The 243793-nt window shown below is 44.3% G+C and overlaps 4 protein-coding genes and 1 pseudogene across 6 annotated transcripts; 3 read left to right on the top strand and 2 right to left on the bottom strand.

Annotated features, from left to right (window-relative positions):
* Positions 1-8591: 8591 nt before the first annotated feature.
* Positions 8592-15238, bottom strand: LOC120931589 (protein SCO2 homolog, mitochondrial). Its single transcript, XM_040343177.1, has 2 exons — positions 15003-15238; positions 8592-9539 (listed from the first exon to the last, which is right to left on the bottom strand). The coding sequence occupies exon 2, from the start codon at positions 9536-9538 to the stop codon at positions 8717-8719; it is 822 nt and encodes a 273-aa protein (XP_040199111.1). The 5' UTR covers position 9539; positions 15003-15238; the 3' UTR covers positions 8592-8716.
* Positions 15239-25628: 10390 nt separating this feature from the next.
* LOC120931588 (death-associated protein kinase 1-like) lies at positions 25629-89396 on the top strand. 2 transcript variants are annotated; one of them, XM_040343174.1, is made up of 18 exons: positions 25629-25728; positions 26359-26384; positions 32535-32600; positions 35691-35789; positions 43447-43551; positions 47262-47357; positions 47879-47989; positions 52856-52966; positions 60579-60659; positions 64241-64456; positions 64604-64697; positions 65225-65388; positions 70096-70210; positions 72150-72298; positions 81114-81167; positions 85354-85479; positions 87604-88093; positions 88368-89396. In XM_040343174.1, the coding sequence occupies exons 3-18, from the start codon at positions 32580-32582 to the stop codon at positions 89069-89071; spliced, it is 2736 nt and encodes a 911-aa protein (XP_040199108.1). In that variant the 5' UTR covers positions 25629-25728; positions 26359-26384; positions 32535-32579; the 3' UTR covers positions 89072-89396. The 2 variants fall into 2 exon arrangements, with proteins under 2 accessions (XP_040199108.1, XP_040199109.1); XM_040343175.1 differs by lacking the exon at positions 26359-26384 and having other exon boundaries at positions 25632-25728.
* A 12626-nt stretch (positions 89397-102022) lies between these two features.
* Positions 102023-165614, top strand: LOC120931587 (protein tyrosine phosphatase domain-containing protein 1-like). 2 transcript variants are annotated; one of them, XM_040343172.1, is made up of 13 exons: positions 102023-102437; positions 104706-104841; positions 112828-113027; positions 118456-118536; positions 121029-121147; positions 122781-122918; positions 125216-125763; positions 125928-126044; positions 137488-137610; positions 144126-144224; positions 146769-146846; positions 160767-160877; positions 165139-165614. In XM_040343172.1, the coding sequence occupies exons 3-13, from the start codon at positions 112849-112851 to the stop codon at positions 165304-165306; spliced, it is 1761 nt and encodes a 586-aa protein (XP_040199106.1). In that variant the 5' UTR covers positions 102023-102437; positions 104706-104841; positions 112828-112848; the 3' UTR covers positions 165307-165614. The 2 variants fall into 2 exon arrangements, with proteins under 2 accessions (XP_040199106.1, XP_040199107.1); XM_040343173.1 differs by lacking the exons at positions 102023-102437; positions 104706-104841 and adding an exon at positions 110353-110456.
* Positions 165615-179560: 13946 nt separating this feature from the next.
* LOC120931586 (thymidine phosphorylase) lies at positions 179561-221222 on the bottom strand. The gene is made up of 10 exons (XM_040343171.1): positions 221155-221222; positions 218914-219039; positions 208370-208572; positions 196853-196951; positions 194837-194966; positions 189568-189686; positions 188969-189131; positions 187414-187626; positions 182701-182841; positions 179561-180042 (listed from the first exon to the last, which is right to left on the bottom strand). The coding sequence occupies exons 1-10, from the start codon at positions 221183-221185 to the stop codon at positions 179849-179851; spliced, it is 1419 nt and encodes a 472-aa protein (XP_040199105.1). The 5' UTR covers positions 221186-221222; the 3' UTR covers positions 179561-179848.
* LOC120934004 lies at positions 197976-198055 on the top strand (annotated as a pseudogene).
* Positions 221223-243793: the final 22571 nt, after the last annotated feature.

Genomic DNA, 243793 nt, shown 5'->3' with positions numbered 1-243793 from the left:
ATACAGTGGGTAAAATAAGTATTGAACACGTCACCATTTTTGCAGGTAAATATATTTCATATAATCCATACATACAAAGAAACCAAAACAAATAAGTTCACAAACTAAGTTAAGATTAATAAAATAGCATGTTCAATGCTTCTTCCCGTGTCATTCTAAGGGCCAGTTAACACAAGATACAGTTCTGTGTGCTTTTTTTCTACACCAAATGCATGCATAGTGTTTTCCATGTATTCCAATGGCTCTAGTTTACATTATGCAATCAGTTCCAGTGCAGAAATTGACTGCATGGTGTGAACTAGAGCCATTGGAATACATGGAGAACTCTGTGCATCTGGTGTGAACTAGCCATAACTGAAATGTAGAAAATGATTTGTTGGTAATGACAGCTCAAGACGCCTCCTGTATGGAGAAACTAGTCGCATGCATTGCTCAGGTGTGATTTTGGCCCATTCTTCCACACAGTCTTCAAATCTTGAAGGTTCCATGGACCTCTTCTATGAACTCTGATCTTTTTTAGTTCTTTCCATAGGCTTTGTAATGGATTTTATTTTTCTTATTTTTTAAATCAATTGAGAGTTTTCTTGGCTTTGTGTTTGGGGATCATTGTCTTGCTGAAATGTCCTCCCTCGTTTCATCTTCATCATCCTGGTAGATGGGAGCAGATTTTTATCAAGAATATCATGGTACATTTTTCTATTCATCCTTTCTTTAACCACTAGGAGCCGGCGCTATAGCCGAATGACGGCTACAGTGCAAACCTGAATTACTGGGAGGCCATCAATAGATGTCCTCCCCTTTGCGCGCTGTCATCACAAAGTCCCTGAGACTTAGTGATCACAGATCCAAGTCCCGGCCCCTTACCACGTGATCAGCTGTCAGCCAATGACAGCTGATCACGTGATGTAAACAAAGCTCGGTAATCATTGTTTTTCTCCTCACACTGACAGCGTGAGGAGAAAAAAAAAAAGCAGATCACCGGATTTTGTGTAAGAGACATTGGTCACCAGTGGAAGAGGCACATCCGCCTCATCAGTGCCCACCTGCCAGTGCCACCTATCAATGCCCACCAGTGGTGCCAGTCAGTGCCTTAACAGTGCTGCCTATTAAACTCACCTATCAGTGCCACCCACCAATGCCGCCTATCAGTGCATCCTTATTGGTGCCCATCAGCGAACATCAATGAAGGAGAAAAATGACCCGTTTGCCAAATTTTATAACAAAATATGAAACGGTATGGTATCTTTTTTTTTTTTTTTTAATCTGTCATTTTTTAACAATAAAAACCGCAGAGGTGATCAAATACCACCAAAAGAAAGCTCTATTTGTGGGAAAAAAATAAAAATGTTATTTGGGTACAGTGTTGTATGACCACGCAATTGTCATTCCAAGTGAGTGAAAGCTGTAAATTGGTCTGGGCAAGAGGGGGGTTTAAGTGCCCAGTAAGCAAGTGGTTAAAGGGACACTAAAGGCAAAATTGTTTTTGTTTAAAAATAACAAACAGGTTATACTTACCTCCGCTGTGCAGCTCGTTTTGCACAGAGTGGCCCTGATCCATGTCTTCTGGGGTCCCTTGGCGGCTGTCTCGGCTCATCCTCGCAAAAGCGTTCCACGTTCATGCGAGCTCCCTCGCATGGTGGAAAGCTTTTGCGAGCGCGCTCCCGTCATACAGCGGCGCCCATAGCCGCCGACTGTATCACTCGGCCCCACCCCCCAGCGCGCCGCGTCATCCGCTGTGATTGACCGCAGCGCCAGCCAATGGCTGCGCTGCTATCAATCCGCCCAGCCTAGCCAATCAACGGCCAGGCTGGGAACCGAATAGCAGGACGAGAACACGCACAGGACTTTCATATGGAGAGGTAAGTAAAACGGGGGGCCGGTACTATCAGATGTTTGTTTACCTTAATGCATAGGATGCATTAAGGTAAACAAACTTTTACCTTTACAACCCCTTTTTAAGAGGAAGTAACAACCCTCCCCCAAAAAACAGGGAAAAAACAAATCCTGCAAGAGAAAGGCATAATGAGCTAGTATGCATAGCATACTAGCTCATTATGTGGCACTTACCTGAAATCGAAGCCCCCGAAGTGCTCCTCGTTCGCTGCCACCATGTCCCCTCGCAGATTTTTCCTGGTATCGCCGCTCCGGCGCTGTGATTGGCCGAAGCGGCAATGACGTCACTCCTACGCATGCGCGCGGGATCGGCATTAACCCACATAATGCCATTCAGAAAAATGGCACGCTCAGTGCGCCGTAGACATCGATGCCTGTCATTATTGTAAACGGTTTAGGAGATATTTCTTGCACCTACAGGTAAGCCTTAATCTAGACTTACCTGTAGGTGCAAGTTGTGTGGTTGGGTTTACAACCATTTTAATGATATGAAGTTTGCCATTACCGTATGCTGAAAAACAGCCCCACACCATTGTGTTCCCACCTCCAATCTTCACTCTTGGTATGGGGGTGTTTTTGTGGTGAAGTGTAGTGCCATTTGACCTCCAAACTTGGTGTGTATTATGGCAACCAATTTTGGTCTCATCTGACCAGACTATATTCTTCCAGTATTTCACAGGCTTGTCTAAATATTGTGCAGCAAACTTTAACATGAAGTGTTGAGTGCATTATTTATTGTTTACTTTGAAACAATTGTACTTCCTAGATCTTTCTGAAGCTCGCCACAAGTGGTCCTTGGCTCTTGGACAAATCTTCTGATAATTCTTTTCACTCCTTTGTCAAAAATCTTGCGAGGAGCACCTGATCGTGGCCAGTTTATGGTGAAAGTATGTTCTTTCCACTTCCGGATTATGGCCCCGAAAGTGCTCACTGGAACATTCAGAAGTTTAGAAATCCTTCTCTAACCAATGCCATTTGTATGGTTTACAACAATAATGTTGCAAAGATCTTGAGAGAGCTATTTGCTTTTACCCATCATGAGATGTTTCTTGTGCGAAACCTTGCTAATGTGACACCTTTTCATAGGCTGTCAGTTGAGAATGAACCAGCTGATAATGAACCAGCTTAATTCTCACTGACAAGGGGCAGAATTGCTTTCTAATTACTGATAGATTTTAGCTGGTTTCTTGGCTTTCAATGCCTTTTTACACCTCCCTTTCATCATGAGTCATTCCATTTTGTTACACATAACTTAATTTCTGAACATATTTGTTTTGGTTTCTTTGTACGTATGGATTGCACGGGTTGTGACCGACATATGACGAAAATTTCACTTCAATAGCACCTTTAACCACTTACCGACTATACTATAGCCGAATGACGGCTACAGTGCGGCTTGATAACTCTGGGAGGGCGTACATTAACGTCCTCTCAGAATCGCGCGCCCCCTGGGAGTATCCGTGACCGCCGGGTTCAGAGGACCTGGTGCATCATGGTAAATGGCCGCAGACAGCGTCCGTTACCACGTGATCGCTCCGTCAAATGATGGAGCGATCATGTCCGGTTCCTCTCTCCCCTCTCTGTACTGATCGGTAGTGTGAGAGGAGAGGGGAGAGAACGGTTGTAGCAGTGCTGTGGGCTGCATGTGTAGTGCCCACAGCGCTGCTCTGTGACAGTTGCAGAACTCATCCCAACCATCCATCCATGCCCAGTCATCCCTCTTTTACTTAGCCATCCCTCTATTACTCATCCATCCTGCCATCCATACTCGGCCATCCCTCCATCCATACTCGGCCATCCCTCCATCCATACTCGGCCATCCCTCCATCCATACTCATTCATCCATGCTCAGCCATTCCTGTCATACTTATCCACCCATCCATGCTCAGCCATCCCATCCACCCTTAGCCATACCCAGCCATACTTGGCTTCTGTATGTGGCCAGGCTCTGGAAAAGTCTCACACATGTGGTATCGCCGTACTCAGGAGGAGAAGGAGAATCTATTTCAGGGTGTCATTTTTGGCATGTACATGCTATGTGTTAGAAATATTGTATGAATGGACAACTTTGTGTTAAAAAAAAAAATGCGTTTTAATTTTCTTTCCACATTTTCCAAAAATTTGTAGAAAAAAAAATGACATGTTCAAAAGACTCATTATGCCTCATAGATTATACATTTGGGTGTTTTCTTTCCAAAATGGGGTTATTTTTGGGGCGTTTCCAGTGTCCTTGTGCTCCAGGGCCTTTAAAGCGGGAGTTCACCCATAAGACAATTTTTTTAAACAATCCCCCTAGATTAATGCTCGTTTTGTCTAGGGGAATTGGCTAGATGTTTTAAAATATGAGCTGTACTTACGGTTTACGAGATGCATCCTCTCCGTCGCTTCCGGGTATGGGTCTTCGGGAGCGGGCGTTCCTTCTTGATTGACAGTCTTCCGAGAGGCTTCCGACGGTCGCATCCATCGCGTCACTAGTAGCCGAAAGAAGCCGAACGTCGGTGCGGCTCTATACTGCGCACCGACGTTCGGCTTCTTTCGGAAAATCGTGACGCGATGGATGCGACCGTCGGAAGCCTCTCGGAAGACTGTCAATCAAAATAGGAACGCCCAGTCCCGCAGCCCATACCCGGAAGCGACGGAGAAGATGCATCTCGTAAACCGTAAGTACAGCTCATATTTTAAAACAACTAGCCGATTCCCCTAGACAAAACGAGCATGAAGCTAAGGGGAAAAAGTATATTGTACGGGTGAACCTCCGCTTTAAGAGTGCAAGAGGTAATCAGGAAATTAGATGTGTAATTTATGCTCCAGAATGCCTCAAGGTGCTCCCTGCATGTTGATCTCTTGATCCTCTGTATAAATATGTCACACATGTGGTATCGCCATACTTGGGAGTAATAGCAGAATGTGTTTTGGGGTGCAATTTGTGCTATGCATATGCTGTGTGTGAGAAATAATCTGATAATATGACAATTGTGTGGGGAAAAAAAAAAAAAATCTTGATTTTGCAAAGAATTGTGGGGGAAAAAATGACAACTTAAAAACATTCACCATGCCTCTTTCTAAATACCTTGGACAGTCTACTTTCCAAAAAGGGGTCATTAGCGGAGTATCTGTACTTTCACAAGGGCGGATCAGTAATGATCCGCTCCGTGTGTCCGCAAAAGCTCAGCGGGGATCCTCCGTAAAATCCCCGCTGAGCTGACAGGGCGGTCCCCGCACACTGTGCAGGGACCGCCCTGTCTTTCCTCCTCTCTCCCCTATGGGGGATTGGATGAACATGGACCGTATGTCCGTGTTCATCCAATCCGGCAGACGGAAGAAAAATAGGATTTTCTTCCGTCCGCAAATGCGGATCTTTGCGGAGGCGGACGATTACAGGTGTCAGCGGATGGTCATCTGCTGACACCCGTAATCACATAGGGACCAATGTATGTCCCGTTTTCATCCGCAACGGATGGATGAAAATTCGGACATACGGTCCGCACGTGTGAAAGGGCCCTAAGGGTCTCAAGAAATGAGATAGAACATCAGTACTTCAGGTGTGATCAATTTTCAGCGATTGCCACCATAGCTTGTGGACTCTATAACTTTCACAAAGACCAAATTATATACACCAATTTGGGTTATTTTTACCAAAGATATGTAGCAGTATAAATTTTATAATAGAAACTAAGAAAATTAAATTTTTTAACAGAATTTTCAGTCTTTTTTCTTTTATAGCGCAAAAAAAAAAAAAACAGCAGTGATTAAATACCACCACAAGAAAGCTTGATTTATGTGAAAAAAAAAAAAAGGCCAAAAAATTTCATATGGGTGACTGAGTAATTGTCATTCAAAATGTGAGCCCCATAGCATATTTACTGCTGCGGGGCGGCCACTCTGCAGAAACACACACACACTATATACACATACATACATACACATTATATATATATATATATATATATATATATATATATATATATATATATATATATATATATATACACACACACACACACACACACACACACACATACATACACACACACAGCAGGAGACTGTGCATGACACAGTGGGAGATCAAGTACAGTGAGGCTGCGGATGGAATTGTTGACCCTCTTTTCCACATACAGTAGCTACTGCATTTCCCACCCTAGGCTTATACTCGAGTCAATACCTTTTTAGAAGTTTTTTTTTTGTGGAAAAATTAGGTGCCTCGGCTTATATTCGGGTCGGCTTATACTTGAGTATATACGATAAATACAATTAACCACAAGTTAGAAAAATTGCAATGACTATTTAAATGTACTTTTTATGTATATAAATCAAATAATGCAAAATGTTTCACAGGATTTAATTTAATGGCATTCTGTTTTTTTTTTAGTAAACTCCCTCCTGGACACCGGGTAACATTAGCTTCAGTGTGGTACCTTTAAGTTAAAGCTGAACTGCAGATAGACAAATACAACTGATGGCAATACCTGGATTTGATCAGGCATCCGCCTTTTGTACAGCAGCATTCACAGTGCAATAGGAGTTTTACATTTGTTGACGAGGGGAGAGAGTATATAGATGACCTCCCCAGTCTGCTGCCATTCATTCACTGTCCAACCCCAGGCTGGGGGGTAGGGAGGTGACCTAAAAGGGGTTGTAAAGGTTTGTTTTTTTAATTTCTAAATAGGTTCCTTTTAAAGCGGGGGTTCCGCAGGAATTTTTTTTTTTTTAGTTGCATCTACCGCTCTTAATACAATTAGCATTGTACTCACGTGTCTTATTTTTCTAGCCCTAGGCATTGGGATTCGGCCGTAAAGAAGTATTTATAAAAAAATCTCTGTCCTGTATCCATCTTGCTTGTGGGCACTGTGAAGCCCACAAGCAAATACTTCTGGGATTACGAGTAAAATCACGTGAGATTTGTCAAAATGCAGGCTGAATCGTCTCCTGGGAAGCGTGACACTGAGCTCCCAGGAGACATTGTGGCGCAGGGAGATCAAGCGACACGCCCCCTCCCGCGGGAGGAGAACCAGGAAGCGACAGCTTTACACTCCAGATCTAAAAGGCATTGGATTAATATACCAAAGAATAGATAGCGATTTGTTTAAAGACACACCAACATAGTCAGATTAAGCAATACATAAGATTTGGGGTGAACCTCCGCTTTAAGCTTGTGCATTGTTGGTTCAGTTACCTTTTTCTTCGATTTCCCATCTAAATGTCTGTCTGAATTTCTCACTTCCTGTTTCTGTTTGCCCTCATCATCCGAGCTGTTTTGGCTGGGGGTTAGTCAGCCAGAATAGCTTACTGAGGAGGAACAGGAAGCGAGAAATTCAGACAAAGGAAAAAAAAACATTTAGAAGGGAAAACTAAAGAAAAAGGTAAGTGAACCAACAATGCACTCACTAGCTTAAAGGAACCTATTTAGAAAATAAAAAAATAACCTTTACAACCCCTTTAATTTGTTGCTTAACTAAAGTAGTTAAAAAAATTGGAAGGGCAACCACCTGGCTGTATCAACTGGAATGCAAATCTCACTTTCTGAAAATGCCAAGAGACTGACTGGTAGTCCGAAACTCTGACTTGACTAGCAATACTGTTCAAGCTCCTGATCCTAAAATCCAGACATCTAGCATTTTTAAAAGGAGATCAATAATGGCAGCCATCATATTTCTCTCAGATTTTTTTTCCCATTGTGCTTCTGTTTATTTGTACATAGCCAGAAGCACAATGGGGAGATTTACTAAAACTGGAGAATGCAAAATCTGGTGCAGAGAAACCAATCAGCTTCCAGGTTTTATTGTTAAAGGTTAATGGAACAAGCCGACATTAGCCCAGGTTCACACTGGGCTGCGGGAATGAAGCCGTGCAAGTTCAGATTTCACTCCCGCCTGTCAGTCCAGATTTCGGCCACGATTACAGAAACATCTGCGCAAAAAAGTAGTACAGAAGCTACTTTTTTAAATCGGTGCAGCGCCGCAGGACGGTGCCATTGCCTGCACATGCCGCCGATTTGACATGTCAAATCGCACCAGTACAAACAAGGGGGCAGATCCACATAGATCTGCACCCGCGCAGCGTATCTGAGATACGCTAGGCCACCGTAACTTTCCCGGCTTTGGTTCGAATCCTGAAAGAATTTGCGCCGTAAGTTACGGCGGCGTAGTCTATCTCTCGTGGCGTAACGGCGCGTAATTCAAATTGGCGATTAGGGGGCGTGTTTCATTTAAATGAAGCGCGTCCCCGCGCCGAACGAGCTGTGCATGCGCCATCCATAAATTTCCCGCCCTGCATCGCGCTAAATGACGTCGCAAGGACGTCATTTTTTTTTAACATAGACATGAATTATGTCCTTTCCGATTCACGAACGAAAAAAATAAAAATTAAACGCGGGAACGACGGCCATACTTAACATAGCAGGTTTAACTATACGCCACGAAATACCAGCTTTAACTATACGCCGAAAAAAGCCGACGTTAAAAAATGCGACGGCCGTTCGTACGTTCGTGGATCGTCGGAAATAGCTAATTTGCATACTCGACGCGGAAAATGAGGAAAACGCCACCCAGCGGACGCCGAAGAATTGCATCTTAGATCCGAAGACGTATGCCTGTCGGATCTAACCCAGATGCCATCGTATCTTGTTTTGAGGATTCAAAACAGAGATACGACGTGGGTAATTTGAAAGTACGCCGGCGTATCAGTAGATACACCGGCGTACTCGCTCTGTGGATCTGGCTACAATGCACAGCTGCACCAGATTCTCCAGTGCTCCAGTTTTAGTAAATCTCCCCTGATGCGTCATATTCACTGGTACCTTAACTCTATAATTAACATTTTGTTTTCAGCCGAATATTGACTTGTAAGTCTTCATGTGCTTTTTCACACTCTCCGCTATTTCCTGGTCATTTTTAGTACGGTTATAATAGTCTGTAAACAATCCATCTGGGTTTAGCAAATATATGATAACTGTGTGATCCACAATGTAGTCATTATCCTCATCAGCAGGTCCAGCGCTGTAGTAAACGCGATATGCCTGTGCTGCTGCTTTCACTTGATCTGGGGTGCCAGTCAATCCCTTGAGTCGTGGGTGAAATTCGCTAACGTACTTTGCCAGTGCTTCCACACTGTCACGTTCTGGATCAACAGTTACAAAAACCGGCAAAACCGGGGGCACTGTGGGCTCTTTTTCAAGCAGAGACACAACAGAGCACAGTTTCTGCAGTTCATCCGGACAAATATCAGGACAATGGGTAAAACCAAAGTACATCAGTACCCAGCTCCCTCGCAAGTCTTTTTTGGAGCATAGTTGCCCTTTGTGGTCTAGAAGATTGAAGTCTCCTTGTCCAACAGCTATATTTTGAAGTTGCTTTATTCGATCCAGCTTCTTTCTCTCTTCTTTTTCCCACTGCAAATAGCGCCATGCTCCCACAGCAGCTCCGCCAATAGCAATGCTTATAAGTAACCTTGTGCGCAAGGTAAGAGGAGCCTTTGTAGATCCTGATTGCTGGGCTTTCTGTAAACAAGGAGTTGTAAATAATGATCTTGCAGGAGCAAAACCTTTTATATATTTTCCCTCAGACAAAAAGGTGACTAAGGTTGTGCTTCTTTGCTTTATGAAGTGGCATGGTGGCCATCTGCAGAAATGTTGGATGCGACTTAACATCCTAAAAAAAAAAAAAAAATGAAAGAATTAGGAAAACTCCAATACACTAGTGTTTTAAATCAGATTGCAGAAATAAAAGCACAAAGAGGCGTGTTACCAGATTTTATGGATTCGCTGATTTCTAAATACTAAAAGGCAGTCCTCAAAATCTCCACTCGCCTACCCGCATTTTACGAGTGGAAAATGATTGCTGGAGAGTGTGGTGCTGCCTCAGAGGGGAAGGGAGGGGGTGAGCACCGAGGGCAGGCAGGGTAGAATGGGAGCCCTTCTCCCAGCGATCGCCCCCAGGGGAAAAGAGAGCCAGCTGGATCATCACTGTAACAGCTTTCATTTGAATTGCTGAGTGTTCCCCTACGTTCGCCATCATATATAGCCCTGTCTCCTGGCCCGGGTACTTTGATAGACAGAACACCCGTCCAATGCCGGGCGGGATGTGTGACGTATATCAAAGTATCTGGGCCATGAGATGGGGCTCTATTGCCTCGTTTCCACTGAGCGGATCGGTTCGGTTCGGTACGGTTCGGTTCGCTTTTTTGGGTGTTTCCATTATGAAAGCGTGCCATAAAAGCGAACCGTACCGGACCATTCTGGGTCCTGCTTCAGATGTGGGGCCATAGAGAATGGAACGGTTCCATTAGGGCGGACCTACAAATACATCTCACTGATTGGTGGATGTGCTAGGCTTTTTTTTCTAAACCTTGCATGGTCCCGGATGGTCCGATTTGCAGTGGAAATGCTCTGCAGAATAGACCAGTCCCATTCTAACCGCTCCATTCTTTCTGACCCGAACCGATCCGTGCAGTGGAAACAAGGCATATGTGATGACGAGCGCGGGGAACACTCAGCAATTCAAATGAAAGCTGTTACAGCAACGTTCCCCGCTCTGTGATGATCCGGCAATCCTCTTCCTCTCCATTCCCCGGCACTGGTGAGACGGCATTATTGGGCACAGGTGAGGCTGCACTAATGGGCACAGATAAAGTTGTTAAATGTTTTAAGTTGAAAAAATAAAAATTAAGGGGGTTATTTACGAAAGGCAATTCCATTTTGCACTACAAGTGCAAAGTGCACTTGTAATTGCACTGAAAGTACACTTGGAAGTGCAGCCGCTGTAAATCTGAGAGGGAAGCACTGCTGATTTTATCATCCAATCATGTACAAGCTAAAATTCTATTTATTTTCCTTGCATGTCCCCCTCGGATCTACAGCAACTGCACTTCCTAGTGCACTTTCAGGGTCTCCTCCAGCCCCTCCCACTTCGCATTCCTCACCAGTCAGCTGATATCTAGTCTCCGCCCCCATCAATGCCGTGAACTGGGCATCTGTGAATAGGCTGAGTGGGCGGCCATGAAAAGGCAGGGAGGGTGGTACGCGCTTCAGGAACAGCCCAGGGTTTGGTGACCCCTGGAAAATCGTAATTTGACCCCCAGGTTGAGAACCACTGGTTTAGAGCATGGATCTCCAAACTACTGCCCTCCAGCTGTTGTCAAACTACACGCCCCATGAGGCATTGTAAAACTCTGACATTCACAGACATGACTAAGCATGATGGGAATTGTAGTTCCTAAACACCTTGAAGGCCATAGTTTGGAGACCCCTGGTCTAGAGGACACTCAAACAAAGATTTACGCCTCCTTTCTTCCTGCCAGTCTTCCTCTATATTAGGGTATGTATTAATGAGCAAATGCATGCTTTTGACATCAGTTTGAGATCCTTTAGAATGTATTGACAGGCATTTGTTGTGCAGTGGACATGGACAAAAGCCAGAAAACACAGGCCTTTCTTTCTGTCACTTGGTTACACTCACTGGGGTTAAAGTGTTACTAAACCCAGGACCCGGCATTCCCTTTATCTGATCTCCCACACAACATGGAAATGCAATTATTTTAGTATATATAAACTGCTAAATACCTTTTCTCATTAGAAGTATATAGCAGTCATGCTGCACTGAGCTGTCCTATCAGGATCCAGGACCCCTGACCCTCTGTCTGGACAGTGCCGATTGGCCCTGTGCTGATCACATGCACTCTCCCAGCAATACGCACCAAACTGAGTATGGGTAGAGTGCCCCAAAGACTCTGTTCTATCAGGAGATGGATTGAGGACAGTGGAAGGAGAGGATCATAGAAGACAGGATCAAACAGCCTACGGAGGTTCCACAGTGAGTATAACTCCATCTACCCAACTTATGTGGATGAGGGAATCCATTCATTTTTTAAATCCGGTCTATACACAGCATAATTTCACCTAAAAAAAAAAAAAACGCACAAGGGACATTACTTACCTTCAGTGATATGTGTCTTTTGTGCTAATGTGTCCTTCTTTCACTGAAAGCTTCTTCCCCCAATGAAGCACAATCTATGAATGGAGGTCTGGTAGATGGTTGCTCAGGCTACCCCCTCTTCCATTCATAGATTGTGTTTCATTTACAGGAGCCGTAGTAACAGCTTGTATGAATGGAGAAGCTGGGCAGAAAGAGTGGGCAAAGTTGAGCACTCTGGAGAGGCTGTGGTACCCCCTAGTGCTAGTAACCTCCAGTTGCTCCAGAAGTCAGTCCAGTAGAACTACCAATGAAGTCCAATTACAGGATGCAAGGGCAAACATTGAGTGAGGCGAGTATGCATGGCAGTTTAACCACTTCCCGACCGCCGCATGTAAATGTATGTCCACAGAATGGCACGTACAGGCAAATGGGCGTACATGTACGTCCTTGCCTTCTAGCGGGTGGGGGTACGATCGGGACCCCCCCGCTACATGCGGCGGTCGGATTCCCGCGGGGAGCGATCTGGGACGACGGCGCGGCTATTCCTTTATAGCCGCTCCGTCGCGATCGCTCCTCGGAGCTGAAGAATGGGGAGAGCCGTATGTAAACACGGCTTCCCCGTGCTTCACTGTGGCGGCTGCATCGATCGAGTCATCCCTTTTATAGGGAGACTCGATCGATAACGTCAGTCCTACAGCCACACCCCCCTACAGTTGTAAACACACACTAAGTGAACCCTAACTCCTACAGCGCCCCCTGTGGTTAACTCCCAAACTGCAACTGTCATTTTCACAATAAACAATGCAATTTAAATGCATTTTTTGCTGTGAAAATGACAATGGTCCCAAAAATGTGTCAAAATTGTCCGAAGTGTCCGCCATAATGTCGCAGTCACGAAAAAAATCGCTGATCGCCGCCAATAGTAGTAAAATAAAAATGCAATAAAACTATCCCCTATTTTGTAAACGCTATAAATTTTGCACAAACGATAAACGCCTATTGCGATTTTTTTTACCAAAAATAGGTAGAAGAATACGTATCGGCCTAAACTGAGGAAAAAAAACATTTTTATATATGTTTTTGGGGGATATTTATTATAGCAAAAAGTAAAAAATATTGATTTTTTTTCAAAATTGACGCTCTATTTTTGTTTATAGCACAAAATAAAAACCGCAGAGGTGATCAAATACCACCAAAAGAAAGCTCTATTTGTGGGGAAAAAAGGACGCCAATTTTGTTTGGGAGCCACGTCGCACGAGCGCGCAATTGTCTCTTAAAGCGACGCAGTGCAGAATTGCAAAACCTGGCCTGGGCATTTAGCTGCCTAAAGGTTCGGGGCTTAAGTGGTTAAAAAAAAAAACGAAATATACATTTCCCACCTTTGGCACAGTGGTGATGTGATTCTATCGTGGCTTATGGACTGGGTTTAATGGACTTGTATTACTAGTTGCGCTACACATTTAGTTTGCATTACCTGCTGGCTGAATGAAAAGATAAAAAGAGTAAGCTACAGGCAACTGCTCAGGACCCAGAAGACAGCGAGGAACACTGCAGTAGCAACACCTATATTAACTAACCTGTTTAAGAACGATGTATATACTTACCTTTTTCCGGTTATGTGATCCCCCCGTGTCAGGCTGCAGGGGAGAGGAGAGAGCGCTCTGACAATGGCTAGTAAAGCCTGGAGTGGTTGATGTCACCCATAGGCTCCTATGGCCCATCCGTTGTTGGCGCTCCCTCCTCTCCCCTGCAGCTGCTGCTTACGGACACAGGGGAGTTGGACCGCATGGCCAGACCAGAGGTGTGAAAAATAAAGTATATACATCTTTATTACATAAGTTAGTCAGCATAAGACCCCATTAACACTGGGGCGGTAGCAGTAAAGCGCCGCTGAAGCCAACGCTTTAAACCCCCCGCTAGTGGCCGAAGGAAGGGTTAATAGCACCCATGTTGCGGTGCTGCCGAAGCGCTTTGCAGGAGCTTCGGCAGCACTGCCCACTTTTTTTTTTTTTTCAATGGGCAGGGCGCTTTGGGAGAGGTATATATACCACTGTCGCACCACCCCAAAGATGCTGCTTGCAGGACTTTTTTCCTGTCCTGAAAGCGCACCACCCCAGTGTGAAAGCACTCGGGCTTTCACACTGGGGCGGCTTGATAGGCGCTTTACAGGTGCTATTTTTAGCGCTAAAATGCCTGAAAAGTGTCCCAGTGTGAAAGAGACAGTCAGGTCTAAGTATGAGCTTGGGCGTGTTATTTATATATATCAAATTTATTGATACCCATGAAGGCAGCCTAATCAGTGCCCATCTGCACCCTTACCATTGCCATGAATGTAGGTAGCCTCACCATTGCCATGAATGTAGGTAGCCTCACCATTGCCATGAATGCAGCCTGATCGATGCCCATCTGCAGCCTTGGAGGAGACAGGGAGGGGGCGGGACGAGCGCCAACATATTACATACAGGAGAACCTCCTGTTTACAAAGTCCCGCCTCCTGTGATAGACAGAACAGGCGTCCAATGGCAGCCCTGAAGACGGGACTTCCTTTTACAGAGGCTGCCGAGTAAACAGGACATTCTCCTGTATGTAATCTGACAGCACTCGTCCCACCCCCCTCCCTGTTCCCACCGAGGCAGCGCTGATAAATACAGTATATATCTCTTGTGGCCCCGGGGGCCACAAAAGATATATATCCAAATTACCAGGGGGGGCCACATTAAATTGGAATGCGGGTCACAATTGGCCCACGGGCCGGACTTTGGACATGCCTGGTCTAGGTGAAAGATGAAAGGAGATATACTTAGCTGATCCTCCCTGCACAAGGCTGGTCCATGCAGCTCCCGCACCCCCACGCTCTGTCATCAAGCTGCATAGACCTACTCTGGACATGGTGGTGGGGGAGCACAGTTTGCTGGTGGAGCGGAGGATCAGGTGAGTATGAAGTTTCTTCCTCTCTCCTGGACAAAACAAGCACTTAACTCTTGCACTGTGGGAACTAACTTGTTTTTTTTTGCCCAGCTAAATGATACCCAAAAAAAAAAAAAACACACAACAACAATGTATTCCAATATATAAAGTACCTACATGTGCAGTCACTTTCCTGCCTATCATTTCCATTATAGTAAAACAGATCAGAACACTAAACTGTACTTGTATCCCCCATAGACATAACAACCACGTGTCCCCCATTCATGTACAGACCTGATGCCCCCTCCACTCTTCTGTGTCTTCCTGAGAAGGTTAAAAGGCGGAGGCTCGCGTTTATGTAACAAGGAAATACATATGAAAGTGTCTCGATAATATGTGGTTACATATGCGGAATGTCGCCATTTTCTAGAAGATCTAAGTATCACTCTGCTATAGGAATGTCTACAGAAAAATGGCTTCCGCTTTGAATCCAGTGGGCAGGTTTCGGCCTCTTGCGGACATGTTGCAGTCGAGGCTTGGTCGGTGAGGTCACTTCCGGCTCGTTATTGTCAGGGTTGGCTGTCACTGTAGAGGTGATAGCTGAGCACTGATAATGAAGAAGCGCACGATGTTTGTACATGGAGAAGAATTATGCATCATGAGAGGTTGCATTTCCCAGTGCCTTGTGCGCATGTGCCGACTCCTACAAGCAAGAGATGGGGGGAGGAGCTGAGCTATAGTTAACTGTGTTTTAAAGGGGCAGTGCACGGGTTTGAGAAATCAATCACGTTGACCAATTATACAGAACTGGCACCTGTCCATAAAATTAAAGAACTGTCCTACTTTGAAAACGGATCCCATTTTTATGTTTATTGTTTGTATTTTTTTTCATCTGCTCAGTGGATATAGTAAAAAAAAGTGATTGTAAACCCCCACCTTGTAAAAAATTAATTAAGTTTAACCCCTTCTTCACGGGTGGTCCTTGACGTCCAGTGGCCACATATTTGCGTGCATTAGTGTGAATACAGCTTTGCCGAGAGTGTGCACCCTGTATGCTCCTGGCACAGTAACAGAAAGCTACTGAACGCTACTTGCGATCGGGAGCTTTCGGATCATGTGACTGCTAATCAGGGCGTTCACATGATCATAAACCTCCCACCCCGGTGATCTGCCGTGCTGGTTCCAGGTATCATGGAAGTTCCAGCGCATGCGCGAAGTCGCGAACTGATGCGCTGAGATGGTTCCAGCTATCGGGAAAGTTCCTTCAAGCACTGCGCAGGTGCAAACTTGCTGGCGGAAATCCCCGAACGGCGGCCGGCATCCAGGGCGACGTGGATTTTGAGGTAAGTGGCCAGTCGGCCTCACGTCCGAGCGCGCTTGGCCTCCTGGCTCTTTTTTTAACATCCTCCAATCCACGGGGATGTTAAAGAATGAGCCTGGATGCCGGGCGAGGTTCGGAGATTTCCGTCGGGAAGTTTGCGCCTGCGCAGTCAGTGAAGGAACTTCCCCCATAGGGGAACATTGAGGACAAGTCACCGGCATCCTAAACCCCTCAAAGGGCCGAGAGGTGCCGGCTTCAAGAGGTTAAAATAGCAATAAAAAAAAAAACATTTGTGTATGGATTAAAAAAACAAAACATTATAATTACCCTATTTTATACGTTCTTCCTCTGGTGAGAACCAGCTGCATAAGAGCTGGGGTAGGAGAAGCAACAGTGCACTGATCTTCCCAAAGAAGGGTTGTCAGGACAAGTCTGATCACTGAAAAAGAGCAGGCTGAGTTCCCAGTACAGCTGGAGAACTGACCATGGGCTGTTCTGCTTAGTGTGGTTAGTTTTTAATTGGAAAGCAATACAAAGAGAACAGGATTCTTTTTCATACAAGTACATTGTACAGCAGGCACATATCAGGAATATGAAATGTTGGTTTTACATATTCTTTAACACTGAACTTCAGTGAAAGTAAAATTGCTTACCTGCAGTAGGGTTACCCCCACATTCATACTTGCATACTTCCCGATTTTTGGACCCTCGTCCCGATCGGCGCTCGTCCCGATTAAAATCTGTTCTTGGCAAAAATGCCAGCGGGTTACAAAAAGATGGCCATGGCAAAGGACTGTTTCCCCGTGTGTTCAGTGGAGAGGGGGGGGGACAGCCAATCCGATTCTCTCTTCAGTGTACAAGTAGACAATTCTGTTGTACACTGAAGCCGATTGGTTGCAGGGATCGGAGGCCCCTCCCCTCTCCACTGAACCCACGGGGAAAGCCGGGATCTCATGTAGCTGCCATCAACCCTCCGCCCTGTGTCCGACGAGAGGGGACCCCACATGTATGGAGGGGCTCCGCTGCTGGGGACAGCGATGTAAGGAGTGGCTCTGCTGCTGGGAAAACTGATGTAAGGATTTAGGTTCCGCTGCTGGGGACACTGATGTAAAGAGGGGCTCCGCCTCTGGGGACACTGATGTAAGGATGAACTCTGCTGGGGGCACCTGATGTAAGGATGGACTCCACTGGGGGCACCTGATGTAAGGATGGACTCCGCTGGGGGCACCTAATGTAAGGATGGACTCCGTTGGGGGCACCTGATGTAAGGATGGACTCCGCTTGGGGCACCTGATGTAAGGACGGACTCCGCTGGGGGCAACTGATGTAAGGATGGACTCCGCTGGGGGCACCTGATGTAAGGATGGACTTCACTGTGGGCACCTAATGTAAGGATGGACTCCGTTGGGGGCACCTGATGTAAGGATGGACTCCGCTGGGTGCACCTGATGTAAGGACGGACTCCGCTGGGGGCACCTGATGTAAGGATGGACTCCGCTGGGGGCACCTAATGTAAGGATGGACTCCGTTGGGGGCACCTGATGTAAGGATGGACTCTGCTTGGGGCACCTGATGTAAGGACGGACTCCGCTGGGGGCAACTGATGTAAGGATGGACTCCGCTGGGGGCACCTGATGTAAGGATGGACTTCACTGTGGGCACCTAATGTAAGGATGGACTCCGTTGGGGGCACCTGATGTAAGGATGGACTCCGCTGGGTGCACCTGATGTAAGGACAGACTCCGCTGGGGGCACCTGATGTAAGGATGGACTCCACTGGGGGCACATGATGTAAGGATAGACTCCACTGGGGACACTGATGTAAGGATTGACTCTGCTGGGGGCACCTGATGTAAGGACAGATTCTGCTGGGGGCACCTGATGTAAGGATGGACTCCGCTGGGGGAACCTGATGTAAGGACGGATTCTGGACTCCGCTGGGGACACTGATGTAAGGATGGACTTCGCTGGGGGCACCTGATGTAAGGACGGATTCTGCTGGGGGCACCTGATGTAAGGATGGACTCCGCTGGGGGCACCTGATGTAAGGACGGATTCTGGACTCCGCTGGCGACACTGATGTAAGGATGGACTCCGCTGGGGGCACCTGATGTAAGGACGGATTCTGCTGGGGGCACCTGATGTAAGGATGGACTCCGCTGGGGGCACCTGATGTAAGGATAGATTCTGGACTCCGCTGGGGGCACCTGATGTAAGGACGGATTCTGCTGGGAGCACCTGATGTAAGGACTGACTCTGCTGAGAATGCCTGATGTAAGGAGGGACTCCGCTGGGGGCACCTGATGGCATCTGGTGGCAGGTGACACACTCAGGGCTCCCACTGATTCTGCATTATGGTGAGTTGAATGATTTCATTTTATATTACAATATAATAATAGAAATAATGCGCTTCAATCATCCTGACACCATAACAACCATGGTTCCGGGGTGATTGAAGCGCTAACACCAGGTGTGTGGAGAATCTTTATCTGCTGATTGTTAAACTTTCTGGAATAGAAATTTCTATTGTGGTGTTGGATCTGGGCCCGTTGTCCCTTCATCCCTCCTTCTTTCTCTCTCTCTCTCTCTCTCTCTTTCTCTCTCTCTCTCTCTCTCTCTCTCTTTCTCTCTCTCTTTCTCTCTCTCTCTCTCTCTCTCTCTCTCTCTCTCTCTCTCTCTCTCTCTCTCTCTCTCTCTCCCTCATAAAACAAGAAAAGCTGCTCCAGGTGAGTGAGTCTCAGTTTAATCCCCACGCACACTAGTAAGGTGCTAGCCCAACTTGCATGCTTTGTAACATGAAGAAATAATTCTGGGTGGCTGCACTTTCAAAAATCCTTTTATTGAAGCTTCATATGACAAGTGATTGACAGATGGAGCAGGGGACAAAGAGGTAGACGCTTTTCGTGCAAATGTTAGCGCTTAGTCATTACCTTCTCCCTCCATTCCTCGTTCATCTCAGACTCTAGCCACGCCCCATTTAAGCCACACCCAACATTCCACATAAACCACGAGCATGTTCCCATTTCCCGAATAAGCCATGCCCACACATAAATGCCCCACCCCTAATTATAATAAGACTGCCTACAGGAAAAAAGTGTCTCTATAATTTTTGTTTACGATGTTGGCAACTGTGCACATTATGCGCATGGGTTAATGCTCGTTTAGGTCTAGGGGATGGGAAAATCATTAGTACTTACCTAATCCTTCCACTGGCTGCCTCAGTGTTGCTAGACCAGTCCCTGAAGCCTCTTTAACCCCATGCTTCGGCGGTTATAGGTCCACTGATGCCATCCAAGTCAATGTAGAACCCATAGTCCAGCAGTGGACATGAGGGTGCCAAAGGACAGTCCACCACCGGAACATAGGGGATAAGAGAGCGCATCTGCCAGGGGAACAGAGGATCCCTTTTGCGACTCATGTGAGTCACAAAAGGGATGCAAGGGGAAGACTTGAGCAGTGGACAACAGTGCTTCCTTCATCTCCCTTCTGGGCTACCTCATTCCTTGCTACCAGAGTGACAGCACTCACTTTCCCGATCACCATTCAAGGCTTTAGGCTGATCGGATAGCTAGTAACATTCCGCACACTGACAGAAATTCGCCCTCCACTTCTTAGCAAGGTCCGAGTGGGTACAATCTCCGGAACCAGTTCTATTCCAAAATCTTCTTCTGTGGGATCAGCTTCTACCACCACATATGGACCCGGCTGGTCCCAAGACAACTTGACTGTGACTATAAGACAGGCGATTTCTCGAGGTTGCAGCATTCTCTCTTGGGTGTCCAGTCGCCAGAAGGGGCACTGAAAGGCATCTCTGATAGGCACTGGTAGGTGACAATGATGAGGCACTGATGGGCACTGACTGACAGCACTGAAGGGCACTGAGAGGTGGCACTGATGAGCACTGATAGGCGGCAACCGATAACCACTAATAGGTGGCACTGATGGGCACTAATAGATGGCACTGATGGGCAGGGATAGGCACGGGTAGGTGACAATGATGATGAGGCACTGATTGCAGCACTGATGGCACTGAAATGTGGCATTGGTGGGCACTGATAGATGGCACTTGTGGGCATTAATTAGCAGCACAGATTGGGACTGAAGTCCCTGTAATAGAAGCCGGTTACTGGCTTTTTTCTTTCTCCTCACGTTGATCACGAAGAGGAAAAAAGCCTGTAACTGGCGTCTGTTTACTTCCTGATCAGCTGTCATTGGATGACAGCTGATCTTGTGGTAAAGGGCCCGCTGTGATTGGCCCTTTACCCTGTTCTGTGATTAGCTGAGTCTGAAGGACTCTCTCGTCTATTAACGCCCTCCCGGAACTGGAAGCCCGCACTGTAGCCGTCATTCGGTTATAGCGCGGATTGCAAGTGGTTAATATGTTTTAAGATCAGGGGTTAATTATCATTTATTTATGTTTTATTACATATTTTTAATTTATTTTATTTATCTATGATGATTTTTAGTTATTTTTGAATTTAGTTTACATTTATTTATTCATAAATTATTGCTATTTTAGGTTTTACAATTTTTCATTTGAGCGGAAAATCGTGCAGAAGCAAGCGTCAAAACACATGAATTCGCACAAAAACGCGAGAATGGTGCATTCTTCATTTCTTTGTGAATAAAAACGCTCCAAAAACGCTCAGCTCTACCTGATTCAAGCTACAAAAAAAGCTCCAGAACTTTTTTTTAGCTTCAGGCGTTTGGCTTCAGGTGACTGGAAGTGGAGATGTGGTCCGGTGCGTTCTGGTTCACTGTTTCAGGTCCGAATTTAGCCCGAATTATGGGCTGAATTTGGACCTGAAACACACCAAAAAAGCCCACGTTTTCCAGCAATTCGCACCGGACCCACTGCGAAGATATGTGAACCGGCTCCATAGATAGAGCCGGGCATGCGCATTGGCATCTCAGTGATATGGCGGGCACGCGCGCACCGCCGGCGGCGCTCGCGCGCCCCCCAGTGGCCCGGAGGAGCGGAGGCCGTAAAAAGACAGCGACCCAGAGATTTAGAACCACACCGGTCAGGAAGTGGTTAAAATGATAACTTCACAGAACATGTTATCAATACAAAATAACATCTGCACCATCGGTGTATGGGTACATCCTGCACAAGATAAGATCACCCCAGAGACAATAACAGGAGGGTGAAGCCACAGATAGTCAGGCAGCCCAGGCAGCCCAGGCAGTCAGGTTACAAACATATGAAAGTCTAGGGGCCCTCTTGGACCAATTATGTAATCATCCACCCCTCATTGGGAGGAGTCAGTGCCCAGCTTCTCATGCATTTTTTTTTTGATCATCCCTTACCTTTTAGCCTTGAAAATGGCCAATAATTATGATCAAGATTCGCCCACCATAGACTTCAATCAAGTTTTTCCCCACACTGCGAAGATTAAAGACCTTACTCCTGGTTCCTGCAGGCTTCCCCATCCAAGCAATCAGTCCCCAGCAGCCTTTCCGGCTCCCCCACCACGAACAATGCTGAGTTAAAAGCCCTTCATTGCATGAGATGGCACTGAAGTGCACACCCATACACTGGAGAATCGGGGAGAGAAGGAGAATGCCGGCTGGAGCACTGAGTAATGTAAGTAAAACTATTTGTTTGGCCCCCCCAAGACTAAATTAGTATTTGACCATTGCAGTGCAGGGCTTGTTTTTGGCACATTCCTGGAGTTCAGCTTTAAAGAGTAATGCCGCGTACACACGATCGGAAATTCCGACAAGAAAACCATGGATTTTTTCTGACGGAATGTTGGCTCAAACTTGTGTTGCATACACACGGTCACACAAATCTTGTTGGAAATTCCTGCCGTCAAGAATGCAGTGACAAACAAGACGTACGACGAGCCGAGATCAATGAAGTTCAATAGGCAGTTCGACTCTTCTGCTTGATTCTGAGTATGCATGTTTTTTTGCGCGTCGAAATTACATACAGACAAGCGTATTTTTCGATAGGAACTTTTTCCATCGGAAAAATAGAGAACCTGCTCTCAATATTTTGTTGGCGGAAATTCCGACAGCAAAATTCCACACGGTCGGAATTTCCAACCAAAAGCTCACATCGGACTTTTCTTGTCGGAATTTCCGATCGTGTGAATTTTATTTTAGCAAAAAAAATATATATATATCATATACAACTGTGACACAAGTCATATTGTAATTGAATGTTATTAAAAATTACCTTTCCTTTTTAATCTGCAGCTCTGTAATTTTCTGCAAAATGCAGTACAATATGGCTACCTGGAGTTGTTCTGTAAACAGATGGTGCACAGTACGCCTCCCTGATATGTAATTTCCTGCTTGTGTGATTGGCTCACTGATTTTCCCAGAAGTCTACACTAAGGTTGCATTTTGCGAGCCGCGATTCTGCTTGCAATTTCAAAGTGGCGAGGTGTGAATAACATATCGCAGAACGCACATTTCCGATGCCATTCATTTGAATGGCAACTAAAATCGCAGTGCAGTTCTGCCGCGATTGTTGTGCTATAATTTGCGCTGCAATCACGGTAAACCTCTTCGCGTGAAGCTCGTCACCCAAAAAAGTTCAGGAGCTACTTTTGGGCGATATGCTCCACACGATGCAGGTTTTTGCCTCGCCATTTATCGTGCAACAATCGCAGCAGATTTTAGGTACCATTCAAATGAATGGCATCTTAAATGTGCGTTCTGCGATTTGTCGATCACACCTCGCCACTTTGAATTCAAGGCAGAATCCTGGCAAATCTGCCTGCGAATCAAAGCGCATAGGTGTAAATGCAGCCTTAGTGCAGACTTCTGGGAAATCCCTTTTTGAGCATCCCTTGCAACAAACATTGCATTTTTGGTGAAATACCCCCTAAGGTAAATCATGTCTAAAGAGATGCGGACCCTGCCATTTTCCTCATTAGACCCCTGCAGGTGCAGCAGCTGATTGATAATTATTAAACCACTCCTGATTCACTCCTAACTCACCTAACACATGGACACAGACAAACAAACAGCAATTTATACAGGATAACAAAAGGTAGGACTCTGAAACATAGTTTGATAAAATGTCACCCAGAGTGGAATATTTTTTTCTCAACAAAAGTGAAGTTACTCTTTAACTACTTGCCGACAGCTGATGGCGCTCACTGCACATCCTCTGCTGGGAGTGGGTGGCATTCTGTGTTGGCAGTGTCCTCTGGACACTGCCAAACAAAGATTAAGGTAAAGAGCCAATCAGCTGTGTCCAATCACAGCTGATCACAATGTCAACAGAAGACAGTTACCGGCTCTCTTCACTGCTCCTTCTCACGCTGTCAGCGTGTGGAGGAGAGGAGAAAAGAGCCGACAATCGGCTTCTGCCAATCTGTGTCCACCACTACTGCCAATCTGTGCCCACCACTACTGCCAATCTGTGCCCACCACTACTGCCAATCTGTGCCCACCACTGCTGCCAATCAGTGCCCACCTGTGTCTCCTCATCAATGTCACCTATCTGTGACACCTACCAGGGCCCATCAGTGTCGCCTACCAGTGCCACCTATCAGTGTCCATCAGTGCAGCCTCATCAGTGCCTACCAGTGCTGCCTCATCACTGCCCATCAGTGCAGCCTCATCAGCGCACATCAATGAAGGAGAAAAATTAACTATGATTTTTTTTTTCTAAATGTTCTGTCTTTATTTGTTTATTTAGCAAAAAATAAAAAACCCACTGGTGATTAACCACTTCCCGACGGCCGTACGACTATATACGGCCTCAGGGTGGCTCTAATTCTCTGGGACACCGTCTTTTTACGGCCGCCCCTTTCCTCGTTCCGCACGCTCCCGAGCGCGCATCGGGGAACTTCTGTGCTGGCCGTGTCCCTTGGACACAGCCAATCACAGATCGCCGTGAATGGCCAATCGGAGTGGCCGTTTGGTAGGCGATCTGTGTGGCCAATGAGAGATGATCTCATATGTAAACATATGAGATCATTTCTCATTGCCGGCTCTCACAATGACAGCGTGCTGTCAGGGAGAGAGGAGACCGATCTGTGTCTCTTGTACATAGGGACACAGATCGGTTACCTCCCCCCAGGGCTGGACTGGGACAAAAATTTGGCCCTGGACTTCATCCAGACCGGCCCACTTTAATTCAATAAAATAAAAATCACGCCCACCAAAAGGCCCCTACATCCATTATTGTATATCATGAGAGGGTGAGAGAGAGAGAGAGAGAAAGAGAGGGGGGGGGTGAGTGTAAGAAAAAGAGAGTGAGTGTAAAATAGAGGGGGTGAGTGTAGGACCCCTTTTTACACTGAGGCATTTTTAGGCGCTTTTGGGCTAAAAATAGCGCCTGTAAAGCGACTGAAAAATGCTTCCGCTGCAGTCCCAGTGTGAAAGCCTGAGTGCCTGAGTGCTTTCACACTGGGGCGCAGCCAGGTCGTTACAAAAAGTCTTCCAAGCAGCATCTATGTTTTTAAAAAAAACGGCCCACTGAGCCATCGGCCCACCGGGAAACTCCCTGTAGTCCCTATGGCCAGTCCATCCCTGCCTCCCCCAGTCACCCCCCTTCCCCCACAGTTAGAACACTATATAGGGTACACATTTAACCCCTTCCTCACCCCCTAGTGTTAACCCCTTCAATGCCAGTCACATTTATACAGTAATTAGTGCATATTTATAGCACTGATTGCAGTATAAATGTGAATGGTGCCAAAAATGTGTCAAAAGTGTCCGATGTGTCCGCCGTAATGTCGCAGTCCCAATAAAAATCGCAGATCGCCGCCATTACTAGTAAAAAATAAATAATAAAAAATAATAATTCTGTCCCCTATTTTGTAGGCGCTATAACTCGTTTATTGCGATTTTTTTTTACCAAAAATATGTAGAAGAATACGTATCGGCCTAGACTGAATTTTTTTTTTATTTATTTATTTTAAATTGGGATATTTATTATAGCAACAAGTAAAAAATATAGTATTTTTTTTCAAAATTGTCGCACTTTTTTGTTTATGGCGCAAAAAATAAAAACCGCAGAGGTGATCAAATACCACCAAAAGAAAGCTCTATTTGTGGGGAAAAAAGGACGTCAATTTTGTTTGGGAGCCACGTTGCACGACCGCGCAATTGTCAGTTAAATCAACGCAGTGCCGGAAAGCTGAAATTTCACCTGGGCAGGAGGGGGGTATATGTGCCCAGTAAGCAAGTGGTTAACTACCACCAAAAGAAAGCTCTACTTGTGTGAATTATTTTTTTATTTGGTTTGTTGCATGACCACGCATTTGCCATTCAAAGTGCAGCAGCGCTGAAAGCTGAAAATTAGCCTGGGCAAGAAGGGGGGAAAGTGCCCAGTGGGCAAGTGGTTAAGGAGGGCATTTTCAGACTTCATGCAGGATTTGGCGGACCGCCTGTGAATCTAACCTGGGCACATTCACTCATCCTTACTCTGAAACACTGAATTAATATTGCACTTGCATCATAGGATCATGTGTATTTCATTCCTTTTCTTGTTTTGTATATTGAGCTTCGGTGTAGTGAATTCAGACAAGTTAGACATGAACTTTTATTATATTGTTTTTCAGTGATGCTAAAATGAAAGCAGATGGAGACACAACCTTTTTTTTTGTTGTTTAGAGTTTTTATTTCATCATCGTCATCTGTCTACAGGGAGGAGTTTCCTATTGCCGGGAAATCAGAAGATTCAGATGTAGGCTTAGAAGACAGACATGGCATCCAAAGTCGTCGGATCAGGTAAGAAAATTGTTGAACAAAGTCCTAGTTCTATTTACTATAACCAGAGGCATACATAACTAGGACACGTGTCAGCTTTAGATAATACATTTCAGAAAAAATAAGCATAGTTAATATATAATATAAATAACGTGTTGTTCTCATTCTAGTTTATACGACATGTTCTAAAAGAATGTGTTTGCTTTTTGTTGTAATGAATTCTTTTTTTTTTTTTTTTTTTTTTTTTATGAATTCTTGGAATGTTTGAATACGTTTTCTGTAAATAAAAGCTGTAATAATTATCATAAACAGTATTTTTCAGATTTGTCATTAGGAATATGCATATTTATATAAGTCAGTAAAAAGGAGTTGAACTGGTTACATACAGGTTTCAGCTTTCAGTCTATTTCTGATTTTTTAGATAAAAATGAAAAGTCCTGAGCGGTTTCTGTTGGTGAAATCACTGTGTTTTTATAGATAAGTGCCTTTATGTTCTTTGTAGGTTATTTTATTTTTCACTATACAATTTCATTGTTAACAGTGAGCACACGCCCCTTAATAACCTGTCACAAAAATGTTTGTCATGCTTTCATTTAACTATTTCACACAGGCATACCTTTTCTTTTACACATGTTTTATTTTAATACTTAGGATACAAGCCCAAGAGTACACTGCAGGTAGGTTATACTAGATATTACAACTTGTAGCTTTAGTCAACAGATGAAATGCAATGATGTGTTCTAAACAATAAGCAGCAATATCTTTGCAGAGATGGCATGTCATAGAGCCGTGAATATATGATTTGGTATATGTTTAAAACTTGTCAATGTAGAAAAGAGAGAGATAATTAAAAAAAGAGCAAAAGAGGAATGTGTCAAAGACAGGTAGAGGAGAGGGAGAGATAAGGGGTAGAGTGGGGGTGGGTAGCCGGCCAGGTAGAGGAGAGATAGACGGAGAAGGAGTAGAGAGGGGGTGGGTAGTCAGGCAAGGTATAGGAAAGGGTGGGAGTAGGGGTAGATGGGGGTGGGTAGCCGGCAAGGTAAAGGAGAGGGAGGGAGAAGGGTTAGAGAGGGGGTGGGTAGCCAGTCGGGTAGAGGAGAGGGAGGAAGAAGGGGTAGAGAGGGGGTGGGTAGCTGGGCAAGGTAGAGGAGAGGGAAGGAAAAGGAGTAGAGTGGGGGGTGGGTAGGCGGCAAAGTAGGGGATATGGAGAAAGAAGGGGTAGAGAGGGAGTGGGTAGTCGGCTGGGTAGAGGAGAGGGAGAGAGAAGGGGTAGAGATGGGATGGGTAACTGGCAGGGTAGAGGAGAAGGAGGGAGAAGGGGTAGAGATGGGATGGGTAGCTGGCAGGGTAGAGGAGAAGGAGGGAGAAGGGGTAGAGAGGGGGTGGGTAGACGGCAGGGTAGAGGAGAGGGAGGGAGAAGGGGGTAGAGAGGCTGTGGGTAGCCAGCAGGATTGAGGTGAGGGAGGGAGAAGGGGTAGAGAGGGGGTGGGTAGCCAGCAGGATTGAGATGAGGGAGGGAAAAGGGGTAGAGAAGGGGTGGGTTGCTGGCCAGGTAGAGGAGAGGGAGGGAGAAGGGGGTAGAGAGGCTGTGGGTAGCCAGCAGGATTGAGGTGAGGGAGGGAGAAGGGGTAGAGAAGGGGTGGGTTGCTGGCCAGGTAGAAGAGAGGGAGGGAGAAGGGGTAGAGAGGGGGTTTGTAGAAAAAGAAAAAAACACATTGTGCAGAGAGATAATGCTGCTCACCCCAAAATTATTGTCAAGGGTATTTCCCCCAATGGGGTTTTTGGGCAGCTCAATTAATAGATTATAGACAACATATGTAAAAAGAAGGAAGTTTTTATTGTGTGATGACACATATAAGGGGATATTCAAATCGTTAAAATATGAGTTACAAAGGTACAAAAGTGATTAAAATTCCCATACATATAAATAAATGACAAAAAACAACAATTGTCGAGCAGCTTGACATGTGTATATACAAGCATATAACAATTCCTAACGTGTTTCGACCTTTACACAGGTCTTCTTCAGAGGTTTTGTTGTAACTGGAAAGATTTACAAAAATTATTAGATGCTTCTACAACTATCCTACCTGCCATTTCCCCATAATTTGAAAGGGGAAAGGACAGGGGAAAGAAGAAAACACAAACTACTTTATAAGAAAGATTAACAAAAATTACAGAGTCAATATGTATGGTTAGGAATGAAACAATCTGCACTGAACTCATCCATCAAAGTAACGAGAGCCCCAAAAGGATCCACAGGCTGGTGTGTAGCCTGTCTTTGTCCGTAATGCAAGGCTTTCTTCCTGGTTTGGAGAAAGCCTCTTGAGGGGGGAGGGGACGAGCAGGAGAGTCAGGACGCTCTCTACTTTGCAGATAGAGAAAGGAGCTGTGTGTTAGTGGGCGTCCTGACACTCCTGCTCGCCCGCTCCCCCCTCAAGATTCTTTCTCCACACCAGGGAGAAAGCCTTGCATTACGGTGAGTAGTTACAGACGGAAGAACAGAAAGTGAGGATTTCTCAGAAGAAATAAGGACATTTAAAAGCAAAATTGAAGGATGAGGTAAGTGAAGGAGGACTGCACTAGGGTAAAGGAAGCTTTTAGGGATTTTTTTTTTACCTTTACAACCCATTTAAACAAAGTACTATTTACAGTTTACAGTTTGAAGCTATTTCACCCCCACTGCTAGAGAAGTGTCATTTGCATTCAAAAACAGACCTGGAGAAATGTACATTTATGACACCCTGTACAACTGTTCCAATAATGTGTCACGTTCTATTCTGATCTTATCATATGCAATCTTCAGGTGGTCAAATTTCTGTTTTAACTGAGAAAATTGTATCCAGCTCTTTTTTTTATTATTATTTTGGTCAGCTCTGTTTTTCATATTAATATCACCTATGTTTGACCCAGAGTTCCCCCTCTTGTTGTGATCATTAGATATTATCTTCTGATCTTTCTGTTCAGTGTTTGTCCTAAACAATGTGGCTACATCAATTTTGACAGCTTGCTCATTTGACTGTCTTCATAAATGATTTGCACTTAATAATACGTCTTTTAAATCATGAGGATTTGGGGAAACTAATAAAATATTTTGTTTGATATCTTCATGCAAAGCATCTAGATACATACTCATATGTATCGAGCCTCCCCACTCAAATTCAAGATTATTACCGACCAATAATTCCATAATAGTTGCTATTCTGTGTGACAATTCATAGGGAGATTCACTTTGCATTTGTTGGAACTTCCCATGCAGGGTCGGACTTACCATTGGGCTTGACTGTGCTCAATAGGGGGCCGCGGGCCCAATCGCGGCAAATCCCCCATTCCCGGCAATCGCGGCGACCCCCTCCTGCAATGTTTCGGCAATTGCAGCAACCCCTCCCGCAATCTCCCGCAATTTTGTGGCAATCGTGGCAACCACCTCCCGCAAATTTTGCGTCAATCGCGGCAACCCCCACAAAATTACTGAAGGCAACTTCGATAGGTCGGTCGGCGGATCCAGCCCCCCCTCAACAACTATGATCGGTCGGTGGTAACAACCCACCCACCCCCGCTTCTCTGCTAAAATCACAGAATATATATGGGCATATTTGTTCTGCAGTGGTTACTGGGCTGCTTTCAAACTGATGCGCAGGTGCAGCGTGGTGCACCTGTGGGTTACCTGCATTAAGCCATAGGCTTCTGTTTTTTACCTGTGGGTTTGGTCCAGTTTCAAAAAGCTGCACCACACCTGCAGGATATAATAGAATTCTACAGCAAAGTGCAGCTTACCCACAGGAAAGCCACAGGTGTGGTGTGGGTAAACCACAGCGCATCAGTGTGAAAGCAGCCTTAGGCCCCTTTTACAGAATCGGTCCGACCCTGTAAACGGTCTTGTGTCCCTTTCATCTGGGCTGATTGGATCAGAGGGCCCATAGAGTAGAGTAGAGTGGGCTGTGTCTGTGTCCTCTTTCCATATGCAGAGTGGACACAAGCCTGTCATCCACCCATTCCGCTCATTGTGGCCTGTGACCGGTTACTAAGTCGCTTACGTGGCCCTTGCTCTTCAAAAGGTTGGGCACCCCTGCTATAGAAGGTTGCAAAACTCTTTCTAAGTCAGATGGGTTGAGATTGTACATATCTCTGACATTCACAAGTCACAAAACCATTTAAAAAATCTGTTAAAATCATGGCAGGGAACCATTCCTATTTCTTTAAGATTTGCATCTAGTTCTTTTGGTTTCAAATGCTTCATTACAAGCTTAACTTCACCTGTATTATTATTATTATTATTGTTGTAAACTGTGGTGGTCACAGTGGGTGCGGCTGGCAATGAATTATCAGATTTAATATGAGGTTCTGTTTCATTTGATAGAAAGTCTGTCTTTGTATTTTGCTGCAGATTGCTTAATCCAAGATTGTATGCATATCTGCATTCCTAAAATTCTCTAATTCCATAATTCTTCATTTTAATCTCTCATTTTCCTCTGATAATTCATCACAACGTTTAGATTTCTCAAGCAAAGCTCCCCCAATGGTAACTGAGTGCAATTTTAAATTTAATCTCAGTTTCTGATTGGTTTTGTAACCTCTGACAAACCTTATGGCTATTATCAACTGCACTCTGTAACTGCACAATTTTCTCAACCTTACCCTTCAAGGAACTTTCCATTGTTAAACAGCAAGATAACAAGTCCTGCACAATACAACCCTTTCTTTTACTTTCTGAAATTTTGCTATCAAAAACATTTTTCTCTAAAAATTCCTTCATCATAGTCCACGTCTGCTTACATTCTTCTGGAATTTCATAAGGACCGCCATGACGCTTAATACATTTTAATACCCATCTGTTAAGTTTATCAGAACTGACACTAGCTTCACACTGAGTAAGCATTTTAATTATATTGTTAATAATTAAAAAATAATAATAAAAAAAAAAAGGAAATATTTTACTCACCGCATTTGAGGCTCTACCTTGCCAGTTCCGGTCTTCTAGTACACGGCAGTCTTTTTTCAGTTTCCAGTCTCCAGAGAATAATTCTGTGGGTTCCAAACTTGTTTAATCTTGTATATCAGACTCTCTTATGTCACAACCAGACATTATGCCGCGCACACACGACCATTTTTCGGGTTGTAAAAAATGAAGTTTTTTTTAATGTCATTAAAAACGATCGGGTGTGGGCTCCAGAGCATTCTTCACAAAAAAAATGGGCATTAAAAATTTAGAACATGCTTTAATTTTTCACGTCGTAAAAAATGGTCGTGTGTGGTCTTTAACGACGTGAAAAAAACATGCATGCTCAGAAGCAAGTTATGAGACGGGAGCGCTCGTTCTGGTAAAACTAGCGTTCGTAATGGAGATAGCACATTCATCACGCTGTAACAGACTGAAAAGCGCAACTCGTCTTTTACTAACACAAAATAAGCAAAAGCAGCCCCAAGGGTGGCGCCATCCGAATGGAACTTCCCCTTTATAGTGGCGTCGTACTTGTTGTACGTCACCGCGCTTTGCTAGAGCATTTTTTATCACGATTGTGTGTAGGCAAGGCCGTTTTAACGATCGGGTTGAAAAAAACGTTGTTTTTTCTAGACCATTAAAAACGTAATTTTTTATATATTGAATAAATACTGATGCGCTCGTATTAACTCATGTGCAATGTGAATCGTACATATACAATCAAGCAAAAAACCTAGTGAGAAAACTCTTAATATATATGTGAGTAGATCATGAAAAAAGTCCTGATGATTGAATCAGTCGGTCTGCAGTGCTCCTTCCCTAATTGCCAAGCTCTCACTTCAATGTGATCAGGTTACAACAACCTCCAGCAGCGATCAGATGTTTCCAGTTTCATTCAGTCACATGCAAAAGAGGAGGAAAGGAAACATAGCGCAATATTGTACCATATAGATGTGGATAAAGGTTGCACTTAGTGCACTCACGTATCCTCGCTTATAATATAGACAGGGTATGTTGCCGCTCAGTTTAAGTGGACTCCTCACTCGGGATAGACATCCGATGGTCCGTCACTGTAGGCTCCTCCCCCACATGTATCGTCACTCGTCACGTGACTTATTCATGGGTATTCTATGGGTATTCTACCCTATATATTCTACCCTTTATATATTAATATTACAACAGATCCCAACCATATGGTCACGATCTTTCCCGAGCCTGGACCAGCTTTGTGACATCAGCTGGCAGTGGGATTCAGCCCACTGTCTGCTGAAAATGATCTGCACTGCTGTGATCCACAGGAGAGCTACAGCCAAAAGAGCTTTAGCTGTACTTCTCCTTCAATATTCGTGCGATTCATACTGTATACTCATATCCATAACTAGCACTTCTGTCTAGCAGCACTAGGCTCATCGGTTCGAATCCCAGACACAGCACTACCTGCTGGAGTTTGCATGTTCTCCTTTTGTCTGCAAGGGTTTTTCTCCAGGTACTACGGTTTCCTCCAACACTCCAAAGACATGCTGGTAGGTTAATTGTTTGCTGTCTAAATTGGCCCTAGTATGTGTATGTATGAATTTGAGTTAGGGTCCTTAGATTACCTTGAGGGTAAGGGACTGATGTCAATGTACATTATATATAAAGCGCTGAGTAAATTGATGGCGCTATATTAAGTACCTGTAATAAATAAATAAATAATATAGAATAAATTAATTCTGAGCTGTGGGGCATCGCCTCCTGATATGAAATAGCGTGCCCTAGCTGCCACATCCTCAGAAACACAGGGGGAAAATACTAGAAAAGACGTTGCTGATACTGCACACACTATCTGTAGCTGTAATTGTATTGTATTGTGTAATGTGTTTCTCGTGTATCGATTCATCCTCAGACTGACTGCAACTTGTGAAAGCAGCAACAGAAAAACCTGGGAAGAATGCCTTTAATTCCTGATGAGGTAACAATTTCAGTCTAATAATCCATTTTCTTGTAACTTTCAGTAATAGAGCAAATTTTTCATTAAGACTTGTGTCAACAGGCTTTTGTTCCCTTTACGTGGGTTATGCATTTCCATACAAGTCTACAGGAATGTAAAACCTACTTGAAGCAGATCTGAAGGAGTTTAAATGAGCCTGTCAATGAATTCTGAAGTATCTCAGAAGTGTATCAAACTGATGCCATGGACACTAGCCCAAAACCTATTGGGGTAGATTCAGGTATGAGATACGACGGCGTATCTCCAGATACGCCGTCGTATCTCTGAGTGTGCGGCGTCGTATCTATGCGCCTGATTCTTAGAATCAGTTACGCATAGATTTGACTAAGATCCAACCGGCGTAAGTCTCTTCACAATTTGAATTAGGCGCGCTTACGCCGGCAGATTTACGCTATGCCGCCGTAACTTAGGGCGCAGGTTCTTGGTGAATACAAAACCTGCCTCACTAAGTTACGGCGGCGTAGCGTATCTGAGATGCGCTACGCCCGCATCAAAATATATCATTCTACCTGAATCTACCCCAATGTTTATAGTTTGTATAGCGCTTATAGTCTGCGAGATATTGATTTCTATCTGTGTCCCCAATCAGGGAGATTTTCCCTCACTCCGTGTGATCATTGGGACAGAAAATAAGAAAACTTGTCTCCAATTGGAGGTCATTAGAAAAGGTGCTTCACTGGAAGATTTGCCTGTAAATGACAATGTAACAGAGGCATACTAAGTGGGGAGCGTGCCGCCATGGGTACCACACCTTGGGGGTGTCAAGCCGGCACCCCTCTCTACACGATTGAAGCTATATTGGCTAATTGGCAATGCAAGGGGGAGGGGGTGTGCGGGGGTTGCAGGGTGACACTGCTGTACCTACCATCCCCTCCTCTCGCACCCGCGGGCTGTCTGCCTGTGCGATCCCGGATGTCACACATGTAAGAGGGATTTGCCTTACATTTGGAGAAGATTTCCTTCACCTTATGTCTCTAACTCAGAGGTTAGGAAATATATTCCTAATAGGACACAGACAGCAAATCAAAGCTTGAATAGGTACTATCCATTCTTTACTTTATCCAAACCAAAAAAAAGTTTGGACTAAAGATACATATTACAGTGATACTAAGCACTCGCTGTTGCATTTACATCGTCCCTTCTATTTCTGTATGTAGATGATGGCACTGTAATTATTTTAATAAAAAAAAAACTTTTTCCTAATGGATATACAGCTGTCACATGACCCAGATCTTTCCCACAGCAGTGACGGCTGGTGTTTTTTTCTTTTGGGAGGGGGGGTGGCAAACATCCACCCCCCCACCCACCACCCCTGTAGGACAGTGGGGACATCAAAGCTCTGCACTTACCCCATCTAGGAAGGGGGGGGGTGAGGCAGTGTGTCCGGTGGGTTTCTTCCTCCTCCTGTGGTGTGGATCACGGCGGCTTCCGCCATGCATCCCCCTCCTCCTAGTTGTCCAATAGGATCGCCTGACCTTTCAGCCAATCAGGAAACACGTATCAGACCCAGGCTTCCTGATTGCCGGAGAGGTGATTTAGTGTTAGAAAAGCAAATATTATTAGCTTTTCTCACACACCTGGGTGGGCTCCGAGCGCAATGCTCTGCACCACGAGTCAACCCTATTTTGAAGCCTATTAGAGCCTATGGCTTTGGGGAGTGCCAGGTATGTGGCCTGGTATGGTTCAGGAAGGAGGGGGGTGCTCGCTTGTCCCCCCTTTTCCTGACCCTCCGTACTGCATGCTCGGATAAGGGTCTGGTATGGATTTTGGGGGGCACTCACTTGTTCCCCTTTTTCCTGACCTTCTGGACTGCATGCTCGGATAAGGGTCTGGTATGGATTTTGGGGGGGGGGATTCCCTTCCACAGGCAATAATTTCAAAAGACAACTATGGGTATGGAGTTGGGTGTATGGGATTGTACTATGTTTGATTATTTTTTTGTGGTTGAACTGGATTGACTTGTGTCTTTTTTCAACCTGACTAACTATGTAACTATGTAACTATTAGATAAGCACCTGAACGACACAAAACATACATGGGTTTACAATGTAATACTGACATTATATATATATACTTATCTACTATGTAACTATGACGCTTCCATTATTCTACATGTAATATCCCAACCCCATTGTGTTTAGGAGGGAGGGAGGGAGTGGGCTGTCATTTACCACTGTGTTTACACCCGCATGTGTGACTCTATAGTCACATGGTCTGCTCAGATGGGGAGGAAATCCTTAGGGTGGAAAAACACTAAAAACTGAGCATGTGCAGAGGTGCCAACACTATTCTGCAAAATCCCTAGCTGAATTGGGGACACAAACAGAAGGTGGAGAGAGAGAGCAGCAGGATCAACCAGGATTTTTGCAGAATACAGAAAACAAATGAACAACATGCACCATTTATTGATAGTTTTTTTATGATGTGGGTTTAGTGACTCTGATCATATACCAAAAACTTTAATGCCAGTTTTGTTGGTGGACTGACCTTTTTGATAAAAAAAAAAGAACACCAGCAGAAGGTTTCGTTAACGATAGTTGGGAAAGGAATGTGTAAATACATTTCCTGCAGTCTGCACTGGCAAACTGCTCAACTGAAGAGGAATGGTCCCCTGAATTCTGCTGTGAGTCTGACACTTCCGGGATTGTAGATCTCCTTGGTCCCCCACATATATCATTGGTTTATCCAGCTGACCTCTGCATCATTACTGTATCCTGCAGTAAGTGAGAGGGTGGAAACAGTGGGAACTGCAGGGGACACAGGAGACTGACATTCCTAGCAGAAGTTCAGTTCTTCTTTTTACAGGGAATTTCTCTTGGAACATCTATAATTCAAGAGAGGGTCGCTAAATTTAAGCAATATGCATAAAAACACATAAACGCTTTCTCATCTTTTGTTTCTATATCAGTTTGTAACATTTGCATACCTTCAATGTTCATTGTGTGATACATATATTCAATGCTACATAGAGCTAGTCCTAAAGCTCAAAATACATGACATGAGTGAATTAGCGCACATGTAAGTTATTATGTCCGTGTGTATCCTTTTCAGAGTGGGAATACACAGTTGCATTATGCTGCCCATGCTGACAACTTGGAGAGCGTACTCAACCTGCTGCAGGACAGAAATGACGTTCTGGGCCGAAATGCGGTAAGCATGTGTTTGAAAATGCTAAGTCACCTAAAACTGAACGTTATATGGTGTTAGAACACAGTGTAATAAGGGTTCTCAGCTTGAAAGTAAAAGTGATGCAGAGGCTATGTAGCCACTGATCACTTTCATAGTGCAGGTGGCATGGTTTCCCCCTCTCTTACTGGGAGCCCCAGGCCACAACCGCCCACTTCAGGATGGATAGCAAGGGGAGACAGAGGCACATCCACAGCCGCGATCTAACTGAGCAGATCTGTGCTTGGTTAGATGCTGTCACTTGTACTGTGCTATCACATGGGAGTTTATTAAGCCCTTGATATAAGGTAAAAATTACATAAATATATATATATATATATATATATATATATGAAAAAAAAGTTATAATAAAATATATTTTAGAAAATTTTCCATAACCCTAACACCAAGGGTGCACGCGTGTATGTAAACCAAAGTGTAACATATTGCCGCGAACGTCAAAGTGAGAGCAATATTTCCAGCACAACAGGTCCTGGTTAACTTTAAACTGATCTGTAAAGGCTTTTAAAGTGTCACCTATGGAGCTATTTGGGTACCATCGTTTTTTGCGATATCACATGTGTGATATCGCCCAAAAGGGAAAGTTCAGCTTTAAGTCCTCCAGGATGAGAAGCTACTGACTTTTATTTATTTTTTCTAAAGTGAAGAACCTCTTTAGCCATTTGCCGACCATGTTATAGCAAAATGACGGCTACAGCATGGTTGACCAGTTCTGGGAGGGCTTTATAGAACATCCTTCCACAATCGCGCCACCCACGCGTCCACTGCGACACACACCCAACACACTCTGTGATCGCTGTGTCCTTTGGACACAGCTGGTCACAGATCGGGGTAAAGAGCCAATTACAGCGACTCTTTACCATGTGATCAGCTTTGTCCATTCACAGCTGATCACTATGTAAACACACTTGCCGTTTATCGGCATTCCTATCCTCACTCTCTCCCAGCGTGAGGACAGGAGAGAGTTAGTACCCGTCTTGTATGAATGGGGACATCTGTATTGTGTCCTGATAATCAGTACAGCCCCAATAGTGCCCATCAGTGCCTGTCAGTGATGCTAATCACTTCCCATCAGTGCTGTAAATCAGTGCTGCCAATCAGTGCCCCTCAGTGCTGCATATTGGTGCCTATCAGTGCTGCCCAATAGTGCTGCCTCATCTGTGCAGCCTATCAGCACCCATTAGTGCAGCCTAATTAGTGCACATCAGTAAAAGAGAAGAGTTACCCGTTTGCAAAATTTTAGAATAGAAACAAAAAATTTTTTTTGTTTTCATTTAGCAGAAGATAAAAAAAAAACACCAAAAGAAAGCTCTAGTTATGTGGAAAAAAAATGATAAAAATGTCATATGGGTACAGTGCTGTATGACTGCACAATTGTCATTCAAAGTGCGATAGCGCTGAAAGCTGAACATTGGCCTAGGCACAAAGGGCTAGATTCAGCATTGATTTACGCTGGCTTATCTATAGATACGCCGCGTAAATTCAAAGCTGCGCCGGCATATCTTCTTTCTGTATTCAGAAAGCAAGATACGCTGAAATTAGGCTAAGATCCGACTGGCGTAAGTCTCTTCGGCGTAGAATAAAACAAACGTCAATCACGTCGGGTCACCACCCATTTACATAAAACAAGCCCCCCTCATACTCATTTAAATTAGGCGCACTTACGCCGGCCCCATTTAGGCTACGCCGTCGTAACTTAGGAGGCAAGTGCTTTGTGAATACAGTACTTGCCTCTCTGATTTACGGCGGCGTAGCGTGAATGCGATACGCTACACCGCCGTAACAATGCGCCCGGCTACCTGAATCTAGCCCATAGGGGGAGAAGGTAGGCAAATGATTAATTTGTGCAAAAACTAAAAAAAATATGGCTCTGGTAGAAAGTTGGTTGAACATACATGGGACAAACAGATCTATACTAAAAAAAAAAAGAAATAAAAAAAAAAAGGGCAAATTCGATGGACTTCATAGTCTTTTTCTGCCATCACGTCCGTGTTTCTAAAGCATAACATCACTTTCATTTAAAAAAAAAACTAAAGCCTCGTACACACGATCAGTCCATCCGATGAGAACGTGTCAGAACGCGGTGACGTAAAACACAACGACGTGCTGAAAAAAACGAAGTTCAATGCTTCCAAGCATGAGTCGACTTGATTCTGAGCATGCGTGGGTTTTTAACCGATGCTTTTGCATACTAACGATCGGTTTTGACCTATTGGTTAGGCGTCCATCGGTTAAATTTTAAAGCAAGTTCTCATTTTTTTGACCGAAGGTTAAATAACCTATGGGGCCTGGACACGATTTGGACTGATGAAAACGGTCCTTCAGACTGTTGTCCTCTGGCGATCCTATCGTGTGTACGAGGCCTAAGTCTCTTCAGGTCATTTTATATATTGTAGACGATTTAATAGACTTCATGCAGTCTTTTCTTTCTTTTCCTGCCCAGTGGTTACTGGCATATGCATTTCAGCGACTTCCTCTTTCACAAGTTTGCTGAGTAAAGCAGCCAGCCAAATCACATGAGCAGGATATGACATTTCTGGGGGGTTTCCAACTTTATAGGAAGTTTGTTGTTGTCACGTTAGATGGCTGCAACTTGAATTTGCTGAAATTATAACAGCAATGAATTACAAAGGGATTTGTTAGCATGTTTTGTTAACTGCATTTGTTATTGCAAGTTGGAGATTCAAGGTATAATAAAAAAAAAAAAATTTCATTACAAATTATTTGATCTTTTATGTAACACCTGGCAAATCAGCTGTTTTTTTGCTTACATTCTTATTAAAGCAAATTCCAAAAATCTCCATTAAACCAAAACAAAACATTTTACATAATGCAGCTTACCAGTCCATAGCTGTCGTGGCTGCGTTCATTTTCTTTTTACAACCTTTTTTGTTTGCATCTGGTGATCCTGCCCAGAACACACTTCTTTTAACTTACTCATTTGTATCTATGGAGGAGCAACATTGTCATCCCAGGACAGGAAGGTATTAGAACTGCAAAACACCCCTCCTCTACTTGTCTCCAAAACATAGCGGGAGGTAGTCCATAGAGAGAACTGGGAATAATGCTTACTGTTGTTGAGTGCAGTACAAGCAGAAAGCACGGGGTGTTATCAGCTCTCAAGATCAACAGGAGTTTTTTTGTACTTATCAATCAATCAATGCTTTCAGCAAGCCCAGTTCCCAACCCGTCATCCCCAAGCATAGGTTTAAAGAACGGATCCAGCACTACAGGAAGCAGAGATTGATGCCTCCTGTATAGCGCCAGCCCCTATCACAGGCGGAGTGATACCAAATGTACTCCGCCTGTGACAGGAGCGATACAGAGAGCATCAGCTCTGCTCTCTACTACTTCCTCCAGCACCAGCTCCTGTCACACTGATGCTTGGGGATGGCGGGTTGGGAACCAACCAAAAGTACCCAGCAACAGTACCCAGCAGCAGTACCCGACAACAGTACCAGACAACAGTACCTGCCAACAGTACCCACCAGGAGTACCAACCCTAGAGGACATCCAACAGCAGCCACCAGCCATACCCACGTGGGGAACAGCAGCAGCCTTGCAGGAATCCTGAGGAAGAAGTGAAGATTAATGTCAGTTGAGGTGCAGGTACTGCAGTGCATAAGCGTAAAAGCAGCCTTAGGACCCTTTCACACGATCGGTCCGTTTGGGTCCGCCTGTCTGTTTTTCAGGTGGACCCAATCAGGCCCTCCATTCACCTCTATAGAGCGCGAGATCTAAACAGACTTGTGTGCTTTTATATCCGCATATATCCAATCCAATCCACTTAAAAAAACAGAAAGGGATCGGATCAGACGGCCCATAGAGTAGAGCGGCTGTGTCTGCATATGCAGAGTGGACACAGACCTGTCATCTGCCCACTCTGCTCATTGTGGCCCGCAACCGGTTACTAAGCAGCTAAAGTGGCCATCGGTTCTCAAAAGGTTGGGCACCCCTGGTCTAGCGTGTCGTGATCCTACGGGGAAAAATGACCGCACCAGCCTAGCAGACACTGGCTGGAATAGTGCCCAGAGGCGATTCAGTTTGCATGTTCAGCGCTATACAAGTCATTCATTCATTCATACAGTGTATCTGAAAAGTATTTACAGCTCTTCACTTTTTCCAGATTTTGTTATGGTACAGCCTTATTCCAAAATAGATTAATTTCATTATTTTCCTCAAAATTCTACAAACAATACCTCATAATGACAACGTGAAAGAGGTATGTTTGAAATCTTTGCAATTTTATTTAAAATAAAGGTATTCACAATGCAATGACACTCAAAATTGAGCTTAGATACATCCTCTTTCCACTGATCATCCTTGATATGTTTCTACAACTTGATTGGAGTCCACCTGTGGTAAATTCAGTTGATTGGACATTATTTGGAAAGGCACACAACTGTCTATATAAGGTCCCACAGTTAATAGTGCATGTCAGAGCACAAACCAAGCCATGAAGTCCAAGGAATTGTTGTAGACCTCAAAGACAGCATTGTATCAAGGCACAGATCTGGGGAAGGGTACAGAAACATTTCTGCAGCATTGAAGGTCACAATAAGCACAGTGGCCTCCATTATCCGTAAATAGAAAAAGGTTAAAACCACCAGGACTCTTCCTAAAGCGGGCTGCCCACCCAAACTGAGCAATCAGGGGAGAAGGGCGTTAGTCAGGGAAGTGGCCAAGAACCCAGTGATCACTCTGACAGACCTCCAGCATTTGTCTGTGGAGAGAGGAGAACCTTTCTGAAGAACAACCATCTCTGCAGAACTCCGCCAATCAGGTCTGTATGGTAGAGTGGCCAGACGGAAATAAGCCACCCCTCAGTAAGAGGCACATGACAGCCCACCTGGAGTTTTCCAAAAGGCACCTGAGGCCTTGTACACACGGTCGTTCCAAACCGATGAGAATGGTCCGACGGACCGTTTTCATCGGTTCACCGCTGAAGTGGCCTGATGGTCTGATGTGCGTACACACCATCGTTCCAAAAACCGATCAGGTCAGAACGCGGTGACGTCAAACACACAACGTGCTGAATAAAACGAAGTTCAATGCTTCCAAGCATGCGTCGACTTGATTCTGAGCATGCGCGGGTTTTGAACCGATGCTTTCTGTAATAACCATCAGTTTGGACCGATCGGGCAACGGTCCATCGGTTCTGTTTTGAAGCATGTTTTAAAATTTTGGACCGAAGGAAAACAGACCGATGGGCTATACACACGGTCGGTTTGGACCGATGAAACTGAACCTCGGTCCATTCTCATCGGTTTTGTCCGACCGTGTGTACGCGGCCTGAAGGACGCTCAGACATGAGAAACAAAATTCTCTGGTCTGATGAAACAAAGATTCAACTATATGGTCTGAATGACAAGCATCATGTCTGGAGGAAACCAGGCACTGCTCATAACCTGACCAATACCATCCCTACAGTCAAAGCATGGTGGTGGCAGCATCATGCTGTGGGGATGTGTTTCAGCGGCAGGAACTGTGAGTCGAGTCAGGATTGAGGGAAAGATGAATGCAGCAATGTATAGAGGCATCCTTGATAAAAACCTGCTCTAGAGTTCTCTGTACCTTGGACTGGGATGAAGGTTTATCTTTCAACAGAACAACAACCCTAAGCACACAGCCAAGATAACAAAGGAGTGGCTACAGGGCTACTCTGTGAATGTCCTTGAGGGGCCCAGCCAGGACCCAGGCTTGAACCCAATTGAACATCTCTGGAGATATCTGAAAATGGCTGTGCACCAACGCTCCCCATCCCACCTGATGGAGCTTGAGAGGTCCTTCAAAGAAGAATGGGGGAGGCTGGCCAAAAATAGGTGTGTTAGGCTTGTAGCATCATACTCAAAAAAACTTGATGCTGTAATTGGTGCCAAAAGTGCTTCAACAAAGTATTGAGCAAAGGCTGTAAATACTTATATAAGTACATGGGATTTTTTTTTCGTTTTTTATTTTTAATATATTTGCAAAGATTTTAAACAAAGCTCTTTCACATTGTCATTATGGGGTATTGTTTGTAGAATTTTGAGGACAAATAATGAATTTAATTCATTTTGGAATAGGGCTGTAACATATCAAAATGTGGAAAAAGTTAAGTGCTGTGAAATCTTTCCGAATGCACTTGTACGCTTTAATTGATCAACCTTACAGACAGCATTCAAGACGTGGATAAAAAAGAGGATGCACACAAGTGTAGACATAATCCAATTGCCCTCAGGCACTATGCTGCCTTTTGCCAACATTCACAAAAGAGCTTTCGTGTGTATGCCTATGCAGAGTGGAGGATCAGGAAGCCAAATGCTAGCAGCAATGTTTATCTTGGCCAAGATAATAGCAGCTGTATTGTTTTTTCCAAACGGTTTGGTCTCATAAAGTGGATCTAAGGCACAAATACTGACCTAAGTGCCAGCGTTCTGATGCTTGCGAGGTCCTTAGCTGGTGCTGATATCTTCTCCCTGGTTCCCTACAGGTGCTGTTTTTCCCCTGTTTTTAATTGGCTGGTGCAGGATGACATTTCTTCCACACATGTGCAGAAGTGCAGTCTTCCCGGCTCACTGGGTTTGATTTACTAAAAGTAGAGACTGCAAAATCTGGTGCTGCTGTGCATGGTAGCCAATCAGCTTCTAACTTCAGCTTGTTTAAATAAGCTTTGACAATAAAACCTGGAAGCTGATTGGTTTCTCTGCAGAATTGCACCACATTCTGCACTCTCTAGTTTTAGTAAATCCACCCCATTGGTAGTGTCCTGGAATGTAAACTGAGCTACGTACAGCTCAATGTACATTCTGAAGAGGATTGCGAACAGGCAGGTAAGTGTATTTTATTGCAGAAGAGACATTGCATGTGTTTTCTGCAATAAAGAGCCTGCCTGTCGACAGGTGTTCATATTTTGGCTTTAGCTCCGTGTTAAAGGCTTTGCCTGCTGTCTGCTGGAACCATAGATAAGAGATTATTGGCTGACTGGACTGAAAACAGGGGTTAGTGACTGCCATCTCATGTTAATGAGTACCATAGTTAATCGGACTCTTTCTTTGTTGTGCAGAATTAGCCCATAAACTTGCATCACTATTTTTGCTTTTTTAGCTTAACTTAGACCTCTTTCACAATGGAGCGGTTTGCAGTGCAGTGTACCCGAAGGGCTTTAACACTGGAGCGGTGTGCTAGCAGGATGGTAAAAAAAAGTCCTGCTAGCCGCATCTTTGGAGCGATGAAGGAGCGGTGTGTATACCGCTCCTGGCCATTGAAATCAATGGGACACCGCAGCTATACCAACGGCAATGCGCCTCTGCAGAGGCACTTTGCGGTGGGTTTTAACCCTTTCTCGGCTGCTAGCTGGCCGTTTTTCGGCCGAATAGCGCCGCGAAGTTGGCGGCAAAGCGCCGCTAAAGCTGGTGGCACTTTACCCCCGCCCCAGTGTGAAAGGGGCCTTAGTCATTTTAATTTGTATGCTAGGATAATATAGTATTATTATAACAATAATGTATACAATAGTTTTTTAATAATTTATTTTTTGGGAGCTGGATTTTATCATCTAAAAAATTTATAATAATATAATCGACATTGTAATTTATCCTCATCATTCATTATTTTGTTGTGTGTGATATTGTATTCCATACAGAGTGGCCTAACTCCTTTACATTTTGCCGCTTTTGGAGGAAATCTGAATGTACTTGAACGACTTCTTTCGGAGGCTCCTGAAGCAATAAATGACCAAAGTATTAAGGTATAACTAGAAATGATGGAAACAAAATTAAAGCAAGCCTATTTTAGAAATGTATTTTGTCTTACTAACTTCTATTGACCTACTTTATAACTAACATAATTAATATCTATATCATGTGACTGAATTCTGTAGTCAAGATGAGTATGTCCGCCGTATAAGCTTCCTTCCCAGTCACTTGTCGAGACTTTGGTGTAGCACACCACATGCCTGCTAGCACACCGCATAGGACTGTTTATTCAAACACGGGTACAAAGACATATACACTCAGGGGACAATCCCCCCTTCTTTACATACTGACACAGGGCGGGGTAAACTACATTCAGTAACAAGAGACACACAGGTGTATTCAACTTTCCAACAGTAGACCATCTTTAGGAGGGGCTGCTGGAGAACCCCCCGCTCCCCTCTAGCATCTAATCCACATCCACATAGACACATACATCCAATAATACTCTGCTCCCAAGGCAGACAGAAACAATAGCATAATAGGATACAGGCACTTAACAAACACATAACAACACCCATCCCACCTAAAACTATCTCGCAATTGTCTGAGACGAAAGGTGGAATTTATCTTCATATATTTCTTGAGGGATATTATTCAGAAAGATTACTGTCCCAAGTGAAAGAGCCCCTTCATTCTTTCAACACAAACCACACATATAGAACCCTGGATAACAGGGGTAACACGAAATGCAGAGTCCGGTGTGGTTGTACGGTGAGTCTGGTTAGTGCAAACCCGACTGGGGTTCTCGGTCACCCTGTACCCCTAATAGACACAGGATGAATTACACATAAAAGGGTTTGGGGGAGCTGGACAAGGACTTTCCCCAACCTCTCTAAGGTAAGCTGGGTTCCACAGGCCCCCCCGCCCAAAGTGACTCCCGTCACAATATCTATTTTGAACAATGAAATATGTAATTATTTTCTTATTAGCATGTCCAAAAATGTCTCAATTGCTAAAGTATGCCACAGTATACATTCTCACTTTATGGGATGTTAAAGGGAACCCAAACACACTTTTTATGTATAAACATATTTTATGTTTTATTCTTATTCTTTAAAAATACTAAAAAGTTATTAAATAAAATCTTGTACAAACATGATTTTACAAATAGTCATGAACAATGTACACCATAATAGCACATTTGGAATGCACCAGGTGGTATTCCCCAGCTGCTTGCTGTTCAATCCCACCACCATATGAAACGGTAGATGTTTCCAAGAGTTGGGGATGTCTGTATGTTAAACCATGGTTGTAGAAAAAGATTTTGTTGAATCAATTTTTTAGTATTTTTAAAGAATAAATAATAAAATATTTTTAGACAAAAAAAATGTGTTTGGGTTGCTTTTAAAATCCCATAAATTGAGGATGTATACTGTAGTGACCAATAAGGGATGAGGGCAACCACACCCCCAGTCATATTACCTCTTTCGTCTTTGAATTGCTAAAGTACTGAGGGAATTGAAGTTGAACTTCAGGAAGGTAAAGACAAGAATCCCACCCCCCACCGAAAATAAAAGTTATGTATTCATTATGTATGACTAATTAAAAAAAAAAGAGGGCAGAGAGGGGTCACAGAGAAAAGTCAGGTCACCAATCTGCCTCTGCTATCTAGTAGGGCTGTGTAAATCTCAGGACTGCCTGAACAAAAAAACTTTAGTATACGGTATATCACACATATCACTATAAAGCAATAATAAACAGCGTTCCAAAATCTATCTTCATTTGAAAAAGGACATATACTTCTTATTTCTCTATTCTTTCATATTCTCCTCATCCGTTCCCCGGCATTTCTTGGAAAAGATGGCCTTGATGGTAATTTTAATCTAACCCCATTTTTGTAGTTGTCATATTATTCTGGAACTTTGCTTTCCCCCTATAATCTGTCTAACTCACTTGGGTGCTTGGGTTTCCTTCTTCCATCCTTTTTAACTGGACCAGTGGACCTAATCAATATAGCCACTCAATTGGTCTTTAGAGTTTGCAGCTGTGGGGATTTCGTAGTCTCTGTATAGTCCTCTTCCCTGAGCCATTATCATGTTGAGTGTTACACCTTGTCGATGATATTCTCAACTATTGCATATATTATCTTGGTTATGGTATAAGGCTCAAATGTCCATCGCTGTTATTGCCGTCACTGTGCCATATCTTTCAATAAAACGTTATTCTTAAAAAAAAAAGGACATACCGTATATATTAGAGTATAAGCCGACCAGAGTATAAGCCGAGGCACCTAATTTTTCCACAAAAAACTGGGAAAACGTATTGACTCGAGTATAAGCCTAGGGTGGGAAATGCAGCAGCTACTGGTACAGTACATTTCAAAAATAAAAAATAGTTACCAATAAAATTACATTAATTTAGGCATCAGTAGATTAAATGACTGTTAAAACACTGACGGGGACACTGATAAAACACTGATGGGGACACTTATAAAACACTGACGGGGAAACTGATAAAACACTGACGGGGACACACTGATAAAACACTGAAGGGGACACACTGATAAAACAATGAAGGGCACACACTGATAAAACACTGATGGGGACACTGTTAAAACACTGATGAGAACACTGTTAAAACACTGATGGGGACACTCTGATAAAACACTGATAAAGACACTGTTAAAACACTGATGGGGATACTCTGATTGAACATTGATGGGGACACACTGATAAAACACTGACGGGGACACTCTGATAAAAGACTGATGGGGACACTCTGATAACAGTGTCCCTATCAGTCTTTTATCAGTGTGTACCCATCAGTGTACAATCAGAGTGTCCCCAGTGTCCAATCAGCGTGTCCCATCAGTGTCCACATTACTGTACTGTACTTTGTTTCTTGCCTCACTTCCGCTCTGTTTCATGACCCGACTCCCGCCCGCTGCAGAAGTATCTAAGAAACATGCGAGCCGAGGGGGTAATTTTCACCCCATAAAAAGGGGCAGAAAAACTCGGCTTATACTCGAGTATATACGGTACATAGAAATCATGCTGAATTGCATACATAAAATGTGCTCTGAAATTACTGCAAATAGTCCAATAAACAAAAAAGTCAAGAGAAAAGTCAGAAGAAAAACAGCATTGATGTATTAGTAACTGATTTTAAAGTTTTACGCTTCATTTCCATGGACGTTTTTACAGACACTTTTTTTAGCCTTTTTTACAGCTTAAAAACGCCTGTCCATGTTTTTTTTCTTTTTTTTTTTGAGCTGGAGCTCAAAAACACTGCGGTAGCGTTTTTAGCGGTTTTTAGCGTTTCTGCGCGTTTTTGAACGTCTGGCGTTTTTACAGCTCTAACGCTGGAGCTTCAGAACGCACTGGTCCTGTTTTTTTTTTGCAGCTTAGAAACGTCTCAGCCATCTACAGCTCAAAAACGTCATGGTGGGCATGAGGCCATAGACTAACATGGAGAGCCGTTGTAAAGCTGCAAAAAACACTCAGAAAAGTGGCTGTAAAAACGTCTATGGAAATGAAGCATTAAAAACATATTTTTTTGTATTTTGCAATGATGATTGACCTTGTTTTTCATTAACTGCTTTAATTTCTCTAACAGCTTTGTGTGATGTTTGCAATTTTTTTGCTATTATTCTCTCTTTGTTATAATCATGTTACTCTTTTCATTCATTTATTCTTCTTGTTGATTGCGGTAGTTTTCCTATTTTGTTGCAGATAACCACCTTTAAGATGTTTCTCTGTTTTAGGGTTCATCCCTTCTTCATGAAGCCATTCGGGGTAAAAGCTTAGAAGTTGTCAAGTTCCTACTAGATAAAGGAGCTGGCGCAAATCTGCAGGATAAAGTGAGTGAGTTGAAGAAACTCAAAATTCAACAACACCAACAATTTGAATTCAACAATGTAATGCAAGCCAACTAGGGACAGTAATATGCTACTTGTAACAATCAGACCAGTTAGACATGTTTCCTATCAATAGAAATGATTTCCAAAATGTTAGAAAACCCTTTGGCGAAAAAAGTCAAAAGTCAAGAGTCAAGCAGTGATTGCACCACTGATGTAAGGCATCACTTTAGGGTTACAAACACTTTAATAAAACTGGAGGGTGCAAAATCTTGAACAAACTGAAGTTGGAAGCTGATTGGCTACCTTGCACAGCTGCACCAGATTTTATACATTCCAGTTTTTGTAAATCAACCCCATTGTTTTATAATGATTTGATATTATGTAACATTAGGGATATAAACAATACTTTAGATAATAATAGTACTTTTGGACTTCATAAGAGAGGATTGAATGCTTTGAAAAATCATTACTACATGTTACAGTGTCTGTAAAGTCATACATATGTTCTGTTGGTTTTCCAGCATGGCAATACTCCTTTACATTTGGCTGCATCCTGTAAACCTGCTGGCAATTCCTCTATCATCTGCCAAGCTTTACTGGAAAGAGGAGCAAATCCTTCAATACAAAACCAGGTAACAATCCAACCTGTAGTAAATAAAGGCCTTATTCGCTATTTTTAATAGTAATATTTTATTTAATTTTTTAAATATTTGTTATCTCCTTCCTTAATAATGTAGCACATTCTATTGTGCTAGAAGAGTAGTGTGTAGTGTAGGTACATTTCCAGGCTTGGCCGCCATGCCTGGGCGTGTATTGATCTGGGCTGGGAGTGGCTCAGGGTAGTGCTGGGTGACTCACAGGTAGCATCACCAGGACCTCCCACTTCTTTCCAGAATGTTCTGGTGTTTTCTGAAAAGAGAGGTGGAGAGGGGAGGTGGAGCTGCCTGGGGTGCTCTGAGGTGCCCTGAGAAATCACCAATCTTGATTGGCAGGTGGCAATTAAATACCCAAGGGTCAGCCCAACTGGAGATGAGTTGATCGGGTGGAAGATGGAGATGAAGTGTTAGGCTGTCGGGGTCTTGGAGGGAGCTCCCCAGTCTGGGGGGGGGGGTTGTGACCTTGGGCCTGGGCTCTGGTGCGGACGGGACCCTCCTACAACCTACAGAGGTATCCTGACCAGGAGGCACAGGGGGTGCAAGGGAGGACAGCGGGAGAACACTGCCGGGCAAGTCTCCAGAAGTTCCACAGGGGCAGCCAAGAGGGCTAGTGTGTGTTCACACAGTCGGGAGGACTGGGAGGCATGCCTAAGAGGACTGAGATTGAGCAGTCTGGGATGGGTACAGAGACAGTCTGTAGGATTGTGGTGGCACAGGCACAAAAAAGGGGAAGCTGCAGCCAGTAGGGCTGGCAGTGCCTGAAGAGGTGTTACTGGGAGCAGTAGCCACAGGGACAGCTAGTACTGGGACTTTCTATTTTTGCTACACCCTAGGGGCTCGTGGTCCTTGCCTGCAAAGGACATCTGCTTTAGGCCTGGCTGAGCCAGTTTCAAGCCTACAGTTCTAGCTGGTTCGGGAAGTTCAAGCAAGTGATGTGCTGGAGGAGTGAGGAGTAATAGTCTGCAAGCAAGGAAGTGCAGGAGGAGAAGAGGATGTATATACTGTAGTGTATATAGTAGGTCCCAAACTTTAATTGTCAATTACCTAGGCATCTCAAAAGTTCCTATCACCATCCAAGTTCAATTCCCCTCAATAAAATAGTGACTGCTTTCATGTCTCTGGATGCTTGAAAAGTGTGTGCCTGGCTGGGCAGGGTGACAGACAGGCCACTACACTCAGCAGCCCCATAAGGTAGTACCGCTACAATAATATTATACAATTTATTTTATATCGGGGGTCAGCAACCAGTAGATCGTGGCCAGTCTGGGCTTGCTGTCCCGCCATCCCAGAGCATCACAGTGCAATGCAGAGGGACTACTTGTAAAGTTGGAGCTGTAGTAGGGAGCAAGAGCCTCCTCTGTAGTGCTGGCTCCTGTCCCATACAGAGTAATACCAACTGCATTCCACCTCTTATCTGCGGTAGTGGTCTCCAGAGTGGTGCCAGCAGCAGGAAAGAAGAGATGTTCAGGTCAGTGTGAAGCAATACACTGGGCATAATAGTATAGGGCTGCTTTCACACTGATGTGCTGTGGTTTATTAATGCCACAGATGCAGTGCAGTGTACCTGCTTCTTTCCTGCGGGTTTGCTGCGCTTAGCATTAGACAGCAATTATATGCTGCGGGATTGATGCACTTTCTGCATGCAGGATTTTTGTTGCGGTTTCAGAAAGAGCACCACACATGCAGGATATAATAGAAATTTATGTAAAAGTGCAGCTAACCCAGGACAGTCACAGATGCACTGGGCACATCAGTGTAAAGCAGCCTTATTGGGGGCTCAGAACAGTAAGGGTTTAGTTAAATTTGTAGTTTGGGAGGTGGTAAAACCCCATAGTTAAGATGTGTTTTTACCACCGTGTTTTACAATAATACCTGGTAATCGTGCCATGAAGGTCCTTTTTCAAAGACTTTCTGTTAACAGCGCTTTTTCCCTATCTACCACTTGTGCTCCTGTGTTGTCACAAAGTCACATGGGCATCCGATGGAGACTTTAAGGCAGTGGTGGTCAACTTTCTTGATATAGGGGGCCTCTAGTGTGCCCCCTGACATCATCAAAAGCCCCCACATAAAATTCAGTGAATATTCAGTATCAGAAACAGCAGACACACAACAGGGTATGACCAAAGGCTATGGGCATGACACAAGACATGGTTAAGCTACAGAACATGGTCAGAGTATGGGTATGCGTCAAAATATGGTCTAGGACTGCAGACATGTCAGTGTAGTTCAATATTGCATAGAAGATGTCTCTATGTGGTGCATCCTAAATTGCTACATTGTCTCAAACAATGTAGCAATTCAGGATGCACCACATAAAAAAAAGGAATGGACTGGCATAGCGTAAAACCCTTAATAAGTAACATAAAAATGCACACTTACATTGAAGAAGTGAGATAAGGCATATGAAATACAATTGAGCCGGCCGGCTCTTCGATTCAGCAGCCCGTATCTTCCGGGTCTGGCACCCGGAAGATACAGGCTGCTGAATCGAAGAGTCGGCCGGCTCGATTGTATTTTATATGCCTTATCTCACTTCTTCGATGTAAGTGTGCATTTTTATGTTATTTATAAAAAAATTTAAGGGTTTTACGCTATGCCAGTCCCTTCCGTTTTTTTTTTATGTGGTGCATCCTGAATTGCTATGTTGTTTGAGACATCTTCTATGCAATATTGAACTACACTGAGGGATTTATGCTACCAATAGAGACCCCAGGCTGGGATATCAATCATTTGCGCATATTGATCTCCTATAATTAGAGATTACATCCATCTGCTAAGCGGCAGTGTTATTGTTTGGTGGAGGCACTATCCTATCAGCACTTTTTCCTGGACTATTGGCTTTGTTGAACACTGGGGATATTTAAGTTTATATGGACACTCTGCATTTGTATTTTTTAATATATTCACATCTTTTTACCTTTGATGCTACTGTTAATGGTATTCTCAAGGATTTTTTTGGTTTGTTCACACGGACTGTTATTTATTCACTTGATAATTTTCTGGTTTCTACCTAATTTAGGAAATTAACCCCTTCTTGTTATCTTATTGAGGTCTCACAGACCTATTTACAGATATATATTTTTTTTACTCAGTCTGTGTTTCATAATTTTAATTGTTATTTATCTAGCACTTCATTGTCACTAGTGTCACATTTTAACCTACAACAGCGCAGCTCTTCCTTTGAACATTATTTTTAGTGTTGTATAACATTTTCAGTTGCCGCTTTCAGTTACCACCTAAGCCTTGAGATCTTTAAAGTAGGGCTGTTACTGATTAAAATTTTTGTGTTCGATTAATCTATTTTGTTTTAAATTGATGGGAAGAGCATTAAAACTTTTATAGTCTTCAAGTAGGTAACAAAATAAATATTGCACTGGAGATAAAATCGATGTAGCTACATAAACTGTAAAAATGGTGCGAGTAATACCAAACGGTAGCAAAAGCAGTCATAAAAACATGTAGCTAAGTATGATACTGGTATAAAAATGGGTACAACGATGCCACTGCTGAATCCAGATGAGGAGAGGTTAATATCAGTCCGTCGGCATGTAGATGTCCCGTGAAGGGAACTATCACAACTCCCAGTGGATGGCTGTAGAATCTCAGGTTGATAGAGGGAAGTGATAGAGAGAAGTCTAACAGCCCTTGCGTGTGGCAGATAGTAAGGTCCCGCCGGCATGCAGATATGAAGGAACAGCAAAGGAGCCCTTCAGATGGACACGGCAAGCCCCGCCGGTGTCCGTGGCTTCCCTGGATCTCCGACGGAACTCCCTGAAGGCCCGGAAGCCGGCGGAGAGGTGAGTACCAATCAAAAGAATTTTGATCGATCAAAAAAATGTTGATCGATCAACAAAAATGTAAGATTAATTGATGAATTAATAGTTAATTTCCACAGCCCTACTTTAAAGTAAACCTTGGTGGGTTTTACTTCCTCTTTTTTCCCTGCAAAGTAAAAGCATAATGGACTAGAAAAGAAACCACATACTAGCCCAATATGTGTCACTTACCTGCAAACCCGTGCTGTGCCCGCTGTTGTCCACATCCATCTTCACCCCTCTTCCTTTCCGGGGCTGCGGCTCTGTGACTGGCAGCCGTGTGACGTCACTTCCGCCCATGCGCGCAGGAGCCATCAGTCATGGCACTTACAAGTGAAGAAACCACAGAGGTCCATTTCTTCACAGCACATACGCCAATGACATCATCGGCGCAGAACAAGGTAAAAATTTCCAGTACCTCTAGGTAAGCCTTATTCTAGGCTTACCTATAGGTAAAAGCTAGAATCGGGGGGTTTACAACCACTTTAACTCTTTGTCTGTGAATGTCAAAGTTTTACAATGCCTCATAGGACATGTATTATTATGTGTACAGCTGGATGGCCGTAGTTTGAAGATCCCTGATCTAGAATGTAGACATTTTTTGACAGAAGGTGTGTTACTGGCCAGATCACCAGGTGATCACCAAAGGGAAAAAGCCAAAAAAAAAAGGAAAAAGAAAACCGATGTAGCCACCATATTTAATGATTGCTGCAATATATTACATTTTTGGTTTTGGTTTAATATTTCTTTAAAGTAATTATTAATTATTAATTATTTGATCTAAGATAGCTAATTGGATATTATGTGTTCACAAATGTATATCAATGGGTGGTCTTGCAGGAGACCCAGACTTGCTTGTTGCTTTCTATTAGAACCTCACCCTTTTGTACTGCTGGCAGACAGATATCTAAAGTTGCCAGACACTTACCTGTATATTGTATTAAATGCTAAGTAACTGGATGTGTTTCCTCACATTATTGCCTACCATAAAAATAACTAACATTCGCTGTGTGAATGTTCTTGACAGGACAAAGAGAGTTTTATATTCACTCTTCTGAGAAGATCAGCCACCGAGAACGTAGAACTTCTGATCACACTTGCTCTGCAATACCAGCCTGACCTGCTGAGCAGAAATTCCGTAAGTATTACTGAGAGCAGTATGACATTTTGGAAGTGGATTAAACAGTGCCAAGTCTTTCCTATACCTGTATACAAAATGAAGTATAACCTCATAAAGTGCAGCGCTATCCCAATATATCATCCAAAATGCAAATCCAATCTCCAAATCCACAACAAAATTATAGTGAAACCACATAAAATACCAAACAATACATACAAAAACAAAATGAAATCCAAAAAATGAAACCCAAAAAAGTAATCCTAATTATATAAACAAACAAACATATAGCACTAAACCCAAACTGTTAGACAGGATAATTTGGTGAGTTGAAGACTGGTTGGTGAGTTGCGCTGGGAATTGTCTTTGTTGTTTCTTCTCCCTGCAAAGCTGGGAGAAAAAACAGATAGATACTTAAGTAAAAGCAGCACATATTACACACATTACACATTGTTAGGCACGCAGTTAACTCTTTGATTGCCCCTAAATGTTAACACCTTCCCAGCCAGTGTCATTAGTACAGTGACAGTGTATAGTATTAGCACTGATCGCTGTATTAGTATCACGATTGATGTCAGTGTCAGTTAATCAGTTAGTGTACCTCACAGTCAGCATCAGCTAGCGTGAAATTGCCCACCACCCTACTATCACAGTCCCACTAAAAGTCTCTGATCACCGGGGGGCGTGGCCGGGATGGTGGACTGAGCAGACGTCTCTCCTGTGCTCTCCTGGAGTGTGATCCGAAATTCATCCTTTATCTCCTGATCGGACCTGTCTCGGGGTCCCTAACGCTCCTGAATGCCCTATAAAACCAGGGGGAATCAATCGAAGGGCAAGAGACTTAAATTCCCGCAGTACAGCCCGGAGGACGAGGTCCGTTCTGCTGACCCCCTGCCTTACACTGCGCGCCTTAGCAACATGGCGTCGCAAACGGACCACGTGGAGGAAATGGCTGGGACTTCCCCGGGTATACCTGAAGTCATGGCGGCGATCTCCTCATGCCAGGCGGCCCTAACCACCAAGATCGAGGAGGTCCAGCTGGATGTCAGCCTTATCCGCCAGGACTTCGATAAAATACGCTCGAGGGTTACTGAGGCGGAGCGGCGGCTTGGTGAGGCGGAAGATACGATCGTGGATCACGACTCCTCCATCCGGGCCCTGCAGTCCAGGGTCCGGGCCCTGGAATATCGCGCAGAGGACGCCGAGAACAGGAGCCGGCGCAATAATCTTAGGATTGTCGGCCTCCCGGAGGGGGTGGAGGGACGGGCCCCGGCTCACTTCGCAGAGGAGTTGCTCCGCTCGCTGATGCCCTCGGCCCAGCTCTCCCAATACTTTGCAGTGGAGCGCGCCCACCGTGTGCCGCCGAGGCCTGGGCCCGAGGGTGCGCCCCCACGTACCTTCATCCTGCGGCTGCTAAACTTCCGGGACCGAGATGAACTGCTCCGGGCTTCCCGAGCGGCGGGGGAGTTGCCGTACCGCAATGTCCGGCTCCTGCTGTTCCCCGACTACACCATGGAGACCCAGCGGCTGCGACGCTCGTTTGATGGAGTCAAGGCTGCCCTCCGACGCAAAGGCCTCAAGTACAGCGTCCTCTTCCCGGCGAAACTGCGCGTGGTGGATGGTGAGACGGTCCGCTTCTTTACCAACCCGAGGGACGCCTCGGCCTGGGTGGAAACGCTACCCTAGAAGTCCTGCCCTGTTGTTGCTTTGACCTAATAAGATGGTGGATCGGTCTCGCCCGGGACTTTCTTTATTGTGGGGTAAGAGTTTTTTTCCCCCTATGTCAGTACTGATTCTAACCCCAGGAGAGGCCCTGCCGAGCAGTGGGGGGACTGGTATGGGGCGGGTGGGGTGTTTTCTTTATTTGCCTGGTACAGTCTCGGCTGCTGCCGTTTTTCCCCCAATATACATCTGAGTCTACCTGGCCCTCCGGCCGCCCTGACGCTGAGGGGAATCGCATATCACATTAAAGCCTGGCGGGCCTCATCGCCAGGGCCCGTTGTCTATACACTGTCTCAAGGGCACACCATGTCCTGCTGCTATGGCCTATAGTACCTTGATCCACCATCCCTAAACGTTTGTGGTCTTCCCCTGTTTTTTTTTGGTTTGCCCTTTGAACGACTCTTCCTAGGAGGACCTAGTTTATTATTTTATTTGCAACGGACTCTCAAGATTGTACCCCTGCCTGTTCAGGAGAACGCTGATTCATATGCTTACTCAACATCACTCCAGTAGCACGGAACGTTAACTGTTCTTAGTTTAGTAATTTGACTGGTGCGGGGGTAAAGTGCCTTACTGCTTGGTGCTGGTTATATGCCCCAACCTTAGATATTGGTTGCTGAACTTTGGGAGTTATGGGACTGAAGTGCTCCTCACTGTTTAGGGGTGCACGGGGTGGGGGGAGGGGATGGTTGCCGGCTCTGTTTTGCTGGCTCTTTTGTTTTATGGTTGGTTGGTCACAATGGGTCATGTTATTGCTCTACTTTTAATCCTGTGTTGTTTGTTTGGTGCAGCGGGTGGTACTGGTGGGGCTGTGGTCGGTTCTGGCGGGCCTCGAGATGGGAGTTTTTCTCCCCCTTGGTCGGCTGGATCCTGCTGCGGCCCCGTGGCCCACTCCTGCCTAAATATCTCTGGTGTAACCTCATGGCGGAATGCTTAGTGGTGTCATGGAATGTTAGGGGACTGAACTCTGCGGTCAAGCGCTCCCTTGTAATGAATTACCTGAAGAGGTTGCGCCCCCAGGTGTGTATCCTCCAGGAGACGCACCTGGTGGGCTCTCGGGTCCTTAGTCTAAAAAGGGCGTGGGTGGGTGCGCACTACCATGCTCCTTATTCTAATTATGCGAGAGGGGTTAGTATTTTAGTGCACAGGTCCTTGCCCTTTAAACTAGTGGAGGTAAAACTCGACCCCGGGGGCAAGTACGTGATTCTACATGCTCTCATATCGGAGGTCCCGTTGGTAGTGGTGGGGATATATTTACCCCCACCGGCTGATGTTGATGTCTTGCACTCCATTATGCAGAAGGTTACGCTCTATAATGTGGATAATGTACTGGTTATGGGGGATTTTAACCTGGTCCCGTCTAGGGACCTGGACAGGCTCCGTGCCTCTGGCCCCCAGCAGAACGGTTTGGCTAACTGGGCCGAGGCCTTTGCAATGACGGATGCCTGGCGTCACTTCCATCCCTCAGACAGAGAATACACCTGCCTCTCTAGCACATATCGGACCTTGTCCCGCATCGACCTGGCATTTGTCTCCCGCGCTCTGATCCGCAGGGTGGTCGGTGCTCAGATCCTCTCTAGGGGGATCTCGGACCATGCTCCGATGTCTGTTACGCTGCAGTTGTCCCTCGCGGTGGGTGTACGGGTGTGGAGGTTATCCAAGTACTGGATCATGGACCCCGAGATACAGGAGGCGATGCCGGAGGCTCTGTGTAACTACTGGCTACAGAATGAACACACAGTTTCCCCCCTGATTGGATGGGATGCCTTTAAGGCTTGGCTGAGGGGAGATTTCATGGCTCGGATAGCGGTGCGCAAACGGGAATCCATGCAGTCCCTGAGAGACCTAGAGGAACGGGCAAGAATGAGGGAGGCGGAGTATGTGCGGTGCCCTGACTCGGCGCACTATGTGCCCTGGCAGGATGCTCTTAGGGACTTATCTCTACTCAGGGTAGACCTCACCCAGAAATCTATGCTGGAGACCGCCCAGAGGGTCTTTGAGTACGGAGACAAAAATGGTAAGTTGCTTGCGTGGCTAGCTAGGGGACAGGTGCCCTTGACTCACATTGGCAGGCTTAGGGACAGCACAGGCACGCTACTGACGTCACCCCCTGACATTGGGGCTAGATTTCTAGAATACTATCAGGCTCTCTACTCCTCTAGGGCACACTACGGTACGGACGAGCTGTTATGTTACCTGGAGGGGATCTCCCTCCCGTCTTTGGACGGGGAACAAAGCGCTGCTCTGGAGGCAGATATTACTCTGGAGGAGGTGCAGGGGGCCATGGCTTCCATGCAGTCCGGGAAAACTCCGGGACCGGATGGAATACCCATTGAGCTATACTCGACGTACCAGGAGCTCCTTGCTCCCAGGCTGACCTCGCTGCTGCAGCAATTTCATGAGCTGGACTCCCTCCCTGACTCTATGTCTGAAGCCATAGTGGTGTTGGTGCCCAAGCCCGGTAAGGACCCCGAGGACTGTGCCTCATATAGGCCTATATCTTTAATTAATGCTGATGCCAAGGTCCTCGCGAAAATACTGGCAATTAGGCTTAGTACAGTGATTGAACACTTAATCCAGGTGGACCAGACTGGGTTTATGCCGGGCAAGGGCACAGACATCAACATTAGACGCCTCTTCCTCAACCTAGCTACATCACACGATAACGGGGGTAAGAGAGTCATTGCCTCGCTCGACGCCGAGAAGGCTTTCGATTCTGTGGAATGGAGATATCTTTGGGAGGTGTTGCGCCGGTTCGGGGTGGGACCTAAATTTCTTAGTTGGCTGGGCATGCTGTATAGAGCCCCTAGGGCCAGGATCAGGGTGAACAATTTCCTCTCCGATTTTTTTCTCCTCCAGAGGGGGACCCGACAAGGCTGCCCCCTGTCACCAAGTCTATTCGCCCTGGCCTTGGAACCCCTTGCGGTCTTGGTCAGGGAGTCGCGCCGCGTCATTTGGCTTCGGGTCGGCCCTCTGGAGGAGAAAATTTCGCTCTACGCGGACGACACTCTGCTGTACCTTCAGGATGCAGGAGATTCATTGTCGGCAGCCCTCGAAATATTTGACCTCTTTGGTAAGTTTTCTGGGATACGAATAAATTGGGCTAAGTCCTCCCTGTTTCCCCTGGACGCTGGAGCCGGGGAGTCGGCTCCCCGGACCCAGTTACAGTGGGTTGAGGAGTTCACCTACTTAGGGATCAAGGTCTCTAGAGACCTTCACTCCTTCCATCGTCTTAACCTAAAACCGGTTTTCGAGCGCCTCAAGGATCACTGTGCCCGCTGGTCCACTCTCCCGCTTAATCTGCTGGGGCGTATTAACGTCTTGAAAATGATATACTTGCCCAAATTCACATACATATTCAGGAATTGCCCAGTTTGGATCCCCTCCTCTTTTTTTAAGGAATTGGATAGCTGCATTGGCTCTTTTCTGTGGAGGGGCTCGACCCCTCGACTGGCTAAATCGACTCTTCAGTTGCCTCTTGGCTCTGGGGGATTGGCTCTACCTAATTTCCTTGTGTACTATTGGGCGGCCATACTGGTTACTGTGCGCTGGTGGTTCCAGCAGTCTAGGGCCAATGCAGCTGTTTGCCTTGAGGCGGCTATAGTGGGATCTCTCACTGAACTCAGTAATTTGGCGTACAGGGGGGCGTCGGCGTATCCTTCGTTGCCAACCCCCTCCAAGACTACCTTGCGGGTGTGGGGGACGGCCAGGCGCCGGTTCATGTCACCGGCCCGGTGGTCTCCGTACACTCCCCTGTGGGGTAACCCCTCCCTGGGGCAATTTAGAACTATCCCCGACCCTCAGCTCTGGGCCAGATATGGGATTAAGCTGCTGAAGGACATTGTCTCCGCGGGGGTGCTGCTCCCCTATGGAGAGCTGGCAAGTAAATATGGCCTGCCGGGCTGGATGCTCTTCCGCTACTTCCAACTGAGACATGCCTTCAGGGCCCAGTTTGGAGCCCCTATTGTCTTGGGTTTGGATGTGGTGGAGGATCTCTTGGCCCAGAGCACATTGGCCAAGCCCCTCTCGGAGTTGTACGCAACTCTGCTGAGTAAGGACTCCCCGAAGATGGAATCGCTCTGGGAAAAGTGGGAGAGGGACATCCCGTCTCTGGATAGAGAAGCCTGGGATGACTGTTTTGAGGATAGCTATAGACTAGTGATATCATCTAGAGACAGGCTAATACAGGCAAAGTTCCTCCATAGGGTATATTATACGCCTCAGAGGCTGCATGGAATATTTCCTCAACGCTCTTCAAACTGCCCGCGTTGCCAGGCCCCCCAGGCCGATTATATGCATATGTTTTGGGCCTGCCCAAGGCTCTCGGACTTTTGGTCCGCCGTATTCGACTTCATTAAGGTCCGTATGCAGCTGGACGTCCCGGTGGAGCCGGCCCTGGCCCTCCTGGGGGTACAGGATGATGACCAAAGGCCCCGATTTACTAAAACCCTGTTGTCAATGCTGCTCTTCTACGCCAAAAAGGCTATTCTAATTAAATGGAACTCTAGGGCGCCCCCCACGGTGGGAGCATGGATGGACCTAATAAATGCGGCCTTACCCCTCTACAAAATTACGTATGTTAATAGAGGGTGCCCATTGAAATATGAGCGGGTCTGGGGCCCATGGATTGACCCCTTGTAGACCGTAACCAGAGAGCGCTGGACTGTTGTGTGGGGATGGCCGTGGGCTCTGTTCCTCCCGCCCCCCCCCCTCCCTCCCTTGTAATTCTCCTTTATGTTGGTGCTGCCCAAATGGTTTCATACACCCTGTGAAATGTCTTGCGGAGCTTGTCACATGTTTCATGATCTGTTTTCTATTTTTGCCACTGTACCCTGCTTTTTGCTTTTTACAATTCCTTCCCCTTATCCCCGTTCCTCCCTCCCCCCCTCCCCCTATCTCACCGTATACATTCCAAAATGACTTCTGATGCCTTCATCTAATTATAATTTGTCTTTAGATCTCAGCCCTTAGTTTTTCTACATAGCTCCAAGATCTCTTAAATTCCCTCCAATTATCCCACTTCTTATCTTGAGCTATGTTATTGCCTTCTACTCCTTCTCTCATTTCTTCCATTCTATAGGTCTCTTCCACGGAGTCTATCCATTCCCAGATTGGGGGACATTCTTCCTCCTGCCATTTTCTCGGTATTATCCTTTTCGCGGCATTTAGTAGATGTGGGACTAGGGTTTTCTTATAATTTTTAGTTTTTTCCTCTCCCCCATGGAACAGTACTACCCAAGGGTCCAGTTTAATTTTTCCTTTTGTAATCTCTTCTATGCATCCTAAAAATTTTTTCCAGAATACCTCTACTTTAGGACATTTCCACCACAGATGGGCCATGGTTCCCGGGGTCCTACATCCCCTCCAACACTCTCCCGTTTGTTCGTCATTAAATTTGGATAACTTATCCGGGGTTCCCTGCTTTTTGCTGATGTATGTAATGTGCCATGTAATCTTGTTGACTCAATAAAGACCAACCTTGTTTGTAAAAGTCTCTGATCACCGCCATTACTAGTATAGTGTTATAGCTGCGTAAATTCCAGTATATATACCATAATTTGTAGACGCACAAACAAATTAATATACACCTATTAGGATTTTAGTTTACTGTTGCTCCATCTCAATGCAAGACTCTCTTGACATAGCCACCATAGTGACGAAACACGCTGAGGTGGAGAAAATGTATCTGTAATAAAAATACAAAACCTTTCTCACCCCGAACCGATAATAATTACATAATCAGACACAACTATTAACATATATCTACAGTTTTTGTGTAGCATGATTTTTGTAGCCAGCTCTCTCCATTTGTTATCAGGGTTGGGGTAAAACTTGCATGGGTGTTGTTTTTGTCAAAATAAGTAAAGAATTTTCCTCTCTAAGGTTTTAATTGGTTTTAATTTTTTTTTAGGAGGGTCTCACTGCTCTTGATGAAGCTCGGAAAATAAAAGCCCCACTTAGGGTTATAAGACTGATCCAAAACCAAACACAGGTATGTGACATATATTATTAAACAAACAAGGTCCGGTCACCCTGCTATAATTCCTTCTGCATCCTCTCTAGGATTGCACAATACGTGTGCTTTTGCACGTTCAGGTGGTTGTAAACCTCTGAAATGAAAATTGAACGAAGCATATCCTTCTATAGTGTGCCTCGATCTAAAGCACTTCCAAAGTCACTCCTGACAGGTTATGCCAACTCAAAATAATCCAGGTGGACGAGGAAGGGGGGCGCCAGCACACAGCCCCTGATTGACAGCCACAGCTATGCATGTCTTCCTATGAGACGGTATAGAGTTCCCTGCTCTATGTTGTACAATGTGTGACATCAGATCCCCACTCCCTGCCTTCAGAAATACACTTAAAAGGGCTGTGGACAAAAGTTGGCTGCAGATAAAGAAGTACAATTTATGTAGGAGGATTTGTTTAATCTCTGTGCATCACCAGATTTTAGCCACTTCAGTGGGTACATGTAAGGGTTAACAACCACTTAGAACAGGGGTGTCAAACTCAATTTCATCGTGAGCCACATCAGCATTATGATTGTTCTCAAAAGGGTCGGTTGTATCTATAAGATTAGATGTCCAGCGCATCCCCTCCCCTTACATTAGATGTCAAGAGTCACCCCACCATCAGAGGTTGAGTCCCCCACTCTCCCTTACATCACAGTGCACCCCCCTTTCCCTATTCTGCTGCTGGGAAGAAGCTGAATGCATTGCTTGAAAGCAGAAATGAGGCGTCTGGAGGAGGACCAGAAGAGGTCTGGAGCTCTCCTGCAGTTGCAGGAGAGGCGCGAGGGCCACATGAAATGGCCTGGAGGGCCAGATTCAGCTTGTGGGCCTTGTGTTTGACACCTGTGACTTAGAAGATTCCTCTGAATATTCACATTCAAAGTATGATAAATATGATGAATAAAGTGTTATGGGTAAAGGAGAGAAGTGTTAAAACCCTTTCAGGTTTTTTTTCTGTCTCTACCCATTGTGCAGATTTCCCTTTTCTTGTGCATTAGGAAATAAAAGGAAATCTCAGAAAATCTCCCTCATTTTTTGCTGCAATAAAAACTTTTTATTCACTTTCTGTATTTCTAACAAAGTGCACCAAACTGTAAAAAGCATTCAGTCCTCACAGTGTGGGTATAAGACAATCAAACAGTATTTCCAAGGTATGTTCACAATGTACGCCTCAGCATGACGACAGATTGGCCCCTACCCTACGTGTTACGCCACAGGGTCATGTGACTTCCTCTGGTATTTCCCCCTATGCTACTATGCTATATGCTGAGTTTGAACATTGCTATTCAAACAGATTTAAAGGGATACTAGCACAATAGCATTTGGGAGTGCAGCACCACTTTTAAATACAATTGTGCACCTCATAGATCATAAAGGGGATAAGACAACTCACCTCTTTTAAAGAAACACTAAAGATGCCCCCATCGGAGACTTATCACCTGTACCAGATTACACATTTTCTGCAGTCCGTAAACAAGGATCAGGTTGACATAACCACAAGGACCCTATTGGAGAATAAGTGTATATGCAGCATTGATTCACAGTGGGAGATATCAGAGTTATAGGTGTTGTTCAATTGCCAAGGTAACAAGCCTTACTATCAAACGGCATGGGAATTGGACCTGTGTGAGACAATTGAAGAGGAGATGTGGATAAAGGGGTCCACCATGGTGCATAAGGGCATACTCAATACTTCCCTTGTGGACGCAAATTACAAACACTGGCATGTCGTAGGCGATCCTCAGCCATCTTCAAACTCTCATATTTTTAATTTTTCTAGCAGCCAAAATAACTAAAGCGTGAGCAAGGAAATCGCCCGTGATTATTGTCACGCTGGTGAAACATTAAATATTGCGGATTATGGCTGGCTAGCTTCCGCAAAAATAAACAAGCTACGTTTCAAAAAGTGTGGAACCCCTGGATTGCTTACCTCCGAGACCCCTAGATGTTGGGTCACCTTGATGACAGAGGCCCGGGCCGAGGGGGCCAACATCGCCCTTTTCGCTTTCTTTCTTTCTTTCTTTCTTTCTTTCTTTCTTTCTTTCTTTCTCTTTTTCCCCTCATATTTCCTCAGGAGCGAGGATTGTGATATGGGGCATTAGGTTTACTTCCTGACAATAATATACCCCTACCTCTCCATGTACTTGGCTATGAGTGACAGTTTATTGAAATGTTATTTCATAATTTTTTCATTTTTTTATCTTACGTTTGTAACCAGTTGCTGATACTTCTGGGTTTATAGCTGCGACATATGGATGCTTTTACTAGGTAGAGCCTAAATGTTAGGCTAAATTATGCTTGATGTAGCTCCTCTTACGTTATGGCCTATGGTTATATTGGAGGAAGCATCAGCTCTTTGGCATTTATTTGACATTCTTTATTCTTTTGTATACCGTACAAAACTTTGCAATAAAAATTATTGGAAAAGATTTTTACTCCTGGAGTATATGAGTTTGGCAATTCTAGAGAAATGCTTAAACAATGCATTACAATTTAACTAAACCCATTCGATTTTAGTCAACTATAATCTAGGAGATTTTAGTCGACTAAAATATGACTAAAACTATAGCAATTCAGATGACTAAAATACAACTAAAACTAAAATGGCATTTTAGTCAAAAGACTATGGCCCGGATTCACAACGGACTTACGACGGCGTATCTCCACGTACGCCGCCGTAAGTCCGAATCCGAGCCGTTGTATCTATGCGCCTGATTCATAGAATCCGTTACGCATTGATTTGGGCAAGATACGAGCGGCGTAAGTCTCTTACGCCGTCGTATCTTGGGGTGCAAATTTACGCTTGCCACTAGGTGGCGCTTCCGTTGATTTCGTGTTGAATATGCAAATGAGCTAGATACGCCTATTCACGAACGTACGTGCGCCCGGCGTATCAAGATACGTTGTTTACGTAAGGCGTCTGACCGGCGTAAAGTTACCCCTCATAAAGCAGGGGTAAGTCATGTTAGGTATGGACGTCGGAAACGTCCGAACAGCGTCGTATTTTACGTCGTTTGCGTAAGTGTAGGTTACGTTCACGTCGACTAAGCATTGAGCGGGCGTAATTTACATTGAAAATTCGACGTGATACTGAGCATGCGCGAGCATGCGCCGTTCGTTAAGCGCGTCATTTACGTGGGGTCACGAATCATTTACATACAACACCACCCCTACCAGCCTACTTTGAATTAGGCAGGCTTACGCCGGCTCATATGCGCTACGCCGACGTAACTTAGGGAGCAAGTGCTTTGTGAATACTGTACTTGCCTCACTAAGTTACGTCAGCGTTGCGCATATGAGATGCGCTACGCCCGACTACATTTACGCCGCTGTACGAGAATCTGGCCCTATGACTAAAACTAAATAGAAATTTTATGTCAAAATTAACACTGCTACCTGCACCTTTCTCCTGTTCCCATAGCTTCTGAATAGCAATAACTTTAGATACTTGGCTGAGCATTCATGTTTGTGTGAGTGCTGGGCAACACAGGGGTAGTCCTATCGCGCCTATGTGTCCAATCAACTTTAAATGTCTATAGTAAATTTTATTCTAATCTGTTTAGGAGCAGCAGATGGTGTTCTTGAAAGACCGACCGTTGCCTTTTCCTGTTATGGAGTCTGGTAATTCTGTTATGGAGTCTGGTAATTCTGTTATGGAGGTTGATAATCATATTATGGAGGTTGTTACTCGGAGTGGAAAGACTAGGAAGAAGGTGAAGCTCTTTATCTGTGGGCATAGTGGAGTTGGAAAAACCACATTTGTCAACACACTAAAAGAGGTAAATGAAAGCTATACAAGCAGAATTTAAATTCCAAATCTTAACATCACATAGTTGTTGCTGATTTGTCCTACTCTACTACTAGGATTTTCTAGCTACAGCTAACGCTATATATTCGTTATTTTAATCCCCATTTTTATTTAACAGACTGGGCTACTTTCAAGATTTCAGTATTATTTTAATGGAACTGAATCTCCTCCATCTACACAAGGGGTGTCCTGTTCACAGACTGATCTAAAAGGTAAGTGGCTACACATTTAACTTTTTACGTGGTGGTGAGTCAACAATTATGCCGCGTACACACGATTGGATTTTCCGTTGGAAAAACCTTGGATGGTCTTTCCGACGGAATTCCGCTCAAGCTTGGTCTGCATACACACAGTCACACAAAAGTTCTCTGAACTTTCGACGGTCAAGAACGCGGTGACGTACAACACTACGACAAGATGAGAAAATTAAGTTCAATGCTTCCGAGCATGCGTCAAATTATTTCCGAGCATGCGTCGGAATTTTGCACGTCGGAATTGCTACAGACAATTGGAATTTTTTCCGTCTAAAAATTTGAGAACCAGCTCACAAATTTTTGTTGGCCGAAATTCCATCAGGAAAAGTCTGATAAAGCATACACACGGTCGGAATTTCCGACCAAAAGCTCACATCAGACTTTTCTTGTCGGAAATTCCGACCGTTTGTACGGGCATAGGACTGACATTTTTGTGAGTTCAAAATAAATTGAATAATTTTTTCCTTTCTGTCCTCTTTCTTCAGATGGTTCCTTGGTTATATGGGACTTTGCTGGGCAAATGGAGTACTGTTTTACTCATTCTCTACTTCTCAACACAAGTGGACCTAATACTATATATTGTGTGGTCTTTAGTCTTAAAGGAATTGAGAGTGACCTGCATGGAGCACAAAGGCAAGCAATTGACCAGGTACAGAAGTCCCACTGTCTTTTAACTAAAATATTATTAGCAGACAACTGATAAAGGTTTACAAAGTTCCTATGTCTTCTCTCTTATTCATATGCTTTAGTAAATCAACTTCACTAGTCACAACTAAACATAAGAAACCATAGTAGTATGTTTTTCTAGATTGACATTTGGTGACTTTATCACCACCATACTTTTATTTTTTGTTAAATATTTAGATCAAAATACACCTGCTTCTGTAGCATTTTTGAGACTTTTCTTTGCTAGAAAGGAAACATTATTATTTAACCACTTCCCACCCGGCCTATAGTAGCAGAATGACGGCTGGAAAGTGGTTCAGTTATCTGACAGGGCAACATATGACGTCCAGCAGGATAAGCCACGATCGCGCGCCCACAGTGGTGGCGATCGTGGTGTGGTATATCAGTCTGACACACAGCATCTCCAATCTAGGTAAAGTGACTCTGACCGAGGCTCTTTACCACGTGATCACCTGTGTCCAATCACAGCTGATCACAGTGTAAACAGGAAAAGACGTGTATCGGCTTTTCCTCTACTTGCGCTGACAGACACAAGTAGAGGAGAGACGATTGGCTGCTCTCCTGAAAGGGGGGGTCTGCACTGATTGATTACCAGTGCAGCCCCCCCCCCCTCGAGAAAACCCACCCAGGACCACCAGGGATGTCCACCCATGGCCACCAGGGATGCCCCCCCATGAGCAACCAGGTAAGCCCACTAGAGCCCACCAGGGATGGCAATCATTTCCCATTAGGGATGGCACTCTGTGCCCATCAGTGATCCCTGCCAGCACCTTTGATCAGTGCTGCTCTTCAGTGCCACCTATCAGTGCCCATCAGTGCTGTCTATGAGTGCCCATCAGTGCTGTATATTAAAGCCACCTATCAGTACCCATCAGTGCTGCTTATCAGTGCCTATCAGTGCTGCATATAAGTGCCTCCTCATCAGTGCCAATCAGTACTGCCTCATCAGTGATGGGCAGTGCAGCCTCATGAGTGCCCATCAGAAAAGGAGAAAACATACTTATTTACAAAGGTTTGTAACAGAAACAAAGAAAGAAATGTTGGTATTTTTTTAATTTGTAGCACAAAAAATAAAAACTGCAGAGGTGATCAAATAACACCAAAAGAAAGTTCTATTTGTGGGAAAAAAAATTATAAAAATGTTGATTGGGTACAGCATCACATGACCGCGCAATTGTCATTCAAAATGTGAGAGCTCTGAGAGCTGGAAATTGGTCTGGGCTGGAAGGTGTATACGTTCTCTGTATTGAAGTGGTTAAGGTGATTAGATGTTGCACCTATAAAATCCCATCCTCAAATTCTCTTTACCAATATTATTATTTAAAGAACATCTATCACTTATCATTGAACAGTGCCCTAAGGGCTTGGAATGGGAAAGGCAGACATTGTACTTGGTTTCAGTAATGAAAGTTTAAGTGTACTTTAGAAGAGTTAGGCTGCTTTCACACTGAGGCGCTGGATGCGCTGGCGGTATAGCGCCGCTATTTTTAGCACCGATATACCGTCGTTTTTGCCGTGATTTGCGGGCGCTAGCGCGGTGATTTTAACCCCTGCTAGCGGCCAAAAAGGTTAAAACTGCCCGCAAAAATGCCGCTTTGCAGCATTTTGCGGGCGTTTTGGAGGCTCTACCCCATTGATTTCAATGGGCAGAGGCGCTGTAGGAGCGGTAATTATAACGCTCCTACAGTGCCTCAAAGATGCGGCTGGCAGGAGTTTTTTTTACCCTCCTGCCAGCGAAACGCTCCAGTGTGAAAGCTCTCAGGCTTTCACACTAGATAGAATGTAGCGGCTCTTTCAGAGCGCATTGCAGGCACTATTTTTAGCGCAATAGCGCCTGCAAAGCGCCTCAGTGTGAAAGCAGCCTAAATTTAACCACTTGACCACTGGAAGGTTCCACCTGATAATGGCCAGGGATTTTTTTGTTATTCAGCACTGTGCTAATTTAACCACTTCTCCACCGGGCCTATTCTGGCACTTCTCTCCTTCATGTAAAAATTTTGCTAGAAAATTAATCAGAACCCCCAAACATTATATATTTTTTTTAGAAGACACCCTAGGGAATAAAATGGCGGTCATTGCAACTTTTTTTCTCGCACGGTATTTGCGCAATCATTTTTTAAATGCCTTTTTTTGGAAAAAAAAAACGGTTTCATGAATTAAAAAATAACAAAACAGTAAAGTTAGCCCAATTTTTTGTATAATGTGAAAGATGATGTTACGCTGAGTAAATAGATACCTAACATGTCACGCTTTAAAATTGCGCACACTCATGGAATGGCGCCAAACTTCGGTACTTAAAAATCTCCATAGGCGACGCTTAAATTTTTTTTACAGGTTACTATTTTCGAGTTACAGAGGAGGTCTAGTGCTAGAATTGTTGCACACGCTCTAACGCACGCAACAATACCTCACATGTGGGGTTTGAACGGCGTTTATATATGTGGACGGGACTTACATGCGTGTTCGCTTCTGAGCGCGAGCTACCAGGGACAGGGGTGTTTAAAATAAATAAATAAATGTAATTGTATTTTTATTCTCCGTTCTCCGGGCCTCCGATGGAGAGCCCGGAGAAGCACCGGATGGCGACAGGAGGGGGGACGTCCCCTCCCACTGCCTATAAGAATGATCAAGTGGTGGAACTGCCACTATGATCGTTCTCATTGTGCACAGAATCGCCGGCAGAAGACAATGATATCTGAATGAAGCCTGTAACTGCAGGCATCATTTAGATATCACCGCACAAAGTCGAGGACGTCATATGACGTCCTCTGTGGAAAAGTGGTTAATTAGCAATTGCGTACTATGCAAATGGCATTTTTATAATTTTTTTCAGGCAAATAGAGTTTCTTTTGGTGGTATTTAATCACCACTGGGTTTTTTATGAGTACACAAATATTTTTTTTTTTATCTTTTCATGTGACAAAAAGGAAGAAATGACACTTAGCTACAATGTAAAGTAGTAAGTGTACAGCTTGTATAACAGTGTAAATTTGCTGTCTCCTCAAAATAACTCAACACACAGCCATTAATGTCTAAACCGCTGGCAACAGAGTAAGGGAGTGTTTTAACCCCTGTCGGATTTTTTTCTGCAATCTGTGTCCCAGTGGGCAGATTTTCATTTACTTCCTAATCCATAGCCAATACAGGAAGATAGAGAACCCCCCCCCCCCCATGAGGGAAGCCCTTGGTTGGCCCTAGGATGACCAGATCTAGCATTGGAAGATTTCCCCTTATGCCTGTTCTGGGGACAACTCATAATGTGGGATTGTTTTTTTACTTTTACTTTTGATGATAATGGTAAACAAGACAAATAGAGAGGGTGAATCTCCCTAATGGGGATACAGACAGCAATAAAAATCTGACAAGTTTTCTAATCCCTCTGCACTCTATCCCCAAAAAAAATCCTTTAGTGACACTTTAAACCAGTGATGGCACTTGGATGGAAGATGACGTGGTAGCAATTGAAGTAGTAGAGAAAGTGACTGCTCTTGGGTTATAACCTTGGGTTAGACCCGACTGTGACAGTGATTCACACACCAATGGAAGTATCATTGTGTTGTGCTTATTAGCAAGAGTGGGCTGTCATGCACATAAGTTTGTGTAGCTCCTACCCCAACTTTCTGGGAGCCTGGTGGTGACCCCCAGAGGCAAGGAGGGATGACATACTTTTTCAGAGCGCAGGTTACTAGACATGGTGCGTGATGAACAAGATAGAAAATTGGGCGGCAGTCACTTTTATGCTTGAACAGAGAAAAGTTTTTTTCTCACAACAGGAAAAATGCGGGAGAGAGGGGAAAGGGCACAGGACACCCTTAGTCAAAAATAGTAACGATCAGCAGACAGGCTCCTTAGACAAAACGGTGAAATAAGGCAGACAGCAGTACCGTAAAAGAGCCTTTAAGCTGAATCAACACATCTGTACTCTGTAGAATAGGCTGTCTGCTATGGTAACTGAATTTAACTCATAAAAAGTGCAGGAACTCTTGACACTTTCCCAGGCTCTTCATGGGTCACCGGTCCATGCAAGAGTCACCTCTGGTACTTCATCTCAGGTCTCCATCCTTTCCTTCATGCCTATTGAGTAGACTTTCTCTTGCAGAACCTTGAGCACATGGTTAGGGCTCAGGCTTTAGGCCTACCCAGCAGGAGCGGTTTCACACACATCCCACCCAGACCGCAGACTGGGCGGGGAAGACCCCAACCACCTGACTCCAAATAAATACCTTCTCCCAGCATTCACAGCAGCCAGTCTGATGATATGTTTGTTCATAACCTGAATTCACTGTAGCTCATCATATTAATGTCAAAGGCAACAGCGCTACCTACTGACATAAGGGAGAAGCCACAGCTAAACAGGATTTGGAAGAAAGCCATTTGACCACTAAACACTACAAATTAGCCAGGCTGGCTACCACCCAGCACAACTAGATTTACCTGTATCCCTGCTTTGGGACAAGGGTTCTACATTTGTTATACTTATTGTTGCATAAACATAGTTGTATGTTATGTTTTTTAATTAGGTCTCTAAACAATTTAGCGCCACCGCTGCCTATATGTCAATTAGTAAATTAATTTGTTGGATATACTTCTCATTAAATGTACCTCTTTTAATACTGTCACTGTTTCTAATATCTTTTTGCATATGTTCTCTTTTAATTTGCTCTATTAGATGATTTTCTGGCTGCGATTTCTAAGCTTAGCCCATAACCCTGACTCCTTGCCACATGTTATACTCATAGGAAGCCACTTGGATACCCTGCCTGAAGAAAACCACATGCTGATCGGTAAGAAAAATGAGAACCTGTAAAAAAAAGCTCATGGGGAATGTCGTTGCATTCCCCTCAAAATTCTGCTTGGACCCTTGACCCCCCCCTTCCCCATCCCTTTTTTATTGTATTAGACCATTCCTAGTGTCTTTCAATATTGAGTATGGTATTTTGCAAACGGGGGGTGGCAAAGCCCAGTTTTAAGGGACAAGGGCCTCTGCCTTGCATCTAATGCCTCAAGAAGCAAGTCTAAAGACATGTGAGATTGCTATAATAGGATTGTCCATGGAAAGGTGTTCAGGGAAAATAATGTCACACCCCCTAACAGTAAGAAAGAATCACTTCCTAGGGAATACTTAACCCCTGCAGCGCCACCTAGTGGTTAACCCATTCACTGCCAGTGTCATTTTTACAGTAGTGAGTGCATTTTATAGCACTGATCGCTGTAAAAATGGTCCCAAAATGGTGTCAAAAGTATCCGATGTGTCCGCCATAATATCGCAGTCATGATAAAAATCGCTGATCGCCGCCATAGCTAGTAAAAAATAAATATTTATAAAAATGCCATAAAACAGTCCCCTATTTTGTAGAAGCTATAACTTTTGCGCAAAATATGTAGAAGAATACGTATAGGCCTAAATTGTGGAAAAAAATATATTTTTTGGGGATATTTATTATAGCAAAAGGTAAAAAATATTGTTTTTTTTTCAAAATTTTCGCTCTTTTTTTTGTTTATAGTAGTGATCAAGTAGGATGATGCCTAATGAGAGTTAGGCTTGTTCAATTAGTTTCGTAATGAATAGAAATTCGGACCAATTTATCAACTTTCGGAGGTTCGGAAGTATTCGAATTTCTGAACAAAGCAATTACGAATAAAACCGAATCCGAAATAAATTATATCGCAAATAGCGAATGCCCGAATGCCTTCGGCATAATTTGTTGTTGCATTAACCACTTAAAACCCGGACCTTAAGGCTGCATTCACACCTAGGCGACAAAACGCCTGAAGCGCGACGCTCGATACGCTGGAGGGGCGAATTTCCATTGCTGTCTATGAGATGGTTCACATCTCACGCCGAACACCGAAACGCCGTACGCCTGCCGCCTGAAAACAAGTTCGGACCCTTTTTTTCAGGCGGCATTGGCGTTCGGGCATAGACAGCAATGGAAATAATTTGTGAAAAAAAAAAAAGTTAAACAAATCGCGGCAAAATACGCCGGCGTTACAATGTGAATGCAGCCTTAGGCAGCTAAAGGAACCGGCCAGGTTTTTGCGATTCGGCACTGCGTCGCTTTAACAGACAATTGTGTGGTCGTGCGACGTGGCTCCCAAACAAAATTGGCGTCCTTTTTTTCCCACAAATAGAGCTTTCTTTAGGTGGTATTTGATCACCTCTGTGGTTTTTATTTTTTGCGCTATAAACAAAAATAGATCGACAATTTTGAAAAAAATTAAATATTTTTTACTTTTTGCTATAATAAATATCCCCCCAAAATATATAAAAAAACGTTTTTTTTCCTCAGTTTAGGCCGATACGTATTCTTCTGCCTATTTTTGGTAAAAAAAAATCGCAATAAGCGTTTATCGGTTGGTTTGCGCAAAATTGATAGCGTTTACAAAAGAGGGGATAGTTTTATTGCATTTTTATTATTATTTTTGTTTTACTACTAATAGCGGCGATCGGCGATTTTTTTCATGACTGCGACATTATGGCGGACACTTCGGACAATTTTGACACATTTTTGGGACCATTGTCATTTTCACAGCAAAAAATGCATTGTTTACTGTGAAAATGACAATTGCAGTTTGGGAGTTAACCACAAGGGGGCGCTGAAGGGGTTATGTATGACCTAATATGTGTTTCTAACTATAGGGGGGTGTGGCTGTAGGTGTGACGTCATCGATTGTGTAACACGCAGACAGTTATTTCAAACATTTTGGTTAATTCTTTTACAGCCCAACGCTTTTATGAAAATGTGATGAAGAGAGAGACAGAGCTGTTCAATTGTTTTCAGAAACAATTTTTCCCAATAAACTGTAAAAAGAAGACAGATGTGGAGCCCATCAAAGACGTCCTGGAAATAATTGTTGCAAAAACTAAACAGGTAATCACATCTGTAAGCAATGCATATCTGTTGTCCCATGATTATAGGGTCTAGTTTTTTAAGGATTCATCTGCATCTCAATTAAACTGTCAACTCAGGGAGATACAATTACCAGTTCATGGGTAGCGGTCATATGGTAGCAAGTGACGTAAAAGTGCAAAACAGGGAGATCCAGACAATCACTATGCTTTTTGTAATTATGAAGCATAGATTTTGTACATTTGCATTTATGTATGTATATAGTTTCAAGTTTAGTTATATATTTAACCACTTCCATACAGGGCATTTTCACCCCCTTCCTGACCAGACCATTTTTTTGTTTTCAGCGCTGTCGCATTTTGAATGACAATTGCGCGGTCATGCAACACTGTACCCAAATGAAATCTTTATGGTTTTTTTTCCCCACAAATAGAGCTTTCGTTCGGTGGTATTTGATCACCTCTGCGGTTTTTATTTTTTGCGCTATAATCAAAAGAAGAGCGACAATTTAAAAAAAAAAAAACACAATATTTTTTACTTTTTGATTTAATAAATATCACATTTTTTTTACAATTTTTTTTTCCCTCAGTTTAGGCCAATATGTATTCTACATATTTTTGGTAAAAAAAAATCGCAATAAGCGTATATTGAGTGGTTTGCGCAAAAGTTATAGCATCTACAAAATAGGGGATAGTTTTATTGCATTTTTTTTTTTTTTACTAGTAATGGCGGCGATCTGCGATTTTTTTTATTGTGACCGTGACATTACAGCGGACACATCGGACACTTTTGACACATTTTTGGGACCATTCACATTTATACAGCGAGTAGTGCTATAAAACTGCACCGGTTACTGTGTAAATGTGACTGGCAGGGAAGGGGTTAACACTAGGGGGCGGGGAAGGGGTTAAATATGTAACCTGGGAGTGATTCTTACTGTAGGGGAGGGGACTCACAAGGGGAGGAGACCGATGTGTGTTCCTCTGTACTGGGAACACACATCGGTCTCCTCACCTCTGACAGGAGGTGGATCTGTGTGTTTACACATAGTGGCCGGGAAATCCCAGGACGTCATATGACGTCCACCTGGAGGGAGACAAAGTTCCTGCCGACGTCATATTACTATGGCTCGGTAGGGAACTGGTTAAAGAGAGTGGATAATGTAATTTAATGAACATTGACTTTTTCTGACATTGCGTGACTTTTAAGCTGGCCATATAGATGGATTGAATCTTGTCCGGTTCAGCAGGGACTGGCTGAGATTTGATCCATCCATGGGCAGGCTGGTTGTACTGAAATCAATCCATCGATCACCTTCAGTACAACAGGTTGTTGGATATAGTCGCCAGCAAGGATCATTCTGTTCTGCCAGGGGTGAAGGCTCCCTACCAGTGCTAACAGAGCAATTCCCCCAGATTGTGTTGATGGAGGATTTAAAGGGTTATTAACCAGTTAAGCCCCGGACCAATATGCAGCCTAAAGACCCAAGGTGTTTTTACAGTTCGGGACTGCGTCGCTTTAACAGACAATTGTGCGGTCGTGCGACGTGGCTCCCAAACAAAATTGGCGTCCTTTTTCCCCCCACAAATAGAGCTTTCTTTTGGTGGTATTTGATCACATCTGCGGTTTTTAGTTTTTGCGCTATAAACAAAAATAGAGCGACAATTTTGAAAAAAATGCAATATTTTTTACTTTTTGCTGTAATAAATATCCCCCAAAAACATATATAAAAACATTTTTTTTCCTCAGTTTAGGCCGATACGTATTCTTCTACCTATTTTTAGTAAAAAAAAATCGCAATAAGCGTTTATCGATTGGTTTGCGCAAAATTTATAGTGTTTACAAAATAGGGGATAGTTTTATTGCATTTTTATTATTTTTTTTTTTTTTACTACTAATGGCGGCGATCAGCAATTTTTTTTGTAACTGCGACATTATGGCGGACACTTCGGACAATTTTGACACATTTTTGGGACCATTGTCATTTTCACAGCAAAAAATGCATTTAAATTGCATTCTTTATTGTGAAAATGACAGTTGCAGTTTGGGAGTTAACCACAGGTGGCGCTGTAGGAGTTAGGGTGCACCTAGTATGTGTTTACAACTGTAGGGGGGTGTGGCTGTAGGAATGATGTCATCGATCGTGTCTTCCCTATAAAGGGAATGACGCGATCGATGCGCCGCCATAGTGAAGGACGGGGAAGCCGTGTTTACATACGGCTCTCCCCGTTCTTCAGCTCCGGGGAGCGATCGCGACGGAGCGGCTATAAACAAATAGCCGCGCCGTGGTCCCGGATCGCTCCCCGAGCGGACCCGACCTCCGCATGTAGCGGGGGGGGTCCCGATCGGACCCCCCACCCGCTAATAGGCAAGGACGTACGTGTACGCCCATGTGCCTGTACGTGCCATATTGTGGACGTATATGTACATGCGGGGGTCGGGAACTGGTTAAAGGAAAAAAAAAATTCCTTTAAAATAACAAACATATTATACTTACCTCCACTGTGCAGTTCGTTTTGCACAGAGTGGCCCCGATCCACGTCTTCTGGGGTCCCTCGGCGGTTCTGTCTCTGGTCCTCCCCGCAAGTACTGACCACAGTCATGCGAGAGCTTGCATGGTGGTGAGTAATTGCGGGCGCGCTCCCGTGATACAGCGAGCGGCCATAGCAGCTCACTGTATCACTCGGCCCCGCCCCTCAGCGTGCCGCGTCACTGGATGTGATTGACAGCAGCACCAGCCAATGGCTGCGCTGCTCTCAATCCATCCGCTCTAGCCAATCAACGGCCAGGCTGATCGGCGAAGAGGATCTCGGGACCATGCGGGACTTTCGAGGGGTCAGGTAAGTATAACGGGGGCTCGGGGGGGGGGGAGGGGGTTTGGCAGCATCAGATGTTTTTTCACCTTAATGCATAGATTGCATTAAGGTGAAATTTTTTTTTACTTTACAACTCCTTTAGGCATATTTTTTTCCTTCCACCCATGGTGAAAGGAAAGAAAATTGCATAATATATAGGCTGCTTTTCAATATAAAATGTTTGCTTTCCGTTTTTTATCTTCCTGGAGTTCAAGGTTAACAGCAATTGAGACAATATATCAGCTGTAAAGGGAGCAAATTGTTTTCAATAAATCACCTGTCTCAGTGACCTATATTGTGAAAAGATGCTGTAAAGCACAACTATTTTGTAGCAACCCAAAAGTAGTAAACAGAAACTATGTAAGAGTCGGTTCACACTAGGGCGACACGACTTCCAGCGCGACTTTCAGAGGCGACTCCGACACGACTTGAACATGAACCACAGGGCGATCTGGGGCGATTTACAACACAACTTGAAGTCGTCTCCAGGACAGGAGACTTTCCAGTGGCCAATAAAACAACAATCAGCTCTGGGAGAGGGAGGGGGAGGGAGGGGGGCAGGAGAGGTTTGCCTGAGAAATGTATGTTATCTTCCTGGAAAGTCGCTTCAGTTAAGACAGTGATCCGACTTCTGAGGCGACTTCCATTGAAATCAATGGGTACAAATCGCCTACAAGTCGGATTGAAGTAGTACAGGAACCTTTTCTGAAGTCGGATCGCCTTGAGTCGTGTGTATTAACACCGCTCCCATTCACTTCCATTGTTTTTCTCTACAGCGCGACTTGGGACGACTTGAGGCGACATGAAGTCGGATCGCAAGTCGCCCCAGTGTGAACCGGCTCTAATGGTCTAATATGACTGCGTCCATGTACACCTATAATTACAAAATTATATGCAGAAAAAAAAGATTTTAAAAACATTTGCGCATACTGAAAATATTATTTATATCAAGTGGATCTTGGATATAAAAGAAAAAAAACATTGGACAGGCTATACATTCTCTTTATATGTATATTGTTTTATTGCGTTATGTTTCAGCTCTACATGCCAATGTATGCAAAACATGCCACAGCAACGCACCTTTGCAAAGTGTGGTCCCTAAATCTAAACTATCTGAGCTCCCCAATTACAGTATGTGGCAATGAATACATTCAGAGCATACTAACCTTGGGGACAGCCCATCATTAGTAAGGGCATTTGAAATGCAATGCAAGCGGATTTCCATCCAGCTCAATGGTGCAGTGTGGATGCCAGTGGCATTTAATTTTTTTTAATTCTGTAACCAGGGAGAGCACCTAATGATTAGTCAGGTCTGCTCTAGACTTTACTGGCTTGGGCTCAATTGCTTCCCCCTGTATCCCATGGGATCCTAGGACATCGTGGGTGGGTAACCAGCGGGGGGTAGAGGGAGGTATATATGGGCTTGGGCCTAAAGTAAAGGGATCTTGTTCCTGGAAGAGCAAGACCCAGCCACATGGCTGTGGCATCCCTGGGGGTTTCACTTTGGACTGCAGCACTTTTGTGCGGTCCCAGCTAAAGCTTGGCTGGGGGACCTCTGCCCTATCCTTCCTGGAGTATTTTTATGAAAGTCCACCACAGATCCAGGATACAGGCTGCTGGAGTACTGACATTTGCTGACCCTGCACATGGCTGCCTGGAAATGAGAAACAGCGACTACCAGCCTATGGGATCTAGAGACTTTCCTAACCTCCTCTGAAAGATCTTTAGCTTCAACTTTCTTCATTCAGGGTTGCATCTCTATTAGGATTCCTGTTTGCCTGTTGCTCAGTGTTACAACATCATTGGCAGAGGACATCACCCTGAAGTTCTGGTTCAGATTAAAGTCCTCTTTGTCTGTGCTATAGTTTTCTGGAGTATCCCCAAGCTCACCCCTACCCCATTCAAGTTCTACCCCCCCCCCCCCCCCCCAAAAAAAAGAAAGAGCCACACAGCCTGTTTACTGTCTCTGAGTATACAAATGTTGTGTGGCTGGCTGCTGTGTGCCTACTAGGGAATGCAACCCAGGATCCAACCACCAGACCAGTCCGGTCTGTGAACTACATAACTCCTATCCATTTAAAGCTGTAGTACCCTACATTATAGTATTAGTCAATCACATGTATCATTACAAATCAACCCATCATAAATGTTTATCAGCTATATAATGTTTAGGTACCATCTAAACTTCTACTCATATATACACTTATATACAACTTAACAAGCAGTATCGTGGGTTGCGACACCAGACAGGGAGACCAGAGCTTTTCACATTTTTTTTGGCCATTCTCGAGCCTCATATATTAACTTATACATAGGAATTACATGAGGTTAACAGCTCTGAGCCATTGAGCTAAGGTAGGAGGATCATGTGATTTTTAATGAATCGGTAAAGCCTTTTTGGCATTAAAGAGTTTCATGCAGTTAGGTAAATCAAAGTCCTCCAAATACCCCAACAGACATCTACAGGAGTTGCATATCGTAGGTGTTTGAAGGATGGAGCTCCTGAAGTCTGTATCAGCCAACCGAAAGTAATATAACAGGGCATTCCTGGACCATGTAGTAAAATGTGACATTTTCAGATGGGCATTTAAGGCAAAGGAGGTTGGGGTTTGTTTACCCATTTTGAATAGAATATATTGAGTGTACGCACTAAGTAGGAACTTCACATAGATACACTTATCGCTGGAGGAGATGACCGTGGATACCTGCGAGGGGAAAATTTCCTGCCAGTTGTCATCTGATATTTCAGGTATATCTTGTTTCCAGTGAGACTTAGTTTGCGTAAGCCTTTTAGTTTTGTACTGAAGTAGTGAGGGATAGTATGTAGATGTAGCGCCTGTGTACTTTTCAGTACAGGTGCTATGTCAAATTTAGTTGGGGGATGAGAGAGTTATTTGCTCTCATCCAATTTGATTTGTTAAATTCAGCTGTTGCCAGTTCTGGACTGTCCTGTGGGTCATTCTGTGCTCCAGAGATGTAGTTCCATCTCTGGATGGCAGGTGGCGCCAGAGGGGTCCAGGCGGAGGCGCCTTTCTCCAGCAGCCATTTAGAAGAGTGTTTTTTCTCTCGCGGGGAATGCTGGGGGAGGGTATTTCTGTGGCTGACGCCATTTGGCGGGGCTCTTCGCGGGTTCCTGGTTACAGGTGCTGCACCCACCTTTAGGGTTTGCGCACATCACGGGCCCCGGCGATATGGCCTACCAGGCCAGGGCGCACGTGTTACATGGAGTTCCTGACTCTGGGCCCTCATGGCCCGGAGCAACAGATGCTGCAATGGGGCCCCAGTGACTTACTGGGTTCCCTATCCCTTATCGAGAAGATCCCAAGCGAGTTGTGCTGTTCGGTGGGGAGTCGGTCTGAGGTGAACCCGGAGGTAGGTGATCCAATAGGGCTTAGACGAACCATCGGGGATCTGGGTGACCGGACACTGACAGGTTGTATGCTGCACACTGTCAGTCGGTGACCCCAAACCTAAGAAGTCTACCTGAGGGAGATTCAGGCAAATTGTAGACTGGGAGGATTCGCTCTACTATCCATGCTTTCAAGTACTAGACCTGTGGCAGAGGTCTCATCACTAAATCCTAATCCTATTAGAGCCAAGTCTGTGGCAGAGACTTGTTCCTTCCCAGAAGTTCTAAGTGACGCTCTGGCTGCCAGGCCTGTGAGAGGGACCTGTCCAGGGGCACTTTACCCACTTCGGCTGAAGTGGCGACGAAGTATGAGTTGCTATTAGAAGCAGGACTGCTTCCGTTTATCCATAGGCCTGAATCTGCATGTTCTCCTTTCACCAACCTACTCCTATCTACCTCAGTTGGATTGTTGGTCGTGTTGGACCAGTAATAAAGCATAGAAAACGTCACCCTGCTATCTGGACATTACGTTATTGCTTCTCACGATTATCATCATCCCTAGATACATCACAGAGGTAACATAATTATGCCGATCCCAAATCTAATCAGCGGCTCCTGAGGGGGTAGCACTACATAGAGATTAATTTACTCTGACTTGGTTGAGAAAGCAAATCCTCTAACTTGGTAACCTGGAAGTTTACATTAGTTACAGTTTGTAATCTTTAGTTTAAAGGGGTTGTACAGGTAAAAAAGGTTTTCCCTAAATAGCTTCCTTTACCTTAGTGCAGTCCTCCTTCACTTACCTCATCCTTCAATTTTGCTTTCTCCCTGGTGTGGAGTGTCATGCTCACCCCCTCCCTTGAGGGTGGAGGGGGCGAGCAGAAGAGTCACGACGCCCACTAACACACAGCTCCTTTCCCTATCTGCAACGTAGAGATCATCCTGACTCTCCTGCTCACCCCTCCACCCTCAAGGGAGGGGTTAAGCACGACACTCCAAACCAGGGAGAAAGCCTTGCATTACTGTGTGGAGTTACAGACAGAAGAACAGGTGAGGATTTCTCAGAAGAAATAAAGACATTTAAAAGTAAAATCAAAGGATGAGGTAAGTGAAGGAGGACTGCACTAAGGTAAAGGAAGCTGTTTAGGGAATTTTTTTTTTACCTTTACAACCCCTTTAAGGACTATCAGTGTGCACTGGCTTTATATTACTTTTACTATCAAGTCTAAAAATCTTGCTTGTGTTCTAAGATTGGGAAAAAAAGCCAGTTGCGCCAAAGGAAGGCAAACAAATGCTTCAGGCAATGATAAAGTGATGTTCACATAAGATATACTGTATGTTTGGAAAATTATTTGGCTGTACCTTTTGTTCTTTAACAAATTTAACAAGAAACTGGTACTAAGACAAATATGAAAGCCGCTATTTCTGGCCTCCTGCTAAAAATGCCCGTTGGATCCAGAGTTTTCTGAGTCATTAACTTGTCAGAAGTATGCAGATAAGAACGGCAGAGAAGTTCAGAACTCCTGTTCTGCATACTCCTTGTCCACGTTCCTTGTCAGTATAGAGAATATTAAAACTATTGAGATTATTAAGATAGCCAGCATATTTAGAGACAGTCATATTTAATGGCGACCTCCTATATTTTTTTCAGGTCATGGCTTCTCTGAGAATTAATGGATAATTTTTGCTGAAACCTAACCCCCCCGCACATCTCTTCACCCCCTTGCACACCAATACACAGCCCCAGTACACTTCCATACCCCCCTCACATCTCTGCACTATTCAGAATCCTCTGTATCCCCAAGTACACCTGTGTGCCCCCAGCAAGGCTTTGCACCCTCTGCACACCTCTTCACCTTCACGCACACTTCTGCACCCCCAGCAAGCCTTTGTTAATTTCCAGCAGGCCTCTACAACCCCAGCAGACTTCCATACCCATTGTAAACCTCTGCAACCCCTTAAAATCCTCTGTCTCTTTTAGTACACTTCCATACCCCCAGCACCGCTAACACACCTCTACCCACTTGTACACATATATCTCTCCCCCATCCTCCACATATAACTCCAGCAGGTAACACTATACAGTGGAGGGGGAGGGGCATCTAACCCAGGTAGACACAGGCAATTTTACAAGCCAAGCGACTTACTTGTGTACTAAAGCCGGTGCCTACTAGGGTCAAACGCCCCTCCTACACCACTGTATAGCATGGCCTGCTGGCCGGAGGTGTAAAGGGGTACCTTTTTATAGCTGCTCCATACCCCACTGTATTACAGGTTCAAGTTCTCTCCCCAAGTTCTGCCTCGCTCATTCCCTGCACATCTCTGCCACACAGAGAAGGAGCACAACCTGCTTTATGGAGGACTATAGCTGAAAAAAAAAAAATCTGAAACCCCAGCAAGTGGCTGAGGATTCAGATTCCCCCCATCCTTGCGTCCTAAGGCAGCTGCCTAAGTCGCCTTATGCTAGCGCTGGCCCTGTCAGTCATGTAAGAGATGTAATGTCTTCATTATATTTAGAATTGAAATTTAGATTCTACATTTTCACAAGAGATATTGTATGTGGAATTATATCTCCAGTTTATTAGTACTTATGAAGTTATGAATAACTGTCTACTTTTGTGTTTAATGCCAGGAACCTAAGCCTAAAATATGTCAGCTTGTCATGGAGTATCTGGGCCTGCAGAGGGTAAGTGATGATATGCTTTATGATATTTTATCTACACACGTAATGGATAGTCACTCTGTAACATCAGGACCCGGGTCGGAACCTCCGACCTCCGCTGTGTCTGGCGATGTCTCTTCTTGCTGAGCCTGGACTAATTAGTGTCCTTTTTTATCCAATCTAGTTAATGCACATCATATATGCTAAAGGAAACCACCACTTTTTTTTCATAAAGTCTTTTTTATATTTCCCACTAATTTGTGTAAGGGATGTGAGAAAACTCGTTCTATTCCCAGTGCAGATTTGGAAGGGGAAGCAACTGAGAATTTGTCTACCCATTTTGCAATTGCCTAAAGAAGGTGGTGTAATGGCTGTCCCCTCGGCTAGACTTTATTTTTTTAGCATCCCAGCTGCAACACTTTTTGGGTTGGGGAATATGGACACCCACAATCCCATTCAAGCAATGTTATCCAGATCTACTAAATATCACTTGTTAGAGCAATTGGAGGCAGGTGGGTTTAGGACTAGATGCCAATATCCTAGTCTACTCACGAAGGCAAAGGCCTTGTACACACGACTGAGGAACTCGTCGGAAAAGACACATCGTTTTCCTCGACGAGTTCCTTGTTAGGCTTGTCGAGGAACTCGACAAGCTTGCTTTGCGTACACACTGTCAAGACAAAATCTCCTCGTTCTCAAACGCGGTGACGTACAACACATACAATGGCAGGGGAAGTTTGATTCCACTGGCACAACCCTTGGGGCTGCTTTTGCTAATCTCATGTTACTGCGTGTTAAGTAAAAGTTTGGTCGGAGACGATTTGCACTTTTCAGTCTGTTACAGCGTGAAAAATGTGTTATCTCCATTACAAACGCTACTTTTACTCCCGTCTCATACTTTATTCTGAGCATGCAAGGGTTTCTTAGCATACACACCATCGTGTTTCTCGTCGAAAACCAGCCCGACGAGGAACACGACTAGGAAATTAAGACTCCCGTATAGGGAAAAAGAGAACTTGTTCTCTTTTTTCCTCGTCAAGTTCCTCGCCGGTTTCCTCGATGAAAAACGTACACATGACCCGTTTCCTTGGCAAAAAAGCTCTCCCACCAAGTTTCTTGATGGATTGTGTTGAGTTACTCGGTCGTGTGTACAAGGCCTAAGGGTTAGAATGAAATGCGCAGGATTATGGGATATGTTGGTATTTCTAGAATGCATTCCAATTTGTGAGGGGGGGGGGGGGCTGGAGAAGCTTGGAAAGCTGCAGGGATTTACAAGTTGGTATAATCAAGGTATACTTTTTCTCCAACAATTATACTCTAATGATCGTCTTAAATCCTTTAAAGATTTACAGGATGAGTTTGGTATCCCTCATCCCAGCTTTTTTCAATACCTCCAGCTTCTTCACACACTTTCTATCCAGGCTAGTTCTGTGTTTTCTTGATGAAGAACTATTTATACCTCATGTCCGAATTCCTAAAATCCTGAGGTATCCCCCTTAAATTTAATAAACTATGAGACCCCCGTTACAGGTACCAAGGTTAGCTCCAATAACCCCTGTCTCTATGCAAATTCTGCAAGGCCTTTAATGGTATTTAAGGCATACTTATGTAGGCAAATCCAAGATACAGTAACAGTTGGTATGTCCAGATTGTGAAGGAGGGCTACATTTATTGATGCTCGCTGTATACCTTGCTATTAACAGCAAGAACACTTTGTCCTACATATGCAGTCCTGATCAAAAGTTTAAGAACACTTGAAAAATGGCAAAAAATCTTATTTTACATTGTTGGATCTTAACAAGGTTCCAAGTAGAGCTTCAACATGCAACAATAAGAAATGAGAGTGAGACAAAACATTTTTTGAGCATTCAATTCATTGAAAATAAGGAATAAACTGAAACAGGCTGTTATTCAGCTGATCAAAAGTTTAGGACCACACCTCCAAAAAAAACCTAAACCCCCCCAAAACAGAAATCCAACTTCCAAACATGAACTCAGTAATGAGTAGCTCTGCCGTTATTGTTGATCACTTCAAAAATTTGTTTCGGCATGCTTGATGCAAGTGTTTCCATGAGGTGAGTGGGAACATTTCTCCAAGTGGTGAAGACAGCCGCACGAAGGCCATCTACTGTCTGGAACTGTTGTCCATTTTTGTAAACTTCCCTTGCCATCCATCCCCAAAGGTTCTCAATTGGATTTAGATCAGGGGAACACGCAGGATGGGCCAAAAGAGTGATGTTATTCTCCTGGAAGAAGTCCCTTGTCCTGCGGGCATTGTGTACTGTAGCGTTGTCCTGTTGAAAAACCCAGTCGTTACCACACAGACGAGGGCCCTCAGTCATGAGGAATGCTCTCTGCAACATCTGGACATAGCCAGCGGCCGTTTGACGCCCCTGACCATTATGGCGCCCCCTCCACTGTGGCGCGTAGAAAACATCTCAGGTGGGATCTGCTTGTCATGCCAGTAACGTTGGAAACCATCGGGACCATCAAGGTTAAATTTTTTCTCATCAGAGAATAAAACTTTCTTCCACCTTTGAATGTCCCATGTTTGGTGCTCTCTTGCAAAGTCCAAACGAGCAGTTCTGTGGCGTTCAAGGAGACAAGGTTTTTGAAGACGTTTTTTGTTTTTGAAGCCCTTCAGTCTCAGATGCCGTCTGATGGTTATGGGGCTGCAGTCAGCACCAGTAAGGGTCTAAATTTGGGTCGAGGATTGTCCAGTGTCTTGATGAGAGACCCTGCTTATGCAGTTCAGCAACCCGACCACGTTCAAAAAGGGAGAGTTTTTTTGCCTTTGCCATCACAACGTGTAACTACCTAACAGAAAATGACAATGAATCCACATCTTTGCACAGATTTGGCCATTTAAAGGCATGTATGTGGTCCTAAACTTTTGATCAGCTTTTTTTGTTATTTTCAATTAATTGAATGCTCAAAAAATGTTTTGTCTCACTCTCATTTTTTTCTTGTTGCATGTTGAAACTCTACTTGGAAACTTTTTATCAGGACTGTATGATGTATACATTACTTATAACCGATAGACATTGACCTTTATGTTAACGTGTTTTATTGACTTAGCTTACTGTTCCACTCACCAAAGTATGCAAACAGTTCTATACAGTTTGTGAGAAAAGTCATACTACTCTTGAAACTTGTGCCCTTTTGTTTTAAAATGTCAAATGTTTTGTTTGGTTGTTTGTATTTATGTAAAAAAAAAAACAACCTTAAAGGGTCACTAAAGGAATTTTTTTTTTTTTTGCTGAAATGACTGTTTACAGGGTATAGACACATAAAAGTTAACTGATTCCTTTTAAAAATGATTACAAATAGATACAAATCAATCATATAATGTGCCTGCAGGTTAGTTTCACTTTTAAACAGTTTTCATGTTCCTGTGAACTAGAGAGACACACGGAACAAAAACAAACAAATCCAGGGCAGTGTTTTGTTTTTAAAATGAATCTGATTGGTTCTGTTAAGTTTTAGACACACAGTAATGACAGCTTAGACCTACAGTGAAAAGCTCCCAGTACGATAGTTATAAGGAAAAAGACAACCAGGAAGTGTGGAGATCACAGCAGAATTACAGCCACTTCAAAGCAAAAACGAACAATAAGGACATGAAACCAGTACTGCAGTAAGGTAAAGGAAGCTATTTAGCTAAAAAAATAAATTTCCTTTAGTGATCCTTTAAGGGCCCTTTCAGACGTGCGGACCGTATGTCCGCTTTTTCATCCATCCGTTTGTTTTCTTTTAGCTTACCACTGTAAGTGACGTGGTACTAAATGACATGTTCTTCTAAACCACTGGGATGGACTACAGAAAGGGCCTATTAAAGCGTTAGTAAATTTCGCTTTTTATCCTGTACTTACAGGTTAGACTATAAAAATGCTTAGTTGTAGGTACCATAAATATCTCCTAAACTTGCACCATTTAGGAAATTTTTACATGTGTAGCAGCTGGTGACATCACCGGCACATGCGCCCTGTGCTCAATGGATGGCATGCTATCCATTGAGAGAGCAGTGCCATGGTCGTGACTACTCTGTGCATGCGCAGGAGTTTAGCCATTGCGGCTCAGCCATGCATGCTAGCAAATTATAACATGAACCTGTGGGGGACCATTTTTTTTAAATGCCATTTACAAACATGCTGTGTGGGGTCAAATTTTAAAGATTGCTAGTTAAACCCATTTCATATTTACTTTGTAGGTTCGCTTCCAGCGCTGGCAAAAATTTATTGAGAGTATTACACAATGGCTTGCAGCAAGGGGATGCCAGCCAGTCTGCCCTCCTACTTTACTGACTGCCGTGGAATATCTTCACAACATCTCTGAGGTATTTAGAATTATGACGGCTGTGAACATAAAATGTTATAACTAATATATCACCTACAGAAAATACTTGTTTCTTGTTTTGTTAAATATTTGTTAAAATGTAGATTATGATTGCCATATATACTAGTGACATCAGTGTCAAGGGTTGTTAGATAATACTACTACTACTACTAAATGTGTACCTGTTCATAAACAGCAGAAATTTGGGAGTGTGTACAGATTTCTCTATAATCACATTATAACTAAGGGAAGCTTCAGAGGGTTTTTTTCTGTAACAAGTAGGGAAACTCTACAGGTTGTGAGTCAATAATATTTTAATTTTCGTTCCAAGTTTATATACTTTAACTGTTGTTTTATTTCTATACCCATGCCACGTGACAGCAAGCAAGCAATCAGGGCTTTTAACTTGACTATTCATTATATGAGTGCTGCAGAGTGGGGAAGCAAGATGAGCATTAGGTTTTCCCTCATAACTCATTTCCCTCATTCCCTCCTGTGAGGTGAACTGGCTCTTTGCCCTGTATCTCCCATGTACAGGCACAGTATAATGAAACATCAGACTTTGATAGCTCTAGAACTAGAAGTCTAGTTCTATAGCAGCAAGGGGGGAAGCCTGGGAGCTTGAGGGAGTGAATAGATGGTGCTAAATCCCAGATTATTTTCTTATTACTATCCAGTAGGGTGAAGGTGTTGTTAATATACAATCTCAGGCCACCAGGCTGGTTTCTCCTGCACACTGAGGAGCTCACTTAAAACGAATATATGTGTCTGCGACAACAGCCTCGTGAACCGGTAGTCTAGCTCAGAAGACACTGCCTATTTGTACGTGAGATAAAAAGAGAAGGTGTGAGAAGTCTAGGCCAAACAGAGATCACAGATAATGGGCATTTGAGAAAACATTAGGGAGAAACAGAAAGAGGTATTGAAGAACAAAACACAAATATGAAAAGAGCATAGCGGACACAGAAGTATTAAGTAAAGAACTAAAAAAAAAAAATATTCAGATTCGTAGGAGGACTAGAGGGTGCCGAGAAGGAGAGTCGGGTCTATAAGAATGGCAGAGGAAACATGCTAAGGGATGGAGGCAACGCTGTATCCTGGCATAGGCCAACACGGCCCAGGCCTAGGGCAGCACTTTGCAGGGAGGCAGCACGGAAAGAGTCCCCGCCGGCTTGCAATACACTGTTAGTGTAACGCAAGCTGCTTCTAATTTTGACTGTCCTATCATCCTGGACCACAAACCTTCCTCACTGTGCTATGTGTTTTCTGCTGCACCATTGGCATGGTTATATTTTCTTAAATCCTCTCCATAAAATTATCAGAAATTTGTGCTTAAAGTAGAACTATAGGCAACACTTTTTTTTTTCATTTTGAATAGAGTAAGGGAGGGTTTATCTTGTCAGTTTATTTTTTACCATCCCTGTCCCATTGCAGTGATTTCCCTTCACTTCCTGCCTCATAGCCAAACAGGAAGTAAGAGGAAATCTATGCAAATTAAGGGAATCCAATGACCCCCCCAGGCCCTAAGAACTAGTGTCCTCACGCAAAATTTTCAGGGCGGGTCTTAAACAGAAAGGGGTGTGACCTTGACAGGAAGGGGTAGGTCATATTTAAATTAGGGGGTGCACGAGTTTAGTCAGGCCTAGGGCAGCACAAAACCTAAATACACTACTGGATAGAGGAGAGAACAAGAACAAAGATGAAGTACACTGAATTGGAGTGTGGTAAACAAAAATAATAATCTGGGGAACAATGGTTGCAGAGAAGGGTGATGTGGATATTAGAGGAGTCACAGTTGAGGGGATTGCAATTTTTAGGATAACAGCAAGGAAAAGAGATAACGCCGTATAAAAGAACAAGTTGTTGGAGACTGTTATAAGAACAATGTTATAAGAACAATACTAAAGCCAGAGCACTCAGAATCTGGTGCAGCTGTGCATGGTAGCCAATCAGCTTCTAACCTTAGCTGGTTCAGTTAGGGTTTGGTAATAAAACCTGGAAGCTGATTGGTTTCTATGCAGAAGTGAGACAGATTTTGCACTCTCCAGCTTTAGTAAATAAACCCCAATATCTTTTTTAAATTTCTGAGTTGTGGCTTGATCTGTGTTCTCTTTTTTTTTAACAGTTGTTGTACTTGCCTCAGTACGGTCCTTCAAGAATAATCTCATCAGTCTATTGTGACTTTACCTCTCCAGTGCCATCTGGTGTGATTATCTTGGACATGAACTGGCTCCTACAGAAAATCTTTGCTAGATTTGGCAATTTTGCTTTGAGCCCAGCATCCGGAACAGACAAACAGTTATGGTGTTTTGAGGAGGTGGTTGGAGCCCTTAGCTTGAATGATGGCGAAGGCGATGCTGAGGCTGCTTTGGAGTTGCTGGAGACATTGGAACTCCTTTTAAGAACAACAGAAGGGGATTATGTTGTGCCAGCTTGGTTGAAACGAGGGGGACTTCAGAGACGAAGGTGGGAAAATTTGCGAGGGGTAGTATATCGCTGGAGAAATGACAGCAGGATATTTTTTAGTCATTTCTTTGTCGGTAGACTTCAGATTCAACTTATTCGCATATTTGGAAAAGACAAATGCAAACTGTGGAAGGAAGGAGCGCTGTTAAGCCCCGTACACACGACCAGTTTCCTCGGCAGAATTCAGCTTCCGACCGAGTTTCTGGCTGAATTCTGCCGAGGAAACTGGTCGTGTGTACACTTTCAGCCGAGGAAGCCGACGAGGAGCTCGACGAGGAAATAGAGAACATGTTCTCTATTTCCTCGTTGTTCTATGGGAGCTCTCGTCCCGCCGAGCTCCTCGGCGGCTTCAGTGCTGAACTGGCCGAGGAACTCGATGTGTTTGGCACGTCGAGTTCCTCGGCCGTGTGTACGAGGCTTTAGTCACAGAGGCTCAGGTTAGAATTGAGGTCTCAGAAGACAAGAGATCTTTATACTTAATTGGATGCTGGGGAGACAAAGACAAAGACGGTGACTGTTACAATCTCTTGGAGAAGATAGAAAAAGAAGTAGAGACTCTTCTTAGGAATGGGTGGGATCAAAGCTATGAAAAGTTGTACCTTTGTCCTATCGAGCTACGTGATATAACTGAGGCATCATGTGCAAATTGTGACAAGGAACATCAATTATCAATGCAACCTGGCATAACTAGAGAAATCAAAGGATATCGTTTCGAGGAGATCCTGAATGCTGAAATAAACAATGGTTCCCTTTGTGGTAGTAATATTCGAACATGGGAAATCTTGTTTCCACAGCATGACACAAGAATTTTACGCCATCTTGGATGGAATTGCTACACACGTTTTATTGAAGGTTCAACATTAGAAAAACTTTGCCATCTTCTGGATGAGATGCATCCAACAGGACACGATTGGCGGTGGTTGGCAGAGTTGCTCGGGAAAGCAACTATCAGTATTGTCAAACAAATTGAGGAAGAAGCTACAAAAAAGGGATTATCACCAACAAGCCTTGTCTTAAATCAGTATCCTGTGACTATTTCACAGCTAAAGCAGTCTTTAAGTATAATGAAGAGAGAAGACTGCCTACCTGAGATTGAAAAAATGATGATAGGTTTCAACTCCACTTAGTTGCAACTAAGACCTCTTTTGTATATTTATTGAGGAGATTTTTCGTCAATGGGTATGGTTACTGGGACAGGAAATAAGCAGAATCTCTCCAGACATGGGAGGGGTTAGATCCTCTGGTTCTTATTGTTTTGAGCTTTGGTGAGCTCCTTCTCTCTTCCTATGCTTTCTTTAACACAAAACTCTGGGGACATTTTTCAAATATAGCTGCCAGGAATAACAACCCAACTGGTTCTAACCCTCTATTTGTTACCTAAACCAAAAAAAAAAAACATGTTGACTGACATTAAGCTGTAAAAAATAATACAGAGTTTTTAGTTATTCTTCATTGCCTAAAGTAAATCTGTAACACATCTAGCCAATTCCCTCTTGGCATACCATATGATGAAATAATTTGTAATTAGAGATTACCTTTAAGCCTCGTACACACGACCGAGGAACTCGACGGGCGAAACACATCGTTTTCCTCGTCGAGTTCCTTGTTAGGCTGTCGAGAAACTCGACAAGCCAATTTTCTCCATTCCGTCAAGGAAATAGAGAACTTGCTCTCTTTTTGGCTCGTCGAGTTTCTCAACAGTTTCCTCAACGAAAATGTACACACGACCTGTTTTCTCGGCAAAAAAATATCTCCCAGCAAGTTTCTTGCTGGTTTTTGCAGAGAAACTCGGTCGTGTGTACGAGGCTTCAGTGAAAAAGAAACTTCACACCCCCCAATTCCTAGGGTTAAATTTGCTATTAACGCCCCTTTACCTTTTGCACTGGGGGTTCTTGCAACTAGCCCCGGATGATGATAGAAAATAAAGGGAATCCTGGCCAAGGAATTGTTTTCTTTTGGTTTATGTCACTGCGTGCAATATTTTTTAAGGTATAATACTTAATGTTTTACTGGTTACATCATGCACTGCTTCTCACATTTCATTTTAAGCTTTCTTAAAATAAATATCAAGTTTGTTTTACAACGTACCTATTTAGCATACAGTTGTATGCCATAAAATATATACACATACTGTATATCTAAAGTGATATTAAAGGCAATTTTTTTTTGTTTTTGTTTTTATAATAAACATGTCATACTTACCTGCTCTGTGCAGTTTTGCACAGAGCAGCCCCAATCCTCCTCTTCTCAGGTCCCCCCACCAGCATTCCTGGCCCCTTTCTCCTGCCAAGTGCCCCCAGCAGGTTGCTCTTGGGGCTCCCAAGTAGGCTCGCTCCCATGCATCTCCATTCACACACAGAGCCATGGCTTGGCGCCGCACCATTTCTCTCCTTATTGGTTCACTGGCTGTGGTCTCAGCCAATAAGGAGGGAGAATCCCTGGAGAGCTAAGGCTCTCGTGCTCATCGCTGGATAGCAATGGGACTCAGGTAAGTATTAGAGGAGGTTGCTGCACGCAGAAAGTTTTGTACCTCCATGCATAGAATGCATGAAGGTAAAAAACCTTGAGCCTTTAGAACCACTTAAATTTGTCTGTAAAAAGACTAATGCAAAAAGCAAACACATTATGGCTATTGCATTATCTAATAGGGTAAAATGCTTCAGGCTTTTTTCCACTCTCTGAAAAGGCTTGTTTAATATTTGCACTAACATATCACAGCATGCAATGCAGAGTACAGTGATATCTATTTCTGCTCCATGAGCCGCTTGCTGACACAAAATTACATGCACAAGGGCATGTTATCTTAAGTAAAGTTTTTTGGACCGTGGGAGAAAACAAGATAACCTGGACCTCAACGCTACAGGGCAATGCTAACCAGTGAAAATGTATGTCACACTTAGCTTTCCTTCATCCCAGAGCCAGGTCTTCCCTGTGGCATACAGCCACCAACACTTTAAGGTTTTACCCAGAGCATCAACCCTTGGTGCTGACTTTAAATGCCTGGCATTCAAACAATGTGTCTCTACACCTAAGCCAAGCTTCCCTGTTACAGTGACCCAATGCCCGTGTGCACCCCAGTGTCTTCAGTGATTCTGTGATCCCTGTCCACCCCAGTGTCTTCAGTGATTCTGTGATCCCTGTGCACCCCAGTGTCTTCAGTGATTTTGTGACCTCTGTGCACCCCAGTGTCTTCAGTGATTCTGTGATTCCTGTGCACCCCAGTGTCTTCAGTGATTTTGTGATCCCTGTGCACCCCAGTGTCTTCAGTGATTCTGTGATCCCTGTGCACCCCAGTGTCTTCAGTGATTCTGTGATCCCTGTGCACCCCAGTGTCTTCAGTGATTCTGTGATCCCTGTGCACCCCAGTGTCTTCAGTGATTTTGTGATCCCTGTGCACCCCAGTGTCTTCAGTGATTCTGTGATCCCTGTGCACCCCAGTGTCTTCAGTGATTCTGTGATCCCTGTGCACCCCACTGTCTTCAGTGATTTTGTGATCCCTGTGCACCCCAGTGTCTTCAGTGATTCTGTGATCCCTGTGCACCCCAGTGTCTTCAGTGATTCTGTGATCCCTGTGCCCCCCAGTGTCTTCAGTGATTCTGTGATCCCTGTGCACCCCAGTGTCTTCAGAGATTCTGTGATCCCTGTGCACCCCAGTGTCTTCAGTGATTTTGTGATCCCTGTGCACCCCAGTGTCTTCAGTGATTTTGTGATCCAGTGAACAGTGAACACTATAATGGTTATTGATGTCAACACAGTTACAGTAACTGTATCACATTGCTGACACACAGTGGTAGCTCCATCTTTTCATGACTGAGGTCACCTACAGAATATTCAGTGTTCATGGACCTTAAAGTAGAACCAAAGGTAAAACCTTTTTTTTTCATATACAATAAGGGAAGATTTAACCTCACTGTCAGTTTTTTGCCAGCTGTTTCCCATCTGGGAGATTTCCTTTTGCTTCCTTTCCCATAGCCAAAACAGGATCCTTCCAAAGTTATGATATTCCTGGTTGTCCCCAGGATCACTAGAACTAGTGTCCCCAAAAGGAAGAATTCCCCTCTATTCCTGTTCTTTTACATTTACTTTTGATGACAAATAGAGAATGGGAACTCCATAATAAGGGTACAGACAGCAAGAAAAACTGTCAGGAATTTTAATCTCTTTCCACTCTATCCAAATAAAAAAAAATCTTTGCCTTTAATTATACTTTAACCACTTAAGGACCGCCTAATGACGATATATGTCGGCAGAGCGACACGGCTGGGCATAAGCACGTACAGGTATGTCCCATTTAAGAGCCCAGCCATGGGTCGCGCGCGCCCGGTCGTGAGCTCCGTGACCGCGCCCGCGGGACCTGCGGACCCGATCGCCGCCGGTGTCCCGCGATCGGGTCACAGAGCTGAAGAACGAGGAGAGGTAAGTGTAAACAAACCTTTCTCTGTTCTTCCTAGTGAGAGTGTCACTGATCGTCTGTTCCCTGTCATAGGGAACGACGATCAGTGACCTCACAAGCCAAGCCACGCCCCCACACAGTAAGAATCACTCCCTTGGGTCACACTTAACCCCTTCAGCACCCCCTACAGGTTAACCCCTTCACTGCCAGTGTCATTTTCACAGTAAGCAGTGCATTTTTATAGCACTGATCGCTGTAAAAATGCCAATGGTCCCAAAATAGTGTCATAAGTGTCCGATGTGTCCGCCATAATGTCGCAGTCACAATAAAAATCGCAGATCGCCGCCATTACTAGTAAAAAAAAATCATTATAAAAATGCCATAAAAATATCCCTTATTTTGTAGATGCTATAATTTTTGCGCAAACCAATCAATAAACGCTTATTGCGATTTTTATTACCAAAAATGTGTAGAAGAATACGTATCGGACTAAACTGAGGGAATTTTTTATTTTTTTTATATATTTTTGGGGGATATTTATTATAGCAAACAGTTCAAAATCGTCGCTCTATTTTTGTTTACAGCGCAAAAAATAAAAACCGCATAGGTGATCAAATACCACCAAAAGAAAGCTCTATTTGTGGGGAAAAAAGGACCCCAATTTTGTTTGGGAGCCACGTTGCACGACCGCGCAATTGTCAGTTTAAGCAACGCAGTGCCGAATCGCAAAAGGGGGCCTGGTCCTTTAGCAACAAAATAGTCTGGTGGTTAAGGACAGCTTTGGGAAAAAAAATTACTATGCTGTACTCCAGCTAAACTTAGTTTTTTTTATTGTTTTTACTTTTTTTTTATTTAATATTGCATTGCACACAAAGAAAGTACATGGCTGTAGCTAAAAAAATATTCTTAAAATGTAATTGATAATAGATTTAAATGCCTATTATTATTTAATGCAGTTGAAAGTTGAAAGCAGTTGAAAGACAATGGCCCTCATTCAAACATTTAAGCCTCATGCACACTGGTTTATTGTAGATGCAGTTTCTCCTGACAGGAGAAAATCAGTGTTCAAACTCACCTACGTTGCATTTTGTTTTCAAACCAGTTTAGGAGAGTTTATGGACATTTATTTATTTAATTGGCCAGATTTGTTTTTTTTGCCGGCCATTGAAAAGAATATATTTGCTAAATGCACCACTTTTGGCGGTTTTTATACCCAAAAGCTCCTCTCCTGAACGCAATGGCACTAAGTGCAAAGTGAAAGTGCACTTGGAAGTGCAGTCGCTGTAGATCCAAGGGGGACATGCAGGGAAAATGAAAAACAGCATTTTAGCTTGTACATGATTGGATGATCAAATCAGCAGAGCTTCCCCTCATTTCAGATCTACCACTCAGATTTACAGCGACTTTTGTGGATTTGCCTTTTGTAAATAATCCCCTTATTATACTCAGCCTGGGAAAGCAGCACACTAAATGCCCGAATACAGGATCAAAACATAATAATAAACTAAAAATAGGTGTACTATCCCTTTAAAATAATATTCACTGGTGCAAAGACAGTTAAATGTCAGAATAAGCACAATACATATGCAAATATAAATAATTAATAGTTCATTCAAAGAATAAAGCAAAACAATGCCGATATATTAAAATGTGTGCAGCGCTACCCCTGCAGGCCTACCACAGCCTAGGCCCTAGGGGATGGCTTTTTGATATATATTGCTTGAAGACAGGAGGGGGAATAGGGCATGGGATACTCTAAAGTGCTGCACAGTAAAAGCAGGCCAGTTTTCCCCATTCGGAGATTCTGCTCCGGACACAGGGGAATGGCTAGTACTCTGACACCCTATGAGTGCTGTCTCAGTTTATAGCTACCCCTGGCACTTACATTCCAAAAGCACACGGTCACCAGGGATCTGTCAGGGCTGGGCTTTTAGCAGCTTCCTTCTCTGTGCTCAGGCTCCTCCGCTGCCGGATAATTGATAGCAATCATTGATCCCTCAGTGGCTCATCTGGTTATCATCATCTGCTTGTCAATCCCGCCTACAGCCAGCCCCTTCTGGCTATTTAAACTACTTTGTTCATTCTTTTCCTGCCTTCGCCTTGGTCAACATATCTAGAGAATCTCTGCTGTGTTCCTGTGAAAGACTTTGCCTGGCGAATTTCCCTTCTGCTTCCTGATCCTGTTCTTATGCCTCCAAGTACGCTGATCTCTGGTTTCCTGATTACTGGCCTGTCTGACTACCTGCTTTGGTTACTGATCCTTGGCTTATATTTTGACCATGTTTACTGATCTGTACCATTTTTACCATTATATTAAAAGGTGCGTTTTTTACTGCATTTCTGTCTCAATCTGATTCATGGTTTCCTGGTAGGATCACAACTCAGGCCTTGTACACACGACCGAGTTTCTCTGCAAAAACCAGCAAAAAACTTGCTGGGAGATATTTTTTTGCAGAGGAAACCGGTCGTGTGTACATTTTTCGTCGAGGAAACTGTCGAGAAAAGAAAAACGAGCCAAAAAGAGAGCATGTTCTCTATTTCCTTGACGGGAATGGAGAAAATTGGCTTGTCGAGTTCCTTGACAGCCTAACAAGGAACTCGACGAGGAAAACGATGTGTTTCGCCCGTCAAGTTCCTCGGTCGTGTGTACGAGGCTTTAGGGTCAGTACTCACAAGTCCCCAGGACAGCTGCACAATTTCCAGCTTCCTCTGGATACACCACAGAGAGGGAGACAATCCTTCTCCAGACCAAATCCTGTAGGGTGAGACCTCAGAGAACAGCTATGCAGTCCATAGGCTGCCTCAGGGGGCAACAGCTTCAGAGGCTTCTGAACCCTCACACGACCATAATCAACAATACTCCTCTAGGGCCATGTAAGGAACTCGCTCATCCCAAACACAGAGCAATGAAAAAAAGCCAGACCACACCTTGTGATACTGTATAATTCAATATAGTTTAATAAAAGAATAAAACACACATTAACAATAGAGAGACTGGGCTTACAGAGCACTGCTGCAATTACCCGCAGACATGATGACGTCACTGGCCAGGCCAGTAATAGATACTAACCTCCATCTTACCTTGGTTCCCAAGTCTCCATGGTTGCTCCTGCGTCACCATTTAACAAAAAGACCTCTGCCACCTCATTCCCAGTGACAGAATGGGATCTCATAGAGCACTAGCTCTGCATGCTCAATATTAACTCTTTACACTCTCCCGTACCATGTGGCTAAGTATATGGGGTCTCCATACCGCAGGTTCGCTCCCATTTACTTTGTAGGAACTGACCGCTAGGGAGGCAACCTGAACCTTTACCACGCTCGCTAATGGAAGGACCTGTCACCATCGCCAGGTACCACTCACGAAGACCGGCTGCTATACACTTCTCACCAGCCCTTGGTTACCCATGACAACTGCTCTCCAACTCCTCTGCCAATTTAACCCTTTTTAGTGGCCTTGCTTTATACCACATGTGTGCTTTACAGGCCCTGTTCTTCTGACAAGCCATGTATCACCATGCACCCCTCGAATAACTTCAGACCAGACATGAAACAGTTAACAGCTTTACTGAAAATTTGTCAAACACAGTTCAACAGCACAGTACACAAGAAACAATATCCAGCCCTTAATGCAGGCTGTACAGAGAAGCAAAGTCTATTCAGCATGTATCTAGTGATTGTAGGATCCTAGTCCAGGCAGAATCCCAGCAGAGTGACCCAGAAGAGAGCCACGTGCTCCAGTAGGAATACATGTTGCAGCAGTTCTTCCTCTGTAAATTCCATGTGGAAAAGTGAGCATGCTCTGAGCCCTCCCCTGGTAATAAGTGGCTTACAGCAGGGGGCAGGACTCAGGAAAGAGTCTAGACACAGTTAACCCCTTCCCATCCTGGACAACCTGAAATAACTACATAGCTGCACAGTACAATTAATACAACAATGGCAAAACATTCAATGCAGTGGCGGCTGGTGCTCAACATTTTTGGGGGGGCGCAAATGATAAAAAAAAAAAAGAAAAAAATTGCAGCCTCACTGTGCCCTTCAAATGCAGCCACTGTACCATCAATTGTCACCACTGTGCCATGACATCAAATGCAGTCACTGTGCCATGCCATCAAACGCAGCCACTGTGCCATGCCATCAAACACAGCCACTGTGCCATCAATTTTCACCACTGTGCCATGCCATCAAACGCAGTCACTGTGCCATGCCATCAAACACAGCCACTGTGCCATCAATTGTCACCACTGTGCCATGCCATCAAACGCAGCCACTGTGCCCATCAATTGTCGCCACTGTGCCAATTGTCACCACTGTGCCCTTTAATTGTCGCCACTGTGCCCATTGTCGCCACTGTGCCCATTGTCGCCACTGTGCCCATTGATGCCACTGTGCCAATTGTCCCCACTGTGCCCTTTAATTGTCACCACTGTACCCATTGTCGCCACTGTGCCCATTGATGTCACTGTGCCCTTTAATTGTCGCCACTGTGTCAATTGTCGCCACTGTGCCCATTGTCGCCGCTGTGCCCTGTAAAATGCTCCTTTCCCCCCCCGCCCGGCACTTACCTTTCTGGGAGTCAGCCATCCTCCTTCCACGTCCCTCGATGTCTTCTCCCGCCCTCGATGACGCTTCAGCCAATCAGGTTAACGGTAACCAGAACTGGTGAACCTGATTGGCTGAGACGCCTGTCAGTCTTGACAGGCGTGTCAGTGCCTATCAGAGCCTCTGGCTCTGATAGGCACTTCCGCACAGCCAACCAGCTACCGTTATTCAGGTGGCCGGCGCTCAAGGCGCTCTGAATAGACCAGCGGCCAGCAACAATAACATAGATTCATGCAATGCATGAATCTATGTTATTGTAATCAGTGGCGGTGCGAGAGCCAGAGGGGGCGGTGCTCCAGCGCCCTCTATAGACGCACCGCCAGTGATTCAATGCCACCCCACAAGCACCTGCTTACAAGTGCAGTGGCAGCCAGGCAAACAGCAACATTCACTCCTTTGGCTCAGAAAACAGTCTATGGGTTGCCTTTTTGTAAAGGTTTATTGCAGATTAACTTAAATGGTGCCTAAAAAAGCTGTTGTATACTAAAGTACATTGAAGAGGAATGTGAGGACACTTCCTTTTTTGAAGCTACTTCATAACACAGTCCTTAAATTTAGTTCAGCAGGGGTTAACAGCAGCAACAGTCAATAGGATCCATCTTTCAGGTCTGTGCTCACAGTGTTCCTGGGACTTGGATGTCTCCCTCTAGACCACAGGTGTCAAACACAAGGCCCAAGGCCCTCTAGACCATTACATGTGGCCCTTGCACCTCTCCTACAGCTGCAGGAGAGCTCCAGCCCTCTTCTGGTCCTACTCCAGACCCTTACTTTCTGCTTTCAAGCAATGCATCCAGCTTCTTCCCAGCAGCAGCATAAGGAAAGGGGGGTGCACTGTGATGTAAGGGATAGTGATGGACTCAACTTCTGATGGTGGGGTGGCCCTTGACATCTAATGAAAAGGCGTGGGGATGCGCTGGACTTCTAATCTTACAGGTACAACCAGTCCTTTTGAGGGCAATCTTAATGCTGATGCGGCCCACAATGAAATTGAGTTTGACACCCCTGCTCTAGGCAGTTTCTCAGTAAAGCCTCCAGACCGGAATCTCAGTGAAACCCCACTTCCAGGTCTCAAGGAATTAGCAGCAGGAAAGGCCCCCCATTAATGCACAGCTGGAACCTCGATCTTCAGCTGAACTGTCAGGAAGGGCAGCAGCCATTCTGGCTGGGAACCTCTCCTCCTGGGGAAGCACCCTGCTTTCTGAGGCTCAAAACTGATTATACACTTCCCAACCACCATCTGGGCACACCTTCTCAGGGATTGACTGGAGCAGCATAAATATTCAGGCTGCTCATTTGACTCTCCCACCCTCCAGAGAAAAGGGGAAAGCAATCAAACTCACAGCCTGCAGAGCTCAGAGCAGCTTATGATTGCTGCTCTGCTGATTACAGGAGAGCCACAGAACTAAAATTGGCCTAAACAAACCTAGCAGCCAATCTGTAATGGTGCTACATATTAAATGCTGAACTGAAATCATGGCTGTTATGCTGCGTACACACGGTCGTTTTTTGTGATGAAATAAAACGACATTTTTCAAAACGTCATTTAAAATGATCGTGTGTGGGGAAAACGTCATTTTATGTCTTCTGAAAAACGACAAAAAAAAAATTCGAACATGCTTCAATTTTTTATGTCGTTTTTCAAAACGTTGTTTTTTGTGTCATTTTAAATGATAGTGTGTGGATAGACCCGCGCATGCTCAGAAGCAAGTTATGTCACGAGCTTGAATGGAACAGAGTGCCATCGTACGTGCTGAATGTAACCGGGCTTTGCTAGAGCATTTTGAAAAAACGATGGTGTGTAGGCAACGTCGTTTTTTAAAATTAAGTTTGAAAAACGTCGTTTTTTTTCATGAGAAAAAACAACTTTTTTTTCACAAGACAAAAAACGACCGTGTGTACACGGCATAAGGCTAATGCAATAGCATCTTCTGTGGACCGATTGGCTCTTAGCCTTTATTCACACCAATGCATTTTTACATGTTTTTTGCAGGACATTATTTTTAACATGGGTTCCTTTCACATCAACACATTTTTGTGCCTTTCTGTGTTTTTGGTTCAATAGACATCAATGAAGCTGCAGAAAAGCATGTAGTGCGCTTTTTGGAGTGTTTTTGCCGCAATTTGTGTTTTGTATTTTTTAATCTACCCAACAACAAATTTGCCAAAAGAAAAAACACCATAAACAATGCAAAACGCCGAGCTACGACCCTTGAAGCTCGATTACATTTTTTTAATGTTCATTTTCTATTTATTTGGGTGAGGTCAGGTGATCGGGGGTTCTGTGCCACCTGGACAACTGTTTGGGTGTACGTATGTTGTACGGCCCCGGGCTGCTAGGCCAGAGCCTGAGGCCTATCCTGGGGACATCTGGCTGCTAGGCTGTCTGAGAGCGACGGTTCTGCCAGCCAAAGAACCTGCCATGGTCGGAAGTAGAGGGATAGCTGTCACCACTAAGGGACCATCCACCATGTTACCAGGGACCACTGTGAGTAGCTGATGCAAGTACCAGAGCAGTATTCTCACCAACCAGGGATGGTGAAGAATTGGGAAAACTTCAGCAGGTGTCAAGCCAGGGACCCAGCCAGTGGAGGTGACGCTTGCAGAGCACTCTTGTGTGCCAAGCCAGGGCCCGAGCAGGCCAGTGGGGTGACGCTTGAGGAGTATCTGTGAGTGCCAAGCTAGGGACCCAGCAGGGACGTGGAGGTGCACTTGAGGAAGATACTCAGTGGGAAGATTGGAAGAGTTTAGGAGATTCAGTGGCAGTGGATCAACAGGTCTAAGTGATAGACTGGGAGCTCGGTTGAGTGGAGATCTAAAAAGGAGATCGTGGAAGAAGTGTTATGCCCTATACACACGTGTGGAATTTCTGCCAGTAAAAGTCTGATGTGAGCTTTTCCTTTGGAAATTTCAGATTTTTTTTTTAACGGAAAATCCGTTCGTCTGTATGCAATTCCGAGGGGAAAAAAACATGCATGCTCGGAAACAATTCAGCGCATGCTCGAAAGCATTGAACTTCTTTTTCTCACCTCGTCGTAGTGTTGTACGTCACCGTGTTTTTACCGCTCAAAAGTTCAGAGAAATTTTGTGTGACCGTGTGTATGCAAGCCAAGCTTGAGCGGAATGCCGTCGGAAAAAAAACATTCAACTTTTTTCCGATGGAAATTCCGCTTGTGTGTACAGGGCAAAAGAGTACAATCCGTGAAAGAAACCGTTCAAGATTGTTGCCATAGGAGACAGCGTGTCTTACACATGCAGGCATAATGTCCAGCTGGGTGCCTCTTCCTGCATGGCTGTCTACCTATAGAAGTCTCGGAGTCTGCCAATTAACATTGCATTTACATGTGGGTGTCCTGGCCCCAACCCTCTCTCCCCTAGTTCTGTTTAACCACTTCAATACTAGCCCATAGACATATGACGTCCACAGATGGGATCTCCCATCCTGGGTGGACGTCATATGACGTACTGGGCTTTGCGGGGGGATATCTGAATGATGCCTGCAGCTAGAGGCATCATTCAGATATCATTCTTTAGTGCCAGCGATCCTGCGCACCATAAGAATGATCATATCGGCAGTTCCGCCGCTTGATCGTTCTTATAGGCGGCGGGAGGGGACATCCCCCCTCCCGCCTCCATCCGGTGCTTCTCCGGGCTCTTCCGTGCCATCGGGAGCCCGGAGAAAGAACCGTCCGGCGTAGGCAGGAAGCATAGAGATGACTGGTGACCAGATGGTCACCAGTCATCTCTATGACCGTCGGATGCCCGGGCGTGATGTGATGACGTCACGCCCGGGTCCCCGTAAGTAAACAAAGCCGCGATTGCGGCTAGTAAGCAACAGTAATCATGAGATCGGTGAAATTTTTTTTCACAGATCTCATGCTTTCCAGCCTGGAGGAGAGATGCGGGGTCTTTTTGACCCTGCATCTCTCCATAAAGGAGACCTGTCACACACATTTCCTATTACAAGGGATGTTTACATTCCTTGTAATAGGAATAAAAGTAATAAAAAAATAAAAACAAAAGTGTAACAAAATAAATAAATAAGTAAAAAAATAAATAAAATAATAATAAAAGAAATTAAACCGCCCCTGCCCCCGGTAGCTCGCGCACAGAAGCGAACACACACGTAAGTCCCGCCGACATATGTAAACGCTGTTTAAACCACATATGTGAGGTATCGCCGTGTGCATTAGAGTGCCAGCAACAATTCTAGCACTAGATCTCCTCTGTAAATCTAAACTGGTAACCTGTGAAAAATTTCAAAGCGTTGCCTATGGAGATTTTTAAGTACCGAAGTTTGGCGCCATTCCATGAGTGTGCACAATTTTAAAGCGTGACATGTTAGGTATCTATTTACTCGGTGTAATATCATCTTTCATATTTTACCAACAAATTGGGCTAACTTTACTGTTTTGTTATTTTTTTAATTCATAAAACAATTTTTTTCCCTAAAAAAAGGCGTTAGAAAAATTATTGCGCAAATACCGTGCAAGATAAAACGTTGCAATGACCGTCGTTTTCTTCCCTAGGGTGTCTGCTAAAAAAAACATATATAATGTTTGGGGGTTCTGTGTCATTTTCTAGCAAAAGAATGATGATTTGTACATGTAGGAGAGAAGTGCCAGAATAGGCCCGGTATTGAGGTGTGTATAAAAGCCCTGTATTGAAGTGGTTAAGAGACAATAAAACTCTTTGAATTTAAGAAGTCTCTGGCGTTCAATAATCTACCTACATTGCACCCACCATGCCTTGTAGCCCACTCTACATAGAAGCTGTCCCTAACTCTAGAGGTCACCATTAGGAGATGGCCCGGGGACTTGGCTACAATACTATTCTGAGCGACTCAAGTCGCATCTAGTGTGATCCAGGCTTAAGTCTCACTCTGTAAACGGGAGAAAATATTAAAGGATCTCTTCGCTTCAATCAGTTTCTAAAAAAATTCTTCCAATTTATCCTATTTTGACTGACTCAAGTGCCTCCGCACATTTTCCAGGTTTGCATTTGATAGTAACAATCTTATTACTATCCTGTGTTTTTTTAAAGCAATAATTAAATACACCATTATTTAGATCACAAAGCAGTTAATTGCCAGTATCCTTTTACTCTGGCAGGATTATGTCTAGAAGAACTGGGATGACCAGGAATGTAATTACATTGTACTTCAGTCTGGCAGTTTGTATACAGTTCCTAGTTTTAAATGTTAAACCAAAATTGCGTTCTCTAAAACAACTTGTATAGGGGTGAAAAACTACAGGTTTATCATGAAAAAGTGTTTTACTTACTACATTATATCAGTTAATATTCCATTTTAGGCTTTAAAATGAATAGCTGGAGTGTTGGTAATGGGAACACTGAGCGGCTGAAAATTAAGACTAATGTATTACGCTAAGGAGATTACTACAAGCAGGCTGAGATGCATGAGGGCAGCTGGATGAAGTAATTCACTGTGAAGAACAAGCTACGATGGAGACATTACCAACACTGAGCTCACTACACACAAGGTAGAGTACCATTGATGAGTCGTATTTACCTTTGTGTAATATTTGTCCTATGCCAAGAGACAGAACTTGTAGGTGGTTCTCAACTCTTTTTCTAAAATAGAAATAATAAGCTGGCCATAGATGCCCTAAGTGACAAGACCTGGCTGTACAGAGGTGCAATAATAAAATATTGCATGTGTCAGTGATTTTTTTTTTTATAAACCTGCTGAAGATTTTGTTGAGCTAATAATGGCCAATTGTTTCTATGGAAAAAATGAAAGTGACTTTTCCTTGAATACATTAAAGTGGATGTAAACCCATTTTTTTTTTTTTTTGATGTCACAATGTACAGTATAAGATTTCCTATCATCTGTGCCCAGTCTTGCCACACAGAATTAATCCAGCTCTGAGCAATCCTCTTTTATTGTTCAGTGAAATAAAATGGACTGAGGCCTCGTACACACGACCGAGAAACTCGACAGAATCCATCAAGAAACTTGGTGGCAGAGCTTTTTTGCCGAGGAAAACGGTCGTGTGTATGTTTTTCATCGAGGAAACTGTCGAGAAACTCGACGAGAAAAAAGAGAACAAGTTCTCTTTTTCCTCGACGGGAGTCTCAATTTCCTCGTCGTGATCCTCGTCGGGCTAGTTTTCGACGAGAAACTCGAGCGTGTGTATGCTAAGAAACCCGCGCTTGCTCAGAATAAAGTATGAGACGGGAGTAAAAGTAGCATTTCTAATGGAGATAACACATTTTTCACTCTGTAACAGACTGAAAAGTGCAAATCGTCTCTTACCAAACTTTTACTTAACACGCAGTAACATGAGATTAGCAAAAGCAGCCCCAAGGGTTGTGCCAGTGGAATCGAACTTCCCCTGCCATTGTATGTGTTGTACGTCACCGCGTTTGAGAACGAGGAGATTTTGTCTTGAACGTGTGTACGCAAAGCAAGCTTGTCGAGTTCCTCCACAAGCCTAACAAGGAACTCGTCGAGGAAAATGATGTTTCTTTTCCGACGAGTTCCTCGGTCGTGTGTACGAGGTCTTACAGAGAAAAATCTTGGTCCGTTCCGCCCCCTTGCTGTCAGTGACAGGTTATTTACACATCTCATGCACTAGCCTGGAGACAGACATTATTTTTTAATTCCCACCCCCACTCCTTTTCTGAAGTCATGTGGTTACTTTTCTGGATTTTGACTGGATGTTAGTGATCATAGCAGAATTTAGTGTAAGGAATACACAGGACAAAATGCATGTTGACAAGGGGAGTGTAGAGGAGGGCGGGGAGTCTACTGACATCACAACTCCACCCACAGAGCTCCAGACAACAGACCCGCCCACATAATTTGAAGTTTTTCAGTTCTTATAACAGACAGAGGGTAGACATTTGACAGGTAAGGATACATGCAGGAGGCATCCATATCCTTATAGATCAGCACTATGGCAGTAGTTTAGAAAGGATGAGAGTGGGTTTACATCCACTTTAAGTTCTTTTGTCAACTGAATAGGTGAGCGAATCATGGTGGGTCTAAAAAGTGCATAAATCATTAATGAGCCGATAGGCATTTAACGATTTGTTGTTTTCAGTGAGAAATTTGTCTATTCATGGCTACCTGAATCAAACCAAAATCCAGCTGGTTTTAGTAGGGAGTTAAAATTGACTGGGATCCCCTCACATAGTTAACATCAGATTATGGTAGAAGGAAAGAGATGCAAGGATTGTGCATGCTCAAGAAAAGTACCAGTTTTTTGTTTTTTTGTTTTTTTTAAGTACCTGCTAATCTATTTTCTCAGTAATCCTATTGCTGTCTGATGCTGACATTTAATTATTGCCGTAATTGTTTAGACATATGGGGCCAGATCCACATACATGTAGAACGCCGGAAAAAGCCGACTACAGACGACGTTAGAAAATGCGACGGCCGCGCGTACGTTCGTGGATCGTCGTAAATCGCTAATTTGCATACCCAACACGGAAAACGCCACCCAGCGGACGCCGAAGTATTGCATCTTAGATCCGAAGGCGTACGAAGATGTACACCTGTCGGATCTTACCCAGAAGCCGTCGTATCTTGGTTTGAGGATTCAAACTAAAGATACGACGTGGGAAATTTGAAAGTACACCGGCGTATCAGTAGATACGCCGGCGTACCAGTAGATACGCCGGCGTACTTCGTCTGTGGATCTGGCCCATGTATTTTACAATTTTTCAGTTTAATGGTATGTGTCTGTAGAAAAAGACCAAATGAGAAAACATATGACAAGGTTTTCTTCTAATCTTTTCCTCAGTTTTGCTATTTTACTGTAAAGATTTGAAGCTACACATTGTTAGTCCACCATATGAGGTTGACAATGCCCAAGTCAGATTTTTAGAACATATGGAGTAATTGACTGGCAAGAAGGCTGATTGTCTTAATGGAAAAAGGTACAGTAAATGCTATTAATTGGAACTTGTTGTTGATTATTAAAGTGTTACTAAACCCAGAACCTGCATTCACAATATCTGGTCTTCCACAGTACGCAGAACATGGAAATGCAATTATTTTAGTAAATATAAACTGCTAAATACCCTTTCTCATCAGCAGAATATAGCAGTCTTGTGACTTCTATCAGTGTTTGATTAAAGCTTGTAAGAGGGGTTTTCATTCTCCTCTGACTGTCCTATGAGGCCGCAGGACCCCTGACCCTCTGTCTGGACAGTGCTGATTGGCCCTGTGCTGATCACATGTACCCAGCCAAAAATAAATAAAAAACATTTTTGAAATACACAGCAAACTGACTATGTGCAGAGGGCCACCGATGCTCTGTATTATCAGCAGATGGATAGGGGACTGTGGCGGAAGGGGAGGATCAGAGAAGACAGGATCAAACAGCCTTTTTTCACAATGCAGAGGATTAACCTGAGTCCACAGTGAGTATAACAAGTATGCTTTACTGCATATACAGACTGATTTTACTGTTGTGGGTTTGGTAACACATTAATACAACAAAATATGACACATTAGTTATTCAGTGCAGAATAAAAAGAACAGTAGGTCAAAAGTCCTATATTTCAGAAGATATGTAGACAGAAGATATGCTCACAATTTGTGCCTTAAGGCACTCTTGATGTATAAGGTGTTCATTAAGACACAAGAATGTCTTATAATTTAAGCCAGAGATTTTGTCAAAATGTCACATTCTGTTGAAAAACTGGTTTAGAAAATGCAATTCAGTCTGTAAAAAACAGGTTCCTACTTCAAAATCTGAAGTTCAAACTGAAAGGTCTTTTTCACATGGGCTTCAGCTTGTATAAGAGTGTGAATAGTGAGCTTTTTACAAAGCATATGCAGAGCTTTCAGCAAGCCTTGTTGAAGCTTTTAAAGTACCATTTAGCTCCAGTTTGTAAATGTTGAACACAGGTCCCAGTGGGAACTCTGATTGTCACTTTAAATAAGCTACTAGCAGGCTTCAGAATAATTTAAAGCTTGTTGCATGCCTGCTGAAACCTGCTAGAAGCTTATTTAAAGTGGTTGCCAGAACTCCCATTAAGACCAGCGTTCAACATTTTTAAAACGATGCTGAATGGTAATTTAAAAGTTTCAACAAATCTTGCTGAAAGCTCTGAAAATGCTTTGTAAAAGCTACAACTCATATACAAGCTGAATTCTGTGTGAAACAGGCCAAAGAATACGTTATCTTGTGTAGTGCCTCAGTAGGCTACTAGTGTTCGGTAAATTTAGTTTTTGGTCTCCTTGTAACCAAGGAGAGCAGTTATTGATTAGTAGTGTCTGTTCTAGGTTCTGTGGGTGCAGACTCAGCTACTTTCCCCTGCATCCCACTGAGCTCTGGAATATAGTGGATGGAAGAGCTTAGACCCTGGCCTGCATATTCATGCCTCTTCAGCCAATCCCTGGTCAGGAGAGTGTGTGATCAGCAGGGTCTGGGAGGCGTAAAAAATAGTCTGAGGCCTAGAACAGCTTTCTCTTGTTCCTGGGGGAGATCAGAGGCAACATGCAAGAATCCTTTTTGGGAATCCAACTCCTGCTTGGTGTGGGGGACCTCTGGTCTAGCCTCCTGAACACATACAAAGCTCATTTGAGGATCCAGTACACAGGAAATTAAGTACAGAATCTGATTGATACTGCAGGTAGCAACACAGCATTTAGGGTACAGTAAGTACTAGCCTTTTTGACTTTAGAGGTTTTCCTTTGCTTTACTTGGAAGCTCTTTTCTCAGTGAATCCAAGAATTTACTCCTGCTGAGGAGTCCCTGTTTGGAATCAGTTTATTCTTCACGTATAAGAGGGTGTTCTCACCCTGAAGGAGCAGATCAGCTATAGTGTCCTCAACTACAGTTTGTTAGACGTTTCTTGGAGTATCCCAAAGCTCACCCTCACCCTATCCCAGTGCTTTAAGTAAATAAACTGTAAATAAAATATTTACTGCCTAATTCTTGACTGGAGTGCCTATCAGGGAATGGGATCTCAGACCAAACAGCAAGGCCAGCCCAGTGCTACAGTTGTAGGCCTTGTTAGCTAACAACTCTCAGTCTTTGCAAAAACTTTTTGCTCTTTTTGAATTTTCCTGGTAAATGGCCGTGTATTTGTTGCAAAGTGAAAATTCACCGCATTTACGAAGCTCTGAGGAAAATTCCTATTCACAGTGCCATTTCACTTGTTTATTAAACAGCTAGTTTGTGCTTAGTAAATTAACACTGATGGGTTTGGGAAGTGCCAGAGCCCCTGAGGGGAGAAGATGTGCATTGGTCTGTGATGGAAGACATCAGTCTGGGAGACAAGTAAACCAATTACATTTCTACAACAATGTTGGAGAATAATGGACTGTGTAATTCTACAAAAGCTGAAGATAGAAATAGTGCAATTTGAAAATTAGCTTTCTATACTAAAGCTGGCCATTGACAGATTGAAATTCATCTAGTTTAGAAGGAACTGGCAGAATTTTGAACAGTGCATAGCCGTCCCTGTTTGATAGAAGTTGATCAATAGAATGACTTCTGTTGAATGGACAACCTGGCAAACTTGCATGGATGGAGGAATATTTTCCTTTTTCCCTTTCGTTCAGCCCATTGACTGAACCAAAAATAAATTAACCGTTTATGGTCAACTTTAGTTTTAAAGGTATTTTTACCTAAATTATTAAATATTCAAGACGAAAAAACTAATTATAAAACCCTTTGTTGGTCATGTGTAAAAAAATATAAGCTATTAAAGCATAACTACCTTACCTTATCTCTAGCGGTCCGGGTGCCTCACCAGTGCCAGCATCTTGTCCCTGGGCACTGGTTCTCTCCATTGGCCAAAGTGGAATGACATAACACCTGCTAGAGATGTGCACAACAGAAAAATGTGTTTCTTTTTGTTTTGAATTTGTTTGTTAAATTCGTTATTTTGTTTTGTCATATTCATTATGTTAGAATGAGAGTCGGTTCACACTAGGGCGACACGACTTCCAGCGCGACTTTCAGAGGCGACTCCGACGCGACTTGAGCATGAACCACAGGGCGATCTGGGGCGATTTACAACACGACTTGAAGTCGTCTCCAGGACAGGAGACTTTCCAGTGGCCAATCAAACAACAATCAGCTCTAGGGGAAGGAGGGGGAGGGAGAGGTTTGCCTGAGAAATGTATGTTATCTTCCTGGAAACATTTTACCACGACTGATCCTATGAACTTATTACTCAAAAAACAAAAAGTATATACATGTGTCTATGGTTGTTAATTAATGTCCAGACAATCAACAAATAATGTGCAATAAATGCCAATACAGTGCCCTGTGCCAAACTATAACATATGGATTTCTCAATCCATCAAAAAAAAATGTGAAATAAATCCCCCCAAAAAAATATACTACTATTATAATCCACAGATTGAATGTGCTCCAAGAAAGCAAGAAAAATGTATTGTATACGAAAAAAATATATAAAAAGTAAAAAGATATATATGTGCTAAGAAAATCCTTAATAGATAATTTCTTGCAATGATGCCCAGCTATGTTTCCACCTTCACCGCAAATAGTGTTTACACCGTCACCGGAAAAAATAGCCACTCACCAGATGGACCCAGAAATCTGCCTTTGGTTCATATGGATAACCACTCCTTCTCTCAGGTGTATCAGCAATCACTCCCAATGCTTTGGCTGTAGTCTTGTTCTATATCCACTCATGTGACATATAAAAGACTATCATGGTGTAGTATATCAAATAATTTATTATGATTAAAACATATAGTTATTCCACTCACATATAAAAGTGCCTTGGAGCCGGCACTGAGCTGATCCAGCCGTAAATAGGAGTATATAAATGTACGAGTATGTCCAGTCTGAGTATACCGAGGCTGGGAACGCAAGCGACAAAGTGAGGCATCACACGTGCGGACCAGGACATACTCGTACATTTATATACTCCTATTTACGGATCTCATATTTAGACTTAATTTAAATTTTTTCCATATCTTCCTGGAAAGTCGCTTCAGTTAAGACAGTGATCAGACTTGGAGGCGACTTCCATTGAAATCAATGGGTACAAATCGCCTACAAGTCGGATTGAAGTAGTACAGGAACTTCTTTTGAAGTCGGAGCGACTCGAGTCGTGTGTATTAACACCGCTCCCATTCACTTGCATTGTTTTTCTCGACAGCGTGACTTCAAGTCGGATCCCAAGTCGCCCCAGTGTGAACCGGCTCTTATTCATTTTCAGAATTTGTTTTGTATAAATTCGTTTTGTATATTCAGATTTATTTTGTATATTCGTTGTTCCAAATTGATTCATATTTCAAAAGATTTGCTAAATTCGTTTTTAACATGTTCATTTGTTATTTCAGGAGATCACTTATGCACTCTGTTTGGGTTGGATGGAGGTAAATCCATCAGAATCTCTGAATCATATTGTAATGAATAGAACGCAATTAATTTTGGGGTCATTCGTTTTTTCATGATTTGGAGTTTCTGATGGACCCACCTCTATCCAACCCAAAAGTAATTACTGTACAGTACTTTTTGCAATATCTCCATGTTTCTATTAGATATGTAGTGCATATTTTACTATAAGGAAATGTTCCAGCAGCTGCAGTCTCTCCCTCCCTCCCCAGTGACAGCAAGTGGGCATCTTCTATGGGCACCCACTGTCACTGTTTGTGGGGCCCAGCCTGCACGACCATGTCATTCATTCACATGTGAATTGGAAACTACAAGTCCCTTTAGTGTCAATGTACTACCATGGCGCTGTTCAGTTCTTTGTCTTTTGCTGTTAGTGTGTACTGTGTATCTGCCTGCCCATGTGAGGTACAAGCAGACAGATAAACTGAGAAGTCTGCAGGAGTCCTACATGGAACCAGGGATTTGCTGACTGTGAATGCAATGCATTTACAGGCTTCAAGTAAAAAAAAAAGAAGATAAAAACACATTTTTTTTACCTGCAAAACGTGAACTTATCCTTTAATGCAACATAAAAACTAAATGGATCTGAATCAATTTGGATCATTTGTTATGTGGTTTTTCAGATGCTTTAAACATTAAAAAAAGGGTCTGAATGAAACAAATTAATACAGATTCATTTTGTTGTTTTGTTATAATTTATTTCAGATTCGTTGAAATTCATTACTATTGTGATTTGGAGATTCAGATACATCTAAATCTCCGAATAACAAAACTTTTGTCTGAATTTTGATCCATAATGAAACAGATCGCACATGTCCTGCCATTTGCAGTAGTCAGTCATTCCGGCACACAGGGATTGTTCTGGTGATGTAAGCTGAAGTGTGCATGCGCAGCTCAATTGGAATGCCGCAGAAGACTGTGAGCAGGCAGGTAGGTGTACTTTATCATGAATGAAATGTTGCATGTTTCTTCTGCGATAATAGCTTGCCTGCTTGCAAGCTGTTGTAAAATACCTTCATTTCTGCTTTAATATTTTATTTTCTGTTTTTTATCCAGCAGGTCAAGCTTTAAATTTCTTGTTTTAAAGGCTCTCAGTTGCTTCTTTGATGTCAGGAGCTTGTTGTTGACACAGACATATGCTATTGTTTCAAACCTTATCAGAAGGTTTGTTTGGGCAATATATATAATCTGTGTTTTTTGCATTGGTACCATAGTGACTACCACTTTGCTTTTATTTTTTGGTAAAATCTTTATTTGTATTTAAAGAACATATAAAAGACAATACAAGTTGCAAATTAGCCATGGTGCATGGCTATCACTTCTGATCCGTCCTGGACACAGTATGGCAGTGATATCAGGAAAGAATACCCTTCAAAAGGATATATGGCATCCCGCTGCAAGACAAAGAAATTAACAGTCCAAAACAATGTAACCAAGAGGCTGTGAATAGATGAGAAGAAACTAGGGGGAGAGATAGAAGAAGAGGGGAGAATGGGGGAGAGATGGAGAAATAGAGGGAAAAGAGGGTTCAGAGCATACCTGTGAATGAAGATGGAGTCTGCATGTCTGCACCGAGCAAGCCGCATCAGGGGCCGGGTCACCCCCAGAGGGAGCAGAGAGAGGTTGTCACTATGCCAGAGTGCCACGGCCCCCGCAGGATCTAAGGGATGGCTCTGCAACTCTAACACACCAAGTCTAGACTAGAGGGTACATGCCCTGGGTCAGCCATATAGGCCGTCCAGGGTGCCCATATGTTAAAGCGTTCCAGAGTACCTCTACAAGTTGCAATCCAATGTTTCGCTTCTGTAATGTCATTTACCTTGCCGACCCACTCCTCCCTTGTAGAAATTCGGGGCGGTTTTCCAGTAGATTGGGAGTAAACGTCTAGCCGCATTTAGAAAATGTGGCAGTGCGCTCTTCTTATATCCACTAATCAGGATCTGAGGAACAGGTAGGAGGAAGTGGAGTGGGGATAGATGGACGTCTAGACCTAGGATCTCTTTTATCTGGGATTTAATGTCTTCCCAAAAGTGCTTGATCCGGGGGCATTCCCACCATATGTGCATAAGTGTGCCTCTGTGGCCACAGTCTCACCAGCATAGGTCCGATACAGAAGGGTAGATACACGCCAAATTAGCTGGCACCCTATACCAGCGAAACAGAATTTTATAATTTGTTTCTTAGGTTTTAGACTCAATAGAGCTGGAGTGAGTGAGCTTGTAGAGGTGAGTCAGCTGAGTTGTGTTTAGTTCAAGGTTTAGATCTCTTTCCCAAGCCTGCATGTGTGCAGGTTTGGAGTTTAGGGTGGCGGAGCCCAGCAGGTGGTACATTTCCGAGACCACGTGTGGAATCGGATCGTCCTCCACGAAAAGGCGCTCAAAGGGCGCCTTTAGGGTGGCCATGGACCTCAAATAAATGGTGAAGCTGCCTGTACCTCCAAAAATTCATCTGGGAGCCGCCATGTCTAGCCTGCAAAGTCTCAAAACTCAATAGTTTACCGTTGCTCATGAGCTTTCCACAACTGGCGTTGCTATCATCCACCCAGGGGCCAAAAAAGGCCATTTGTTCGCCCTGAGGAAACCTCAGAAACCCACCCAATGGAGCCAGCGAGGACACAGGATGGGATAGGTTCAGGGTGGGGTTAATTCGGTCCCAAATTGAAAGAGCATGTGTCGTCAGCGGGGAGGTAGTGTCTGACAACCCCCTATGCTCCCCGGACAGCCACCTTTGCTATTTTTTTAATACTCTTTTGCATAGGTTTCCATTTCATATGTAGCACATATTTTATAATAGGGAAAAATTTTAACCACTTAAACCCCGGAAGGTTCATCCCCCTTCATGACAAGGCCATTTTTTGCAATACGGCACTACGTTACTTTACCTAACAATTGGGCTGACATGGGACGCTATACCCAAATACAATTTATGTTATTTTTCCCCCACAAATGGAGCTTTCTTTTGTTGGTATTTGATCACATTTGCGTTTTTTATTTTTTGCGCTATAAACAAATTTTATAAAAAGAAAACATTTTTTTTTCACTTTCTACTATAAAACATACACAAATAAAAAAAAAAATCAAATCTATTCATCAATTTAGAACAATATGTATTCTGCTACATTTTTTTGGTAAACAACATCCCAATAAGCATATATTAATTGTTTTGCAGCAACTTTTCGCAAAAGTTATAGCGTCTACAAACTATATTTTGATGGCATTTTTTTTTTTTTTACGGGTAATGGGGGCAATCAGCGATTTTTAGCAGGACTTGCGACATTGCAGTGGACACATTGCCAGAAACATGTTCTGAAATACATATAGGTGTAACATGTAACTAAAATACTCACTTTAAGAAATAGTACATGCAGTACTAATTTTTATTTTCTAGATCACATTCGGTAACAAAAGCAACACTGACATTTCATTCCTTTTCGCCTTTGTGTGTAAAACTTTGATGTATTTTAATGCCAGATATTTCCAGTTCTCTTGCAACTATTTATTGACTGACCTTATTTAACAGTTACATATTTTTTCAGGTATCCGGCACGATTTTGACAATGAGTTCTTCTGGAGAAGAGCCCCTCCCATCTTATTCTAATACCAGAGAGCGGATTGTTAAGGTAGTTCCCCCTCATTTAATTTGCTCCCTTACATGTGGAGGCCGTGAGTGTCGCTATGAGGGACCTGAAAACTGGTCCATGGAACAACAAGCAATTCCAGGGTTGTACTCCTCCTGGTAAGACACTGTGGGCTTTGGTAATGCTTAAGGCCTGTTACAGGCTAGAAATGTTTCCTACAATAACATGTAGGGGTGCATTTAAAAAAAACAAATTCGGATCTATTTATCTCCCTCTTTTTATACTCAATGGGTATTGTAGTCCAATCATCCATAGACTGCCATAGTAAAGTTTCTTTCCAGAACTTAATCTCCCATGATTCAGTGCTGCCAACCATCAAGTTGCACATCCCTATACTTGTAGTGATTCAAATCAGATAAATGTGTAATAAATTCAAAATAATCACAAATAATAACAACGACACAATTTTTTTATGTATATAGAATGTAATAAAAAAAAACAGTCCCAAAGAAAGTCTTTCAGCTCAGTGTATGTTATCGATCACCAATAGTGTCCATATATGATCCACATAATATCCCTCTTCATGCAGTGCTCGTAACAACCACTCCCACTGTGCAGATTCAATGAGTGATTCATTGGTTCTGCACAGAGGGAGTGGTGAGCACTGCATGAAGAGGGATATTATGTGGATCATATATGGGCACTATTGGTGATCTATAGAATACAGTGATGTAAAGGCCTTTGCAGATTTTTTAAATTCCATTCCATATATTACACATTTATCTGATTTGAATCACTACAGGTATGGGGATGTGCAACTAACATACACTAATATCTGTGTAATTTCGTTTCAGACACTGGTTTGGTATGTTCATAAATATGTCACCTTGTTGCTTTCTGCAGAGTTGTGTAAAGGAAATGTACAGTATTAAAATAGCAAGACACTGTACCTGTACCAAAGAGGAAGCACAGTGCCAAGTGCCACACCGATAGAGCTCAGGGAAATAATATCCAGATAGAGTCAATAAATATCATAAATACATTTTATTGAAAAGTAATTACAAAAATCGCATAAAAAATAAGCAACAAATTCTGCACCTTACACCATCCAAAGACAATGTTGTCTGGGGAAAAAGACAAATCACAAACAGACCGTCTAAACACCATCCACCTATCCAAAATGATCCTATATAGTGTATGTGTAAGTCATAAAAAACGTCTAATTAAAAATCTTAATTGGAAATGGGATGTTTCCTTTTTGGAGAATTATATTTCCCAAAGGATAATCCCTAGAGGGTTTTATTCTAAAATGGAGGGAACTATTTATATCTTGTGGTATAGATCTAATGAAGTTGATTGTACAAGAGGAAAAATTACAATTGATAAACCTAATAACTGAGATAGAACAAAGCAGTTTGGACTTAGACCCCTTTAAAGAACAAGAGGAATTCACTAAACATAACAACTTGGTTAGAAAGGAAATTGATAGAATACAAAAAAATAGAAAATTACAAAATAGAGATTTCCTTGATTGGGAAAAAGATTAAATCTTTGACCTCTTTTCACAACAAGTAGAAATAGGTCTAGATGTAGACAAGGTAGATCTCTGTTTCCCCAAAATAGATGTGGCTATGAGTGACTTTGATAGTGATGATTCAGTTCGGCCAGTCACTTTTTTAGATCAAGAACAGTTCACTTTCCCCGGCAAGATGTTCACAGGAAAAGACAGGTATTTTGAGACAGAAGAAAAAGACATAAAAAGAAATAGAAAGAGAGAAAAAGGCAAAGAAAGAGAAAATACAGAGCGCAATTACAGGACAAGTCAATGAAGGAGAACTTAATATGTGATTCTCTCTTGGGAAGTCCAGATAATAAGGTTGTCAACCTTTCTTCTTTCAATTTGAAAGAATCCCATATACAAATCCTTAGTAAAGGCCTATCCTTTTCACCCAAACAAAATATGGAGGAGCTTACTGTGTTTAAAGACATAAATCTTATTCTACGCAAGGTTTTATTTCGGTTTTTGCATGAGCAAAAATATAAAAGTCCTGCAGCATGTAAAATCCTTCAGGAGGAGGTCAAAAAAACGATTGAAGATCTTTTGGCCCTTCTGGATGAAGGACCATCTGATATTGATCTGCCAATAGACAATGACACAATGATTCTTAGACAAGCTGACCTAAAAATAAAAAATAACAAAAAATGTTACCCCTTTCAAAAAATAAGTTAATTGGTCAATTTTTTGACCTTGTAAATAATGATCTTAAGAAATGAAACTGGGAGGATTTCAATTGCGATAATCTAATGTGGTTCTGATGAGTGAGGAGAAGTATGTTAAGGAGGCAAAAAGACAACTGGGTAATCCAGACATATGTTTGAGACTATCAAGCTCTCCTTTCTTGACTTTGGTTGAAGAATTTAATTATATGTTGCTCTTAGTACAAGAAGACCTAATCACTAAAAAGGAATTAAACCATCTACAAGTATCTGACTATAATATCTCAGTTCTCTATACTATGCCTAAGCTTCATAAGAACCCCACTGGAAGACCAATTGTCTCTGCAATCATTGCCCCCCCCGAAAGGGTGGATCAATATATTGACAGTTTTTTGAAGACAATGGTTCCTGGCCTAGAATCATATGTGAGAGACACCAAGGATGTTCTCAACACACTTGGTAACATTGTTATTGATGATAATTGGTTTCTTGTCGGTGTTGATGTGGAGTCGCAATATACTTCAATACCCCATCACTGGGGACATAAAGCTGTGAATTTTTTCCTGAAAATGTTTTATCCAGAAATGGCTTATCAAAACTAATTTGTCTTGAACCTGTTAGATTTTGTCATATACCGTATAAAACAACTTTTTTGAATTTAACGATGTTAACTATCAGCAAGTGTCAGGCGCGTCCATGGGGGCCCCATGGGCACCCTCATATGCGTGCCTACACTTGGGTATGTGGGAAGAATTGGAGGTATACAAACTAAGATCCTTTGATAGATTTGTAAGGTTGTGTATTCGTTATATCGACGATATCCTGGTGGTCTGGAAGGGAACTGAGACTGAATTGGAGGAGTTCATTAATGAACTCAATGGTAATACACGCGATATCAGACTTACGTTTGGATTTGATCTTGTTTTGATTCCCTTTATTGTACTCAGGATTATGAAGAAGGATGGAGTTCTGGTAACTTTCACCTTTTGAAAACCCACAGCACCCAAAACTTTACTTCTGGCAGATAGCTTTCATCCCAGATCTTTAGTGAAAGGTATCCCTATGGGGCAATTTCTCCGTATTAGGTCTATGGTGTAGACAGCGCCATATGAACATGGGATACGGATTCTGTGCTACTGCTAGTAGCGGCAGGTGGCCAGTACATTTGGCCGTGCCTCATCGGTCTCCATATCTCTCTAGTGACTCGACATTGAGTTCAGCATGGTGAGTATAGCCACTAGGAGAAACGATGGTAGCCTGGATCAGCCGCATTGGCTTTCTTTGCATACCACTGCTACTCAGTCTCCAGCTGACAGCGAGACATGTAAGTACACATTGTATCAACCAATGGAATTGCATTGATCAATATATTTTGGTCATTATGTAGCCATCTGGAAACATTTGTTTAATACTATGGTTCTCACAATTTATTTAATACTATGGTTCTCATATGAGCACCTGACCGACTTCAGGAGCCAACATATGTCTTCAGTTCCTTGGATCCATTATTTGTCAGTGGTTACGGCTTTGCGACTTCAGCTTCCCTCTCCCATTCCCTAAGTACTGTTCCCAATCGTAGTGTCCCCTTAGCCTGGACTGTCATCCTCTGAAACCCTGACCTTTTGCAATGGCTGTTGCTTTTATTCAATCCAGTTTACAGGACTGCTTGGCCCGATGGTGCTATTCCCCTCCGTTTTCACTTACACATAGTGCTATATAGGATATTTTTGGACACGTGGATGGTGTCTAGACGCTCTGTTTGTCTTTGTCCCCAGACAACATTGTTTTTAGATGGTGTAGGGTGCAGGATTTGTTTGTTTTATGCGATTTTTGTAATTTCTTTTCAATAATTAGTATTTTTGATATTTATTGACTATATCTGGATATTATTTCCCTGGGCTCTATCAGTGTGGCACTTGGCACTGTGCCTCCTCTCTGGTACAGTGTCTTACTATTTTTGTATGCTGGTTTGGTCACTGATCCCACCTCTATTGGAGTGAGTGGATGGATATCCGGTGGTACCTTTGTGTTCCTTGCATTTTTTGTTGGTTTACTTTTCTTTTTGTTTTTACAATGTACACTATTACACTGTATATATTTTTGTTAACTTATTCCCGCATGCCCTATAGCCTGCTCTATAGCTGAAAGCCCCCTGATCACTGATCGGGGTAAAGAGCCAATCACAGCACCCCTTTACCTTGTTATTAGCTGTGTCCAATCACAGCTGATCACAATGTAAATACAAGTCATTTATCGGCATTCCTTTCCTCATACTAACAGCGTCAGAGAGACAATAACCGGCTTGTGTGAAAGGGACATCTACACTAATAGTCAGTCCCAACAATGCCCACCAGTGCTGTCAATCAGTGCCCATTAGTGCTGCTAATCAGTGCCCACCAGTGGTGCCAATCAGTGCCTCCTCATCGATGTCAACTATCAATGCCGCCTATCAGTGCCCATCAGTGTAGCCTCATTGGTGCAACCTCATCAGTGCAGCGTAACAGTGCCCATCAGTACCACCTCATCAGTGCCCATCAGTGCTGCCTATCGGTACCACCTATCAGTGCCCACCAGAGCCATCTATCAGTGCAGCCTCATCAGTGCCCAACTGTGCCACCTATCAGTGCAGCCTCATTAGTTCCTTTTCATCAGTACCCACCAGTGCTGCCTCATCAGTGCAGTCTATCAGTGCCCATCAGTGCATCCCCATCAGCGCACATCAGTGAAGGAGAAAAAATTACCTGTTTTGCTAAATTTTATAACACAAACTATGAAAAAAAAAAAGTTGGTCTTTTTTCGTTTTGATTAGCAAAAAATAAAAAACACAGTGGTGAGTAAATACTGCCAAAAGAAAGCTATATTTGTGTGAAAAAATTTCATATAGATACAGTGTTGCATGACCACACAATTGTCATTCAAAGTGCAACAGCGCTGAAAGCTGAAAATTGGCCTGGGCAGGAAGGGGGGTAAAAGTGCCCTGTAGGCAAGTGGTGAAACAACATGGTAAGGATTAAAAAAACTGTTTAAACAGTATTAAGTATAAATTAGATAAAAGTTAGCAAAATTATAGTACTCTGTGAATTCAATGTCATGTCAATGTTTTTTTTTTTCTATAAATAGTAAAATAATTCACTTAAAAATTATTTATGTAAACATTTTTTTCAAAAACTGTTAAAATGCAATTGGATTATGAATTATCTTTAACATTCTTTCAATTAGAAAAGAGCCATGCAACTTCATAATGGATGCCTAAATGTTTGATTGTATATACCATTTAAAGAGCAGATCACTTGACATGCTGATTAGTATTGTAGTATTTTTATGTGTTTACCTATACTATTTTGTTTGTGGCTTTATTTGTGGTTTTAGGGTTACAGATGAAATTCTGGCTATGAGCCGCCCATCCACTCGTCTGATGCAGGAGTACAAGATCACTGAGCAATTCCACAGGTAAACAGAGATCCTAGAATAAGCATGACCTATTAGATTAGGTACATTTCATAAATATAAGCAGAGTATGGTAATTCAGTATATTACAGATGCGTGTTTGACAACTGGCCATGCTTATCTACTTATTCAAGGCTTAATTCCTAAGGCCAATGCCTTGTGTCTATCTTGTCTTTTCCTCTTCGCGGCATACCATGGCAGGGTATTTGTACTGCTGCAGAACCTTTACAGTAATAGCGGCTAGTAAGCTGTCCACTGTTACTATAGACTGGGGCCAATTACATTGGGTAGTATGAACATTCCTATTCACACTATAGCACACAGAGGTTGATTTACTAAAACTGGAAAATCTGTGAAAAATCTGGTGCAGCTCTGCATAGACACCAACTTCAAGTTTTTTTTTGTCAAAGTTTAATTGAACAAACTGAAGATAGAAGCTGATTGGCTACCAAGAACCGGTACACCAGATTTTGCACGCTCCAGTTTTAGTAAATCAACCCAAAAGTGTTTTGTGTACTAAGGCAGCCCATTCATTTTGAATGTGCTTGTAATGCACCTTAAATCATGACAAATTGGAAATGACTATTTTCATTAATATCACTTATTACAATGCACAGCATATGAATTGTGGTGCGCTGCAGTGCAAATACTTTGCTGTCTACTGTAAAAGTGCATTGCGTGTTACATTTATATTGTGGTAATGCAGTTACATTGTCGATGTGATTCCAATAGTGAGCTATGATTTATTTTCATCATACGGCAGTGGTCATCAACCCTGTCCTCAGGGCCCACTAACAGGCCAGGTTTGCAAGATAACTGAAATACATCACAGATTATATAATTTGCTGCTCAGTGATTGCAGTATTCTAGTCTGCATCTCCCCGAGGTAATACATAAAACCTGGCCTGTTAGTGGGCCCTGGGGACAGGGTTGATGACCATTGCCATATGATGAAAACTCAGTTTAATACCACAGCAACTGTGTTCATATAGCATTAAAAAAAAAAAAAAGAACTGTCCGCTCTAAGCAGCTTTTCCCCAGCGAAAATCGAACCCCATGTGCTAGAGGCAGGCTAAAGCAATTTATGTTCGTCAACCAGAAGCAAAGAAAAAAACTGCTGCACACCGGATGTATCACAAAAGTCTTAATTTTTTGTATAAATCATCCACAAGCATGGGTCACCACCCTAGGACCATTCTTCTGACCAGTGTCGGTGCATCCATAGAGGACGCCTGAGCGCCGCCCCCTCTCGTTCCCGCACCGCCACTGAATACAATACATAGATTCATGCATTGCATGAATCTATGTATTGCCGCTGCCGCCGACTATTCAGATGGCCGGCCCCCTGGTGAGCGCCGGCCATCTGAATAACGGCAGCTGGTTGGCTGTGGAAGTGCTGGTCAGGCTGTAATAGGCTTCCAAATACTTATCCAGGGGACGCACGGACGCCCCGTTCGTTCCTTGGATAAGACTGACAGGCGTCTCAGCCAATCAGGTTCATCGGTTCTGGTTACCGGTAACCTGATTGGCTGAAGCATCATCGAGGGCGGGAGAAGACATTGAGGGAACGTGGAAGGAGGATGGCCGACCCCAGAAAGGTAAGTGCCGGGCGGGGGGGCAGCATTTTACAGGGCACAGTGGCGACAATTACAGGGCACAGTGGCGAAAATTAAAGGGCACAGTGGCGACAATTAAAGGGCACAGTGGTGACAATTAAAGGGCACAGTGGCAACAATTAAAGGGCACAGAGGCGACAATTGGCACAGGGGCAACAATTACAGGGCACAGTGGCGACAATTAAAGGGCACAGTGGTGACAATTGGCCCAGTGGTGACAATTGCAGGGCACAGTGGCGACAATTAAAGGGCACAGTGGCGACAATTACAGGGCACAGTGGTGACAATTACAGGGCACAGTGGTGACAATTAAAGGGGAACGGTAGCGACAATTAAAGGGCACAGTGGCGACAATTGGCACAGTGGCGACAATTGATGGGCACAGTGGCTGCGTTTGATGGCATGGCACAGTTGTGACAATTGATGGCACAGTGGCTGCGTTTGATGGCATAGCACAGTGGCTACGTTTGATGGCATGGCACAGTGGTGACAGTTGATGGCACAGTGGCTGCATTTGATGGGCCTATTGGCTGCATTTGATTGGCACAGTAAGGCTGCAATTGTTTTTTTTTTTTGTTTGTTTGCGCCCCCCCAAAAATTTGGAGCACAAGCCGCCACTGCCGCTGACACATTTCACCCAATCAGGTCTAAATTGTAGAGCCCTAATTGGGTGAATCCCATCAGTGGAGTGTTTCTAGGGTGGGGACTGTTATTGCCATGCTTGTGGATGATTTGTACAATAAATAAAGACTTTTGTGATACCTCCGGTGTTCAGCGGTTTTTCTCTTTGCTTTACAGTGATTCTGAATTTGTAATGCCTACACAGTGAAGTGACGTGAGATTAAAATGAAAAACAAATTGTGCTGTATCATTTGACAGATATGGGATACGTTCAGTTGTCAATGCACAGATTCCCTGGGAACATGGCTATTGTGGAGACTCCCTTGATCCTCAGAGTGGCTTTTCATACAGACCCCAGGATTTTATGGATTCTGGCAGTAAGTGTTTTTCTGTATATATTATGTTAGATGTAACTTCATGGTACATCCATAGAATATATAGCTACATATAAAAGAGTGAAAATATCATTCATTCAGTCACTGACACAATAAAGGTCTTTTATCAAAATTAACAATGTAGAGCAACTGCAAGTCATCTGAAGTTATTACCAGCTTTAGTGTATTTGCAACATTCTACCCATTCTCCCTAATTTCCCCCAACTGTCAATTGCAAAATGATGCTGAAAAAGTGTGAACAGTATTTTTTAATTGTTACATCTGTTTAAATCGTAAGTACAGTATATGGGCAGGTGGTAGGTCATCTCCCCCTTCTGCCTAGGAATAAGGACCCTGCATTGGCCTTGTTGTATTTGACCCAACATCTACTGTTACCACTACCACCATTCACACAGGTTTCAGTCTCTGGACAACCTCTGCAGTCCATAGGTTGGTTTTTCACTGGCTTCCTCTACACATATGGTAAATAACCAGCATACAACTTAAGTGAGCTAACTTCTTCTCTCCATTTACGGTAAATCAAACCTTGTCTTTACGGTGGCATAAGACATACACTAGTTCTTAATTAGTCCTAAAAATAAGATAATCTGTTTCCCTAGATTCTATTTCTCCCATGTGACAGGGCAATTCCTCTCAAAGAGCGACTCACAAATAATGGCACAGCAAGAATAAGTCCTGTAGTAATGGGGAAATCACGTGGCTTACTACACTGTAGACAACCTTCTCTGGGTGGAAACTTTTGACAGAGACCTCTCTAGCCTCACTCACCTGTTTTTAAATTACCCATGACCAATGACAGATGAGCCTGTTTCCTGGATTCTGAGGGGCAGAATTAAAACCAAGACCTAACACCCTCTAACAATCATCCTTCAGGCCGGGTTCACACTGGTCCGACAAATGCTCCAACATTGGGAGCTTATGACGCATGATGTGTGAAAATCAATGTTTCCCTATGAGAGCCGTCTTAACTGGTCCGACTCAAGTCGGTCCGACTTTGAAAATGCTCCCTGTACTACTTTGGTCCAACTTTGATCCTACTTTTAGCCCATTGAATATCACTGAAGTCGGATCGAAGTAGGATCCTTGTCCTTACCATCCAACTTTTGACATCCGATATTGTGATTACAGCAGCAGCAAACAGAATTTATCCCACACTATGATTGTTTTGATTGCTCAAAGGACAAGTCAGACTATCTCAAAGTTGGATCAAAGTAGTATCCTGTTCATTCAAGTTGGATGGATGTAGGACCAATGTAGGACCGATGTAGGACTGATGTCGTAGAGCAAAGTAGGATGAAAGTCGTGTCTATAAGTGTGAACCCAGCCTGAATGAGTCCAACAATATAAGACAGGCTTCAGTATCTCTACTCCTTCAAAAGTCCTGAACCAATTAGGATACCTTTATTGCTTTGGTGTGACCATGAAGGTAAAAATTATCAACTTCTAAAAACACTCATTGCAAATGTTAACTAGAAATTGCTAATTTTTTTAAGTAGACCTGTTTTTTTTTTAAATTAATGTACTGTACTTTAAAGCAATAGCTATGTTTGTGAATGCTTCCATTACTGCCTTTCATTTTAACCACTTGACTTTGTTTCCATTTCGTTCTTTCTAGTCTGCTTCTATAACTTTGGTCTTCCGGATTTTGGAGTAGCTTCTGTTCCCAGAATTCTGGATGCAGTGAAAGTCATTGCATTTGCTCTTAGAGAGGGGAGAGTCGCTGTGCACTGTCATGCAGGACTCGGACGCACAGGTAACAGTAACAAGCTGCACCACTTTCTGGAGAGTGTATAAACGCAAATTGCTATATCTTTCTTGTGATCAAGCTACACAACAGTTACACTGATTTGTTTATATTTTTATACACATATCGAATGCACCATAATATGTATTGCTGCAGCTATATTTAATTATTAATGGTTTGACTTGCTTTTCAGGATCATAAACTCTCTCTATTAATTCTAGTAATATCAGTTTATTGGGAAATATCAGGAGCAGCCAGAATAACTTTTGTGACTTTTGTGCCTTCTTCCTTAGGCCCATTTAACATGGTTTTTATCTGGTCCGATCAGTAGGGGATCCATGAATAGAACGTTTGTGCCATCCATGTCCATTCAGTTTCCTGTTGCCTTTAAAAAACAGAGAATTTTAGACCTATTTTAGATGTATGACTTACATCTGGTTACCTCAGAGACATCACCTTTAGGTATGAAAATCCAGAAAAGAATGTGAGCCTCTTTTTTTTCCCCTAGATCTGGACAGGCTCAGAGGTAATCCAATGTAAATTGATGTAGATAAGTTTACATGGAATTTTCAATCAGGCCTGCTTGAAAAACTGACAGTCAGAACTCATTAGATCATCAGAGTGAAAGGGTTAGGCCTCGTACACACGACCGAGGAACTCGTCGGAAAAGACACATAGTTTTCCTCGACGAGTTCCTTGTTAGGCCCCATACACACGATAGAATCCATCCGCAGATAAATCCCAGCAAATGGGTTTCTGCGGATAGATCCTATGGTGTGTACACGCCAGCGGATCTTTTTCCGCGGAGAAATCTCCTCTGGGATGGATTTCAGCAGATCGAATATTTGCTGTGCTGCACAACAAATCCATCTGCTGGAATCCATTCCAACGGATGGATCCGCTCGTCTGTACAGACTTACCGGATCCATTCGTCCAAAGGGATTCCCCGCACGCGTCGTAATGATTTGACGCATGCGTGGAATTCCTTATATGACAGCGTCGCGCCCGTCGCCGCGTCATAATCGCGGCGACGGCGCGACACGTCATCGGCAGAGGATTTCCGCGGGGATTTCAATGCGATGGTGTGTACACTCCATCGCATAGAAATCTGCGGAAATCTTTGAGAGGATTTATCCGTGGAAACGGTCCGCTGGACCGTATCTGCGGATAAATCCTCTCGTGTGTATGGGGCCTTAGGCTTGTCGAGGAACTCGACAAGCTTGCTTTGCGTACACACGGTCAAGACAAAATCTCCTTGTTCGCAAACGCGGTGACGTACAACACATACAATGGCAGGGGAAGTTCGATTCCACTGGCACAACCCTTGGGGCTGCTTTTGCTAATCTCATGTTACTGCATGTTAAAGTGGAGGTTCACCCGGAAATTACAATTTTTAAGATTAGATTCATGCTCATTTTGTCAAGGGGAATCGGGTATTTTTTTTTAAATCAAAGCCGTACTTACCGTTTTAGAGATACATCTTCTCCTCCGCTTCCGGGTATGGGCTGCGGGGCTGGGTGTTCCTTCTTGATTGACAGTCTTCCGACAGGCTTCCGACGGTCGCATCTATCGCGTCACGATTTTCCGAAAGTAGCCGAACGTCGGTGCGCAGGCGCCGTATAGAGCCGCACCGACGTTCGGCTTCTTTCGGCTACTCGTGACGCGATAGATGCGACCGTCGGAAGCCTGTCGGAAGACTGTCAATTAAGAAGGAACGCCCAGTCCCGAAGACTATACCCAGAAGCGGCGGAGAAGATCGCTCTCTAAAACGGAAGTACTGCTTCGTTTTTAAAAAAACTACCCGATTCCCCTTGACAAAATGAGCATGAATCTAATCTTAAAAACTTAAACTTAAAACTCCTGCTTTAAGTAAAAGTTTGGTAAGAGACGATTTGCCCTTTTCAGTCTGTTACAGCCTGAAAAATGTGTTATCTCCATTACAAATGCTACTTTTACTCCCGTCTCATACTTTATTCTGAGCATGCGCGGGTTTCTTAGCATACACACGCTCGAGTTTCTCGTCGAAAACCATGGAACACGACATGAAAATTGAGACTCCCGTCGAGGAAAAAGAGAACTTGTTCTTTTTTTTCCTTGTCGAGTTCCTCGACAGTTTCCTCGATGAAAAACGTACACACGACCGTTTTCCTCTGCAAAAAAGCTCTCCCACCAAGTTTCTTGATGGATTCTGTCGAGTTTCTCGGTCGTGTGTACGAGGCCTCAGGATACATTTGGATTGTTAAAGTGATTGTGAAGACTCAAAGCGTTTTACCTTCATGCATTCTATTCTTCTGCTTTTCCACCAGGTGTTCTCATTGCCTGTTACTTGATCTATGCATGTCGCGTAAGTGCTGCAGATTCCATTCGTTTTGTGAGACTGCGTCGCCCTGGATCTATACAGACAGGAACTCAGGTGTCTCTGGTGTGTGATTTTGCATTGTTCCTAAGTTCACAGTGGCCAGTCTTTCCACAGGCCCCCCTTGGCCACCGTTTCTTTACTCTAGCACAGTACCTGGTTCAGCAACGTAACCTTCTACATGGTCAGGAAGCTCGGAGTTTGCGCCATCTTCCCAAGCCAGTGGTAGTGATATGTCGAAGACTGGCACAGTTGGCAGGGGGTAGGAGAGCAAGAGGACCATGGGTGGAGCTTGAGAGAGAGGCTGCACACAGGCTCCTCCGCCAGGTCATTGTCAGAGCAGCAAATGACCGCCAGTGTAAGAAGATGCCCACACCAACTTGTGAGACTGATGACAATGAACAGGAGAAGACAGGAAAGAAAAGAAGAGGTCTCCTACAGAGTCAACTTAGTTGTGACACTGGAATACTGCAACTGCTACTCATGGGTGACACATCAGTAAGTGATTTTGGCAGAGGTATATCACTGTGTAACTCCTTACAATAACTTGAACAGAAGCCCCTTATCTCTGATTGTATACAATATAATTTAAAGGTCATCATTTGTTTGTAGCAGTATTGTGCATTTATTATTTTACTTACATTGTCTTGTTTTTTCCATAGGTAGATGTGGCAAGCAATGGTATTAGTCAACTTGAGCTTGCCAAAACAGCAACAGAGTCGACAGACACTAATGTCCCTGAAGATCTGCAGAAGGGAACATACAGCATTATGCCAAATGTGAGTCCCTATGCAAAGAAAATAACGGGATAGATTATTTTATTAAAACTGTTATTTACAGCTGTATTTACTATAAGGCACTTGTAGGCTATAGTCCAGCTTAGCAGAGCAAGAAGACGCAGTACTAAAGGCCATTTTGAGTTTGATATTTATTTTTATTGTCATCTTGTTTGTCTAACTCTGCACTTATATGGGTAAAGGAAAGAGAGATGGGGTGGAGAGTGAGCTTAAAGGGCATGGTTAACAAAAAAAAGGGGGCCTCTGTGTACCCATAAAATGTGCTCATATTGCTATGTCACAAGGTAGAGTCTCAGACACCTTTATAAACCTCCAACCTTGTTAAACATGGGGTCAGGAGTCCAAAACACATAGAGTGCAGGGGTCAGGATTACATAATGTACAAAGTACTGTGATCAGTACTGGGTTTAGGAGAACATAATACACAGAGTACAGGGGTCAGGAGTAAATAAGGTACACAATGCAGGGGTCAGGTGTGTGTAACATACAGACAGTGGCGTCTCTAGCTTTCATATTTAGGGGGGGCACATGGGGGGACAGGGAAAAAAGTAGGGGGGCCAACTATAAAATGCAATTTTATATATATATACAGTATATATATATATAAAATCTCCTGGGGCCCTTTACTACGATCCCACAACGGGCCCTTTTACATGTTCTGTCGTGAGCTCCCTTCCTACTATACTGGGGCCCCTCAGGGTGGCAGAAAACAAGAGATATATGTCACCAGCACACCAAGAAAATATAAGGGTCCAAAGCAGTGGGAGAACTTTCAGGGTTGCAAAGGTTGTCTTGCCACCGGGGCCTGGTGTTCTGCCACTGTGGGGTTCCCCAGCTGTTCTGTCCCTGCTATTGACAGCGCTGGTCTGGCATCTGTCTCCTTGGCAGGGGCGGCAGTCTATTAGGACCTAGTGCTGGTGACATTATGGGTGCATGCAGGGGAAGGCTGTCACTATTGGTTATAGAGAGCTGGGCCCCCAGCTGGTCACCTAGCAGCAGTAATACTGTATAACCTTCTCTGTTGACATGCTGATCGGGATGTGATCCAGGTGATGCTCCCAGTCAGATCTAATAAACACAATATTTATTAGCATCAAGAGTACAACCACATATATATATATATAATCAAACGTATGTTCCGCAGCCATGTGGGCTCTATGCCTGTAAAGTGTGGGCTTTGATCAATAAAATCTCTGATATTTAACACTAGGATTTGACTGGGAGCATCACCTGGATTGCATCACGATCAGCATGTCAGAGAAGCGCCACTGCTGCTAAGCAACCTGCAGGGAGCTCAACTGTCTACAACCAATAGAGATGGGCTCGGGTGTGTTTGAAATCCCACATGCCCGATCCCGCCAAGAAGCCGACACTCCACAGTGCTAATCACAGGCAGCGAGACCTTTCCTGATCTGTGCAGCTGCGGACCGGGAAATGTCTCACTGCCTGTGATTAGCGCTGTGCAGTGTGGGCTTCCTGGCAGGCTCTGGCATGTGGAATTTTGAACATGCCCAGCCCATCTCTAACAACAAATTGTGCTGGCCCTCCTGTACATCAGCCCCATAAAGTAACCAGCTCTGGGTTCCAATGTCCTGCCGCCGCTGCCATGGAGACAGAGACCAGCGCTGTGAAAACCTGGGACAGGACAGTAACTCTGGTTGTTCCAGCACTGGTCCACACTGGGACGATTCCCCCATCCACCTATAATGTGTAGATGGGGGAATTGGATCATTTCTTTTTTTTTTTTTATTCAACCTAATAGTTGAATGAAAAATTGTGATCAATGTATGGGCTGCCTATGAGCTAAGACCAGCCATAGACAGTTTAAATCTCAGCTGGTTCAGCAGGAACTGGCTGAGATTTGAACCATTAATGAGCAGATTCTCTTATGATTATCACCAGTGGTTGCTGTATAGAATACAATTGCTGGGCAGGAGGGATATTCCCGTCAGCACTGTTTGTGTTGATGGGGGAATCATGCAAGTTTCTTTCCTGCAATCTGTGGATGTAGGAAAAAAATTTGCATTGTATATTACCTGCCTAACTGAAAGTGAAAGTGTAACAGAATGGCCCGTGACACCCAGAGACTTTTGAAGGATGGGGTTTACTCCTGTGCCAGCGTCACTATGCCCTTTTGGGCATAGGGTGACTGAGAAATGATAATTATAAATTACATGAGATGGGACATTACTGATAATTCATGTATTGCAGGATATCTTGAAATATTACAAGTTGTTAAAGTCTGACTCCGACAGGTCAATAGAGTGTTTTCATTCAATGGGGGGACACATGCTTTTGAGGTGTTAATTGAGTCTGCTCCTAGACATTCCTTTGTGTGATGCTAATACTGTTTTGTGTCCATTGTGCTAATTAGGTCTGCTCCTAAGACCTGTTCATTGTGTATGCTAATGACACTGTTAAGATGTGGAATATGACTTGTCAAGCTGTAGTAATTAACCCCTCTAAATGCGGAGCCAGACCGTCTGGGTAATAAGTAGTAATTAACTCATCGGAATGTTATTATCTAAAAGAATGTGTATGAAGCCCCCCATTGTGTGATGTGTGGGTGGAGTGTGTCTTTGTCCCTGTGATTAACTGTAACATGCTTGTACTGTATATAACAAAGCTAAGTTACCATTAAAGGATTCATTCATTCATTTTGGAGCCAGTACCAGAGCTTGTTTTGTCTCGTTTATTCTGGGAAATGAAATGGGTCGTGTCTGATGTCTGTCGGACTGTCGGATAACCTGTCGTGGGGCGATGGATTGGAATATCGTAAACGGTGGTGACCGTTACAGAAAGTAAATTGTGAATGTCTTGAAAGAACAGGAGAGGGGGAGGGAGACAGATGGGGGAGAGAAGGGATAGAGATAATGCAGTTCAGTGATTACAGTGTACTGCAGTCTGCCGTGCACACACATACCCACGGTCCAGGCTAGAATCTCAGGCATCATTCACACACATGCTGCTGATTTTCATATTTCCTGAACACACATCCCCTCTCTTCAGATACAGCACACCGAGATAGTGTGGGCGGGACTGAAAGGAGAAGCAGGAGGAGCTTTATTCCTCCCTGCTCATATGTGAGGAGAGTGGGGGGGGTGGCTAGACTCGCTGGGCTGTAAAAGAGTGTCATAGACTGACACTTGGCTCAGCTTGCAGTCACCACTCTCGGAATTTACAGGCTGGTTCTCCTGTCCTAAGGACGGGAGAAATCAGTCTGTTTTTTCAGTAACTGAGATGAAGGCTTGGGCCCCCCTCCCCCACAGTGCTCATGGAGTCCTTTCTGCAACTCGCTCTTCTCCGTGCCAATGAGGATGCAGGGGAAGGAGCAGATCGGGCGGCTGTGGTTGTGTGAACGCTCGCATTATGCAGTGTCAGCGAGCAGAGGGAGGGCGAGGAATGCCCCGCAGAGCTGACTGGGGACACTCTCCCTCTCAGGAGAGACTGTTACTCCAGCGGCGGCCCGAAAAAAAAAAAAAAAAAAGCAAAAAAAAAAAAAATTTTTTTTTTTTGGGGGGGGCACATGGTGGGGCACAGCATAATGTTGGGGGGGGGTCAGGGCCCCCTCTGCCCCCCCCTAGAGACGCCTCTGCATACAGAGTGCAGATGTCAGGAGCACAAAATGAAGAGAGTTCAGGATTCAGTTAGCAATACTTTACCCCTCTTTCCGCTCTCAGCTACAATCCCCCCTCCACCCCCCAAAAAAACAGCACTACATCTTTACTCAGCACAAATTCTCTCCGCAAGGCAAAATTCTCCCCAAACAAAATTGCAGAAATTCCACCATTCTCCCAGTACAATCTCCCCCATCCACTGAGCCTCTCCTCCAAGTAAAAATCTTTGCCACTCTTCACCCAAGATCCCCTCCCAACCAGCATGCTTGTCTGCCACAGAAATAACTTCCCCACATATCTCGCCTCCCAGCACATATTCTCCTCCTTCCAACCCCACTCCCCACATAAAAACCTCTCTCCCCACAAATACCTCCTCCCAGATCAAATCCTTCTTCCCACTAAAATTCACGTGAAAAAATCTCCCCTCCCAGGACAAATACTCTCCCTTCATTAAAAATCTCCCTCCTAATACAAATCCTCCCCAAAGATCTCTCCCATTCAGCAAACTTCCTCTATTCCCACCCAAATCTCTTTCACACCACAAATCCCCCCCCCCCCAAATTCCCTCCCAACACAAATCTTCCCCTCATACCCCATCCTAGCACAAATCCTCCCCCCCAAGCAAGTATTTTTTCCATCCTTGCTTGTTGTGTCCCCAGTACAATTCCCCTCTCCCTTGCTTACAGACTTCAGGTAGAACACAGCAGAATGCTGGGGGATATCTTTCCGTCATGTGACAAATCAGAACTGAGAAGGAGCCTAGGGGAAGCTTCCCTTAGCTGTAACTTTAAATATATTGGTCTAACAGACAGCTGACGGAGAGAGCTGCTGAATACTACAGTGGTACAGTGGAGTGTGATCATGAGGTTGAAGACCTGGGGCACCCCACAGAGAATTCAGGGCACGTGCTCTGGGTGACCAATGCTAGCAACACCACTGCTCTTCACATAAGGTAGACAGCATATTTCCTTCAGTACCACATTCTGGTTTTCATGGGTTATACAGTAGCTACAGTATATATAGATAGTTTTTTTTATATGGCTGGTAATCAATAGGGCTAAGTCATACAAGCCTCGTTGGGGCCTAAGTCAACATAATTTATAATACAGCCCTGATCATGATAAGGACTGCCTTAAAAAACAAATGCAAAATCTACATAGAGTGTAATCCATAGTCCAGCAGTGCTCGATTAAAGCCTGAACTAAGTATTTACAATATCCATGATATGGTTCCTTTTTTTTCAATTGACATTTCTAGCTTTAGAAATGCTTGTATATCCACATTAAGTCATATAATTTTCTTCAGATAGTGTTTTACCCTACAGTGGAAACTCAGTGTATTGTTTAGTCTGCTGAATGAGAAACTGGTTCTCTTGTGTCTGGACATATTTCAACCACTGGCTGCAAGCATGCAGTATATTTACAAATTTCTGAAATTCAGAGACACAACTTTTAACTACAGGGCCTTATCGTAAAATGTAAATGATGCTTTCTCATATCTGATATGACAGCCTTAGGCCTCGTACACACGGCCGAGGAACTCGTTGTAATTGAAACATCGTTTTCCTCGACGAGTTCCTTGTTAGGCTTGTCGAGAAACTTGACAAGCTTTCTTTGCGTACACACGGTCAAGACCAAATCTCGTCATTCTCAAACGCGGTGACGTTCAACAGGTACGACGGCAGGGGAAGTTCGATTCCACTGGCACAACCCTTGGGGTTGCTTTTGCTAATCTCATGTTACTGTGTGTTAAGTAAAAGTTTGGTAAGAGACGATTTGCACTTTTCAGTCTGTTACAGCGTGAGAAATGTGCTATCTCCATTACAAACATTACTTTTACCGAAGGTGCGCTCCCATCTCATACTTTATTCTGAGCATGCGCGGGTTTCTAAGCATACACACGAACGTGTTTCTCGTTGAAAACCAGCCCGACGAGGAACACGACGAGGAATTTGAGACTCCCGTCGAGGAAAAAGAGAACTTGTTCTCTTTTTTTTCTCGCCGAGTTCCTCGACAGTTTTCTCGATGAAAAACATACACAGACATGACCGTTTTCCTTGGCAAAAAAGCTCTGCCACCAAGTTTCTTGATGGATTCTGTCGAGGAAAACGGTTGTGTGTACAAAGCCTTAAGCTCTTATGCTGCCTTTCAGGTGCCATTTTTCAATGAAATTGTGCACACTATTATCTAATTCATGCACTTATAAGTCCACTGGGGAACAAGTAACATGATGCAAAGATGCTAGTGCCAGTCACAGTGTGATGATTGGCAACAAAAGACTCAAACTTCACTGTTTTTGATTTATTAAGATTCATGGATACTTAGCAAATTCTCCATTACTCCATGCTTTGCCATTTTACATGCTTGCTAACAGAGACCTGCATCATGAACTCTGCTAGTTGCTGTCATAGACATCTATGTGGGTAATCAGCCACCCTTTCTGCCCAACAATATCCACAGTTACCTTTAAAGTGATTCTGTCATGAGAAAAACTGAGGAACTGCCACTGTTGGGCCTCCTTAGAAAACCGATAGTTTCTTGACCTGGAACATGCTTGCTGTAAATGAGTGTGAGAAAATTGTTGGTGTTGCTTCTTTTCCAGTCATTTTTATTAGGTATTTCTTATGCATAGTACAAAGTACAAAAGATGGCAATTGTACTAAGACATTAATACATCTCCATGTGTCATGTAAAAGACAGGGGGCACCATGGTGCAAATTGCAAGGTAAAAAAAGCTGGGAATCAGAACATGTTAAACCATATAATGGAAGAATTAAAAGAGTGGCAACAGCAAAAGATGCGGTTTAATCTGTTGCGTGGTGTTCTGCTTCAAATCTTGAAAAAATGTGAAGGACTTTCGCCCTACTAGTGAGTAGATAGTGAATGTGAAATAAGTGAGTGATGGCGTATACAAAAGCTGCAAAATCTATTAGTGATCACTGTACACAATGAATAAAATCAATATAAAAGGTGATCTTGCGCTAAAGAAAATATCCTGACTGAGATGCCTAATAAAAAAGCAATGAACAACAAATGTGCAAATATTAGATAAAACATAAAATGATGACCATCAAAAATGGTATAAAATGTGAGTGAACAATCCTAATAAGTCAAAACACTTGATGATGAAAGTCCTATATTCTGGAGTGCTCCTCCTGTGGATCGAGTGACTATTAGGACAATAAGTAGTGATATCAAAGGGTCTCCCTTGGGGGCTTTCCACAATAGGGACAATATGTCCACAAAACTATCCACACCCAGTCTCCCAGAACTCTCACCTTAATGGTATAATGATTCGTAGTTTCTCCCACTTTTCCTCCAAATCCTCTCCAGTAGTGTATCTGCTGTGGCCATCGGCCCACGCCACTCCCGCCTGTCTCAGATACTGCTATTAGCATGTCATGCACCTCTCCAATTAGTGCACAAAGGTGGGGAGGAAGAGGAGAAAAAACAAGCCTCCAATGGTGAAGTACAGTAAAAATCTTGGGGTACTTTATTAAAATAGTGCGGGTGGACTCTTACATTTGTGAGAAACAGTAAAGCAAAAAATAATAGCCAAATGCGGCGTAGTGAGCGCCATCTTACATCTCCTTCGGTCACTTCCTGGTTTGTGTCAGCCTCGCGTAATTCCTAATTACGCGAGGCTGACACAAACCAGGAAGTGACCAGAGGAGATGCAAGACGGCGCTCACTACGCCGCGTCTGGCTATTATTTTTTGTACTTCACCATTGGAGGCTTTTTTCTCCTCTTCCTCCCCACCTTTGTGCACTAATTGGAGAGGCGCATGACAGGCTAATAGCAGTATCTGAGACCCGCAGGAGTGGCGTGGGCCGGCGGCCACAGCAGATACACTACTGGAGTGGATTTGGAGGAAAAGTGGGAGAAACTATCACTCAAGGTCCCTGCATGTCAATGCTCTATTAATGCGAATCATTATACCATTAAGGTGAGAGTTCTGGGAGACTGGGCGTGGATCATTTTGTGGACATATTGTCCCTATTGTGGAAAGCCCCCAAGGGAGACCCTTTGATATCACCACTTATTGTTCTAATAGTCACTCTCTCCACAGGAGGAGCACTCCAGAATATAAGACTTTCATCATCAAGTGTTTTCACTTATTAGGATTGTTCACTCACCTTTTATACCATTTTTGATGGTCATCATTTTGTGTTTTATCTAATATTTGCACATTTGTTGTTCATTGCTTTTTTTATTAGGCATCTCAGTCAGGATATTTTCTTTAGCGCAAGATCACCTTTTATATTCATTTTGTTTCAAATCTTGCTTTATGCATTGACTTATCTCCTTAGACCCAGTCTGTCTGGACAGTATGGTCACCTGCTGACTTGGAACCATCCACAGACAAGTTAACTCTTCAATAAGACACAGCAGTTGTATCCAACGCAATTTTGCTTTAGACAATTGCAGTACAGAGAATGTTTTTCCTAAAGTCTAAGAAGAGAATCACTTTCTTGAGCCCTGTCTCTGTGAATTACTAACAATGACGGAGGGAACATGGAAGAAGTGGAAAGGGTCTAGCTAAGACTAAACTAACTAGCACTAAACGAGGTGGGGGTCAGAGGAACAAACCAAAATCGCACTGGTAAACAAGTTTCAGTGGCCCAAAACTGCCTCTAGCTTGCAGCATACTATTGAAAAATGAACATAATGCAACAAAATACACAAATAAATGAAAGTGGAGTAAAACAGTCGGGATTCTTTATTTTCTTTATCCTTGCTCTAGATCCAGAACTCAGAACTAATTTTGACCCAGGGAGCTAACATTTTTAAGAAGAGGTCAGCAGTGGCAGCCTCAATATATTTCTCATGACAGAGTCACTTTAAAGTGATGGACAAGCAGGAATGTAAGGTAGGAAAGCAAGGAATTTTATTTTTTTCTTGATATTACGTAGTTTTCAATTCACCTAAATTCTTCCACTGCAAAATAACCAACATCCGTGAAACATCTTGTAAATAGAATATGTTGCATGTTTATTAACCTCCCTGGCGGTATGATTATTTCAGAAAAAAGGTGCTGAAAGCGGTACCATTATTTGCAAGGAAATTTGGCGTTTTATACTGTAGGTCTGTAATTCTTAGGAATAACTCACTTAAATCTGACCAAACAAGAGACTAGTAGGCATCCCGGGTATGACATTTTTTTAAAAACAAAATTATAAATTATAATATAATAAATAATTATAAATAATTATAACAAGTAATAATATAATTATATAAAAAATTATTCAATAATGTAATCAACTCAAAATCACTGAAATTTGCTCAGTTGCAGAATTGTCGCTGTCATTACTTTTATTTTTTTATGACGAATTTCCCCACAAATCACTATCGCACAATTCTGCAAGTGATTATAATTTATTATCGCTGTTTTCTAGCTGCTCTAAAACCATTTTTGACATAAAGGGACACTTTTGGTTGCTATGGACAATCTACAGTTTGCAGGGAGAAAGAACAGTTTTTATTATATAAAAGAACATGTAGGGCACTGGGCAGACCACTAGGGACAAGGGGGGTGTGTATTTTTTACATACAGTACTGTAATCTATAAGATTACAGTATACTGTATGCAATGTGTTTGTTTACGTTTTTGAATTTGGCGCCGTTCTCCGCTCCCGTACGTCGTAACGTCGCAGGGAACGGAGATCGGCGGCACAGGAGGACACTGTGTGAATCGAGCGAGGCCCCGCTCGCTCACACAGCGCGGTGGCATCGCTGGATCCAGGGACAAGGTAAGTAACTTTGTCTGCTGCTGCAGCGAGGCAAGCCCGAGTCTGACTCGGGGTTACCGCTTTTGGTATAAAAATCTCCCCCCGAGTCAGACTCGGGAATACCGCTAGGAGGGTTAAGCAGATGAACCTATAGATAGGTATATATTCAGAATTAATCTTATACAGGTGAAACTCGAAAAATTTGAATATCCTGCAAAAGTTAATTTATTTCACTAATGCAGCCTAAAAGGTTAAACTAATATATGAGATTGACTCATTACATGCAAAGCAAGTTCAAGCCGTGATTTGTCATAATTGTGGTGATTATGGCTTACAGCTCATGAAAACCCCAAATCCACAATCTCATAAAATTTGAATATTGTGAAAAGGTGCAATATTCTAGGCTCAAAGTGTCCCACTCTAATCATCTAATTAACACCTGCAAAGGGTTCATGAGCCTTTAAATGGTCTCTCAGTCTGGTTCAGTAGAAATCACAATCATGGCAAAGACTGCTGACCTGACAGTTGTGCAGAAAACCATCATTGACACCCCCCATAAGGAGGGAAAGCCTCAAAAGGTAATTGAAAAAGAAGTTTGATGTTCCCAAAGTGCTGTATCAAAGCATATTAATAGAAAGTTAGGGGAAGAGTGTGGAAGAAAAAAGGTGCACAGGCAGCAGGGATGACCGCAGCCTGGGGAGGATTGTCAGGAAAAGGCCATTCAAAAGTGTTGGGGACTTTCACAAGGAGTGGACTGAGTCTGGAGTCAGTACATCAAAAGCCACCACACACATGGATCCTGGACATGGGCTTCAAATGTAGTATTCCTCTTGTCAAGCCACTCCTGTCCTGATCAACAAACAACGTCAGAACAACTTCAGAAGTGTCTTACCTGGGCTAAAGAAAAACAGATCTGGTCTGTTGCTCAGTGGTCCAAAGTCCTCTTTTCTGATGAGAGCAAATGTTGCATCTCATTTGGAAACCAAGGAAGAATGGAGAGGCACACATTGCAAGATGCTTGAAGTCCAGTGTGAAGTTTCCACAGTCTGTGTTGATTTGGGGAGCCGTGTCATCTGCTGGTGTTGGTCCACTGTGCTTCATTGAGTCCAGGGTCAATGCAGCCGTCTACCAGGAGATTTTGGAGCACTTCATGCTTCCTTCCGCAGACAAGCTCTATGGGGAAGCTGACTTAATTTTCCAGCAGGACATAGCAGCTGCCCACATTGCCAAAAGCACCAAAACCTGGTTCAATGACCGTGGGATTACTGTGCTTAATTGGCCAGCAAACTCGCCTGACCTGAACCCCATAGAGAATCTATGGGGCATTGCCAAGAGAAAGATGAGAGACATGAGAGCGAACAATGCAGAAGAGCTGAAGGCCACTATTGAAGAATCCTGGTCTTCCATAGCACCTCAGCAGTGCCACAGGCTGATAGCTTCCATGCCACACCGCATTGAGGCAGTAATTGCTGCAAAAGGAGCCCAAACCAAGTACTGAGTACATATGCATGCTTATACTTTTCAGAGGTCCGATATTGTTCTATGTACAATCCTTGTTTTATTGATTGCATGTAATATTCAAATTTTCTGAGATTGTCGATTTGGGGTTTTCATGAGCTGTAAATCATAATCATCACAATTATGACAAATCACGGCTTGAACTATCTTGCTTTACATGTAATTAGTCTATCTCATATATTATTTTCACGTTTTAAGTTGCATCAGTGAAATAAATGAACTTTTGCACGATATTCAAATTTTTCAAGTTTCACTTGTATGTTGTGTAACCCTTTAAACTTAGGAGAAGGTGTGAGTGTGGTGTAGCCCATTGTTCTTTGCATATAGCCATTCATCCTAAGTATATTGGTGATTTTGTGATTATGTTTTACGTCTGGGTTTTATGACAATTATTTGTGCCCACATAATGGTCATATATTTGACTGCATTTCTCCTTAACATCCTTGTGCTACTTCTAGAAAGGGATGAGTGACCATACTTGGACTCTATTAATCATGTGTGTACTGAGTTACTGTTTTATCATGCCATGTCTTGGTGACTGATGTTCTTGCCTATTTGCAGAAAGACAATATAACTGAGCCATGTCAGCCGGTTACTCCACACCATGTTTTGTGCATTGCAGAAGCATTGGCCGAATTGCATGCTCTTGAACAGGTGATAAAGCAAAGTGTTCAACAATTGCAGGTATGGCAACTCATTTAGTTATCCAAAAGAGGCTGGGTTCACACTAGTGCAAATTTGCATGACAGGAGATTGTAACTCTGAGGCCCCGTACACACGTCCGAGAAACTCGACGGGCAAAACACATAGTTTTGCTCGTCGAGTTCCTTGTGAAGCCGCCGAGGATCTCGGCGAGCCAAGTTTCCTCATTGACTAACGATGAAATAGAGAACATGTTCTCTATTTGGGCCGACGAAGATCCTCGTCGGTTTCCTCGGCCAAAAGTGTACAGACGACCGGGTTTCTCGGCAGAATACGGCTCTGATCGAGTTTCTGGCTGAATTCTGCCGAGAAACTCGGTCGTGTGTACGGGGCCTGACTTTTGATTCTGAAACGGAGTCGATTCGGATGTCTCTAGAGTGGCTGTGGAGTGCATTGCACTGGAGTCCTGTACGTGTTTGGCTCCATTTCAGGTCCGAATTCAGGCAAAAATTCGGGCCAGATTCACCCCTGAAACGCAGAACAAGGACGCACCGTCCCCTACTGTCAGCCACATCCGTGTTTAGTGTGAACCCAGCCTTAAACAATGCGTTTAAGCCTTCTAAGGCCCCTTACACACGGTCGGTTTGGTCCGATGAGAATGAACCGAAGTTCATTTTCATCGGACCAAACCGACCGTGTGTATAGGCTATCGGTCTGGTTTCCTTCGGTCCAAAATTTCTAAACATGCTTCAAAACCGAACCGATAGGCCACTGCCCCATCGGACCAAACCGATGGTTAGTACAGAAAAGCATCGGTTCAAAACCCGCGCATGCTCAGAATCAAGTCGACGCATGCTTGGAAGCATTGAACTTCGTTTTATTCTGCACGTCGTGTGTTTGACGTCACCGCGTTCTGACCTGATCGGATTTTGGACTGATGGTGTGTACACATATCAGGTTGTACGGCCACTTCAGAGGTGAACCGATGAAAACGGTCCGACGGGTCAATCGGTTTGGTCCGACCGTGTGTACGGGGCCTTACAGTTACCCAGTCCCCAACCAAATCCTAATGTATTTGGGTAAATTCATGTCCTTCTGAGCATTGACAAAATTGCTTCTGATAAAACAAGGAGTTTTACCCATGCACACCTGCTGCATTGATCTTTGATTTCTATATAAAGGATATGGGTACCAGTAGGATACACATGATGCTGTATGATTACAGTAATTGAAGCTTGCAGGTGTTGTCATATTCAAGACTCTAATTAGGGGCTATGTACAAGACTAAAATTTGGGCCCCCTGGGTTGTGAATGATAAAATGTGGTGCATGTAGGGTTGCCACCTCACCCCTTTAAACCCAAACACATATTAATTACACAGGTTCTGTGGCTGATTAAGGTGGTAATTAAACTCATTTGGTGCCTTATCTGCATTAAATTAGCCTCACAACCTGTGTAATTCATATGTGTTCGGGATGAGGTGGTAACCCTAGGTGCATGTAGCACGCCAAAGCAAAATTGGGCATGTTTCTAAGAATCTGAGTGCACCTACATAGCATAGAATTAGACAGTGTTAAATAGTACAGCACAGCATCCATGGAAATAAAAAATATCAGTGAACTTGCGGCACTCCCTAAGTTTATATTATTAAATAAAAGCTCACTTTGCAACTATAATCTCAATACATACGGTACGATATATCATCAGCATAGACAAATGTAACTTCGGTAGTCTGTGAAGAAGACAATAAGAGACTTAATATATTAAACGTAAAGAAACTCTTCAAATCTTGTGACGATTTTCAATATAGTACCAATCCAATGTCTAAAGCTTCAAAATTGGTTCTCTATCTCCAAACAAAATCGTCCTCCATTCTGTGCACAATATAAACAGAATTCCACACCAACATGCAAGTAGATCCCACCACCTTTCCTCCAATGTGCTCGCCTCAAAATGTGGAACTAAAACATATGTTGTTAGGTCTAGATGGGCATTTTACCCTCAGAGGGTAAGAGTACAGTAAAGATTTTTTCCTTTTGTTATTCCCAGTGAGAAACTCTTTAGGAGACCTTCTCTATTACCATTACACCTAATAAAATGTAAAAATGCCTTAAAAAAACCTCACTGTGCAGCCGCCATCCAACTCTCCTGTGGCATCATCATCACCTGGCTCCTCCCACGCATTACATCACACCCCTTGTTACTTTGTCAGGGAAATTAGCGGGGTCTAACTAATCCAATATATATGCAAAAAGGGGGGTGTGTAATGGCGCTTGCCAGTGGAAAAAATATAAGTAGATGTCAAATAACGCACAGCAACGTATGGATATTGACCAAAGGATCCAATAAATGTGTTCCACTCCTATTTTCCTCAAAAGCCCTTCACAACATCCACAACTAAGATGTGAAGGGTGGGAATAGTGAGATTGATAAAATGAAATGAAGACTAAAAATAGTGATTTAAAGTCAATAAATAATGTGAAAATAATTACAATCCATAATAAATCCAGTGCTATCACCAAATCGGCAAAACAGTGATGTGGTGAATAATAATGATCATGTGTAGTCCAAAAAACACACAAAGTGGAACCTCTCAGTAGTGTTAATAAAAAAGAAACAAAAAAGTGTACATTTTTGTTAAATAAAAATAAATATAAATAAATGTTCAGGCATAAGAAAATATATATAAAAATAAAAATATATAAATAAAGTTCAAGATATTCAGTGTTCCAAGTAAATTCCCGCGCTTGATAGAGTAATCAAAAGGTGCAAAAAAAACTGTAGTGTATAATACAGTTGATAAGGTGCTTGATTCCAAAAATTCCCAAAAGGTGCAAATAGTGTTAAAAAACTTATAAATAATTAGTGCTGCAATCCACCGCACGATACTCCAGTGTAGTTGTGCAGACCCAAAGTGAAGGTAACACTAGCCTCTCACCTCACAACAGGTTAAACCAGCCTGTTAGATGTAATTAGAGCTCAGCAGCACACACTCTGGATCCTGGGAAGCTAAGGTCACTCCAAACGTCCGGCAAAAGGTTCATCCAGACCACTCTCAATGAAAGTAAAATGCAAACTCCATAGTGTAGTAAATTCAGCACAATTTAATAAACAAATAGAAGCACTCACATTTAAAATCGATGTAAACAGCATGCAGATGATTTACAGCGAATGTTCTGTAGATAGGCAGCAGATCTCCGCTCTCGGCCGCGAGCGGAGATGACGTCACCGACGGCACTTCTCCTTCACCTGACGCGTTGCGTAGCAGATCAACGCTACTTAATCATAGGTATGGCAATATATCCAATATATAGCTTTTTTTTTTTAAAGTGGCCATAATCGACAGCCATTTTGTTGTGGCTCGCCTATTGGGGAGTGCTATGACGGCCATGTGGTATTTACATTTTACAGTATCTATGGAGGTACATTGGAGGGACAAGGGCCCTATCATTGAATGTTGGGGTACCTGTTCAGGGGTTATCAGTAGTTAACCTACTTACTACTGACCCCTGATCTCTGCATCACTTACTACTGCCTTTTAAGTATTAACTGACCCCTTAACTCTGCATCACTACTGACCCTTGAACTCTACCTCATATACTACAGACCTCTAAACTCTACATCACATACTACTGACTCCTGAGTCATTAGTGACCTCTGAATTTACTACTGAATCCTAAATCATCACCACTGACCACTGAAATCTGCATCAAAAGAAACACTGTTATCCTGTGGAAAGGGTGGGTACTAAATGCCAGCATGGGGAGTAGAGTGACGAGGGTATGATTGGCTTACCAATCACAGTTAATCGTAGCCTGGCCTGCCTACTTTCCACGCTGCCCTTTAGCACGCACAGCTGCAGTGGAGACAGAAGGAAAAATGGAAACGGCATTTCTCCACATTTACTCTTCAATGTGTGAGGACACAGTGGGCCCCACATCCCTTGAAGCCCCTGTGCACTGTACAAATTACACACATAGACATAGGTGTGCGCAGCTCATTGCATTAGGATGTTCACCCCAAAGCTCAAACATACATGCATGTGTGTATGTACGTGTATAGGCAATGGACAGTGTCAGTAGAGCAGTGGGGGATGTCAGTAGATTAGAGATTGGTGTCAGTAGTTTATTTTTATTATTTTTTATTATAACTTTTTTACAATTTAATTTTTTTTACAATATCTTTTTACAATATATATATTTTTTACATTTTTTAGGAGTCCCATTGGGGGGCTTTGGTGAAATATCAGGGGTTAAACAGACACCTGCCATTTCACTTTTGAGACAAAGAAAGGGACTGAGGACAGAGCTTTTTTAGTCTCCTTCTCTGCAGCCAAGCAACAGGGGGGATCTGCTCAGCACAGCAATATTAGGGTGTACCCAGGCACACCTGGCATACCCTGTGCGCACGCCTATGCACATAGGTAATATGCCACTGACAGTCAGTGTCAGTAACTCCAATGCAATCACATCTTGTTCTAACACCTGCATGCTAAGATTTCTTATGCAAGCCATATGCGCCTTGAATTTGCGGACACTGTTTGAGCCTTAGGTTAGAAGATAACATTAGCTCTTTTTTACATTATATATTCAGGGCATTTTTTAGGACAAGGTCATCCAGTGCCCAGGGTGAAGATGGCAAACTGAAGGATAAGAGGAGTTATGGGAACTAGGCTATGTGGGGTGCATGGAACTATAGGGTTCTGAATGGGCACTAAAGGAAGAAAGGGGGGCTGAAGGGCTGTAAGAGAGGGATTAGGCTTTAAAGCTGTTGGGGGCTTCTGAGGAGGAGAGGGGAGGTCTAGGGCTGAGTTGTCTCCCCACTCTCTGTGTGCTCACTCAATTCAGACTACCTTCCCAGCATGATGCCCACATTAAATGAAGGCAGCTTCCCTTCTTATCATCACGGGTCGCGTGATATGTCACAAGACAAGAGGAGACAAGAAGAGGGGCAATGAGGAGCAAAAGAACAGAACGGCCGAAGCTCCCAGTACTTTTCTCTCCTTCACATATCAATGCTGCGCCTGGGGCTCATGACACTGCTGCCCCCCCCCCCATTGTCCAGGGATAACAAACAACCCTTCATTTATAATGTTTTACCTCTTTTCTTTTTTTTTTTACTCCATGTGCTTTGAGAGCTGCCATCACAAGCCCAAGCTATTGTAAACATGTTTCCATCTCATTTAAGCTTGTCTGTTGTCTGCAGACAGAAGAAGACACAAGCTTCACCCCACATATCTGTTTGATTCAATGTCTTTACTTCCAGAGATCATAAAGATGATTTAGGCTTCATGTACGCTGCTGCTGGTAAATGGATGTTTAGAAGCAGTTGGGCATTTTTTTCAACTGCTCCTGAACTCTCCTCTATGTTATCTTATCAGTACATGTACACGGGGTAGTTTACAGTCATTTCTAGGCAGTTGAGTTTAGAGGCTTTTTTTGGAACCCCAAAAAATAAGTTTAGAAGCTGTGTTTAGAGGCATTTCAAGCGCCAAACGCAGCTAAACGCGGTAACTCGCGTTTAGCAGCGTTTCATTTACAGACAATTTTCATTTTAACCAAAAATGCGGCTAAATTGCTGTTTTTAGATGCTGGTTTCTAGCTGTCAAGTTAATTCATGCAGGAGAGGTAGAACAACATCCCGTGTACATGAAGCCAACATACTACACTGCACTTGTGTAATCCAGGAATATCTCTAGACCTGCATTCTGCTTTTCACAGTTGGCTGTCTGAAGGCACACATAAAGAGCAGATGAGTGGGTGCTTAGCTTCCTGCTTTTAGCCGATTGTAATCTCCAATAATTGCACGAGTGCATGATAGCACAGAAATAATTATTTATGGTTCTTGATACGGCAGACATTGAAAAATACATAAACACTACGTGGTACAGATACCTTCCTTGACTTCACACTAACTTTGGTTGCTGCATATTTGTCCCAGGTCAGTGACTCAGAAGTCCAGGGACCTATTATATTTTAAAGCCAAGTCAGCAGTGGCAGGCTAATATGACAGGCTTCCATTACCTTCATGTTCTCTGACAATCACAAGTTAGAGGTTCTCATGTATTTATATATATTAGCAGAAGAAATGGTCATAATTGATTTTCTTTGAAATATTAATGCTCTCATTTTTTTTACATTGACAAAGCGAAAAAAATAAATGGTTTTACAGTCTAGAGCAGTCATTCTTAAACAGAGGTTTCTAGGGGTTCCATGAGCTGTGGCTGATTGATCTCCTATTTGGTGGTGCTTGCATAGTTCCAGGGCAAAGGGCATTTGAAATAGCCAGCTGCAGCACACCAGTGATCTTTTTAGCTGTCGGCAAGGTTGGCATTCCCCTGGCAGACAATATAAAAGGTTATATTTCCCACTGACCCCCAATGAATTGGTTTTAGCTGGAGATCCCTGGTACCTAAAAGAGTAAGGATGGTCTAGAAGTTAGTGTGTACAGTATTATGAAAATGCACAGTAACAAACTTGTTTATAACACATATGCATCTCATAAATGGTAATATAACATATGTTATGGAGTGTTACTTGTTTTATTATCTTCTGCAGAATCTTGTAAATGAGGAGGGAGCTTGGGCGGCGGTATCCACAGAGAGCAATCCCAAAATTCTTTGCACCCTCCTCTGGGATTGGTTGCATCAGCTCGCAGTAAGTCAATATTCATAAATTAAGTTAAAAGAAATGTTTGGGTTTAAAAAAAAAAAAAACATACTCACATCTGGGTGGCAGCTGCAGCTGTCCCCCATCGGCTTTTAGACCGTGAACTGAGTGATGACAGGACCGTTGATTTCTCAGTTCTTGGTCTGCTCTGAGCCGAGGGTCACCAAGCTTCTCTAGAGCTCACTGGAGCGCCTGGCAGGAGGGAGTGGGAGTGGCTGGCTTAGGCTTTCAGCTTCATGTGGAGAGGCGGAGCCAACTGTCAACCAGGCATCTGGGTGGATACCGACAATATTGTCAGGGTCCTTAGAGATTCTGGAGCAGAGTCAATAGCCCAGAAGAATAAGGGGTGGAAAAGGTAGATAGGTTCAGGTGCGTAGTCACAAATAGGGAAACACTCCTGCTTCCAGCAAACAGTTATCGTCGCCACTCTAGTCAGAGTGGGTATTGCTCACCCGGATAGGTCCCTCTCACTGGCCCAGCAGCCGGGATGGCGCACAAAGTAAAGTACAGTCTCTGCCACAGACTTTCCTTTATGAGGAGACACTTTGGTCCGGAATCCTCTGCCACATGATTCAGCACCCGGATCTCTTTAGCTTAGCTTTGGTAGAACTTTTAGGCCCGACAGGCGACACTGTCCAGCCTCTCGGTGTGCGGTGCATCCTTCGATGACGTTTCCAGGCCTTCTCCTAAGGTACCAGCCTCTTGCATGGCCCCCTCCAGGATAGGTCCTCGCCTGGCTTCCTTTACCAAGTAGCTTCCTCCTGCTGGACGGACAGCCCAGGATCACCTTTTGCAAGGCAGGCCCCAGCCAGACTACTGGGTCTGCGAACAAAGTCACAGCCCCAGGCCAACGTGGTCCCGGAACCAGGATTCAGGACACGCACCTCAGGCCAGGTGAGACGTGTGGGATGACAGACCCCAACGACCTCCCCCTAATGGCGTCTGTCCTTAAGTACCCCTCCCCAGCATGCACAGCGAGTAACAACTCCCACTGATTCGTTGCCGAGGGGAATACCCAATGCACCTTGACCTTGCTGCTGCCACCCTTGGCCTGGGGTGGTAATGACACCACCAGGTAAACAATGGTGGATACTCCCAGCACAGTCACGGCTGAAACAGAGGCTAAATTGCCCTTAATCATTCTTGTCTGAGCCAAATAACAGCTCAGACCCCACTAAATTTAAAGCAGCGCCTGTTCAACAGGAGCAGGGCGCTACATTTAGTTTAGTTAAATTTGGGTAATTCATTGAATTCATATTGGGAATTTGTATTTGGAATTCGTATTCGGAATTAGTTTTATGTATTTTTTGAATCTTCTTCAAATTTACCGATTTCTTTCAATTCAATGTGTTCGAAACGATAAATTTTGAATCGGCCGAATCGAATTGCTTGTTTCATTTTTTTTTCAGATTTGAAATTGGCAAATTGAACAAACAAAAGGAAATTCTTCATTAATGCTTACAATGACTCTTTAAATCACCTCACTAAAACAGCATTATTTCGAAATGGTATTCCAATAACACACACAGGCCCGGATTCTCAGAGGACTTACGTCGGCGTAGCGCCATGTACGCCGTCGTAAGTCCGAATCCGAGCCGTCGTTTCTATGCGCCTGATTCTTAGAATCAGTTACGCATAGATGTCCATTAGATCCGACAGGCGTAAGTCTCTTACGCCGTCGGATCTTAACTGCATTTTTTTTTTCACCGCTAGGTGGCGCTTCCGTCGAATTCCGCGTTGAGTATGCAAATTAGCTAGATACGCGAATTCCCAAACGTACGCGCGGCCGACGCAGTAAAGTTACGACGTTTACGTTAGGCTTTTCCCGGCGTAAAGTTGCCCCTGCTATATGAGGTGCAGCCAATGTTAAGTATGGCCGTCGTTCCCGCGTCGAAATTTTAAAAAGTTACGTTGTTTGCGTAAGTCGTCTGTGAATGGGGCTGGACGTCATTTACGTTCACGTCGAAACCAATGACGTCCTTGCGACGTCATTTGGAGCAATGCACACTGGGATATTTTATGGACGGCGCATTCGTAGTTAGTTCGGCGCGGGGACGCGCTTGATTTAAATGATACACGCCCCCCTACCCGCCGAATTTGAATTCCGCCGCAGCAACTTACGGAGCAAGTGCTTTGAGAATACAGCACTTGCCCGTGTAAGTTGTGGAGGCGTAACGTAAATCAGATACGTTACGCCCGCACAATTTTGCGCGGCTGTACGTGAATCTGCCCCACAGTCTTTGATTTCAGAAACATGTTTCGACTGAAATTCAAAGTAATATTCGATTAGAATTTCAATTAGAATTTCGGAAATTCAAACAAATTTCGTTTTGTTATTTGGAGCATTTGGTAAACTTTGTTTATACTGTAATTCGGGTATTCAGATATATCTGAATCTCTGAATAGTGAAAAATTTGTCCGAATATTTATTTGGAACGAAATGAACTGCACATGTCTAATTGTGATCTTTTCCTCTTTTGCCACGCTTCTTCTGCTTTGTACCATACCTTCTGACCACATTTCCTTTTTTAGGAGCCTGTACTAAATCAAGAAGACATAAATCGCTTCTGTGACGGGGACTGGAGAAACAATCTGACAAAACTAAGCCGGGTGAGGCCACAGTCTTTTTTTTTTTTTGGAGGTGATATATACAGTACATCAAAAATTTGTTTGTAAAAATCATTGTGTAAAGCAGGCTTATCGGTGTATCTTGAGCACTCTGAATTCGATTTCAGATATGCATTTTAGGGCTACTAAATATGCTAAAATATATCTTATTTTTCTCAATAATTTAGTTTAATTTATTAGTCTTTTAAAATGCATGTGTAGGAATGGAGACATTTTTATGCTTCTTATTTGTTCTTCTTTCAGTTATGATGGTGTTAAAGTTTTTCTTCGAAATGTTAAAATACTCCTTATATACAATTTAACCACTTAAGGACCGCCTAACGCCGATATACGTCGGCAGAATGGCATGGCTGGGCACAGGCACGTATATATACGTCGCCTTTAAGAGCCCAACCGTGGGTCGCGCGCACCGCCGGCGCGCGCACGCGACCTGGTCCGAAGCTCCGTGACCGCACCTGTGGGACCTGCAGACCCGATTGGCGCAGGTGTCCCTCGATTGGTCACAGGAGCTGAAGAACAGGGAGAGGTGTGTGTAAACACACCTTCCCCGTTCTTCACTGTGGCAATGTCAGTGATCGTCTGTTCCCTGATATAGGGAACGACGATCACTGACGTCACACGTCCAGCCCCGCCCCCCCTACAGTTAGAAACACACATGAGGTCACACTTAACCCCTACAGCGCCCCCTAGTGGTTAACTCATACACTGCACTTGTCATTTTCACAGTAATTAGTGCATTTTTATAGCACTTTGCACTGTGAAAATGACAATGGTCCCAAAAATGTGTCAAAATTGTCCGATGTGTCCGCCATAATGTTGCAGTCGCTGTTTACCGCCATTAGTAGTAGAAAAAAAAAATATTAATAAAAATGCCATAAAACTATCCCCTATTTTGTAAACGCTATAAATTTTGCACAAACCAATCGATAAACGATTATTGCTTTTTTTTTACCAAAAATAGGTAAAAGAATACGTATCGGCCTAAACTGAAAAAAAAATAATGGGTTTTTTATATCTTTTTTGGGGATATTTATTATAGCAAAAAGTTAAAAATATTGTTTTTTTTTTAAAATTGACGCTCTATTTTTGTTTATAGCGTAAAAAATAAAAACCGCAGAGGTAATCAAATACCACCAAAAGAAAGCTCTATTTGTGGGGAAAAAAGGACGCCAATTTTGTTTGAGAGCCACATCGCACGATCGCGCAATTGTCAGTTAAATCGAGGCAGTGCAGAATTGCAAAAACTGCCCAGGTTCTTTACATGCATAATGGTCCGGGTCTTAAGTGGTTAAGTAGAATCAGCCACAAATATGCAGTTGTAATAGTAAAACACAGTAGTAAGAGGAACAGTGCTCTAAAGGGGCCTGAAAGCCAAAAGAGCAGAGGAAGCCAAAAACACTGCCAAAAACCAAAGTAGATATGAAAATGAGAAAGAAATAAGAAACAAGTCAAATGACTTTGTTATTTGAGAAGAGAGGAGCGGCAGTCAGGTTACTCCCCACTCATATAGGTGAAACTCCAAAAATTTGAATATCGTGCAAAAGTTCATTTATTTCACTAATGCAACTTAAAAGGCGAAGCTAATATATGTGATAGACTCATTACATGCAAAGCAAGATAGTTCAAGCCGTGATTTGTCATAATTGTGATGATTATGACTTACAGCTCATGAAAAGCCCAAATCCACAATCTCAGAAAATTTGAATATTGTGAAAAGGTGCAATATTCTAGGCTGAAAGTGTCCCACTCTAATCAGCTAATTAAGCCATAACACCTGAAAAGGGTTCCTGAGCCTTTAAATGGTCTCTCTGGTTCAGTAGGAATCACAATCATGGGAAAGACTGCTGACCTGACAGTTGTGCAGAAAACCATCATTGACACCCTCATAAGGAGGGAAAGCCTCAGGCCTTGTACACACGATCGAGTTTCTCGGCAAAAACCAGCAAGAAACTTGCTGGGATTTTTTTTTGCCGAAGAAACCGGTCGTGTGTACATTTTTCGACGAGGAAACTGCCGAGGATCCCGTCGAGCCAAAAAGAGAGCATGTCTTTTTTCCTCGACGGGAATGGAGAAACTTGCCTTGTCGAGTTCCTCGACAGCCTAACAAGGAACTCGACGAGGAAAACAATGTGTTTCGCCCGTCGAGTGTCTCGGTCGTGTGTACGAGGCTTCAAAAAGTAATTGCAAAAGAAGTTGGATGTTCCCAAAGTGCTGTATCAAAGCACATTAATAGAAAGTTATGTGGAAGGGAAAAGTGCGGAAGAAAAAGGTGCACAAGCAGCAGGGATGACGGCAGCCTGGAGAGAATTGTCAGGAAAAGGTCATTCAAAAGTGTGGGGGACTTTCACAAGGAGTGGACTGAGGCTGGAGTCAGTGCATCAAGGAGTTACACACAGACGGATCCTGGACATGGGCTTCAAATGTCGTATTCCTCTTGTCAAGCCACTCCTGAACAACAAACAACGTCAGAAGTGTCTTACCTGGGCTAAAGGAAAGCAGATCTGGTCTGTTGCTCAGTGGTCCAAAGTCCTCTTTTCTGATGAGAGCAAATTTTGCATCTCCTTTGGAAACCAAGGACTCTGAGTATGGAGGAAGAATGGAGAGCAGGCCCGGACTGGCCATAGGGCATACCGGGCATATGCCCGGTGGGCCGCGGCGGCCCGCGGGCCGGTAGTGGCCCGCGAATGGCCCTTGGCGGCCCGCGGGCCGATCGCGGCCCGCGAACGGCCCTCGGCGGCCCGCATGTCACTTCTACCCAGAGGTGTACCAAGGCCCTTGGGCCGGACTGGGCTGGGTTGCAAGAATGCATTTGCCCCCTGGGCTGCTCTAATGTCCTGCAAAAAGGCCACTGAGCTGGCCGAGTGCGCCACCTGCCACAAGTTGTGGATTGTCCACTGGCCACGTCACCTGCCATGTCACCTGGCCACGTCACCTGCCACAAGTTGTGGATTGTCCACTTGCCATGTCACCTGGCCACGTCACCTGGCCACATCACCTGCCACATCACCTGCCACAAGTTGTGGATTGTCCACTGGCCACGTCACCTGCCACGTCAACTGGCCACGTCACCTGCCACAAGTTGTGGATTGTCCACTTGCCACGTCACCTGACCACGACACCTGCCACAAGTTGTGGATTGTCCACTTGCCACGTCACCTGCCACAAGTGGATTACTTGCCAAATCACCTGGCCACGTCACCTGCCACAAGTTGTGTAATGTCCACTGGCCACGTCACCTGCCACGTCAACTGGCCACATCACCTGCCACAAGTTGTGGATTGTCCACTTGCCACGTCACCTGACCACGACACCTGCCTCAAGTTGTGGATTGACCACTTGCCACGTCACCTGCCACGAGTGGATTATGCACTTGCCAAATCACCTGGCCACGTCACCTTCCACAAGTTGTGGATTGTCCACTGGCCACGTCACCTGGCCACGTCACCTGGCCACGTCACCTGCCATGTCACCTGGCCACGTTACCTGCCACAAGTTGTGGATTGTCCACTTGCCATGTCACCTGGCCACGTCACCTAGCCACGTCACCTGCCACGTCACCTGGCCACGTCACCTGCCACAAGTTGTGGATTGTCCACTTGCCACGTCACCTGACCACGACACCTGCCACAAGTTGTGGATTGTCCACTTGCCACGTCACCTGCCACGAGTGGATTATGCACTTGCCAAATCACCTGGCCACGTCACCTTCCACAAGTTGTGGATTGTCCACTGGCCACGTCACCTGGCCACGTCACCTGGCCACGTCACCTGCCATGTCACCTGGCCACGTTACCTGCCACAAGTTGTGGATTGTCCACTTGCCATGTCACCTGGCCACGTCACCTGCCACGTCACCTGGCCACGTCACCTGCCACAAGTTGTGGATTGTCCACTGGCCACGTCACCTGCCACGTCAACTGGCCACGTCAATTGCCACAAGTTGTGGATTGTCCACTGGCCACGTCACCTGGCCACGTCACCTGCCACATCACCTGGCCACGTCACTTACCACAAGTTGTGGATTGTCCACTTGCCACGTCACCTGCTTCAAGTTGTGTATTGTCCACTTGCCATGTCATCTGCCATGTCACCTGGCCACGCCACCTGCCACAAGTTGTGGATTGTCCACTGGCCACGTCACCTGGCCACGTCACCTGCCACAAGTTGTGGATTGTCCACTTGCCATGTCACCTGGCCACGTCACCTGCCACGTCACCTGGCCACGTCACCTGCCACATCACCTGGCCACGTCACCTGCCACAAGTTGTGGAATGTCCACTGGCCACGTCACCTGCCACGTCAACTGGCCACGTCACCTGCCACAAGTTGTGGATTGTCCACTTGCCACGTCACCTGCCTCAAGTTGTGTATTGTCCACTTGCCACGTCATCTGCCATGTCACCTGGCCACGCCACCTGCCACAAGTTGTGGATTGTCCACTGGCCACGTCACCTGGCCACGTCACCTGCCACGTCACCTGGCCACGTCACCTGCCACAAGTTGTGGATTGTCCACTGGCCACGTCACCTGCCACGTCAACTGGCCACGTCAATTGCCACAAGTTGTGGATTGTCCACTGGCCACGTCACCTGGCCACGTCACCTGCCACATCACCTGGCCACGTCACTTACCACAAGTTGTGGATTGTCCACTTGCCACGTCACCTGCTTCAAGTTGTGTATTGTCCACTTGCCATGTCATCTGCCATGTCACCTGGCCACGCCACCTGCCACAAGTTGTGGATTGTCCACTGGCCACGTCACCTGGCCACGTCACCTGCCACAAGTTGTGGATTGTCCACTTGCCATGTCACCTGGCCACGTCACCTGCCACGTCACCTGGCCACGTCACCTGCCACATCACCTGGCCACGTCACCTGCCACAAGTTGTGGAATGTCCACTGGCCACGTCACCTGCCACGTCAACTGGCCACGTCACCTGCCACAAGTTGTGGATTGTCCACTTGCCACGTCACTTGCCTCAAGTTGTGTATTGTCCACTTGCCACGTCATCTGCCACGTCACCTGGCCACGCCACCTGCCACAAGTTGTGGATTGTCCACTGGCCACGTCACCTGGCCACGTCACCTGCCACAAGTTGTGGATTGTCCACTTGCCATGTCACCTGGCCACGTCACCTTCCACGTCACCTGCCACATCACCTGGCCACGTCACCTGCCACGTCAACTGGCCATGTCACCTGCCACAAGTTGTGGATTGTCCACTTGCCACATCACCTGACCACGACACCTGCCACAAGTTGTGGATTGTCCACTTGTCACGTCACCTGCCACAAGTGGATTATCCACTTGCCAAATCACCTGGCCACGTCACCTGCCACAAGTTGTGGATTGTCCACTGGCCACGTCACCTGGCCACGTCACCTGCCACAAGTTGTGGATTGTCCACTTGCAATGTCACCTGCCACATCACCTGCCACATCACCTGGCCACGTCACCTGCCACATCACCTGGCCACGTCACCTGCCACGTCAACTGGCCATGTCACCTGCCACAAGTTGTGGATTGTCAACTTGCCACGTCACTGGGGCACAGTGGCTGCATTTGATGGGGCACAGTGGCTGCATTTGATGGGACAAAGTGGCTGCATTTGATTGGGCACAGTGACTGCATTTGATTGGGCACAGTGACTGCATTTGATGGGGCACAGTGGCTGCATTTGATGGGGCACAGTGGCTGCATTTGATGTGGCACAGTGGCTGCATTTGATGGGGCACAGTGGCTGCATTTGATGGGGCACAGTGGCTGCATTTGATGGGGCACAGTGGCTGCATTTGATGGGGCACAGTGGCTGCATTTGATGGGACAAAGTGGCTGCATTTGATGGGGCACAGTGGCTGCATTTGATGGGGCACAGTGGCTGCATTTGATGGGGCACAGTGGCTGCATTTGATGGGGCACAGTGGCTGCATTTGATGGGGCACAATGGCTGCATTTGATGGGACAAAGTGGCTGCATTTGATGGGGCACAACGGCTGCATTTGATGGGACAAAGTGGCTGCATTTGATTAGCACAGTGCCTGCATTTAATGGGGCACAGTGGCTGCATATAATGGGGCACAGTGGCTGCATTTGATGGGGCACAGTGGCTGCATTTGATGGGGCACAGTGCCTGCATTTAATGGGGCACAGTGGCTGCATATAATGGGGCACAGTGGCTGCATTTGATGGGGCACAGTGGCTGCATATAATGGGGCACAGTGGCTGCATTTGATGTTTTTGTTCAGTTTGATTGCTTCCCCCCAAAAAAATGTTGAGCACCAGTGTGAGCCAAAAGGCTTGCACTCACAGATACTCCACTGAAAAGTTATCAATTCTCATGTCACTTTTCAGAGGCATTTGACAGACAGTAAGGAGGTGATGCCTAATTTCCTCCCTGCCTGTTTTAACCTCAGCCAGTCCCTCCAGATATTTCACTTTGTACTCCACCTTATTTTCATTACTCTTTATAGGTATTAGATGTTCTCTCACCTTATTCTTTGCACATCTAATACATAATGAGAGTTCTGGAAATAAGGTGGAGTTCAAAGTGAATTTCTAAACCTAAGTTGAGAACCCCTTTCAGAAGATTTGAGGATATTATTAAACTCCGAGACTGGTGGACTTAGGCCATCATAAATAGATTGAAATTCTGCCAGTTCAGCAGAAATTTCAATCTATCAATGTGCAGACTGGTTATACAGACTCCGATCTATCAACTGACTTCAGTACAACAATGGGAAATGTCGAACGATTTCTCTCTGTTCCAGCAATGTGGAGTGATTTCTCTCTCTGTGCCACAAATGTGGAGCAGTCTCTCTATCTCTGCCACAAATGTGGAGCAGTCTCACTCTCTGTGCCACAAATGTGGAGCAGTCTCTCTCTCTGTGCGGGCATTCCATCATTAACCCCTGCCGCGTGCCCCCCCCCCCCCCGGGCTGCTCCCCCCCCCCCCCCGGGCTGCTCAGTCTAAAATGCCCGGGCCTATTTTTTGTCCCAGTCCGGGCCTGATGGAGAGGCACACACTGCAAGATGCTTGAAGTCCAGTGTGAAGTTTCCACAGTCTGTGTTGATTTGGGGAGCCATGTCATCCGCTGGTGTTGGTCCACTGTGCTTCATTAAGTCCAGGGTCAATGCAGCCGTTTTCCAGGAGATTTTGGAGCACTTCATGCTTCCTTCTGCAGACGAGCTCTATGGGGATGCTGACTTTATTTTCCAGCAGCACTTGGCACCTGCCTACACTGCCAAAATCTGGTTCAATGACCGAATGATTACTGTGCTTGATTGGCCAGCAAACTCGCCTGACCTGAACCCCATAGAGAATCTTTAGGGCATTGCCAAGAGAAAGATGAGAGACATGAGACCGAACAATGCAGAAGAGCTGAAGGCCGCTATTTAAGCTTCCTGGTCTTCCATAACACCTCAGAAGTGCCACAAGCTGATAGTTTCCATGCCACGCCGCATTGAGGCAGTAATTGCTGCTAAAGGGGCCCAAACCAAGTACTGAGTACATATGCATGCTTATACTTTTCAGAGGTCCGATATTGTTCTATGTACAATCCTTGTTTTATTGATTGCATGTAATATTTTAATTTTCGGAGATTGTGGATTTGGGGTTTTCATGAGCTGTAAACCATAATCATCACAATTATGACAAATCACGTCTTGAACTATCTTGCTTTGTTTGTAATGAGTCTATCTTGTATATTAGTTTCACCTTTTACGTTGCATTAGTGAAATAAATGAACTTTTGTATGATATTCAAATTTTCCGAGTTTCACCTGTATAAAGAAAAAGCGCATTTTCACTACAAAATATAAACCTCTGTTATAAGAAGCTTGCATGCTCCCGATACTTAACCAACTTAGTATGTGGAAAAACACATCACCCCCATCCCTTCATTGTGAGCATAACGCACACCTGATCCCTGCATTCTGAGCGTAACACAATCCTGATCCCTGCATTCTGAGGGAAACACACTCCTGATTCCTGTATTGTGAGCATAACGCACTCCTGATCCCTACATTCTGAGCGTAACGCACTCCTAAATCCTGCATTCTGAGCACAACGCACTCCTTAACACTGCATTCTGAGCGTAACGCACTCCTAAATCCTGCATTCTTAGTGTAACGCACTCCTAAATCCTGCATTCTGAGCACAACGCACTCCTTAACACTGCATTCTGAGTGTAACGCACTCCTAAATCCTGCATTCTGAGCACAACGCACTCCTTAACACTGCACTCTTTTTATAATACTGTTTTTGGTGTCCACTGCATTTGTGCTCTATTTTGGGGTTAACAATGTATCATCACCCACAGTAGATCACAAAAGCATTGAGTTTTGAACACTATGCAGGAAACACACATGAAACATGCCTTTATGGCTTCACATTCTGGTGTGAACCGGCCCTAACAAGAGGACACTGTGCCCAGTGATCTTTGACTTCATTATTGTTGTTTTAAAGCGGGGGTTCACCCTTAGAGGGCACTTTTCCCCCTTAGATTCCTGCTCGTTATTACTAGGGGAATCGGCTATTTATTTAAAAATATGAGCAGTACTTACCCGTTTACGAGATGCATCCTCTCCGTCGCTTCCGGGTATGGGCTTCGGGAATGGGCGTTCCTTCTTGATTGACAGTCTTCCGAGAGGCTTCCGACGGTCGCATCCATCGCGTCACGATTTTCCGAAAGAAGCCGAACGTCGGTGCGCAGGCGCAGTATAGAGCCGCACCGACGTTCGGCTTCTTTCGGCTACGAGTGACGCGATGGATGCGACCGTCGGAAGCCTCTCGGAAGGCTGTCACTCAAGAAGGAACGCCCGCTCCCGAAGACCCATACCCGGAAGCGACGGAAGAAGATGCAGCTCGAAAACGGGTAAGTACAGCTCATATTTTAATACAAATAGCCGATTCCCCTAGACCGAACGAGCAGGAAGCTAAGGGGAGAAACAATTTTTTTTTAAAAATGGGTGAACTCCCGCTTTAAGTAGATCTCCATCTCTCTAAGGTTGCCTACCCCTGCTATAGAGTGTCACTTTGACTGTTGGGGCCACTGACATTACATCCAAGTCACCAAACTCATTCTGCACTTCATTCATAACGTCTCCAAAATGGGGAGGTAGAGTCATCAACATTTTGCTATGCAGGCCCATGAAATATAGATACATCGTTGTATTTATTTCCCTTGTGAAGATAGCCAGTGTTCTCAAATAATTACCAAGGACATCTTGCTGAAGAAGCAAGGATCCTGATAATCAGGGCTCAAGTCCTGCGGGAATGCGTGGGAACGGAGTCCCTGCACTTTTTTCACAGCAGGAACGCAGTTCCCTTTGCAGGACTAGAGCAGCCGAGAGCAGCCGAGCCAATCCTTCACTAAGCCGCGATGCCCAGCTCGAGTCACTGTCAGGGGCAGGCGAACCTTAGTAATCCTTTATGTTACTGGCCGCTTCCTGTATATGGATTCATCAGGTAGTGTAAAAACAATTCCTCGATACCGCAATGTCTCCTGGGAGCTTTTGTCATTGTTCCCAGGAGACATTGCGGAGGTCTGCCGCGAGTTATTGCGGGATTTAGAAAGAACTTGCTTAAAGTTCGAAAGGATAGGAAAAAAAAAACATGCGGTTTAGTAATTATGCATATGAGCGTATCATTTTTTTTTTTTTTTTTGGTGGGGGTGTGGATCTTGGGTGGGAGTTCCCACACTTTTTTCCCCAGGACTTGACCCCTGTTGATAATGCAATTTCCCAGTTGCTTCCTTCCTCGCTGTGCACAAGGTGCTATTTGGGTTTTCCCTTTCAGGAGAAATGTGACACACTGAAATTAAAAACAGCTGCAGTGCCAACTTTTTTCCAGTAAAGAGGAAATAAACAGTGCCAAAGGTTTCAGCCTGTAGGCTTTCCACTAAATAATGAGAAGAGCGTAGGAACAAAATAGGAGCACTTACAGTTAAGAAAATTCCACTTTTTTTCGTGCTGCAGTGTTGAATGTTCCGTCTTTTTTTTTTGCATATACTATATGTATATTTAGGAACAATTAAAATAATCTTATGAAAAAAAATGAGGGCTTGTTTGCACCAACCACCGCGGTATACCATTGATTTTTTTCTTTAAACTTAATCACATTTTAATCACCAGGGGGTTGCAATGGGATGTACTGCATTACATAATGCTGAGTTGAAAAAAGTAGTACATGTCCTACTTTTATTCAGTACACACCATTGCAGTGCAGCAGTGAACTCATAAGACTCAAGGCAAATTGCTTTATTTTAATAAAAGCTGCATATGTAAAAAGATTGATAATTGCTTTTGAAGTTATATTAACATGTTAAAGCTTTTATGAGATTTTAGTGATTGGGTTTTCATATACTTTAGAAATTTAGAAATTGCACATAAAGTGATAGCTCCCCCCAGTGGCAAATCAACAAACATATATTAAAATGACTATTTTTTTTTTTATTTTACCATAAAATCAGGCATTGTAGCGCGAGCTACAGTATGCCTGTCCCGAATTTTTTACCCCCGTACTCACCTTGTTCTCGTAGATTGAAGATACCGGGGAATGGGCGTGCCTATGGAGACGGAGGATGATTGACGGCCGGCTCTGGCGCGTCACGCTTCTCCGGAAATAGCCGAAATAGGCTTGGTCTTCACGACGCGTGCGCATAGCCTGTGCGCAGGCGCCGTGAAGAGCCGAGACCTACTCCGGCTGTCTTCGGGGAGAGTGACGTGCCAGGGCCGGCCATCAATCATCCTCCCTCTCCATAGGCACGCCCATTCCCCGCGGGAGCCGAAAAATACGATCTCCGATTACAAGGTGAGTCCGGGGTTAAAAAAATCGGGACAGGCATACTGTAGCTCGCGCTACAATGCCTGTCTCGATGGTAAAATGTGTCAGGGGGGGTGAACTACCGCTTTAAAGGATAATCACTTTCGTGGGGGAAAAAAATTGCAAATAAAGAAAAAATTATATAGCACATATATTTGCGACACTAATCATATTGTGATTGAATGTTATTAAAAATTACCTTTCCTGTTCATCCTGCAGCCACTGTAATTTTCTGAGAATGCAATGCAATATGGCTACATGAAGTTGTTCTGTGCACAGAATGTGTACTGACCACTTCCAATAAACATAATTTTAATGCTTGTGTGATTGGCTCACCAATTTTCCCAGAAGTCTGCCTAAGATACAAGTCAGAATTCAGGCATCCCCTGCAACAAAAATGTAATTTTCAGAGAGAGACTTTTAATAGGAGCACGTCTTCAGGGATGCAGGCCCAGCAGATTTCCTCATTAATGCCCTGCAGCTGCACACCTGACAGTTAATTATGAAACCACTGCCATTAGACCCACTCAAAACAGAGACAAGGGGCTCTTTCACACGGGAGGCCCGTTCAGGTCCGCCTGACAGTTTTTCAGGCAGACCTGAACGGGTGCTCTGTGCTCCTCTATGGAGCCGCGGATGTCAGCGGTGACATGCCTGCTGACATCTGACCCGCTCCGATCCGCCAAAGTGTGTTGGAGGAAAAACATACTTTTCCATCTGTCTGGCGGATCTGATGAACACGGACAGACGTTCCATGTTCATCCGATCCCCCCATAGGGGAGAGCGGAGAAAAGACAGGGTGGTCCCTGCACAGTGTGCGGGGACCGCCCTGTCATCCATCGGCTCAGCGGAGATCAACGGAGCGATCCCCACTGAGCAAGCGGAGGTTCATGGGGCGGATCATTACTGACCCGCCCCGTGTGAAAGTGGCCAAACACACATGGATTTCTTCAGAATAACAAAAGGTAGGAATTTGCAACAAAGTTTGTTAAAATCCTTGCAATGTACAGAGATCACCCAGAGGGGAATGTTTTTTTTTCTCAACAAAGGTGGAGTTACACTTTAACTGTGTCTGGACACCACAAAATGAAACTGATATTTAAATCATTTTTATTATTCAACGCAAACTCACCCATCCATTCATGTCTTCATGTCTTATTTTGTTGAAAATTCACTTTGAAAAACACCCACCTAGCATTTCTAGCCACAGCCCTCTTGTGTAAGGGAAGATGATTTATGTAGTATTTACTTCTTGGAAATTCATCTGCCCTAAGGCCAAGCATGCAGCCAGGTGTGTGCTTGGCTGAGGAAGTCCCTCATCCCTCTTCAGATGCTTAAAAAAATGCCTATAAAGACTCCTGGGATGTATGACATGATTTTGGTCTAGGCCAAAAACCAAGAAGCAAGTGGAGAAATCATTTTTTTTTAAAAACAAGTAAATATAATATACCTTCCTATCCATTTACTAAAATAGTTCATGTTGATTGAGAGAGCTTAATTTAACTTTAACAAGCAGTAACAGGTCATTCTTCTAGCTGCTTGCAATGTGAAGTTATTCTTTCTGAAAATTCTCAAAGATCACAATAAAGACTGTCCAGTTTCTCCAGGTTATTCTAACAGCTTAGAAGCTCCTACTGGTTGTTTACATTAGAAGGATGACAGGCTGTTGTCATAGAAAAAAAGCTAAGATTTTAGTGCTTCTGTTGTAAATTTTGAGATTAATTTCTCCAACATGCCTATAGCTACAAAGATGAATGAGGGCTTATTTTAAACTGCTTGTTTAGAATATGCAAATGCTTTACTGTGAATAGACTGGGTGCAGATTCAGTTTAGTAATATAGTAGAGATAGTTTTCTGACACAGATGTGGGTGGGGCCAGTTTATTGATATCCAAGATGGAGTAAAGGCACATGTTGGTACTGTGGCACTGTTATTATTTGGTAAAATAGAAGTAACACATACTTTTGGTGGGCAGCAGCAAAGTGCTTGCTTAGCAATCCCAAAACATTATGGCATACAGTCTTAGTAATACAAGCAATTTGGGTACAACAGCCTGTAGCAGCATTAGCGGTACTTTAACATAGGTCCAGTACTTGGCATTTCACTTTAACAATGCTTACATTACTGGGGAAGCAACTGAGTGAAGAGGGTGGCAGATAGGCAGAGCAGGGGTGTAGGCTGACTGACAGAGTTCTTTGTCCCAGGATAGCAAAGAAAGACGCAGTATTCGTGTTCTGTCCCTCCTCATCAGTAACCTCTCCCTGGCGCTAAGTGCACTGTCCCTCACCAGCATGGATCCTGCCCCAACTTTAGCCACTTTGCAAATGCGCGCTAACTATAGTGGGACAATATTATTTATTTGCGCTACTCTGGCGAAAGATGGCCATGGAGGTAATCTTGTGTTGCCCGGTGTAATTGGACAGCTGCTCTCCTGATGACACCTACGGAAATTTCAGAAGTACAAAGTTCCTCTCATCCTCCGTTCTCTCTGTACAGCGGCCAGCAACACAACGCCACCTAGAGAGCGGAGGATAAACTGCACCTGCCTACACACACATTCACAAACACTGCATACCTTCTACCCACCACTAACAACACATCCCTCCCCAGCCACCTTAAAATTTTGCCCACACCCCTTTCAGTTCACAATGCATCCCTTCCCGTTGCAGTGCAATCCTACCCAGAAACTTCCTCCTTACATATCCATGACTTTTCTCCCATTTATCTCACCACTTTCTCATAACGCGTCCCAACCCAGTCAGCTTACCTCCACCCTACACACAATGCATTGCTCCTTGGCCACCCCACCACCATTCTCACACCGAATCTCTCCCGCCCTTTCCCTCCATGACTCCCTAACCCCCCTTCACAGTGCTTCCCTTCCTGGCCACATCAGTCCCCATACATCCAGCAATAACTCTGTGCTCCCAGTACACCCCTCCCACCATCCAGCATTAGTTCCTGGTCCAAAGTCCCTGTCCATGACCACCTCCTTCACTCCATCAGCATTAAATAGTGTCCTCTACATTGCCTCTTGCTAGATCATATAATAAAACAATTTTTATGTTTGTGTATTGCAGAGCCAGGGGGAGATATTATGTTGTCTTCTGCAGTGTGTTAGCAAACTTTCTTCCCTGCCATGTACCCTGGAAGAGATGGTGTTAATGAGACTTATCAGAGCATTGACAAAGGTAGGTTAAGTAACCCCTGAATGCTGCAAGAGTTTTTGCAAACAAAATATCCTATCAGCTACTTCTATTTATTGCAGTAAAAATGCTAAGGGCTCTATAGCTATGGATAATTGTTTAGCGTTCTGGACAATTCTCATTATCAAAAAAAAAAAAGTCAATTATTTCCATTTAACAGTAATTACTGCATAGTTTTGATACATACCATCAGAAAGCCCAACATTCACTCCAAACTAGTATTACAGAAGCACCCTGTAAACTTTTTTTTATTAAAATAGTACCATCCACAGTGTGTTAATTGTTTACCCCAGCCTCTCAGGGTATGTGAATGAGGTGAGAGACTGTGGAAAACCATTAGTGCACTGTGCATCATGAAACTTCTTGGATGAATTGGATTTTATATCTTTATGCACATGCAATTTATTCTATGAACTGTGGTTCTCGGATTGGACATTATGGGCCAGATTCTCAAAAGCGTTACGACGGCGCCATTTGCGCCGTCGTAAGTCCTAATCTGGCCCAGGGTATCTATGCGACTGATTCTTAGAATCAGTTACGCATAGATACCCATTAGATCTGATAGGCGTAAGGCTCTTACGCTGTCAGATCTTAAATGCAATTTTTTTTCCCGTCGCTAGGTGTCGCATCGTCGTTTTCCCCCGTCGTCTATGCAAATTAGCTAGTTAAGCGAGATTCCCAAACATACGCGCGGACGACGCAGTGATTTTACGACGTTTCCGTAAGCGTAAACTTGCCCCTGCTATAATGAGGGGCAAGTTTACGTAGGTCCGTCGTATGCCATGTTAAGTATGGCGTCGGGTCAGCGTCGGCTTTTTCCGTCGTTTACGTCGTTTTCGTAAGTCGTTCGCGAATACGACTTTACATCAATGACGCTCACGTTGGCGTCATTGACGTTTTCCATCGTGAGCTGGAGCATGCGCACTGGGCTATTTTTCCGCCCGGCGCATGCGCAGGGGCGCGCTTAATTTAAATACAAGCCGCCCCCTTTGAATTACGCGGCCTTACGCCGGGCCAATTACACTACGCCGATGCAAATTACGGAGCAAGTGCTTGGAGAATACGGCACTTGCTCCAGTAATTTGGGGCGGCGTAGTGTAAATGGCTTACGCTACGCCGCCGCAGATTCTACAAGAATCTGGCCCTAAGATTATATATCATCTGAACTAATTGTCACTTTTTAGCGCTCATTTTCACTTTTTGCGCTTTATTGCACTTTACCTTTGGAAAATACTGTCCTTGCACCTATTTGAACAGCTTTTTTGCACATAATTGTTGATATACATGTCCGTTGAAGATTTTCTTTCTTCTATTATGTACTATAGTTTATGATTGATCATGTCTGAAGCTTGCATCATATGAAGCTTGGACATTCAACTAGTAATATGTATTGAACATGTGAACAGAAGACAGATATAGTAGAGTGTGCCTTGACAGTAAAGGGTAACACATGAACCTCAAGCCATAAGCTTGACTGATGATCTGTCTGAGCCACAGAGAAATGGTGGAACGAGAAGCAGGTTCCCCTTTACGTGCACCATTAGAAATGACAAAGACAGAGTCAGTCTTTCTAAGGGAAGAAATTGCTTTGAGATAAACATGCTCAGGTCAATCTACATCCAGACAATAAAGGGAACATTTTCTGATGTACTGGGACTGGACAGGGGGATGGAAACACAATGTCTTCCTTGAAGTGCAAGGCCACCTCCCCCCTAGGAAGGAGGCTCTAGGCTTTAATATGACCTTGTCCTTGTGTAAGACAAGAAAAGTTTATTTTTGGTTGCCAGTTCAGACACATGCCCCATAGAGGTGATTGCGACAAGATATACACCCTTGTGAGAGTGGATCCTGATTTGGAGGTGACTGAAGTAAAACTGGGCAAAGGGGACTGCCTCATAACAAACTGCAAATAGGCTCCAGGAGTCTCATAGAGAAAGAATAAATTGGTTGACTCATGGACTGAAGTGTGAGTCTGGAAGGGGAGAGCCTGATGTATTTTTGTGGGAAAAGAAGTCTGGCTAGAGCTGGGTCTAGATTTAAAGCCAATTATTCCAAGTGATGAGTCAACTCCAACACAGACTTCTGAAGGTTTAGGAACCACCTGAACCTATTTAGGTTCTTCATTGTCCACACTACATTGTTGGACAGAACCTTTTTTCCGATAGGCCCCTCAACTGGAAGTCATATAGACACCCCACAATGGGGATGCACTGGGAGTATAACTAGTCAAGCATGGGGCTAGAACATTGGTAAAAAAATTGAGGGGCAGATTAAAGGAAAACAGGAACATGCAAATATGCTTCTTTGATGTCTACAGAAACCAGAAAGTCTTTCTGATGAAGAAAAGCTATGACAGACCTGGTGGATTCCATGCATAATATTTGAGACCCAATGCCCCCTTTGGCTTTGGAACTAAAAAGATTGAAATAAAATCCCTGAGACCTTTCCAACACAGAAACTAAGATATAAACCTATTGCTCCAGAAGACCTACAAGGGCCACATGGATGTCAGCTAATCTGCATGGTGACAATGGAAGGCTGGAAGGCATAAAACAGGGGGGAAGTCTGAAGTTTGTAGCCAGAGGAAACAACCCCCCCATTAGGTGTCTTCAAAGGCTAAAAGACAATCCCGCACTTTGGAAAAAAGGGGCCTCTTTATACTGAATAGGACTCTAGGTAAACATAATATACATTTCTATCTATTTACTAAGGCTAGTATCATAAGGATTTAAAATAGCTGCTGTTTATTGAGAGAGTTCATTTTTGCTTTAAGTAGAAAGGAATAAAGGAATCCTGACTGTGCTGGGATGGATGTGCTTCCATGCCTAGTGGGGTTAGTTTGAAATTGGAATGCAGAGGGACTGGCAGGATATCCAGGCATTTCACACAAATGAAGCAATGCAAAGAGAACAGGATACTTTTTAATACATGTACATTGTAACACAGATACAAATTAAAAAAATGTAATCTTGGAGTAACACAATTTAAAGCAGAGTTCCAGCCTGGGGAAAAAAAAATAGTCATCAGCTACAAATACTGTAGCTGCTGACTTTTAATAGAAGGACACTTACCTGTCCAGGAATCTCGTTATGTCGGCACCCCAAGCTGAGCCATCCATCGGCTCCGGGTGCAGGCACTGGTATCTTCACTAGGGGGAAACAGGAAGTGAAGCCTTACGGCTTCATAGCCTGTTTCCTACTGCACGTGCGCGAGTCACACTGCGCTTTCTGAATGATCCACTGTCTTTTGGGACCTGTGTGTCTCCCAGAAGGCAGCGGGGGAAGGAGGAGGGGCCAGAAATTGTGCAGATCGCCGCATAACAATTGCTGCAATCTTATTCGAAAGTGGGAGTGGATACCTGGTTTTGACAGGTATTGGCTCCCCCCGATAGGTGCCAAATGTGGCAGCAGAGGGGGACGAAACATACAAGCAGAGCTTCCACTTTTGGCCGGAGCCCCGCTTTAAGCACCAAAGGATCCATGCACTATCTTCTCATAAACAATATTTCTTTATGTTGTTTTTCATGCTGATGTTACAATGTGTATATTCTGGAGCTCATATGTTGCAGTACCATAGATCAGGGGTCTCCAAACTGTGGCCTAAGGGCCGAATGTGGCCCTTTGTTAGCCTTTATTTGGCCCTTGGGGCACTGTACCTTCAACTGCCACCCCCATCAAATCATCACTGCATCTATTACCTTTTGTACCACTACCCCCTTCCTTTAGAATGTAAGCTCTATGAGAAGGGCCCTCTTGTCCCTTCTGTATTTAACTGTATTGTACTGTAATTGTGCTGTCCCCCCTCTACATTGTAAAGCGCTATGTAAACTGTTAGCACTATACAAATCGTGTATAATAATATTAATAACTAACACCAATGATGGGGCATTGCTTTCTTTCACTGATGTTAAGGCATTTTCTGCTCACACTGGCCACAATCTGCCCCCCCTCCCCCATAAAAGCATGAAGGACAGTAAACTGGCCCTTTGTTCAAAAAGTTTGGGGACCAAGGTCATACATCACCAGTAGGTGAAAACTAAATTCAAAACACTTGGCCTAGGGAAAACAGGCGTACTGGATTTGAACAATTATTTGGACATTCCAAGAGAATCCCTTTAAAGTCATGGATAAAATAGATGTAATTATTGGTTCCCAACCTGCAGGGCAGTGTTGACCAGTCTCCTAAATCAAGCCAGTCGTTCCTGTGTCTCTCTTATGTTTAACATTGTATTTATTTCCTTTCACAGCAGCCACCTGATATGCCACATTTGCCTCCAGTACTGATCCTGCAGCTTCGCTCTATTGTACAAGAGATAAGAGCTCAGGGAGTCATGTCCCGGGCACAACGCAAAGCAACAGATACAGCAAAACATGGACAGCAAAATACAGAGAAGAGTGAAGGAAAGAGCAGTTAATAGTGACCTGTATAGTAGTGTAGTGCTTGTGCACAAATCACAAGAATTGTGTATTTATATTTAACAAAGACTGCAAGCATTTGTATGTACTATATGTTTACATTTTCTTGATAATACGGTGCATGGGATATAAACCGGATATGGCCTCATTTATCACCAGTAACAACGCATGTATTGCCCCACCACTCGGTCTTGTAATTGTGTGCAAAATCATAAATTGCATGTTGTTAATCAGTAGCATCAACAGCAGCAGTTGCTTTTTAGAAGAAAAAAATTGAAGAAAAAAGTCCCACTTCCATTAACGTGTTCTGTTTCCCAACATTTTGAGATGGGAATGAGGGACGCCTACTAACAAACGTATTTAGGCATAGGACACGCCACCTTAAAGGAGAATTAACCCAAAAAAAGGTTAATTAAATCAGCAAGGATTTTTTTTTTACCACTACCTTTCCTTTGTATTATCTTTTAAAATGTACAAATGCAGCAATTTAGAAATTGGATGAAAGGTTTAGCACGGAAAACACTTTTTGATAGATAAAAAGTGAATTTTATATACGGTACATCTATATGGATCAGACCAAAATGAGGGACAAATGGGGGGGAAAGAGGGACAGAGGGACATTGCTCCAAATCAGGGACAGTCCCTCAAAATCAGGAACAGTTGGAAGCTATGCAGACGCCATGATAGCTGCTGGAGGGAGGATTGTGCTCTCTCCTCCCTTCAATAACAGACTACTGTGGGTAGGGATGAGCCGAACACCCCCCCATTCGGTTCGCACCAGAACCTTCGAACGGACCGACCGCTCGCGCGAACATTTAGAACCCCATTGACGTCTATGTGACTCGAACGTTCGAATTCAAAAGTGCTAATTTTAAAGCCTAATATGCAAGTTATTGTTGTAAAACATCTTTGAGAACCCGGTCTTGCCCCAGGGAACATGTATCAATGGAAAAAAAGTTTTAAAAACGGTTGTTTTTTCTGAAGCAGTGATTTAAATGATGCTTAAAGTGAAAAAAAATATAAGAAAAATTCCTTTAAATATCGTACCTGCTGGGTGTCTATAGTATGCCTGTGAAGTGGCACGTGTTTGGAACTGTCCCTGCACGAAATGAGATTACTATAAGAAAAAAGTAATTTAAAACTGCTTGCGGCTTTAATGTAATGTTTGGTCCCTGCAATATGGATGAAAATCATTGAGAAAAATAGCACAGACACATGCAGTACACACACCACGTAGCTTTAGGTGCACACTGCAGAGGACACGGGCAGTACACACTACGTAGCTTTAGGTGCACACTGCAGAGGACACGGGCAGTACACACACCACGTAGCTTTAGGTGCACACTGCAGAGGACACAGGCAGTACACACACCACATAACTTTAGGTGCACACTGCAGAGGACACGGGCAGTACACACCACGTAGCTTTAGGTGCACACTGCAGAGGACACGGGCAGTACACACACCACGTAGCTTTAGGTGCACACTGCAGAGGACACAGGCAGTACACACCATGTACCTTTAGGTGCACACTGCAGAGGACACAGGCAGTACACACCACGTAGCTTTGAGTGCACACTGCAGAGGACACAGGCAGTACACACACCACGTAGCTTTAGGTACACACTGCAGAGGACACAGGCAGTACACACCACGTAGCTTTAGGTGCACACTGCAGAGGACAGAGGCAGTACACACCACGTAGCTTTAGGTGCACACTGAAGAGGACACGGGCAGTACACACACCACGTAGCTTTAGGTGCACACTGCAGAGGACACAGGCAGTGCACACCACGTAGCTTTAGGTGCACACTGCAGAGGACACAGGCAGTACACACCACATAGCTTTAGGTGCACACTGCAGAGGACACGGGCAGTACACACCACGTAGCTTTAGGTGCACACTGCAGAGGACACGGGCAGTACACACACCACATAGCTTTAGGTGCACACTGCAGAGGACACAGGCAGTACACAGACCACGTAGCTTTAGGTGCACACTGCAGAGGACACAGGCAGTACATACCACGTAGCTTTAGGTGCACACTACAGAGGACACAGGCAGTACACACCACGTAGCTTTAGGTGCACACTGCAGAGGACACAGGCAGTACACACCACATAGCTTTAGGTGCACACTGCAGAGGACACAGGCAGTACACACACCACGTAGCTTTAGGTGCACACTGCAGAGGACACAGGCAGTACACACCACGTACCTTTTAGGTACACACTGCAGAGGATACAGGCAGTACACACCACGTAGCTTTAGGTGCACACTGCAGAGGGAACGGGCAGTACACACACCACGTAGCTTTAGGTGCACACTGCAGAGGACACAGGCAGTACACACCACGTAGCTTTAGGTGCACACTGCAGAGGACACGGGCAGTACACACCACCTAGCTTTAGGTGCACACTGCAGAAGACACGGGCAGTACACACACCACGTAGCTTTAGGTGCACACTGCAGAGGACACAGGCAGTACACACCACGTACCTTTTAGGTACACACTGCAGAGGATACAGGCAGTACACACCACGTAGCTTTAGGTGCACACTGCAGAGGAAACGGGCAGTACACACACCACGTAGCTTTAGGTGCACACTGCAGAGGACACAGGCAGTACACACCATGTAGCTTTAGGTGCACACTGCAGAGGACACAGGCAGTACACACCACGTAGCTTTAGGTGCACACTGCAGAGGACACAGGCAGTACACACCACGTAGCTTTAGGTGCACACTGCAGAGGACACAGGCAGTACAACACGTGAGAATACTGCAGCTAGTACAATCACCTGCCTGCCAGTAAATTAGGAAGTGCAGATCTAGCTAAACTATACAGTGTATAAATATATATACAACACCTGGGATGCATATATATCCTCTACACACTGTAACTTTAACTGACTAGCCTGCCTGCCTACTCTATCTACCTACTAAAAATGACACTCTCTTTCTCTCTGTCTTCTCTCTTTTAACCACCGCAACACACGCAAGGCCGACCTGCAGGCAGCCTTTTATAGTGTGTGGCGTGTACTAAACCCCCTGAGCCATAATTGGCCAAAGCAACTCGAATTTGGCGCGAACGGCCAAAAACGTTCCTAATTCGACGAACGATCGAACATACGATGTTCGAGTCGAACATGAGTTCGACTCGAATACGAAGCTCATCCCTAAGGCCCCTTTCACACTGGGGCGGGAGCCGCGGTGGCGGTAGAGCGCCACTAAAAATAGCAGCGCTATACCGTCGGATTTGCTGCGGGATTCAGCCGCTAGAGGTTTCCCATTGTTTTAAATGGGAAGGAGCGGTGAAGGAGCGGTATACACACCACTCCTCTCACGGCTCCAAAGATGCTGCTGGCAGGAGATTTTTTTCTCTCCCGCCAGCGCATCGCTCAGTGTGAAAGCCCTCGGGCGGTATAGCAGCGCTATTTTTAGCGATGTACCACCTGAAAAACTCCTCAGTGTGAAAGGGGTCTAACTGTGGGCAGGAGGATAGGGCGCCTGCTGAGAACACACCCTCACCACTTGCTTAGTGGATACTTGAACCCCCCACCTGCCCAGACCAATTTTTAGGTTTCAGCGCTGTCACAATTTGAATGACAATTGCATGTCATGCAAAGCTGTACCCAAATACATTTTTTATCATTCTTTTCCCAAAAATAGAGCTTTCTTTTGGTGGTATTTAATCACTGCTTGTTTTTTTTTTTTTGTTAAAAGATTTATATTTTGTTATACAATTTTACAAACAGGTAGTTTTTCTCCTTACAATGATGTACGCTGATGAGCCTGCACTGAAAGACGGCACTAATGGACACTGATAGGTGACACTGGTGGGCACTGAGAGGTGGCACTGATGGGTGGTACTGATGGATGGCACTAAAGGGCACTGATAGGTGGCACTGATGGGTGGTAGCGATGGGTGGCAGTGATAGGCACTGGTAGGTGACACTGATAGGCAGCACTGCTAGGTGGGACTGATGAGGCACTGATGGGCAATGATTGGCACCACTGGTGGGCATTGATAGGTGGCGCTGGTGGGCATTGATAGGTGGCACTGATTGGTGGCGCTGATATGCCCTGGTGGGCACAGATAAGGTGGCTGTGGCTCTTCCTCTTTGGGATCGATGTCCCTTTCACAGAAGCCGGTGATCAGCGTGAGGAGGAAAAAAAAAACACTACAGGGACACGCTGATCTGTTTGCATCACGTGATCAGCTGTCATTAATACATAACTGTATTAACTTATATTTTCAATTAATATTTAGGATTTAGCTTTACGCCCTCAGATGTTTGAACTGTTATTTTTTCCTGTGTAGTGATGCTGTTTGCATTGTCTTATGATAAAATGACTAAAGATCACACCACAGTACTCATAGCTTTGTAGCTGCAGCACTGTAGACTTTAAATCCCATACCATCCTACATGATTTATGTACATATGCTGCTTTTCTTCCTCATGCATGTCAATAATGAACATAAAAACACTCAAAGATCTATGAAGCAGTCTGAAGCAATTGATAAGCTGATTATAGCAAACTCAAAAGCAGGTCAAAGCGACACACAAAAGCATATTAGCCGGATTCACAAAGACTTACGCCAACGTATCTACTGATGCGCCGCGTAAGTCTGCGGATGCGCCGTCATATTTATGCGCTTGATTCTGCAAAGGAGATACGCCTGAATTTTGGCTCCATCCGACCGACGTAAGTCTCCTACGCCGTCGTATCTTGGGCGCATATTTGCGCTGCCCGCAAGGGGCGCTTCCATTGATTTACGCGTCGAATATGTAAATGACCTAGATACGCCGATTCACGAACGTACTTACGCCGTCACAGTAATCTACGCCGTTTACGTAAGGCGTACGTCCGGCGTAAAGATAAACCACCTCAATAGCAGGTGTAAGTCATGTTAGGGTATGGACGTCGGAACAGCCGTCGTATTTTACGTAGTTTACGTAAGTCGTACGTGAATGGGGCTGAGCGTAGGTTACGTTCACGTCGAACGCATTGAGCCGTCGTATCTTAGGGAGTATATGCGATGTAATTTTGAGCATGCGCATGCATGCGCCGTTCGTTAGGCCCTTCATTTACATGGGGTCACGCTTCATTTTAATACAGCATGCCCACTACCTTCCTACTTAGAATTAGGCGGCTTACGCCGGCCCATTTACGCTACGCCGCCGTAACTTAGGGAGCAAGTGCTTTGTGAATACTGGTCTTGCCTCTCTATGTTACGTTGGCGTAGCGCATATGAGATGCGATACGCCTGCTCAAAGATACGCCGCGCTACGTGAATCCGGGCCCATGACTTACTTCTGAGTATGCTGTCTATGTACATGAACCCTAAGAGGGCCAGTATATTTTCTTTTATTTTCCCAGTTCAATGAGATGGAATCAACTGTGAGGAGCTCCAAAAATCTATGCTTACAGAGCAGCCCCAGGCAATAGGCAAAGGCACTTGTGATCCTCTATTGCTATAGAAAATAACACAGCTGTGCTAAAAACAGGAAGCTCATTCGCCTTTCCTTAACCTCCCTGGTGGTATGATTGTGTCAGATTTTTGAATCTGAAAGTGCTACATTGTTTTGCATAGAAATGTGGTGTTTTACAATGCAGGCCGGTAATTCTTATTAACAACACACCTAAATCTGTCCAAACAAGAGTCTAGTAAACATCCCGGGTATGATAAAGTTTGAAACACAAAATCATAAACTATAATATAATAAATAACTATAAATAATTATAACAAACAATAATATAATACAGTGGAACCTTGGATTATGAGCATAATCCGTTCCAGGAGAATGCTCGTAATCCAAAGTACTTACATATCAAAGCAAGCTTCCCCATTGAAGTCAATGGAAACAAAAATTATTTCTTCCGCATTGACTTCAATGGCATGCAATACCACATGCGCTAGAGAGCCTCGGAAACGGCCTGAGGACCTTCGAAAGACTGCCGAGGTCAGCCAAACTGTCCTCGGACCTTTCCGTGCATTTCTGAACAGCGCCGATCGGCTGCAATACCGCCGTTCGCCTCCGGCGCCCCCCACCTCAGGCCAGAAGCAGTACTGCACACCGCTTTGTCCTGAATCCTGCTTGTTTTGCAAGACAACACTCACAAACCGGGTTAGGATTTTTAGAAATACAGTGCTCGTATTGCGAAGCGCTCATTAACCGTGCTACTCGCAATCCGAGGTTCCACTGAAATAAAATGAATTTCCCCACGTTTCACTGTTGCTAGACATAGGGATGCCAACCACACACTGAAACCTGCACCGCAGTTTCCCATGCTGGGACCGGCGTAGTACTATGCGGTTTCTCTGCTGCTGCAATTTTGGAAAAGGTACAGGGACGTTTTCCCTGCGTTTGTTTGTAGGTTGAAATGAAGAGGCTGCTGTGTCCCTGCAAACACGGCTGTCAGGAAACCAGCATAGCGTGAACCTAGTCTAAACCTGATTTATGTCTGCATAGACTTTAGGACAGTGATGGGGAATCTTGTCACCCCAGATGTTTTGGAACTACATTTCCCATGATGCTCACCTGCACTACAGAGTGCATGATTATCATGTAGTTCCAAAACATCTGGCGTGCCAAGGTTCGCCATCACTGCTTTAGGAGGTATATACCCAATGACCAGTGGCGGAATTTTCATGGTCGCAACTGGGCCCTGTAATTCCGCCAAGTCTGGGGGGCCCGCCGGGGGGCCCGCCACCCGCCCGCATGAGGGACACAGTCAGCGGGCATCTCCGCTGTTTGTCTCTGAACTCAGTGTGTGAAAAGCTTGGCCAGCGTGTGAGAAAGGTCCCGCCCTCCTCCTAGATCAGCTTGTGTGATAGACGCACATGAGCTGATCTAGGAGGTGGGCGGGACCTTTCTCACACGCTGGCCAAGCTTTTCACACTGAGCTCCAAGATGCCCGCTGACTGTGTAATATCCAGCGAAGGTGCGGGGGATGGGGGGCAGGTAACACCCGCCAGGGAGTGACACCGCTGCCCTGTGTGCCTCATGGCTCGTGCCGCGGCTGTGTCCCTCAGCGGAGCGGGAAGGAACCCGCCGCCCCCTCCTCTGTTTACATCCACAGAGGAGGAGGAGCCCGCGCTCGAAGGACACACCGCTGTGTGTATCAATCAACTGCTATGTTCGGAGGTCTGTGAGTTAAGGGGGGGAGCGTCTGTACTACTGGGGTCTGCACTAGGAGAGGTTTGCACCAAGGGGGGGGGGGTCTGTAACTAAGGGGGTGTCTGTAACTGAGGGGGGTGTCTGTAACTGAGGGGGGTGTCTCTAACTGAGGGGGTGTCTGTACTGTACTGAGGGGGTGTCTGTAACTGAGGGGGTGTCTGTACTGTACTGAAGGGGTGTCTGTAACTGAGGGGGTGTCTGTATTGTAATGAGGGGGTGTCTGTAACTGAGGGGGATCTGTAACTGATGGGGGGTGTCTGTATTGAGGGGGGTCTGTAACTGATGGGGGGTGTCTGTATTGAGGGGGGTCTGTACTGCTGCGGTGTCTGTAAATGAGGGGGTGTATGTACTTTACTGAGGGGGTGTCTGTAACTGAGGGGGGTGGCTGTACTGAGGGGTGTCTGTAACTGATGGGGGGGGTGTCTGTATTGAGGTGGTCTGTACTGCTGCGGTGTCTGTAACTGAGGGGGTGTCTGTAACTGAGGGGGGGGGGGGTCTGTACTGCTGGGGGGTCTGTAACTGAGGGGATGTCTGTAACTGAGGGGGAGGGGGTCTGTAACTGAGGGGATGTCTGTAACTGAGGGGGAGGGGGTCTGTACTGCTGGGGGGTCTGTAACTGAGGGGGTGTCTGTAACTGAGGGGGGTGTGTACTGCTGGGGGGTCTGTAACTGAGGGGGGTATGTACTGCTGGGGGGTCTGTAACTGAGGGGGTGTCTGTAACTGAGGGGGGTATGTACTACTGGGGGGTCTGTAACTGTAATTTGACGGTAAGTCAATCAAGTGACAGAGCTGAGCAATCAATGCCAACCTTCACCACTGTGCCTCTTACTGATCCCATCCCCCCACCACTGATCTCATCCCTATTCCCCCCCCCCATTACTTCTACAACAGAGGGGATGGGGGGATAGGGATGAGATCAGTGGTGGGGGGATGGGATCAGTAAGAGGCACAGGTGGTGGTGGGATAGGATGGCACCACCGCTGCCACCTCCCTCAAGTACCACTGCTGGTACTTGAGGGGGGTGGTAGTGGTGATACTTGAGGGGTGGTGGCAGAAGTGGTACTTAAAGGGGGGGTGGCTGTGGTGGTACTTGAGGGTAGTGGTGCCATCCTCTCTCACCACCACCTGTGCCTCCTTACTGATCCCATCCCCCCCCCCACCACTAATCTTATCCCTACCCCCCCCCCCCCACCACCACCACTGATCTCATCCCTACCCCCCCCCCATTACTTCTACAACAGAGGTGATGGGGGGTAGGGATGAGATCAGTGGTGGGGGGATGGGATCAGTAAGAGGCACAGGTGGTGGTGGGAGCGGATAGCACAACCACTGCCATCGCAGCCACCCCCCCCTCAAGTACCATTGCTGCCACCCCTCCTCTACACTAGAACTTCCACTGGTCCCATTCCTCCTCCCTACTAGCACTGTTACTGATCCCATTCCCCATGTCAGATTTAATTGATCCTATGATTGCTTCATAGGATCAGCAACAAATGTATTGCTTCATTTATGGAAAATCCCTGGTGATATGGCCAGTCCCTCTGCTTTCCTATTAAAAACTTACCACACTAGGCAGGAGCGCACAGCATGGTCAGTACACTAGTTAGGCTGGTAACTCTGTGTGCTCTCCACCAATGATCAATAAATGTTTTACTTTGTTGTACAGTGTAAAAAAAAAAAAAATGAAGTATCAAAATCATGCTTTTCATGATTTCTTGCACCGGGGCCCTGAAGTTTCTAGTTACGCCTCTGCCAATGACCCTGTGTGGTGCTCTCTGAAATTTTGCTGCAGCTGACTGCACAAAGCTCACATTAGTTAAACTGAGTAAGATCTATGATTATAAAGCTCTTGTGTTTTCCGGATAGCACTAGCAGCTCAATAATTGCTTTCATTTGTTGCCAAGAATTGCTTTTTAATCAGAACTGAATGCATGAGTGCATTTTATGGGAACATTGGCAGGATCAGAAGTAGAAGGCTATCGATAGCAAATCAAACACAATCCCACAGTAATATTCATTTTCGAATTCTTTAAAACTTTATTTTCACAAAATAAACATTACAAAAATTTAAATTGTATTTAAAATACAGAGTATGACAGGATACACCCAGTATTACCACTTCCCTTCTTAGAACTGAGTGTTAACATATTGCCATTTCTGATTTTATTTCACTCTTTTATCAGATTATATTTTGTGATCACATTTTTTTCTGTCAACAAACAAGCTGGATATTACAATAAAATGTATTTTCTATAATATATTAAAACTATTTGATCAAGTCCTGTACTCTGTTTTTTTGGGGGGGAAGAACAGGGATTTTCCAGTCCTTCACAGTCTGTCCATTTGGCACGGGTCACTGGGGTTGATTTACTAAAACTAGAGAGTACAAAGCATACTTGCCAACATTATTTAAAAATTTCCAGGGACACTTTGCAGCACAGCTATTAATTAATTACCACACTGACTTCTCCGAAGCTCCACCCACTCCGCATAATCTTCGCCTGGCGAACATTATGCGTAGTGGGTGGAGCTTCGGGGAAGTGAGTGTGGTAATTAATTAATAGCTGTGCTGCAAAGTGTCTCAGGACAAATGTTGGCAACTATGACAAAGCCTGGTGCAGCTGTGCATGGCAGCCGACCAGCTTCTAACTTCAGCTTCTTCATTTAATATTTGACAATAAGCCCCCGTTCACACCGGAACAACTTGCCATTAAAAGTCGCACCCTATTGTCGGCAATTGTGCGAAGCATCAATTTTTATTTGAAGCATGCTTAGTGCTCCTGCGCTACTTTTGGTGATTTCAGATGCGACTTGGATAGACACACAGGCGTGCACAGGGGGTGTGACAGGTGTGCCTGGGCACACTCCTAATCACCCCCAATGCGGAATAGTTTCCCCCTGCTGCCTGGGTCCTTGTCATTTACCGGCCACTTCCTTTTCTGAATGAGCAAAGTGAGTGATTGGTATAGATCACTCATTGGGGTTGATTTACTAAAACTGGAGGGTGAAAAATCTGGTGCAGTTTTGCATAGAAACCAATCAGCTTCCAGGTTTTCTGTCAAAGCTTAATTGAGCAAGCTGAAGTTAGAAGCTGATTGGCTGCCATGCACAGCTGCACCAGATTCTGAGTGCTCCAATTTTAGTAAATCAACCCCATTGTGTTCATCCATAACTGAAGTATAGTAAACTGTGTTTACTATGCTTCAATTTGTAAATGAACAGGAAGCCGCTCAGTACAGAGCACTTCCCATTCATATACTGTCCAGTAAAGCTGATACTGCAGAGAAAGGGGCTGTTGAATCCCTGCCCCTTTCTCTGTCGCAAAAGTGAGACATCAGGGGTCTGTTTAGACCCCTGATATTTCACCAAAGCCCTCAGTGGGGCTCCTAAAAGAACTGTAAATTTCAAAGCCACAGTCAATGTGAACGAGGGCTAAAACCTGGAGCCCAGGTTCACACTGGGTACGATTTGCTTAGATTTGAGATGCGATTTCACATGTGAAATCGCATCTCAAATCGGCGGCATTTGCCGGCAATTGTCGGCAATGACAGCGTCCTAATCGGTGCGACGCCGCATCTGCGGCGCTGCACCAATTTCAAAAAGTTTCTGTATTACTTTTTGCGATTTGCGGCCACGATTTACATTGACATCTGTGCAGAAACCTGCACAGATGTCTCTTAAATCGCGTCCGAAATCGGAACTGCCAGCGGGAGTGAAGCCTTGCGAGTTCAGCTGAACTCGCGCGGCTTCACTCCCGCAGCCCAGTGTGAACCAGGGCGGAAACTGATTTCTATGCAGAGGTGCACAAGATTTTGCTCCTCTCTTTTAGTAAATCATACCCATAGTGTCAGGAATTTTCTCTAATGAAAACAGCCTTTAAAGAACTGTAAAGCCCTGTACACACGATCGGTTCGTCTGATGAAAACGGACCGATGGACCGTTTTCATCGGACGAACCGATCGTGTGTGGGCCCCATCAGTTTTTTACCCATCTGTGAAAAAAAAATAGAACCTGTTTTAAATATTTCGTATGGTTAAAAAACCGATAGAAAAAAATGATCGTCTGTGGGGAAATCCATCAGTCAAAAATCCACGCATGCTCAGAATCAAGTCGACGCATGCTCGGAAGCATTAAACTTAATTTTTCTCTGCACGCCGTTGTGTTTTACGTCACCGCGTTGGACACGATCGGATTTTTAACCGATGGTGTGTAGGCAAGACTGATGAAAGTCGGCTTCATCGGATATCTGATGAAAAAATGCATTGGTCCGTTTTCATCGGATGAACCGATCGTGTGTACAGGGCATAAGAGATTGTATATTGGAACCAACCACCAAGAGAGGAATGGAATGGACATTTTTACAGTGGGGCAGGGCCGGCCCAAGGCATTGTGCTGCCTGGGCCCAAAAATGAAATGCTGCCCCCCCCCGGCCACGCCCACCAAAAGGCCCCCACATTCATTATTTTTATATCATGACAACTAAAATTTAATTTATCCGAAAATCTTATTAACATTTTTTCCTGCCGACGCTATGGATGTTTTTGCGGCGGATTTTGGTCGCTAGAAGGCACATTTAACCCCCGCTAGCGGCCGAGAAAGGGTTAAAACCGCCCACAATGCACTAGCAGCGCATTGCGGGAGGTATAGCCATGCTGTCCCATTGATTTCAATGGGCAGCAGCGGTGGAGGAGCGGTATACACACCGCTCCTTCACCGCTCCACAGATGCGGCTAGCAGGACTTTTCTTACTGTCCTGCTAGCGCAACGCTCCAGTGTGAAAGTTGTTTTCAATGACGGTCGTTCACATACATGCAATGCGATTCCTCTACGAATGCAACGCGATAAAAAAAAGGGTCTTGTGCGAGTTTACAGCATTGCATTGCGAATTTAGTCTCAATAGACATCAATGTAAATTGTTCTGGAATCCCATTAATGGTTCACATATGTGCGAATTCCACCACACTACTCTCCACAAAAAACAGGAAGTACACAGGAAGTTAACACCTTTTTTTTTTTACATTATGATTCCATTGGCTAGAACATCAATCACAGCTATGTCCAACTCCTGAAATTCGCGGTAAAATCTCGGTAAATTCGCACCTCACACAGGACAAAAAAACAGAACAAATTCACAGCGCAGCAGTGGGAACCGAGTCGGGAGATTCCCAGTTCTCTTTCTGCAGGTACATTTTATTTCAGCAGTTTTATATATATTTTCATAGATTACATTTGCTGCATTAAAAAAAAAAAAATTCAAGATTGACCAGTTTATCTACAGAAAGCTAACATTTGTTTGAGCCATTTCTTTTTGCTAAAAAATTTTCAACAATTCTAAATACTAAAAATCCACAATTACTGGAGTGCCAAACATGGGCTGTGATTATTTACATTCGTTTTTTTTTTTGAGCGAACACATTAGACCCCTTTCACACTGAGGAGTTTTTCAGGCGGTACAGCACTAAAAATAGCGCCTAAATACAGCCTGAAAAACTCCTGCCCAGCCTTCTCAATGTGAAAGCCCGAAGGCTTTCACACGGAGGCGATGCGCTGGCGGGAGAGAAAAAAATCTCCTGCAAGCAGCATCTTTGGAGCGGTGAGGGGAGCTGTATGTATACCGCTCCTTCACCGCTCCTTCCCATTTAAAACAATGGGAAACCGCGGTAATACCGCCCGCAATGCACCTCGGGCGGTATTAACCCTTTATCGGCCGCTAGCGGGGGTTAATTCCGCACCGCTAGCGGCCAAATCCCGCGGCAATTCCGACGGTATAGCGCCACTATTTTTAGCAGCGCTATACTGCCACCGCGCCTCCCGCCCCAGTGTGAAAGGGGCCTTCTACATTTTTACAGTACATATTAGTACATACAATTTTTAACATGATATTTTTACTACTTACAAATATTATATTAATGCGCAATGACAATTATACATGTACAGCTTAAAGTGTTAATAAACCCAGTTGATAAAAGCCACAGTTACACGTTGTTTATGCACTTTGGGCCAGATTCACGTAGCGCAAAGCTTTTTTACGTCCGTAACTTACAGCGTATTTCCTGTATCCACAAAGAATTTGCGCCGTAAGTTACGGCGGCGTAGTGTAAATGTGTAGACGTAAGGGCGCGCAATTCAAATGGCTAAGTTGTGGGCGTGTTTTATGTTAATACGTCTTGACCCGACGTAACTGACGTTTTTTCTAAACGGCGCATGCGCCGTCCATGGGGGTATCCCAGTGCGCATGCTCCAAATTAACCCGCAACAAGCCAATGCTTTCGACGTGAACGTCATTCTTCGCAAAGCCCTATTCGCGAACATTTTCCGCAAATGACGTACACGACGGAAAATTTGACGCTGGCCCGACGTCCATACTTAACATTGGCTATGCCTCATATAGCAGGGGTAACGTTACGCCGAAAAAAGCCTTAGGGAAACGACGTAAAAAAATGCGCCGGCCGGACGTACGTTTGTGGATTGGCGTATCTAGCTAATTTGCATACTCGACGTGGAAATCGACGGAAGCGCCCCCTTGCGGCCAGCGTAAATATGCACCTTAGATCCGACGGCATACTAAGACGTACGCCAGTCGGATCTAGCCCAGTTTCAGGCGTATCTTGTTTTGTGGATACAAAACAAAGATACGCCGAAGCAACCTAGAAGTTATGCGGCGTATCAATAGATACGCCAGCGTAACTGCTTTGTGGATCTGGCCCTTAGTTCACAGGCTTCACTCAATTTTTTTTATTGCACCATATGAATTTCGTTTTTTCAGTGGCTCCTATCAGCAGCCGGGTCTCTATGGAGCCACCGCAGCATGCACGCTCCCCCTGGGAATACACTGACATGCACAGACCACACAAAGATGCTGAAGCAAAAGGGAACCTGTGATCTGCCCACCTTCCTGCCCACTTGCTTTTGAATGACAATTCATTGGTGTTATGGACAATAAAGGTTATTTTAACAAAATATTTGTAATAAATATATATTAAAATATATATTATAAAAATAAACAAACATGTTTGTTTGTTTGTTTTTTACCAACTTTCTTTTACTGGTCCTCCACTGCAAATCAATGAAACGTCCGCATGCATGCACATTGGAACTCACAAGCATAATATGATGGGACATGTTGTCCCATGATCAATGCATCTGCTAAATTATAAGAAGTGGGGGAAGTTCTGCACCAGGTTGAAAGAGCGGAGAACATTAAAAAAAAAAGAATTAAAAGTAGAGTATATTTAAAATAAGAAACTAATGTAAATAATACATGAATATACAGTACATATTAAGCACATTTTTATAGAGGGTTTATTAATATGTTAAACTATAAAGGTCTGAGCTATAAAAATATGCACTTTGATCAGTTATTTGCCTTCTCTCTCCGCACTGTGGTATCATTCCCTTCTTTCTTGTCATGAGAAAGAATGATATCCCTGATTAAAGATGGTGGTGTAAAAGCAGGCCGGTCTGTGATGCAAAGGGCATTTTGGAGGGCCTGTCTCTGTGTGTCACGAAGAGGAGGCTTCTCATAATGAATCCTGATCCAAGGAGACCCTAGAAGAAAGAACTCGGGTTTTAGTCAACAGTCTATTTGTCTTTCTGAAAAAAAAAAAAAATCAATGTTTATTCAATTTTGAGGCAAAAACAATTGAGTTAGAAGGGTACATTTTTCATCAAGTATAGGAGCCAACGAAAAAAAAAAAAGTGGTTTTGGCAGAAGAGTTGGAGATTTGAAGAGGGTGTAAAAGAGTAAACTAATACACTCATGGTTATCAGACTTCAGTAGGGCCAGTGGCACCATCAGCTGCTAGACCCCAAACTTTAATGGACTTTATCTCTAGTGCAGGGAAGAGGTAACAGCAGGTCATGTTCCCCAAAGTCAATTCCATCTTGAGCTTTGAAGGACAGTTAAAAGAATCAAAGACAGGGGCGTTAGTGAAATATAGTATCTGTGCTCCATACTTTATTTTCAAATTTTCTAAAAAACTTGCTTAAAGCGGGAGTTCACCCAAAAATCAACTTTCTGCAGTTAGATCCAGCATACTGCTGACATCTGCAGTATGCTGGTCTTTTTTTTTTTGGTACTTATCGTTTTAGCAGTAATTCTTCTATGCCTCTGAGCGGGGATTACTTCCTGGTATAGGCGTTCCCTTCAAGACAAGCAAGTTGATTGACAGCCTTCGATAGCGCGTCACGGCTTCCGAAGTTATACGAGTGACGCTCTGCAATTTACGGCGCCTGCGCAGTCAGCTCTACACGGCAGGCGCCGTAAACAGCCAAGTGTCACCTCGGCTGTTTTCGGAAGCCGTGACGCGCTATCGAAGGCTGTCAATCAACTTGCTTGCCTTCGGGAATGCCCATTCCCCAAAGGATTCCCCGCTCGGAGCCATAGAAGAAATACTGCTAAAACGATAAGTACCAAAATAAAATAAAAAAGACCAGCATACTGCAGATGTCAGCAGTATGCTGGATCTAACTGCAAAAAGTTGATTTTTGGGTGAACTCCCGCTTTAATCTGAAATGACTGGTCGGGAACAAATTCATTTTCGGAAGGCTAATGCGGCGAACACACGATCGGTCAAACCGATGAGAACGGTCTGATGGACCGTTTTCATCGGACCAAACCGATCCTGTGTGGGCCCCATCGGTTATTTATCCATAGCTTAAAAAAAGACAATCTTGTTTTAAATTTAACCGATGGATACCTAACCGATAGAAAGAAACCGATCGTTTGTAGGCACGTCCATCGGTTAAAAATCCACGCATGCTCAGAATCAAGTCGACGCATGCTTGGAAGCATTGAACTTCTTTTTTTCAGCACGTCATTGTGTTTTACGTCACCGTGTTCTGACACGATCGTTTTTTTAACTGATGTGTAGGCACGACTGACCATCAGTCAGCTTCATTGGTTAACCGATGAAACCGGTCCATCAGACCGTTCTCATCGGATGGACCGATCGTGTGTACACGGCATTACACAATGCTGCAGAAGGCACTTCAGAAGATGAATACATATCATTATTTATAATATTGCTTATAAATAGGCGATTGGGACTACTTTCGTAAATGTATTTTATTCATATACAGGTATCTTGGGCGATTCTCAGAGCTGAAATATAAATTGATACAAATAATGATGCAGGGCAACTAAAACAGTGTATATTAAATGAATGAGTCCCAAATAATGAAACGTATTTATTCAAAATGTAATGCAATTAAAAAAAAAAAAAGGTTTGCTTTAAAAACAAATTCTCAAACTGGTTGTCCAGGGAGATGATGCCCTGACTCTGAGTTCAGATTTGTTCACTAACAGGTTTCCCCGCTTCATCAAGGCTTCAGATCCTGAAATACTGCAACAGTGTACAAGAAAAATCACATATAAAACAATAAATCCCATTATATAGTATCAAATCATGAAAACACTTAGTAAATAATATCTCTAATATCTCTAAGACATCATTTACTAAGTGATTTCATGATTTAATACTATATATTGGGATTTATTGTTAAATACTCATTGTTATTTTTCTTGTAGACTGTTGCAGCGAAACGCGTTAGTAACAGATTGGATCCCAGAGCCAGGACAACATCTCCCTGGACAACTAGTTTAAAAATTTGTTTTTAAAACAAACCTTTTAAAAAAAAATGGTATAACATTTTGAATAAAGACGTTTATTTTTATAATTGATGGATCAGTGCTTATTAGACCCAAAGAGGTACAGCTAAAGTCCCAAATTACTATTTATTACTCTCTCTTTTAGGGATGGTACCTTCTCAGGCCTCGTACACACGACCGAGTTTCTCTGCCAAAACCAGCAAGAAACTTGCTGGGATATTTTTTTTGCCAAGGAAACCGGTCGTGTGTACATTTTTCGACGAGGAAACTGTCGAGGATCCCGTTGAGCAAAAAAAAAGAGCATGTCTACTTTTTCCTCGACGGGAATGGAGAAACTTGCCTTGTCGAGTTCCTCGACAGCCTAACAAGGAACTCGACGAGGAAAACGATGTGTTTCGCCCGTCGAGTTCCTAGGTCGTGTGTACGAGGCTTTAGGGTTAGAGTTGAATTACACTCCACCCCCATACACAATATATTGACCACACTGGATTTTGCAGTGTTCCAGACACGGAGACGGAGGAGATGTGTGCATATTACTTGAAGTACACAAAGTATTCTGATTTCTGTTATCCCAGTACTGTATGGGTTCCTTTTACCTTTCTCCACATGCTGTCCCACTCTCACCAGGAGTTCTGCCCCAATATTATGATTAATTACATCGGTTGCCTTTTTCCTCCCAGCTCCGAGTGCATTAAGGATTTCAGCGATGGGTCTGGCCCGAATCAGCTCCACTGTCCCTAGAATCAGACAAAACAAATGTCACTGAGAAATATTCAGGGCGTGAAATGCATTTATTAAACAGGAATGTGGATTATGTCAGATTTCTCATAAATGATTCATACCCTATGGTGTACCTTGCTATATTTGACATAAAGACAAACATTTACATATAAAGGTGAGTAACTGAGATTATCTTAAATTATATCAAATATGAGCTCCTGGAAAGTTCTATAAAATATATAAGGTGTTGAATGGTACCAAACTAGCCATTCGTAGTAAATGCAGATACACATTAAGGGCCAGATCCACGTATCGTGGCGCTTCTTTACGTCCGGCGTAGTGTATCTCAGATACACTACGCCGCCGTAACTTACAGCGTATTTCCCGTATCCACAAAGAATTTGCGCCGTAAGTTACAGCGGCGTAGTGTAACTGTGTCGGCATAAGGGCGCGCAATTCAAATGGATGAGATGGGGGCGTGTTTTATGTTAATACGTCTTGACCCGATGTACCCCCCGTCGTCCGTGAGGGTATCCCAGTGCGCATGCTCCAAATTAACCCGCAACAAGCCAATGCTTTCGACGTGAACGTCATTCTACGCAAAGCCCTATTCGCAAACGTTTTACGCAAACGACGTACACGACGGAAAATTTGACGCTAGCCCGACGTCAATACATACTTAACATTGGCTACGCCTCATATAGCAGGGGTAACGTTACGCCGAAAAAAGCCTTACGGAAACGACGTAAGGCTTTCCGACGTAAGTTTGTGGATTCGCGTATCTAGCTAATTTGCATACTCGACGCGGAAATCGACGGAAGCGCCACCTAGCGGCCAGCATAAATATGCACCTTAGATCCGACGGCGTACTAAGACGTACGCCAGTCGGATCTAGCCCAGCTTCAGGCGTATCTTGTTTTGTGGATCTGGCCATAAATAGCCGGACAGAATGGCTGCATTGTTTTTGGTTCACATAAATTCTGCATGACTTCATACTCTGCAATGGATTTACACAAAATAACAAGTAATGGTGAAGCCCCTGTGCTGTCCATCAGATACGTGCAACTTCACATACTTCACACGTATAGCTTTTCATACCGCTTAGTATCAAGTCAATGCACAAATACACCTAATGCATCAGACTCAGTTGTAAAAGCCATCTCTGCCACATAGACATGCTTATTTTCTCCAGGTTTTTAAGTATATTGCAACAAAAGGTAGGTAGTAGGATTTTAAATACCCCTCCAATGATCACACAAGTACACTTATGTAAGAAAAATTATGTACAAAATCTTTATTTTAACAATAAAATATTTAAAAACACGTGCCAAATTGTTATGACTTGCATACTGATACTAGCATAACATTATCCACTACAAACAGGTATAGCTGTTTGTCAAGATGAGGAACTGGGCTCAACAGGTTTCGCGGAAATTACAGCTTCTTCAGGACCACTTAAATGTACATGATCACAAAAGGATTATTTTTCTGGTAGATTTAAATTTATATACTTTTCATGCATCTTGTAACTAGACCACACTGTATACAGAGATGTACTTGTGAAATATCCAGTGAGGTATGGGGTTTACTTACTAAAGCTTGAGAGTGCAAAATCAGACTCACTTCTCTGTAGAAACCAATCCGCTTCCAGGTTCTATTGCCAAAGCTTAATAGAACAAGCTGAGGTTAGAAGCTGATTGGTTTCTACGCAGAAGTGAGCCTGATTTCGCACTCTTTGGCTCTAGTAAATAAACCCCATAGTCTCGCAGGCCGATGGGAGACAGAACGTTTCCAGAGTAGAGCTCTTCCTACAGAAAGACCCCAAAGTCTCCACAGTGTGGTAGTATGTAGTCAGTAGTAACCCTTCTCCAGCAAGCTAGCAAGTATCATCCAATATATTAGACACTATTAAGTGATAAAGAAACTATACTGTATATATACAATCCATTCCCAGTGCATCAAACCTCACATATTTGATTTATGTGCATGACACAGGCAGCTGATGATCAGTGTATTCTAACAGCAGTGGGTGCTGCTATCAGAATACAATGTCTCGGCTGGGGGAATTTCTCCATCCACCCTGGGTCACACTGGTACGATTTGAGATGCGATTTGAGATGTCAAATCGCATCTCAAATCGGCGGCATTTGCCGGCAATTGTCGGCAATGGCACAGTCCTAATCGGTGCGACGCCGCATCTGCGGCGCTGCACCGATTTCAAAAATTAGTTCCTGTACTACTTTTTGTGATTCGGGCCGCGATTTACATTGACATCTGTGCAGAAACCTCAACCACAAAGCTGAGGAGGGCCCCCCAAATTACTAGAGGCCCGCCTGGTGAGAAGCCATTTACAGCCCCTCACCCCGCTTCCCAACTCACTGGATGCATAGGAGAAGAGGTAAGAAGTCAGCACCCCCAGCTTCTAACTTTAATGATGTAAGATGTAATTTCTGACAGCAGATCACCCCCTCCCCCCGCTTCTCAACTTTAAATCTTCAATGTGACATGTCACTGTCGGCAGCCCCCTCTCCCAGCCCCCCCGCTTCTTAACTTTAATGTGACATGTCATTTTCGGCAGCCCCCCTGCTTCTCAATTTTAATGTGACATGCAATTTTGCTTAGGGCCCCAGGGAGGTCAGGATCGGCACTGTGTGTACCCACTGCCAGAATGAAAAAAAAAAATAACTATTTATGGCATAGTAGTGTCTGTGATGAAAACTGAAACTAAACTAAAGAAACATGGAAGAGAAGGAAAGGGTCAAGGTTGGACTGATATAACTAGCACAAAACAATGGCATAAAGCAAAGAAATATACCAAATGCGCACAATAATGAGTTGTATGGACACCTGGCTACCACTAGGTGTCAATAGATACACAATTCCTAATGATACAATGCTATCCAAATGCAACAACAGTAAATATATACAGGTGGGACTCATGTATGGTATCTTAAAAACAAGCAGTGCATATCTGCAGTGATCATTTAAAGCGGAGGTTCACCCTAAAAACATGTATTTAACATTCAATTCAGCATAATTCCAACATTTACACTATGCTGTTCCCCCCCCCCCCCCGCGCGCATAAGGCGCGTCACCAGTTTTCCGAAAGTAGCTGAACTGCTAGTCGGCTCTATACGGCGCTATACGGCGCCTGCGCCTGCCGTGTAGAGCTGACTCTGCAGGCGCCGTATAGAGTCTTCACAAGGCGTCAATCATCTAGCCTCTGCATAGGAACGCCTACTCCCGCGGGAGTGAGAACTCGGAAGCCGGGTGGAAAATAACACGGTAATAAGACGGTATGTACAGCAAAAAAAATAAAACGGCATAGTGTAAATGTTGGAATTATGCTGAATGGAATGTTAAATACATGTTTTTAGGGTGAACCTCCGATTTAAATATGCATCAGAATTAAGTGTAAACAGCACAAGGAAATCCGGTCAATTACCCTATTGCCCTGTACACATGATGCTATTATCGGTACTAATGATCTGTTTTTTTTTGGCATGCTAATCTCACGTCGAATCTGATGAGTTTACTAAAGTCCCAAAAATTCTCGTACGACAGAATAAAAATTCGGAAGTGATGTCATGTGTTGTAATGCATTTGTATTGTGTGACGGACTTATCAAATATGCTTCAGTCTAATTCTCTCCCTGCTAGTTTAATGCTGTGTGTTAGATGAGAAGGTGATTTCATGTGTGACTCATCTCTCTGTGAAGACTGTTAATATGTTAAATAAGGCTAGCTTTTGAAAGGCCTTTAATTGTGTGATAACACTGTCTAAAACCTATTAATGCTCAGAGGTGTGAATAGGTGTCAAGCGGCATGCGGAGACGAAACGTCTGCCTAGGTAACTCAGTGTGTGAAGGTGGTTTGTTTGATGCCATTAATTAAGGAATGTGCAGTGATTAGACATGATAATTATAGGCCGGTGCCGACCTGTCTAGAATGTTTTAGTAATTAGCCTTAGTGTGTGATTAGGGGGGGTGGAGATCTCATTGTTGCTTTAATGCCTGGTACTGTATATAAAGCTGAGAAGAAACCATTAAAGTCTGTCTTGTTCCAGCATTAAGCCTTGGCTCATGTGTGGATGATTCGATGCTTTTCTTTTATGGGGAGAAGGGACTGCTTGACGGGGATATCATTCTAATACCGTCACATATTGCATTTTCGAATGACAGTTGTACTGATTAAACAAAAATTGTACGATCTTGCATTGTACGAAAAAAAATTCTGGGCATAGCTGATAGAATAATATTATCTGATGAACTGTCATGATCAGCTCTCGAAAGCTCTGTACTAACGACCCGATTATCGTACGATTGATTCGAAAGCAGCATTTTTTTGTACGATTTTCGGATCGTGTGTACGGAGCTTATGTCCTAATCCAGATTTAAAGTTAGATCTCAAAAGATATTGTAATGGCAATTGCTCTGTAGATAGGATACCCATAATCAGATGGTAATACAGTTTATGGGGATCACACAAATATTATGGGTAAAAAAAAGAAGTAGTAACTTACTGCGAACATACATATATTATATTTATATAATGACAGACAGCCATTGTGAGTGAGACAAATATGCTGACCTGTTGTCTGCACTATCAGCTCTTCTATGTGAGATGCTTTTCCTAAATTGCTGTTAGAATTGAGACTCCTTGCTACGTCAGGCTGCACCCCTTGAGCTTCCATCATCTTTTGAAAACATTGCAAAGCAGATCCGTCATCCAACACTTTGGCAATTTTCTCAGCACCTTGTGATTCTGACACAGCCTGACCACAAAGCCAGAGGAGGTATCCACCTGTAGGCAAAGGGAAAAAGAATCTTCCTCAAATAGATTAGACACAGCTCTATGAAGCTTAATATTTCACAGATTCTTGCAGTGTTGTGTGCTGCACAGGGGAGTGTGCCTGGGCACATTGTAATCACATTTAGCTGGATTCACAAAGAGTCACGCGGGCGTATCAGTAGATACGCCAACGTAACTCGGAATCTAAGCCGTCGTATGTTTAAGTGTATGCTCAAACTGAGATGCACTTAAACCTAGCTAAGATACGACGGCCTGCGCCGTCGTATCTTAGGGTGCAATATTTCCACTGGCCGCTAGGTGGCGCTTCCGTTGAGTTTGGCGTAGAATATGCAAATGACTATATACGCCGATTCACAAACGTATGCTTGCCCGTCGCAGTAAAGATACGCCGTTTCCGTAAGAGGTACGCCGGCGTAAAGATAAAGCTGCCCCCTAGGTGGCCTAGCCAATGTTGAGTATGGCCGTCGTTCCCGCGTCGAAATTTCAAAATTTTACGTCGTTTGCGTAAGTCGTCTGTGAATGGGGCTGGACGTAATTTACGTTCACAAAACCAATACGTCCTTGCGGCGTACTTTGGAGCAATGCACACTGGGATATGTACACGGACGCCGCATGCGCCGTTCGTAAAAAACGTCAATCACGTCGGGTCACTAGTCATTTACATAAAACACGCCCCCCTGTTCCTAATTTGAATTAAGCGCGTTTACGCCGGCCCATTTACGCTACTTAGGAGGCAAGTGCTTTGTGAATACAGTACTTGCCTCTCTGACTTAAGGCGGCGTAGCGTAAATACGATACGCTATGCCGCCTGAAAGTTACGCTGCCCTACCTGAATCCAGTTATATGTGTGCTGCCCATTCCCCCTACTTTATGGGCCCCCCCCCATTGTTGACCCCCCCACCCAGCAGTGCTGCTGGCTTCACTCCTCTCTCCCTGGCGGTTGCAGCAGGATTTTTCAGGATGGAGAGCAGGGGAATTGGCTAGTAAATATATAATTACTAGCCCCTTCCTTTTCTAAATGTACTCACTCACTTCATAACTGAAGCATAGTAAACTGTTTACTATGCTTGAGTTTGTTAATGAACAGGAAGCCGCTCAGCACAGAGCACTTCCCATTCATTCACTGCCCAGTACAGCTGAGGCTGCAGAGAAAGGACATGTTTGAGCTTTGGGGTGCACAACCTAATGCAACCTATGGTTGGTTTATAGGCAAGCAAACTGATATAACAAATATAGCTGTCATGTGTTGGTTGGAGTCTAATAGTTGGACAGATATGTGTGCATCAGGCAGTATATTATGTACACGTCCCACAATATGAATATATTTCCCGACCTGTGCGTGTGACAAGTTCCCTGAGATCTTCTGGCCCCTTTCCTTCCAGACATTTCAGTGCTTCAATAACTTCCAAACTGTTTCCAACACAATGACCGATAGGATTATCCATATTAGTTAATAAAGCAATTGTAGGGATTCCGAGAGAGACTCCTACACTCACCTGAGAAAGACACATATGTACATAAATGTATACATCTCACTGACAACAATAACTACAAATAAAGAAGAGATCTGGGAGGTTTACTGGATAAACTACAATACAACAATCAGGCCTCGTACACACGACCGAGTTTCTCGGCAAAATCCAGCAAGAAACTTTTTTTTGCCGAGGAAACCGGTCGTGTGTACACTTTGACGAGAAAACTGTCGAGGAACTCGTCGAGGCAAAAAGAGAGCATGTCTTTTTTTTCCTCGACGGGAATGGGGAAATTTGGCTCGCCGAGATCCTCGACAGCCTAACAAGGAACTAGACGAGCAAAACGATGTGTTTCGCCCGTCGAGTTTCTCGGTCATGTGTACGAGGCTTCAGATTCTCTATGTGCTTTGCAAGAATAAGCATACACAACACTGTTAGGAGTTTTGTAGGAAACACATACAAGACTTTGCGCCAGCCTTCTTGCATCTTCAATGGTTGGACTTTGAGCGGCTTCACCAAACTTGACATCAAGGATCAGCGCAGAAAGGCTTTCAGCCACCTTTTTGCTCATCACTGAGGCTGTGAAGAGATCAGCACCATGGACATTGTTATAGTTATATTGACTCACAGCTATCGTAAAGTTTTACGAAACCCACAACAGTAAAATCACTATATGCAGTAAAGTCTCTGGCCCAGATACACAAAGGACTTACGACGGCGTATCTCCACGTACGCCGTCGTAAGTCCGAATGTGCGCCATCGTATCTTTGCGACTGATTCATAGAATCAGATATGCCTCACTGTTGCCAAGATACGATCGGCGTAAGTCTCCTACGCCGTCGTATCTTGGGGTGCATATTTCCGCTGGCCGCTAGGGGCGCTTCTGTATATTTCCGCGTTGAATATGCAAATGAGCTAGATACGCCGATTCACAAACGTACTTGCGCCCGGCGTATTAAAATACGCTGTTTAGGTAAGGCGTACGACCGGCGTAACTTTACCCCTCATAAAGCAGGGGTAAGTCATGTTAAGGTATGGACGTCGGAAACGTCGGAACAGCATCGTATTTTAAGTTGTTTGCATAAGTCGTACGTGAATAGGGATGGGCGTAGGTTACGTTCACATCGACTAAGCATTGAGCCGGCGAAGAAAATTCGACGTGATACTGAGCATGCGCGCGCATGCGCCGTTCGTTAGGTGTGTCATTTACATGGGGTCACGATTCATTTCCATACAACACGCCCCCTACCAGCCTACTTTGAATTACGCGGGCTTACGCCGGCCTATTTACGCTACGCCGCCGCAACTTACGGAGCAAGTGCTTTTGTGAATACTGCACTTGCCTGTCTAAGTTGCGGCGGCGTAGCGTAAATAGGATACGCTACGCCCAACTAAAGATACGCCATTGTATCTGAATCTGGCCCTCTATATTCAGCAAAGCATGCTTGTTATACTCACTATTGAACCTAAGGTGTTAATCCTGCACATTGTGTAAAAAGGCTCTTTGATTCTGTCTTCTTTGATCCTCCCCCTTTTTTACTATCTCCAATCCATTGCCTTGATAGTACAGATCCTTGGGGGCACTCTGCACATGCTCAGTTTGGAGTGTATTGCTAGAGAGTTTTTTTGGGGGGAAGGTGCCTGTGATTGTCACAGTGCCAATCAGCACTGTCCAGACAGAGGGTCAGGGGTCTTGTAGCCTCATAGGACAGTCAGAGTAGAAGGAAAACTCCTCCTACAAGCTTTAACCAGACACTGATAGAAGTCACAAGACTGCTATATACTGTTGCTGAGAAAAGGTGTTTAGCAGTTTATATTTACTAAAATAATGACATTTCCATGTTCTGCGTACTGTGCAAGACCAGATATAGTGAATGCAGGGTCCTGGGTTTAGTAACACTTTAACTTTTTTAAGTCACCACTTCATTCACAAATCTAAAAACAAGGGGGTTATTTCCTCATTTAAGGATAGTGACTTTGTAACAGGACACATAATTGTCTGAATGATCAGAGAGAGTGTAACTGTTTACTAAACAGGTGCAAAGTTAGAGTCAATAATGGAAAATAGGGTCAGAATGGCAAAGAGCATGCATATACTGGAGAATATTGCAAAACATGGATTCTTCACAGCAATGTCTCTATGACTCTATTAGGGTAACATGTTGCTGCATAGTATAGTCTCTATAAGACTTTATAGCACAGAGAGACAAGCTAGGAATCACAGTTTCAGTAAAACAGCATATTACCCAGCTACATTCAATTGTCCTCATGGACAGCGCCCCTCACAGTGAAGTCTAAAGTAGCTCTGGTAACACAGACAAACAGCTGGAGGGATCCATGGCCCAAGCATGAAGTACAACCCCACTGGAGTAGTCTGGCAGCAATTGGGGAAGAGGAGGTGGAAGGCTCCCCACAGTAGCTGGGTCTTTTGGAGAAGCTGATTACTATTAGGCTCTGGGTTGGCTAACCGCATGCCAGTTGTGACAGTGGAGGGCTGTCCACTTGGTTGCTGATCACTTTCCCAGCTGCTTCTGCCCCATCAGGTGTGGCCTCTCTGAGCTGCTTAAGGGAGAGAAGCAGGAAAACATATCTTCCCTGGGCATGTCCTGGACCCCAGGAAGTTTTGGGAAATGGAGTTAAAGCAGGGGTTCCGGGCATAATTTTTTATTTTTTTTGCAAGTTAAAATTAATTACATTAAACATTCCATCAAACATATTAATAGCTCCCCAATCGATCAGGAAATCATTGTAATCACTTGCCTTATATGCTCCAGTTCATGTTGTGGCTGTTTCCATCATATGTGTGGGCATCTAAAGCCCAGTTCCTGTTTCTTCCTTGTTTTTGTGGAGAGGTGCATGCTGGGCAATTTTTAGGCACAGTAATGCCCAGAGACTCCTGGGAAATGCGTGTTAACATTTTCCAGGAGGCAATGGGGTCTTAGGACAGGAAGTTGAACCACCGAGGACTAGGAACGAGGCAAATTACGAGATCTGCCTAGTAACAGCCATAGATAGAAGTGAGTAAAAACATTTTTTTTTTACATTAAAGGCAAGCTGTTCATAGAAAGTTCATTTTCAGGGTGGAACTCTGCTTTAAAGTGTCCTATGTCTGCATGATGAGTAAATGGGCGCTACAGGTGATGTCATCCAAAGCATTATTTTTACGTTTCTGGGCCAACTGTGCATCAGAAGCACTGGTTTATAGTATGGTTACAGCCTTTTTACAGAGCCATTTATTCCAAACTGCACACAGCTGTTCCAGAGTCTTTGACCATAGTCTCTATATGTACAGTAAGTGTATAATAGACTCCAAGCAAACACAACAAATGTTAAACATTTTAGTTGATATCAATGTTTAAAATGTTACTAAACCCAGGACTCTGTATTCACTATATCTGGTCTCACACAGCACACAGAACATGGAAATCGTGTGACTTCTATCATTGTCCAGCTGAGCACTGGTTAAAGCTTGTAGGAGGAGCTTTCATTCTCTCTTACTCTTATGAGGCTTTATGACCCCTGACCCTCTGTCTGGACAGTGTTAATTGGCCCTGTGCTGATCACATGCACCCCCAAAAAAAATCTCTAGCAATACACCCAAACTTGAGCATGTGCAGAGTGGCTCCTAGGGCTCCTAGCAGATGGATTGGGGACATTAAAAGAAGAAGACAGGATCAAACAGCCTTTTTAGACAATGTGGATAATTAACCTTTGGGTTTTTACAGAGAGTATAACAAGCATGCTTTACTACATATACAGACTGATTTTACAGATTTGTTTTTAGAAATTCAAATGCAAATAACAATCCCTTATTTGTAAATTAGTGGGCAATTTTCCCACATCCCTTTTAGAAAAGGTAGTGGTATACTTGTCTAGTCAGTACGGTTAGGAGAAGATAGGGTAACCATGTTTCTTTAGTAGATTGTCATCCTATGTGTTATTTATGTACAGCACAACTCTCTACAATATAAAGTCAGCCAGTGAAAAAATACAATACAGTGTATCAGACAAAGGGCCTACTCATACTAATGAAAGCCACACACAAAAGGCAAATTAGGCGGCCGTGAGGTCCCTAGGAGTGCAAGGCTTTAGGCGGCAGCCTTTTTTGCCCAATTAGAGACCCGCCTCTCAGGCCAATTCAGAAGAGTATCTTTCAGCAAATCCCTTGAATAAATGGTCTTAGTGTCCATAATGGGCCATGTCCTGGATGCTAGTCTTATGTGTTTTTTGTCTTCTCTGGCATGAAAATATATTAGCCATGGCTGAGAGGTACCTATGGTTTATTTGTTAGGACTGAGAGGTGTTCTTTGTCTAAAGACAAAGAAAAAATACGTCTTAGGCTACGTCTACAGCTCTCATTGGCCCTCTTATGACTCACACCCCCTCCCTTCATGGCAAACTCTCACGAGAGGGAGCACTGTGCATTGTGTCATAAGCCTAGTTTTTATTTCCAGACAAGAAACAGGAAGTGGGTTGTATAAGGTAATTAGTTAAGTTAAAACAACAAGGGCAGAAGATTTAATAGCTGGAAAGTTGAAAAAATTACTGAAGCTTCACTTTAATTGAAAAATTGTGCAAGTATTAGAGAGCTGTGCTGAATATTTTTTTAGATATTGTTTAAATGTATACTTTAATTTTGAAAAAAGGAATAGGTACCGTATTTATCGGCGTATACCGCGCACTTTTTTGCCCTTAAAATCAGGGTAAAATCGTGGGAGCGCCATATTTGCCGATACCCGCTTCCGTGTTTGAATCACTGCGCCGACATATACCGAGCGCAGTACACTTGGGTATACTCGGGCAGGCTCGGCTCCTCTCGCGGTCACGTCCTGTGGGTCCTTTACGCGAGAGGAGCCGAGCCTGCCCGACTATACCCGAGTGTACTGCGCTCGGTATATGTCGGCGGAGTGGTTCAAACACAGCGTGGGAAGCAGGGATTTGACTCGGAGACAGCGCGGGAGGACACCACGGACACCACGATGGCCGCAGAAGGACGCCGGACCAGACAAGACCGCCGATGGATGCCCTTGCAAAACACCAAAACTGTAAGTATAAAACATTTTTTTTCCAGGAATTTCAGGGCTACATTAGGGGTGCGCGCTATACGCCGGAGCGCGTAATAGGGAGATAAATACGGTAATTTGTCTTTGTTTTCTACACAATACTTAGAGATTGTTGTTTTAGCAAAGCTGAGCCTATAGGCTTTCTTCATCATAGTTTAATTAGAGAGAAACTTTCCTACCCTTTATGGTTTTTTTTTCTTCCCCTGATACCCTGACCACTAGGTTGTTCTTATAAAAAAACATCCTCACCGGCCCAGCAAATCCAGCATCTTGTGGTGTATCCTGCACTCCATCAATGCATTCCAGGTCCCACGCTGCCATCTTTTCCTCCCATCAGGAGGTCGGCTTGCTGATTCTTGCAACTACCCTCTTGATGATGTGCCACTGCACAACCGCGGTGTGCCCAAGACTGCCCCAAAGCCTTCTGAGATAAGAAACGGGAGTATCCAAGCATGCTTTGGGAAGTGAGGAGGATGTCATTCTAGCTTAGACAAGAAAGTGGCCTGGTCCCTTTTTTATTTTTTATTCATTGTCCTTTTATGGGGAAGGGGGTATGTAGACTTCTTTAAGAGAGCGAGGGGGTCCGATTTAATAGTGCATATATTAATAAACATCATTAGTAGACAAAAAGCTACTCATCTAACATTTGGTGCATGTTGCCGCTACCTGTTATCAGAGGCAAACTGTCCACTGTCGCTGTAACATCCCGCATCTCATAGAGTATCTTATCAGCCGGGACAAGATTTGCAGACTGCCCAACAATACAACAGCCAACAGAATGGAGGATTTCTAACATCTGAAAATATAATAGAAAGATTTACTGATAGGTATAATAAACTAAACTACCTTGAAGTACCGTACTCAGTTTAAAGTGGTTGTAAACCTCAGGCATGAAATATAAACAAAGTATAATATCCCTCTATAGTGTGTACTTGTCTCTCTTCATAGCACCAAGTGTCATTTCTGTCTGCTGCTTCATTCCTATGCTATCGCCATTAAAGCGGAGCTCCACCCTAAAGTGGAACTCCGGCTGATCGGAACCCTCCCCCCTCCGGTGTCACATTTGACACCTTTCAGAGGGGAGGGGGGTGCAGATACCTGTCTAAAGAGAGGTATTTGCACCCACTTCCAGCCACACAGTCTCGGGCAGACTGCGGGCATGACGTCACCTCCCCCACCCCCCCATTGTGTTCTGGGAACACTCGGCTCCCAGTACACAGCGGGAGTCAATCGGCAGGCGTAGCGCGACTCGCGCATGTGCTGTAGGGAACCGAGCAGTGAAGCCGGAGCGCTTCACTTCCTGGTTCCCTCACCGAGGATGGCGGGGGGGGGGGGGGGGGCAGCAGAGTGACAAGCGATCGCTCGTCCTCTGCTACGGACGGCACTGGACTCCAGGACAGGTAAGTGTCCTAATATTAAAAGTCAGAAGCTGCAGTATTTGTAGCTGCTGGTTTTTAATATTTATTTTTTCAGCGGACATCCGCTTTAATCACTTCCGACAAGTTTTCCTGACACCAAGAGGAAAAAAAGGGACAGGGGAGGGATCTCCAGCTGATTGACAGCCTTAGCTGTGTTTCTGTGTGTTGTGTGAAGGGGGGTGTGTCTCTTCCCTCCAATCAGCTCTCAGAGCTCTCCTCACTCCCCACCCCCTGTTTTATGACAGCTCAGACAAGCTTTAAAAAACGTTGGGCTTTGAATGGAAGTAGAGAAGAGAAGACTGCAGATAAACAGGGACAACCTATGTAGGAGGATTTGTTTCATATCTGTGTATCACCTGAGGCCGGTCACTTCATTAAGTATATGAGAGGGTTTACACTTTAATTTGTAGATGAAAAACATACTTTTTTAACAGTGTATTCATTTATCCTTTAAAGGCACTTGTTCAAAAAATCTGTGGCATGGTGTTATATGCAAAAAATAAATAAATAATAATAATCAAGCAACGGACCAGGCAATGTGTGAGCACAAAAGCACATTTAAAAAAAAAAAAATGTTATATTTTTTTAACGGCTGTGTAGTAAAATACAGTACAAGGTTAGCATTAGAGGTGTATTTGACAGGTGCTCTTAAAGCGGGGGTTCACCCTAAAGAAAACAAAAAACTGTTCTATCCAGCATACTGCTGACATCAACAGTATGCTGGATTTTTTTTTCCGGTCTGCACTTACCTTTTTCCGTCATTTTCACCCGGCTTCCGGGTTCTCGCTCCCCCGGGGAGTAGGCGTTCCTAAGCTCTGCATAGATGAGTGACGTGCGCGTCATCGCCTTCTGAAAATATCCGAGTGGGACTCGGCACTTTACGGCGCCTGCGCAGTCAGCTCTACATGGCAGGCGCAGGCGCCGTATAGCGCCGTAAAGAGCCGAGACCCCGTCGGATATTTTCGGAAGGCGATGACGCGCACGTCAATCATCTATGCAGAACTCCCCGTCGGGGAAAAGGAGCGACACGCCCACTCCCCGCAAGGACGAAGACCCGGAAGTGCGGCTGAAGACAGGTAAGTGTACACAAAAAAAAAAAAATTGACAACGCTACAAGCCTTTATTAAGGCTAGAGATAGGTTAGGCAAAAAAATAATTTTAGGGTGAACCCCCGCTTTAAATTTCAATCACTCTTTGACTGTTCAAAACATTAAAATAATAATATTTATTATGTCCGTTCTTACATTGTATTTACTGTACATACCTGCTCAGGGCTCTGCTTGGAGCTAAATCCTGGAACTGATTCCAACTTATCCAGAGTGCCACCAGTATGTCCCAGTCCTCGTCCACTGATCATTGGAACCTTTCATAAAACGAATACAAACATTGGAATACGTTTTGCATAACCAAGGATATTGCTGCTAACTCAGGGATGGATAACCAAGGTTCCCAGAGTTAAAACATTTTTTTTGGGGTACCCCTATTTTAAGAGAGCTAACATTTCTTTGGAAGAATAGAGTTAAAGAAGTATTAAACCCCAAAGCAAACATTTATTATATTGCAGCTTACCAATTCTTAGGCCGCGTACACACCATCGGTCCAAACCGATGAAAACAGACCGAAGTTCAGTTTCATCGGTCCAAACCGTCCGTGTGTACGCCCCATCGGTCTTTTGTCCTTCGGACAAAAGTTAGAGAACTTGCTTTAAAATCGAACCGATAGACCGCTGACCGATAGGTCCAAACCGATGGTTAGTACACAAAAGCATCGGTTCAAAACCCGCGCATGCTTGGAAGCATTGAACTTCGTTTTTTTCAGCATGTCGTATGTTTTACGTCACCCCGTTCTGACCCGATCGGTTTTTGGAATGATGGTGTGTACACAAATCAGACCATCAGTCTGCTTCAGCGGTGAACCGATGGAAACGGTCCGTCGGACCATTCTCATCGGATGAATCGACCATGTGTACACGGCCTCAGATGTGATGGCTGCATTCGTTTTTTTTTTTTAGGCTTTCTATCTTTGATTTTTATCTGTTGTTCTGCCCAGTAAGTCTGTTTTTTTTTTTTTTTTGAAGAACAACCTTTCTTCCAGATGTATTAAGCTACTGGCAGGGGTGCTTACTTAAAATGATCAGTTTTATCTATTTATGCAAAACCTTTATCCCAAAAGTAATACAAAAATAACTGTTGCTGAAACTGCTTATATGGTCTTAGCTGGAGTTCGGCTTTAATTTGATAATTTAATAGTGTATTTAAATCTGCTACTCCGTCTAACATGCTAGTCTCCCTAGATGAACTCCTTGGCGCCCAAAGGTAATCTTAATGTCTAAGCATAATTTTGCAACTCGGACATGTGTTAGTAAAACTTCACATATCATAACTACTTTCGCTTCTCGGCCTTTTGGCTAAGATCAAGTGTAGTGTCTGTTATCAGTTGCCAGTAGGGGGCGCTATGCTAACCGTCCTTAGTACATGGCGAGGTGTAAAGGGATTGCGGTTGGCAGATGCAGAACCAGCTGGCGTGGAGGTGGAAGCCTTCTGATTTGAACGGAGAAACATGAGGTCGAAGCTGAAGGGCCGGGCCCCTGGCCTTGATTTTGTGGTGCCTGCCCCGGTCAGTTGTTTGGGAGAGAACACTAGCTCCTCCTTCCCACCGGGGGAGCGGTTAGTATTTCCCGAATGTGATTAGGAGGAAGGGATGGGAGTAGTGGGAGTAGCCTTTTGGCGTGGGCTCTCCCCAATCTCTCAGAACTCCTACCTTCCTGGCTGGGAAGAGTGCTGCTGGTCCGGGCTGTGGGTCAGGGTCTGTTGAAAAGCCTGTGGAGATTGTGCCCCTGGAGTGGCAGTTCTGGGGTGCCGTATTTGCACAAGTGTTTGAGAGGGCACGTACAAGTATAGCAACTTGGTCACATCTCCACAAACACCTTTTTCACACCTGCCTCTAGTGCCTTTTGGCTGGGACCAGAGGAATTTTTGTTTCTTGGCCGGAGGGCCGGCCATCGTATTGCACGATGGTTACTTTCCACTTACTCTCCCATCTTCCTTCTCCCCCACACGTTTATTTATCCCTGTGTGCTTCACTTTTTTTTTTTTTTTATAAAGTTTTTATTGAACAATTTACATTTGAAACATAGTTCTGCAAGTTACAAGGCAATACTGGAAAAATGCATAAAATAAAGAAATATGGCTTATACACATATAGGCACAGTAGATCCAAAAAACGTATTCAGATCGAACAATGGACTCAGTAACTATCAATGAGTGGAAAACCTTGTGCCTACGTTATTCATGGGATTGTACGCTAGAAGAATATATAGGTTTACGGACCCTCAGTGCATGTGTCTGTGGACTCAAGCCATCTGTCCCAGATTTTGTTGTACTTATCTGGACAACCTCTGTTAATGTATATGAACTTTTTGTAGGGAAGTGTGCTATTTATATCTAGTTTCCAGTCATTGAAGCTGGGGAGAGTGGGTCTCATCCACTGTCTGGCTATAATTTTTCTAGCAAAAAAAACAATGTTTCATGCAAAAATGTTTTAGTGAATTTGTCCATTTCTGCATCAGGGAATATCCCCAGTACGCATTGTTTGGGGTCCAGGGTCAATGGGGATCCCATGTCATCATGGAGGAAGTCCACAATCTGCTTCCACAGACCCTGAAGGATCAGGCAAGCCCAAAGTAGATGGAAGAATGTGCCTGTCGCTTGGTTACACATTGTGCACGAAGTAGAAGACTGCTGTCGAAAGCGGGCAAATCTTAGGGGGGTGAGATATGCCCGGTGCACCACGTACAACTGGGTCAACCTGTCGGAGAGCTTGGGGGATACAGTCTTGCATGCGTCAAGTGCTTCACTCCACTCCTCATCCTCCATTGGGCCCACCTCTCTTTCCCATCTTGGTTTAAGGCTGTAAGCTAGCGTAGTAGATGATGGGGTGAGGAGCATGGCGTAAACATCAGAGATCAGTTTACATGGGTCTACACCCTTAACCACTGCCATGATGACATTTGGTGTAGATTGTGGTAAAGACTGTGGGAACTGAGCTTGGGCTGCGTGACGCACCTGAAAGAATCTAAAAAGCATGGAATTAGGCAGCTGGAACTCATTTTGGAGGTCCTCAAAGTTTTTAAGTGTGCCATCAGAAATGATGTGGTGCAAATAATATATTCCATGTTCGCACCATATCTCTGTGTCAGGGATCGAGAGAAACTCTGAGAGTAATCTATTGTGCCATAAAGGGGTGTAGTCATTGGGTTTAGGGACCGTCATTGTTTTAGTGGCAATGTCCCATACGCGCCTATATTGATACAATAGGGACCCCCTGTCTCTATTGGAGTTGTTCCCACTATGCTCCACCGTGATTGCAGTAAGTGGATCAGCGGTTAGTTGCGCCCACCGTGGACAGAGAAGCGTGAGAAATCTGGGTCTGTCGGTTTTATCTATGTGGTATAATTGAGACAGTTGGGATGCGAGGTAATAGAGATTTAAGTCAGGGAGAGCTGTTCCACCTAGGTCAGTGGGGTTCTTAAGGATTCTCCAGGCCAGCTTGTGTCTGTTGGTACCCCAGATAAATGTCCGTATTATGGCCTCCATTAACTTAAAAAGTTTCAAGGGTAAGTATACGGGTGTGTGCCAAAGTATATACAATATTTTAGGAAGCAATATCATTTTAACGATATTAATGCGGCTCCACACACCGAGCGGCAATCTCGCCCATATTTGGGTTTCAGACTTAATGAGATCGAAAAGGGGTTCTATATTCAGGGATACATAGTCAGCCGGTGTTCTATTCACCAATACTCCAAGGTATTTAATAGTGTTCACTCGCTGGAGTGGTAGCTGCGCCTGTAGCTCGGGGGCCATGTGCGTCACTTTGTCTTTTTTTTGTTTGGTGTTTCACGTTTTTCACGTGTGATTAGTAGGGTGCCGGTCCTCGGGCCAGCACTGAACGTCTTTGGAAGTGGGTGGACATGGCCTTCTGGCTTAGTTCGCCTGCTCTCATGAGGTCTCCCTTCGGGGAAGCCCCACCTAGTACTGGGAGGGTTCTGTTTCGGCAGACCCTCCAAGGAATTGGGTCTGTGTCGGCTTCGGCGGCTCGGACCACTTGAGTACCTCAGTCCCCGTCTGGAGCCTAACACCCTGGGGGATCAGGGTCAGGTCCTTCGTGAGGAGTACCGTTTGACATAGCACCCGTTGCACGTTTTTGTGTTTCACTCTCTATGTGTGTGCACATTTTTTCTGCACCGGGTGGAGTTTTTTGGGTTGCGTTTTGCACGCCACAGGCTTTTTAATAGAAAAAAAACAACTACTTTGTGCAGCCAGGTGGATTATACCGCACTTTTTTTTAGGACAAATTTGGCTTTCATTTGGTGGTAAATTGTAATGGATATCTCTCGTTGTATTTTTATTATTATTAACCACTTAAGGACCGCCTCCTGCAGATATACATCGGCAGAATGACACGGCTGGGCACAAGCACGTACCTGTACATCCTCTTTAAAAGCCCAGCCGTGGGTCGCGGGCGCCTGCCCACGGGGCGCACCCGTGACCCGGTCCGAAGCTCCGTGACCACTGCCGTGGGACCAGCGGACCCGATCGCCGCTGGAGTCCCGCGATCGGTCCCCGGAGCTGAAGAACGGGGAGAGCTGTGTGTAAACACAGCTTCCCCACTCTTCACTGTGTCGCTGTCATTGATCGTGTGTTCCCTAATATAGGGAAACACGATCAATGATATCACACATCCAGCCCCGCCCCCCTACAGTTAGAAACACAGATGAGGTCACACTTAACCCCTTCAGCGCCCCCTAGTGGTTAACTCCCAAACTGCAATTTTCATTTTCACAGTAAACAATGCATTTTTTGCTGTGAAAATGACAATGGTCCCAAACTTGTGTCAAAATTGTCCAATGCGTCCGCCATAATGTCACAGTCACGAAAAAACCGCTGATCGCCGCCATTAGTAGTAAAAAAAAAAAATAATAAAAATGCAATAAAACTATCCCCTATTTTGTAAACGCTATAAATTTTGCGCAAACCAATCGATAAAAGCTTATTGCGATTTTTTTTTACCAAAAATAGGTAGAAGAATACGTATCGGCCTAAACTGAGGAAAAAAAATGTTTTTTATATATTTTTGGGGGATATTTATTATAGCAAAAAGTAAATCAATTACCACCAGAAGAAAGCTCTATTTGTGGGAAAAAAGGATGCCAATTGTGTTTGGGAGCCAAGTCGCATGACCGCGCAATTGTCAGTTAAAGCGACGCAGTGCCGAATCGCAAAAACTGGCCGGGTCCTTTACCTGCCTAAAGGTCCGGGTCTTAAGTGGTTAAAGGAAAACTTGCTAAAAATAGTAAAAAAATATATGTATTTTTAAATTTAGCTGTATTTTTTTTGGCTACAACCATAACCTTCCACCAAAGAACTGGCCAAAATAAATTCTCCTGCTTCTGAAGATCGCAGCGATACTACATATGTTAATTGTTGTTTGTACCCGTAGTACATCCGAAAAACAATAGTGCTCATTTTGCTTTTTTTATCCTACCTAAAACACACTGACACTAACTGACACTTATACTAATTAAAAAAAAAAATCCTGTCCAAAAATAAATACTGAACCTGACCTTTGACCCTAACCTTGACATTTGACCCTGACCTTGACCCAAACACTAACCCTGGCACTGACCTAGATCAAACCCTTATCTAGGTATTTTTTTATTATTATTTTCTTTTTTTACACACACATTTTTTTCTCTGCAAGGAGAGAGAGATATGATGTATCTCTCTCTATTCACATGGAGAGAAAACATGGGGGTAAGCTTCACATTCACTGATCACTGTGATAGCCAATCAGAGGCTATCACAGCGATCAGGTGACCTGGAATTGTGAGTCCTGGGTCCCAATTATTAGTACGGGGCCTGGGGCTCCCATTGAGACGTGATGGGAGATATGCAAATATGCGGCCCCATGAAAAAATAAAACAGTCCAGTGGGGCCACATATTTGTGTACACTTGACGTGAAGGGGTTAAGAATGTGCCCCTCTGTGCTCTTTCCTGTGCTCCTTCATCCAGTGGGGACACTCAAATACAGGAGGTGTGTTACTGGCCACACCACCAGGTGAAAACAGAGGGGAAAAAGCCTAAATAAAGAAAACGAATGCAGTCACCACATTCAATGATTGGCAAGCTGCAATATATTACATTTTTGGTTTTGGGTTTAACCACTTAAGGACCGCCTCCTGCACATTTCCGTCGGCAGAATGGCACGGCTGGGCACATGCACGTATAGGTACGTCCTGTGCTAGTACCCAGCCGTAGGTCGCGGCGCGCGCCCGCGACCCGGTCCGAAGCTCCGTGACCGGGACCGGGGGACCCGCGCACCCGATTGCCGCTGGAGTCCCGCGATCGGTCCCCGGAGCTGAAGAACGGGGAGAGCTATGTGTAAACACAGCTTCCCCGTTCTTCACTGTGGCGGCGTCATCGATCGTGTGATCCCTTTTATAGGGATACACAATCGATGACGTCACACCTACAGCCACACTCCCCTACAGTTGTAAACACACATGAGGTCACACATAACCCCATCAGCGCCCCCTTGTGGTTAACTCCCAAACTGCAATTGTCATTTTCACAGTAAACAATGCATTTTAAATGCATTTTTTGCTGTGAAAATGACAATGGTCCCAAAAATGTGTCAAAATTGTCCGAAGGGTCCGCCAGAATGTCGCAGTCATGAAAAAAATCGCTGATTGCCACCATTAGTAGTAAAAAAAAATTTTTTCTAAAAATGCAATAAAACTATCCCCAATTTTGTAAACGCTATAAATTTTGCGCAAACCAACCGATAAACGCTTATTGCGATTTTTTATACCAACAATAGGTAGAATACGTATCGGCCTAAACTGAGGAAAAAAATGTTTTTTTTATTTATTTTTGGGGGATATTTATTATAGCAAAAAGTAAAAAATTGTTTTTTTTTTCAAAATTGACGCTCTATTTTTGTTTATAGCGCAAAAAAAGAAAAACCGCAGAGGTGATCAAATACCACCAAAAGAAAGCTCTATTTGTGGGAAAAAAGGACACCAATTTTTTTTGGGAGCCACGTTGCACGACCGTGCAATTGTCTGTTAAAGCGACGCAGTGCCGAATCGCAAAACCTGGCCGGGTCCTTTAGCTGCCTAAAGGTCCGGGTCTTAAGTGGTTAATACTTCTTTAACTTGGGTCCACCAATGCAGATATATCTAGCTTTTTTTTAGCCAAACTATACTCTCAAAATCACAAATAAACACTGAATAGCTGCGTTTTCAGCTTTTTGTTATCTGAGTTTTTACAGCTGAAAAACGAAACAAATTTTACTGGCTGCAGAAAAAGACGCCTAAAGTCAAAAACAGCAGCTGTAAAAACATTCAGTGTGCATGAGGCCTTAAATGACAAGTGTTATGCAGATGCTAATTTTTATTTATCTGCTAAAAGATATTTTGTGGCTACCATCATATTTAAAAAAAAATACTCAATTTGCACACATTTTTAGTTAGGCCCCTTTCACACTTAGGAGTTTTTCAGGCGGTTTAGCGCTAAAAATAGCCCCTGAAAAACTCCTGCCCCAGCATTCTCAATGTGAAAGCCTGAGGGCTTTCACACTGAGGCGATGCGCTGGCGGGAGAGAAAAAAATCTCCTGCAAGCAGCATCTTTGGAGCGGTCAGAGGAGCAGTGTGTATACCGCTCCTTCCCATTGAAAACAATGGGACACCAAGGTAATACCGCCGGCAATGCGCCTCTGCAGAGGCGCATTGCCAGCGGTATTAACCCTTTTTAGTCCGCTAGCCTAATTATGCGGAAATGCCGCGAATTACGCGACAATTCCGACAGTATACCGCCACCGCACGTCCTGCCCCAGTGTGAAAGGGGCCTTAGCCTTATTTGGAAATCAGTAAAGACCTTTATGGCAATAGGAAAAATTGCAAATTGAAAGTTTCCATGTACATACGTTTTTTCCCCTATTTATTTCACTAGTTTCCTGCACCTCTAGCCTCTAGGTGCCCGTACTTTGTACCAGTAGCAGTTTGTCCCCCTTTCCTTTCCCATGACTCTCTATCTCAACAAATGTTTTAAAAAGCCTGCCTGCAAAAGGATTGTAATGCAAAGTAACAAAGGCCACGTAAATCTTCAGCATCTGAAACTTTTTGCTGTGATAGCATATTGCATCCTCCGCTGTGGGCTGTGATTTTATGTACAGGCCGGGGTAAATGTATAGGAGCGTGATGACTGGAGTATGTACTGGTACGTTTTACGTCTCTCTGTTGCAGGCTGGCTTCTATTTTTTATTTTTTTGTAATGGAGTCACTGATTAGAAATTCATGCTTCTATTTTAATGGGCATTTTGGTTTTTGCAAGAATAAACAATAGATGGTGCCTTATCATTTTTTTGCATCATTTCACAATGTATTTGAACAGCAGAACGTGTTAGCTTGAACAGGTCAAGGTATAAACTGAACTTTGTTTGCTTTTCCTTTTGCTATGTAATTCAGGTACTAGCAGCAGCTTACTAGAATCAGTAAATTCTGTATATGTACAGTATATGTATCATCAGCTGGATTTTTGGAAGCCGGGAAATGCCCTTCAGATGCTTCTAGGCCAGGGGAACTGAATTAAAATTCATGGAGGTCCGGTTGGAAACATTTTCTTTCTGTAGAGGTCCGAATCTACATTTTCTTCTATGACTCAGGTCTTTCACATTACAGCCCCCTTTACATTAGTGTCCAGAGTCCCCCCGTTCCCATCACAGCCCCCATTGCATCACAACCTCCTTTCACATTAGAGCCCCTCACATCACAGTCCCTCCTTAAATCACAGTGACCCATTGCAATCACAACCCCCCCCATATCACAGCTCCCCCCCTTGTGACATCACAGCCCCCTTTTAATCACGGCCCTCCTCCTCACATTACAGACCCTTCATATCGCAGTTAATACCTCTCACATCACAGCCTCCTCTCAAATCCCAGCCCTCCATATCATGGCTCCCCCCTCACATCACAGCCCCCCATATCACAGCCCCACTTCTCACATTATAGCCTGCCTATCTCAAGGCTCCCCCTTCTCACACCACAGCCCCCTATATCACAGCTCCTCCCTTCTCACATCACAACCCCCCACATGACAGCCCCCATATAACAGCCGCCCCTTCTTGCATCGTAGCTCCCCTCTCACATTGCAGCCTGCCCATCTCACAGCTCCCTCTCTCACATCACAGCTCCCCCTTCTGACACCACAGTCCCCTATATTACAGCTTCCCCCTTTTACATCACAGTTCCCCACATCACAGCCACCCATATCACATCACATCCCCCATATCACAGCCCCCCTCTCACATTATAGCCCCCCTCTCACATTGCAGCCTGCCCATCACACAGCTCACTCTCTCACATCACAGCTCCCCCTTCTTACACCACAGCCCCCTATATCACAGCTCCACCTTTTCCATCAGAGCTCCCCCATCTGACATCACTCACAACCCCCCACATCACAGCTTCCCTTTCTTACATCACAGCACTACCATATCCCAGCTCCCCCTTCTCACATCATAGCCCCCCATATCACAGCTTCTCTCTCTCTCACATCACAGCCCCCCAATATTACAGCTCCCCCTCTAACATCACAGCCCTACTCTCACAGCCCCCCCCCCCCACATTTCACAGCTTCCCTCTCTCAATTCACAGCCTCCCCATATAACAGCTCCCCCCCTCCCTGACATCCCAGCCCTCCCCTGATATTCTTCACAATACCTTAACTCAGCATTGTGGAGGGCAGAAAGAATGTCAGGGTGGACTCCTATTCTGGATGTACTCTCTTGCCGTTGCCGCTGAACTCACTGCAGGGAAGAGGGTGGCAGGTACAAAAGGTCTGCACTGAGGGCTGCCCAAATTTTCTTGTTAAAAAGCTGGTTGATATGAAAGATTGATCGGAGCTGCGGTGGCTCAACGCGATTGGCACTGCGCTGACAAGCCATTCACCTCTGCAGCTAGGGGTTTGGATCCCGGTCTCGGCTACATGTGAATTGAGTTTGGTGGTCTCAGCCCGGCTCCCGGTGGGTGTGCTATGCGAGGTAAGCCTGCGCTTAGTACGCCCACCCCCCTCCCACAAAAACCACCACACTTACACGCACTCGAAATTGGGTTAACATGCACGCACTTTGACCACGCGGTCTCTAAAAAGAGAGGCGAAGGACTAACGGGTCTGGTTGAGTGGGCTAGATCCTCTCACTCCCTTATAGGGAGTCCCTCTGCCCCGTTGGGCTTCAAAGCGGAGCAGGTAGGGTGGGCTATGTGGGAGGACCCCCTCACACACCTGCCATTTCCTACCCGGGGCATGGAGGTGGCAGATTGGCTCTGGGGGAGGCCTGCCTACTCCCAACTCCTGCAGTCCGGCTCCTCTCTCGAGTACACGCACAAAATACACTTAAAAAAAAGAAAAAAAAAAAAAGATATGAAAGATTGGGCAGCTGCCGCTCCCCCTGTAGACCTTCCGTGCCTCCCACTCTCCTCTCTGCTGTGATTTTGGCGGTGGCAGCAGGCGTGTGCATTCAGAAGAGGAGTCTACCCTGCCATTTCTCCCACCCTCTTCCCTGTTGTGATTTCAACAGCAGTGGTGGCATAGGCGGCAGACAAGTGCATACAGAAGAGGAGTCCATGCTGCCATTCCTCCTACTCTCTACAATTCTGTGATTTTTAACAGCTGCAGAAGCGGGAGGAGAAGAGAGGAGTCCCCTCAAGCTGCTAAGTGGTCTGGACAGGACTGTCACTCGGTCCATGTCTGGACCGTGGTCCACCATTTAGTGACGCCTGTCCTAGGCTCTTAGGGCCAGATTCACAAAAGGGATACAACGGCGTATCTGCTGATACGCCGTCGTATCCCTGTTTCTATCTATGTGACTGATTCATAGAATCAGTTACGCATAGATATCCCTAAGATCCGACAGGTGTAATAGTTTTACACTGTCGGATCTTAGGATGCAGTACCGCGGCCGCCGCTGGGGGGATTTTGCACGTAAACCAGCGTTGGGTATGCAAATTAGCAGTTACGGCGATCCACAAAAATTTTTCCCATCGTTACGTCGCCGCAAGTGTTAGTTTGCCGTCGCAAAGATAGGGCACCTTTTACAAAGTGTAAACTTAGTACACCATGTAAAAGTATACCCATCTTTCCCGCGTCGCTTTCGATTTTTTTTTTTTTCCCGGCGCAAGTCTTTTTTACCCGTCGCGATTCACGAAACGTCGGCGCGTCATAACTTCGTGCAAAGCACGTTGGGAAAGGGAGCACGCCTAATTTAAATAGGACTCGCCCCATTCGATTGGGCCCGCCTTGCGCCGGACGGATTTAGGATACACCGTTGCAAATTTCCAGGTAAGTGCTTTGTGGATCGGGCACTTAGCCAGAAAATTTGCGGTGGTGTAACCTAAATTGGTTACGTTACGATGCGCCGCCTGGCTGTGAATCTGGCACCTTTATTGTCATAAACGCAATCTAAAGAATGCTTTGCTCCTTTCATCAGAAATGATTTATTCTGCACATACGGTATATTGAATCTTTGTTATTTTTGGCAGCTCTGAATAATTTGGAATTTAAAATTTGTTGGAAGCATAGCCATACAATTTCACATATATGGTTTATTTGTGCTTTATAAATAATCATATAAACATAATGACATAGAAAATAAATGCATAACAGTGAATATTATTATAATTATGCAGGTTTAATGTGTTTCTCTATATGCCAATACCTTGCATCCACAGGCAGCAAGTGCTGGTGCCAGAGGCAGGCTTACTTTGTCTCCAACCCCTCCTGTAGAATGCTTGTCCACCAACAGCCCACGCCATTCCTCTGGCCATGTCAGCACACATCCTGAAGCTACCATTTCCTTGGTCAGGGTCATGGTCTCTTCTGGGTTCATTCCACGCAGCCAAATTGCCATAAGGAGTGCACCTAATGGTAAAAATATGTCTACTTTATACTGAATGTTATATTAAAGGCATTGCACAGTTAGTTAGCTAAGTCTCCTTAAAGTTATTGTAAACCCCTTTTTTATATTTCAATGTATTTTTATTAAAGAAAAACAAGTTCCGAAGTAAACAGACACATTGGCTGAACTAAGTAAAATGTTTTGGGTCATCAACATAGCAATACAGAGATATAGAAAATATGGCCATAACACACACCTTCCATTTATCACAACAGCAAAACATAAAGGCCCGGATTCACAAAGCACTTGCGCCGACGTATCTCGAGATACGCAGCGTAAGTGCAAATATGCGCCGTCGTATCTATGCGCCGTGCCCACAAACTGAGATATGCCTAAAAATAGGCTTCATCCGACCGATGTAACTTGCCTACGCCGGCGTATCGTGGGCGCATATTTACGCTGGACGCATGTGGCGCTCCCATTGATTTCCTATTCAAATTTGAAAATGAGGGAGATACGTCGATTCACGAACGTACTTGTGCCCGGCACATAATATACGCGGTTTGCGTAAGTCGTACGTCCGGCGTAAAGTTATTCCCCATATATGAGGCGCAACCCATGCAAAGTTATGGACCAGGGAACACAAGCCGTCGTATCTTTTGTCATTTACGTTGTACGTGAATATGACTAGGCGTAGGTTACGTTCACGTCGTAGGCAGTGATCCGGCGTATCTTAGGGAGTAGTTCCGACGTGATTCTGAGCATGTGCACTGGATGCGTCTACGGGACGGCGCATGCGCCGTTCGTTATTCGTATCTTTATGGCGCTCGGCCCATCATTTGCATGGGGTCACGCCTCATTTGCATGGCTCACGCCCACTTCCACTTACGACGACTTACGCCTAAGAAACCCAGCGCAGATTTGGTGGCAAGTGCTTTGTGAATTCGGTGCTTGCGCAAAGAAGATACGCTACAGCGGCATAAGTATGCGCCGATGTATGTGAATCCGGGCCATAGTATACAACATGCCCCAAATACAAACATCTGTATTGCATAAGAAAATTCTAGAGAGAGAAAGAAGTAATAGAAAGAGGGGAAAAGAAAAGAAGAGAAGAAAAGAAGGAGAAAAAAAAGAGGGGGGGGGGGGGAAGAGGGTCATCCCGGAGTACCCTATGGAGTCGAGATATAATTGATCCATGGATCCCATATTTTGTTAAATTTCTTTGTATTGTTACAACGCATATGGGAGAGTTTATCATTAATCATAATCCAGTTGAGTTTACTTTTAACCTGGTCAAGAGGAATTGCTGACTTCTTCCAGTGCCTAACAATCGCGATTCTCGCCGCCAGCAATATATAGTTAATCAATTTTACAGATTTCTTGGGCGTGTTATCAGGTAGTTTGTGAAAGAGAGTGGCTTCAGGAGATGTGTGAATGTTTACCCCCGTCACTGAATTAATAAGATTGAATATCCTGATCCAAAATCTAAGTACAAGGGGGCATTGCCACCAAATGTGGTGCATCGTTCCCAGTTGTCCGCAACGACGAAAGCTGTAAACCCCTTTTTTAACTTAAAATAATGGTACTGTACAGAGCAGCCTCTTAACATGACCACTGATTGCTTAGTTCTTGGTCTTGCTCAGAGCAGAGAGCAGTGACTGTCAGTCAACACTCTCTGCTTTGCTCCTCCAGTGCTCACTGGAGCGAAGGGCTGGAGAGGGGGTGGGTGCAGCTGGCTTCGGATCTCCAGTGGCATCACTGGTGTCACCTGGTGCAGTAAAATATGGTTTCACCCCCCCCCATCAATATTTTTGTTCCCATATAACACTGCATATAATGGCAATATTAGTGCCACAGTGAAAGTAAACCCCCATCCCCATCCTGCTTTGCTGGCCAAGGCAGTGACATTTAACCCATCAACTCCCCCATCTGCATTTGTGGGTATACAGCGAAAGTTAACCCACCTCCCCCCCAGCCTTGGTGGTCATAGGGGGGTCAAATTTAAAAGCCATTTAATCCCAGCCTCCTCCACCCAATTGTCGATTACTTCCCTTATCAGAGGTTCCTATGCTGCACTCTCTCCCTCTATGCTGGGACGTTTCTCTTCCCACAGTACAGTGTTATTTCATTGCTGGGTGCTGGAATTCAGAGAGTGTTCCAGTGCCCAGCAACTTGCTGCATGCTCGGCATGTTCTGGGCACAAGGGACATTGGCAGACGTCACTGCTTGGATTCGGGGACATAGCTGCGGGAAAGCTGGCAAAGGGACAAGTATGCTCTCTCATTGCACTGAACCCCCTGACTCCCTCTTATCTATGTCCCTGTACTTTATGGTGTCACCCCACTGAAAGGAGTAACCCAGGTACAGTCTGCACCCCCATAGCTTTGCCACTGTGGCTCTCAGCCATGCACTGAGAACCAAAGACAAGTGTTAATCACGTAGCTAGGTGAATCCCAACAATATGGTTGGGATCCTTCCAGAGCCTGGAGAGGCTCTGCCACATCAGCTGACAGCGGGTTATAGCCTGTAGTCAGCAGATTCTGGGTCACATGAGAGCAAAAGTAAGTGCACTCCTGTGACTCAGAAGAAAGTATGGCCAAAAAAGCTTTGTCCATACTTCTCTTTTAAATGTACAGTACAGCTGTCCTTTAGTATGAACTGGTGTAAAATCTCTGCAGTGTTTGTTGATATTTATGGACAATCATAACCAGGGCTGCCATCAGGAATTATGGGTCCTCCTGGAGCAGAGAACCAGGTTTGCTGCCGCCTGAAATTGACAAGCGCGGGGGGCCTTTACGAAAAAAAAGAAGAAATAAAAAAATATATATTTGTACTCGGTGCCTCTAACGGGAATGTAGGGAAAGAAAGATGTGAGATGGATGGTGACCTGAGGTGTGCCGTGGTCACGAGGTCAGTATGCCTAAAAGGGGGCATACCCGAGCAGATATGTGAAAATAGAAAATAGAAAAGAAAAAGGTGAACAAGAAGATAAATAAAAAATGGGAAAGGGAGGGTGGGAGAAACGAAAAGCCGCGCCGACAATGGGAGGAGGCGAGGATGCTGCTATAAGAGGGCGAGGCCCCTCCTACAAATGTAGGCGGGCCTGCGTCCCGCCTCCTAACTTGTACTCGGTGCCTCTAACGGGAATGTAGGGAAAGAAAGATGTGAGATGGATGGTGACCTGAGGTGTGCCGTGGTCACGAGGTCAGTATGCCTAAAAGGGGGCAAAAACAAAAGACACTAGGACAAAAAGTATGTGAGTAGATGATTTATTTGACTAGAACATCAATCAGCCAGATGGGCAAAAGCCAGGGACATCTCCGTAAGTGGTTCCGGAATGTACCTGGAGTAACATGCAGACCTCCACCTACCTAACCTCTTAATGACGTGAACCGGGACCCCCTGACGTGAGGCTGAAGAGGCGGCCCCAATTCTGAAGGAATGACCCGAATATGACATGGGGTTCAAACCTAAATTCCCCAGAAGAGTGCGGCAATATCTCATGAACAATGCTGAAGTGAGAGGGGCCCCATTAATTGGCAAAAGAGGACTGTCCCTGGGTACCCCTGATAACTGGGCCAAAAGTGAATCTAAGACAGAAACTGGGCAGCAACCGGACTCGACCCTGAAATACCGGATATTGGTACCTGGCCCTGTCTGCTGTGTTTTGCAAGCTTCCAAACGTAACACAAAATGGTCAGGGAATCTGACTAATTGACTTACTACCAGAGTACGGGAGTTGGCCCCTACGCGGGTAAACTCCCCTGGTCTCGGGAACCCGTAGAAAGCCAGATAAATAGCCGCCTTCAGCACCAGACTGGGTAGTAACCCAAATGGAACACCCGACAGCATGTCTGACATGGCCCGGAAAATGTGCCCTGTGATGGGCAACCTGCTGGTAGAAGTTGGTGGGCTGCTTTTCTGAATCCCTCGGAGGATTGCCTTGACTGAGTGAGCTGCAAACAGGGACGGCCTGCCAGAATGGAGCAGAGAACTGAAATGCTGGATGCCTGCCAGATACCCCCTGATAGTATTATGGGACAACCTCAGCTGGAAGTGGCAATAGGCCACGAACGACAAGAGGTACTGGTTGTCAAATGGATCCGCCCTGGGATACTGTGCCAGGAAACTCTGGAAGGTTCTCCAGGCGGTACCGTACGCCTTCCTAGTGTTATTTGCCAGTGATTTGTTAATTAACCCTAGTGCCCCTGCCCAGTGCAAGCTCAGTCCATCCTCAGCTGGGAGACCTGTGGGGACGGTGTGGCATAGACGTCTGCGTCCGGGACCTGCTGAAAAAAGGACAACATATCAAACCGTGATAGAGCGTCCGCAGCAGAATTCTGAACCCCGCTAATGAAACTACAGTGGATATGAAATTTGTACTGGAGTGAAATCCAAATGAGCCTGCGTATGAAGGCCATGATGTGCAGTGACCCTGACCTTCCCTTGTTGACAATCTCTGCAGTCGCCTGATTGTCTGTGTAAAACACTACCGAGTTGCCTGTCCACAAATGTCCCCATACCTGAGCTGCAGCGACTATGGGGTAAACCTCGAACAAGGCCAACGTCCGGATGAACCCGGGAATTGCCCGACATTCATCCGGCCATGGTCCGGCCAGCCAATGGGTACCAAAAATGGCGGTGTATCCATTAGTGGCTGCGGCATCCGTGACCACCCGAAATGATGACTCCGAAACTGTGGGTATGAACATCGACACACCGTTCCAGTCCCGGAGGAACTGATCCCACATGCGAAGATCTGCTGAGGCTGCTGCGTCCAACCTGACCACTGAATCTGCATCAGGGGCTGTGGGGAGCAAAGCGAGCAACCGAGAGATAAATGACCTGCCCTGCGGGACAATTCTCATGGCAAAATTTAACATCCCCAGCAGTGACTGCAGCTCTTTCCTGGAAGTGACTCGGGAGATGGTGAACCCATGTATCCGCTCCCTAATCCTATCCAATTTGTCTGCTGGTAACCTTGCCTGCATGGTCTGGGAATCCAGAATGATACCCAAGAAGGTGAGAGAGGTGCCTGGGCCCTCCATTTTCTGACTTGCCAAAGGGACATTGAGAGCGGAAGACACCGCCACCAGCTTCTGGAGGTCGGAAGGCGTACGTCCTGCACTCTCAATCAGGAGGTAATCGTCTAGATAATGTAAAACCTCCTGACAACCTGCCACATGTACGAGAATCCAATTGAACGCATCCGCGAACACATTAAAAATCCAGAGACTGCTCTTAGAGCCGAACGTCAGGTTGGTAGCGAAAAAATACACACTCCTCCACTTGACACCGTGCCATTGCCACAGGGAAGGCTGAATAGGAAGGAGCTTAAATGCATCCGAGATATCGGCTTTGGACAACCAAGCATCCCTACCTATACATATGATCCGCTGGATGGCCTGATCAACTGATGCATACTTCAGAGAAAACTCCTCTGATGGAATCAAGGAGTTTAAACTGGGTACCCGTGAGCAATGAGGAGCTGACAAATCATAGATTAATCGAATTTTATTAGAAAATTTCCCCTTAACTAGGCCCAGAGGGTTGACCCTCCACTGGTGAAATGGAGGGGAAGTGAAAGGCCCAATGATGAACCCCTTATTCAGCTCAGTCTGGAGCAGCCCATCCACTGCCTCCACATCAAGGCCTGAGGACAGAAGATTCTTGCACTCGAAAGTGCCCTGAGGCAGCGTGATAAAGCCCGTATGGAACCCCCGTTCAAACCCCTCAACTAGAAACTGACAAAGGGAGGGGGAAGGGTGGGAAGCCAAACAGGACTGTAAGACGGAAATATTGATCCGGCTTAGTCATGAGGACTTCCCCTGCTTCAGCGTGCAGGATGACTTGGGGTGTGCCCTGTAGCAGGTGGCGCAAACATGTAGCAGGCGGCACTGACTGTAATTACAGGAACCCTGATTAAAATTGTTGCAAAGCTGTGATTTGCCCAGATACTGAATCGGCCTGCCGAGTTTGTCAAAAGAGGCCGAAGTGCTAGGGGTCGGCAATAAACTAGAGGAAGCTCTGGAAGACCCTGGCACAGCGGGGGGGCCCATGAGAGGGCACCAGTAAGCCGTGTGGGTGGAGGACTGGCACGTTGAGCAAACTGGGGACCTTAGTCCTGCGAAATGCCGACAAAAAAGCTCTGTATCTACCACGCTCCAGTCGGTCATTGCCTGGTGTTGAATGAATACGGCTGCCGCTTTTGCAGAAAATGACCGGTGATAGTCGTAAAATGCCGACCCGCCATATTTATAGCCCAGCTCTACTACTGCGTATAAATATAGATCCAACTCCTCCCTCCTCTGAGGACTGACTGAACAGATCACATCCCTATAGATACTGAAAGCTAACACGAATTCAGGGACGGAGAGCTTGCGGCTAAGTCTGTGATCCCTGGACTTAACTACCACTGAGACGTCGCCGCAAGCGTATGATTTATTGTCCGCAACATCGTGAGCTGCGATCAAGAGGGAGGCTAAATTAACATCCTTCCTATCCAGAATGTCTTTCTTAATGTTGGCCGGCACGAAATAAGCGGGAGTGACTGAAAGGGAACCCGTGGTCTTACCTACAGTGACTGGGCCAACCACGGGGAACACTGGGTCAGTTGATGAAGCGGGCACGACAGGAGCAGCAGGAGACAGGCAAGGAGGGCTTTCGAGGACCTCCACCCTGGCCCGTAGCTCCTGAAAACCTGTCGCCAGGACATTGAGAGAGGAGTGGATGAGCGTAAGAGATGCCCCAATTGAGCGCAAAGTCACTTGTTCTGGAGCGGCACTTGAAGCCCTAGGGAATAAGAGTCTGAATAACTCCGCCTTGCGTGCAGCCGATGGGTAGGAGATACCCCTACGCTGGAGCTCCGCCACCAATCTGGGGATGGTCCAGGCCCTCATAGATGGCGTGCTTTCATGTTCAGATGCTTCCCCCAGGGAAGGAAGAACGACCGACCCCTCTTCGATGTCTCCCGCCTGGGACATGACCTAGCGCAAGGGGGATAGAATGAAAGATTTAGCCGAAACCATGCCCGCCCAGAACGTGTGACAAGTTGTGACATAGCACTGGTAAGTGAGTGACTAACCACGAAACCCCAAGTGTATCTGGCACCTGTGTAAATAACTGCAAGTGCCGGACGTGACAAACCAAAGGACCGAGTCACCCGAGGCGTGCGGGTAATTAAAAACGAACACTCAGGCCCTAGATACCTGAAAACGTGTCAGGTAAAGCATAGGAAGCGAAATGCGGAATGAAATGACGTGAGTGAAATGAATAAGCAGAATGTCAATGTGCCCGATACCTGCAGTGACCATCCCACCCTAACTATGCCCCCCAGCGTGATGAGCCACCAACCGATGGAACAGGACATGGTGAAACCCTGACGCCATGTGGACCGAAGCTAAAAGTGCCTGGAAACATAATACCCACCTGGAATGCAGGTACCGTAACGTGAGAAACCTCCTGAGAAAACGCAAGAGGTTGAACCGCGGGAATCGCCTGCGACTAAGGCCCCTACCCCGTGAAGCGGACCCCACCAAATCCACTAGCCGGGGGGACCAAACCCAGTGAAACGTGATCTTGTGTAACCTGAATGCCATCTGAACTAGACCCCCCCAGCCGAGACTAACCCCCATGAACCGAGATGCGTGGATGGTGAAGCATGAGCCAGAGGACGACCTCCGGAGTGATAATGAAGGCCAGACCTAACGGTGACCCTAGTGCCATTGTTGCCGGAGGGCGGCATTCCCCCCACCCCCCAACCCAAAAATGAACCCCCCGGCTGGAACCCTAGAGAAGCAAAAAGTGCACTAAAAGCCACCCTGAGTATGAGATCCATAACTTGTGCCACCTGAGTGACCCTAATCCAACGTGGAAAGTAAGACAGCACTTACTGCACTAGCTAAACAAACCTGACAGTTCACGAACGCACCCACTGCAACCAGCTCCCTGATCGAGGGTACTGAGAGGACTCGCTGGCTCACTTAATACTGGACCACACACACACTTAACACTGGACAAAACACTGCAACCACACCTGATATACATACAGTATACATGAACAGTTTTACCTGCCAAAAGATTTGTAATTGTGTTGTGATTCAGGCATCTCAGCTAGACACCACAACCAGATAAACGTCTTTGATTTCTGTACCGCCGTTCAAGGACAAGTGTAGAGATGTGCACAATCGGATTTATTCTGAATTATTTGTTAACCCCCTTCTGCTCGGCCTATTGTAATATGATGGTGGATCGGGAGCCCCGTTATCCTGGGAGGACGTTGTATGACGTCTTCCCAAGATTGGCCACACGCTTGTGTGATCTGTCACCTGCTGTGTCCACAGGACACAGCGGATGACAGATCAGCGTACTGGCTCACTAGCAGTACCATGTGATTGCTGTGGCCAATCACAGCAGATCACATAACAATTGTACACAATGAAAGGCTTTGATTCATGCCATCACATGCCAGCTGTACCACCTCTGGAGTATGCAGTACCGCATGTAACAAGAAGTGGGGGGGCAGAGACATTCGGAAACACTCGAAGAGCACTCCTAGCTGCTCGGATGCACTCGGAGACACTCTGGAACGGAGTGCTTCCGAGTGGCTCCGAACGGCTTTGAGTGTCACCGGCGCCCCCGCACCTCTGGCCAAATGCGGTACTGCACACCCCAGAGGCTTGAATCCTGATTGTTTCAACATTTTCTGTCTTTTTAAATTTATTTAACACAAAATAAGAAACTAAGCAGTGATTAAATACTACCGAAAGAAAGCTCTATTTGTGTGAAAGAAAATGATAAAAAATTTCATATGAATGCACAATTGTCATTCAAAGTGTGACAGTGCTAAAAGCTGAAAATTGGCCTGGGCAGGAAGGGGGTAAAAGGGTCTGGCATTGAAGTGGTTAAGTAAATAATTTTGCTTCATCATATTCGACGATGATTCGTTTTCAGAATTAGTTTTGTATATATTTGAATTTGTTGTTCTGCATCGATAATTTGCACCCTATGCCCAACTGCTGACAGCAGAATGTAAACAAAAGAAGAGCTGGCATTAAAAAATATATATTTAAAGAAAACAGCATGGGTCCCTCCCCCAATTCATACCAGGCCCTTCGCATCTGGTATGGATTTTGAGGGGAACCCCACAAAAAAAATCCATACCAGGTCCTTATCTGAGCATGCAGCCTGGCAGGCCTGGAAAGCGGGGGGACGAGCGAGTGCCCACCCTCCTGAACCATGCCAGTCCAAATGCCTTCAACATGTTGATAAGGACAAAGGTCTCTTAACCACAACACTGGCCTGGTGGTTGTGGAGGTGTGGGGGGTAGCTGATCGGATTCTGGAAGTCTCCTTTAATAAGGGGGCCCCTAGATCCTGCCCCCCCCCCCAATGTGAATGAGTATGGGGTACATAGTGTTGAACAAAACAATGTGAAAAGTAAATAGAAATACAAAGACAGTTTTTGGCAAGTCCTTTATTTAAAAATAAATAAAAATGTCCCCCGATGTAAATCCAGCATCAATCACGATGAATGCTGGCCACCGACCTGAAAAAAGAAAAATCCCGCTGCCCGCCGAACACGACCGGTCCCATCCAGAGACACTCGCCAAATGGCAGCTGGTAAGCATACATCATGGGGGCAGCAGGGGCACCCGGTGACATCACCGGGTGACCATACTACCCTATGACGTGACACTTTTATAGTAAATACTTGCCTTTATCCAAAGCACCTAGTGTGGTTCCTATCTCCTCTCTCCTACCTCTGCTTTCTGCTGAGTCGCTTTGTGTTTATGCCGACACCAGACAATCCCAGGAGGCGGCCTACCCCCGCTTCAGCACACAGAAGGTGATTGACAGCCTCAGCTGTGCATGTTTCTGTATGAGACTGTGTGGAGGGGTGGAGTCCTTCCCCCAGTCTGGTCTTAGATTTCATTCAGCTCTCTGCTCTATTCTGTGAAGTGTGTGACATCATATCCCTACATCCTGCTATCTGAAACTCAGAAGTGCTGTATAAATTCACTACTTTGAATGGCTGTAGAGGAGAGAGGGCCACAGATAAACAGGTACGACTTATGTAGGAGGATCGTTTTATCTCTCTGTATCAGATTAGGCGACTCACTTCAGGGGTAAATATAAGGGTTTACAGTCACCGTAATTTTGATTTTAAGGTTAACATACAGTTGAATATTTTGTAGTGAATACATAACAAGATAAAATGGTGTTCAGGTAGCTACACAGCGTTTAACTTTAAATGGCTAAACCTTTTATTTGTACATTGGTTCCAGACTAGCACTTTTCTGAACCTCTCAATATCTGGAATTAGCTGTAAAAGGGTAGGGATTACTCATTGTTTATATTGCTTACCCAGTTGACTGTCTTGAACTTGGCCTCTCATTGTCTCTTTCACCACGTGCCTGATCTCCTGTGATGATAGTGGTAATCCGTTACGCTTCTTAGAAATTATATCAGCAATTCGAAACTGGTAAGTATCTTGAAATAACAAAAAGAATATTATAAATCAAGGGCATATGCAAGTATTATAACGACTCATACAAAAGTAATAGAAACTTTCAATTTCATTCAGTTTTACTCCAAATTAGTTTTTTAACGAATTTCGACAAATTAGTTAATTCGGAAATATCCAAATTAACAAAAACCTGTTTAACTAATTTTAACGAATATTCGCAAATTGAAATATTTAAAAATGCGTAAATTCAAAAATTCGTAAATTTGAAAATCCGAAAACCTGAAAATTGAACTAACTAATAATAACTTAACTATTACCGTATTTATCGGCGTATATCGCGCACTATTTTCCCCTTTAAAATAAGGGGAAAATCGTGGGTGCGCGATATACGCCGATAGCCGCTTCCCGCGCTCAGTTTGAAATCCTGCGCCGACATATACCGAGTGCAGTACACTAGCCTTGCCGAATGTACCCGAGTGTACTGCACTCGGTATATGTCGGCGGAGGCGTTCAAACTGAGCGCAGGAAGCGGGGACTCGACTTGAGGCGCGCGCTGGAGAAGCCGGGAGGACACTATCGAGGCCGCAGACGGACGCCGGACCGGACGATGGACGCTGGGAAGACACCAAAACTGTAAGTAATAAAATCATATAACATTTTTTTTTACAGTAATTTCGGGGGCAACTTTAGGGGTGCGCGGTATACGCGGGAGCGCGTTATACCGCGATAAATACGGTACTAACTATTAAATTATAGGTATTGGAATTTCCTTTCAAATTTTACTGTTAGTAAACTTAACGAATACGAATTTAAAAATGTAAACGTAACTTAAAGGCGTATCTAAACGAATGGAACGTAACTTATTAATAATAAGAAATAACTATAATAATAATAAAACCGTTTTATTACTATTATTGTTTATTATTAATTTGTTACGTTCCATTTGTTTAGATGCGGCATTCGTTATTTCGGATAATTTGTAACTTTGGATAAATTTGTATTCATTACGTTGACTAAAGCCCCCTACACACGACCGGTTTCCCTGCCAGGAAAACTGCCAAGAGAGCTTTTGGCCGGGAAAACCGGACGTGTGTATGCTTCTTCGCAGTTTTCCCGACAGGAAAACTGCCGGGAATCCCGGCGGGAAAATAGAGAACCTGCTCTCGATTTTCCCACCGGGATTCCCGGCGGTTTTAAACCCGGCAGTTTTCCTATGGGGAACGAGGGAGCATACACACAGCTGGGATTCCCGGCCAAAGCTCTCCCCGCAGTTTTCCCGATGGGAAAACCTCTCATGTGTACACAGGGAAAGTTACAGAGCAGGTTCTCGGTTTTCCCGTCGGGATTCCCGGGGGACTTTATACCACCGGGAATCCCGGTTGTGTGTACAGGGCTTAACAGCCAAATTTGAACGGAAATTTCAATACCTATAATTTAATAGTTAGTTGTTATTAGTTAGTTACTCGGATTTTCTTTCTTATTTTCAGATTTTTTTATTTTTTAATTTTCAAATTTACAAATTTACAAATGTACAAATTGCGAATGACCCGAAAAAAAAAAAAAGTAAAAAAAAAAAAGCTACACTGAAAAACGCTGATTTAAGCTATTGCAAAAACGCGTTTTTTTTTTATAGCTTTTTTTAGCTTCAGTGTGCATGGAGCCTATTAGCCAGATTCAGAGAGAGTTACACTGGCATATCAGTAGATACGCCGTCGTAACTCTGAATCTGCGCCGTCGTAAATTTAAGTGTATTCTCAAATTGAGATACACTTAAATCTAGCGTAGATACGACCGGCGTAAGTCTCCTACGCCGTCGTATCTTAACTGCATATTTACGCTGGCCGCTAGGGGCGTGTACGCTGATTTACGCCTAGAATATGTAAATCAGCGACATACGCCTATTCACGAACATACGCTTGCCCGTCGCAGTAAAGATACGCCGTTTACGTAAGGCGTTTTCAGGCCTAAAGTTATTCCACCAAAAAGATGGCGCAGCCAATGTTACGTATGGACGTCGAAACCGCGTCGAATTTTGAAAAATATGCAGTAGGAAAAATAAGAATATTTCATTTTAAATATATCTGGCAGTATGCAGTATAATATAGCAGTAAAGTATAGTACAATATCCAAAACCATACCATTACACCCCTCTGCTGTTGTGGATGCCATCTGAAAAATAATAATAAGAAAATGAAAAATAGTTCTATATACAGATTAAAGTCTTATTGGCAGTGATGGTTCGATCAAACATAATTTTCCATGTACTGATTACACCTCTTACCTCTACTCACTCTGCACAAGGCCAAAGTTACACCAATATTCACAGCTCTTTGACATATTCTGTGCAATGGAATCCAGTGTCTATGGCCTCAAACCTCACCTGGAGCATCTGGCTGAACCTTAAATTGTACTGTAATTAGGGTTGCACAGATATCGTTGCCGATACCCAGGGGCACACCTGGGCACTGCCCAGGGGCCCCAGCTGCATGGGGGGGGGCCCTGCCCTTTCCCCAAAGCAGCTGGTCTTTGAGCCCGGGCTGCCCCTCTACATCTCAGATATGCCTGCAGCACTCTGATCCCTCTGCACTCTAGATATCCCCTACCTCCTACCTACTTGATTTCTGTTTACCTGCACTGTCTCCAATCTTCTCAGTCCTCATATTTGTTCTGCCCATTATTAGTACTCATTTAATTTTGTGATTACTACTGTGATGTATAGAGGAACATAGGGGATCTCAGCTACTCTAAATATAGCACTTGTAAAAAAGTGTCCCTTAAAAATATTTTTGAAATGTTGGCAACTATGCACTTAGGCACCGCCCAAGGGCCACGGGTCAGTAGGGGGCCCCATGAGAGGCTCCTGGGATCCTGTGATAATAAAGTGGTAGTAAACTTTGCTAGCATTACTACTTTTTAGAGGCCCTGAGGTAGGTTATGCCATAGTGTACAAATAAGCACAGCATATTAGCACATTAGAATACACTTAAATTGTCAGACTGAGCCCTCCAGTGCTGCGCTGTGATCAGTCCAGGCTCTGTGCCTTCGGTCACTTGCCTTGGCTGGGCTGCGTTGATGTCATTCCCATGCATGCTCATGCGCATCCTCTCTCTCTCTCATCCTGCCTCCCTTACCCCTTACCCCTCACCCCTCACCTCTTTCTCTCTCTTTCTCATCCTCTCTCTCTTTCTTTAATTTAATTTGTTATAACAAAAAATTGTTTGTATATTTATTCTTTATAAAAGGCCTACCAAAATCCTCTACACCAGGCCCATGATGTTCTTTTTTTTTATCAATAACAGTTTCATTCAGAAAATTTTCAATACACGTATACATGCAGGACTATTCTCGAAAGCAATATCTAGAGGAGTGGTCATTAACATATTTGACAATGTATAAAGGTCTGTTTGACCAGTTATGTGTCCTCTCATGAGGTAGCAAACAGTTCGTACCGAGTATCAGCTACAGGAGCCGGTTAAGTGCAGAGTACGAGATAAACTTTTCAGTACAACATTGTACTAGTGAACAATCTTGAATCACCAGTGGGGTCTCCGGAAGAGAGAAGAAGAAGAAAGGAAAGGAAACAGCAAAAAGAAGAAAAAGGGGGGAGGGGGAAAAAGGAGGGAGGTAGGGAAGGAGAGGGGAAGGGAAGGGAATGGGATGAGAAATTACCATGTGGTCCAGCTACCTGATCAGGATACCTCCTCCCGGCGGTGCCAAAGCTCCCAGACCTTGTCGTGGGCCTCCAGTCTGTCTAGCATTCTGGCCGTCATCTTCTCCATTAATTCCACATCTTTTATCCTGGCATATAGGGCCTCAGGGGGGGGGGAGGGGCAGAACGCTTCCAGTGTAAAGCCACCAGACAACGCGCTGCTGTAAGGATATGTCTGGTCAGTTTCTTGTAGGGTGCTGGGATGTTCGGTGGGGGTAGTCCTAATAAGTAAACTTTCGGAGTCAGGGGGAGCGTCCTATCTAGAAGTCGGTCCAGCAATTGCTGGACCGAGTTCCAAAAGGGGACGATCAGTGGACAGCTCCAGTAAACATGGATAATTCTCAGAACAGATACGACGGCGTATCTCCTGATACACCGTCGTATCTCTTGTTCTATCTATGTGGCTGATTCAGAGAATCAGTTCCGCATAGATAGCCCTAAGATCCGACAGGTGTAATTGACTTACACCGTCGGATCTTAGGATGCAGTACCTCGGCCGCCGCTGGGGGGAGTTTGCGTCGTATTCCAGCTTTGGGTATGCAAATTAGCAGTTACGGCGATCCACGAAGGTTTTTCCCGTCGTTACGTCGTCGCAAGTCTTAGTTTCCCGTCGCAAAGTTAGGGCTGCTATTAACATGGTGTAAAATTACTCCACCATGTTAAAGTATGCCCGTCGTTCCCGCGTCGCTTTTGAAATTTTTTTTTTCCGGCGTAAGTACGTTACGCACGTCGCGATTCACAAACACGTCGCGCCGCCGTAATTTTGCGCAAAGCACGTCGGGAAAATTGCGAACGGAGCACGCGCAGTACGTCTCGCGCGGGAGCGCGCCTAATTTAAATGGTACCCGCCCCATTTGAATTGGGCGGGCTTGCGCCGGACGGGTTTACGATACACCGCCGCAAGTTTACAGGTAAGTGCTTTGTGGATCGGGCACTTAGACTGAAAACTTGCGGCGGTGTAACGTAAATGGGGTACGTTGCGCCGCCGCAATTGTACCTGAATCTGGCCCTTGGTTTCTAAAGCTAGTGATCCATCCGCTTTTGTCCAAAAAGAGTTACACTTTTCTTTTGCCAGTAAAGAAAGAGAGGCTTTGTGATTTTAGATCAGTGCTTCTCAACCTTTTTTCAGTCACAGCACCCTTTAAAACTCTGCACACTCTCGGGACACAGCATTCTCAAATATAAAAAACAAAACAAATACTTTTACATAACACAAAAACATCCACACACATAGCACACCCAAAATTAGAGGTGATCTATACTTCTAAAGCTTAAACACCTTTGCACACTACTACAGACCAGTATTCAAGCATTTCTCTTCTTCCTCAATTTCTCTCCCTCACTCCGGGAACATGACCCTAGTGCTAACAGAGAGGGGCAAACAAGGAGCACTCAATGAGCTCCTTATTAAAGTTGAGTTCCACCCAAAAATAGAACTTCCACTTTTTGGATTCCTTCCCCCCTCCGGTGTCACATTTGGCACCTTTCAGGGGGAGGGGGAGCAGATACTTGTGTAATACAGGTATTTGCTCCCACTTCCAGGCATAGATCCCTGCGGTGATCGCGGTGACCTACGTCATGTCCGGCACCTACACTGTCCTCCCCCACTGTCTTCTGGGAAACACACAGATCCCAGAAGATAGCGGACCAGTGAGGACACGCAGCGCAACTTACGCATGCACAGTAGGGCACCTGTGCCCCTGCTGCGCTCATTATGAGGGGCTCCCACCATACCTGTGTTGTGCTCATTAGGAGGGGCTCCCACCATCCTTGTGCTGACTTCCTCCTGTGGCTGTACCCCTGCTGTGCTCATTATGAGGGGCTCCCACCATCCCTGTTCTGTGCTGAGTTCCTGGGTTTGTTTGTAGCCCATTAGTTCGTATTTCGTAATTTGTGTCCGAAATTCAGTTTGGATTGAGTATGAATTTTCTGGCACCTGGGCTTTTGTCAGGTATCTGCATCTGCCTCCCACTTTCAGACCATGCTATAGTAGACATGAGATTTTAGGTAGACACTCTGGTGCCGACCCTGACAAGACACATTTCTTTAGATAATGACATCAGTGAAGTTAATTACTAATTGTAACAAAATACGTTATCTAGACAGCTTGGCTCGCATATAGAAGAGGTAATTACTACAGCGTTATATAAGGTACAACGAAGCAATCAGAATAATTAACATGAGCCAATTATCTAATCATTTAGCCTGACGAGGTGAGTAGGCGTCTCGTCTGCAATTCCCCACTATACAATACACATACAATGAACTTCAATCACCAAGATACTTCCACGTAAATGGATGCATGTCTATGTACATATGCCTGCTCATAGACTAACATTAAGCTTCCATTCAGATCAGCCTGAAAGAAAACGCAAGAATAAGAAAATGAGAACAAAATTGGGAGTCGTTGCTAATAGCAACCAGTTAGGTTTTGTTTTATGGGAAAATTGAGCAAGCTTATCTGATTGGACGCTATGAGCAATGACTTCAATTTAGTTCTCATTTTGTTTTCATGAATAATTCCCCGTACACACGATCGTAATTTCCGGCGGAATAAACTCTGATGGATTTTTCCAACGGTATTCCGTTCAAGCTGTCTTACCTACACACTGTCACACCAAATTCCGACCGTCAATAACGCGGTGACGTACAACACTATGACGAGCCGAGAAAAATGAAGTTCAATGCTTCTGAGCATGCGTCGACTTGATTCTGAGCATGCATGTTTTTTTTCTCCGTCGGAGTCCCATACAGACGAACGGAATTTCCAATAGAAATTTTTTCCATCAGAAAAAAAGAGAACATGTTCTCTTTCTAAGTCCGTCATCATTTGCAAAGGAAAAACTCAGAAGGGGCACACACACAGTCGGAATATCCGATGAAAAAGTTCCGCCTGACTTTTTTCATCAGAAATTCTGATCGTGTGTACGCGGCATAAGGCTCATAAAGCACAGGGCGGACAATCAGCAGCAACATAAATAAAATGATAAATGAACAGAGCTTCAAAATCATAAATCATAAAATAATAAATGAGCTTTAAAAGAAAAACAAACACTTGAACAGTAAACCCCTATTGGAACGTTTAAAAATAATATAATAGAAATATATAGTATTAGATATATATTGATAACATGCATTAAAAAATAAATATATATACATACATACAGTATATTATTATTTTTATTATTATTATTATTATTATTATTATTATTATTATTATTATTATTGTTGTTCAAATAATGAGTATTAAAAATAAAATACTCAAAAACCAGTGATCAAATAAATCCAAATGTGAAGAGTATAATATTCTTATAACGATATCCACATCATCCACCACCGTGTAATGTGTGATGCTTCAGATGACACCTCCACCATGGATAGAGGATAAAGTGCCCGCTTACCAGCATGCACAGACCTCCTATCACTGCCGATCTGTGCAAGCTGGTAAGGGGGCACTTTATCCTCTATGTATGGTGGAGGTGTCATCTGAAGCATCACACATTACACGGTGGTGGATGATGTGGATATCGTTATAAGAATATTATACTCTTCACATTTGGATTTATTTGATCACTGGTGTTTTGAGTATTTTATTTTTAATACTCATTATTTGAACAATAATAATAATAATAATAATAATAATAATAATAATAATAATAATAATATACTGTGTGTATGTATATATAATATATATTAATTTTTTAATGCATGTTAGCAATATATATCTAATACTGTATATTTCTATTATATTATTTTTAAACTTTCCAAGTGGGACTGTGCTATATCTTACAGAAGAGTTGGTGCTCTGATGTTCTTTTATACATTGGTGTTTAGCGCAGCTTTTCTTATGTGTTTGATATTATTATTATTATTATTATTTTTGTTCTTATTGTTAATTATTATTATAAATTGTACTTTACAATAAGATCTCTCTGTGACTTATAGCACTGAATGTGTAACTCTTGCCCAGCCAGAGGAGAATACACATCCTGGAGTGAATGATGCCCATGCCATGCCGATCATAACCATCTCACCTGTATTCTACTTGCAGAATGACCCCAGTTTTGTGCCTTCTCTCAGGATGTCTTATGCCCTCTCTCTGATTCTTGGTGCCTTCTCTCAGGGTGAGTCTTGTGCCCTCTCTCTGATTCTTGGTGCCTTCTCTCAGGATGTCTTATGCCCTCTCTCTGATTCTTGGTGCCTTCTCTCAGGATGTCTTATGCCCTCTCTCTGATTCTTGGTGCCTTCTCTCAGGATGTCTTATGTCCTCTCTCTGATTCTTGGTGCCTTCTCTCAGGATGTCTTATGTCCTCTCTCTGATTCTTGGTGCCTTCTCTCAGGGTGAGTCTTATGCCCTCTCTCTGATTCTTGTGCCTTCTCTCAGGGTGAGTCTTATGCCCTCTCTCTGATTCTTGGTGCCTTCTCTCAGGGTGAGTCTTATGCTCTCTCTTTGATTCTTGTGCCTTCTCTCAGGATGTCTTATGCCCTCTCTCTGATTCTTGTACCTAATCTCAGGGTGAGTCTTGTGCCCTCTCTCTCTGATTCTTGGTGCCTTCTCTCAGGGTGAGTCTTATGCCCTCTCTCTGATTCTTGGTGCCTTCTCTCAGGGTGAGTCTTATGTCCTCTCTCTGATTCTTGGTGCCTTCTCTCAGGGTGTCTTGTGCCCTCTCTCTGATTCTTGTACCTAATCTCAGGGTGAGTCTTGTGCCCTCTCTCTCTGATTCTTGGTGCCTTCTCTCAGGGTGAGTCTTATGCCCTCTCTCTGATTCTTGGTGCCTTCTCTCAGGGTGAGTCTTATGTCCTCTCTCTGATTCTTGGTGCCTTCTCTCAGGGTGTCTTGTGCCCTCTCTCTGATTCTTGTACCTAATCTCAGGGTGAGTCTTGTGCCCTCTCTCTGATTCTTGGTGCCTTCTCTCAGGGTGAGTCTTATGCCCTCTCTCTGATTCTTGGTGCCTTCTCTCAGGGTGAGTCTTGTGCCCTTTCTCTGAGTCTTGTGCCTTCTCTCAGGGTGAGTCTTGTGCCTTCTCTCAGGGTGAGTCTTATGCCCTCTCTCTGATTCTTGTGCCTTCAATCAGAGTGCCCACCTCGGATGCTTCTGCAGTCAGCTGAGCTTTTCATATTTGTTTAACTAGCAATCCTTTTCAATGCCAAGTCCGAGTGACAGAGGCGTTCCGGGGGCCGGGGGAGGGACTGGGCAGTGACACCACACCATGAATGTGATCAGGGGACATGACCCGCAGTGTTATTATACTGATGTAGTGTAGAGAGAACACTGATATCGTGCAGTCTGTGTCCTGTGCTCCTTTCCTCTGTTATAATGCAGCTGGCAGGAGATCTGTCCGATCACAGAATGCACAGAGCCGTATAACAGAGAGATGGAAATCATTTCTTACATCTGATGACATTACAGCAATTCTAGCACAACTATAATGCTGCCACTTAGAACGTCCAGTCAGAATCCTCCTGTCCTGTACATGGGGAGATCTGTGTGTACAATCACACTGGAAATACTGTGCTCTGGGCTGTGACATCGCCTATCAATACACTGGAGTCAGTGTGAGAAAATATTGTCATTTGTTAAGATTAGGAATATTGTATATCTTTGCACATCATCTTGCCGATGGTTTGCTTTAGGTGGCACTGGTAGTGATTGTGGGCACTCCGTGTACTCAGTATAATCGGTCCCCACTCCCCATTGATGGTGCTGTCATAGCATCCAACCTGCGTGGGCGGAGCCTGATTGGGGACGCTAAACTTAGTTCCCCATCAGGTCCGCTCCACTTGATGGTGACAGCTGACAGTGGTCGGGTTCTTAAACAGCAGACTGGGGGCGGGTCCTTAGACAGAAGACAGTGGGCGGGTCCTTAGACAGCAGACTGGGGGCAGGTCCTTAGACAGCAGAAAGGGGGCGGGTCCTTAGACAGCAGACAGTGGGCGGGTCCTTAGACAGCAGACTGGGGGCAGGTCCTTAGACAGCAGAAAGGGGGCGGGTCCTTAGACAGAAGACAGTGGGCGGGTCCTTAGACAGCAGACTGGGGGCAGGTCCTTAGACAGCAGACTGGGGGCAGGTCCTTAGACAGCAGACAGTGGGCGGGTCCTTAGACAGCAGACAGTGGGCGGGTCCTTAGACTGCAGACAGTGGGCGGGTCCTTAGACTGCAGACAGTGGGCGGGTCCTTAGACAGCAGACTGGGGGCGGGTCCTTAGACTGCAGACAGTGGGCAGGTCCTTAGACAGCAGACTGGGGATGGGCCCTTAGACAGCAGACTGGGGGCAGGTCCTTAGACAGCAGACTGGGGGCGGGTCCTTAGACAGCAGACAGTGGGCGGGTCCTTAGACAGCAGACTGGGGGCAGGTCCTTAGACAGCAGACTGGGGGCGGGTCCTTAGACAGCAGACAGTGGGCGGGTCCTTAGACTGCAGACTGGGGGTGGGCCCTTAGACAGCAGACTGGGGGCGGGTCCTTAGACAGCAGACAGTGGGCGGGTCCTTAGACTGCAGACTGGGGGTGGGCCCTTAGACAGCATAAAGGGGGCAGGTCCTTAGACAGCAGACTGGGGGCGGGTCCTTAGACAGCAGAAAGGGGGCGGGTCCTTAGACAGCAGAAAGGGGGCAGGTCCTTAGGCAGAAGACAGTGGGCGGGTCCTTAGACAGCAGAAAGGGGGCGGGTCCTTAGACAGCAGAGAGTGGGCGGGTCCTTAGACTGCAGACAGTGGGCGGGTCCTTAGACAGCAGACTGGGGGTGGGCCCTTAGACAGCAGACTGGGGGCGGGTCCTTAGACAGCAGAAAGGGGCAGGTCCTTAGACAGCAGACTGGTGGGGCGGGTACTTAAACAGCAGACTGGGGGCGGGTCCTTAGACAGCAGACAGTGGTCGGGTCCTTAGACAGCAGAAAGGGGGCGGGTCCTTAGACAGCAGACTGGGGGTGGGCCCTTAGACAGCAGACTGGGGGCGGGTTCTTAGACAGCAGAAAGGGGCAGGTCCTTAGACAGCAGACTGGTGGGGCGGGTACTTAAACAGCAGACTGGGGGCGGGTCCTTAGACAGCAGACTGGGGGCGGGTCCTTAGACAGCAGACTGGGGGCGGGTCCTTAGACAGCAGAAAGGGGGTGGGTCCTTAGACAGCAGACTGGGGGGCGGGCTTTGGCAGACAGTGGGCGGGTCCTTAGACACCAGACTGGGGGCGGGTCCTTAGACACCAGACTGGGGGCGGGTCCTTAGACAGCAGACAGTGGGCGGGTCCTTAGACAGCAGACTGGGGGTGGGCCCTTAGACAGCAGACTGACAAACATAAACGTAGTTTAACCACTTGCCTACTGGGCACTTTTACCCCCTTCCTGCCCAAGCCAATTTTCGTCATTGAGAACTGTCGCACTTTGAATGACAATTGCGCGGTCATGCAACACTGTACCCATATGACATTTTAATCTTTTTTTTTCACACCAATAGAGCTTTTTTTTGGTGGTATTTAATCACCACTGTGTTTTTTATATTTTACAAACAAAAAAGACCAAGAATTTCGATTTTTTTTTTCATAGTCTGTTATTAAATTTTCCAAACTGGTACTTTTTCTCCTTCACCGATGCATGCTAATGAGGCGGCACTGTTAGGTGGCACTGATGGGCTCTGATAGGCAGCACTGAAAGGTGGCACTGCAAGGCGGCACTGATAGGTTGCACTCATGGACACTGATAGACACTGCTAGGTGGCACTGATGGGCACTGGTAGGTGGCACTGAGAGGCAGCACTAATAGGTGACACTGATAATGAGGCACTGATTTGCAGCACTGATGTCACTAACAGGTGGCACTGGTGGGCACAGATTAGCAGCACTGGTGGGCACTGATTGGCAGCACTGGTGAGCACTGTTGGGACCGATGTCCCTGTAACAGAAGCCGGTTATCGCTTTCGGCGTGAGGAGAGAAAAGCAAATAACCGGCTTGTGTTTACATTCTGTGATCAGCTGTCATTGGTTGACAGCTGAGCATGTGGTAAAGGGCCGCTGTAATTGCCCCTTTACCCCAATCTGTGATAAGTTGAGTCCAAAGCAGGCGGCAAGTGGTTCATGCTGTTTATCAATCCTTAAATGTGGTGGCTGCATCTGTTTTCTTTTGGTCCATCTATCACTACCCTCTCCACAGGTTAACAATGTTGCTGTCCAAAGAGTGGCTCCAATGCTCCTCCATAAAGTGCAGCCACCCTAAGGCAGTGGTCGCTGACCTCATGGACCACGAAATGGACAATTTTGATTCCCGGGGCCACTAACATGAATTTTACATGCCTTATACACACAATTCCCACAGTAATCAGTGCTGCCATCAGAAGTCCCCTTCTTCTTCATCTGCTCTCTGCACTACTCCCGGCACCACCCTCTGAGTTCTGAGTTCACAGGAGCCGGAACTATCGAGGAGGCATCAGGTATCAATGCATGCTGATAGTATTGACTGTCAGCGCTCATTGAGAACAACATTGGAAACAACAATGGGAAGTATACACCCGGCCAACCACCAACATTTTTTTCGGGCCATGGACCACTGGCAGGTGATGGCTCCCGCCCAAGGCATTAGGAAGTATGTTTTTAGCTGGATCATCAGGTGTAAACATATTACATTTTTGCTTTTGGATTTAGATACATTTTCAGCGTTAGGAAGAAACTATTATATATTATATATATATATATATATATATATATATATATATATATATATATATATATATATTTTACAATTTAGGATTTGCACATTCTTGGAGCTGAGAGCTCCACCACCACTTGCGGTCAGTTGCACATGCAGGGCCACCATCAGGGGGATACAGGCATTACATCTGTAAGGGGCCCGAATGTTCCCCCCCCCTTCTCAACTCACTGTTGAGAGGAGAGGAGAAAACGTTCATTTCGGCAGTCCCCTCCCTCCCCCTCTCATGGCGAGAGGAGAGAAAACACTTTCACTTTAAATTCAAGGAGGAAGAGGTGAGTAATTCTCGGCAGCACCCCCCCGGTTCTCAATTCACTGCGGCAACCCCACCCCCGGTTCTCAATACGCTGCAGCACAACCCCCCCTGGTTCTCAATTCGCAGCAGCCCCCCCGTTCTATTCGCTGCAGCCCCCTGGTTCTCAAATCGTGGCAACACCCCCCCTCCGGTCCTTTATTCGAGGACCCCCACCCCCCCCTGCTCCAGTTCCCTACTGCTTGCACAGTACAGAAATGGCAGTGAAGGCGCAAAACTGCACTTCTACTTTTTCTTACTCAATAAGGCAGCACCTGCACTTGAACCTGATTGAAGGATCGGCATGGGTGAGGACGTCGCGGGTTTACCTTGGACAGGTAAGGGTCCTTATATTAAAAGTCAGAAGCTGCAGTATTTGTAGCTGCTGACTTTTAGTTCTCTGGGGGAGCCAGGAGCCCCTCCTTAATGATATCTTATCATGCCTCAAAGGTTTTGCTCCTTTTTTCTTTATTTGGAGTTAAAACCAGGAGAGACATGAAAAGAAAGCTACATTGTTGCAAGTAATCTGAAAATAACATTTATGTTATGAGTTATGTATCTGCAATAAAGTTGGCTAAATTCCTTATAGGGCTGTTGACGTAGATTTTTTTTTTCTTGAGCTTTAGTGTAGAAGTCAGACCAACATCTTGTGTTGTGAAAATAAAATACAAGTTTATTCAACGTATACACATGACACTTTACCAACAAAAAGTTAAGCACTTGATTGCATTTGTATATATACCATTTTGAACATTTATGCAAAGAATTTGATCATAACATGTAACATATTCCACTTTAAAGGGTTGGTTCATCATTAAAAAAAAAAATGAAAAAGTTAACTAACATCATACACCCCACCCACCTTTCCCCCTGGCCCCCACTGTACTTACCTCCATGGGTGGTGAGCTGTCAGTGCCCACACAGCCAGTGTAGTTGACCAAGGATTTGAAATCCTCACTCTTCACCAGTGGTGGCCCGTCCATAAGGGGCTCCGGAGTGCCGCCCCCCCCCCCCTATGCAATGCGCACGGCCGCTAATCTCCATGCAGGGCGACAGATGAGAGTGAGGGGGTAAGGTCTGGTTGCCACCCCCCCCAAAAAAAAAAAAAAAATACTGAGCACCAGCTGCCACTGCTTATCCCTCTTCTTTCTGCAGAACTTCTGGGATGGATCAGAGGGATGGCGCCGACCAATCACTCTAATCCATCCAGCGTGGTCCTGCAGAAAAAAAGGACTATACTGGCTGCATTAGCACTGACAGCTCATCATCCGCGGAAGTAATAACAGTGTAGGGACCAGGGAGGGTGAGGAGGGTTTACGTTGTTAGTTCACCTTTTCATTTCTTCAGAAAAAGTGAACTTACATTTTAATAAGAGTCATTAAAAAATGTAACCTTCTAACCATCCCAATCTCTGTGAATTTCCAGAAGACAGTCTCATTGTTTATCTATAACAAACCTATGTAGAGCAAGATAACCCGGAGTTCCCAGGCTTGTTCCCACATAACAAACTATACCGGTCACACAATTAAAGTTCACCAGGCCTGCAAGCTGATTGAAGTAATCTTCAAAATTCCACCACAATTTCATTTTACACCTTTTGCTGCCATATTCTGATAGTACTGAAGAAGTGTTTGATGTGATAACGTTTTCAGGGTCTGATCTTAAGCACTTGCCGCCCACCATATAGCAAAATCATGGCGGCAAAGTGGTTCTGTTATCCTGATCGGACATCATATGATGTGACCAGGATAACAGGCCACCGCTCGCCCCCGGGGGCGTGCATCGCGGCAATCGTTGTTGCAGCGTGTCAGTCTGACACACCGCAACTTCGACCCAGGTAAAGAGTCACGGCTGATCACAATGTAAACAGGCTTTTCCTCACTTTCGTCTGACAGACACGAGTAGAGGAGAGCCAATCGGGTGCTCCTCTGACTGAGGAGGGTCTGCGTTGATTGTTTATCAGCGCAGCCCCCCCCCGTGGATGCCCGCCCAGGACCACCAGGTATGCCACCAAGACCACCAGGGATGGCCACCACTGATGACTAACAGGTATGGAATCTCTGGTGGCCATGGGTGCCAATGTGTGCCCACACATGATGCCAAGAGAAAATGAATTTCAATGCTTCCGAGCATGTGTCGAATTGTTTCCGAGCAACGCGTCAACATTTTGCACGTCGAAATTGCTACAGACGATCGTTTTTTTCCGATAGGAAAATTTGAAAACCAGCTCTCAATCTTTTGTTGGCGGCAGCAAAAGTCCGATGGAGCCTACACACGGTCAGAATTTTGGACCAAAAGCTCACATCAGACTTTTTTTTGTCGGAATTTCCGATCGTGTGTACGTGGCCTAACAGCTCTCCTTACTAAGCTATACAGAGTGTGATTTCAGCTCTCCTCACCCTTTTTTCTGATGTATGTGTAGCATTACCCCCAGTGGAGCTGCTGGATTTTTGGGTGGCGTGTTACCTTGTGGCTTCTCTGAAATTCCTAGGGGTGAATGATGCGTATTGCATGTAGTAGAAGTAAAGGAATGTCCAGACAGGTGCTCTTTGCTGTGCTCTTTATTACCCAGCCGGGTATCAAAAAATAGGAGAGAGGGGGAGCACTCACATTTGCCACATCCGTAAATGTTGAAGACGATAAAGAAACAGTAACTCGAAAAACGGTAATTGATGGTCGGACTTTAGAGGCAAGACGGGAATATCAAAAAATAAAAATTTTATTACAAAAGTTAGAAAATATACAAAAAACAAATCAATAAAAAAAACATATAGGATATATGATATGGAAAATATCCTCTGTGCATCGTCTACCTGGGTAAAAACAGTAAACTTGTAGTGAGGAAAGTAAAGCTGAAGAAGATAGGAGAATAGCAGATTGAGGCGTAATGTAATGTCCGGCTACCTTGATCCCCGGTGGTTTGTCGAGGCCCTTTTGGACTGCCAGCCTCTCAATGGTGCTCCTCAGACTGACTCCCCACCGAACAGCAGTACAGCTTGGGATCCTCAAAGTGGGAACCCAGTCACTCACTGGGCCCCCGTCGCTGTTCAGATGCTCTGGGTCAGCATGGCCCCGAAACCAGGAACACTGCGTAGCACGCACTCCCCGGCCAGGTAGGCCATAATGTTGGGGCGCCGTGATGTGGCCACCCTAAAGGTGGGTGCCACACTGGACGAAGAAGACCCAGAACCAATGGCGTCTGCCCCATAAATACCCCTCCCCAGCATGCACAGCGAAGACAAACCCTTGTGATTGGCTGCTGGGAAAGAGCACCCAAACCTTGACTCCACTGCTGCCACCTGCAGCACCGGGGCTGGAAGAACACCCCAGCACAGCAGAATGGGCTCACAGCACAGCCAAGCTGAGACAGAGTCCGCATTTTGCTACTAACAATCTGGATCAGAGTTTAACTACACTCTGATCATCCCTTAAATTTAACTAGCACCAATACTGTAAAGTACATAGGCGCTACATATGGAAATCCTAGTGTCAGGCGTTAAAGTGCTTCTGGTAAAGCATCAAATCGCTCAGGTGTGAATAAGACCTAACGCAGGGGCAATACTGCTCTTTTTGCTACCCAAGCTCTGTAGTACCATTCCCCCAGTCAGGAAAAAAAAGGAGGAATTTGCATCATATCTTCCTGTGTGAAGTCTCCAGAGATGCACGTATTATGCAGGAAAAGAAAATGTTGCAAGAATGATTAACCTTCCATTCATAAGTAAAGCATTTACACAGATGAAAAAGTATTTTCCAAAGAAGCATTTCTACAACATAAACAGAATGGGGAACAACCAAAATTTCAAAATAAATGACAAACTCATTTGCAAAATGTTCTAATTTAGCAACAAATACAGTAAAACAATAATTGTGTCATATAGATCACAATATATTTAGTATACCATGGGGTAGATTCACAAAGGAGATACGACGGCGTATCTCCAGATACGCCGTCGTATCTCTGAGTCTGGCCCGGTCGTATCTATGCGCCTGATTCATAGAATCAGTTCCGCATAGATTTCTATTAGATCCGACCGGCGTAAGTCTCTTACTCGGTTGGATCTTAACTGCATATTTACGCTGGCCGCTAGGGGCGTGTACGCTGATTTACGCCTAGAATATGTAAATCAGCTAGATACGCGAATTCACGAACGTACGCCCGGCCGACGCAGTACAGTTACGCCGTTTACGTTAGACTTTTCCCGGCGTAAAGTTACCCCTGCTATATGAGGCGTATATGCGGCGTACCAATGTTAAGTATGGCCGTCGTTCCCACGACGAAATTTGAAAAATTTACGTCGTTTGCGTAAGTCGTCCGTGAATGGGGCTGGACGTAATTTACGTTCACGTCGAAACCAATGACGTCCTTGCGGCGTACTTTGGAGCAATGCACACTGGGAAATTCCACGGACGGCACATGCGCCGTTCGTGAAAAACGTCAATCACGTCGGGTCAGGGTTAATTTACATAACACACGCCCACCTCTTCACAATTTGAATTAGGCGGGCTTACGCCGGCCTATTTACGCTACGCCCCCGCAACTTTCTTTTGAGAATACGGCACTTGCCTGTAAAAGTTGCGGAGGCGTAACATAAATAGGATACGTTATGTCCGCACAAAGAAACGCCATTCTACGTGAATCTACACCTATGTATATAACATGTACTTTAAAAAAGCAAAACCAGATTCAAATATTATAAATAGTGATAGAAAGCTTCATATACAGTGGGGAAAATAAAAAAAATAACATTTTTTTTTTACTTTTTGCTATAATAAATATCCCCAATTTAAAAAAATTAAATAAACTTTCTTCCTCAGTTTAGGCCGATGTGTATTCTACATATTTTTGGCAAAAAAATCGCAATAAGTGTATATTGATTGATTTGCACAAAAGTTATAGCATCTACAAAATACGGAACAGATTTATGCCATTTTTTTTTACTAGTAATGGGGGTGATCAGCAATTTTTATTGGGACTTCGACATTGCGGTGAACAGATAGGGGGATTTGACATTTTAGGGACCATTGACATTTTATCCCGAGATCAGTGCTAAAAATAGCCACTTATTACTGTATATATGTCACTGGCAGGGAAGGGGTTAACACTAGGAGGCGATCAAGGAGTTAAATGTGTGTCCTAGGGAGTGTTTCTAACTGTGGGGGATAGGACTGCCTGGGGGAGGAAACCGATCGCTGTTCCCAAGCAGTACCCCTGACCTCTGTTCTGTCTCTCTCAGGCCTCGTACACACGGCCGGACTGTCCGATGAAAACGGTCCGCCGGACCGTTTTCATCGGACATGTCCGCTGCCGAATTTTGGTCTGATGGTTGTACACACCATCAAACCAAAATCCCCGCGGACAGGATACGCGGTGACGTGGCCGCGCCATCGCGGTGACGATGACGCGGCGACGTGTGCGACCCTGGAAGGTCAATGCTTCCACGCATGCGTCCAATCACTTCGACACATGCGAGGGCTTTTTCGGCCGAGCGGACATGTCCGTTTAGTCGTACAGATGACCGAACATGTCCGACGGACAGGCTTCCAGCGGACATGTTTCTTAGCATGCTAAGAAACATTTGTCCGCTGGAAACCTGTCCGATCCGCCGGAAAATTGTCCGGTCGGACGTACAGACGACCCAACATGTCCGCTGAAACTGGTCTACGGACCAGTTTCAGCAGACATGTTCGGTCGTGTGTACGGGGCCTCAGGAGCGATTGTAGGTGCTCGGCGGACTCGGTGCGCCCCCTAGTACTCTTAGAGCAGCAGACGTACGCCTACGATGGCTTGCCCAGGGGAGCCAACCTGCCGCAGTATAACTGCGGCGGCTGGTCTTCAAGTGGTTAAATTAACAAGCTGAAGTTAAAAGCTGATTGGCTACCATGCAGATCCAACACCACCAGATTCTGAGTGCACTAGTTTTAGTAAATCTACTGGACTGGTTCTTGAGGTTTTTGTGCGCAATTCTCATTTTCTTTTCCAAATATACCATAGTTGGTTGGTTTTGATGTGCCTATTTGCCTACAATATTTCATGTGAAGTGTTAGAATATGTAGCTTTATAAAAGCTGTATTGGGGCATTGTTTGGTTGTTTGGGACCCCCCCCCCCAATCTTCCTGAACCCAAAAATGCAGGTTGCCACCTTGATTCCACATATACAGTATGCGTACTATTGCTCTCTCCATCTGTTCCTCTCACAGTCACTGTTCCTCATATATGAAAATAGTAGAGCATTCAACCTGGACTTTCAATGTCATAGGCTTTCCCCTATATAGGTGTCTCGTTCTTTCTTTCTTACCGTACTTATTATTTATTTCTCATTTATTTTATAATTTCTTGTTCTTATTTTATTTATTTTCTTTCATCTATCTTAAAATGTTAGTATATTAGTTTCATAAATATGCATATATTTTGACAGAAGTGAAAAGAGAAGCAATATGTGAAACAGAGAAATATAGCGGGGTAAAGGGTAGAAAGGGAGGAAGGTAAGTTGCCGCAGCAGCAAAAAAAAAAAATAATCAAAGGTCAGAGCAAAAGGGGAAAAAAGAAATGTAAAAAGGAAAGAAGTGTAGAAAAAGATATAATAAAGGATAAAAATATTATTATTATTATACAAGATTTATATAGTGCCAACAGTTTGGCAGCTCTTTAGAACATGGGGGCAGACACTACTGTTACAATACAAATCAATACAGGAGGGATCAGAGGGCCCTGCTTGTTAGAGCATACGATCTCCCTATCCCTAGATTTTAGAACATTAGAACAATTCTTTATATTTTTGATTCCAGTTATTGCACCTGCTAGCGCCTCCCGTGTTTACCACTGGGGGGGCTACCCGTTTAGGGTGCCTCTCTCTTTTTGTGCCATCTGGTGCCCCTCCTGGGCCCCCTCTGGTAAGCCATGCCTGACACTAATGCCGCGTACACACGATCGGAAATTCCGACAAGAAAATTGTGGATTTTTTTCCAACTGAATTTTGGCTCAATCTTGTGTTGCATACACACGGTCACACAAAATTCCGACCGTCAAGAACGCGGTGACGTACAACACTACAACGAGCTGAGAAAAATTAAATTCAAAGATTCCGAGCATGTGTCACATTGATTCCAAGTATGCATGTTTTTTTGCGCGTCGGAATTGCATGCAGATGATCGGAATTTCCGACAAGAACTTTTCCCTTCTGAAAATTTCAGAACCAGCTCTCAAATTTTTCTTGGCAGAAATTCCGACAGAAAAATTCCGATGGAGCTTGCACACGGTCAAAATTTTTGACCAAAAGCTCACATCGGACTTTTCTTGGCGGAATTTCTGATCATGTGTGTGTGGCATAACACTCCAAACTTACTTAAAATGACTGTATTTCTATGTTTTGTATTGCTTCATAAATTTCTTGATCATGAAATTATAAGACTGTATTTCCCTCTAGATGTCTATGGTCGACTTCTCCTGAAGAAATTACGTATGTCGCAAACATGTAGAGGATCACATCTGGAACTACATCTCCCTCCCCCCCCCATATACCAATGGGGTTTATATGTTCCTTTCTTGTGAACAATTGTAATTGTATGTAATTATTCTGTGTACTGCGACACTGAATGATTTTTATTATTGTCTTCTCTTTAATAAATGGATATTTTTTATATTTATATTGTCCAAATCTCTGGGTAAGGAGATAGTCCACAACACAATTGATGTCGTGGGGCAACACTTTGGAGTATCCCCTGACATCCAGGGGTCAAGTCCTGGGGAAAAAAGTGTGGGAACTCCCACCCAAGATCCACTCCCCCACCAAAAAAAAAAAAATGATACGCTCATATGCATAATTACTAAACCACAAGTTCTTTCTAAATCCCGTAATAACTCGCGGCAGACCTCCGCAATGTCTCCTGGGAACAATGACAAAAGCTCCCAGGAGACATTGCGGCATCGAGGAAGTGACAGAATACCCGCACACTACCTGATGAATCCATATACAGGAAGTGGCCACTAACATAAAGGATTACTAAGGTTCGCCTGCCCCTGACAGTGACTCGATCTGGGCATCGCCGCTTAGTGAAGGATTGGCTCAGGTGGCTCGGCTGCTCTAGTCCTGCAAAGGGAACTGAGTTCCTGCTGTGAAAAAAGTGCAGGAACTCCGTTCCCACGCGTTCCCGCAGGACTTGAGCCCTGCTGACATCCCTCTTTACATTTTCCAACTCTAAAGGATGATGGTATCTATTCTTCTTACCTTCTAATTTTGAGGCAAAACCCCACACTTTAGCTTACAATCTAGGATGGAGGGTCAAGTGGAACACAAGGTAATAACTGTGGGGGTTGAGCTGATGGAGAAAATTAAAATACAGTTGTTAGGTGTGGGTAGGATAGGCTTCTCTGAGGAGGAGGGTTTTCAGGGATCGTCTAAGGCCGGATTCACACCTAACACCTCGCAGATGTGTTCATTTCTCTTCAGGATTTGTCTCATTTACCTCAATACACGTCGCCCCTCCCCTCTCCCAGGTCTCTAAATTCGCAGCTAAAACGGAGATGATCTGCTGAACAGTTCTGCAGAGATAAGAGAGATGAAATGCGCACCGCACAAGTGTGAATACGGCCTAAAAGCTAAAATGTTAAATAAATCAGAAAGATGTGAGGGATGAAAATTTAAAAGATAAAGAGAAAGCAGACAAATGGTGAAGGGGTGGTAAAGGAAATGAGGGGAAAAATAGTGAGAAGGCAAATGAGTAAATAAGAAGAAAAAGAAGAAACAAGGGATTAGGGGATAGAAGGAAGGTAGGTAATGGAGGAAAGAAAGGATTTGTGAACAAGTAATCAAGGGGAAAGGAAACAAGTAAAATAAGTAAAGAGAGGAAGATAGGCATATGTAAGAGGAAGGAAAAAGAGGGAGAAAAAGGAAGAAAAGTAGAAGGGGAGGAGAAGGGAAGAGGAAGAGCAAAGGGGTGGAGTGGATAAAAGGAAAGGAAAGAAGAAATAAATGGTGGGAGAGAAAAACTGCGAGAGAATGAATCAAAAACAGGTAATAAAAAAGGGAAGGGGAGAAAAAAAGAAGAAGAAGAATAAAAAAAGGACAGAGATTACGAAAAGGAAAACAATTAAGAAATGGAAGGAGGAAATAAAGCCATATTGCATAAAGGGAGGAAAAACAGAAAATAGTTTCATACTTACCGTAATTTTCTTTTCCTGGTGCCTATCCATGGCACCATACCTGTGACAAGCTCCGCCTTGGTTCCTTCCTCAGGACCAGTGAATAATATAAAAGAAAAGGATTAGTGCACTCCCAGCATTTTAAGTGATATAGCATACCAAGGGTGCGATTGTATGCTGCCATGGATAGGCACCGGGAAAAGAAAATTACGGTAAGTATGAAACAATTTTCTGTTTTCCTGGTGCCTCCATGGTAGCATACCTGTGACAAATAACTAACTGAAATGGATGGGATGATGCATAGTAAAAGATTTATTTGAAAAATAATTTAAAATAGGCAAATGCCGGCCCGATAGCCTGTCTGCCTGTTTTTACAGATGAGAAAGCTGCCGGGTCTACTCTGTAATGTCTTGTAAACGCATGTTGGGATGACCATGATGCTACCCTGTATCTCGTTTTGATGGATACGCCTGCTTTGACCATCCAAGGAGCAGAAAACAACCAGGTGGCATACTGCCTAACTGAAGAGGGGGTTCCAGTCCCCTATCCATTTACACCTTCTTAACCAACTTGATTATCCATGAAACTATTTTACTAGAGCAGGGATCTGCAAACTATGACTCCCCACCTGCCGCAGAACCACATGTCCCATGAGGTCTTGTAAAGCTCTGAGATTCACAGACATGACTGGGCATGATGGATACTGCAGTTCAGTTAATTTTTCTCGGCTCGTTGTAGTGTTGTATGTCACTGCGTTCTTGATGGTCGGAATTTTGTGTAATCGCATGTATGCAACACAAGCCTACATTCCGTCGGAAAAAAAATCCACGGTTTTCTTGTCGGAATTTCCGAATTATAAGACTGTATTTCCCTCTAGATGTCTATGGTCGACTTCTAATGAAGAAATGATGTATGTCGCAAAACATGTAGAGGATCACGTCTGGACCTACATCTCCCTTTTCCCCCCCATATACCAATGGGGTTTATATGTTCATTTCTTGTGAACTATTGTAATTGTATGTAATTATTCTGTGTACTGCGACACTGAATGATTTTTATTATTGTCTTCTCTTTAATAAATGGATATTTTTTATATTTATATTGTCCAAATCTCTGGGTAAGGAGATAGTCCACAACACAATTGATGTCGTGGGGCAACACTTTGGAGTAGCCCCTGACATCCCTCTTTACATTTTCCAACTCTAAAGGATGATGGTACCTATCTATTCTTCTTACCTTCTAATTTTGATGCAAAACCCCACACTTTAGCTTACAATCTAGGATGGAGGGTCAAGTGGAACACAAGGTAATAACTGTGGGGGTTGAGCTGATGGAGAAAATTAAAATACAGTTGTTAGGTGTGGGTAGGATAGGCTTCTCTGAGGAGGAGGGTTTTCAGGGATCGTCTAAGGCCGGATTCACACCTAACACCTCGCAGATGTGTTCATTTCTCTTCAGGATTTGTCTCATTTACCTCAATACACGTCGCCCCTCCCCTCTCCCAGGTCTCTAAATTTGCAGCTAAAACGGAGATGATCTGCTGAACAGTTCTCTTATCTCTCTGCAGAGATAAGAGAGATGAAATGCGCACCGCACAAGTGTGAATACGGCCTAAAGGCTAAAATGTTAAATAAATCAGAAAGATGTGAGGGATGAAAATTTAAAAGATAAAGAGAAAGCAGACAAATGGTGAAGGGGTGGTAAAGGAAATGAGGGGAAAAATAGTGAGAACGCAAATGAGTAAATAAGAAGAAAAAGAAGAAACAAGGGATTAGGGGATAGAAGGAAGGTAGGTAATGGAGGAAAGAAAGGATTTGTGAACAAGTAATCAAGGGGAAAGGAAACAAGTAAAATAAGTAAAGAGAGGAAGATAGGCATATGTAAGAGGAAGGAAAAAGAGGGAGAAAAAGGAAGAAAAGTAGAAGGGGAGGAGAAGGGGGGAGAAAGAGCGAAGGGGTGGAGTGGATAAAAGGAAAGGAAAGAAGAAATAAATGGTGGGAGAGAAAAACTGCGAGAGAAGGAATCAAAAACAGGTAATAAAAAAGGGAAGGGGTGGAAAAAAGAAGAAGAAGAAGAAAAGGACAGAGATTAAGTAAAGGAAAACAATTAAGAAATGGAAGGACGAAATAAAGCCATATTGCATAAAGGGAGGAAAAACAGAAAATAGTTTCATACTTACCGTAATTTTCTTTTCCTGCTGCCTATCCATGGCAGCATACCTTTGACAAGCTCCGCCTTGGCTCCTTCCTCAGGACCAGTGAATAATATAAAATAAAAGGATTAGTGCACTCCCAGCATTTTAAGTGATATAGCATACCAAGGGTGGGATTGTATGCTGCCATGGATAGGCCCCGGGAAAAGAAAATTACGGTAAGTATGAAACAATTTTCTGTTTTCCTGGTGCCTCCATGGCAGCATACCTGTGACAAATAACTAGCTGAAATGGATGGGATGATGCATAGTAAAAGATTAATTTGAAAAATAATTTAAAATATGCAAATGCCAGCCCGATAGCCTGTCTGCCTGTTTTTACAGATGAGAAAGCTGCCGAGTCTACTCTGTAACGTCTTGTAAACGCATGTTGGGATGACCATGATGCTACCCTGTAGATCGTTTTGATGGATACGTCTGCTCTGACCATCCAAGAAGCAGAAAACAACCGGGTGGCATACAGCCCAACTGAAGAGGGGGTTCCAGTCCCCTATTCATTTACACCTTCTTAACCAACTTGATTATCCATTAAACTATTTTACTAGAGCAGGGATCTGCAAACTATGACTCCCCAGCTGCCATAGAACCACATTACCCATGAGGTCTTGTAAAGCTCTGAGATTCACAGACATGACTGGGCATGATGGATACTGCAGTTCTGTAATGGCCAGAGGGTCCCAGATGATGCTTCTTTGCCCCTGTCTTTTTTTTTGGAGTATTACAAATGGGTTAGATG

This window comes from Rana temporaria, chromosome 3 (assembly GCF_905171775.1).
Source record: "Rana temporaria chromosome 3, aRanTem1.1, whole genome shotgun sequence".
Taxonomy (NCBI): Eukaryota; Metazoa; Chordata; class Amphibia; order Anura; family Ranidae; genus Rana; species Rana temporaria.
This window is presented reverse-complemented; position numbering and strand designations above follow the sequence as displayed.

Coding starts and splice junctions, on each gene's coding strand:
- LOC120931586 (XM_040343171.1), bottom strand. CDS start 221,185: ATGGCATCCACAACAGCAGAGGGGTGTAATG. Junction 189,132..189,567: donor GAAGGCTGGCGCAAAGTCTT/GTATGTGTTTCC, acceptor TGTCTTTCTCAG/GTGAGTGTAGGAGTCTCTCT. Junction 187,627..188,968: donor GGAACTTGTCACACGCACAG/GTCGGGAAATAT, acceptor CTTTGCCTACAG/GTGGATACCTCCTCTGGCTT.
- LOC120931589 (XM_040343177.1), bottom strand. CDS start 9,538: ATGTTAAGTCGCATCCAACATTTCTGCAGATGGCCACCATGCCACTTC.
- LOC120931588 (XM_040343174.1), top strand. CDS start 32,580: ATGCCTTTAATTCCTGATGAG. Junction 35,790..43,446: donor ACGTTCTGGGCCGAAATGCG/GTAAGCATGTGT, acceptor TATTCCATACAG/AGTGGCCTAACTCCTTTACA. Junction 88,094..88,367: donor GAAGGAAGGAGCGCTGTTAA/GCCCCGTACACA, acceptor ACGAGGCTTTAG/TCACAGAGGCTCAGGTTAGA.
- LOC120931587 (XM_040343172.1), top strand. CDS start 112,849: ATGAGTTCTTCTGGAGAAGAGCCCCTCCCATCTTATTCTAATACCAGA. Junction 121,148..122,780: donor GGATTTTATGGATTCTGGCA/GTAAGTGTTTTT, acceptor CGTTCTTTCTAG/TCTGCTTCTATAACTTTGGT. Junction 146,847..160,766: donor ATCTGACAAAACTAAGCCGG/GTGAGGCCACAG, acceptor TGTGTATTGCAG/AGCCAGGGGGAGATATTATG.